Raw genomic sequence first — 288,358 nt, 5'->3', positions numbered from 1 at the left:
ATAAATATATAAATAAATATTATATAAATATATAATATAAAATATATAAATATATATAAATATATTTTGCATACATATACTATACATATATAGTATATATGTAACTATATACATACATATATATATATATATATATATATATATATATATACATACACACACACACAAACACACATATAGTTTTTGCAAAGAATACATGTATAATCTTCCCTGAAAATACCAATATAGGATCATAAAGGTATTTGGAAATAAACTGTCACTTCAAAAACACATCTTACAGAGAGCATTCATATGGTTTTTAAACAGAAATCTCTAAATATCCTATTCACAGTTTACAGTGGTGATATACCTTTTAAACAAATAAAGCTAAAATAAAGTACTCAGAAAATTAATGCTATTTAATATTCCCACTGCAGCAACGTAAACACTTCTCACACCACTTCTCTCTCAATGGCTAAATCACCAAATACAGAAGCCACCACAATGTCAGCATCACTGCCTCAGAGAAGCACATGGAGGGCCAAGGTCAGGTGTCAGGTCATCCCAGGCCACTCTTCCTGACACAGCTGTTTTGCCTTAACTCCAGTGGATGCATCTCACACTTCTAGACTCCAGGAAAAGAAATGAAAAGAAGAAACAGAGCAGGGCGCCTGGGTGGCTCAGTGGGTTAAGCCGCTGCCTTCGGCTCAGGTCATGATCTCAGGGTCCTGGGATCGAGTCCCGCATCGGGCTCTCTGCTCAGCAGGGAGCCTGCTTCCTTCTCTCTCTCTCTCTGCCTGCCTCTCAGTATACTTGTAATTTCTCTCTGTCAAATAAATAAATAAAATCTTTAAAAAAAAAAAAAAAAAAGATTTAAAAAAAAAAAAAAAAAAAAAAATAATAAACAGAGCATCTGACTCTTCCTACTTGGCTGCTGCCTAAGGTTCTTTTGGACTTCAGGACTAAGGCTGAGGTCTCTTTGAAGGAAGGATCCCCATGTCTCATTCACCTTTGTATCCAGTGACTAGCATTTTGGATGGTACACAACAAAATCTCTAGTATTACTTATTGACTGGTGAGTAATAGACATGGGCAAATGGTCAATTAGGAGTAGTTTCAATTTTAAGTAGCAGAAACACAAATGCAGATATAGACAGACAGATAGATCAATCGATCTATCTCAAGAAGTCCAGGACAAGATAGCTTGTTCAGTGGCTCAACAATGGCAGGATCGAGGTCTCTAAAATTCTCTCAGCCTTCTCTTTCTAGTCTCAAGGCAGCTGTATTTGCCCCAGTCTTGAATCCATGTTCAAGGCATGAATGGGCCTTGAAAAGGCGCTGGCTGGGGGTGCCTGGGTGGCTCAGTGGGTTAAAGCCTCTGCCTTCGGCTCAGGTCATAATCCCAGGGTCCTGGGATCAAGCCCTGCATCCGGCTCTCTGCTCAGAGGAGAGCCTGCTTCCCTCTCTCCCTCTGCCTGCCTCTCTGCCTACTTGTGATCTCTGTCTGTCAAAGAAAGAAAGGAAGAAAGAAAAGAAAAGGCCCTGGCTAATTTTCAGTTAAACGTCATTAGCAGTATCACCTGACCACCCCTACTTGCAAGGGAGCTTGGGAAAGTGATTCTCTTTCCTGGAGCTGGGCATACAATCTGGATTCTGAGAGCAAGGAAGTCGGGAGATATTAATAGACAGGTATCTAGCAGTGTCTGTCTCCACAAATACTAACCCAGACCTCAATCTTCTTAAAGTCTAAATGATAATAGAAGTATATGATGAAGACAGTGTAAGATACCCAAGAAAACATACTTTTCACTGCACAGTTATTTAGGTATGATCACTCACTGATGGGCACTTTTAAGGACTGTGATTTGGTGAATCAGAAGTAGTAGGTAGTTCAATGGAGAGGTCAATCAAGAAACCTAAGTATGCACATGTCTTGAGGGGTACACTCAACCCCATAACATTTCAGCATCTCCTCTCTTTGGAAGGGGACTTAAAACAGAATAAAAATGGGATTTGTCCAAGTTACCGGAATTATGGATATATTTGTTTGGTTTTGATATTTAAAAATAACGTAGAGGATTTACTGAGTGGGAATTGGAGGCGTATCTGTTTAAACCTCCTTTTCACTGTACTGTGCAGCCAGTGCCTGAAAGTTTTAGTAAGGAGGACTTTTCTATACTCTGTAAGGTGGCCTACTCAACTTTTTAATTCCTCTACTTATAAGCCCTTCCTAACTGGAACTCTATTTTACCTCTCAATATTATAAACACACTGGTTCTAATTCTATTTTCTAGGGTGACCAGAATTAGCTTGTCTCTCCTTGCACATGACAGAACTTCAAATAAATCAACAAAGTCACAACACCTGTTCTCTCAGTCAAATAGGACAGCCCCTGAAACTCCTCCTAACCTGGCCTAGCTTCCACATGCTTGCCCCTCCTCCACTTCTTCTCTGGTAGAGAATGGAGCTGCCCCATTCTGGGTAACCTGTCCTAGTGTACAGTCCTTGCAATGAGACAGTAGTAGGGATGGGCTCTGGTCATCCCGGAGTAGGAGTCTACAACCAACCGTGGTGTCAACACATGCATTAAAATTTCTGCTAGGAAAATTCACCTATTTGGTTCTTCTTTTTTTTTTTTTTTTTTTTAGGTTTTATTTATTTATTTGAGAGATCACAAGTAAGAGAGGCAGCAGAGAGAGAGGAGGAAGCAGGCTCCCCGCTGATCAGAGAGCTCGATGTGGGGCTTGATCCCAGGACCCTGGAATCATAACCTGAGCCGAAGGCAGAGGCTTAACTCACAGAGTCACCCAGGCACCGCCCCCCAACCTATTTGATTCTTATCCACAGCTCTAAGCCCCCAAAAAATTATTTGTAATCCTCACTGATCAAGCCACACAAGTTCTCTTTCTCAATATATTTGCCAGGCAAGCCCTCCACAATTTCATTCAAGTCATTAGAAAAAGGAAAACAAGGTTTAACAAGACTGGGATAATACTATGAGAGCTCTTCCTTCAGGTTATGAAGGTACTTAATATTTGGATGACTTTGTTACTAAACTATTAATATACTTCAAAAGATAACTCAACATTTTTCCATTTCATGCAGAGCTCCTGGTATTTGCCTTTCCATATCTTTACTGGGTAATTTAGAGGCATCTTTAGTTTACTTATTTGCCACATTCTTCATCCCATTCTAAACAGTACTGCACAGATGGCTGGCACACCTTTAAAAATTAAGTAGAAATATTAGGGAGGGGAATTAACCTATATGTCATTTAGATTTATCTCCTAATCACCCTTTGAGGTTTTATCCCTACCTCCATTTTTTAGACAGATTACAAAACAGTTCATTGTAAAGAAAACCTCCTTAAGACCCACGTTATTTTTTTTTTTCTTACCAAAGCCACGTGATTTTTTCCAGATCACTTCCCTAATTCTCCCACATCAGTTAGGTGTCCAACAATTAATTCAGTTCTGATGCAAACTACTCGAGGTTAGCACAGACCCCAGAGCTTAAGGGTTCAGTCCCACAAGACTGCCCCCACTTCAAAAGTAAGCAACAAATAGGGGATTCAGGCTACCCATATTTCTGCCAGGCCAACCGCAAATTCAAGAGTCCCCCTTACATATTCATTGAGTTTGATAATTCCCGAGCACAACTCCTAGAACTCAGCAAAACACTCTAGTTAAAGAATACCACTCAAGGGGCGCCTGGGTAGCTCAGTGGGTTAAGTGTCTGATCATTTGTCAGGTCACCATCCCAGGGTCTGAGATCAAGTCCCACAGTGGGCTCAGCAGGGAGTCTGCTTCTCCCTTGGCCTCCCACTCCCCTGGCTTATGCTTTCTCTCCAACAAAAAAGTAAATAAAATCATAAAAAAAAAAAAAAAAAAAAGATAGCACTCAAGGACAGCCCAGTGGACAAGTGGAAGGGATACCTGGGACACAGTGTGGGGAGCCAGGCAGGGTGGGCAGAGCTTCCATGCCTGCTCCAGGTGTGTGGTCTTTCCAGTTCATCAATGTGCTTTCCAACCCCGAAGCTCCCTGAACCCCATCATCCAGGGATTTTTATGGAGGTTTCATTGTGTGTGCACGGCTGATTATATCACCAGCCATTGATAAATGAACCCAACTTCTGGCCCCTGCCCCAACTCAGGAAGTCAAAGGTGTGGGTAAAAGTTTTAGCCCTCCAATCCTATAACTCCTTCCCCAGGAGTTACCTCATTAGCATACAAAAGACAGTAAATTCCAAAGGTTTTAGGAGCCTTGGGTTGGAAGAGATAGTGGACAAAACCCAAATACTTTTTTATTTATATCACAAAAATCCCACTGTCAGTTAACAGTGTAGCTACATTTCAAACTCAGGTCTGACTGTGGCTGAATTCCATGTCCTTCTCTTACAACAAACTTCATTCTGATGAATCAAATCTTTAAAAAATTGGAATGAAAGGCTATATTAGTGCAAGATATTTTAGGATGTGCACCAAGTAGAAATATCCTGTGTCAAAGTCACATCATCTGAAAAATGGTAATCAAGAAAATGAGGCTTGAGAAATTTGTTTTCCTTCTGAATAATCGAGCTCAGTGCTTTCATTGTCATATTTACCCTTCCTGGGCTAAAGCATGTCAAACAGGTAAGGCCTTTGTTCTCTATCAATTGTTGGTTTCTAACTGCAGGCTAAGGATCCAGTTGAAACTTCACAGTAACTTTCACATTTATCATTCACGCATAGATCGAACCACATATACTCAATATTGGGGGTTTAAATATTGTGCCTTGCAAACACTTATTTACAAAAAAGAAAAACGTTTATCAAACACACACACACACACACACACACACACACTTAAACACTTAATGAACAATGTTCATTGGATCGTTATAGACTGAGTTACTTGCATACCAAAAAATACAGAGTGCTCTGTGTGGGTCTGTCCCTGTTAGCTGTATAAGTGTATGAAAGATATTCTTGGGATGGGAACTAAAGCCTTTTTGTGGTACTCCATTTTCTAAGAGTTTTTGGTAGAATGACTAACATAGTATTCAATTTAGCAGCGAAAATGGGTTGTAAATTTCCATTCCAAGTTTTTCAGCAACAATGTAATTTATACCATTTGTTGAGTTCCTTTGATGCCAATTACTAATAACTTCCGGAACTTTCCAAATCTTTAATTCTTGCACCCAACTCAGAAAGAGAGATGTCATATCCACATTTTACAAATAACAAAACAGACTCAAAAGGTTGAGAGGCAAACCACGTGGTAGCCGCGTCTTTTTACTGCAGCTTGCTAATTCTACATCATCTCCTTAAGAAATCTTCCCCAATCAACTTAAATGTCTCTTCTGAAAAAGGAAAAGATAGAAAGAAGGGAAGGCAAGCAAAGACAAGGGAAAGGAAAGGGGAGGAAATGGGAGTGGAGGGAAGGGAAGTTTTAGGAAGAGAAGGGAATGAGGGCAGGACAGGGCAAAACAACTACTATAAATCAGAGCATTTGGAGAAATAGCTAAAATTTCTTGTCTGTTCCTCACTACAAAACAGAGGTCATATTGACATTGCACCTCTACTCATAACGTGCTTCTAAATATCTTGTTCATTTGGTCACCACATTTACTGAGCACCTCCCTATCTTCATGTATTATAAAAGGTAGGGAGAATATATTAGCAATCAAGGATGGGCTGTCACCCTTATGGAACTCACAATCTGACAGAGTCAAGAGTATAAACGCATGGAATAGTAGGAGACTTTCCCAAAAAGCCTTAAGGACAGATGTCTCTAGCTCCAGCTACGGAGCCAGAAGGTAAACATGTAAGGAGCTGGACACACCCATCCATAAGGCAGGGTCTTCCTCTCTAACCATACTACCTCTGTAAAGACAGCAGGAAAGGACAATGAACACTGAAGGTTCCTATTTTATATGGTGCTTGTCTACACATAGACTGTGGTAGATTCTACTTCGAGACCATTAAGAAAGTTGAGACGTTCTTCCTGTGGCCTCTTAGCAAGGTAGTTGATCTTGATCCTAAACATGTTGCCCTCAAGGATCCATACTTCAAACCCTGGATCCCTTGCTGACAATGAAACATCTTAAATCCAATCCTCTCCAGATAGATATACATCAAGAATGGATTAGTGTCTGTTTCTGTTCCCACAGCACAGTAGCAGGCACCTGGCAAAACGATATTGAGAATAAAAATCATACTTCATTTTCATAAATGATTTCTTGATATTCCATTTCATGAGGCCTCCATATCTACTTCTAAAACCAAGATGACAGACAGGATGCAGACACTGAAATGATAAACAGCTGAACTGAAACCTTCCCAAGGGTGTGGGGTAGAGTACCACAAAAAGGGTCCAGTTCCCACCCCAACAATGTCTTCCATACAGTTTTGCACCTGACAAGAATAGACCCACAGAGAGCTGAATCTGGCAAGGTTTATGTTGATATTTAATCCCCTAATTCCAAGAACAGTTGTGTAAACCCATAAAAAGACATTTTTGTCCCCTTCGGACAAACACGAGTGATTTTAGTCATTTTAGTGCTTTGAAAAATACTGCTACAGGGGCGCCTGGGTGGCTCAGTGGGTTAAGCCGCTGCCTTCGGCTCAGGTCATGATCTCAGGGTCCTGGAATCGAGTCCCACATCGGGCTCTCTGCTCAGCAGGGGGCCTGCTTCCCTTCCTCTCTCTCTGTGATCTCTTCCCTTCCTCTCTCCTACTGTGCTCTCTCTCTGTCAAATAAATAAATAAAATCTTTAAAAAAAAAAAAAAAAAGAAAAATACTGCTACAGTCTGAATGCTTGTGTCCCTCCAAACCTCATGTGTTGAAATCCTAACCCCCAAGGTGATGGTACTCTGGGAGATGATTAGGTCATAAGGGATAAAGCCTTCATGTAGGGCCCCTGTAAAGGAGGCCCAGATAACTCTCCTGCCTCCTGTGCCATGTGAGGATATATGAAAATGTTGGCAGCCTGCAACCCAGAAGTGGGCCCTCACTGGAAACCAACCACGCTGGCACCTTGATCTTAGACTTCCAGCCTCCAGAATTGTGAGCAATAACTTTCTGCTGTTTTTAAGCCATCTGGTCTATGGTCCTCTGTCAGTGCAGCCAGAACAGGCAAAGACAGCATCCTAGTACACGTCTTGAGAAGGACCAGTAATTTCCTATATGTCCTCGGGTCTCCTAGCATACAAAGAATGCTTCATGATTAGTGCTATAGAGCAACATTACCATAGAGAAGGTGTCAGTCAGATAAGGTATGACACATGTGAACTTCACATTCATATATTGCCATAAAAATCCATTGAAAAAAGAAAAATCAATAGGGGCACCTGGGTGGCTCAGTGGGTTAAGCGTCTGCCTTCAGCTCAGGTCATGATCCCAGGGTCCTGAGATGGAGCCGCACATCTACTTCCCTGCTCAGTGGGGAGTCTGCTTCTCCCTCTGTCACTCCCTCTGCTCGTGTTCTCTTTGTCGCAAATAAATAAATAATCTTAAAAACAAAACAAAACACCAAAAACTCAATGACATTTTCTGTTCTGTTTGGACATCTGTAGGGCCATATAATTACACAAAATTCAAGGAGAAATTTCTATCTCCTAATACTCTGCACTAAATTCCTATTGGTCTCCTCAGTACTTAAATAACCTGGAATTCATTCACCATAAGACTAAGCTGCTGGCTCTTTGTGTACTAAAACAAACATTTACTGGACAGCTATTATAACCTAGGCCTTGTGCCCAGTGTTAGGACAGAGAGATGAACAGGATACAGTTCCCACCCCACCTGTAGGTGGTCACGATCTAAAGCGGCTGTCACACACAGGCAATTTCAGCATGATGTGGGGCAGGCTCAAGTACAGGGGGGCGTGGTGTATATGGTGGAGGGGATATGCTGGCAGACCAGCCTTAAGGGTAAGAAAAGCCTTTCTGGAGATAAATCCAGTACTGAACCTGGTCAGGGACCAAGTGCTAAAATCAATGTGATTGACTAAGAAGTGGCAATTAAGTAAAATATACTCTTATATTTTTAACTAGTAAAATGACTTCCACAATAACTTCAATGGAACCTTGAATTTATGACCGTGGTCATAATAACCTTGGCCAAGTAACTTAGTTTAAACTTCAGTTTTCTCATCTGTGAAATAGGGTTTATGATGCCTACCTCACAGGGTTTTTTTGAGGGTCAAGAAGAATTACGTACACAAGTCATTTGGTACACAGTAAATGCTCATTAAATCGAAGTTCTTAATTATAATTAACATTTATGAAACCCTCTTCTTATCTTTGCTCCTGATACATGGAAGTTGCCTGTTCAACTAAAAGCTTGATTCCAAGCTATCTCGATCTCAGTGAAGTTCCATGTTCCTCAAGCTCACTTAAGAGGAACCAGCTAATATCTGGAACCAAACTCTCCTTAATGAAGAAAAGAACACTCCATCTTTTGTGTATGTGCTTCTGATGCATGCTTTTCCGTAAGATTCATGGAGATTTCTTTTTCCAAACACTGTGGCTCTATTCTTATTGGCCTCCAGAAAGCAAGTATTGTTTTGGGATGCACAGAATGGACAGGAATATAAAAAGCCAATGACCTATAACAACTGCCACTAGCCATCAGGGTAAGGGAAAAGATACCTTCCCTGTTCTGTAAAGTACAGACTAATGAATTAGCCTCTGAAACAGACCAAATGAAATCTGCTATCTTAGGTCTAAGCAATTAGCTATAATAAAGCTAAGTGGTCAGGGAAAACATGGCAAGGCAGTAATCATGCCTAAAAGTAACTAGAAGAAAAACTGAGGAAGAGTCTGCCAAATAGAGTCTGTGCTTTTTTCAAGAGGCCTAAGTCTCAGTTTGGTGGTGATTTATACAAAACCCATTCAAGTGGATACACAAGGTCAGCCTGGTAATCAACTTGAAAAGCCTGAAATCAATATTTGTAATTCAGGAATGGTAAACAAAGGTATGGTACACAAGATCAGTTAAACATGCCACTTTATTAAGTATAAGAAAATAATTTTTCTAGAAGCAACTGAAATTCAGCTCCTACTTAATAAAGGCCATGGCTGTGCAGCAGAAAGAAGGGAAGAGTTAATCCCTGATCGTGCCCACATGTGCAGTGGCAGCAGAAACTGGCAGAAAGAGCCCCAAACTAGCCTTGAGTACTATTCTTGTCTCCACGTTCTCTAACTGTGGGCTCCCTGCCAATAACTGCTTTTGTGAAGCCACTAGGAGCTGCTGACTGGTTGCATTTCCTTGTTCATCCACAAGCTCTATTTAGAGTGACAACCCCAGGAGGTTTGGGGGACCCAGAGATGGGTCAAGGGATACTGTCCCACTCAGATCAACAGTCACCTTATACGAAGCCTCTGCTGACCCAGACCAAGACAGTAAACTCAACGTTGGAGCACAGAGATGGGAAGATGGGAAGAAAGAAGGGAAAGAGGCACCTCATAGAGACTCAAAACTATGCCAGTACTAGCGCTAGGTGCTCCCACTTACATGACCTCATTTAATCTTAGCAATTATGCAAAGTAGATATTATCCATTTTTCATGTCCTGAAATCCTGGGTAGCTTGGCTAATGTATAAAATTAAGCAGTGATCGAAACCTAGGGGTCCAAAGTCTCTGCCATGTTTTGCCAAATCTATGGCTCACTGACACCGCATAGAGTGCCCTCTGGTGGTGGTGGGGGGGAGACTTCTGGAGGCCTTCTCTAGACCTTATCGCGTAGAGACTCTAAAAAGACGAGTCCCACCTTCCTGATTAAATAGGCCGGGAGACTGCTGGGTTTGAAAGAAACATTGAGGCAGCTGGGGATTTCTGGGCTTGCCTCAGTGGTTCTAAGTACTTTAGTGTGCTTGACAAATACTCCTATTCATTAGGAATAGGAATCCTTTCAGGAGGGTGTTTAGATAAATATAAATCATTCTTTCTTCATAATCTTTTGTCAAACAGAATTAGTGGGTCACATCCACCTAACAGTAATAAAACAGGCTGGTGGACAGTGTTTCAGGGAAAGAACTATAAACACTTTGAAAAGGAAAAGAAACATGGAACCCCTTGCAGTTTCCAAAGATATCAATCACAGAACACTAGTTCTCACAGAACTGGAGATACAAATTTATTCCCATTTTATTCCCATTTTACAGTAGCTGAAAAGATTCAGTGAATTGCTAAAGATAAAATGGTTAATAGGAATCATGCTTTGACTAGTTTTCTGACCTCAAAAGTCATGCCTTTCTCATTAAAATACCACTCTCTAATTATGTTAAATAAAAAACTACCACCTATAGAAGAAGGGGGTTGGTGATACAATTAAGCTACTATCTTACTCTAAGATTTTGGTCATATAAAGTAAAATGGAGGAAAAAGAAATCATTTTACCCCAATGGAAGGAAAGACAGAAAGGTAAGTGGTCATACACAGGAAAGGCTTTCTGTGACATAAGTAGCAACTGAAATGAGTTTTGTGTGAAAGACATCAAGAATTCAAATCAGAAATCAGGCAGAGGAGCAAAAAGGCAGGTTGGGGGAAATCAGAAATCTGCCTGCCTGCCTGCCTGACTCATTACAGACTGTAATGAGAAGAAATCATGGAAGTTAGTGCTAGAAAGCCTGACTGAATGAACTGGAATGACCAAGCCAGGTAAAAGCCCTTTATTCTACCAATGACGATTCTGAGCAAGGGATAAAATGATCCAACCTGTCCAAGTCTGGCATTATTAAGAAGGGCTGGTTGAAATGGGGAGACTTTACTAAATATTCAGGAAAACATTTACCTCAACACAGATAGGGCAAAAAGGGAGCTCTGGCAGGAGTGCAACACTGGGAATGTAAGGTAGGGAGAAATGACAAATGCAGAAAATCAACAGAACCCTGTGCCTGAGCCTTAAGGCTAGGTGGGGGGTTGAAATCAAGAGCTATCATAAGGTGTTGAAGGCAGCTGATACATGCATAGGCAAAACTACGGAGGAAAAAGACAACAGGAAGAAAAACTAGTGTGGAAGGAAACACGGTTAGTGTTGTACACGCCGAGTGTAAAAAGTTTTGATTGATTATTCAGACTAAGATGTGAGATAGATCTGGAACACAGGAAGAAAGTCAAAGCTGGAGACACAGGAGTCAAATCATGGGGTAGAAAGAAGTAGACAGAACAGCCACAGAGAGAAACAGACAAGAGTCAACAAACAAACCCTAGACAACAAACAAGACGACAAACCCTAAAGGAAACATGTTGAAAGAAGTAACGGAGTAACTGTCAGAGGAATGCAAGAATATGAAGAATTCAATGCCGCAGGATAAAGCGAAGAGGAAGTACCAAGAAGCAGCTGATGGCCAACTGTAACAGTTCCCACAGACATAAAGGAGGCTGTGGGTTCGGACTAAACTTATTAGATAAGTTTCTGGTGGTCTTTGAGAGCAATTTTAATAGAGCTGTGTGGGCTTACACCAGATTGAAAGAGGTTGCAGAGAGAGAGCGAGCAGGAAGTGGAGGCAGGGAAAGTGTAGGCTACAACTTTTGGGAAGCAGACAGCCTGAGGCTCATAGCCAACCATCTGGTTCAAAACTACCTTTCCAACTTTATCTACCATTTTGCTCCAAGAAATAATTTTCTCCATACAGCCTTGTCACTTGTCTATCACCTGACCACCCCAGACTCATTTTATACATCCTGCTTTTCTGCCCCTTCCACACCTCTGATCTCCCTGCCCATGTGAGTCTTTTGCATTTTCCCAGACTCATGCCTCATGCCTAATGCTTCCATGGATTGTCCTCCATCTATTCTACCTTTCCTGATTTCTCAGGTGTGAATACTACATTTCACTATAAAGAAGTTTATACTGCTATTTAAATAATTTGCAGATGAAGCAAGGGAAACTTAAATGTCCTCATGGAACAGAAAGTAAAATAACAGCCTTTCATTGTAAAATTTAGGCTCTGACAATGGAGTTGAGCAAGGGATGGAGGAGGCATGAAGGAGAGATGATGAAAGAAAGGGGATTCCATCAAAAGCTCATGGAATAGGAACAAAAAGTTGATGGGACAGAAAAATACAGATTTAATTAATTATATAAGTCATCAGTAAAAAAAATAAACACAACAGTACAATTATAAATTTAGATAGGAGGAAGTAGGGAGGTATGCTAAATCTTACTGCCATAAGGAGCAATAAATAATATATAATGTTTATTAATAAAGTAGTGAACACATTTTTTTTAGTGGTGAGATCATAATTATCAGAAGAACTAAAAATAAAAGTAGTTAAAAGAAGTTGGCTATGGGTAGTAATAAGACTGGAAGGAGGAGCCGGCAGGTCAGGGAACTCTGTTTTAAAATTGTAGTCTATTCTGTTGTTATCATGTTTGTCCTGCTTTATACCATGCACATGTAGTATTTTGATAATAAAATATAAATAATTTTGTGTATTTGTTATTTTCTAATGTGTCCTTCCTTCCCCCAGATTATAAACTCTTCCAAGGAAGAGATTCTGTCTTTCATATTCTTTAGAACGCTATTGTGACACATAGTATAGAAAACAGAAGTTCACTCTGAGGAGTCCCATGCCACAAACCTTTCCAAGTATCTGGTATTGCCTTCTATGAGCCCCTGACTGCCATGGTCAGGCAGAAAACCACCTGGTCCAAATGAGCATCTAGCCCAAAAGTCAGAGCAGTACTTCCACTTGAGGCTTTTATTTGCTGTTTATGGTAATTAGCTTATACACAGCTAATATACAGCAAAACTCAGTTTCCATGTAGTAAGATTTTGGTATCAACTTCCAACTCCTCCTTAGTAAAAGGAGGTTGAACCTTTAGGCCAATGTATCTAAAAATAGCATCTGCCTGGTCTAGTTCATATGGCTATCGTTTTTTTGCACTCCCAATCTGTTCTCATCCCACCACAGAGCCTACTAGGATGTTGTTTCTTTGTATCAGAGCTCAGATTGCTAACTGCAAAAATATTTCTCTGTCTCTGTTTGCAAGGAACAAAAGTTCCCATTTTAAATCAACAACACAAGTCATTTATATCACTAAGGAGACCTTGCTTTCCATCAAACCCATTTGAAAAATGCCATTCTGTCTCATCCCCCCCTCCCTGTCTAGGCATTCTATACTCAGCTACCCTGTGTTGTTTGTGCCACAGGGGTTGCTAGCAGGGAGAGCATCACTTGCTAGCTCTTTGGTGGGAACTAAAGCTTCCTGGTTGTATTAGAACTTGAAGCTGGCTTCCCATTGGGCTGAAGTGCACCATCCGTGTATTTTTCCTTTTTCACCCTCTAAACTCCACACCCACCTGTACTCCTGGACCTTTTCTGTTTGGCTAATTTGTGCCTGGTGCCATCTAAGTTTCATGCAGAGCAGACATTCGGATACGGGTTCCATGTATATTGACAGCAACAAAGATATAGGAAACGATCAGCCCACTCCCCCTACCCATATTAGTATTGGTAAATTGTTCTACACCAACTCAGATTCCGTTTCCTGGAAACAAGGCAGAATTTCCAACATTGAAAAGGATGTTTTAAAACAGAAAGAAATGCAACCCTATACTCGAGCAACAAAAAGAACTTTCAAGATACATTTAATTTAAAATAACATATATACCATTTGTTTTACAGTGCAAGGTCAATGGTTGCTTGTGTTGTTCATTATTATTTCTCTTTGTTCCATTTTGATAATCTGGGGGTCTGCACGTCAAGTTCTAAAAACTGTGGCAAAGACCAGTTAAGCACCCGGCCAAGGTAAGGCTTTAAAATCTGAGCGGCAGCAAGAGAGGCAGGAGGAAGATGGCAAAACAAAGCAATGGAGTGCTGTTATTTGCACAGGCAGCCGTGCAAGAGAGCAGGAGCTACAGATGTGGACGTCCGACCTTTCATTCAGAAAGAGTCTCACCAAGGATGGAAAATAGATCACTTCAGTCTAGCAGGATGGTTTCAGACAGGTGCGCTGATGGAAGAAGGTCTGGCATTCAATTGCATAGGTAGCTGCACACCAGAAAAACATAGCCTTTAAGAAAAGGGAGCAAAACAGTCCGGTCTACAAATAACTTTCTGGACCGCAGAATGGGATTGCAGACATCAGCAAAGGACGACACGTTAAGAGCTGGCTTCAGTCACTGGGCTCCTATGATGTGGTCAAGGGCACAGATCTAGTCACACATAATTCATAGGTCTCAACTTCACACGGTTTACTTTTCTGTCTCAAGGTGAATGATATCATCAATAAAAAATAATAGCTTTAATATAAAAAAAAATTGACACTCTACAATTACGGCACACCGGCTCGGTGCAAGGAACTTGCTTTCATTATCTCTCTGAATTCTCAGAGGAATACCGAAAATAAGTTCATCCCATTCCCATTTCACAGACAAAGAAACCAGGCTTTAAGTCACTTATGTAACTGTCCTGCATGTCCCCACTCCCCAAAAGAAAAACTCAAATCTTAATATTTCAGACTAAAAAGGCAATGCTCTCTTAATGAAAAGACAGACAGACAGTAGAGTAAAATAAATCTGAATTTGCCTCCTGACTCGACTGCTTACCAGCCATCTGATCTTGGGCAAATCCATTTCTGTAGTCACAACTACCGTATTCTGTAAAAGGGGACTATAAGCCTTGAGGAAGGGGTGGGTGGGGGGCATTCACGGAGATTAAACAAAGATCATTTATCTTAAAGAACAATTTGTAAATTAACTGGTTCACAGTACTCAATGAAAAAACAAACGAATGTTTTTTTCTTTCCTTTTCTTAAGCAATCACAAGAATCAAGAATTATATTTTAGCATTTTAGTATGATTTTTCAGTGGCTTCAGTGGTAATATTTCAGTGGAAATATACACTAGGTATATGAAACTAGGTGGCTAATATATCAAGACAGAAGGGAAGTGGATTGAAGAGAACTTAGCTACCAGTGAAATGCCTCAAACACAAAGAGACAAGACTAATCAGCGGGATGTCTTTAAAGAGGAAAAATGCAAAGCCACAAGGAATTGGTCAAGGGGAAAATAAGGAACAAAGGAACAAGTGCTTGGCACATTTTTTGAAGAAAATTAGGAATTCAAATCCATCTGCTCAATTTCCGACAAAGTTAAAAAAATTCAACAGAAGGCTAGGTCCGCTTTAATAGCTGGATAAGAATTAAATACAAACTGGAAATACCATTTGGCATCCTAATACAGGCTAGGGTGACACCAAGAGAGCCAGCGTGTGCCCAGAAATGAGGGTAACCTGAGACAAACCCCAGGGAAATGCTGGAGTAGGAGGTACAGTCAAAGTTATGAGGAAGGGATCCACCATTGCCTTCTGAATACTGGACCCTGCTTTTTGTAACATGTTGAATGAAGACTGGACTCAACCACATTCTGCCCTTTGATTTCCATATGCCTGCTCACATGTCTGCTGCTTTTAACTGCCAAGAACATAAGCCATCAATTGCCAGGGAGAAAAGTCAAAGAAGGATCTTTTTTTTTCTCCTGCATCTTTCAGTTTGGAGTATGCAGAAAGGAACTGATTGCTACAATTCACTTTTATTTTTGTCTGATAGAGAATAATGGTTCTTTGCCCAGTTCCTCCCAGTCCTTTCCAACCAGGAAAGAAAGAGAGGTATACCAGTTCTGACATTTTAGTAAAGTAAAAAATGCTCCCCCAAATTAAAAGAATCCTCATTTCTCTAGGTCTTGATGATGTACAGGGTTTTTTGTTTTTTTAAAAGATTATTTATTTATTTATTTATTTGACAGACAGAGATCACAAGTAGGCAGAGAGGCAGGCAGAGAGAGAGGAAGGGAAGCAGGCTCTCTGGTGAGCAGAGAGCCCGACATGGGGCTCGATCCCAGGACCCTGGGATCAGAACCTGAGCTGAAGGCAGAGGCTTTAACCTACTGAGCCACCCAGGTGCCCCAATGATGTACAGGGTTTTAAAAAACTACTAATTGACCATTTTTTTGAGCAGTCTTAGGTTTATGGAAAAATTGACCAGAAAGTACAGAGAATTCTCCTATACCTCCTCTGCTCCCTCCCAGCTTTCCCTATTATTAATATCTTGCATTAATGTAATACATTTGTTACAGCTGATGAGCCAATTGACATATTATTAAATGAAGTCTACGGCGTACATTGGAGTTCACTCTGTGCTGTACAGTTCTATGGGCTTTGACAAATAGGGATCATCACAGAGAACCATCGCGGTGTTATACAGATAATTTAGGCGCCCTCAAAATCCTGTGCCCCAAATATTTAACCCTCCTTCCTTCCCCCAAACCTTGATTTTCTTTTTTTTGGTTCCAGTCTTTATAGATGTGCCTTTTCCGTCATGTAGCTGGAATTACACAGCCGAAGTAGACTGGCTCTTTTCCCTTAGCAACTGGCATTCAGTTTCCTCCCTGCCTTTCCATGGCTAATGGTGGGTTTTTAGCACTCTTCACCTACACAGCAGAGCTAAGTCAGATACACGTAAGTGCTGAAAGGTGGGCAAAGTTAGCTCTGACACTGAGGCTAGAACAAGCCTAACCCACAGAGACCTCTCAAGAAGCTGCACATTGTCCTGCAGTTTCTATTTCAAGGGGTAATGATATCCCACCAAAAACGAAAAACCAAACACCTTCCTCATATCTACCCTAAACTGCCAGAATCCACTTGGATTTCCATTAGAAAAGAGAGCTATTCTCTTTTTCTCATCCAACAAACATTTATTGAGTACTGTTTCGTACTTTGTACCTGGGAAGCACTAGGAGTTCAGGTCGTGATCCCAGAGTCCTGGGATCAAGTCCCCTGAGTCAGGCTCCCTGCTCTGCAAAGGACCTGCTTCTCCCTCTCCCCCTGCCTGGCCCTCCCTCCCCTTGCTTGTGCTCTGATAAATGAATAAATAAAATCTTAAAAAAAAAAAAAAGAGAGTTAAGACCCAGACCTTACCCTTAAATATCTAAATGTCTTTGTTCCACCTCAGTTTTCTGCATTCTTCCAACATAGTGTTTTTACCTTGCCCATTCCCTTCCAGAAAAGCTTTAACATTCCTATTTGCTACATGTATCAAGTCAAAATCTCATGCTAAGCACTCAAGCTTCTACCATATTAACTTACCTAATCATCTTCCATTATTTCCGAAATAGTGTTACAATTCTCACACATTCATGTGATGAAGATCTTTTCAAATTTTTATTCTTTTTAATTATTTATTTTTTTAAAGATTTTATTTATTTATTTGACAGACAGAGATCACAAGTAGGCAGAGAGGCAGGCAGAGAGAGAGGAAGGGAAGCAGGCTCCCTGCTGAGCAGAGAGCCTGATGCGGGACTCGATTCCAGGACCCGGAGATCATGACCTGAGCCGAAGGCAGTGGCTTAACCCACTGAGCCACCCAGGCGCCCAATTAGTTTATTTTTTTAAGTAGGCTCCACAACCAGCATGGAGCCCAAAGCAGGGCTTGAATTCATGACATTGAGATCAAGACCTAAGCTGAAATCAAGAGCCAGATGCTTAACCAACTGAGACTCTCAGGTGCCCTGAGGGCATTTTTTTTTTTTTTAAAGGACATCTAAGTCCCAAGATCATGCCACAGCCATCCATCTGCTAAAATATGTATATTCCTACATGGTGTCTACCATCATCTTTCTTGTTCCAGCTGTGAAGCTTCTCCAGCTCAGCCCCTGCACCCACTGCAGGCCACTAAGGCAAACATTCTGCTGCCCTGTACTCCATCCACACCGTGATGGAAGGGGAACACTCTGAGCCCACCCAGATCCACCAAGGCACCTCCTACAGCTCTTTGTATCATCAAATATACAATTAGTATTCAAGTTTTCCAGATTGTTCCATAAATATATGTGTTTCTGAACCATTATTTGTTTAAACCAATATCTAAACAAGATGAATCAGGTGTATTTACTTCATGCTAGGGGTGGTAGCAGAGGTGTAGACATTCATGGCCAAGATCATCAGGAAGCGCTGCCTGGATTTGCCTCTGGTGGGGTTGGCAGCCCCAAACCATGCTGGCCCTGGCTTCTCTGTAAGATCTCCTACTTCCTGGGCTTGATTTCCTGGAAAGCAGGATACCCAAAATGCAAAGTCCCCAAGACTATTTGGTGGTATATCTGTGGCTCAAGATTGAAAATACAAATACGAAACCCCAAACTGGAACACTGCTATTCTATCATTCTGTATATTGCAGCAAACCAACCCTAATAAGATGGAACATAAGAACTTCACTACTGCTTGAGGGGCACCTGGGTGGCTCAGTGGGTTAAGCCTCTACCTTTGGCTCACGTCATGATCTCAGGGTCCTAGGATCGAGCCCTGCATCGGGCTCCTTGCTCCGTGGGGAGCCTGCTTCCCCCCCTCTCTCTGCCTGTCTCTTTGCCTATTTGTGACCTCTCTGTGTCAAATAAATATATAAAATCTTTAAAAACAAAAACAAAAAAACATCACTACAGCCTGAAAGGAAACAAGGCAAATTCAGCAAGAGTATGAAGCATAATTATTCCACTATACTTGATCTTGGCCAAAAGGCTGAGAAGTAATTTTAATTCCACTAAATAAGTAGAAAATTCTGTGCTTGTTTCTGCATTGGCAAATCAGGAAGAGGTTCTGCTGCATCGTGGTCAGTTTGGCTATCTCCAGTCACCCTTCAATGATACTATTTAGTTTCTCCTAGAACTACAGATGTGCATTACTTGGTTGGGACAGAGTAGGTGGATATATTTAGAAACATCGAATAATTAAAATCACTTTCTACTTACCTTTTGCAAACACATCTTAATGACAGAGTTCCCTTCAATTCCATTAAAGCACAGTTTTAATGAAATCTGTTATCTCAGCTTCTTTTAAGGAGATATGTTCCCAGTAATTCTATTTTAAGGAGGGCTATCTTTTCTTTCTAGTGCTACTGAGAACACACACACACACACACACACACACACACACAAAATTTGCCGTAATATCTCCAAAAAAAAATGAAGAAATAGTAAAAGAAAGGGAGTTGGGTAAGGAAGGACACCCAAGGGAAACCACTAGCTTTTTTCCAGTCCTTAGAAAAACACAGCATAAACACACCTTTCTTGCAGTATAATATTTAAATAACATTAAACACTCCCAATTCACCTTTAGGAGCAATTCCTTGGACTTGTGGCCAGGGTCCCAACATCTGATGGACTCCCCTGCCCAAGGAGCACTAAGGTCACACCTCTACAATACTCTTTCTTGCCATAGTCTCAGCTCAAGAGACTGAGACTGACTGATGTAAACTGTTGCTTACCTTCTGAGAAGCACACTGACAGGAAACCAAAATGGCTTATTATATCGTCTCCATTTCTTCATGTACAAGTTCTTGTTCGCTAAGGGACACTGTCCTAATGATTTGTCAGCATGTGGTGGAACCTCCTAGAGGTGGCAAGAGAAGTCCAAGGGGATGTGGAGATCAGTTACAGGACACAACAAACAGCTTACTGATGGTGATAGAAAATTCTGCGTTCTATCACTGCATATAATCATTTCATGCAATTTGTCCAGGTCCCCGATTCCCTTTGGACTTTGAAATCTGCTAAAAGTTTATGAGAAATAGATAGTGGTAGCCTTTTTTTCCTTACAGCTTGGCTTAGAAATTCCCAGGAGATGTCACTTGATATTAGTGGTGGTATTGGTAGCAACAATGGTGGTAGTAACAGCAGTAAAAAGAACACCTTTTACTATTTTATAAAATGAGCACAAGAGATTCTTTTATCATATCTGAGATACATCTACCTACAATAATCTTCTACAAAGAAGCAAAAGCTCAAAAAGAGGGTAAGTGACTTGTCTGAAATTACCCCCATCAGTAAAGGTCAGGGTCAGAATTCAAACCCAGTCACTGGGACTCTAATACCCTAGGTGTTCCCTTGAGTCTCCTATAATATGTAGAACCAGAATATTTAAAAAAAAAAAATTATCTCAGTCTCTGATTGAATATACAGTCTGTTAAAAAAAAAAAAAAAGTAGGGCTGTTGCTTCATTAATATTTTCCTGTGAAAGCACCACTCAATAAATGACCCCACACCATCTAGCATTCGATCCTTGGTATCAGAAAACTCTGGCATGGAAGTCAGCATTAGACCCAGAAAAACCCTCACATGAGTTACCATTTTTTCCATTCATATTCAGCAAGATTCAGATTTCTTTAACAAACATCTATGCAGCACCACCAATGAATAAAGCAGAGTATTAAGTGCCAACACATACACCTTCTTACTTAATCATATTGGTGGATATGGTATGCTGCATTTTTGCCATTTGCCCAAAGCAACAGCAAAGAAAAAATAATACATTTATTCATCAAATAATTTATTTATTCAGCCAATACTATGTACCTGGCACCATGCTAGGCCCTGGAAATTCAGCAATGAAACAAGGGACCATGACTCTGCTCAACCAAGGTGTCAGTCAAGAGAGATGCACAGTAAAGACGTCAGATCATGCTAAGTGCCAGGAAGCAAAATTACCCAACACAGGGATAAATACTGAGTGGTGATGGTAAGGGTGATGCCATTCTATAGGAAAAGGCTCCCTCTTTATGATATGTAAGCAGAAACATGAAGGGAGTAAAGAGGCGGATCTCTCGAGGAAGCACATTCCAGTCTGAGATGCATTTATTGGAAAGCACTAACTTTGTGCCAGTAGTGGGATGAGTACCACACACATAAGGATTACTGTGGAAGGTCCTGACCCACCAAGAGCTTTCAGTCTATTTGTGGAGACACATCAAGTACAGTATAGTATACATATTATTATTATATATAGTATGATAGACACACGGTCAGGGCATTATAAGCAGGGCCAAGAATAGTGTGAGACAAGTGAAGAACTTCATTTTAAATGAAGACAGGATAAATAATTGGTTTTTCCTGTTGCCTGGTTCCAGTCCTACTCTGCATGGCAGCAATTATGAGCATTTGTTTTTTACCCAGTTATCTGCTGGTCCTGGGATTGATAATATCTAAGTCTTAACGAATAGTGGGACATAGCCAAGTTCAGTGCTTTGCCAGAGGCATAGAGCCAGGAAGTGCAGAACAAGGATTTAAATACACATTTCGACATTCAAGACTATGGTTACCTATCTGATCAGAATCTCCTGAAAGGTGTTTGCAGAATAGTAAATCCACAGGATATTAATAGGTTTAACTGGAAAAAATGGATTTAGCAATCAAGTAAGTTTTGTGAACATTCAGCATATAAAATTTTTAATAGGTGTCTTTATTGCAGGACTTTTCAGAGCCTTCATGAATCTCCAAAAAAGAAATACAGTATACAGAGTTTCGGTGGGGGGGATTTAAACCAAAGATTTAGCCTTCTCCCTTAAGCCAATATAATTAAAGCAAACAGCAAGTAACACCAAGACTAGTATTTCTTCTTTCCCAAAGACAACAGAGGGGCAAGGTATGCAACTGAAGACCAATACAGATGTCACTTACTGTACATGTTCTATACACCAGCACTTTACACATACATACGTATAGTATATATTATGCAATATACATGCATAGGGGTGGGTATATATATGCGTATGTTAAGGATTTCAACTTCATAAGCACCCTGAAAAATAGTTGTTATTTCTCTTTTGCAGTAGAGGGGAACTGAAGGGCTTAAAGAATCTTAAACATTAGCCGAAATTCATGTGGCTTGTGAGTAGCAGACTCGGACTCCAGAGCCTGTGCTCCTGACCCCTCCACCACGCTGGCATGCTGAAGTCTCAGCAGAGTGCAAAGTTGCACCAAAGATGGCTCAGTGTACCTTTGGTGGACTTGGGGATTTGAATAATAAATCAGAACAGTATTAATTCCAAGTGATTTGGGAAATAAGCCCGTAGAACAAAATGAACTATGACTATGCTTAACTCAGGGTTTGGTTTGGTTGTTTGTTTTCTGAGTCTTGTGTGTATCCAACTATCTTGCAGATGTTTAGTAATTATAAAAAAATCTCTCATTTCCTAAGGTTTTTTCCATAGGCCATTCTAGCTTACCTTCCCCCCCTCCACCCCACTCAGTAGAGACTGAGTGCAAGAATCCTCTGTACTTTGAGTCCAAGAGGGTCAGAGTTCAGGGTGAGACCAGCCTCACCAAACAAACATGCAACCAGAGACCAGCACGGCAGCAGGGCTGGTGCCCAGCCACAAACACTTGACCCAGTCAAATTTCTTCCATGCTCACAGGGGCTGACCTATTCGTTTGAACTCTATGAGCAACATGCATAAAAATACAAGATGAATATGGAAGGGAGACCCAGGTGGCAGATTCCGTGTGTTATTTTTAGTCAGACCGCCAAAATCTCTTCACCCTCATAAATAGAACGTATCTGGACTCAGCCTTATTCCTTTGGAGAAGCTGATTAAATAAGAAAGGAGTTTTGCCACTAATAGGCAATGCCCAGCGAAAATGAGGCTCTTGTGGCTCATCTCAAAAGGAAAAGCTACAAGAAAGCACTGAATTTGCAAAGAACTGAACCTCATAAATTGTGCACAAAAAGGTTTTGAAGATTCAGATAAAAAGCTCAGTTGCAGCATGACCATCTGTTATTTCTCCCTAAAAGAAGATAGCTAGTAGTTTATAAAAGCAATAAAACAGTTCCAGAGCTCAAAGGCAATAGCAAGGACTTCCAGTTACAAACCAGGGAACACGGAGACTGATGTCCAGCTGAGTATGCTTCCCTTACCCCTCACCTCCTCTCCAGACAGAAACAAAGATTCTTCTAGTAACTGGTATCTGATCCACTCTTTTCTTCCTCCCTCAAAAAGATGATGATTGGACATCAAACCGGCCTTCCCTCTTTTCTTCTGTCAATGTTCACAGCTTAATTCTTTTTATCTGACAATCTTTTCCAAACACACTTATCATCTTTGACCTCTTCCTCATCACTGTGCCCCAGCCCCTTCCAATGCGTATCTAGTTTTCTTAGAAGATTCTCTCCTCTTCTGTTTCAGTGGTGAGCCAAGAGTGGAGCCAAACCCTGACTGGTCAGTAGGAAAAGGTTACGATATGCGTGGATCAAAAAGAAGCAAGTGGAACTGTGAACCAGAGGCGTGGACTCCTGAAGCTGAAACGCAGGTCCTCCTAGGCATCTCCCCTGAGCCTCTGCTCAGCTCCTTCACGTAGCATTATGGTTAAGAGTGTGGCCAAAGACTCGTACTGCTTGGACCACCATCCTGGCTCTAAGTTCACCGGATGGCTGGGCGAGGCATCTGACCTCCAGAGCCCTCAATTTCCTCAATGGTAAATTGTACATAATAATGTGCCTTCCTCACTCAGTTGCCGGGATTAAATGAAAGGATTCGTTTAAAGTGCATAATGCAATGCTTGATATATTTTTAAGTCCCAATTAATGTTATTTGTCATTATTAGCAGAAGCAGCACCTACATTTTTCTCTAATTAAACTGTTCTTATTTGACCTTACCATCCTGCGGTAGTAATTACTGAGATCACAACTTTATTTTTCCTATTGTATTATTAAAAATACACACTGGCATTGCTTGGCCAATGATCATGACAAAGGAGGTGAAGCGAGTAGGAGAGCCAGGCTCCCTGGTCCATCTCTGGTTCAGGAACTGACCATTAACTTCATGGGCTCTTTCAAAGATCTGACTGTTGTCAGCTTGCCCAGAATGGATCCATAGCTAAGGGGCATAACTGAATTAATCAAACAAACTCAGGAAACATTTCTAGAACTGCAACACCTACGTTTTTTAATTGACAAAGATAAATGGAATCGTGGCAGGGCGAGAACACTTGTGAGGCACGACCACAGAAGCCTCTACCTACAGGCAGACTTATATGAGAAGCCAAATTTTATAGCACTGGGTGTTATATGCAAACAATGAATCATGGAACACTACATCAAAAACTAATGAGGTACTGTATGGTGACTAACACAGTCAAAAAAAATTTTTCTTAATACACAAAAAGACCCCAAACCCCCTCCCAAGCGCCCACCCAAAACCCCCAAGAGACGTAGCTGATGTTAACTGGTTCATAGAAAGTAACCTGAAGCATCTCTCTTCCCAAGGGGGCAGCCTCTTCTGCGTTAATTAACCAAGCTCCCCCACCATGCACAGAACCACCTTGGACTCCGCCCAGTGGCTGCTAGAGGCACTCCTTAGTTCTTCCGGACTAAGACCCTTCCATCTTCTGTCTTTCTTTTTTAGTTAACATCTTATAGGCCTGGGCCCTATACGGCTTTTTAAAGCTAGCTTCGCGTATCTCTGCTCTGAACAATTTTATACTAACCTTGCAGTTGTACGCACTGAGGGACATTTTCTTTCTCTCATATACAAGCTTTCAGGATAAGCCTCAATGTACTGACAACATTCAGTCATTCCATTATATTACATGAAAAACAGGCATGTGGGAAGAGGGGAACTGCTGAAGATGCAATAATGTATCGCATTATTTTAAAAGAAAATTTAAATGTATCGCATTATTTTAAAGGAAAATCTCAGGTTCCAAGTAAATGTCTTCACAAATTTATCTGGCACTTGCCCTCACCTCTTGCCTCTGTTCATAATACAGCATCATGCTAATTTTACCCTCAAGGAAAAGCACTTCTATTCTAACACGCTTCTTTTTAATGATAAAGGAGCTCCTTACAACTGTTCTGGCATCAATGTGGTTCCAAAAGAGTGATACTTGTGTTCCCCACATTTGCACTGAGGAGTCATTAATAACAGGAGAAAATCTTTATTTTAAAGAGAAAAGTGAAAAAATTAAGCTTAAAAATAATACATTCAGAATGTAAGCAGTATAGCACAGGATTGAGCCGTGCTGAGAAACTTCATGCCTGAGACAGACAGACTCCTCTGCCATGTCCTAGAATAGATATACAAGAAATGTATCTTCTTTCCTCAGTTGCTTTATCTGTGCAATGGGAAGACTACTTATCTTACAGATTGTAATGAGGATTAAATGAGTTGGTATTAATAAAGCAGATAGTACAGGGCCTGGCACACACTAATCATTTAATAACTCTGAGCTTGTTATTATCTCCACCATTAAAATATGCCTGAAAAACCAGGAGGGAATATATCCAAATTGTGTTAGTATCTGCCGCTGGAAAGTGAGACATGGACACCTGCTTTCTTCCTTTTTATAATGTCCTGTGTTTTCTCCAAATTTTGTGTAATAACCATAGATAAGACAAGAATAAGCTTTCAAAATGAAAACAAATCAAAACAAGGAACATGACTTTAGGTGGTGACTCTTAGCCTTAAATAATGTTTGTTCAAAAATCCCTTTAATAATACCATTTGAACTCGCTGCCACGACAAACTGTCAAACACTCAGTGGCTTAAAATGCCATAAATTTGCTATCTTCTGGCTCCACAGGTCTGAAGTCTGACACAGATCTCACTGCACTAAATTCAAGGTGCGGACAGGGTCACATTCCTCTCAGGAGACTGGACAGCACTGATCTAGACTTAGTTGTCCAATGTGGTAGCCATTAGCCACATACAGCTATCTAAATTTAAATGACTCAAAATGGAATAAAAGGACAAATCCAATTCCTCCATCACCCTAGCCCCATTTCAAGTGTGCAACAGGCACGTGTGGCTACTGTCTTATCAGATGGCAACAACAGAAAACATTCCCATCGCCGCACAAAGCTCTACTGGACAGAACAGACCCAGCGGTGAGACTTGGCCCATCCTCCTGACTGGTAGTCCTCTGTGAGCCCTGATGGCCAGCACTGTCTTTCCAAACACAGACTGGCTCACATTCATTCCCTGCTTTAAAATATTTAAAATATTCTTTGGTCTTGGGGAACCTGGGTGGCTCAGTGGTTTAAAGCCTCTGCCTTCGGCTCAGGTCATGATCCCAGGTCCTGAGATCAAGCCCCGCATCGGGCTATCTGCTTAGCCCGAAGTCAGCTTCCTCCTCTCTTTCTGCCTGCCTCTCTGCCTACTTGTGATCTCTTTCCGTCAAATAAATAAATAAAATATTAAAAAAAAAAATTTTTTTTTCCTTTGGTCTCTATTGCCTGTAACAGATTTTTTCCCCAACATTTCAAGTTATAAAACCTTAATTCTAACCGTATCTTCTCTATAAATCAGAAAATGTAGCTGTCCCAGTTGAACATGGAGACCTCCAACCCCCACGCACCCCATCCCAGGCCTGGGATGTTCTGAGGAAGCCAAACAGGATAAAACAAAACACCTTAGCATGGTGTCAAAAAACCCTTCATCTAAATCCAGCCTGTCTGCTCCTCCCCAGAGGGCCTCCTGCAAGCTGCTCACTTTCACTCCTTTTTAAGTTCCTCCACGAATTCCTTTATAGTGGTGTCCTTTCCTCCGTTCTATCAGCAAGATTCCTCTTTAACCTTCATCCTTCAATTCTGTCATCATCACTGAAGAAAGCTCCTGTTGGAAAAGCATCATCAGGGTCCCCTAGGCCTTTTTAAGGTGCTCTTCATCTGACAGCAAACTCCCATTTTAGAGGATGTTTCTGTGAACCCCAAAACTATATGCATAATTCTGTGGGGGGGGGCATTTGGATGGCAGATGCTCCCTCAGTTTCCAACAATTATCAATTGGTCCATGACCCTAAAAGTTTAAGAACATTGCCAGAGAATATCAGGATTCAAACAGGACTCCTTTCAGCACTGTATGATACTTCTTCTAATCTTGGTTTCCAAATATACTGTATTTTTAATTTCCTTGCACCAATATATGACAATACAATAAATTCATCAGTTCTACAGTCTTCTCTACAGGTTAGAAGCGCCTGTCCACTTTGCTTCACTCCATCATCTAGAACGCCGGGTCCTCCTACACACACTCTCTGAAAGAAAAGGTGAGGCAGGGCACATCCTGGAGCTAGGAAAATGGCTCTACCATTATCAGTCCACACTGTGTACCTTCTGGAAGGAATTCTTACTAGCATCTACAGAGCTCCTACATGGACCAGGTGCAGTACTAAGTAGTTTACATACAGTACCCTAATGAAGACTCATACCCTTTGAGAAGCAAGTATGATCCCAATTTTTACAGGTGAGAAAACAGCTAATGAATGGTACAATGGGATCGAAGCCCAGGCCAGTGGATAAGGGGGTATTGAGATCACTGTGTTCTTGTAGTGTTCCTAGTTCTACCTGAATGATTCCTGCAAAGATCTCACCTAAAGTGTGGTTTGTGATTATCTAATCTGGAGGTCAGGCAGAAAACTGTGAAGACTTGAGCCTAAATATGAGAAGTGTTCCCTTTAAAAATGGAAGCCAAAGCCAATATTAGCTAATGACTATATTTTTTATCAAAATACATTAGGATTCCATAGATAAAGTTGTCACTCTCTAGCTATATAATGTTGGGGATGGTCCCTAAATTCTTTGGCCATAATGTCCTGATCTGTCAAATGGGGATTTGAGAAATACTTGGGTTCTTGGAGAAAAAGTTAAATAACATAGATAACATATTTAGTGTGGTTCTAAGCATTTAGTAATGATTAAATACATATTAGTAATGACGGTTACTATTGCTGCTGGAAAACAGGTGGGATTCAGTGTTCCGACTGATTAGTCTCCCTAAATGAGCCAAGAGAGCTGAGATGAAAGTAGTTAGACCATCTAACCCCTCTGCTTCTATACAAGAAGGAGATGAGTCAGAAGAGGAAGACTCTTGCTTTAGATATAAGAGTTTTATGGGAGAGTGACCAATGACGAGATTGTTTCTCTCTGACAACCAGGAGTTTGTGGGCAGGAGGCAGATGGGACCATAAAGCATGTGAGTCCCCAAACAGATTAGAGTTGCTACAGCTGGCTTTACACCCACTGGACTGGATCCCAGATCCAGCTCAGCTCGTCCAGCTCTCCCCAGCACTGGATACACACACTGGAACCCAACCAGCTAAACCTCTGGTCCACAAGGAAACACCAACACTGTGTCTGATGTCACCACATCCAACCAAGGAAACCATCCATCCTGGGGCTGGGAAAGGATAATGTCTGAGTGACAAACGAATGTCTACTCTTTCCCTTGGGAACATGAACCCCACAAATGGTCTCACTTTCTGGTTTTAGGTGTGTGGCATTAAAGAAAGTTTAATGCAGAAGCACTGCACAGGCTAAGAGGAACTAAAGCGTGTGGCTTTAACCTGTAAAACCAGTCCATAAAAGACATTTTACAACTTCTGAGTTATAACAAGGCTGTCCTGAAACTTCGAATAAAGACTTTTCTGTACTTACATTCATGCTTGGCGTTTGAAAGCAGTACTTAGTCATGAAACACACCTTCCATTTCACCACACTGTCTCCCCAGCTGACTACTCACTGTTCTAAAAACATACTGAACTCCTTCCTGACTCCTAGATTTAGCCCACGGTTGCTCCCTTCCCCACCTGGAATACTCTTCCTCCTTTTCACATATTTACAACTTCCCCAACCTTCACATTTTATCCCAATTCCCATCTTATGTTTAATGTTAAGACTTCCCCCATTCCTGTCATCTCCAGTCACCTTGCTCAGACTTGTATATATTCCACAAATACTAAATAGACTCTGTCTGCCAGGCAGGGTGTGATGCACTAGAGATACAAGAGTGAACAAAACAGACAAGTGGTAAAAGAAGACAGAGCAAAAAAGCCTAGAAAACTAAAAAGGAGATTTCCATAGCAAAAAGTAATATCGTAAGATTTCAATCTAGGAAGGAGTATCAGAATGAAAAATTATCTCACCAGGTTCCCTGGGAGCAGGGGTGATTCAGGATTGGGTCAGACTTCAGGGTAGAATGTTCTTGAAAAGAACCAAAGTTTGAGACTGTAGTTACTAATGCCCAGTGAAGGAAGGACAGAAATAAACCATGAGTTTTTATGAACACACACACTTCGCATGGGTAAGTCTGGAGCTCACGTAAAACCTTTCTTGTCCTCTTGAGACTTGGCACCATTAAAGATATACATGCCTAACCTTGCCTTCTTTATAAAATGGACAGGTGCTTTAGGGTTCTGGTAGCTACGGTTCTTTCAGTAAACCCTCTCAGTACTAACAATACTTTTTCTTCAAATAGCATGGAGTGAATTTTGAAGTGTTTTATTCTGATGATGTCCCTTCAAAGATATCCAGTTATTAAGTTTCTCTCAGGTCATTTTCAGACTCAAGTCCATCACCCGTAGACAGAAGTGAGGACAGCACAGTTGGAAAGAGGTCTAAAGCTGTTATTGTAGACAAACGGCTAGTTACAAGTGCCAGTAAGGGAGAGCTTTTCCATTCATCTTTCCCCACATACCCTGGTTTGTCACCACAGCACTCGTGTCCCTAATCTGATTAGCTAGAGGGGTGTCCAGAAATCCCTTAGCTACAATAGTCACTTGCAAAATCCAAATACTTCAAAACAATGATTAATAAAATATATCTATAAGCGTGTTTATAGTCACAGGGGGTTAAGAGGGAAATGAAACAGCAGCTATTGCAAGCTCCTTTCCCCCGGAATTCATAATTTATTTACCTTGTCTGTCCTGCTCCCGGTGTGGCTGCAATCAATTGCATTCAGTGTCAGCTCGTCGTACAACAGTCTACTATGCCTTCATTTCTAGCTCTACAAGCTAAAAGGTCTACAAATACTTTTTTTCTTAAATGTCACCATGTACATTTTAGTTATCCAGGTGAAATCTAATTGCTAGTAGAAAATGAACTGGGGGCCTAACCCCACCCTCCACTGAAAGTATATTTAAATAGAAGTGCATTAGTCAGGGTAGGCTAACTGGTGAGAGAACACCAAAACCTTAATGACTTCACATAATGAACATTTATTTCTCATTTATGCCAAGTCCAGTGGGGATACCCCGATCTGGCAACCCTCCTAGGTGGCACTCCTATAAGTTACAAACTCAAGGATTCAATTTCCTTCCAACTTCTGGTGCCTGCGTCTGCAACATGCAACATGGCCCACCAGAATTTCCAAGAACTAACAGGGAGAGAGTACTGGGCATGACCTATCAGACACTTATGAACTTCTGGGCATTATCGATCAGACACTTATAAACTTCTTCCAAAATTCCACAAATGATTTAGGCTCACATTCCATTAACCAGAAAGAGCCACATGATCTCAAGTTAGACACTAGAGCCTTGGGAAATAAATGTAAACCCCGGAGAATGGCACTTTCTAAGTCTACATCAGGGACGGAGAATACCAGGCTGGTGATCAGCTAGCTATCTCTGGCCTGTGGACCAAAGCAGACATATATAAAAAGTCCACATGATCTCCTACCAAATGTCAACTCCTACTGACACTAAAGCAGATATCGATGCACAGCTCCTAAGGGAGGGATCCCAGTGAGACGGCACAAGGTACAAGCTTCAACACAGGAGCTTGGGAAATAGACCTATATTCAAATCCCGGCCCATCACTTCACAGCGGTGTGACCTTGTGCAGATAACTTAACTCTGTCTGTGCCTCATCAGGACAATGGAGACAGCAGCAATATTTTATTTGTAGGGTTGTTGTGAGGACAATGAACATAAATACCAGGTGGAATAGAACAAAGAGAAGCTTACTATAGGAAGGAGTTCACAGACATCATCACTTACATTTAGCAGAGATGCAAAAATAGGCGGGGAGTGAGAGAGGTTTAGAAGGAGAAAAAGAGAAGGCTTCAGGTAGATTTGGCTGGAGGTCGTTGGCGTGGGGAGGCTGGAGGTGAACTAATCAGAAGAAGGTATTTACCGATCAATTTGTTTGAGAAGCACATTTGACTGTCTCTGGGCAATCTTGAATTGAAAGACTGAATTGAAAGATCTTGAATTGAAAGTGGGGGCAAGGGCGCCTGGGTGGCTCAGTGGGTTGAGCCGCTGCCTTCGGCTCGGGTCAGGATCTCAGGGTCCTGGGATCGAGTCCCGCGTCGGGCTCTCTGCTCTGCAGGGAGCCTGCTTCCCTCTCTCTCTCTGCCTGCCTCTCTGTCGACTTGTGATCTCTCTCTGTCAAATAAATAAATAAAATCTTAAAAAAAAAAAAGAAAGAAAGAAAGTGGGGGCAAAAACAAGGGATCTGGCAGTCACTGACCAAGTCCTGACTTTAGAGAGCCAACTGCCTGGGAGGCTATGGGTCACGATTCCATCGTTACATGTGGTCGGTCTGGCTACTGTCCCTTTGCATATTCAATCTCTCGACAGCTATTATTCTTCCAAAGCAGACAGGAGGCCTACTCTTCTTTCACACTAACAGAGATAATCTGCCCAGGTCTATACGCTTCGAGAAAAATCAGATTTTTGATGTGAGGACCCTGGGATAAAGGTGATGAGGGAGCAGGAGGCTGGCTGAGGACAAAGCAAAAGCTGGCACCATGCACCCCCTCTTCACCCTTTCCCCTCCATAAGTGTAGCATCCCTCAGGCAGCCCTGACTGCCATGAACAATAAGCAAATAGTTAACTTGCAGAGCTCACAATCCTGCTAGACAGGAGTCTCCCTTGGCTTACAAATGTCCTAAATCTCACTAACAAAGATGATTGATAGCAGGATTGATAGCAGGATTGTGACACCCCACCAAAAAGTCTCCCAACTATCTTAATGTTAATGGCTGGTCTAAAGACAACATTGATCCAGTAGCAAGGGCAAGGCCTCCGGCAGGCCTGGAACATCCTGGCACCTTGTAGGCCCTCTTTAGCATATGAAAACTCCACTGAAACCTCCCTTCCCCTCACCTTCCCCCAACAGTAGGGTATATAACATGCCTACCCTCACAACCCCGGGCAGCCGCATCTCTGCCTGCCCACGGGTCCTGTCCCCGTGCTCTAATAAACCACCTTTTTGCACCAGAGACATCTTAAGAATTCTTTCTTTAGCCGTCGGCTCCGAACCTCACCCCACCGAACCCCACCTAGGTTCAAGAACTTCATCAAAGGGATAAAGGAAAATATGGGAAAGAACTAAAAAAATATGGGATAAAGAACTAAGGTATAAAGGGTGAGGAAAATATGGGAAAACAGCTTTATGTTCTCCACTCTCTGGCAAAGCCAGGTCTATGGTTCCACTGCCCGTGCACAGCAAACCTCTCCCCAGCCAGGTGAAGCCATTATTACAGGGCGGTCATGTGCTCCACAGAGCCATGAATGGATGGGATTTCTGGGAGGCTGGAGAGCCAAGGGCAAGGGAAAACAGCTCAGAAAGGCCTTCACACTGACTGCCTTTCTCCCCCAGTGAGGATGGAACCCTCTGACAGGAACTTAAAATAACCAGCAGAGCCTAGAGTTTGCAGGTAACCCCCTAAAATAGTGGGGCAGGGAGATTTTATGGATGGTGTAAATTCTTTCTGAATGGAAAAGAAAGACATTATAGGAAGTAACTGACCCAGCACAAAATTAAGCTTCTTGGCTTCTGCAAGACCTTACCTAAAGTGGACAGTGTTACTAGATGCGGCTTAGCCCTCTCCGGAGGCCCAGGAGAGATTCCTGGGACACAGTGAAGCTGTTGGAAGATAGCCTGCAGCTACTCAGACTCTAGAAACTGGAAATTTTTTATCATTAATACAGAGACCTGCAACTATGCAAGTGCTCTGGTCTGACCACAGGTGGTGCCCAGGCTCAGTCACAAACCTTAAAAAGGGCATGAAGTGCATTTAAAGCAAGCCAGCAGGACATGAGGCAGATGCAAACGGATGTCTTAGAGGTATGAGGAGTTGAAAAATAAGTGAAGAAAGGAGCTGGAAAAGCCAACTTCCTGCTAATACCACCGTCCAAAAACTGAGTGGGTCTTCATGGAGAGGTCTTCATTGAGAGGAGGGAAGGGAGTTAGTTACTTTTCAGTCACTGGAAACACACCTAACAGATCCTATTTTTGAAATGTTAATTGACACCCTGCCCCAATCCCCAAGAGTTTCCTTTTCCCTTTTAACTCTTTCTTCTATGTTTCCTTCCTAGCCAAAATGCCTGTGCTCACTGCCTCAGGTCAGGGGAAGGGAGGAACACCGAGAAAAATGGGACCCTTTCTTACATTTGCATTCCAAAAGCCCAGAATCTTCAGGGGAAAAGAGGGGGTAAAAACAAACAAACAAATAATCACCCACCACACTAGACAACAAAGCCCTCTTCTGAGGCAAAAGCTCACAACAGACACAGACATCTGTGGACAGTTGTGCATCCCTTACCTGCAGGCAAGAACCAAGTCTGCCTTTGCAGATGGTCCCAGTTGCCCTGGAACAGCGTGAACACACTGGGTCTCAGGGTGCCATGTGCTGCCCGCTTCAGGAACCCCAACAGCACCACTCGCGGGCACAGTGCAGCCCAGTCAGAGAAGAGCTCGCTCAGACCCCACTTTGCTCAGCCCAAGAAAAAACTCTGTCCCACTACAAACTTATGAGGTCCTGGATGTTGTAAGCTCCGGGAATTAAAGGGTGGAGAGTGGAACCCTAAACACCCAACAAGACTGTTGGTGCTGAAAGGACAGGTTATACTTTGCCTCCCTCTGACCCAGGAGAATAGAAAACACTTGGTGATTACACACAGGCTTGAACAATCACTTGGCACAGAGGTATGCAGAAATCTCATTAGGGGTCTTTATCAGGGTTCTCTAGAGAAACAGAATCAGTACAGCATGAGAGACAGAGAACATGTATGTGTATGTGCATGTGTCTGTAATATAAGGATTTTTTTTTTTAGAATTTTATTTATTTATTTGACAGAGAGAGATCACAAGTAGGCAGAGAGGCAGGCAGAGAGAGAGAGAGAGGAGGAAGCAGGCTCCCTGCTGAGCAGAGAGCCTGATGGGGCTCGATCCCAGGACCCTGAGATCATGACCTAAGCTGAAGGCAGAGGCTTAACCCACTGAGCCACCCAGGTGCCCCTGTAATATAAGGATTTATTATAAAGAACTGGTTCACACTATTACAGACACTGACAAGTCCCCACATTTGCAGGGTTGGTATATAGTTCCTGCCCAAAGATTAGCAGTCTATCTTCTGAAACATTAATATCATTCAGAAATACCCTCACAGACCCACCCCGAGTAATGTCTGACAATTATCTTGGCACTCGCAGTCACCAAGTCAAGTTGACACATATCATCAACACAAGATCTCCATGACATTTAAGGCCATTTCTAAAACTTAGATCCTAGGGGTATTTCATCAAGGCATTGGGAGCTTAAGAGGAAAAGGCAGGGATGGGATGTGTTAAAGCTTATGCCCAATCTTTTTTTTTTAAGATTTTATTTATTTATTTGACAGACAGAGGATCTCACAAGAAGACAGAGAGTTGGGGGGTGGCAAGCAGGCTCCCCGCTGAGCAGGGAGACCAATGCAGGCCTCCATCCCAGGACGCTGAGATCATGACCTGAGCCAAAGGCAGAGGCCCAACCCACTGAGCCACCCAGGTGCCCCGGCTTAGGCCCAGTCTTGCTGGGGGTTGAAGTTTCTTGCAACGAATGTTTCAGTGTAGCCAGTCTGTGTCTGGGCCCAGTGTAGCACCCAGGCACGGCACAGTTTTATTGTTAAATTGTCATCCACCGTACAGCATAAAACAAGCTTTTTAGAGACAAGAACGGCAAGGCTATACAAATCGTGCTTCTTCCATATTTGCTGCTATGCCAATAAGGGTTTGGTCTTAGTTAAGTCAGTACATTGTAGTGATTAAAATGTGTTCCAGACACAAAGGCACAAAGGCCCAGGTTCAAACCCAGGCTCTGCTTAGACCTACACAATGACCTTTGGTAAATTATTTAATTCTTTGAACCTCCATTCTCACATCTGTAGATGTGGGGGTGACACGGCTTATCCTCATTAAATCATGGGATGTCAGTAAATGACTTAGCTCAAATACTTAATGTACATAGTAAGTGATTATTATAACTTAGAGTTCTTTGAAATGGGCTAGTATCACGCTGAAGTCTTTTGAAAAATACTTACTGGGACGCCTGGGTGGCTCAGTTGGTTAAGCGGCTGCCTTCGGCTCAGGTCATGATCCCAGCGTCCTGGGATTGAGTCCCATATCGGGCTCCTTGCTTGGCGGGGAGCCTGCTTCTCCCTCTGCCTCTGCCTGCCACTCTGTCTGCCTGTGCTTGCTCTCGCTTCTCTCTCTATGACAAAAAAAAAAAAAAAAAAACTTACTTCACTCCTCCTTTCTCTTTCTCTTCCACTCCACACCTTAGTCACAACAAAACTACCACTGATTTTTGAGGTTAATATAGAGACACTGCTGGTAGAATACTGAGTGATAATTTCCTCAGAAACCCAGGAACTCCATTCAAGGGCAGGCCTTTGACTTGAAGCCAGAAAGTTGGAAACCAGAAAACAAAGATAAATAATCCGATTTCCTCCTTCAAATTAAAGATTTGTGTGCAGGCATGTGCACCAGAAAATACTGACTTAATCAGAAGCATTCAATTAAGATTAGAAGAAGTAAAATACAGCATCAGAACTACGGGACACACAGTAATCAAGTAGTTATTTCCAAAAAACCCAACCTCATGACAATGCTCAATATTGCTGATGTGTGGATATAAGCAATTCCAGAAGGAAAGATAATTACACCATTTGACAGTAATGCAAATTTTCTCTCCCTATGTCACTTTATCTCCAGCTGTGAGGCCAGAATTTTCCAGAGAGAAGACACTCAGGAAGATTCTGCCTTGCCTACTTCTACACTTGATCTTAGTCAAAAGGTCAAAAAGAGATAACTATTTCTAAAGATAGACTTAATAAATTTTTATATGCAAATTTCGAGTTACATAAAGAAAGTAGGGTTAGCTACAGTTTGCTAAAATTACATTGTCTTAAACCTATACTGGCTTCAAGCAATGGCTTCAAGAGTCAAATAATTTTGAGAGGGTAAAATGCCAACTAGTTTCTTTAGAGAGAGTTTTGTGGATATAATAAATGGAGGAAGATGCTATTTGACTAAATATAATGACAGATTCCACATGCTGTGTCAACGTGGATTCCACAAAGAAATAACACCTTTTATGCACAAGGAGTTTAAAAGTTCAAAATACTGTGTGAAAGAAGTTACACAAAAAAGAGCATATACTATATGCTCCAATTTACACAAAATTCTAGAAAATGCAAATCAGTAATCTCTAATGACAAAATGCAAATCAGAGAAGTCTCCTGGCAAGGGAATAAAGGGCACCATCGGCACTAAGCACCATTACAAATGGGCACTAGAAAACTTCTGGAGGTGATGGAAATTTCGTTTTCTAGATGCGGTGATGGTTTCACAGGCATGTATGTTATGCCTAATCTAAATCCTACACTTCAAACATATGCAGGTTATTGTTCTCAGCTAAGCATAAAGACCAAAAAAACCCAGAGAATTATGATATGAGCAGTCACCGTAGCAAGTAGATGCTCCAAAAACGTTGAGTAAATAGGACTCTCCTGGGCAGAGTCTGCCTACTTCCACTGGTTCTGTGTTCTGTGAGTGTTGTATGTGTCCCATATACTGGTATATAAATGTGTATTCTCTGTATGTTGTAATTAAGGGATTTCAATGATCCATGTTCTTCATTAGTCTTTACCATACAGTTTCTGATTTCTATGTTTACTGTGTCATATTTTCCTCTATGACTGTTTCTTCCTCTGTCCCGTATTTCTTTCTCTTCTTCACAAAATGCATTAGAACTGTTGGTAACAGCATCTTCATCTCCCTCTAAGGAATGGCTAAAACTCTTCTTCAGCCTATGAATCAAGAGTTGCCTTTATATTTCTACCTGAGTGGTGAGAACGTAAGTACAAACCATGGACAGGCATCTGGCCCTGCTGAGGGGAGACCTACCTAAAAGCCAACACAGAGGAGAAATGGAATAAGGAACATGTGAATTCCCAAGTCCAAATGGGCCTGTGGTTAGGCCTGTCTCTGCACTTGCAGTTTTGTGACCAATTCCACTTTTCAGGAAGCCAATGTCACCTGGGTGTTCTGTCTTCCACCATGTGTCCCCTATGTCCCCCGCAAAAGACCAGTGCCATCTGTGGGAAAGCATCATTTGGTGGTCTGTCCATCAGGGAAAGATGCATGGGAAAGTTGAAGTGTAAAGAGAACCTGAAACCACTAAGTGGGTTTCCGTAACTATGAATGTTGGCGTCTCCAGACAAGTTGACAAGCCAGAGGACGCTCACAGGCATGGTCACCTCTACTAAACATGTCTGAAATCAATCTCAGGCAAGATGAGCACAGGAAGCAAAGTAAGTGCTACCAGCTGTATGACGTTAGCCATATTTCTGGAGCTAAGTCTCACTTCCCTCATCTTAAAAGGGGGCTACCGTACACTCTGCTTCTTGGTTTTCTAAAACAGTTACATTGAGCTATACACTTCAGTCCTTAGTTCAAGGCCTGGAACAGAGTAGGCCTCAAGAACTACTGTTTGTTATATTACTATCACTAAGATGTCATTAATATTCATCTACACCACAAAGCCATTATGGTTCTCTCCCTTCTCCTCCTTGACCCAAATCCTATGCCTTCTTCAAGCCCTACCTCCTCCTCCAGGAAAATCTTCCTGGATTACTTCAATATATAACGCACGGATTATTTTCTTATCTGAATTTCCAAACCATTTATTTTGCACATGTGTCTGATGGTGCACCATACTGTGTCATAAACAGAATTCCCAGTACTAGGCTAAAGCCAGTTCATTTCAGCTTGTGAGAACCAAGTGTTAAATTTTCAGGGATTCTGAGAGGGGGTTGTTAAACACAGCCATTTTAAAAATTCAATGTCATAAAAGTATAATTAAGTAAGTTGTATTAAAAACAAAGGTACTACACTCAAAGCACAACACTTCCCAACTGGTTATATCACATTTTACCATCATCTGTGTTCCTGAGGTTACTTAGGTCTGTGATGTATGTGGGGAGGAAGTACTATAAAACAGAGGATTACCACACATCTCCTTCCAACTTCACATGCAGTGACATCGTGTGGGTAGCAAGCAATCAGTCATGGTGGGAGAATTTACACCACAGGAATCAGCAAACACCAATCAGAGCTCTCTCTCCACTCCCAGCCCACTGACACAGCTGTTCAACATTTACTGGCATACCACTGGTTTCAACTTTCTCATATTTGTCAAGTGCTCTGAGTTCATTAGCTCTTTGACAACAGGAATGTTTCACAGTTCTCTTTGTTCTCTGTGTTGCTCAACATAGCATTCCAGACACAGTAGGCGTTAAACATTTTGCCACTTATTAGAAGCCTAGAAAGAGGCAATCATTGCACAAAGACTACTATGGCTACCTATGTGACCTAATGTGTTTAAAAATACACCCTACACAAAAACCTTGTAGTTCTACCACTGCTTGAGTTGTAAACAATGAGGAAAAGGCCAAACATGAAAGCAGAGTAAAAATATTATAATGGAACAAAGTAAATGTGCACTGACACACTCCTATCCCGTAACAAAGAATGAGATCGCTCAAACTCATGTCATAGGGAATGGTCAAAAAAAAAAAAAAAAAATCAGTAATGCTCCTCTTAGAGAGCGGAGAAATTGTAGGTGCACAGAAGGTAATAAAAATGTCTTCAAACAGCTGAAAGGCTCTCACAAAAGAAAAAGATTGGATATTCTCTGTATTGTACTAGACAATAATACCAGAATCAGTGTTTAGACGTTACAGAGGCACATTCTGATATGATGAGGAAGAACTGTCCTACAGAGACAACTCAAGACGGATGGAAGGAGAAGGGATGAATTCCCGCTCCAGGTTCACTTGAACACGTGGACTGATCACAGGGCTTGGCACATAGTATTAACTCACGAATGAATAAGGGGCCAGCAGTGGTTCTCAACTGGAGGCCACTACTCTTCCCTAGGGAGTGACTGGAAATTCACTGAGTCACTTAGTGAAGGGGCAGGGGAGCAAGGCAAGAGATGTCCCCACACAACAAAGAATTCTATTGCCCCAAATGAAAACTGTGCTCCCACTGAGACCTAGCGGCTTAGGCAATCCTGGAGGGGATGTTTTAAAGAATCATGCAGCAAGTGCTTATTGGGCAACTAAGTTTCAAGCACCCTGCTAATCTTTAGGCCTAGTTGCACAAACTGAAGCTGCTTCTTACAAGAGGCTCAAGACTACTAGAGGGGGATGAGGAAGTAAATGACCAGTTTCAAGAGTGATACATGGCTAATCTAAAAATGTGACTGGGGGGCGCCTGGGTGGCTCAGTGGGTTAAAGCCTCTGCCTTCGGCTCAGGTCATGATCCCAGGGTCCTGGGATCGAGTCCCGCATCGGGCTCTCTGCTCCGCAGGGAGCCTGCTTCCTCCCCTCTCTCTCTGCCTGCCTCTCTGCCTGCTTGTGATCTCTGTCTGTCAAATAAATAAATAAAATCTAAAAAAAATAAAAAATAAAAAAAATAAAAAATAAAAAAAATGTGACTGGGTACTGAAAGAGCAGAGGGTTCTTCTCACTCTCACAGGACAGGGTCATTTAAAGGGTGGGGAAGGCCTCTGAGAAGGACTGGTGCCTTCAAGTTGGGTTTTCTAGAATGCACACAGGAGCCCACAAGTTGGAAGAAGGAATTCCAGGTGGAGAAAATAGTATGTATATAGGAACAGCAATGTGAGAGAACAAGGCACTAGAAGTCTGGTGCCATTAAAAAGATTTTGTTTTTTGCAACAGTTACATTTGGGCACCTGCTATGTTTTTTAAACATTTCCCTCAGATGGCACTGCAAGAACCTAAGCATGGCTTGCGTGAAGGTTGAGTACTAGAACTGTTGAAAAAAAGACTGGGTGCTTTGGGAAATGTCCTTTCCAACCCTGAGGATCTTTGAAACTTTCCTGATGTAAGAGAGGAGAGCTATTATTACCAGGATACCCTCTGATGAGCAGAGCCCTAGACCCTCGTCTTACCGTACTCTCCTCCTTCCCCTCATTCCCTTGGCTCCAGCAACGTGGGCTTTCTGTCTGTTGCTTTATCACAGGGCTAAGCTGCTCCCCACCTCAGGATATTTGCACAGGCTCTTCCCTCTACTTGGCACACTCCTTCCCAGATACATAGTTGGTTCCCTCTCATCCTTGAGATCTCACCTCAACATCACCTCCTCAAAGAGGCTTTCCCCGTCCATCTCATCTAAAAGAGCCTTATCGGGAAAGGTCTCATTCCTTTAACTGACTATAGTCTGTCCCCACCACTAGAATTTCAGTTCGAGTGCAGTATCTCCTCTATCTCACTACCCATGCACTGCACTGCTGGCATCCAGCAGGCTATTTATGCACACCTGGGCTCCCACTGTCTCAGAGACAATATAACAGAGAAGAGAAGACAGAGGAGAGCACCTGGGATAGCTGCATTGCCAGAAAGACGGCTGGCAGGTGTACTTCCAGTACTCGGGGATAGGACTAGAACTAGGAAACCGTGTCTCTAGAGAGAAAATTATAGGACCTGAGATACTCAGCTTGGTGAAAAATCCTCTCAAAAGGTGCATACGCTTTTCAAATATCAGGAGAGCATCCTGTGGAAAGGGGACCAGAATAACTGAATCAGTGCCCATGGGGAAAGACTACGGGACAGAAACCACGTAAGAGAGACTCTGGCTTCACACAAAGGAGGGCAGTTAACAGGCAAAACAAAAGTCAATGTTCAAAAGGGCCCTCCGGAAGGTTCAGGGTTTCATCAGTGGAGTTAAGCAGAAACTGCCCAACCAACCCAACAGAGACAAAAAGTCCAAGCCTCGGGCGGGAAAGCAGACCAAACAACTAACATTTGTACATCACCTACTGCCAACCAGGCAAACTCTTCCAGGTACAGGACAAATATTAACTCATTTAATCCTTATGACAACCTCAGGAGGCAGGTGCTATTATCATCATTTTACAGAACAGACAGAGCTGCAGAAGCCAGCTCACTTGACCATGCTCACCTTGCCAATAAGTGGCAGAGCCAGCTTTTTTTTTCTTTAAATGACCTTTAATGCCTCTTCTAAATTTCACAGTAATTCCTTTTATGCCACAACTAGAAACGAGTTGACATCCTATTTTTATCGTCTCCAGGGAAAACCATTACAGAATGTCCAAGTGTGACCGCCTGACACCACAGAGGTTAAGACGGCAGGTGAACACAACACAGCCTGTGCTCAGAATGGACCTCGAGAAAGTCTGTGCTCGGTAAGGGCGGGGCTCAGCTCTGTCATAACCCCCATATTTCCTTTCACTGTCTATCTTCCCTTACCCTCCTGACCCATAAGGGAAGGGATTTTGTTTTGCTGAGTGCTGTATCCTCAGGTGTTAAATAAATACTTGTTGAAAACAGAAAGTAAAGCAAAGCAGGGAGGCAGGAAGAAAGTCCGCATCCTCATGGGTCCTCCACCCCGGGCTCTGCACATTTGGCTCTTTGTGGACCTGTTCATCTGAACCTACCAAGAGAAAAGAACCACCAGGAGCCCAGATCTCAGACAAACTAAACATGTAGCCCTTGTGTTTTCAAAAGAATCCCTCACAGTCTGGGTTCCACAGTTAAAAGAAAAAACAAAATCAAGCATCTTTCAAGCAAGGTAGCTGAAGCATGGATAAAACTTTAGAGTACATCTCTGGGTCGCTTTCAAAATCCCATTCTGATTAAATGTAATAAAACAGAGTCAATACTAAAATGTTAATAAAATGCTGCTTTTTTCCCTAGTCACTACCATCTAATAAAGGTGTTTTGATCCTATTTATGAAATAAATTATATTACTTAGTACCCACGGGAGCTATTTTGGCTGTGGGAGGTAATCATATTCTAATTTAATGACAGAGGGGAAAAAAATATGCATGACTAAAATAGCTATAACACAGGCTATCCAGCTTTAAGACGACTACATCTTGTAAGGGGCTACAGACATGCCAGTGCTTGTGAAAGTATTAAAATTAACATGTTTAAATTTTTTCATTTACTATATATTCAGTTTTGCCTTCTTCCAGATCCCATAAGCCCACACTATCTTTCTCATGAATATTTAATTTTTTTTTCCCTGGGAAGTCAACTCCGCAACCACCCCTCCAGAAAAAGAACTGTAAACAAGGCTGGAGGGAAAAGTGAGACAAGGGAGATGAGGCGAGAGCAAATGCAAAAGGACAGATGGCTAAGAAAAGCAGAGCGTCCCAGAGTCACCCTCCAAGGAAGAGAGAGACAATTAGAACCCAGAAGTGAGCAGATTCACTGTGGAGGCATTTAGCGCTCTAATACCTTATCCAAATGGAGAAGTGGGTTCTATTTTGAGGCAAAGGGGAGGCTTATGAATACTTTATAATGTTTGCATTAGACAGCCTATGTCAGCATGAATAGATTGCATCCTTTGGGTGAGTAAGCCACTCCCTGGTCAGTGGTTAAAAATTTTAAATGTCTTTCCTGAAGCAAACTTCCTGGGGGCAGTTGAGTCACCAGTAAGGGGATTTCAAGGCAGATAGAAAACCTTCTTTGGAGTAATAATGAACCACTTCGTAAACACCCATTAGGCCCAAGAGTCTACTGGGCCTCCGAACAGAAGTGAGCGGAACACCGCTAAGTGTAGCCACATTTGAAGCCGCGTGAAGACATCCGTGGAGGGGCCTACAGAGTGAACCTTCTCCTCGCCCACACCATCCGCATCTTCTACCTTAAGCTGGGATGGGGCTCCTAGGAATTGATTTGGTCAGAAAACAGATAGGGGTTGGCATGATTCATTAAAATTCAAACTGCTCAATCAAAATTTCCAGAGAGAAGAACATCCATTTCTAACACCCAGGTACCGTTAGTGAGGCCAGGCTAGTGCTGCCCGATTCCTGGATTCAGTGTGGAAAACGCGTGCTTTCCCTTCAGATTGCTAAGGGTAACTAAATTCCATGGTTTTGTTGGTTCTACTGGAATGGCATTTGGTCTGGGGATATTTTATAGTTTAAGGATGCCCCCCAGAAGTAGATGCAGAGGTGGCTATCGGCATGTAAGTGGGAGGCGATCCAGGGATATACCAGTAAAAATGCTGTCAGGGGGACGGGAGGAACAGCAAGAGAGGGGTCATTATCAACAGGTCACCAGGAGGGGCAAAGGAATGTAACCCCACGGAGGAATGTGGAAAGCTTCACACCCCACACTCCACAGGAAGGAGGAGCCTGTGTTTTCACACGCCGCTCCCATCACAGGCTGCTGCAAGAGGTGTGGGGTGAGGAGGAGAAAAGAAGAAAGGCCTCTGTTGCCCAACCTTCAGGGCCTGCTGTGTACGGCAGTGGGGCTTTGGAGCAGGCTCCAGCATCCAGAGGGGTGCCGAGGGGATGAGGAGCAGGTGATGACACTGGAAGTCAGGCCCAGGGTGCACCGATATGGCAAAGGGCTAGCGAAAGGGCAGCAGTAGCAGCTGCTGCAGCAGGGGGAAAAAAAATGTCAAAAAGGAGGTGAGCGCCAGCACCTTGAGGTGGACAACAGGGAACCAGGAAACATGGGCTATGAGCGTCTAATACGCAGACACTGGCTGGCCTGCGTTGCTGGTTCCAGCCACAACGTGAGAAAAGTGACTTCTCTCCATTTTTTAATGTGGGGGGAGTGGGTGTACAAACAATAAGCTTCTTCTCTCCCTGTTCTTCAAAATCTTCAGTAAAAACAACACTATTTACCAATGTTATGGTATGAGTTGACCCCAGGGACATTAGAATGCCACTGGTCTACATCTTTTCCAGGCAGAGACTGACAAAGGGAAAACTGAATCCAGACCATAACCCTGTTTCTAGCACGTTCTTAGAGATCAAAGTTCTAAACAAGTGACCTGCAGGCTAATTCAGTCTCAGATATAGATGTTGCCCCACTTCCCAAATTTTTTTTTAAAAACAGGTTGCCAATATTTTTTCATGTGACAGATTTCACGTTAAAATTCTGACCTCCTGCAAAAATATATCAGAAGTTATTATTCACAGGAACAGTCACCTAGCAACGAACAGCCACATAGTATGCATTTTTAGATTGCCACAATCCCCACCACTCTTTATTGTTCCCCAAATACCACACTGGTACTGATTTTTGCTAGCAAAAATCTATTAACCAAAAATGGAAAGAAGTCAAAAGATAAAAAGAAAACATCACAGGGCACCTGGGTGGCTGAGTCAGATAAGCAGCTGCCTTGGGCTCAGGTCATGATCTCAGGGACCTAGAATCAAGTCCTGCATCAGGTTTCCTGCTCTGTGAGGAGCCTAGCCTGCTCTGCCTCCCTCTCTCTCTCTGATGAATAAATAAAATCTTAAAAAAAAAAAAAAAAAAAAAATTCACAAGTACAATGCCTGATTGAGTAATACCAGAGAAGAGCTTATTATAGTCTAGTAATCTGTGACCATTTCCTGTATTAACAGGGAATTAAGTGACTTTCATAAATCTTCACGTAACTTCCTTAAAGGGGAGTAAAACTTCTAGAAAAAACCTGGAAGATAAAATTGCACTAGGAGGATCTGTTTCATAGCTGATTAAAATAGAGAATTATTTCTAAAAAAGAAAAAAGAGAAAGGAAAGCTATCTAGAGTGCAGCATGATTCTAGGGAAAAAAAAGGAATGCATACTACTCTGTGGAAGTGAAGAACAATCCTATGTTTAAAACAAGAAGTGTGCATTAAACATGAGGTTTCTAGAGTCCTTGAGGGTGACCTTTGTGCTCAGAAAAGATTAGTCTGACGGTACTTTGGTTTTAAACATAAATATTTGATTTACTCAAGTTACAAATTTAAAAGCCTAGTTTTTCCTTAAGCTTCTCATTTCAGCTTACAAATTTAATTCTATTTATAATCTAGTAAATTTTAGCAACTGCTTCTAAAGGGACTTAGAAGAATATTTAGCTCCATTTATAAACAGTTATTTGAAGCTCTTCAAACATTTTAAAATTCATTTATAAATTTAATATATTTGATTTCCTTTAAGTACTTCAATTGTCTGACTTAAAACCTTCCTGAGTAATTAAATAAATCTCTTAAATCAAATAAATTAAATTTATAAATATAGCAAATCAAGTTCTTTTAAATATTCCAACACTGTAGATCAATTTAGTAATATTTCAACCTAAAAGCACAAGTCTAAATCAATTACTCAATTATGCATTTTAAATTAGAATTGTAAGATTGATTTGTTACTCTACCATAGGAAATTTTCTTAACATATTACAAAAACTTTAAGTACCAAATAAACACAGGTTTCTTTTTAACAAGAGAACATGTTATGATTCTTTTAAATATTTTTCTTTTTCCAACAACAACAACAACAAAGGCTTATTTATTTGAGAGAGAGAGAGAGTGGGGCAGAGAGGGAAGTAAGCAGATTCCCCACTGACCAGGGAGCCAGTTGTAGTGCTCAAACTCAGGACCCAGAGATCAGGACTTGAGCCAAAGGCAAGAGTCAGATGCTCACGTGACTGAGCCACACAGGCCCCCCTTTTAAAAATATTTCTATATTTAAATTAAAACTGTGTCTGGTTAGAAGGGATGAATACTACTTTTCTAGTTTATAAACACTGCTATTGATCTCGACCAGTAGACTCTAGACTTAGGTTGGGAAAAGTGATGGGACATCCTGAGCCTTATTTATGAGGTTCTTCAAACCAAAGTCGGTGGTCACATACCAGGGTCCTAGGATTTTAGTCACATCATTACTAAATTTCAAACCAGATTAGAGTCTGTAACTGTCACTCAGGTGGTTATATACTTTGATTGGATTACATATTTCTTTGGCACTTAAGATAAACCTCTTCCCCTTTTAAATCTAAAGACCTGTATACTCATGGCAGAATACTCATCCTTTTCCTACACTTCCTATCTCTGTCCTGCCATTCTAATGGACTTTTTTTTTTTAAGATTTTATTTATTTATTTGACAGAGAGATCACAAGTAGGCAGAGGCAGGCAGAGAGAGAGAGAGGAGGAAGCAGGCTTCCCGCTGAGCAGAGAGCCTGACGCGGGGCTCGATCCCAGGACCCTGGGATCATGACCTGAGCCGAAGGCAAGGGCTTTAACCCACCGAGCCACCCAGTTGCCCCTCTAATGGACTTTAAAATGTATAAAATTTATTAAAATGGTATCCAAATGTATTCTGGACATTTCACATACGCTTCTGTGTATTTGCTCAAGATGTCCAAGGTAATTCTACCACAAGTGCCATGTGAAAGGACTATACCAGGCTCCCCTGCTCAGCTGTCACAGGTAGGAATTTGCTTTGGCCATGTGGTACACTGTGAGGTGTGCCACACTATGGGATTAAAACCCCAAGAGCTGTTAACAGGGATCCCAGGCAAGCTGTAAAATCCCTCAAGTTAAAATGGAGAACAAAGGGATATATTCTTTATTATTAACTTCTTAGGAGTCACCGAACTTTGAAAGAATCTGCTAAAAAAGTTACAGACCCTCTGCCAGACAGACACACAAACCCTTTAGCTCACAATTTCCAAGATTTCATGTTTCCTCTGATAGTCACCAATAGAAACCAGGTTAAAAAACAACAACCCTTAGACTAGATGGATCTTTAAAGTCGTTTCCCAACATGGTCTTGATAACGTATCTATCAAAGTGACATATCACAGAGGTGATTTCAGAAATTTAGCTCAGAGGATTGGTTTTCAAAATGAGTAATCTAGAGAGCTCGTCAGAGTGAAAGTAGAGTAGAGTTCAGTAGATATTGGCTAGGGTAATTTTCTTTCTTACAAAAAAAATTTTATAGTTTGCCCAAGTTTTCATTAAACATGTATGTCAGAGGTAGGGTGTAGTGAAAAAAAATGAATCTGTAAGGCTAAGAAAGATTTTTTTTTTTTTTTTTACTCTGCTTTCAGAAGTAAGGAAAGTGAGGAAGATTTCTATGATGGGTTTTCCAAATAAATAAAGGAGGGCTTTCAAACTAAAGAAGGTAATAAGCATTCACTCCATTTTTCTATAGTGTCAGGACATGGTACCACATGGTTTGTGAGGGTATTTTGGTTTTTGGTTTTTTGGATGAGTTATTGAAGACAAAATAGAAACAACTTCTCTGGAAGTCATAACCTTCAGCGTTCCTAATCTGGCTAGGATAATTAAGGATTACTGAATAGTAAGAGGAAGAATCACATGTTTTATGAGTAATAGATGAATGAATGAATGAAATCTTACTATTCCTTCCAAACCCATAATCTGACATATGTCATGGCAGATCACGGGGTTTTCCATGAGCTTTAGCGGTTGTTTCCTCCATATACACTATAACATATTGTTTATTAAACAGAAATAATTCTACCTCCTATTATAGTACGTTTAGAGTCCATATTTTATCTAGTAATGTCAGTCTAATTGAGTTAGAACTCCACACTGATAGCACAAGCTTAAAGGAAGATTTATACTACTGTACTCTCTTTGTGTCCTCTATGTGTTAAAAGCCAAGGCAAACTTCTAACATGGTTTTTTACCTTCTGGACTATTTTTAGAGGTACTGCCCCCAGAGCCAGGGCTCCTGCATTGAGCACATTCAAGGCTTACATTTAAGCTGCCTGGCTTTTAGAGTAACACAGAAAACAAAGCTCTGATGCATGAGGCTGACAACTACAGCAACATGCTTTCTGTAAAGTTTCAGTTCAAGAAATGTATGCCTTACAGAAAAGGTCTTTGATTTCAGAAGTTGTTGTTTTTTTTCCACTCAAATGCTCTCATTTTAAATTATGTTTTTAAAAATATATATTTATTGTTGTTTGGTAGAGATGGGAATCACCAAGGTGCCTACAGAATGATGGGATCATAGCGAAGGGAAAGGCAAGAGGCTTGAACTCTGCAACCCTGGGCAATCCTTAAACCTCCATGGCAGAGGTGGTGAGAATAAACCTAACACACAAAGAGTGAGGGGAAGGAGTGAGCATTGTCAGGATTTAGACAGCTACCACAAATGTCTGGTTCCCCAGGAGTCAGGCCTCCTGACTCAGATCTCAAATTTGAATTTTTAAAAAATGCAGTAGAAAAGCTGTCCATGAACTGGATGAAACCCAGGGATTCAAAGACGGAGTGAGGTGCCTTTGTTACTTCCTATGCAAACACTGCTGATCAGTGAAGAAGTTGGCAAATACGCATCTTTCTCCTTTCATGAGAAGTGGCCTAGAGGTAAAAACTTCTGCCAAGATTCCTCAATACTGTTGTAGCCAAAGTTGTCAATATTTTAGGAAATGTTTCCATTTTACCCTCACTTCCTTTAGGGCCAAATCCCTTCTTTCCACATTGCATATTTTTCTTTTTTTAGATTTTTAAAAAATTTATTGATTTGAAAGAAAGAGGAAGAGTACAAACAGGGAAAACAGCAGAGGGAGAGACACAAGCAGAGCAGGGAGCCGAATACAGGGTTCAATCCCAGGACCCTGGGATCACGACCTGAGCTGAAGGCAGACGTTTAACTGACTGAGCCTGCCAGGCACCCCACACATGGCCTATTTTTCACATACCCACCCCTTCAGTTAGCAATTTGAAACAAAATGGTTCATGTTTATGTTGACGTAAAACATACCATATATTAGAACCTAAAATCAGGATACGCAAATCCCTAAAATGACAGCAAAGTGACAAGCAAAGATACATTAGAAGATGTGTTTTAGTCCAATCATATATAAAATGCAGAAATGATACTAACTCAGCAATCATTAAAAAATGAATTTATTCCTCTATCCATTCATCCAATTATCCATTCACTCATTTATTCATTCATTACATACTGAGCCCCTGTTATGTGCCAAGACCTGAGGGCAATAAAGTGAACAAAACAGACACTCTTTCAAGAAGGCACTGCCTGAATAGTGTAGACATAGGGTTGACCATAAGATAATGCATTAGAGCATTACAGATGATGTTCTGAGAGGAAAGAGAAGGCACACTCAAGTTCAGATGAGGAAAGGGGCGGGAGCTCTAAAGACTTCTTGAATAAAGTCTTCAAGAATAAGCAGACATTAGCTGGGTAAAATGGAGATCAGCATTTTAAAGTTAATGGCTTTTTTCACACTTAACAACAAAATACATTTCCAGTACATGGAAGTTTTCCGAGGCTATTATACCCACATGAGGCTCAGATCAGGTCTAAACATAATCCACCAAATGATATCTCCTTGAAGCTCATGGGAAGTTGGTATGAGTCTTCCTAACACAGGTCCACGATTCCTCTAACAGTACAGTGGACCTAGAATGCAAAGTTGATGGCATCTCAAAGAAACACAGCTAGAAGACAGCAATTACAATCCAATCCTTCTTGCATGCTGAATGTGTGCACACACAGCCACACAAATATAAGAGCCTGAGAATCCAAAAGCTCCATTCTAGCAACAGAACGTTCACAGTCCATGTCAGCAGGTGAACTAAATCAAAAAAACAAAAAACAAACAAACAAAAAAACCCACAAACTCCGCCTCCACACACAAAACCCAAAAACCAGAAACAAAACAAAACAAAAAAACCAAAACAAAAAAAACCCAAACATTAAAAAAAAAGCAAGGGAAAGTATCTTACAGCAATAGTTGCAAATTAACAAAGGAGATGAATTCTTGGGCTCCCTTGCATTTTCCAAGAGAGCCGGAAGAGCTGTACTCCCTCTTTCCTACTTTGCTGAAGTCACTGTTGTTTTCAGCTCACTGTACTTTTATCAGTACTAATTGGAACATACTTCCTGCCAGGGTTTAGCATTTCCAGATTTTTTTTGTAGGCACTGATTTAATGGCACTGACATTAAGGTTTCTATCCACTGGGTCACATAAAAGCCAACTAAAATGGGCTGCAAAAGGAGAAGACTGTTGAAAATCAAAAGGAGTGGGAGGGCAGAAAGAGGACTGTCGATGTGCTTAGCCCGCCACAGAGACATGATAGCGGCTGCTGGCTCTAGTTATTAGCACAGCATGATGAAGGTCTACTGAGAGTTTCCACTGAGCCTCCTCCTGATGGGAAAAAGCTCAGAAAGGAGGAGAAGGCTACAATCTATCTTCTTTGATCTCACAGACAATGAACCAAATATTCCCATCTTAGTAGAAACAAATAAACCAGTCCCCAGATGAGCTCTTTGAGCCATTCCCAAGGGCTGTGGCCAGTTTGGTCACCCCAGTGAAACTCGGGGATTTGCACAGATTCACAGCTCTTTCAGGAAAGAGCAAAGGCACAAGGGAGCCACCAAAACTAGTTTTTCAAAGCCCATCTTGAATCGTTGCCTAAACCGTGTCAGAACCAGATACGCAATTGAGGGGAGGAAGCTCAAGTGTGGGCGGACCTAGAGGGTGGGCAGGATTGGGACAAACTGGGGAGTCCAGGCCCTATCAAAGGGGCACCCACTGTTCAACTTTAGCCCAATGTTCTGCCATAACAGCATGGAGTCTTCTGATATTTTAAGAGACGTGGAAATAGACATTTAATGGGAAATTCCCAATTTTGAAATGTTGGCAACAAATGTAAAACACATCCAGGTCAGACAAAATAGGCCTGGTGTCAGACACAGCAGACAGATCAATGGTTTGTAATGTCTGATCAAAGTTTTAAGGCAAGAGTTTGGAGATCATCTCAGCAGCAGAAAATAAGACAAAGCAGACACCTCGCTTGAGCTTGGGTCCCTGAAGTACACTACTCTAACCCAGAAGGGCCCCAAGAAGCATACCAGCTAGCCTTGGACACAAATGCCTTTTATGTTTTCTCTTCTTTTCTCAAAGCAAACTTACTATTAGGTTCAAGATTTCCTAGTAAGAGAAAGAAAGAGAGACCTGGTTTTGATGCTGTGGCATTCTTTTGAAGGTTTTATGTGGCACTATCGGATAGTTTGCATTGGATCTCTACATTCAGTCTTTATTGAAATAAATTTGCCAGTTTGGCTTTCTCTGATTCTCGAGATGACTGATTTTCACAGAGAGGAGAACTGAATAAATCTGAGTCTTCTGATTAGTTTTATAGACAAACTTAGGACTTTTCAACCTGGCTTTCCTCAGCATTTCAGGGACTGTAAGAACAGTCTTCAATACACAAGGGCATCCCAGCTGAATTTCGTGGTGGTCAAAACGAGTTCAGAGTTAAAAAATCATGTTGTAAACCTAATAAGGCTTCATAGCCACAGGTCTATTTCTGTGAAGTTGGTGGTCAATGGGCAACAAATCAAGCCCAGACAGGCAGGGGGTCAGCCTTTCATTCTTAAAATCGCCACCAACGCAGAGCACAGGCTTAAGCAGTATGAGATAGAAAGAGTCGAGACGATTCATAGGTCCATCGGGGAAATATTTATTTAATGCCTTCTATAGGCCAGGTATTGTTCTAGGGGCTGAAGATTAGCAGTAAATTAAACACATGTACAGCCACCATTAAAAAAGTTCTTCAACAAATAAATGTATATTGTACTATCAGAAAATGCCAAGTGCCACGTTGAGAGAAAGGAGAGAGTAAATGAGTCATGACAGGATAATAACAGCATGCTTTCTCTAAGTCACAGGGAGCATTTCCTGGACACAGGAAGGAGCAAGAAACATTTCCACACCTGCATTCACATCCATCTCCCTTCACCTTGCAGGGAGAAAGTGCAATTGGAAACCCAGCTAAACTAGTTAAAACTCCGCTCTCTGGGCAGACTTGGGCTCCCCATGCCTCTCTTTCCTCACCTGTAAGATGGGGATAATATCAGCCACCCACCTCAAAGGATTCAAAGTGGATTACACGTGGCCATGTCACAAGACGGTGTGCAAAGATCACTGTGTCACTGTGATCATTATCGTCACTGGGGTGAGCACAGCATCTGTGGACATCAGTTCCTTTTCCCTTTTCACACCCCTTAGAGCGGGGGTGCTGAGTGGGTGTGAACACACACGTGTATGTTCCAAATAGGACTTCTTATGTAGGAGTTTGTGGTAGATTGGATATGCTGGGGCTGAGGGCAGCTGGAGTTCTTTTTGGACTAAAGTTAAGGAGCAGAGTTCTGATTTCATTGCTCTCTTCTCTTCTTTCCACACAAATAGTCAAACTTTACACAATAATAAAGAACTAGAAAGCAAATTTCAAAGGCATTTCTGGACTCTCTTACAGAGTTTTTTGTGGTCAATACAAATACTTCCTATTTCCATTGGAAAAAAGAAAAGAAATTTAAAAAATTAACAGTTGTGTGAAACCAAATCCTTTAAAATGGTAGTGCTAGAATGGAACTTTAATTTGATTTGTATGGATTGAAGAGTGCCCAAAAAATGCATAAAATTTTCTAATGCAAAAATAAGGACTTTTGTGAAAAGGATGAAATGCTCCAAAAAATATATTTGATGAATCAATTCTAACACTAGTTGAATACTGACTGTGAGATTTTTCAAAGGTTGTTGAAAATGGGTCCCTTTTGGCAATGCAGGTGAGAGAAAAGTTGAGAAATTGAATTCAAATTAAATTTGCAAACTTAATCCCACAGCTGCTTACCTACATTTGCCCAGATATGAATTTAATAGATTTTTCCCACTCACCATTAAAAAGGAAGTATGTGTTAGTCTCTTGAAAAGCTGCCCCTAGGAAATCTAGTTGAGAAATAATAAAAATAAAGAAACAACCATTAATTTATGAAGAACAATTAATTTCTAGATGTGCTATGTACAGCATGACAGCCAGCATATTGGTTAATTTATTCCAAACTTTCACATTAATTAAATGTATTAAATCAGAAACTGCCTAAATCATAATATATTATAAAAACTAATGTTTATTTCTACATCTAATATATCTGTGGAGAAACCATGCCAGTTAATTTCCATGGATTGTCATGGAAGAAAAACAAGACTGGCATAGCTTTACTTGAAACAATGAATTTGCTTTGCCATCATCAGTTTTCACTGTATAGAAATTACAGGTCAAATAATTAGGCCTAGCATTAAACCTATCACACAAACTCTTCGTTGAATTGTATTCAAACTTTCAGCAATATCCATTATCCTAAGTTCAAGTAAATCTGATCCTTTTGACCACTATACATAATAACTCAATGTCCCTCCCCCTGACTTCCAATGTCCCTCATCAAACTCTCCTGCAAATTCTCCTTTATCCACAACACTTATCTTACTACTTCTTTGTGTGTGTGTGTGTGTGTGTGTGTGTGTGTGTGTGTGTGTGTGTATGCACACATTTTACATAATACCAATGGCCTAATTTCCCTCAGAACACTGTAACATCCCCAAGTGCAGGAATCTTAATTTGTCCCACAACAGGACGCAAGCACTTAGAACTGTGCCTGGCACATAGTAAGCTTTCAGTTAATATGTGTTGTATGGATAAATTTAAATGCTTTTAAGGAAGCTCATTATTTAAGACACACAATGGTGGAAATTTTTTTGTAAGATGAATTCTTCTTCCATTTAAAAATGTACATTCATTTCCCACTTATGAGCCCATGTTTCTCTCTGCCAGTTGCTCTAAAAAAATAAACTGCAGTTTGTGTACCAAGGGGAAAGACAGAAAAGGTCACTAAACCACAATGTGGTTACTTAGATCCTCATAACCAGTCATTCTCATATTTAACAGCTCCAGGCCAACAATGTACAAATGCCAACATACCAAAATGTAGCCATACAGACATGGTCTGGCCCAGAAATCAAAAGCATGCCATTGAGACATTAATGTTAAAAAAAGTATGCTTCCTGCAGGAGACCACCTTCATGTCAGGCTCATCATTCAGCTACAGTCACAAGCTCATCTATATTTACATGCACCTTATTTTACTCCTTAAGGGCAAAATGCAAAAACACTTAACATTAGCTGAGTACTCCAAAGTATCAATACAATTCCAATGCACACAGGTCTCCTTCAAATGGCTAGCCAAACACCTTTTCTCACTCATTCTGAGTCAATCATCAAATCATCTTTTTTTTTTCAGGTTTCCTGTAAAGAAATATGTACTAAAGTCTGAGATATTAAAAACAACCCTTTAATGTGATCTCTACATTCACCAGTGGGATGTTCTTGAGTATAACACTTACATTCTTGGAGTCTCAGTTTTATCGTTTTTTGAACAAGGTCAGTAGCAGGCAGAATTATCAAGGTTTAAAGGCAGTGAATGCAAAAGTCTTTTGAGCATGGTTTCTGGCATATAGTACTGTCGCACAATTTTTATTGAGTTAATAATCTGAATTCTATTCATAGCTGTAAGAAGCAAAATCATGAGCAGTTATTTTGTTCCATTATAAGAATATAGCTATGTCTCTGTGATCTGACTTCTAGGGTCTTACGTTGGGCTTGAAAGGGGCAGCAGGTGTCAAGGGAAGAGAGGAAGGTTAATCTTCCTTTTTTTTTTTTTAAAGATTTTTATTTATTTATTTGACAGACAGAGATCACAAGCAGGCAGACAGGCAAGCAGAGAGAGAGAGAGAGGAGGAAGCAGGCTCCCTGCCGAGCAGAGAGCCTGATGCGGGACTCGATCCCAGGACCCTGATACCACGACCTGAGCTGAAGGCAGAGGCTCAACCCACTGAGCCATCTTGGCACCCTGCTTAGTCTTCCTTTGAATGGGAAGGCAAACAGTATGCCCAAAGGCATCTTCCAAATGAGACTATGTGGTACCTAGAAAGGCTAACCAAATTGTTGCTCAGCACCTTGATGAATGACAGTTATGTCTAACTCACCTTAAATGAAACAAGATGGGATCAGGAGGGAGACAAACCATAAGAGACTCTTAATCTCACAAAACAAACAGGGTTGCCGGGAGGAAAGAAGAGAGAGTGGTTGGGTTATGGACACTGGGGAAAGTATGTGCTATGTTGAGTATTGTGAAGTGTAAACCTGGTGATTCACAGACCTGTACCCCTGGGGCTAATAATACATTATATGTTAATAAAAAAAATTTTTAATTAAAAATTAAAACTTAAAATGGGGGGCGCCTGGGTGGCTGAGTGGGTTAAGCCTCCTTTGGCTCAGGTCATGATATCAGGGTCCTGGGACCGAGCCCCGCATCAGGCGCTCTGCTCAGTGGGGAGCCTGCTTCCCTCTCTCTCTCTGCCTACCTCTCTGCCTACTTGTGATCCCTTTCTGTAAAAAAAACAAAAACAAAAACCTTAAAATGGATCGTGTTGTGGTGCCTGGGTGATCTGACTCTTGGTTTTGGCTCAGGTCATGATCTCAGGGTCATGGGATTGAACCCCAACTTGGGCTCCATGCTCATTGTAGAGTCTACTTGAGTTTCTGGCTCCCTCTGCCCCTCCCCCCATGCTCTCTAAAATAAATACATTATTTTTAAAAAATAAAATGGATCATTACTATAATGAGTCAGTGACAACCAATACAAATAAGAACAAGGACATTTTGGGGTGCCTGGGTGGCTCAGTGGGTTAAAGCCTCTCCCTTCGGCTCAGGTCATGATCCCAGAGTCCTGGGATTGAGCCCCGCATTGGGCTCTCTGCTCAGCAAGGAGCCTGCTTCCTCCTCTCTCTCTGTCTGCCTCTCTGTCTACTTGTGATCTCTGTCAAATAAATTAATAAAATCTTAAAAAAAAAAAAAAAAAGAACAAGGACATTTCCACAAAATGTCAGATTGTGTAAGGCATTCAGAACTCACGTAATACCTTAGGAAGATCTCCACTCCAATAAAATAATTGGTGTTGGACATCTATGCACTTTGGCAAGTAGAAGTTTAGATCAATTTGAGCTTTCAACAATGAGGAAATACAACATTTATGCATCCAAATGTTACAGAACAAATTCATACCCATCATTCAAATGGGATGTCCCACATTAACTCCATGGCGGAACTTTTCACTGAGTGAGGGGTTTGTGGAAGTTTTTTGTTTTGCTTAAGATTTTATTTATTTCTTTGAGAGAGAGAGAAGGCATGTGCAGGACGAGAGTCAGAGGCAGAAGGACAGACTTCCCACACTGAGCCAGGAGCCAGATGTGGGGGCTCGATCCCAGGACACTGAGATCATAACCTGAGCTAAAGGCAGACGCTTAACAGACTGAGCCACCCAAGCGCCTTGGAAGTATCCTCTTTTTATCAGAATGGTATCAGGACATCTTCAGCATTGCTGCATTATGTCTTTAAGGCCCTAGTACCTTCCAACACCTAATCTGTGGGATACAGCCCTGGGACACAGTCACTAGCTGCTTTTTTTACTAAGAGAGCTGCAACTCCCCTGCAAAGCAACTAACCATTCTAAACTCAAGCTATCAAAGGAAGCTTTCTCCTTAAAATGAACTTCAAAAAGGTGAGTCACTCTTTTTCATCGTAAGTTACCTGCAGGTAAAAGGACAAGGGATGGTCACTTATGCTTCAACATTGAAAATATGGGTTATGAAATGCTCCTCTGGATGCCTTTCAAAACAAAAGGACTTGAGTAACTGCAGTCACAGACGACGTCAGGAGGCACTCCCCAGGGTGACCACACAAGCAGTGGCAGCATCGAAATGGGAAGCCCTTAATTGAGAGTTTATTCACATGCCAGCCATGGCCCTAAGCACTTCCTAAGCATCTTCTCATTCTGTCCTGACCACAAGCCACTGATAGTATTATCCCATTGTTTATAGATGAAGAAATTCAGATTTAAAGGGATTAAATGAACTATTGAAGAAACAGCTAGTAAATGGCAGAGCAGAAGTTCCTGAGTCTGAGTTCTGATTCAGATCTCTGACACTAGTCAGGCACCTGAGTCAGAGGAGCACTGGACTGTGGCTTCTCCGTCAGGCCAATCAAATTCCAGTCGTCAGCCAGCTGTCCTATATTTTGTTCTTATACCCCTTCTCTTCCTAACACTGCAATCAGCAAATCTTTTATCCTGGATCAGCCAGGATCCTGGAGAGAAGAGCAAAACCAACACCAAATATCTTACTGGAGAGAATGTGATGTAAAGAATTAGTTAAACAGGCGCCGTGGAACTGAAAAGGTGAACAAGGAAAACCATGGTAACACAGAAATGAAAACCAAACAAAACTACCACCGCCCCTAGGGAAGAAAGGGAAGAGGTAATTTGGTTCTGGAAGCTTGGAGAAGGGACTCAGCAGAGCTGGGTGCAAGCTTCTGAGAAGTGGGTGCTAACCAGCTCATGACCAGCCGTGACAGAACCAACCAAAACAAGAGACTGAAACTAAGGGCCACTGCCAGGGTGCTGAACAGGAACAGTGAACACACAGGAAGGAGCAAAACCTTCTTTCACCTCAGGTCATGATCTCAGGGTACTGGGATGGAGGCCCACATCAGGCTCTTTGCTCAGCGGGGAGCCTGCTTCTCCCTCTCCCTTTGCCAGCTGCTCTGCCTACTTGTGATCTCTCTCTCTGTATGTGTCAAATAAATAAAATCTTAAAAAAAAAAAAACAACAGTGACAAAAACAAACAAACAAACAAACCTTAAGTATTAACTAGCACACACCCTACCAGGATGCACTGGTAGAAGGAATCAGCTCATCACTGACAATCCTGTCCCTCGGCTGATGATGAAATGTGACCCATAAGAATGCCAAGTGAAAACACTGTTCCCATCTGATCTGGCCTCCAATAAACAGCTTCATGAATGAGAGAAAATCAGTCTCTGGTTGTGCCCACAGTGTGTAAATATTGTACTGAGAATCTGATCACGTGCATCTTTACACTCAATGTTCACACAATAGTCAGTTCTGCTATAATTCAACACAGGCATTCGCCAAAATCAGCCTGCTATGCAAAGAAACACAATAAAAACCACAAGACTTGTGGGGCAAAGTCAGGATAGGGGTGCAACACTCACAAACTTGTCAGTGACATAGAGGAATCTAATAAAAATAGTACACAGTTTTATATGTATTGATTAAGAAATATGTTAGGTACTATAATAAATAGGTATGGAATTCTATGAAACTTGACCTTGAAAACACCTCAAGTTTGCTTGTGGAAATCATTATCAGACAAGCTGCAGGTGATGAGTTATTGAGATGTGGTAGAAGGAGGGTCACCTGAAATCGGAGGAATAGCTTTAACACCAGCTGTGGGGATGTGAATGGGTGTGGCTAATGGCCCAAAGAACTGAAGTAGATGGTGAATGTCTGAACTGTGAGTGTGACCTGCATATTCCTACACAGCCCAGTTCAGCTGGGTATTATTTTCTATATTTACCCAATGTTTCCTGCAGACATAACTCCATACAAAATCCATCTTGTGATGAAAATGTTCCCTAATATAACAATATTAGAACAAATTAATGGTTTCAAAATAATTATAAGCAGAACTGATTATATACTGTAGGCCAGGAAGTATTAACTCTAATATTACAGATGAGAAAACTGATTCAGGAAGATCAAACTTCTCAAAAACAAACAAAAAAAATGCTATCTTTCTTGGGGCAGCACTGTATTTTCTCATCTAAGATATATCACTTGACAGTATGAGGTCAAAGCAGTCGAACCTAAGGGCAGCTTTCAGCGCGTTTTGCTGGTGACCTTCTCCAGGTAGGTGTAAGGTCCCTGTGATGGAATAGCCAGTGATCTCAATCTTCTTTAAGTCAACGTTTAAAAGCAGAGGTGCTGAGCAAAGGAATTCATGTCTCTCCTTCACTATCTCATAAATGAACTTCTAGACCTCTGTCACAGTGCTACTCAAAAGATGTTTGACAATAGTTGAAACCCATGGAAATAAATATCCCAACGTCTAAGGTCCAGAAATAAAACATAACATGAATGTCTAAGTTTATTGTTCATACTCTGCCTAAGTATCTTTCTAAGATGCATAAGTCAATGTTATTCCCAAGGTGAATATTCTTTGATGGTTCCCTAATGCCTAAAACATAATGCCCCATGCTCTTCAGCATGGAGGGCTGGGTACACTTCTAGATATGGCACCTACTTACGTATCCAGCTTCATCTCCAACTAAGCACTCACCTAAAACCTGGGCTCCAATCAGCTGAAAGGTTTGTTTTTCCCACACACCCAGTTCATTTCGGAGCTATGTAAATCTGCCCACACTAATCCCTCAGTTAAATGCCTACATGCTCTATGCCCAACTTCTGAACACCAACCCACTTCTGCTTACAGCTACTTGGATGGGATCCCCTCTCCATATCATCAGGCAGAATTAACAACTTCTTTTGTTGGGGCCCTACTGTGTCCTACACTAACTCCTATCATAGTACTCTGCAAGGTGTATTTGTATGAAATTTGACTCCTTTCTTCTTTTTTTAAAATCACAGCCATCTATAGGTATTGGCCATGTCTGAAATATCTCCACATCCCTAGAACCTAGCTAATGCCTGGTAACTAAATGTACCATAAATGTTTAAGGACTGAATGACAAAAGGCTGTTATCGTTACAGAAAAGAGATAAAGTTATACTTTTTTCTTTCTTCACCTTAAATCTGGAAAGGACCCTCAGTCAGCTCCACTAAGTTCTGTGTAGGGTAAAACCTACTGATTTTTGGGAGGGGGTAGGAGAGGGGCAAAAAGAGAGAGAGAGAACATTAAGCACACCTAGTGCAGAGCTGTTATGGGGCTCAATCTCACAACCCTGAGATCATGACCTGAGCTGAAAAACAAGAGTCAGGCACTTAACCAACTGACCCACCCACACGCCCCTATAACCTATTAAATTGATAAAGGCAGATGTCATGGATTGAATGTGTGTGCGTGCTTAAAACTCATATATTGAAGCCCAATGCCCACTGTGATATCTGGAGATGGGGCATTCAGGGATAGGAGGGGGAAGGGGGCAGGTTTAGATGAGGTCATTAGGGTGGGGCCCTCCTGATGGGATTAGTGCCCTTACAAAAGGCAGACAAAGAAAGTTCTCTTTCTCCATGCACCTGCACCAAGGAAAGGCCAAGAGAGCCCATATCAAGAAGGTTACTGTCTATAAGCCAAGAAGCAGGTCCTCACTGGGAACCAAATCTCTGGACACCCTGATCTTAAGACTGTAAGATACTCCACAGCTGTGAGAAATTTGTATTGGTTAAGCCACCTAGCCTGTGATATTTTGTTATAGCAATCCAACCAAAGTAAGATGATATATGATAGTAGATACATCAAATGATTTTGCCAAAATGAAGATGGCCTGGGTCCACCATCTTATATAAAAGTGTAAAATTCTTGAGGACACAAAATGCACAGAGGCTTCACACAAAAGGCCTACTGAAAATACAGAGAGTATCAAGAAAGTAAAAATTAGACAGTGGGAAATGCTCACCTGGGTTGAGTTACTAAGCAAGGTACCTACCCAATAAAATGTGGAGGAAAAACATAATTTTGAGTGCTGCGGAAAATCAACACTTCACTATAGAACCTGAGGACTGTAAGAAAACTGTCCCCCATCCCACAGTGGGAGGCTGACAAACTCTCTGTTTAAGTACCAGAGGCCAGTCACCTGGTTCCACATTGAGGCCAACTTAAATCAAAGACCATAACAAGTTTGCAGACACCAGATCTAGGACACTGTAACAATACAGATTGTTCAGTGGCTTCCCTTGTTATTTTCTGGATCTGCATTCTTCAAGAAATCTCCTGTACTAACGGGTGGAAAGTGGAAATCTCCTGTACTGATGGGCAGCAGTGGAAAAAATAATAAATCACGTGCTAGTATATCCAGTCCCAAGGAATACTAGGTGTGATACCCTTGAAAATGCATATTCTAAAAAAAAAAAAAGTATCCTCAAAACATCTAGTTTTTTCCCTTCATTTGGGCCATGCATTTCTTATCATGAAGAAATGGTAAACCCTGAAAATCATATTCTTAAATGGATATCAGAAGATGAAAACAGGTATATTTAAAGGCAGGTATCATGGGTCCTCATTTAGGAAAGTTGGCCACACTGAGGTTCTAGGTCTGTTTTTCCAAACACCGAAGGAAGATTTCCACAGTTGCCTCAAATAATGCCTAAAGCATCCTTCTTTGGTCCCTTTCCCACAAACATGCTGACCTGCACCACAGCCCTGTTCCTCAAGTTGGATCATCAGCCCAGCTGGATTACCTAGTTCAAATCCTCAAACTGTCCTTCACTTCTCCTACTTGTCTCCTCTGTTAATACAATCTCATCACTTTCTCCTGAAAGTATTAAGGACAGGCAAAACACCCACTAAACCTTTTCCTGACCAGGCTTTGGAACCAAAACTTACATTCTGGGATTGGCTACAGTGCTGTTGGGAGGTAGCTGCCCAACCAGTGGGTCCACTGCTTAGCCCAAAAGTGTGACCAAAGGACTTGTTTCCAGACCAGGGAGCGTGAGCAATGACAGGCGCCACCTCCAGGCGAGACTCATAGAAAACCCCCTCATGGTGCTCCTTTATACCTGTCCCTTCTCTTCTGGCAGTAGTGAAACCTGAGGTCTTGAGAAATCGGGGAGCCACCGAATGGAATAAGCCTGCATTCTCTGTCACCATTTGAGAGAAAGTTGCCCTCTGTCCAACAACATCCCACTTACCGAATACATCAAGAAATAGGTTTTATTTTAAGCCACTGAAATACTGCAGTTTGCTATTTTACAGCACAAAGAATAAAAATTCTAGAACCATATAAGGTTAAAGCCATCTCTGTATATGTGATAATAAGGGTTATGGCACTGCCCTTGATTATAGGATTCTGACCTCTCCTTTTTCGGGTATACAACAAACATACTGATTCAATAATTCTATATATAACATTACTCAATGCTCACCACAATAAGTGTAGCCAAACACTTGATTCAAACCTTAGAGTGATTCAAACCTCTTAAAGTTTACTATTGCTTTGTGAAAAGAACTGTAATTGTACTATGTATCACATTAAAAGGAGTCACCATTTATTGACCTCTTTCTGCGTGAGAGGCAGGGATCATACTATGTGTTTTATGTATTTTAATCTTATGAACAGTCTACAAAGTAGATATTGCTAACTCTGTCACAATTCACAAATGAGAATTTAGGTCCAGGGAAAGTAGCAGGGACAAGCCTGGGTCACCGAGCTAGAGAGCAGAACTCAAGCCCTAAGCGGTCCTTCTCCAAGGCTCCTTGACAGCTAGCTATCCAGCCTTCTTTAAGATAAAACCAAAACAAAACAAGATAAGAATGTTAATGGCTTTCACTCCAGTTATCACATGAGACCCTGTATTTCACAATGTGCATGTGAATTTATTTTCTGCCACACAGAATAAACAATCTTGTATTTTAGTCCCTCAAGTCTTGCTCAGGGACCCCCAGCCTGATCTTGGCAGCCGCATAATGAAAGGATGGTTTTCTGCTGCTCATCTCCACTTGCCCTATACGCCACCAACAGCATTGCACAATTCACCCCGTGAGACCCTCACATACCTCATGTAGGTGCCTCTGAAGTTATGCTTGTATCATTTCTGACCATCTTTAAATTCAATCACCTGTCTGAGAATACAGATTTCAGGCCTGGTTTCCAAAACAGTAGATCCTCATTAGCAAGTGGGCTACATGCGTAAGTCAGTTTATCAGACTTTAACTTTCTTCCTCTAAGAAAATAAAGAGGACAGGTAGCTTGCATCATGCCTTTGAACAGTCTTGAGAACTGAATCAGATCCCTAAATGATCCACTACAATGAGTTGGATTTTTTAATTAATTAATGATCTTTCCATAAACTGTCTTGTTTATGACCGACTGCTTTCCAAATTATAAGCTCACAGGAGGGACACTTATCAGTCATGGAGCCTCCCTACACAGAGCAACTTACGTGACCAACTGTGACTGACAAAGCCTCTCCCAGCAGACAACAGGGAAGCCAATTTGTGAAACAGGATAACCAGGCATGGCTGAGGTCATCTCTCCAAGGGCACTGACCTCCTAACCCACAAAAGATTCTGGACAGGTATTTTATGCATCAACCTTGGCACAAAATGTAACTTTCTGAGTTAAAATGAAGACAAAGACAAATTAGGCACTTCCATGAGAGTACTGATTTTTTTTTCCTATTGCTATGGTAACACCACTCCATTTTAGGAGAGGGAAAAGGAAGAGTGGGCCTTAAAAACTGAGCTATACAATTTGTCAATGATATATCAAAAAGGACTAAAAAGATATTCCTTTTAGTTATTTCGCTGCTAGGAATTCATCCCAGAGAAACAGTCTGATAAATGTGTACGTTTAAGAGACTTAATGACAGCACTTTATTAAACAGTGACATTGGAAAAATCAAAAATGCCTTATAATTAAATAAATTATGGTATATTTGTACAGAGCAATACCAGCCATTATGAGTTAGGATGCAGATACACTTACTGACATGATGCATGTTCATTGTGCACCTTTAAGTCTGCACGTTAAGTCACAGGATAGCATACAGCATTTGACTCCATTATAAAAATTTCCCAGGGAAAAATATCTGAAGTTATTTATGTCAATACACTAACAGGAGCAGTTATGTCTAGTGAGAGAAATTTGGGATGATTGGAAAGGTCTGCTGTGTGCTTTTCAGCATTTTCTGGGATGATTTTTCATTATTTGTGTTATTAAAAATAGGGAAACATGTAACCATGGCTACATGTTATATTGTAATTATTTGTAACTGTATTATTTATTCCAAAATATTTGCTGCTCCTTCCTAGGGGCCCTGGCCTGCTATGTTCTTTCGTGAGAAGAACAGAATTCTCATACCCAAAGACATCAGGTTAACTATGCATTTTGCTTTCACTAATAAAAGATAAAACACGGAAGGCCATGTGTGACTCCAAGCAAAAACTTTAATAGCTATTATGTGTTTCCACCAATTTTTATTTTCCTTCTACCCTGAAAAAAGAATGTTCCAGATAGGTTGCTTCCTCTGCCTGATTCACCAAAGGAGAAGATGTAAAACAGATTTGACCAGACTTGCAACAGTCCTAGTATAAGTGAGAAATAAATCTTGGGTTGTCACAGCCACTGAGACTTTGGAGCTGTTTGTTAGCATAGCGTAATAAATTCTAAGCTGACTGATACATGAACTTTTTCTACCACCTTCCCAATAAGACCAAACTAAGATTTAAGTATAACAGCCCCTTGACTACCTATCTCTGATTAATTCTGGAGTTTTCATGTTTAATGTAAACCTCCCTGTTAATGGTATTTTTAAACTGTGATTGGCAGCAGAGTTTACTACACCCAGGCTTCCCTTTATCCTGTCTGCTTCTCCACAGCCTCTGTGCATCATAACGATTACCCCTCTGCCTTTCATGACCATTTCTTTTAGGTCTCACTATTCTCCCTATAGTGCAGGCCTTGCTCATTTCATATCTACATATGGTGGCCATCGACACTGACACTATCCTTCAATGTTCTTCATACAGATGTGTAAGATTTGCCTTCCTTCAACAATGCCTTGCAATTTACCACCACGGGCATAATGAACCTTTAGCCTGAATTCAGGCCACTTCACAATTCCTCAAACTCACTACCCTCCTAACACAAATCCTCAGCACTGGCCAAATAGCAATTTGTTTATTTTGTTTTAGCAAGAGAGAGCTCAAGTTGGGGGTGGGGCAAAGGGAGAGAGAAAATCTCAAGCAGGCTCTATGTCCAGCATGGAGCCCAACACAGGGCTCAGTTTCATAACCCTGAAATTGTGACCTGAGCTATAATCCAGAGTTAGACACTTAACCGACTGAGCTACCTAGGCACCCCATCAATTTTGTTATGTTTTGTGCACACCTAACATATTCCCAGAATCAGGGCTACCTGCCCAAGATTACAGTTATGATGTCAGCAACCTAAGCCCTGTGGAGAAAGGGTATACTGATAGCAGAATGAAGGAATAATTTCATGGGTGACTCTAATATATGTACAGGTAGTGTGCCCTTAAGGTACAGCTGACAGAGTGGGCAGAGTGAAAGGCATGGTGATAATCTTCAAATGTGGCCCCCAATGACTCCTCATACCCTGGAACACACATGACCTATTTCCTTTCTCTTAGAACTGGGCTGGCTTTGTGATGTTTCCACCAATAAAATGTAATACACATGATGTTCTGAGACCTCCCAGACCATAAAACATCTGAGGCTTCCCCCATCTCAGAGCCCGGGCAATAAGCTGTAAGGAAGTACAACACAGACTACAGAAGGATGCGAGTCATGTGGCCAGGGACCCGGAGAACTGATGGCCACCTCGGGTTTTCCAGCTCCTGCCAAGATCCTGGCCAAATGCAGTCATCTGAGTAGCCCCAGGCAAAAGTAACTACCTAACTGAGCCCAATCAACCTAAACACTCATGGGGACCAAAAAAAAAAAAAAAGATAGTTTTATGAAACTGTTTGTTTCACAGCAACACATAACTAAGACAACAGGCATTCTCCTTACTTCTGCCCTGAACAGAACACCGTTCCAGGTGTTCTTGGTGGATGGTGGTTTATGAAAGCAGTTTACACAGCAGCAAGAGGGTACCCTGAGGAGACTAACAGGAAGTGAATTTAAACAGTGGAATGAGGGCTGGGGGTGCAGATGAAATGGGAGAGGAAAAAGATGGCAGAGAGCACCAAAATCTTGGCTCACAGACTGACCTATAAGACGTGCTAGATGAAAACCCAGAGGTGGTGGAAAATCCCCACTGAAGCTGTGGCAGGAGCCAGGACAGTGTGTTATTCTTTCTGTGACTCTGTTTCCTCAGGCTAGTAAGGACTTGGAAAGAGTCAGGGGCATTAATAACAACTCAGTCTATACACAACCCTAACACCCACCATGCTCTGGTTATCAGCAGAGAACCTAAGTCCATCATGGGCAGAAGCACAAACCTGTCAACATCAGAGCATTCAAGTCCCAGGTGGCAGAGACAGCCAGCTGATCACCGAACTCATTTCCTCTGGTTCTGGGCAAACAGGCCACATTCTCCAGCCTCCCTTGCCTCTAACCGTGGCAGTATGACTGAGTTCCAGCCAAGAGAATGGAGACGGAAATGATGAAACTACTTCCCAGCCTGCCCTTCAGAAACCTCCATGTCTCCCCATTACTCTGCCACCATGAAAGACACACATCAACGTATAGCCCCAAGAGGGCAGACTCTGGGTCTATGATCTACTGCTTGGAGGAGAGTCATCACCCAAACCAACACACTGATTCTGGTGACAGAAAAGGTGTTATCTTTTATACCCTGCTAATACATCCTAGTTGCTGCATGGCAACATCATATGTGAAAATGTCCTTCAGTGCAAAGATATCCAAAACAAGAGGTTTCCAGATACTGTGAAAAACTGCAATATAGTAATAAAAATCTTAAGTCTAAAATCTAATCAGCATGGCAGCACAGGAGTCAACATGAAATCTTGATTCTAAAGGTGGTCTAGAACAGATCTCTTGGTAACCTTTATCTTTTATCTTAAGGCTTCAACTGATTGGATGAGGCATGGCCAGATTATGGAGGGTAATCTATTTTATTGAAAGTTTGTCATTTCAGTGTGAACCACATTAAAAACAAACAAACAAAAAACAAAAAACCCTCAAAGCAACATCTAGACTGGTGTTTGACCACATAACTGGCATTTGACTAACCCTAGCCAAGGCAACAGATAACATTAACCACCACACCAGAGAAGCTAAAGTCTTAGTGAGCCTCTAAGAGCCACTGCCCTATAGGACTGTGAAGCTACAAGCTAAGAGAAGTAACATCAGCTGACTGCAAAGAGTTTTCAATTACAATCTCTCTTTTTTCTTACAGACCTTTTTATTTTTAATCAACTAGGAAAATTAGGTTCTCAGACCTCCAATATTTGAAAGTTCTGTGGTTGCTTCCTAAATTCAAATAAACAATTTCTGGATTAGTCATTTTATGTGACCTGAGCCGCCTCTTGATCCTACAGGTATAAAACCCAACAGTATAGTTTTGATGGTGAGATCACCATTCTCAGTATACAGACATGGACACTAAAAGTTAGTGTGGTCTTCCATCCACCCCTAAGATTACTCAAATCTCCATGGGTCTGTTTAGAAATCTGAATTTTAAAATTAATGCTGGTAGGTATTCTGACCAGGTACTTAATAATTACATGTTACATAAACATGAATAATTTTGTATGTTGAAAAGTTGGAAAATGATGATATAAATGAAATGCTAATTATTCTTTTTAAGAGAGTTGTATCCTACTAGGATTAAATTCTGGCTTTTTTGACACATTTTTAAAATCTGCACTTCACAGCAGTTAGGAAATAGCAGAATTTGGTTCTGATTTAATCATATGAGAACTAATTCAGCTTCAGGCCAAAATGACACTTGGTGGGAGAGGTTGGGAAGCTTTCACACTACATTTTTTTAAAACACAAATTTCTTTCACTCTTTCCTTGAACTTTCACTCTACTTGATACTATTCCTAGATTTTAATTCCTAATTCCCCGAAGGGTAGAGAAAGCCATCTAATATATTATAATCTAAGACATCTTTAATTTAAATAGAAAGGTTTTAGAATATTAGAATCAAATAAGCCACTTTTTAAAAACTCTGATTTTGGCAAAGAGGACAATAATATTTATATACAGAAACACATATCATTTTGACCAAAGTCGTTTAACACCAAAAACATTTGAATATCCCTTAGCTACATTATTTCTGTGTTTCACAAACTATGCTCCACACAGATCTTTCTAATAGGCATTAGGAAAAAAAAATAAATCAATCAGCTGGAAGGAAACTCTAAGTTAAACAGGTTCCTTTATTCTAGAAAGTCTGTTTTTTTAAGATGTTAATATATGTGGTGCTTAAAATGCACACGTGTGCACACAGATGCACCAAATATGGGTGGTTTCCCAAACTTACTTGCTCATGGGCAACTTTTGTTCCTCGCTCAGAGCATCTCTCAGGATTTAGGTTCTACTAAAACATGCTAGAAAATGGCCTAAAGATGCATCCAGGAAGAACTGACACTAACAACTATAACCTTTCCTTTAACGACATGCTTATAAATTTTAGGCTCTCTATATCTGACTCAAATCCAGGGTCAGTAAGGCCTACTCATCAGCTGAAGGAAAATAACGCAGTCTAACCTGAACAGCAGCAATGCTTCCATTGTCCAGCATTCCAGAAAACTGATTTCCCTAAAAAATACTGACAGTCTTTCAAACCAGGGTGGATGAATGGTAGAACAACTGCTGGGACAGGCACTAATGCAATATGATAAAAGAAGTCGAAATTATCAGTATCCCTCATTTCTAGGTTGTTAAAGTTATGGGAGGTTTTTTCCTTTGTGCTGTTTTAAGTATTCTAAATTTCCTAAAATGAGCTATAACTTTTCTAATTAGAAAATAAATTTAGGGGCACCCAAGTGGCTCAGTTGGTTAGGCATCCAATTCTTGATTTCAGCTCAGGTCATGACCTCAGGGTCCTGAGACTGAGTCCTGTGTCAGGCTTTGCACTGGGGATGGAGCCTGCTTGAGGTTCTTTCTCTATCGCCCCTTCCGCCCCTCCCACCTCTAAAAACAAAAACAAAACCGGAAAAAAAAAGAAAATAAATTTAAATATCAGTTTTTAAATATCACTTTAAAAGGTAGTCAAATATATTGCTTCTCAGGGGATCTTTTTAACGTAAATATTTACAACGACAACATTTTCATCTTCATAACCATTAGACTACAGAAAACCTAGATCAAAAATTAAAACTAAAACATGAACAATGACCAAAAACTGCTACACCTGGCTTTGTTTTTTCTGTCAAGGTACCTGAGCTGCCCTTCAGCAAGAAAGGAGAACCTTCACTTTTGCATTAAAAGATGCAGAGCAGGGGCACCTGGGTGGCTCAGATGGTTAAGCATCTGCCTAGGCTCAGGTCACGATCTCTATCTAGGTCCTAGGATCGAGCACCACATCCAGCTCCATGCTCAGTGGGAAGTCTGCTTCTTCCTCCCACTCTGACACACCCCCTGCTTGTGTGCTCTCTCCCTCTCTCTCAAATAATCTTTAAAAAAAAGAGAGAGAGAGAAAAAAAGAGAGAGAGAGAGATGCAGAGTCAACCACTGGAAAGACAGATTTTGCCTAACTAGAACTCAGATTACAAAGAAAAATTCAGCACTACAGTCAGTAAATCACTTCCAGAAGAATCACTTTCAAAATAGCTCACATGCCGGTGGTAGGCTGAATAATGCACACCCACCCCTAGAAGGTACCCACACCTTCATCTCTGAAGCCGGATCAGGTTTCAGACTTTCAGCCTCCAGAGCTGTATGAGAATAAAGTTCAGTTTTCTAAGCCACCAAGTGGGAGGTAACTAGTTAACAGCAGTCGTAGGAAATAAATGCAATGCTCCAGTCTTAAGGAGGCAGAGTCCTGATGTATACCAGACTGCAGGAGACTCACCCGCTGGCTGACCAGTTCCTGAGGGCAATCCTCACCTTGGGTGGTTGTCCTTTAGTCCTAATTCAGGGATGATCAGGATACTTGTGTGCAAACTCTAGAAGCAGTGGCTTTGAGTCACACATTATTAAAGTGAGTTATCTCTAAGACACAGAGCCCAGTCATGTGATTACTACCTGGGATAATGTGGATTTAGTATTAAATACATCATTTCCTGAGATCTTTAGTGCGTGTTTAAAATCATCTCTCTGTCTAGGATATTATTAAAACATGCACCTGACACAATTATATACACACCTATAATTCTGATGTCCAACAAAAAGCCCCACAAATCTAGAAACCAGCAAATGTTTTAAATAGGAAGCAGGTGAGAAAGAGACATTTCACTTACCTTAGTTATTGATTAAACTTTGAAAGAATAAAACATATACTGAAGAAAGAATTGCTGTACTTGTAAATCAAATTCATTCCACTTAAGAGCTCCATTATCTCCTAGTAGTACCAAAATTGAAAAGAGGTTATTGCTTTTAAAGGTTTAATTTAAATTTGGGCCCTTCAACAGCAAGTTCAATGATTTATCACACTGATTGAATTCTAATTCTCTTACTATGTTGAATTCCAGAAAGCCATTTCCTTCAAACATTAGGACCACTGAGATACAAACCAGACTTACAGGGACTCCTTCACCCTACAAAAAATAATGTAATTCACACAACATTTAATTGAACAAGACAGTGTTACTGTCACACGTGATTAAAGTAGTGCTACAAGGAATATGAGGAGGCATGGCTCTTTTTTTCATGTGGCCTTCTAGAAAATCTGGTTTTGCGAAATGATAAAATATTGATAACTTAGTGTGTCCTGAATATGAAATGAATGATACACAACTACTAGAACACAGAGATAATAAGCTAAACAACCCACTTGTCTTCAGGAGGAACTTCATCCCCCTTCCCTCGACTCACTCCATACCATACTCCACATAAGCGGCAATCTCGGTGGAAAGCCTTGGGAATTCATAGCTGAACACAGATCAAGTCCAAATAAACGTCATGGTAGAGGCCTGTTAACTATTCAAACACCATTCCCATCTTTCTCCTGGAGGTCTAGATAAACAGATTTTCCAGCCACTCAGGCTATTATTACTGTTGAACACAGGACCGACATCTGGCCAAATACAGTGATGTGCATCACTTCCAGACGTGACCCCTGAAGCCCCAAAATGACCCACCACACTCCTTTCTGCACCAGCCTTTGGAGCTCTGTGTTAAAGAAGGCTAGGAGAGCCACAGAATGGAAGGAGCCTGAAGGAATAAACTATTGTCATTGATTTCTTGAAGCAGCTAGCATTAGCTTAACTATACTGTGGTTTTGCTTGATTTGTTAATTTATGTGTTGATTCAGTTGAAACAAGAATACACTGGCTGCTCCACACATGCCAGAAAATAAGGAAACAATGACTCAATCCAGAAAACTCCCCAGTCAAGGAAATAACACAAGTAGAAAAAATTCCAACGGTGCATGGTCCTAAATCCTATGAATGAAATACCCACGGGGATCTGAAAGTTTCTGTGGAAATTGGAGAGCGGCACTAGGGGAATATGGGCCAAGATTCCCAAGTTGATTCTTGAAACACAGACATGGCAGGTGCTTCTCCAATCACAGGGGGAAAAAAAAAAAAAAAAAAAAAAAAGTCAGAAACTATATGGGGACGGAGACTGCAGAGCCTGTGGAGAATGGAATGGGGAAAGAAGCGGGGAGTGATAACCATAGGCCTGGTACTCTCTGCAGCACCCTCCAAAGTTAATATCGAACAATGCTAGTAGATTCGCTAAGAAGAGTGTACTTTATCCTTGGACAACAGGAAGTCACTGGTAGTGTTTATGGTGAGCACAGGCAGACTTTAAACTCTAACCTGGGGGAAAACACCCACATATGAAGTAGAGGGTAGGGGTTTTGGGGGGTTTTTCCCCTTTAGGAGATGGTGTGATTAGGAAGGAAAGGAATCAGCAATAAAGGGATCAAGTTTACAAACTACTGGGAATTCTAACATTGAAAATCAAAGGTTCTGCATGTGCAGAGTTCCCATATGCCCTTTCTTTTTTTTTTTTTTTTTTTTCTGGTTAGAAATTCCTTTATTCTTACTTAATTTTTATTACGCACCAGCTTGATCTTGTTGTTAGAAATTCCATATGCCCTTTCTGCTGTATCCCACATACAGCCTCCCCTAAGGTTAACATCCTGCATTACTGTGGTACATCTGTTAAAACTGATAATCCACTATACACACACGATCTAAGGTCCATAGGTTGGTTACATCAGGGTTTGCTCATTGTATTATGCAGTTCTGATTCGACAAATGCACAAAAACGAATCCATCATTACAGTATCATAAAGTTCATGGCCTTAAAAATCCCCTGTGCCCTGCCAATTCATCCTCCCTTTCTTCTCTCCCCCTGAACCTCTGGCAACCACTCATCCTTTTCCTACCTGCCTTGTTTCACCTTTTCCAGAAGGTCATATACTCATAGAGTTGTTTAGCCTTTTCAGACTGACTTCGTTCAATTCTTAATATGCAAGGTTCTTCCAAGTCTTTTCATGCCTTGTTAACTCATTTATCCTTATTATTCGATAAAAAACTGCTATGGTCTGAACAGAGCAAGAGTTTATATTTTCATCTGGTAAAGGGCATCTTGGTGGCTTCCAAGTTTTGGCAACTATGAGTAAAGTGGCTACAAACATTCGCATGCGGGTTTTTTGTGTTTTTAGCTCATTCGGGTAAATAACTAGAAGTGAGACTGCTGAATTGTATAGTATGACTACATTAACTTTATAAAAAAAAGTGCAAAAATGTCTTCCAAAGTGGCCGGATAATTTTGCATTCCCAACAGCAGTAAATGAGTGTCTGTCACTCCACATTCTCACCAGCATGTGTGATCAATGTTTAGGATTTGTGCTGTCCTGATAAGTGTGTAGTGATATATCTTCTTGTTGCTTAAATTTGTAATTCACTAATGACACATAATGTGGAACATCTTTTCATATGCTTATTCTCCATCTGTAAATCTTCTTTGGTGTCTGTTCAGATCTCTTACCCATTTTTTAATTGAATTATTTCCTTTTGTTCAGTTTTAAGTTTGGGTTTTTGGTTTTGTTTTGTTTTTGGTATATTTTGGATATAAGTACTTTATCAGATGTCAGGTTTTTCCAAAGACTTTCCCCTAGTCTGTGGCTTGTCTTTTCATACTCTAACAGTGTCTTTTGCAGAGAAAAAGCTTTTAAATTTAATGGAGTCCAAATTTTCCAAATTTTCTTTTGTGATTCATGCATTTGGTACTGTATCCAAGAAGTCCTCACCAAACTCAAGGTCACTTAGATTTTCTTCTAGGTTATCTGAGAATTTTTTGAGTTTACATTTAGGTCTATGATCCATTTTGAGCTAATTTTTGTGAAAGGATCAAGGTCTGTGTCTAGATTCATTTTTTTGCATATTAATGTCCAGCTGTTCCAGCACCATGTGTTGAAAATACTATCCTTTCTCCACTGCCCTGACTTTGCTCAATTAAGTCAAAGATCACTTGACCATAATTGTTGTTGATCTACTTCAAGGCTTTCTACTCTGATCCACTGATCTATGTGTCCATTCTCTCACCAATACCACAGTGCCTCAATCATTGTAGCTTCACAGTAAGTCTTAAAGTCAAGTAGTGATTTTTTTCACTAACAAAGGAATTAAGACCTACCCTTGCAAAGTTCACAGGCGACTTGCTGCATATTTCTAACTCGGGAGAGAACAGAGCACCTGGGAGAGATCCAGACTATTCAGACAGCCTGGACCCCAGAGTGAGGACCACATGGGGCAGAGGCCTCAGCTAACCCATCATGAATCTTATGCATAAGTGGGAAGAAGTTTTTGCCAATTTTAAGCCAATGAAGGTTCTGGTTTTTTTTTTTTTTTTTAAGATTTTATTAATTATTTTTTGGAGACAGGGCAAGAGCGAGCACACATGTGCTTGAGAGAGGGGAGGGGCAGAGGGAGAGGGAGAAGCAGCCTCCCAGTAGAGCAGAAAGCCCAATGCAGTACTTGATCCCAGGACCTCAGGATCATGACTAGAGCTGAAGCAGATGCTTAACTGACTGAGTCACAAGGAGCCCCAAGTTCTGGTTATTCTTTTAATGCCACATATGTTAGCCTATTGCAGGCACCGAAATTTGGACTGGGAAGACAGTTTCACAACTTTAATGAAGAAAACCACTTTGATCTCTGAATCCTTCATCGCAAACAGAATCAGCACCAAAAATGCTCCTGTTAAGTGTAGTCACAAAACATTAGTTATGGCTCTCTTAAGAAGAAAGAAGTAAAACCCTCAGCTTTGGCAGATAAAGATAAGGCTCTTAATAGTAATAACTCAGACATGTCAGTGCATCTGTAGCCAGTGTGAGCCTCAGCTAGGCATGGAATCTTACCACCCAACAGAGTGCAATGTGCTTCAGCTCACCAGGGCAGAGAGGCTAAAAGCACGGGCAGGAAATCAGAGCAGAAAACAGGTAGAGCTGCCACACTACAGCATACAGACAGAGGTGCCTTGACAATCAGGGACTCACTGCATGTATTATGCAGAAGAGACTGGACTCAGTCCAACTGAAGAGATACTGTACCTGAAGGAAATTGTGATAAATGTCATTAGTGAAGACTGAGAAGCCCACGCAATGAAGGGCACCTGATTCCAGAACAGTCTTGAGGGGAAGAACAAGGACAGAGGAAGAAAATGAGCAAGACACAAAAGAGGTACCCAGACTGGGCCAAAAGGAGACTATTTTAAGCCACCAGAACCCTTTTAAGGAAGGGCCGTAAGTTCATATCACAGCCACTGAACTACCACTACCTAAAAATGGGATATATTCACATTTTAATATATATAGGACACATTTTAATAAATGAGAGTAGATGCTGGCAAACTATAGTGTGCAGTCCACATCCAGCTCTTATAGTAAATCGAGTTGTACTGGAACTCAGCAACACCCCTTTGTTTCTGTAGTGCCTCTGGCTGTTTGAGAACTACAGTTGCAAAGCCGAGCAGCTTTAACAGAGACCATACCAACTGTAAAGTCTGAAGTATTTGCTACCTAGCCCTTTACAAAAAGCTTGCTGATGCCTGATCTAGAGTATAGATTTAGTCATTCAGTAACTCTTTTTGTTGTCTTTGGGAAATTTCAAGTATTAGGGGCACCTGGGTGGCTCAGTGGGTTAAGCCTCTGCCTTTGGCTCAGGTCATGATCTCAAGGTCCTGGAATTGAGTCCCACATCGGGCTCTCTGCTCAGCAGGGAGCCTGCTTCCTCCTCTCTCTCTCTCTCTGCCTGCCTCTCTGCCTACTTGTGATCTCTCTCTGTCAAATAAGTAAATAAAATCTTTTGAAAAAAATTTCAAGTATTATAGAAAGGTTCTACTATAAAAGGTCTTTACTTTAAAAGGTCCTACTGGACCATGAATGTCAATATTTTCTTACCCCCAAGAAAATGATAATGGCACTTGCTTTAAGGAGATAACTGGGAGGGTACGGAAGAGAAACAGTTACTCTTCCCTGTGTTCTTTCTCTTCATTTAGACTATTTTAGCAAAAGCACATGTTAAATTCAATTTCTATGTATATCCATGCACACATTCTTTTTACTTAATTAAAAAATGTCTCTAGCAACTAAAGTTATATGGATTAAAGGTTTTATCAAGGTTCATTTTATTTAACTCTTCAACTGTAAAGGGGAAGAAATAACCTCAAGAAAAAAACTGAGCACTAAGAGAGTGTTTATAAGAGTAAAAAGGAAACCACTTAATTGTCCAATTTTCAAAGAAATTACCAAGGAAAGGGGATCTTATGTAAACTGTGGTATATCCATTCAATGGGACTCCACATTGCCATTACAATAGTGAATTACAAATGCATTTACTCACATGGAAATATGTTCACAATGTGGTACTGAGGAAAGCTAGGCAGAGCACAACATCAATCTCAAGATACACTTAACGTGCATATGTAAGCACTGAAAAAGATTGGAAGGATATACATCAAAGTTAAAAAATTATGTATTTAAAGAGAGTATGTTTTTCTTCTTTTGCTTTTCTGTACTCCTAAAATTTTCAACAGTGAACATGGATTCCTTTTCATTATTGAAAAGGAAGAAACTTTTAAAATATTACTGAGTATAGGGAGTATGAGGGGATGTTGGTCATGTTTGGCTCCTGACCTGGAGGCCTGTAACATCACATGAATGTTCAATATGTGAAAATTCATCAAGCTGTACACTTTAACTGCACTTTTTGGGTCAATGCATATATATGTACACACACGTAATATTACAGAGCCCAAAAGGGAGGGGAAAAAGCACTCATTCGCCATCCCTTACAGAATTTCATTCACTAATTTAGTACCTATCAATTATCTCCCACAGACTGGACTCCATGCAAAGTATTAAAGTATTAAAGACACAGAGAATATACATTTATAGAGCTGAGTGGAGTACACAGGCACACAAAAAGTCACACACTTACATGTATATAAGTTGTAGGATTCAATTACAGGTTCATAAATATTTAAATAAACTAGATTAAGCAAAAAGGAAAGTCACTAGCCCAAAGAATGTGAAGCAGCTTTGAAAAGGAAACTAAAGGCAGAGAAGCATCTAGGCAGGTGGTTTGCAGACATGATTTTGCCCCACCCCCACCCCCAGAACCTTTGGCAATGCATGAAGACATTTCTGGGCATCACGACTGAGAACACTAGTGGTATCTAGTGGGTAGAAGCCAGGGATGGTGTGAAACATCCTACCACACACAGTGGTAGGACAGTCCCTTGCAAAAAAGAATAATTTGGTCCCAAATGTCCAAGAGTGCCAAGGTACTCTGAGAAAACCTGAGGCCTTGTTACTATAGACATGGTCTACTGAGCAGCAGTTCTAACCAGCAGCTACGGAAGCAGGTCAGAAACTCAGAACGGGGGTCCCAGCCAGGATGATTTAAATCAGAACCTGTGCATGATCCCAGATGTCTCCTAAGCATCTCGGGATTTGAGAAGCACTACCTTCAACTCCTGCAAAGAGAGTTAGGAACTGACTTTGCCAGGCAAGTGGCTCCCTATGTGACTTCCCTTCTCTTACTGACAGTGAGATTCTGCCTCATGCTGAAATCCTGGCTGCTATGGATTCCCAAGGCACATGCCTCATAGTTCCTTCTATGAAAGAGGCACTCTGACTCTCTTCCTCAGGTGCTGGGCTTACCAAGTCATAGGTGGCTCTCCTAGCTACAGAGGAAAACAGAGTCTCATAAGAGAACTACCTGAACTTAAGATCAAGAAAACCCAAACTGAAAATTCAAATGCATTTCTGAAAAACAAGGACAGTTAGTAAAACCAGACATTTGTTACAGATTTGCTAAGCACCTATAATGTTTCAGACACTGTTCTGACTCTGGAACTAAAACAATGAAAATCACCATGTCCTGAGCCTATCTATCTCTGAGTTCGAGCTTACATTCTACTGCACAGAAGCGGACACACACAGGAACAGAGAAAATGCAATTACAGAATGCGAGGCACCCTAGGATGTGGAGGGAGGCAAAGGTTCTAAAAAGTAAGGGATGAAGTGACAGAATGCCTAGGGCACAAGGACAAGTATTTTAAGGATTCTCCAAATGAGGTAACATTTGAACTGATCTGAAGGATAATTAGCCAGAAGCAGCCAGGGGCAGGGCATTCCATAAGGAGAGCTTAGAGACAAAAAGGCCCTGAGGAGGAGCCTGGTGGGCTCACAGATGAGGGCAGGGTTGGTGGTGAGGAAAGCGGGCAGAGAAAGGAACTGGGGATCAGAGGAGGAGGACGGGGATAGGGCAGCAGAGAAAGGGACAAAACTGATGGTGCAGAAAGAGAGAAATATGGTACTGTTGTTTACATTAATTAAAATGACCCACCTTCTGAGGCAGGACAGGAGGTGGCACAAACTGACGAGGGCTCCAGGCTCTGGTAGCCTTGGTGGGAATCTGGCCTCCACCATTTATTAGAAGTGTGACTTCCTCACACACTTACGAATTAGTTCACATATTTCAAGTAGTATGTGAAGATGAATTGGAACAAGCCCATTGCCTGTTTTCATATGGCCTATTACATAAGAAAGTTTTCTTTTTACATCTTTAAATCTTTACATTAGAAATAGTAACATTAAGTACTTGCATTATATCCTGGATTTTGCCCTTGGTCCACAAAGCCTAAAATACTTAGCATGTGGCCCTTCACAATAGAAGTTTGCCACAGAACCAGGTGTGCGGGCAGCAGGTGCTCAGAGGTGAAAGAGATTACTGCCCTCTGTCATCTTGCCAGATTAGGTGGATCCCCAGCGGGCATGAGCGGAGACTTTTTTGTGCAATACCTCCTAAAACAACCATTTGCTTGATTTACAATTAAAACACAGTCAAGTAATTTTCCTAAAACACAAAACTTAACTCTAAGTCTTGAATTAAAATGTAGTTCTTCATGTTCTCAAACCCATGGTCTTTCAGTACTTTATTATGATTAAGGCTTTACTTTTTTTAATAAAGATTTATTTATTTGAGAGAACAAGAGAAAGCACAAGCAGGGGGAGTGGCAGAGAAAGAGAGAGAGGAAGAAGCAGGCTCTCCACTGAACAGGGAGCCCGAGAAGGGCTCGATCCCAGGACCAGGGGATCATGACCTTAGCCAAAGGCAGATGCTTAACCGACTGAGCCACCCAGGTACCCCCAATTAAACTTTTATTAATCTGTTTTCCAAGCCAGACATGTTTTTCCAAGCATGTCTGACACACAGACAGTTCAGATGGAACTGCACGTGAGTGCCTGGGTAGCTCGGTGGGTTAGACCGCTGCCTTCGGCTCAGGTCATGATCTCAGGGTCCTGGGATCGAGTCCTGCATCTGGCTCTCTGCTAGGCAGAGAGCCTGCTTCCCTCTCTCTCTCTGTCTCTGCCTGCCTCTCTGCCTACTTGCAGTCTCTGTCAAATAAATAAATAAAATCTTAAAAAAAAAAAAAAAATGAAACTGCATGAATTTTATCACTTTGCTTACTATATGACCAAAAAGAGGGCCAGGGAGGGGAGGAAATAATTGTTTTTGAGGGTAAGACTTAAATCAATTTATTATCCTTCCTTTTACTTTTCTCCTTATCCAATTTTCTGTAAGTGTGTTACTTTTGTAATAGGTAACTACATTTTTTTTAAAAAGAAAGAAAGCAGAAATAATCAGTCTTATGGGAAGTATTTATATTGTACTTTTTAAAGACAGCACTATTTTGACAGCCAAAAAAATACATTTAGGAATGCAGCATTACAAATTCAAGATCATGTCTTATGAACTTGGCTTAAAGAAAAGCCCTCTGAAAAAATACAACCTACCATCTGTACAGTGTATTAAAAAATGATTAGCATAGTATGAAAAAATAATGCTGGAATAGCAGAAATTTTTTCATATTTTAAGAATGCCCCTGGTTCAAGGTTCTTTTCAGATTTCTCCATGAGGTATAAGCAAAGGCAAAATGGAACTTCAAGTCGAAAACAGAGACACAGGAAGTAAACAAAGATGGACAAGGAACAGTAAATGCCCTTTACTGAAGACGTGGCCCTGCTCTAGAAATTGCACAAAGCCCAAGAGAGGAACCTTTGTCTGCATGCACCCATGTGGAGAGCTGTACGGGGAAGCCTCCCATCTCTGGCTTCAAATGTGAAGTCCGAGTCCTCCTTACACTATGTCAGCCATCAAAAGCGACACAGGCCTTTCTCTAACAGCAGGGCTCTCACTCTCATGTCCTCAAAGTGAATCAGCAGAGCTTGCAGATGCAGAGCTGGGAAAAGTCCCTCATAGCTGACCATGCAGAGGGAGCAAAGAGAAGCATGGAGCAGGCTTTCGGGCTGGGAGAGCGGCCCGTGGCCCCGTGCTCAGCTTCCCTGTTAATCAAGGAATAGCCTTGCACAATTCCCTCAACCTCCTTGAGCCTTAGCCACACACACACCAAATTTAAAAAAAAAAAAAAAAAAAAAGAAAAGAAAGAAAGAAAGGAAGGAGTTAGGCCAAGAACTTACAGCCAAAAAGCCATTCTATGCTTTTCTGATGTTAAAAAATGAGGTGCTGTTCACATTTATAGAAATAATACAGTATTATACAAATAATACAGGCTTAATCAGTGGCTTCCAAACATTGTCAGTTTTAGGAAACTGTGTCCCATAGATGTTCACATATTTTTCCCAAAATGAAAAAAAAAAAAAATTTAATGTTTGAATTTCATACCTATTATAGGGGGTATTTAACATTCAGGTGTAGTGCCCCAAAGGTCTCCGAAACACTAATGCCTGCATCTGAAAAAGCAGGTGGGGTGGGTTTTGCTCCTATCTTGCCAGTGGGCCCTGGAGGACCCCTACAGATGAGCTTGTTCATAGGAAAAGCCAACCACACCAAGAGTTTATCAAGAGAATGACCTCCAGCTCTCTGTGGCAGATGGGAGTTCGGTGCCTAACGGAACTTCACCTCTCAGGGGCCAGAAAAGCTCATTTAAGTCAGGAGGCAATCTCTCTGCTCATGATCTCCACAATCTCTTCAGTTTCATAAGTTGCCTTACTGGATGGTTGGAATGGTCAAGTCCTTAACACTGGCAAACAAAAATGCTCCTTTAATGCTGACTTTGTTTGGTCTACAGACAGAAAAGAGGGGCGGGGGGGGGGGGGGGGGGGAATCATACCTCTGACAATGCTCCTGCCGAGAAGGATCTAAGGGTTGGATTAGACAGACATACAAACATGTTTTCCCAGAGACTACCAAATAAACTAACAAAGAGGTCAGTAGTTGCTGTAAAAGCCCAGATAATAGGTTAGGTTTTTGTAGGCCACCGTTTCTGCTCCAACTACTCAACTCTGCTGTTTCAGTGCAAAAGCAGCGACAGACACCATGCAAACGTTCCCATAAAACTATTTATGAGCACTGAAATTTGAATTTCGTATGATTTTCATAGGTCACAAAATCTTTGATTTTTTTCCAACTACATAAAAACATAAAGACCATTCTTAACTTGCAGGCCATAAGAAATGGGTGGGCTGTGGCTTCCTGATACCTGGCCAAGAGAATGAGACTAGTGTCCTATTCAGCATCCCACCACAGAGGATGCAAAGTGCAGAACCTGGCTTCGTAGGCTTGGTCACAACTGATTTACCCCTTTCCTTCCCCAAACACAATCCTTCAAAATAGTCCACCCATGGATCTCTCTCCCTTCTTTGCTCCCACCATCCTGGCTCCTCCTGATTCTGCTCACATTACTCACACTACCAAAGCAGCCTCCAGCAGCACTGAAGGGGCAATGGGCTTTGAAAGGAGGTGGAGTCAAGTCACTCCTTGTGAAGCTCCCTCAGTAGCTTCCCAGTCCTTTCAGAATTAACTCCAAACTCCTCACTGGGACCTGTAAGGCCCTGCCTCCCTCTCCAACTTCATTTGTGCCCCTCTCTGTGACTTTGACTCCTATGTAATATGTCAACCTGACTGGGTCACACAGTTTCCAGACATTTGGACCAAACATTATTCTATATACATCTTGGATGAGATTATCACTGGAATCCGTAGAATGAGTAGAGCAAACTACCCTCTGTGTTAGTCAAGGTTCTCCAGGAAAGGGGCACCTGCATGGCTCAGTCAGTTAAGCATCTACTTTCTGCCCAGCTCATGATCTCTGGGTCCTGGGATCGAGCCCCACATCAAGCTCCCTGCTCAGTAAGGAGTCTACTTCTGTCCCTCTCTCTCTCAAATAAATAAAATCTTAAAAAAAAAAAAAAAAGGCTCTCCAGGGGAAAAGAGCCAACAGGAGATTGGCTAGTAAGATTATGAAGGCTGGGAAGTCCCAGGATCTAAGTCCCAGTTTAAAGACAGGGGAAGACTGATGACTCAGTTTAGTCGTTAGGTTGGGGGAGGGGGTGGGTGGAAGAGAGATAAAGAACTTAACCTTTATCTACCTTTTTGTTCCATTTGGGCCCTCAGAAGGTTGAATGATTCCAACCCACATTGTGGGGGCAATCAGCTTTACTCAGTGCACCAATCCATATCTCTTCTGGATAGGAACACCCTCACAGACACACCCAGAAATAATCTGCAAGACCCAGAGTAACAGTGGTAGATCAATGGCAGGGGAGGAAATTAATGGATACAAGAGTTAATAAGAGTCTTTGCTTAGAAAAGTAGAATTGGAGAGACCATCAGCTTAATGTCATACTATCCTAGTAAAGTATAAAAGCACAGTACTTTTTCAAAGAATATAGTACTTTTTTACTAGTAAAAAGTGCTTTCCTCCTCTTACTTATCACCACCTTTGGCAGGTTCCTCCCAGTGACTGCTTGCTTTCTATTCCTCACACTCATCCGTGAGAAGAGCTTATGCTTCCACACCGTGCAGAAAGCAAAGTGAAAGTCAGGCAATTATTCATGGATTTGTTTGTGGTTGGTCTGTGGTAAAGCTGATGAGCTTCTGTTCTGTCCTGCCTCAGCCTGCTTCCCAAACCGTAACAGAAAGAACATCTTTAATTTAGGTAAAACAATCTGATCTCAGGACATGCTACAACTTAATTGAAGATGAAATAATCTGTCAGCCCTGGTTACATGAGGCTGTCACCCCACACCTGAGAGCTCCCCAACAAGGCCAACCACGGTCATCTGAAACCTGCCAGCAAGTCTGGGAACCCAGCCCTTGGAAATCATCCTTTGCTAAAACTGCTCTATCACACGGAACATCAGACCCTGGAAGATCTTCAGGCCTGCATGTGCCTGGGATGGCACCCGGCTCACTTCGTTCTTTAATGCAGAACATTCACACTGGAGAGTGAAATGTGTTCATATCCTGTGAAGCCATTTTTTTCCAAGTAAGAAGACCCCTGTACCTGCTCTACTGAGAGGCTTAATCTTGTCACTTTTCCAGGGTGCATTTCCTGCTGCAAGGGGCTCAGTATGAGGAAAAACAAGGCAGCTATTTTTTTTTAATAGCTGCCCAACTTTCTGTGCATACAGCTAAATGGGCTTATCCACAGTGATGCCTCCACAAGCTCCCAAAAAAGATGCTCGACTTAACAGTGACTTACACCTGAGCACTTCCCCCTTTGAATTTAATTCTCTTTACAAGGCAGCACCTCGAGGTGCGAACTTCAAAAGAACAAGGGAGGGCAGCTGCAGGCATTACAGTTTCCTAGCTCTGGACCTCACTCTGCAGGCTGTTGACTCTGCAGCTCGGATCCAACGTGGGAGTGAGAGGTCTGGCATAAGACAATTTAAAAAAAAAAAAAAGCCAATTATGTGGGACATACCCCTAAGTGATTAACAGCTGGCCGGCAAAACCATAGCTGCTTTTGATTTACTAGAAACACATTTCCCAGTCCTGCATTCCGAAAAGGCAATGCAGCTCAGTTTATAGTGCAGGTCTTGTTACACAATACTTCTTTATTTGATTCCAAGTACGTATTCGTGAGATATTGCTAAGTCACAAAGGGAAAGAGGGCATTAATCGATCGTGCTGATTCTAAGCTTTACCTCCACAATATACAGGGAAGTGCTAGAGATGAAGGAATGTCTCAATTTGCCTGAAAACCTCCAACATGGCTTTCTAATAATAAGTACAACTACTGGGTAAAAGCATTTCTCAGTATCTGACTAGTGATGCCTCCCACACCTGGTAAGATTAGGTTTCCAGTAAAACTTGCCCCCTGGCCCTCCCCAGCGGCATGAGTGAGAAATACAATGGTCTCTGCTTGATTCCAACTATACTTTATTCCTCAACTCAGACTCTGGTTTTCTTTAGGAGAGCTGTTTAAAGCCAACTGCAACAGTAAAATGATTATAATAATCACGATGTCATGAACGTTCTTACTGGAGAGCTTCTGCACCCAGCATAGGCACCTGAACATACTAGCGGCCTAAGAATGCAGGGCCACAAAAGCTGACTAACAAGAAACGTCTATCCTAACAATCAGAACAAGTCGACATTTCCAAAAGTGTAATTCACTAAGTAGGGAACAAGAAGTTTTCTGAGAAAATTGCATATAGGAAGTAGGGTTAAATAAAAGTTAAATGGAATACTTTTTTGCGAAATTTCTCTGAGCCTTTAATATCCCAACATGTATGTTGAGTCTTGAACTTTCTACAACTGAATTCTTTTTCATAAACTGCAACATTTTGTAGGGCTAGCACTCTATGGGATAAATTTTTGGGATCTTTGAAATAGGCCAATTAAAAGTGTAGAAAGCATTTTACTACCTTTTCTGTCACACACATCCTCTTCACTATTTCCTATCACTCCATCACAGGGTGTTTTGCATAGGGCAGGGTAAAATACAGTATTGTACTAATAGAGAGGATACAGGGCAATGAAGAGGTTTCCAAATGCTTAATGGCATTATTCCTCCTATTTCCTACTTGGCTGGTATTTTGGGAAATTCTGGGATGGGTCTTTCCTCTGAAGCACATGGTGATCTGAAGAAAGCATGAATGAACAAAATGAGGGGCCGCATAGAATTGTGACTGCCACATCTGTTAGCAGTGCATTTGGTGAGCCTTCCCCTGTCACTATATATATTCAGAAATAATGACAAAGAAATGCAGTTCCTCCGGGCAAATGAAATGGAGGTGCAAATTAGAATCACACCTCCAGTCTCATTTTGGTATCACTTCTTGTCTGGATAAACAACACTTACTCTCACTTTCCTACTCATGGCAGGTAGCCACTGTTAACACTTGCATTAGGGATCAGTCACAACAAATTACAGTTAAGTTTCACACTGCACTGCAGGAGGCAGCGTGGGCCCCAGGGGAGCACCGAGCTAAACTAGGCCCGTTACCAATTTTGAGATAACTATCATCGGGGCTGAAAAGGCCCCTGTGCCTCAGCCACATGAAGTGGTTAAAATTCTAATAGTCTAAGTGGTATCTTAATATTACTGTGTATGGTCATTTATTATTCTCTGTGGAGAGCAGCAGTGGGTAGCTGCTTGCAAAAAGGGTGATTTTAATCACCAATCATTTTCAAGAACACAAGAGATCAGTAGTAGTACTCAACTGTGAAAGCCTTATAATGGGAAACTGCCGGTGTGGATTAAACACACAAACAGATTGCACTTCAACATAACTGTGTCAGATGCTAAACTTGTGGCATGCAGAGAGTAGCCACCTTGCATCATACAAAACTATCTGTGGGGAAGAAGAGGAAAATACACACTGTAGACTCACCACTTCCATGAATTTACCTTAACAGGTGGACATTAGAAAAGGGGATTCTGTAACCCTGATTCTACAATGGCTAGCTTATTAGATGTTCAAATAGGGCAAAGTAGTTCACCTTTTCTAGTGAAGCATACAGGTGAAATGGGGTGGGGGGGGTGGGAGATGCCTGTAGAATCCACAAAAATCAACCTCTTTTAAAGAAGCCAAAAATAAAGTAAATAGTATCTTAGGAAAACTTAAGAATCAGCATAGCTATGAATAAATAGGAGAAATAAGCAATGTTAAACATGTTTGAATGTAACAAATTCAGATGAACGCATTCTTCACCAGATTTGCTACATTTTTTGGCAGATTACTTATTTAGGGAATCTCTACCAAGTTCCTAAGTGATCCTGACATTTCAAAATGGGAGGGAAGAACTGAGGCCCTTTGTGATATGGGACCAGATGATTTTCCCAGATCTGGGAACAGGATTCATTTTATAATTTAGTATATTAAAAAGGTAGCAGAGATTTTTGACATGTTTTAATCCCAAGTAAAACATGGATGGGTTTAGGATGGCTGTAGATCTTTTCTCCACAAGGCTCCTTCCTATTGCTAAGTTTCAGGTATCTGCTAGCTCTTCTCTAAGTACAAGAAAATTATTCAACTCCGTCATATGTATGTCCCCTCATCCCTATTCCTTGGAACATCCGCTAAAGTGGCCTCTCTCTTATTTAGAAGAAATCATTATGTGAAAGGCCCCCTTATAGCCCAATGTTCACAATGTTATCAGCAGCAGCACTCCTTAAGGGCAGTGGTCACACACCAAACTCCACACTAAGTCCTGGGTATGCACGATCTACCTTATCCTTCACAACAAATCTGCAAGCAGGTTTTATTATGCTTATTTTACAAGTGAGGAAGTTGAAGCTCAAAGGGTTTTTGAAATCAACTGCTCCTGGTAACAGGGCCAGTAAGTGATACACTATAGGTTCAACCCCAGCCTGTCTGACTCCAGTCAGTAAGCATGTACACATCTTTATTGAGGAACCAGAAAGTACAATGTAAGGAAAACAGACATGTGCAAATCAAGATATGTTATTAATGAGCTTAAAGCTTAATGGAAACCACTGTGAGAACCAAAAACTGGGATAGGCTACAACAGATTTCAGGCCAAGAGAGGAGAATGCAAAAGGTGGCTTTTGAAGTATAAATTGAGAAGAGGAAAATGTTCCCTTTTCTTATTGAAATCCTGTTCTTCTTTCCAGGCTCAACAGGATTTGGTAAGCAGGACAAGGGCATTTCAGACGAAGAAATAACAATGTAAGCATAAAAAATAAAAAATGAAGCTCACATGTTCATAAAAATGCAAATTCTGCAGGTTAGCTGAGATGTAAGTACGAGGAAGGACATAGAGGTAAGACTGGAAAGAAAGGACTGGGCCAGGAATGCAAACAAAATATGCTTTGGAATGGTACTGAACTCTTCCAGATCACTGCCAAAATCCACCTACCCTTGCATTTCCTCCCAAGCCTCTTCCTTCCATTTCCACAAGCATTTCTTCCCTTTCCTTTCAGTAGGCCACTTAGTTTTCTACTCATTTTCCACCTTTCTTGAGCTCTCCTTCAAGTCCAGCTCAGGTTCTATCACTACTCCTCATCTGCAAACCTGGCCTCCTGTACAGCATCCGTGGTCCTCCCTGACTTGGTCCCATGCCTTGTCTCCTCCTCCATCTCTCAATGTACTTAACACTTGTTAGGTTCACTTTCGGGCTCTTCCCAAAAGAGCTCTAATGGCTTTGATAATATACCATTAACTCATCTCCTCCCCCAACTGTTTCACCCTCACTGTTCCCCATTTCAACAAATGAACAAGTGAAATTAGAAAGCACAACTAAGATAGAAATCTCATCATCAACCAAAACTCCTACCTTTCCTCTGCTCTGATTTTGAATGTAATTTTTTAAAAGATTCTGTAACCCATCTCCTTAATGTTAGACTTATCATCCTCCTCCCAAGTCCTCATCCATATTTTTCATAATAATGAAATTTAATCAAATCACTTCTCTGCTTAAGACTTTTTAAGGTATCTCACTGGCCCTAGGAAAAAAAGCCTAATCTTTTAAACATGGTATAGAAAACCTCTAAGAGGGGCACCTGGGTGGCTCAGTGGGTTAAAGCTTCTGCCTTTGACTCGGGTCATGATCTCAGGGTCCTAGGATCAAGCCCCAAATCAGGCTCTCTGCTCAGCAGGAAGCCTGCTTCCTCCTCTCTCTCTCTGCCTGCCTCTCTGCCTACATGTGATCTTTCTCTCTGTCAAATAAGTTTTAAAAAATCTTTAAAAAAAAAAAAAAAAAGAGAGAAAAAGAAAACCTATAAGAGATGGCCCCTGTTTGTATGTGTAAGCCTTGCCTCTCATTGCTCTCTCCCTTGTCCCTGTGCTCTCGTTCGCAGGAAGTACTGTAAAGTTCTTACACTCATATGCATTTTTTCCCCCTCATCTCTGGACAGGCCAGGCCTGGACATGGCCTGTCTCTCTGGGCTTTCTACATGGGCCTAGCTAACTAATACCCCCTACACCTTCCAGAGTCTCAGCTTATACATTCCTTCTTCCAGGCAGACAGATGTGTCTTTTCAAATCTAAGTTAGGAGTTTCTCTGCTGCTCCTCTACAGCACCCTGATAGACTTACCCTCTCCATTCTGTACTGCAATTGCCTTTTTTGTCTTTCTCACCCATTATCTCAGGAAGCTGTGCAAGATCTCCTAATTCCTGCAATCTCACACATGAGAAAATGAACTAATAAGTCAATACTACTGAATTCCCTCATATTCATATATTACTTAATCACGTTTCACATCTCTTCCTCCAAATCTGAAGAAAACAGTAAGGAAAAGAACCATATTCACATAATTTTCTCCACTCTCTTCTCTGCTTTTACACAGCAAACTTAGCTGATAACTTAACTGGTCCGTTTGAGAACACAACAAACACCTATCAGTAGGAAAATACAATAAAGGAGAGTCTTAATAAGTGATGACTCCATGTACCAGGGTTTTTTTATTTTTTTTTTTAAGATTTTATTTATTTATTTGACAGACAGAGATCACAAGTGGGCAGAGAGGCAGGCAGAGAGAGAGAGGAGGAAGAAGGCTCCCTGCTAAGCAGAGAGGCCGATGCGGGGCTTGATCCTAGGACCCTGGGATCATGACCTGAGCTGAAGGCAGAGGCTTAACCCACTGAGCCACCCAGGCACCTCCATGTACCAGTTTTTAAAGACTGTTTGTATAAACTCCATTCACATCAATTAATGGTACCTGGAATCTTAGACTAGAAATAAGAAAGATGGGGGGAAATATGCCAGTTTTCCCCTCTATCCTATATTTCCTTACTTTCTTCATTTCTCATTCATTCTTTTCTGTTAACAGTGAATTCTCCTAGTAAAAAAGGGATCTTGGCATGGGGTGGGGGGGTATACCAGGGCGGCTCAGTCAGTTGAGCGTCTGACTCTTGAGCTCAGCACAGGTCTCAATCTCAGAGTCATGAGTTTGAGCCTTGCACTGGGCTCCACCCTGGGCGTGGAGCCAAGGGGGGGCAAGGGGAGAAGAGAGAAAGAGCTGTTGGGTACAAAATGCACTTTGGGCACCTGAGGCCTCCATTTACCTCCAACAAGATGTTTAAATGGGACACAAGTAGTTGCCCAACTGTTTGACTCATCCAGAGAAAATTGTCTTAAAATCAATAAACACGTGAGTATGAATATTGCCTTTCAATAGCAAAAAGGTTAGTACCTGTCCCTTACTACACATTCTTGATGAAAAACAAAAAGGCAAATCTTTCTCTTTAAATTGGGTAGTAAAAGCAGAACTTTCAGATGGGCAAAATTACAATCCTTCCCCATGAAAACTGGAGAGACAGGAAATGATGCAAAAACAATGCAGAAATATTTGACTGGTATTCACATTCTAGCTTGTAAACAATTTCCAATTCACTTGCCTAGACAGTTAGCCATCAGTCTGGATGTAAAGAATTTAAGCCCAACCAAGAAACAGGAAGCATCAGTTCTGACACATGTGTGTTTATTTTGGTGGCTCACATCTGCAGATTTTCCCCCTCGATGTATCCTTTCAGAACTAAAATGAGGGAGGGAACAAAGTTATTGGGCCTATATCCATCACTGTGATTATGATAAACTGAACCACCCACTGCATCTTGAAAAGGAAGTTATTAGTTTTACAATGAAGAACTCCAACCCATATGGAGGCAAAGTCTAGAAGTAAAGGAAGTCTATTCAATATGATTGACTTTATTCAGTATACCCAATGGCATCCCAAAACTGAACTAGTCACATTCAGTTTAGAAAGAGTTTATCTAAATGGATGTGTTCAGACTGATTTTCAAAGGCATTTGGTATGCTTTTGGGAGTCAAACATCAGCAAAGGATCTTCCAGACTTTATCTTGTGCTGATGATGAAATTACTTCCAAATAATCAGAACCTTTGATAAACAGTGAATAACACAGCAGTAGAAGTCAAAAGTGCCATTACCAAATCTACACACCTAAGGGTATACATTAGGCTTGACAACTATACTGCATGAACCCAAAGCCTTTGAAAAATCTCCCACATACACTGAATTCTTGTGGTCTTGAACAGGAGTTGAAACCCTGGCCCACTGGTTAAATCTTACTGATCACCTCTTACTGTAAATAAAGTTTTATTGGGACAGAGCCACGACCACTCATTAATGTACTGTTTTGTACTGCAATAAAAGAGTTAAGTAGTTGTGGCAGAGATCACAAGGCCTACAAAGCCTAAAATATTATCTTGCTCTTTACATAAAAAGTTTCCAGATCCCTGGTATAGAATGGTGGTTTATTTGCCGATCCTTGCTCTACAAAACCAGCTTCTGAATCAAAATTATTTTGTCTTGATTCTATACTTCTTTACTTAAAAGACCCTAGCACTTAAGGCTTTGGGTTGGCCCAAAGACAACCCAACCCTCCACTTGGAAACACTATAGGAATGGGTCCAAATGGCAACCCTACAGATCTGAACAGATGCCTTTTTTTCTTCTGCCCATGAGACAGATGGTCCTCAGAGAGGGAAGAATAATTCGTCCATGAGAGAGAATTCTCTGTGCAGCACTAATTTTGGAAATTTATCCCTGATCCATCTGGCCAAAAAGGATTCCTTAGGAGTACCTTTGCTATTTGAATTTGCTTAACATTCAGGAGGGGAATCCTAAGTACCAAGGCTAGAATATCAGGTATTTTCTCTCTAAATGTCAGTAAAGCTTTCCAAGTCTGCCCTTGAGATAAGAAAATTCAAATACTTGTAAGAACAAAGGGTGATTATAAGGATGAAGAACAGCTTAACCACTCATTTAGGGGCCCCACTGCAAAGAATTCATTCACTTCTCTGACAGTAAGTAACCCTTCTGGGTAAGGAAAATAACAACCAGACATTTTTGCCAAGTGCAGAAAGTAGGAGGAGCAAAATTTACTCTCTGACCCTAAATGCAACCTTCACCTTCTCATTAAGCACTCTAACCTGTCTTTGATTTTCTGACTTTGTTGTACCAAGGAGCTTTTCTCCCTGGGTAAAACCCATACATTTTCAAAGTTCATTAACTCAGATATATTTTTTCCTCGCTTCATTCCTAACCCTGCTCCAGAGCTGAGTATTTGTTGGGTATGTTCCATCCAGAAATAAGGGAGAGACAAAATTTAGAAGTGACAAGGAAAAGTTAGGCAACTGGAAACAGGAGCCCCACTGAAAGTAATTGTGTAGGGAATCTTTCCTTTCAGTTTCAGTTGACAGGCTTCTGAAGTCTGATGGTCTTGAGTTCGAGTCCCATTTCTACCACTTACTATCAAGGTAATCATAAGGTCCTCAACTATTAACAAAATACCTACTTTCCTGTGCAGTTATCAAAACAACTGAATAAAAATGCATATAAATCATTTAACAGTACTTGGTTAGCAGTAAGTCCTTACTATGCTTTTAAGTCCTTAATATATACTTAACAATCTTTATGAAGCAAAGTTCCTGCTAAGAGCATAGCTGCTGTCAGAAACAGAAACAAAAGTAGACTAGGGAAAAGAATCACAAGGGAAAGCCATCTTTCTTGGCTTTCTTCTAAGTCACACATACTTGGAGACAAAGGAAAATTCTTAGTAGAAAAGAGGTCATTAAATTCAATATCCACTATTCCCATCATTAGGAACATTAGGAATATCATTAGGAACAATAACAACAACTTTTAGAGTGCTTTTGACCCCAAAACCATCTGTGGAGTTACTTGTGAGCCTGCTACGCCATCCAACATTGCCTTACTCAGTCACATCAAGGGACAGAAGATGCTGCCTCAAATAACTGGAGGTCTCTGTAGATAATGCTATGCCACATCAGTCAATCAAGAAATAGTTACATGCCCAGCATTATTTAGGCAGAGTAGATTATGGAAGAAAAGAGTTCGTTCTACAAAGAAAGTAGCTATAACATTAGGAAAGTAATATCACTGACCCTGGTGTGGTAAAAGCACTTAGCTTAAATTTAGTCTTATGGGATTTTCTTTAAGAAGCTACTATTTGTTTACAAAATCATAATATCTTCCATGGGAGATCCCTAAATTTGTGTACAAAACGTAGGAACAGAGACAATGAAATAATAATAAACCAAGGAGCAAGAGTAGATTTTCAAGAAAACCAGGCTGGAGACAAAAATGACAAAGGACTTTATAAATGAAAATCCATACCTGAATTGTATCTGGAAGCAAATGGGCAGCCAGGACAGACGAAAGAACACAGCTGCAGTGACTTCTAGCTGCTGTTAATCTTATAGAGCTCACCTCCGGGGCAACTCCCTGAAAGCAAAGCAACATTATCCAGTTCCTCTCGCCAGATGCTGCTCTTTCTCCAAGCTCCACGGGTTTAGGTTACATTTAAGCTCGCTTTCACCCATGTTGCGAGCTAATTACAAAGAAACCAGAAATGTGGCAATGAACTGGGAATACCGTAGGCTGCTGTAACAAACCTTAGCACCATCTGCTGAAATATTAAGATGCTTGTTTAAAAAGTTGGCTGCCAGAGAAGGGGGTCACAGCACCGGCAGTGGGGAAGTTCTCTTTAATAATTACTTTTTACTTCTCTTTCCAGCACATAAACAGTGGAGCACTGAGAACTAAACCAAAGGTGAACAGTCCAGAGATAAAAGACCACCTTTGCTTACCTTCTTCTCCTGCTCTAGGTGCCAGCAAGAAGAGAGCCTAGAGTGCCTTGGTCATCAAAGGACAAGAGAGATGGTCAAAAGATTGTGGCATGTTTGTGTGTTTCAGTGAACAACAAGTTATTTGGGAAAATACATAAGAATGTCATTAAAATTCCTTTCTTTTTTATAATGATTTGGCAGAGAAACAATCAAAGTATACATGTACTTATGGAAGACATCATGTAAATATGGTTTCATCCAGGTGTGATCATCCCTTGGATGCTCACAGGATTTAAGGTTCTCTTTGCATACTAGATGTTTCTCTCTCACAGGAACAGTCAAAAACAGCCTCAGGTTTGTGAACAAAGAGCAGGCTGACAGAGTTTCAAGGAGCTTAGGGAAGGGAAAGGAAAGTCTTATATGATTTAATGTCACTGTTCACACAATCATACACAATCATACCAGTGGACAAGAAGTAGACAACAATAGCTCTGGTCGTTCATACTCTCTCAGCGAAGGGAAGAACATCCATCAGTCTCCAGGTGATAAGGACAGCAACAACAATAAGTAACGGCAGCCAACATCTCTTGAGCACACACACCATGTATGAGGCATTATGCGATGGGCTCCACCTGCTACACATTAATCTTTCCAACACTCTGAGGCAGATACTCTTTTCTCATTTTATAGGGAAAGGAAACAGATGCTTACAGAGGGTAACAACCTTATGCAAGAGTTCATCAACCTGGAATGGGCAGAACTGGCACAGAAGCCAAGCAATCTGACTGCACACACAACCACTGTGCTCTAGCACCCACAGACATGGTGTCAGTAGGCCCGCTTACATAAGGGAGGGTCATCATAAGGTACACGCAGCAACGAGGAAGACAGACTCTATACGAGTTGAGCCACATGCTTCACAGAGACAAAAAATGGAGCCAAAGTGACTAGAGGGGCGCCAGGCCACCCATGTTCAAGACTCTTCATTCTTGTGACTACCAGCTACTCTGCCTGTCTGCTTCTCTACGCTCCACCAACTGGCTTCTACTCTGTAACTGCCCAAGTCACTCACTGGCTAAACTACACATAGGCCATTCTTGAGTCAAATACCAAGGGTCCACTTAACAGAGGTCAGGTACAAAAAGCCTGGGCCATGAGGGCTGCAACTTCACAGGAGTTACTGGAGAGGCAGACAAGCATGAAAGGAGCTAGGAGCACAGCAGGTCCCAGGCTGCTCACATAGTACCGAAAGCAACTCTCCAATCTTTCTTGGATCCTGATTCAACATTTTTGGCATTTACAGGGATTATTTATACCCAAAAAGGCACAGAGGATTATTTCCCAGTCTCAGTAGTTTCCGTGTAGTGAATATCTAGACGAAAAAATGGGTGTGTAAAGATCTCCTGCTACTAAATGTGAAGAGTACCAACAAAACAGACTAGTAGCCTGTGAAAGCTTTTCCTCTCCCTTCTTCACTTTGTGTTTCTTTCAATGTCCTATTTATCAGAATTAAAGGTGCACGGGTTCTGATTTCCACTTACCAGGAGGCTGGCCATTTTTCTTCATTATGTGGAGGGGTGGCTCTGAGTTTAGCTCAACCATCTGTCGTCCCTCACAAGCCTGAGGGAATCACAGCAGGACCAGGAGAGTTTGCCAACCCTCTCGAGCAGGCTCTCAGGGCAGGGTCATCAAGTCACTTCCCAAGCCTGTGTTGACCAGACAGGAAGAACACATGACTAGATATAAAGCCAGACATGTGGGCCTGATAGGTCATAAAAAAAGCGAAGTAACCCTGTGGGAGGAAAAAACCCAACCCCCCAACATTGACTGTTGAAGTCTCAAGTGCTCATGCAGGACACTACCTTCAACTCCAAATGTCTCTAAAGCCAAGAGGCCAAAAATGGTCTCAAGGTAAGTAAGACATTTTATGTAGACAAAAATTAATGAGGCAAACATTCAGCTGCAACATAAGCCAAAAGATGAACAAACCTCTACAATAAGTGTAAATAATCCACTGGGAAGAATACTTCACTTTTAAAGAGGCAGGGCATTTTAAAACGTTTTCCTAAGAAAACGAAGTTCTAAAGACACGGGTATTAAGTGTTAGTAGATTAGATCCCCAACTACTAATGCATTCCAATTTTACAAGCCTTTCCATGAGATGTTTAAAATTCTCAACCATTCTGCTAACAACTTTTCCAGCCTCTTTTAAATACACTTGTAACAAACCGTTAGACTAAGCATGGGAAACCTATCCAGGTTTGGAGTCAACGCTGAGTGTTTGCTCAGAGACTCTGCCATTTATCGACCTTGTTCAATTCAGCCAGTCCTTCCTCCACCTGGCTGAGTTTTAGACTGGTTTTGTTGGTGTTCTGTTTGTTTAAGATTTTATTTATTCATTTTGAGAGAGAATGCACACACACAGGGGGAGGAACAGGGGAGAGAGGGAGAGAGAGAATCTCAAGCAGACTCTGCACGGAGTGTGGAGCCCTAAGTGGGCTCTCATGACCCTGAGATATCAACCCAAGCCTGAAATCAAAAGTCAGACACTTAACCAACTGAGCCAGCCAGGCGCCCCCTGGTTGAGTTTTAGGTTCTTAACTATCCAGCCCAATCCCATCTGTAAAAGAGCACAGTAGCATCTACCCTATCTATTTCACAAGATTATGAATACTTTTAAAACTTCAGAACTTTGAGGTAGGCATGAGGCATTTTCATTTCTAATGGTTGCATGGGCTCATATCTATTTTACCTAGCTTTCCACAAAATATGGCACATGTTGAGAGTAGGTTCCAGACCCCATGTTCAAATCCAAATTTAAAATCTCAGCTCTGCCAATAAATCTTGGGGATTTATTTAAGGCCATGTTTCCTCAGCTGTTAAGAATGGAACGCACAAAAGTTAGTGTATGGAATTGTGCAGTACCTCACACAGCACTCAGCTAATGGGATACTCGATGAAGCACTGGTTTTCTTACTCTAGTCCCATGGTCCCTTCCACCTAAAACTTCCTGAGCTACCTGATAGTTCTGTGATACCACAATTTCTTGCAATATAGTAAGTGCATATATATATCTTGCCCAAAATGAACACTAAGCCTTCTTCCTAGGGCACATTCTCCAGAAAATAACCTTCCAACTTTCAGCTCTATTCCAAAAGCAGAAAAAGTCAAAACAAAAGAAAAGTGCCAGAGAGCATGAATTTTAAAATCCTGATAACTGGCACAGAAGAAACTTCTACTCTCAGCAGTCACTTTATCAACTGATGAATGAGTTGCCTTTTATTATTATAGGAGGATGTTGAAAATTAAGGGCAAGGAGAAAATCCCACATCCCCAAGCTTCACCACCAAATTTAAAAAGCAAAGTTTGCTGAGTTATCACACCCACAAGTAGCAAAGCAACTTTTTTCTTTTATTAGGACCTATCGAATACTTAAGGCCAACAAAAAAGATTAATAATGGTTTAAATATTGCAGGAAAAAAATGCTCTAGAAAAGTTTACTTGGAGGGGTTGGAGTGTGAATGTATCAGGCCCAATGTTTTTTAAAAATTTCATGATACAAACAAGAATATATTTAAACTCTAAGAGCTTTCATTTTGAGGTGAATATAAACATAGTTATGGAAAGGCATCCAACATCTACCTCCCTGCAAATGAAGCAGTCATACAAGGGTGGGGCTCCCTACTTCCTGACCACAGTGATCAACAGAATCATTTATATGCCTTAAAGGTACCTATGCTCTCAATGGATAAACACAGAAAAACACCTTGAGCCAAAGTAGTAAGCAGCCAACCCTCCATAAACAAAACTGCCTTAAATTGATTTAAAAAGGAAAGATTGGCTGGCCAAGTAGGCTGCTGAGTTCTGATCACTGTTTGTGGTACTTGGCAAGGGTAGCGATGAGAAATTATGAAGAGTTCTTAGAAGGAAGTGGAATCTTAGAAAAGCTGAGATACACAATTCTTCCTTTTTGAGAATAAAGAGGGCAATGCTTCCGGCCAACCCATTCAGAGGCTTCCTGGAAACTGTTCAATTATTATTTCCCTGTTCTATTTATCCTTACATATGTATTTATCTATATAAATGTATCTTCCCTTCTCATAGTAATGACAGAACACTTTCCCATCAACCTCAGTCCTTCTCAGGATAACTTTTCAGTAAGTAAGGATAAAACTGTTGTGAACTCCACCTTCAGCCCTTGGTAAAAAGTACCCAGAGAACTGGCTACACAGTTCTTAACTTCATGGAGTTCAGCCAACCAAATGATAGAGGGAATAACCCAACCACAGAGGCCATCCAACCACTGCTGCAAGGTATGCAGAGACAGGCCAACTTCCAATGCATGCATTCCTGACCTACTGAATCAATCTCTGAGCCCAGGATTCTGTTTTAAGAAGCTCTCTGGGTTCATCTTAAGCACATTCAAATTTGAGAAACACTGCCTGAGAGCAATGATTCTCAAATTTTAATGTGCATCTGCATCAACCTGGTAATTGCACAAAAATGCAGATCATGGTTCAGTAGGTTGGAGGACAGAGAACCAGTAAGTCTGCATTTCTAACAAGCTTCCAGGTGGTATCAGTGTTGCTGATCCACAGACAATATTTAGAATAGCAAGACCTTAGAGAACAGAGTCCAACAACACTCTTGTTCTATGTACTACAATAATTTATTAGCAATCTAATCTGGGAACCAAACAAAATTACGTGATGTTGAAGGTTGGAAGGGTGGTAATGATAAGTAATCAGACCCAGCCTAAGACACTGCGCAGTTTAGAAAAAAACCATACCTTCCATTTCTATGCACTTTAATTTAGATAGTGAGTGCTACTGCAAAATGTATTTCCAAGTATCATTTCACCTGATCCTGCTCAATTTCTAAATTACAGCCTGGTACTTGGAGGCCTGCAATTCTAATCACACAGCAAGTGCTCAACATTCGTCAAGCCAATCGCTTCTCTTCTACCCAAGTTCTTCACCAGCCAAATGAAGGCATTTAGTCCAATTAATCCACAGGCTTATGTACTCCTTACAGGTGCAAGAGTATGCGCGACCATCAAGAAACATTAAAAACAGAAACTGCCGAAACTTGTACCAACATAATTTTCTACACACAGAAAGCAGTAGGGTAACTGTCTATGTTACCACCTAAAGGACAAACGTTCTCTCATCTCTGAAGGCAGAAAAATAAAGACTTTAATCTGAACTAGGTTCCATTACAGCTTGCGAGCTTTCTGATTTCGTGGAGCTGCAGGTACCACAAGACACAAAAGAAATAATCTGAGTTCCAGTCCCCAAATGCATTCCCTGGGCATACTTTAGTTACCAAATACATAACTGACCATTGACCTACCTGGACATGGACAACTCTCTTTTCCATTTAATTTAGCAATGATAAAAGAAGCTAAAACATCACACCCCCCCAATCAGGGGTTCCTTTGTCTCTTCAACCCTTGGGTTTTCCTATCTATAAAAGAAGGATGATATGCTGCACCTTTCAGAATTATCATGAAAATTAGCAACAACTCATCTGAAATGCCCAGACTCCTGACTGGGTCATGGTTAACATTCAACAGAAGAAAGTCATTATGATAACACAATTTTAAACAATGACACTCTGATATGATTTGAAGAGATATTTGTTCAAATATATGCCAGAACTCCACACGGAATGTTATTGATGGGGTATTTGTACCTGCCATCCCCCCTGCCGCCCCATAATGCACATGTAGAAATGGAATCCCCGGTATGACGCATGTGGAGTGGAGCCTTCGGGAGGTGATGAGGTCAGGAGAGTAGACTCTCACGAAAGGGATTAGTGTCCTCCTGCAAAGAGGCCAGAGAACTGGGGTGCTCTCTTTTCACTGTGTGAGATCACAGCAAAAAGTTGGCAGTCTGCAACCTGAAGGAAGACCCTCACCAGAACCTGGGCAGGCAGGAACCCTGATCTCAAGATGTACAGCCACCACCACTGTGAGGAATATCCTCCTGTTGTTTAGGAACCTACCCGTCGCTAATGTTGTATTTTAGCAGCCTGAACTAAGATACTACACATAACATCCTGATATTCTGGCATGACTCTCTTATTAGGACTTGGATGTAGTCAAGAAATGACATTAGTCAAGCTGTAAACTCTAAGCAGGGAATATTCTACTACCTAGAGTAAATTCAAAGAAGCCATGTTACTCTTCTGACTATTAACACCATAATATTTCAATAAAAAAGGGAAGAGCTGTGATATCTCTTGTTTATAAATGTACATCAACACCAGGTCACCTGGTCAACTTCTCTTTACGTTTCTGTCTCATTCTCACTGATATACATGCTATACAGACATACAACCAGATTATACATTGTCCAAGAGAAAAGACATTAACTGTTCATATCCCTAACATTCACTTTTAGAAGACTTTTCTACTCAAGGAGAACAGAAACAGAATGCATATCAGAAGTCCCTGGGTGGGCAGACTTCTACTTCCTCTTGGAGCACCGTAATCCCTTTCTCATACTTTCCCTGGGGTCATCATTTTACAATTTAGTTATTATTTCTGACCCTGACTCGCCCTCAAAACAAGCAAGCAAACCTGAAATGTTTAAGAAACACAGATACTAGGGGCGCTGGGTGGCTCGGTGGGTTAAAGCCTCTGCCTTTGGCTCAGGTCATGATCCCAGGGTCCTGGGATCGAGCCCCACATGGGGGGGGGGGGTCTCTGCTCAGCGGGGAACCCACTTACCTCTCTCTCTGCCTGCCTCTATGCCTACTTGTGATCTCTCTCTGTCAAATAAATAAATAAAATCTTTAAAAAAGAAAGAAAGAAACAAACAAACAAACAGATACTACAAGCATTAATTTCCTGACAGAGAAAATACATTTAAGAATATACTGGGTCTAGGGACGCCTAGGTGGCTCAGTCGGTTAATCGTTGTCTGCCTTAGGCTCAGGTCATGATCTCCGGGTCCTGGGATTAAGCCCTGCATCAGGTTCTCTGCTCAGCAAAGAGTCTGCTTCTCCTTCTCACTCTCCATATGTGTGCATGCATGCGCTCTTTCTCTCAAATAAATTTTTTAAGAATCTTAAAAAAAAATAAAATAAAATAGGTCTAATGCCAACTCAAATTCGGAATAGACAGCAGCTCCTCAAACTTCATCCTTCCCTTTTATGTATTCTACAAGTATGCTGAATGCTCACAATGTGCAAGGTGCTATAGTGGACACAGAGGAAAAGGAACACCAAGCTGAATCACAGAAACATCCTACTCTAGGGAATTCCCCAGTCTAGAAAGTGAGCTAAAACATGAACAAACATAACTGTATTATGGACTTCGCAAACACACACACACTCCAAAACACCCCAGGAGGACTCTTTTCCAAGAGGAGATGTACTTGCAGCAGTAAACCCAAACTACCTCATTTTAGGGTAAAAACAAATACCTAACAACATGGCTGCCCACTATTAACCATGACAATATCAAGTGATGCTAAGACTGTCGCTCTGAAGTCAGATACGAAGCTGAAGCACTCGGGTGACTTACTAACTGTAGTCCTTAGACAAGTTTCTGTACTTCTTCAAATCACATTTTATTTCTCTGATAAATAGGGATTATTACAGTACCTCCTTGTGATTTTAAGATTGATACATATACTGTATATAAGGTGTTTAGCATGGTGCTTGACCCAAATACACAGTCAAATATAAGTTTTCTAGGTGAAAAATGAGGTTGGAACAGACAACCACAGGCTTCCTGGAACCTGAAAAGACTACAACAGAAAAGGAAGAAGAAAGACACAGAATAGGAACACCCTGTATTCCTATATCCTTTAAAGCCCATTAACCATTATACCAAGATGTCTCTACCTTGGCTGAAAAACCTCCCTGCACTAGGAAGCCCATCTAGAATTTATCATAGGGCCAGAGAACAAGAATCTGGGGGTGAGCCTCAATATTAATGCTCCTAAGTTTCAAAAACGAGTGTCAAGCTCAAAAGTGATCACGAGAACCATCGTGAAAGATAAAATATTTGAGAAGTGCTGTAATATTTGAGACATGTTTCAGCTAAGATCAGATGCTTTACTTTGAGGCTAATATAGCTCGCTGCCTACTCTTCAAAATCTCAGGATCTCTGTATTAAATTATCAAGGAGTCTTCCTAATGAGGTTTTCACTGATTCATCAGTACAACCTCACCTCCCCGGGGCATTCATTTCAACAAAAAGGACAGCAGCACACTGAGGTGCCTTCACTCCTCCATTCAGATGTTCTGGCCAAACCATCTAGCCACGTTTCCACATCCCTCTTATCGCACTTATCGGCATCTCTGTTGAGTCTTTCCTTTATCCAAGATAATGCTGCCACACTGCCTTCAAATGTATTCATAATCAAATCTGAGTATTAAAAAAAAAAACCTTGTCCAATAAACATACTTCAATCCTAGTAGTTATATTGCTCTTTTATATACTGGTTAGGTTTTCAAAAGGTTTAACACTATGAGAAATGGTCTCAAAAAGTTTGTAAAAACAAGAAAGCCATCCATACTTCATATTACAATTATTTACTGTTATTCAGAAAGGGAAAGGGGATAATATCTTGCATTTTGCTGAAATTTTTATGTTCAATTCAAATCATGATTCTTTGGGACTATAGCATTGTTGAAAAATAAAGTCACCCAAAGAGAGAAAAATTTTACAGGAAAATCTGTTAAAGTTACTAGGTTGGGGGTACCTGGCTGGCCTTGGTGGAGCATGCAACTTGATCTCACGGTTGGGAGTTCATGCCCCACAGAGGGCACACACCTTACTTTAAAACAAACAAACAAACAAAAAACAGGGGCACCTGGGCAGCTCTGTTGGTTAAGCATCTGCCTTTGACTCAGGTCATGATCCTGGGGTCCTGGGATTGAGCCCCTCATCAGGCTCCCTGCTCAGCAGAGAGTCTACTTCTCCCTCTGACCCTCCTCCTTCTGACCCTCCCCCCTTTCACACTACCTCTCTCTCTCTCTAATAAATAAATAAAATATTTAAAACAAAAACGAAAAACTAGATTTTTAGTTTACAGGTGTTCATACCTCTCCAACTATATGAAAAATTTTATTGGAGGGTGTGATTAAAGGAGAAATACTACATTTGACTTAGTAATAATAGATTAAACCTGGCTAATCAAACAGATTGCCATCTGGTCAATCAATTGTCATTTGAAAGGCTGCTCTAAAAATACCTTCATGTAAGTGTCTAAATCTTAACAAAATTTATTGACTCCTAATTAATTTGGGCTAGCTAGCAGGACACAAATTTTCACTGGACATTTTAGATTCCCACTTATAATACAATTACCAAAACCCTCCAATATTCCCAAAATATTTCCCCAAATAGAGATGAAAAAAACATATTCTAATTCTACTCTAAACTTTCCAAGAAGTCACTATATACTAGTCTTGGGCATTAAAGCAATCTCTAGCAGCCTTTAAAATAAATCAGAGTTCATCAACCTGCTTCAGCTTAGTACACTGGCAGTAAAACACACAAAATACATATTTTCTTTTTTGTACAAAAGCAAATAGCCACAGTACAGAACAGTTAAGCAGGTGGCTAGCTACCCACTAACTTTGAGGCTATCTACTCTTCCAAAAAATGGGGACAATCTAGAGTTCCCTGCCTCACAAGTTGCTGTGACATTCAAATGTAAAAATGTATATAAAAGTATATAATGAATCCTGAAGCAACAGGGCTATTAAATATGTACACACATATACCCTCTTCTATCAAAAGTATATTCAAAGGCAAAAGATGTGATAAAAACCATGAAACCCACAATCCCTTCATTTGAGCTGCTGTTTGGGGAAGTGCCAGGCATTAAATTGGAGCCAGGATTATCTAAGAAGTCACATTCTTCACTACAGATATAAATCTGAGGCACCAGACTGTTCTGTGAATCTCTTTCTCACACTTGCACATGTAGATTATCCCACAAAAGCCCCAACAAATCAAGAGCAACAAACAAGGAGTAAAAGCAAAGGGAAAGCTACTGAGAAAAAGTGCACGATGCTTTCGGATGAACCATGTTCAGGTCTGCACAGGGAAGACTCAGGAAGAATGGGAGAGGTTCATTCTGCAGCATCCCAGCTTTGTGAAGCCATCCTGGCTTCCACAGAGCAAGGTGTTTAAGTGACTCTGATCAGCACAGCATGCTGATGATCCCACTGTACATCTGATTTGGCTCAGGATCACCCAATCGAATTTGGTAACACAGTAGACTCCAGAAGAACCACCCGTTAAACACAATCCAAATACAGACTCTAAATGGGCATAAGGCCTTTTGTGATCTCCGCTGGAGCTTATAGTATCTAACAGCTGCAACTGTGACTGTTCTAGCTAATTGCTCTCAGCAACAAAAATAAACAATCGCTCCAGGAAGAAGACTGTACCCGCCAAATATTAATGAATTTTTTAACAGTCAGAAATCTCAAATCTTGATTTAAAAGCCCTGCTACAGGTTTAAAAAAAAAAAAAAAAAAAAAAAGTCTCTAAGAACAAACAGGGTTGACGTGGCCTAGACAGAAGTCCTTATTTTGTACTTAATCCTCCCCCGCACTTCTGCCCCCCCCCAAAAGAAAAGGAAAACTGCCTTGTGTCTGGAAGAATTTAAGCAATCTGAGATATTTTAACTCATGTATAACTTTTTAACATATGGGGGAAAAGAGTCGTACTGATTGGAGCTATTTTTAAAGTGCAGCTCTACCGTAAAAATAGACATTTACTCATAAGGATGCTTGAATAGAGAACAAGCCCAATCTACGTCTCATTGTTAAGAAAGGGGTGAAAAAAGGCTGCTGTGCTTTCTGGAGAGCCGTTTATGGTCCGCCTGTGATGTCATGGCAGGATCCAGGTGCACTCTAACAAGCGTCTTTCAGCCTCCTCAATTCTTTTAAAAGTGCTCTTCTACCATTAGCTACTTCTCTGAGCACAAGCAATAAGGAGCTAGTATTTACTCAGACCTTTGCAAGAGGGAAGATCACTGCAATCAGAGACACATGGAAGGAGAAAGAAAAATTACTCACCCACAATTAGGTGCCTCATCATCCTCTCCTCGTCCAGCATTTCCTTCTGCTAAGGAGAGAAAGGATAGAAGCAGTTGACTTATCAGTACATCTATATGTCTTCTGTGCATAAGAAGTAGTAACTTCATAGCTCTCTCCCCATTCAGTCCCCAGCTGCTTAGGTGACCCTCACAACCACATACCCGCCATAGATAATGGCAAGCAGGCATTTTAGGCATCTCCACAACATAACGCTTGGAGACATCAACCTGGTTTCTGGACCTCAACTGGTCTTTAGCCTGCAGCAATGGAGTCGTAATGGAAAACCATGTAGATACCCTGAATTTAAGCCCTCCATGAGAAAATGTCAGCAGCAATCTGATATACCATAAAAAACCAGCAACAGCTTTCACGTGCCAGATCTTAAACCCAAATCAGAATTCATTAGTTTATGTCTAAAACAACAAAACAAAACAAACAAACAAACAAAACAAAAACAAAAACAAAAAAACCTCTCCATACACACCTGGAACAAAACCAAAAAAGGGGGAAAGAAACCTTATCAAAAGAAAACCAAAAAGCAAATGTAAATGTTAAAAAAATTTTGCTTAAAAGACTAGATACAGGGGCGCCTGGGTGGCTCAATGAGTTAAGCTTCTACCTTCAGCTCAGGTCATGATCTCAGGGTCCTGGGATGGAGCCCCACATCGGGCTCTCTGCTCAGCAGGGAGCCCGCTTCCTCCTCTCTCTCTGCCTGCCTCTCTGCATATTTATGATCTCTGTCAAATAAATAAATAGATAAAATCTAAAAAAATAAAAGACTAGATACATAATCATGACTTTTAAAATGTCAGAGAAAAATAAATAAATATGCCAGAGAAAAAGAGGTGCTCAAGTATCTTTTTCACAAAAATGAGTTAATTCTGATTTGTGCTTTTTGTACTTTATATATTTTCCACAGGGACTGTATTATTATTGATTGAAATTATCCACAGGGATTAAAATAGCATCAAGTGCCTCATAATAAAATGTATGCATCTGCCTATGTTCAACTTCTAGATGCCATATATATCTGGCAGGATTTAAGAAATCTGATTCCACAAAAGAACACAGTTTATACAAGTTAATTTAGCACGTGTTTTAGTACTCAGTTATAGTGAAGGGCAAAGAGCCAGGAGTTAGGAAGGCTGGATTCAAGTGACAGGTCTCACATTAGCAAAAGAACCTTTGAGAACCTTACCATCTCTGGGACGGACTCACACATCTGCTGAACAAGACCCCCAAAGTGTCTTCCAGCTCAAAACCGTAGAAAAACTGGACATAAATTAAATGTTAAGCCCAGAAGCATGGCATAGCTACTGGTACAGAGCAGGTGCTCAATGTATATTTAATGAAAGAATTACCAAAAGAGAAGTTTTAAAAAATATTTAAAACAGAGCATCCCAACCTGTGTACCACCATGTCGAAAAAGGGCTAACAGGTGTGTCAAGCTACTGATCTCCTCAGGACTACAGCCAAAACCATTTGTGAAGCATACCTTTTTAAGTATACTATCATTACACACACAAAACCATCTTTATTTGGAGAAGTTCATGATCAACTTATAAAAGAGATCAACTTATAAAAAAACTTATAAAAACTGCCCTTCATTAAGATAGCATGTGGGTCTCTATCAACTGATACTCAAGCCATTTCATCTGAGAACAGAGAGCATGAGAAGCCCTTTGCTTAAGAAGCTTTGAAAGGAACTCTTCTCTCACAATTATGGGTGTGAACAGGTACTTCTCTTAAGAACAAAGTCTGAAAACCAAAATCCTCTCAACATGTACTTGGGTACATATGGAGAATACACAACAGCAACCATTCTCAAAAGATGAAGTTCTGCAAAAGAATATTTAAAAGTAATACAGTAGCAACTGCCATGTGTGGCTTGAACATTTATAGCAAAAGCTACTTATCCTTTTTGATAGTAACTCAGGAATTTTCCAGTGTAAAAACCTACAATATTTCTTGCAATTATTAAAACTCGTAACATCACAAAACCTATTTTTCTTTTGAGAAAGGAAAAGATCAGCAACATATGGAGGGGGTTACTTTCAACGTGGTGCTTAATTGTACTTCCCAAATGGCTGCTTTTCCATCCATATTCAACAAATAGAAGTTGTGCATCTTTTGGAAGCCCCATCACCTGTTTTTATGGGTCATACCTTTCCCTTCCTCCGTCTCACCACAGTCACTTCACCTCTGTCTCATTTGCAGTGCAATCCACAGAAAAAAGCTACCTTGCCAACTGTACTTCATTCCAAAGTGTGGGTCACTCAGAAGGGGGCTGCCAGTTTCTTCAGATCTGCAAGGAAGTCCATGGTGGGGCTGGTGGCTTCTGAAACTGTCCAGGGAGGATTCTCGGAAGGAGTGTACAATGAAAATCAGAGTTAGAGATGGCATGTGACTGACCACGATCTGTAGGTCCAAGGGGCCTGCAGAATAAACAAACAAGTCCTCCCTCCCTAAAGGGCCACTTCAATGGTCTGCCTTTCTTTCCTATAATTCTTCATGGAAAGGGAAGGTGTGGTTATAAACTGAGCTCCCAAAAAACCCCAGAAAGGTAAAAAGCTATCAAACTAAAACCTCATCTTAGAAATACCTGAGGAACATCTGAGACAATGTTCCCCTCATCTTACAGGAATGTGGCTCTTGAGCAATATGGATTAAGAATGAATATAAACTGCAGTCCAATATTAAGAGTCAAGTGGGTACCATGGCCCTAGAAATAGTATAAACACTATAGAAGATCACTTTACCATCTAAAATCACGGAGTTTGAAAGATATACACACTGACAAATAGATTGGTCTGTGTTCTGGGGAGATTACTGGAGAGATTTTGTAGGGGTTTTTGCTTTTGTTTTGCATATATTGAACAAATGCTCCAAATAAATGTCTACCTTAAAAGAAGGCACTGTCCTTCCTAGCAACTCCAAAAACCACATATTACCTTTTATAGCAAGTATTTCTAGTGCTGCAGTAGAAATATGGGCAAAGGAACAAAAGCAAAATTTTGAATGTTTAGATACTTTGTATTTCATTATGGACTCAAATTTCCGACTCACCTGAGATTTAACTAGTCATAGACATAAAAATGTTTAACAAAATCAGAGGTCTATATTGAATGACTGAATTACCCAGAAAATACTGTAAGTAGACAGAAGCTTACACCCACATGTCTTTGATCAGTGTTTTTTTTTTTTTTTTGACTTCCCACGTCCCATCCCAATCTCTTTCAAATCCCACTTAATGTCCCAGCTCAATTGCTACCCTGTGTGGCTTCCCATTTCCACCCAAATTACCCTTCCAACACACACACACACACACACCCCACTCCCTCCTTTTCTTTTTAATGTACTTTGTCCACAGCCCTCTTGATCTTCTTTCTACTGTATAGTTTCTTGCAGATGTGAACAAATCTTGAGCACAAGATCGACTGTGTGAGAACAGAGAAGCGTATGTCATGCAAACACTTATGTCTGCCCCTTCGAGGTTCGTGCTTGGTTGCTATAAGGTATTTGAAAATGTACATCCCTAAGTATTTCTGGGGGTTAGTATCAATTACTACATCTTAGTCTGCATCTTTAGTTAAATTAAAAGTAATGTTAATATTGAATTTGAGACCGTAAGATTGTGACATGTCTTAATTCAAAGAATAATGCCAGTTGGCATACTTTAATATTCAGGGTATTTTACCATATTAGTGCTCTGTAAATCATCACCCCTATGTTTTATGTTTACAGAAGGCAAGAACATCTGGCCAAATTCTTCCATCAACCCAACTATTCAGATAAACAGTGTCTTATTGTATATGATAACTTTCATTTTGTTTCAGAAAGGATATGGACAACTTAATGCATATGAGAGCACTTCAAGATTCACTAAATGACACTGATGTCAGAAAAAAAATACACAAATGAGCTAGTAATTAAATCCAAGAAAGGAAAAGCAGGATCCTTAAGAAGGGGAAAGCAGGTTCACCTTTGCAAGTTGTAACTGGGCTTATAATAACTAGAGGAAGTAAGCTTGAAACCTATTCTGGGCTCTCAGAGCACTTACGACATTGTGGTCCTGGCCCTGTGGCTTGTCTGTCCTCCAATCTGGGCGACAGTTTCCAAAAGGTAAGAGCCACACCTTGGTCATTTTTATAGACTGGGGGCACAACACACAGTACACAAATAACCAATAAGCCCATACTGGACAGCCAAAACAACTTCTGTTTATTTCTATAAACCAGAATTCTGGAGAGGTTAATTTCAGTAACCCCATTATCAACAGGGTGCCTGTATTAATGGTATAGATGTTTTAATTCTTTCAACTTAAAGGAAATTGAGCCCATTTCTGGAAATTTTCAGAAAGAATACTAAGAATAGTAGAGAAACACGAGCCATTCCCTGCGATAAATGAAGTTATAAATGTTCTTCAAACAATAATTGTTACGATTTGGGTAATACTTCTGTTTGAGGTTCTGATATGGTAAAAGATACAAAGGATCAAAACCAATGCCTCTTATATGTATCTTCTGATTAAAAAAAATATATATGCATACTCTTCCGGAAGTATATTAAAACTTCAACATAGTTACTGTTAAAATATATGCATTTCTTTATTTCTAGGTAACCCTCTGAAAAGAATGTTATAAGCTTTCACTACATTTTTGAACCTCTCATAAAGTAAGGGTAGGACTCTTAGTCTTTTTTTTCTTTAACAAAAAGGCTAAATTGCTAACACTTTTACTCAGACCAGATTTAAATAATGTAAAATGATATTAAGATTTAAAAATTTATGTTGGCAACCCTAACACAGAACTGCAATACTCTAGGATTATTTGCATTATTTGCATTATCTCTCCCTGAGGGGAGAAAGGATTCTAAGGGTGAAAAAAAGTCTCTGAAGTATACCAGTAGTCTCACCAACCTTCTTTCCTGAGAATTTCTCCACTATCTGCTCAAATATAAAAGAACTGCTGGCATGCAAACCAGTCAAAATACAGGCAAGCATGCAAGAATCAAGAGGTAAGAGGGGGGGAATGTTCTGATATCACAAAATCAGAGTATTAAATTCATATAATAAAGAAGCAGGTATGGAGATTTGAGATTAATTGCATGTTAGAAGAAAAGGAATTGTCTTGTCACTCAGCTATGCTCTTGACTACTAAGTTGTGAATTCAGGACAATTACTTTAGAATGGCTTTTTACAAAAAAAAAAAAAAAAACGAAACAACTTACAGATATGATCAAATTTTAAAAAGCCATTTAGCACACTTTATACGAAAAAAGAAGTACTTCATTAGTGTATCAAATTTTCTTAAGTTCTACAGAAGTAGAATCTTCCATAAAAGATCAGCAAGAAGTATTTTTCTTCCTCCACAGACCTAGTAAGGATGTGTAATGAGAACTGAACAGGTATACGCAACACAGATTTGGCCCAGTTCCTGACGTGGACCCGTGCTACCCACATCAGCGTTAACCGAATGAAAACGGGAGTTTCTGAATTCAGAGAAGAGTCGCTTCACAATCTGGCACTTGGGCAACAAAAATAAATCTCACACACCAGCAGTTAATCCCACGGGTGAATTAAACCTTGCTGGCAGAAGCAGAGTAAATTATCTTCCTTCTCTGGTTTTTCTTTAGCTCAAGTAAATGTGTGAGGACAATTCTCATTTGTTTAAAAAAAAAAAAAAAAGTTGGTGATTATTAAATCAGAGAAACAGAATGATGTCAGCATTCAATTACCCAAACTTTACAACTAGCAGATGAAAGCACGTATTCCTATAAAAATTACTCATTAAGTAATATTTGAAAGCTAACTATCAGAAATGTCATTCAAAAAAAATTTTTTTTGCACATCCTACTTCAATTAACATGCTTCTGGAATTCTTACTTTAGATAACACAGCGTTCAACTAAAGCTCTGAGAGAACCTCTTAACTCAAGAGGGTAAGTTTATAAGCCTGAGCACAGGAGCCCCCAAAATGCGTATAAAGACCTACTCACCACACTGTTCTTTCCCTTCAACTTTGTTTATTGATGTACTGAACATGAAAAAGTACAAAGAATCCAAACACAAAAGAAAACATGTACAGCCTCTTAAATACTCAACAGAATATATTTTCTATTCCAACAGATGTGAATTAAGTCATACTGTACAACTTCAAATAAATACCAGCCTTACATTTTATTAAGTGCTCTGATAAACACTGTAAAGTGAAGCACAATTTGCATGCCCTCTCATCAATGCCTTGGTTTGCTACAGTAGTATAGGAAAGAAGCATGTAGCTGCTGTTTTCCCAGGAGGGAAACCTTATTTTTTTTAAGTATATACATGTATTTTGTTTTTTAGTTTTTTTTTTTTTTAAACGCAGAAGGTTAACTCTGACAATCTAAATGCACCTAAGGATATGAGAAAGTGCTAAGCCAATTGATTTCTGAATAGCATTGAGTGGGTCAGCATGAAAACTCGCTTATTCACTTTAGCACGCGCCTCACAGTATATGTACTGTACTATACTGAAAAATTTTATAACTACAATTTTAAATAATAAAAAATAAAACTCAACGCAACCGCAAAGATAATGTACAACTATGTTATGCATAGCACATTGCCTGTTCTAAGGGGAAGCATGTGAGCATCTCAGTTTATACAAAAAGCAGGACGTAACTATATAGTTCTCAGTGCATCCTGATGAAGGCATTTTTGCCTTCAGCTTTTTTGAAAATTTATTATAAGCTAGATGCTAATCAGAAAATATTTTGTATTTTTTAAAATTTCTTTCATACATGGTAAAGACTTATTTTATTATTTCCCCAAATAGTGGTTTAAGCATCATACAAAGTTAAATTTCAGTAGCATACAGATATTTATGATTTTTGTATGAAAAATGTAAGGAAATTTGTTCAAAACCTATGGTTATACTCATTTTTTTTACCACAAACATATTTATAAACGAAAATGTAGCATCACCATAAACAGCTGAAGCTAGACTATCTACAGACAAAATTAGCAACAAATCTGATGCACTGTAAATTCAAGTCCTCAGGACAACAAAAGTGATTAAGCAAGACCTCAAGTAACAATGTTAATGCCATTTACAAAGGAAAAAACTGATACAAAAACATTCAAAACCTGAACATCACTTGGCATGTAAGGGAAAAAAAAAATCAAATTAGCTGAAAGGTTCATAAACACAAGGTCTTATTTACATTACACAAAGCTCAGGTGTTAGCCTTGAACGTAACTTTCAAAATACCTTCAAATATATCCAACTCAGATCACTTTTGCCGATTTGCTGCAGTACAAATCATGTGCAACATCTTTTTTCCTTAAGACAAAACAATTCTTCAAACAATACTGCAAGTACATCACTAAACACCATGAGCTCTATCTGAAGGGATTTCTTTAGGAAGAACAGATTTTTTTTTCCCCCATCTCTTGGTAATTTAAATTTCTTGCCTGCTCTTATATATTCTTTTGTAAATTTTTTTTTATTTGTTTCAAAATCACAAATCAATGTGAGCCATCTATCACATAATAACCAGGATGATCAGACGCTCCACTGGTGATTACAAAAACGAAACCAGCAGTGTTTCCCCCATTGATTCTACTCCTTTCATACAAAGATCTCAAAAGTAGTATTTTCTACATCATAAATCTTTCTAAATTTTCCAACCGCTGCAAATTTCCTGGTAAATTTTAAAAGCTCACTAGGTGTCATATGAAGAGATTTCTCAAAGTATTCAAGTCAAAATATTTGTTCCAGGACCAGTAAAAAGTTTCTCCAAATTTTCTTTTTTATAAAAATAGATGCTTTTTTTAAACCCACATCAAAGAGGCTCTTATCTCTTTGGCAAGGTACTGCTTTACGAAAAGTTCTCCAGTATTCTTACAATAAGCGTTTATAATGTAGCCCCCCCCTTCCCCAACCCAAATCATAATTACAAAATAAATACTGTTTTTAACTTCATAAATAAAAATGTAAACTTCAAAATACTTTTCTTAGACATAACAGCAATGCTTTAAATGTAAACCAAACACAAAGCTAATTGGAAAAAGAAAGAAAAGGGGGAAAAAAAGACACAACCAACTGAAGAATTACAACACAAAGCCTCAATATTTACTCACAGGTTCAAGGCAGTTATGTAAAAAGAAAAGAAATGTCTTCCCTTAGCTGAAACACTTTAAAAGGTCCACCTTCTTCAAAGAAGGCAATAGAATGCAATGTGACAGGTAAAAACCCTGTACCTCTTGTCCATATTCAAACATAAAAGATATTTAAGAAGTTTTAATTCAAATACTAGCAATAAAAAATCTCACATATTTCTTAGGATGCTAAGTAGTCATTTTATCCCCATCTCAACACTGACTTACAAAGACATTTACTAATGTATAAAGTTTCTCTTAACTTGCCTTTGTTGTATAGTTTTCATATATAAATGGACTGAGGACAAGAGCTCATTAGGCTTTGTGCGTTTTGTTTGTCTTAAAGGAGACCTGCAGTACTCTGTCTCCCAGACGGTATCCATTGAGGCTAGCTATCGCCATGGCAGCCTCATCATAGTTTGTCATAGTCACAAATCCAAAACCTTTGCATTTATTGGTGTTAAAGTCACGGATGACCTTCACGTTGGTGACAGCTCCAAAAGGCCCAAACATTTGCCACAGGATACTCTCATCTGCGTCAGGAGCCAGGTTGTACACAAAAATACACCACCCTGTTCCTGGGTGCCCAGGGATATTAATTCCAGCCAAACTGGTCATTCCATCAATGGTCATTGGAGAAAACCTACTAAACAAAATAGGAAACACACACACACGCACACACACACACACACATACACACCACACACCACACAACACACACACACACACAAATAGAAACAGAGGTTGGTTACAGCAATGGACGTATTTTTTTCCCCTCCCAGCCCAAGAGTTGCAGTAACCCCCTCCCCTCCAACAGATATATACAACTATCTGATGTTTCAACCAAGGTTTGTGTGTGTGGCTTGCGGTGACATGCTATATTGACAAGATATTAATAAATTATGAAATGGCCATTATATGCTGTACTGAACAATATGACCCACAAGAGCAAAGAAATATATTTAAAATATATTTAGAAGTGGCTTCATGAATTAAGCAGGATTGGAGGGAGGGGGTACCAACACATACACACACATGCTATAGCGTCGCAATGCAATATAAAACAAATAATGGGATTTTTAAAGACCAGGTGGCATCCAGTGGTATACAAATACTCAAATCAACCGTGCTTCAAAAAGCAACTTTTCATTAGGTTGTACATGCAAAAGAAAACTGAACACAAACTCATGAAGGGTGTCACTGCCAAAATCAAAGAAACTAATCAATTATGGGAAGGGATTATGAGTATCATGAACCTCTATCATTACCTCTTTACTCCATAAGCCATATTGAGCAGATTGTCCAACCTGCAAAACATACATTTAGCAAACTTCAGTTTTTAATTTTCCCCCTTGATGTTTTGAAAGCTGGATTTGTTACAGCCATCTTCCAAGGGGATATTTGTATGTTAATTCTATGTCAAGTCTCAAAACTTTACGTCTTTTCACATTCCTGGGACAGTGGGTACCCACTGCCCCAAGACACTAGCTCTTCCGATGGATGGTTTATCCCTACAGTGACCAGAGCCATGCAGGTGTAAGGTAGGTGGTCATTCAGAGAGGAAACATGGAGGCTCTGCAGCAGTTCGTCTTTGGGTTCTCACCTATTACCAGGTAAATTCTAAGTTCTCCATGTGCACTTATGGGTAATTTATACTACTGTTTAAAAAAAGAAGAAGAAGAAGAAAACAGGCCTCAAATGGAGTCACCTGTGCTGAGCCCCATGTCAGCAAACCAAGACTTAATATCTAATCTAATAGTAGGTTCAAGAACACAAACTTTAACCAGTCAAGCTGGAATTACCTGGTCAGCTCTAGTGATGTACTTTGCCTGAAACGACTCCCACCCTTCTCCCAAAGGAAGGTGACCTTGCCTGAAACAATCCACTCTTTGTTAGAAATGTCCCTTTTCCTGCTCCCTTCTGCCTATAAAAGCCTTCCATTTTGTACAGCTTCTTGGAGCTCCTTTCTATTTGCTAGCTAAAATGCTGCCTGATTCATGAATTGTAGAATAAACCAATTTGATGTTCAAATTTACTCAGCGGAATTCTGTTTTTTAACATTAAGTTTTATAACTCCATTGACTCCTGTGTATACCAGGCACACTGATTAAGTGACTTGCCAAAGACCAGAGGGCTAATAAATAGTGACACCAATATTCCATAAATTTCCCTTCAACCTCTCAACTCGGAAAGACTTTCATTTCTTACAAAATGGTGTGTTACACGTAGAAAAAACCTTACAGACTATCAGCTCAATCTGCCATTTCTCCTTGTGCTCAAATAAGGTGCAGAAAAAGACAACAGACTCATTGCTTCAGTGAGCAACAGGGCAGAGTTCAGATTCTGAGACTGATGCTTATTTTGACTACGCTACAGAAAATGTAGCTCTACGCAAAGTCTAAGTCAGGTAGAAACCAACCAACGACCCTGAACCTCCCTTAAAATTTTTAAAACAGAGTAGTTGGGGGTAGGTAGGTACTCTTTAAAACTCTTCATCCTTTCCCTATTTCAAAAATTAAGTTGATTTTATAATATTTGCTTCTTTTTGCTTAGAGACCATTGTGATGTCCCAAATTTCCATAATGTATACCAATTAATTACAAGTATTTAGAGGAGGTGGGTACAGCTTATGGTACACAGAACCACCTTCAACTGCCACGATGTTCAACACTCTCCAAGTGAGACCCTGAGGCAGAGGGAACAGTTTTGTTCTTTAACACCTATGAAAAGTTAAGTCTGAAAAATGCCTCAATGTTGTTGTCTAACCTGTGGCCTCAAATGAGACAAGGGAACATATAAGAAAGCAATTGCTTCTAGTTTTATAAAAGCCAAAAAACCATCTCTTTCTGGTGTTTTAGAATTGGAAAAGGAATCTTCACACATTCCTGTCCACAACCACCTCTAGGTATTTTGTGTGTTTTGTAAAAATGGAAAGAAATAACTGAGCTGATGCAATGCAAGGTGTAAGGAAACAGAACAAATCACAATGACAAAGGATCCTCATCTGTGTGTATGTCTGTTGTCTTGTCCCAACACCCTCTCAGAGCAGGGACATGTTCATTCCCCACTGTGCCACTAAGCATAAAGCATACACCTGGATCACTGCAGGTTTAAAATAACTATCTGCTGACAAATAAAGCAATAAGGTTAGAAATACTATCCTTAACTACTTAATCCAGAATGAAAAGTATCAGGAGGGCTGGCCTGCGGAGCCTGTTTGCACATGCAAGGAGAAAGCACGTGTGTGGAAAAAGTACACAGGTGGGAGGGCTTGGTTTTCTGCAGAGGCAGTAAGTCAAAGACATCAAGGCTTTATACACCAAAAGAAAGGCCACAAACACCAGAGTAAAGATGCATACAACTTAGTATCACCAACCATCAAGTAATGTCATACAGAAAATTTCATACAGTGACAGGAATGATAAAGAATGCATTTGGCATATGATACCTATAGAGCAGAATGGCAACTGAAGTCTCCTTTCAAAGTGTTGAAGAGCCCGGATGCAGAGACACCTTATTGATTCATTCAAAACAGAGTTACACCACCTCTGCCCAGGTTGGGAGTGTCACACTTTGCCACCAACAATCAGCTTACTATACCAACCGAAAGCCCGTGGATAGACTCTCCTAAGCAAGTATTAGACAGGCTGGAAACCAAAACTGCTCCAGAAGTGGATTACACATGTTAGGGAGAGACATCTCTTTCCCCATTCTCCATCCAAGGACCTTCCAGGCAGGAGGCCTTAGACTTCTACACTAGGATCTCTGAGGACCCTCTCAGTGAGCCTCCTAAGCAAAGGGTGCTCCACGTGGACACTATGCACCCTAAATCTTGTAGCAGCTGGAAAACCGTAAACTAAGCATCTTCTCTTTTAACTGCCTAGTTTACAGTTCGCTCAGACATAGGACCATTATTACTCTCCAGAACTATATATTGTTGTTGGGGGTGTCCAGAGCTCAAGGACAGCCATCTTTTATATGTGGTCATTTAAAAACAGAAGCCAATAGTTCATGGAGACTAAGTCAGTAGAGTCCAGAATGATCCAGGGGGGTGTGAATGATGACATACTACAGTGTGGAAGAAGAGAGCCCATTCAAAAGATACTTTCAACTTTAGAAGTATTCTTCATTCAAATTTAATGGCTGCACCGCAACCAGTACCCTCACTCAGCAACAAGTACCCTCAATCAGTTCCCAGGCATTGCTTCCTTTCCTGAGGGAAGACTGAGCAGTCCTCAAGGGAGGTGGCACTCTTCCCCTGTTCTGTAGCTTGGATATAATCCACTTTACAAATAGCACATTAAGTGGATCTGGAGGATTAGATAGGGAAGCCTAGCTTTAATTAAAAAATAAAACCTCCAAGAAGAGGTAGCTTCACAATGATTTCTACAGAAATCATCATCATCAGAGTCAGGATTATACCAGTAAAAGCAGTCCAAGTCAACAGAAACAAGGGAGAGTGACTATTTCTGATAATTTCTTCTCTTCCTAGTATAAAGGCTGTGATGAGGTCAGACACAAGATAACCCAACATGTAGTTCAAAATTACTAAGATACTTTCACAAATCTTGCCTTAAAGATATAGGATTTATTAAGATACTGGATAAATGAAGTCAGTCAGCATGATAATAAACAAGATATTTAAAATATTGTTTCTTTCATCTTTATATATATTTTCTATGTTTCATTAGGGTTTAAGAGTTCATGAATATAACAGCACAAAGCCCATGTTCATATAATTTATGAAAAAATGATATACTGGGGGGGGGGGTGGCACCTGGGTGGCTCAGTGGATTAAAGCCTCTGCCTTCGGCTCAGGTCACCATCTCAGGGTCTTGGGATCAAGGCCGGCATCGGGCTCCCTGCTCAGCAGGGAGCCTGCTTCCCCCTCTCTCTCTGCCTGCCTCTCTGCCTACTTGTGATCTGTCTGTCAAATAAATAAATAAAAATTTTTTTTTTAAATGATATACTGGGGATACAGGTATAAACATTTTCCTCTCAACAGGAATACAACTCAGATGGCACTATTTTGAATATTAGGTAGAGCATTCTCATTTCAAAGTTAGAAGTTACAAAAAGAAAACACCTACTTAATTTCTAAGAAATTTAGCCAACAGACTATGGGGAGACCCACATGCAAGTAGAAAGGGAAATGTGGGGTCAATTAAAGTCAGAAATAAAAATATAAAGAGAGATTACTAATGGGTAATAAAGTGCAACTCTGAACTCTACAAATAATGGTTCTCAAAACCTCTCCAAAGCACAGGCCAAGATATGCTCTGAAGTTAACCACAAGATCATCAACTTACCCCTTATCCTATTAGATGGTGTCATCTATCCTCTAAGAAAAAAAAATTACTCAGGAGGACTGATACCGGTTTCTTCCAAAAGGAAATTATAAGAGTAGCAACCAGCACATGCCTTCAATGCAACACAAGCATGGATTTAAAAGGCTGCTTTAAAAATGCATAAAGGCTTACAGAAGCAGGCACACAGGCCATTAGACTAGATCACGTTCAATAAAATCAAAGCTGCTCCACAAGAAGAGAGATGAAAAATTTGGCCAAAAGCTTAATTCTGACACCATGTCCTAAAACATATACTTAAGGGGCTTGAATTATACTATCCATCCCAATAAATAAAGATGGTTTTATTTTAAAAACTGTAGTCAATTAAATAAACATATTAGATCTGCAGTGCTCATGTTAAAATAATTCTCTATTCCTATGGGTTGACTGAGCCATAAACTTCAGAAGCCCACTTTTAAACTTAACCCTTATTGCATGGGTTTTACATTTTTCTGACTTCAAAAGATATGGTGCATTTCATGAGTATTAAAAATATCCTTGAGGGGGAAAAAAAAATATATCCTTGAGGGGCGCCTGGGTGGCTCAGTGGGTTAAAGCCTCTGCCTTCAACTCAGGTCATGATCCCAGGGTCTTGGGATTGAGCCCCACATCGGGTTCCCTGCTCAGCAGGGAGCCTGCTTCCCACCCCCTCTGTATCTGCTGCTCTGCCTACTTGTGATCTCTCTCTCTTAAATAAATAAATAAAATCAAAAAAAAAAAAAAAAAAGAAAGAAAAAGAAAGAAAGAAATCCTTGACTATTCTCATAATACTTAGAACTTGTATTCTCCAGTCTCCTTGAACTCCCAGGGTACTATGACGACATAAAAAATAGAGTGAGAAATGCACTGTCTACTGGAAAGTGCCAAAGTAAAGGCCTTAGGACACAGATGTCAGGGACAACATATTCCTGCAATGATCTAGATCTGAGTGAGAGAAGAGCAAAATACCAACATAAGAAGGAAGTCCTTTAATTCAATAGTCTTTGTGAAGAGAAAGTAGATTCAACCTTAATTCAACAGAAGAGGGACAAAGATATAGGTAATAACACCAAGTTTTTAAAGTATTAAAAGCAACCAAACATATACCAGGTTAACCTTAATTCTAGGAATAAAGGCTCCCAATTTCTTCCAACACTGCGTTTAGACCAAGCACCTTCACTTAGTTCAAAGACTAGTTCATTACTTATTATCCACACAGAGGTTTAAGGAAGGAACGGAGGGCAGTAGAGACGAAAGTCAGGAATCTGAAAGCAATCTTCTGTTTTCTGAAACTGAGTTTCCCTTACAACGGACAGTTCCCATTCCCATTTTCAGAATTTCTTTTTCTAGCAGTCAAGGAAGAATTTCAAGTTAATAACATATGGAACAAAAAGATAAAAGCAAAGGATGAGCAGAAAGATATTTAGAAAGATATTAAATGTGACCATGAGAACATCCTTGAAAGCTTTCCCAACCCACAAGTAAGAAGCACGGAGCATGCAGGAGTGGGCTGGGTGGGGCTGTGTGCAGACACAGCAGTGAGAAGCCTGGTCTGGGAGTCTCAGCAGGCCTCACCATTTCAATGATCAGGCATTCTCCTACAGATCCTGCCACCTCAAACCTCTCACCTGATCTTCCTCATCATTTAGTCTTGACCCTCAATACACAGTTTTACTTAATAACTACCATGAAATGAAATCAGAGCTTATAGTGGGGAACACCAGGAAAAAACTAACAATGTAAAACGAACACAGTTTTCCATTACCATCAAACATTTTATATTTTCACAGGGTTGAAATCAACCAATAAGTCTCAAAGAGCCTCCCTCTGTGTAAGCTCAAAACTCTTTTCTAGACCCCAAAGAGGTTACCTGGATAGGCTGTCCAGGAAACACCTCTAAAATTCCTTCAAGTTTGCTAAAAATTTGCAGGAAATATTATTTACTTTAAGATACCACACAGGAAACCTACAGGTGGAGCTTTTAAAACAAAACAAACAAACAAACAAAAAACTCCCCAAAAAATGGTTTTTGAGATTTTTCTCTACAAGGTCTAGTATCAAGCTGCTCCAATGCATCTTTTCCCCTGCAGCCATGGCCTGGAGTACCCACCACCGTCATAGGGAGCAGTGTTTCCTGACAATGTGTTGGTGTGGGGGGGGGTTGTTGTTGTTGCTGTTGTTTTTTTTAAACATCGCAAAGTTTAAAACAGAGAGTAAACACAGGCTCAATCAACTGGGTAACCCAGTCATCCAGTTTCAGATGGATCCTTTTGTCAATCCCACCTCTACTGCCAGGGCAAAAGCCAGCCTAAGTAGGAACTGAACACAGAGTTTATGGCGAATTTCTTTCTCCCACCTCAGGTGACACAACTGAGTACTTTTTTGAAAGCAGGTATTTCACCAATATCATCTCTATTCTTTGGCACTCCTAAATACCCCAAATGAAAAAATGCATATGATTTAAGCTCAAAAACATAACTCCTCAGGGTGCCTGGGAGGCTCAGTGGGTTAAGCCTTTGCCTTCAGCTCAGGTCATGATCTCAGGGTCCTGGGATCAAGCTCTGCATCAGGCTCTCTGCTCAGCAAGGAGCCTGCTTCCCCATCTCTCTCTGCCTACCTCTCTGCCTACTTGTGATCTCTCTCTCTCTCTGTGTCAAATAAATAAAATCGGGGGGGGGGGCTCCTCTTTAAGCTACATTTATGATCCTATTTTTGGTAAGTAACTATTCTGCCCCTGCAAGGAAAGAAAACTGATAATGCATTTGGGATTTAAAAAAAAAAAAAAATTAGCATGGGGTTAGATGAAATTACGGCTGCAGTACACCATATGGCCAAAAAGGATATTAAAAAATGTTCTAGAAAAAAAAAAAAAAACTGGGTGGCTTTGCTTATGAAACCATAAGTTCTTTGTGCTGTGCTTAATGTCTTAAAGTCACTGTTCTCACATGCAGATCGGAGATGTTTTTTATAATGACTCTTGATTTGACTGTTTAACCCAGGTTTAAATTAAAACTTGAAAAATTAAAATATTTATGCCTATCTACAAGATAGAATGTCTTCCTTGGGCTGAAGATGCATAGTCATTCTACGGACTATACAGGGGTCTGAAAACTACCACCCACAGGCCAAATCCACACTGCCATCTGCTTCTGTATTGCCCAGGAGTAAAGAATGGCTTTTACATTTTTAAAAAGCTGTTTAAAAAAATATCTATATGCTACAGAGACCATGACCCCCAAAGCCGAAAATATTTACTATCCAGCCCTTTACGAAGGTTTGCCAACCCCTAGAATACAAGAAATAAAAATTTTAAAAGGGGATAGGGATCCATTTGTAGAAACTTAGTGTTTTCACATAGGTTTTATCTCCTTAGTGGTGTACACATTATAAAACAAAGTAACTGAAAGGAGCTTGACCTAAAAGCTGAACTACAAGAATAAAATCTTACCAGGAAAAGAAAAGGGGGAAAAAAAAAAAAAAAACAACTAGAAAGGGGAAATCAAAAGCACTGGAAACACAAAGAACCCAGCATTCCATAGATCAGGGTTTCTCAACCTCATACGATTGATGCCTGGAGTTAGACCATTTGCTGCTGTTGGAGGTTATGCTGTACACTGCAGGACGTTCAGCTGCATCCCCGATCTCTACCCAGTAGATGCCAGGAGGAACTACACCCAAGTTATGCCCACACAATGTCTCTGGATGCTCCCAAATGTCCCAAGGGGCACAATTACTCCCAATTGAAAGTGACTGCTATAGCTTATTGTCCTTTTTTGTTACCACCTTCAGTATTAGCAAAAGACACTACACCCCAAATATGTTTTCTCTTATCCTCATAAGAAATAGAAAGAAAACACTGCCAGCAACAGTAAGAACAAGCCAGAATCCTGTCAACAGAAGTACTGCACAGTAACCTGAGAGTTCTGAGTGTAGTAGCTGGGCATAAGAACCAGACCAGACTTACCTAAAACGCTGTGCCTGCTGAGCTAGTGGTCCTGGATACCTTCTGTTTGGAGACTGGTACAGCTGGGAAAGGATGGCCTGATTGGTTTTTTGGCTTGGATTATTAGCAAACTTTACAGTGATTGGCTCTGTGGCACCAGGAGGTTTCTGGCCATTTAGGCCTTTGATAGCTTCTTCTGCCTCAATCCGCTTGTCAAATCGAATAAACCCTACACCCCTTGATATGCCTATTGGTAGATTTGGGTAAGGATTTGGGAAAAAGGGAGCGGAAGGAGAAGGGAGGGAGAGAAGAAAGGATAAATTAATTTTTCCTTCTCAAAAACATGTCTTCACCCACATAGAACATCTGCCACAAAACCACAGGAGGAGGAAAGTTTCACCTTACCTTAGTAGCAATTCAATCTAGAATCCCAATTTTGTATTTTTTAATGCATCTACACAATCTGAATACCCACCATTACCTGCCTACCAATAAGCCTAGACAAATAGAAAGCACGCAAATACATCCATGTTCTCCCTACCTGCTGCCTTCTCTCTCCCTCCATAGACTCCCTTGTCTTTAATAATGTCAACAATAGCATGCCTGATTTCTACTTCTCAAATTACGGTATCAGATAAGCAGCTCAGTAATGAAGGGCACAGTAGCTCCCTTTCTTTTAAGGGGCAGAATAGAACCAGGCATTTACTAAAAATTCTAAAAAGCTATGCTAAAAATACATCACAGTGGTTGTAAGATATTTCAGCTAAATTTTTAAATAATAAAATTCTACTTGGGGCACCTGGGTGGCTCAGTGGATTAGGCCTCTGTCTTCGGCTCGGGTCATGGTCCCAGGGTCCTGGGATCGAGCCCCACGTGGGGCTCTCGTGCTTCTCCCTCTCTCTCTGCCTGTCTCTCTGCCTACTTGTGATCTCTCTCTATGGCAAATAAATAAATAAATAATATAAAAAATAATAATAATAATAATAAAATTCTACTTAATAATATTACAAAGGATACTGGCCTGCTAAGAAAAATGTCTGTAGAGGCTTTTCTAGTTCCCTGAAACTCCCCCCACTGGTTTTAACTAGCTAAACTTTATGAGAGAAACAATATTATAAGGAGAAAAAGGGATAAAAGAAGACCTATATTTTTAAAATAAAGAAAATAGAAATAAAGCCTCAAAGCTTTCTGGCTCTAGCAGTATTACTTCTATGGAAATACCGTTCTCTATCTCATGCTCTCTCCTCAGTCTGAGAGACAAGAATAGGGAAGCAGGGGGATGGCCAAATACCCGTCCAGCTTTTGAAAAATGGCAGAGAAAAACCCAACGCATTCCATTTAATTAGTTTTAATGGGCTAGCTGAGGTAGCCATAACTGGCCATCCGGAGATAAACAGTTGTAGGGAAACACTTTCTTGGCAAGCAAATTGGTACTAGCTGTGCTAGCTTAGGACTAGTAGCTAGAAAAATCTAGATGATTCAGAGCATATAAATGAAGACTAGAACGAGAGGTTATTGAGAAAGATAGGCTGAGAAAATGTATTCGACCATCATGATTTATAGGAACTTTAAAAAAGAATGAAGTTCTACTTGCTTTGTAATCAACACTGTGTAAGTTCACTGGTGTAGAATTTTTTTCTAAGGTGGAGAGGCATTTCTTCCAGACACCTATCTCAGCCCATACCACTTTTACTTTCCTATTGAAGTTATATCAGTTGTACATTATTACTACCTGATGACTAACAAAATTGCAGGGTTTTCTTTTCCATTTCAGATAAACTGAATAATTTCGCCTTGAAAGTCTTAAGTAGAAAGATTAAAGATAAAATGGTGAAATGATAATAAATATATTCTTTTACTTATCCACTAGCACGAAGAATTAATAACCCCTAGAACTTAACTATTCCATGAGGAAAGCATTAGGTTAGCACTGCAATAGCCTCCACACAGGCTGAGTCACCCAAATCTGAGGTCCTCTAACTTGAGCATGCATCAGAAAAACCCAAAGAGGGGTGCCTGGGTGGCTCAGTGGATTAAAAGCCTCTGCCTTCAGCTCAGGTCATGATCTCAGGGTCCTGGGATCAAGCCCAACATTGGGCTCTCTACTCAGCGAGGAGCCTGTTTCTCTCTCTCTGCCTACTGGTGATCTCTCTGTCAAATAAATAAATAAAATCTTAAAGAAAGAAAGAAACAAACAAAGAAGATTAACCCAAAGAGGGTTGCCTGGCTGGCTCAGTCAATTAAGCATCTGACTCTTAGTTTTGGCTCAGGTCATGATCTCATGGGTCATGAGATGGAACCCAAAGTCTGGCTTGGTACTCAGTGGGGAGTCTGCTTGAGATTCTCTCCCTCTGCCCCTCTACCCACTTATGAGTACATGCTCTCACATGCTTGCTCTCTCTCTTATATAAATAAATCTTTTAAAAAAAAAAAAAGAGAGAGAGAGTGAGAAAATAACCGAAAGGCTTGGTATAACACCCACCTTAAAGAGATGGGACTTCTGTATCAGAAATGAAATCTAGGGGCGCCTGGGTGGCTCAGTGGGTTAAAGCCTCTGCCTTCGGCTCAGGTCATGATCCTGGGCTCCTGGGATCGAGTCCCGCATCGGGCTCTCTGCTTAGCGGGGAGCCTACTTCCTCTTCTTTCTCTCTCTCTGCCTGCCTCTCTACCTACTTGTGATTTATGTCTGTCAAATAAATAAATAAAATCTTAAAAAACAAAAAAAGTGAAATCTATTCTCCACTCATCAACTTCTCATTAAGAATGATGAATTAAAAAGCATGAATGTTATGAACCCCCCAAAAAAGGTATTTCTGTTGCTTTAAGCAAATTTATCTGGATTGCTAGATCTGGATTTCTTCTATTTAACCAACTAACAGTCTGTGTGATACAGCAAAGTGACAGAACATACACGGATGATTACAAAATGCAGCTATGATGAAAAGGCAGTTTTTTTTATATTTCTTCCCTAGACTAAATTTTCTTCATACAGCCAAACCTATAGGCCACTCTCCCAGGCATGTATATGAAGGTAGGTATCTTTCTACCCAAAACTCTTAAGGATGCTGCTTCTTATGTATGAGGCCCATTAATAGCACAGAGGAGCAGAACATGACTGCTTGTGTTCAAACTCAGATCTTCACTTTAAGAATTAAAAACTTGGCCTGGTTTTTATTCTGTAGTTAATCTACTGCCCCTGTTGGTTTTTTTTGTTTTGTTTCGTTTTGTTTTGCTTTATTTTTTAAGATTAGAGCAGAAATAAATGTTATATAGAAACTAAAAAGACAACAGAACAGATCAGGGAAACAAGGAGCCACTTCTTTGAAAAGATCAACAAACTGATAAACCTCTAGCCATATACATCAACACAAAAAAGAGAGAAGACTCAAAATCAGAAGTGGAAGAGGAGAAATAACAGACCCACAGAAATAAAGGATGATAAGAGATTATCCACTGCTTCCTTTAGAAAAAAACAGACATCGTAATACACGATGATACATCTCCTCTTATGGTAGTAGGAGAGAGAAAAAAAAGAGAAAGAAAACAGGGAAAGTGAGAGGAAAGAAAAGAAACACAAAGAAAATTAAAGAGGAAAATCTATCTATGTTTTCCCCCAAAATCTTCATGTGACCGCTTGAGTATATAGTAATACACAGGTAATTCCCCTCCTTACCATGTTTCTCTATTTCTGCTGTTTTTAAAAAGAATAAGCATTGCTTTTATAATAGAAAATTATAATTAATTCTTAAAATCCATGGTCAAACCTATATGGCTAGCTTTTCTTTAAAAGCTTTGGCAGAAGAGCACCCTTACAAAAGTTTTAATAAACTTATTAGTCTCCTCATTTCAGTTTGGTCAAAAGTTATACCAGGCATAAAATAAATTTTTAATATTCAAAATGTCAAACTCTTACACATGCCCGCGTAACACAGGATGGACCTAGAAACCAGCCTGAACAGCTAGTGTGGACACAGGGTCATGCTCCCTTAGAGAACAAGGTACATACTGCTGCATTAAACTATGCTTTTTACAAGAAAAAAGACTATTTATTAGAAGGAGTACTTTATGAGGAGGATAAGGGCTTTTTTCACACAGAAGCTTGGAAATGAGGATTATATCATCTACAAATTTATTACATGCCATAAAACAGAGTTCAAACATGCCCCTTCGGGGTACAAATGACGCAAGCTCACTCACCCCACTCCACAATCTATTTTTATCCATGCAGATTTATGAACAATTCCCACAGAAAATTGTGTTTTCTGGTTCACATATACCTTTGGTGTGTTCCAGAGGCAAGATCACTGTGCAGAAAGGCAGAGTATTTCACAGTCTGCCACTCAGAAAGTGTCAAAGGTTGTCTGGAGCAGCTGCCTACTTACCGGTGACCTGGTCAACAAGAATACGAGAAGTAATGATGCGTCCATATTGTGAAAAAAGCTGTTCCAACTCCTTCTGGGTCATTGTTTTCGGAAGTCCACTGACATACAAATTCGCATCTCTGATAGAAGCCGAACTTGGGCGAGCATAGGAAACCTAAGAAAGGAAATGGAATTAAGCATCTACACACACTCAGTTACCTCCCTTTAAAAATTCCAAGACTGTCTAAAGTTAGCAGCTTTTCCATACAGAGCACATAACAAACAATGAAGTTAAAGCAAGTCTGGAGTTAACAGTTTTACTCATTTCTGGAGAAATGCTCAACAAATGGGAAATGCCACTCCCCTGGGGAGAGATATAGAGTATTTATCCCTAGGTTTGCAAGTTTTCAAAACAAACCACACAGCACAGCAGTAGGTTGTCCTCAGTGGGGCCAAACCCCTAAACGAGGAATGTAGGCTCAATAATGAAGTTTAAGGACTCTAAATTCATCCAGCACATTTTGTGACCTGTTTTTGAGCCTCTTCCATCTCTACTGGTGGTGGTACAAAGTTTCTAATAAGTCACCCTATTATCAGTAAGTATGCCTTTTTGATTCATTAGCAAAATAACCTTCTATCATCCCTAAACCCCCACAAATTTAAGCACTTGAATGAGTTACAACCCTGGTCACTCTTTGCTTATTATTTTCTTGTCCTCAAGTCTCTGCAGTGTTGTTTTTCCAAAAGGTCTTACATCCCTTTATTGCCTCTACCTACCATCCTTTCAAAAAGCTTCCTCTCTTTAAGACAGTGTCCCAAATTCTAGAAGGATGGAAGATAAAATAAGATTGCCTGTATTTATTTGTAATTAACATTCTTCATGTAAGCTCTATGCCCTAAGGAACTACATCTCTTTTTCTTATAATGATCATCCTCAATATCTTAGCATGTGATAGATGCTGGAACATTTGCCGAGTAAAACCCATCTCATACCCCACTGATCCTGTGGGTTCACACCAGCTTGGTATACCACAGGATTTAAGGAACAGTTCAGGCAGTCATCAAGAGCTTGCCCAAATTATAATTGACAGCTCTTTGCTTAGAACTATCTCTGCCATTTTTCAGATAGCTTTAAGTCTCATGTGCTCTTCCTTACCACATTGCCTCTGGTTTATTTCTGAGCTTTCCTGGACTATCTAACTGCAAGAACTTCACAACATACCCCCCCCCCCGCCATTTTTCAGATCATTCATAAAAATGGCCAGTAGGTCTAATGCTGATTTGTTCAGGTACCATAACATGACAACTTCCGCTTACTTCTTTTATCTATTAGTATCCACCATAAATCTAGTCCATTGCTCATTACAAAAGCAACAGCAAAAATCATCTTTTCAATTTGAACAAGCTCTTTGGTATTTTCAAATATTTTCTCCATGGTTTAAATTATGTCCACAGTGTTATCAGCTTTTTATTTTTGGCTTTTCAGGCAGAGAAAAAAAAAAGCCAGGATCTATACTCCTTTATAACAGTCTTGCTATCTTTCATCTCTGCTCCACCAGTGTTAACATTTAATATTCTTATCCTTTATTCAACAAATTTGCTCATTAAAAAGTGAAAATACACCTATTGGTCCAAACATGCTATCTGAAGTCAAGTGAGCACTGTCCTGTCCTACACATACATGGAATGTGGAATAGTGGTAGAGAGCAGGTAGGTAACTCTTCACATGTGCTTTGTCTCTATGCTTAAACACCTAAACACTTAAGAAGAATGAAGACTGGGGAACTTAAATGTAAGTGGAAAGTAAGAAATGAAGGCAAATTCCAAATGATCACCAAAATAATTCAAGTGGAATCTAGTCTTGGGGCTGTTATAAACTGAAAAAACAAAGCAAATGAATTACACATGCACTCAGTGGTATGAAAAAATGAGTAACCAGTTTCTTTTCTAAAGCACAATTCTCAATTATCAGGCTAAGCTAAAAATCCCACCACTTAAACTTGCTTTCAGTGCAGGGAGCGCTCAGCAAGTCAGCTGTTCAGCTGCTCCGGGTCACGTGACTCAAGTGTTCCCTTTAGGAAGAGCCACTTCCCACGAGCACCAGAGTAAGCATCTGTACATTTTCCAAGTTGGGAGGCTCTGGGAGGCAGGCAGCCACTCCGTGAGCAAAAGCAAGGCGTGAGGTAATGTAGTTCTAGGTGACAGCTCTCTAACCAGTATGCCTGGGCTCAAAACCACATGCCATTCATTAAAGGTTCTGTGAACTTGCATAAATTATTTAAGTCTATTACCACATAACTGTACCTTCTCTGTACGGTTATTAGGAATAATTAACAAAATAATTTCTAATCTACATAAAATTCTTAACACAGAACCTGAAAACCTAGGTGACTATAAATATTATTTATCTCTACAAGCATCTGAGAATATAGGTAAAGACACAGACCATTAAAGTTGAAAGTAACCTGAATCCATTACTGTGTTCCAGAATAATTTACTCATGCAGTGACATTTACTGCTCTGTGCATTTCAGAGGTGTGTGGGTGGAGTGTTTTAAAAGTTATCCTAAAATATATTTAGGAAAACGGGTTTATATTTAGTGCTTATATAAAAGCTTTGAAAACATACTTGGGTCAGTTATGTTATCTGCTTTTTTTTTTTTTTTCTTGAATGTCTGGTCTTAAGTTTACATTGCTTCTTTAATTCTCAGCTTGTATTGACAATATTTTATTTTCTGTTGATGCTCTATCATCTGGGGCCTTGATCCTGGAGAGACTGCCCCTCCCAGGTATAGCTACTTCCTGGGAGAGAGTAAATGACCCCCAGGAGCATGCCTTTGATATATGAACAAACAACTCAGAGCCCACACCCATAACTCCTTTATCAAATTCTCACATACCACACCTATACCCGCCCCCCACCGACCTCACCCCAGGAGGCCAGATGCCTGACAACTACCCCCCACCAAGCTAGAGTCCTCCAAAATTATTCACACTAACTAGTGCTAAACTTATTCAGCACACCTACTCTGCTTCCCCCATTTCCTTTCCACAAGGAACTCTAGTAAAAGCTCTGGGCCATGCTCTGCACTCCTGACTGACCATCCCTGATGACTCCCCATGTGACCCTACATGTCATGCTGACATACCCTGTTTCTAAAGATCTGTAACTATAAACATCTTCCTTCATAACGATAACTTCCATGTCTGCATGTCCTAGCATACCTGATTAAAAGCAACCCTGGGTACATTTTTAGAACACAAGCACATTAGAAGGACTCCAAGAATCAATACTAAGCCTCTGCAAAAAGAGTATTTTTCAATAACTTTGTCAGAAACTGGTTCCCATCACCACAGTAGGACAGAGGTAACTACACTGCATATAAACTCACAGTAGTAACAAATAATATTTCCATTTAATTTACACATAGGGACTTACAAGACTTCACCATGTAAAAGCATTTTCAAATAGAGTGTTTTGTTTGTAGTAGGTAAAGCACACATTAGTATTCTATAGCTGGGCAAATAGGTAAATAACATGCCTAATGTTACATACCCCTGGATTCAAACTATGATCTTCTGACCCCATGTCCTTGCAGCCTTGTCCCGTTTTCTTTCTACAATTCACCACACTATAGTAACTTTTGTTCTGAAAGTTTGGAAAAATTAAATGAATCTTGGTTGTTTCTTTCACACACCACACACACAGTGAAATTGAGCTAAGACAGAAGAGGATGACACTAGAAATTATAGTTAAGTCAAAGTTATTTTATTTCATTTTCCATTAATATTTCTGAAAAGTAACTTCTCCCAAGAATGAGCGGTCATTAATTGAGATTCACTGCAGAAACTGCATGATAATTAGAATTTTTAAATTAGTTTTATTACTTTCTAATTCTTAGAATGAATTAAATGAGCAATAGATCTCCACCCTACCCCCTCATCCACTTCCAAGAAATAAAAGTGTAAAAAAGGGCAAATATCCCTCTCCCAGACCACGGGGCCAAGTCTCGCCCCTATACCTCTGTTTCTCAGGATTAACAGGCCCCTCCCGTGCTCTATCAAAGATGTCACTGTCAATATCATCCTTCTTTCTAAAACAATATTTCTTCTTCTTCCTCTTCTGCTGCTGCTGCTTCTTCTATCTCTAAAGATTATCAACAGAATATACTTAGATCCAAGTAGGAAAAAGACTCCCCCACTAGGATAAGGACTTGTATTTGGAGATTCAAATAGGCTTCCAGACAGAATTAATTTTTTAATAAACATACAATATATTTTTATCCCCAGGGGTACAGGTCTGTGAATCACCAGGTTTACACATTTCACAGCACTCATCATAGCACATTCCCTCCCCAATGTCCATATCCCCACCACCCTCTCCTGTCCCCCCTTCCCCCAGCAACCCTCAGTCTGTTTTTTGAGATTGAGTCTTTTATGATTTGTCTCCCTCCCAATCCCATCTTCTTTCATTTTTTCTTTTCCTACCGCCCAACCCACCCACATTGCATCTCCGCTTCCTCATATCAGGGAGATCATATGATAGTTGTCTTTCTCAGATTGACTTATTTCGCTAAGCATGATACCCTCTAGTTCCATCCATGTCCCAGACAGAATTTTTTATCTAGCAATTATCAGCAACCTTCTCCATTCTCATTTTTCTGTGGAGGTGAAGCTTATACTGCTGCCTTGAATCACTACAAGAACCACTCTTGAGCTATCTTAAACCTCAAAGTGTTTAATCTATTTTTATGTTCTTTAAAGTTAAAACATCTTGGAGAAGACCCAAGAGATGGTTTTGTTTTATGGCAAATTATGTATTAGAAATACTTCAATCCAATGAACATATATGTCCCAGTGGGGTCAAAATAGCTTTTTCCTTCACCAACAGCAAGCTGTTCTCCTAATCTACATTCACTGGATTAATAGAATGGGTTTGGATTTAAAATTTTCACTGCCATTTAAACAGGTGAATATTTAATGCCTGAGGAGCAAGGTTATGAAATGTCAAAACTACTAAGTGAAGGATCTAATTTAAGAGGCAGCCAGAGAGTCTGCAATTTAAATATTTAAAGATGATACAGGGAGTACAACACTGAACACCAATCTACTCCAAAGATAGCAATTTAAAATTCAGGTTTATTTTGGAATTTCTCACAACCCTACAAGTGATATAATAAACAAAGACAAGCAATACTGAGATTTCTTGAGGGGAAGGAAGGGAAGCAGTTAGGAGTACCAGGCAAATAAATGCTCTAGCCAACAATTTCTCAAATTGTTCTTCACAAATGAGATCACACTGGACAAAACAGAGATAAAAATAGATTTATCAAAGTAATTAGGTCTTGAAAATGGAATAGTTTGAAACAATATATTCCTTGTAATTAAAAACTCATTTCTTCATCAGCAACTAAAACTAATTATACATTAAACATTCAAGGACAAGTAACCTATATTAAGAATGGGCTATCAAAACACAAGTTAATCAAAATACATAGAGTTAAAAGAAATGAAAATATCTTATGGATTGAAAATATCTTATGGATAAGAATTAGTACTTTATTACATGTAAACAGTGAAGTTTAAAATCCCAGTACATTGCTTTTAATAGAAGTCCATTGCAATGCCTTTGTCCAAAAACACAACTGCTCTCATTTCTCTCTGATTCATCAAGGAAAGATCAGTGACAGTGGACATTAATACCAACAGATTAAAGAGATAAGGTCTATAAATGAACAAAGCAATTCCTTCTTTATTAAACTAAGGACATCTGAAAAATCTCCCACTGGCAAGATCACCATTGAACAACTTCTATCACTTGTCAATTACTGACCCAGGACTATAAACATTAAACCTGAAAATTAGACACTTGCCACTTCAGACTTTTTTGAAAAGCTCCATTCAATCTCTTCAGCTGAAAGGAGTGGACAAGGTCACGCTTGTGCCTATTTAAACTAAGAATTAATTGCTGTTCATATCAAAAAATGGAGTCTTGATGGGACTGTCTGAAAAATGACTATCTCACTAAGTGAAAGTTAGCTCTGGCTCTGGTAGAACGTAGCAAAGGTCTCATGGCAGCATTAAGCCTCTACTGAGGTGGCTACACTACACCCCTCCAAAGAGCTCAGAAGTTAAGAACATAGAAGGATGGGATCTACAATCACAATTCAGGCCACAGACCTCAAAATTCACCCAAAAGGAAGAATTGTACTTTTATCTGCTTCTAAACGCAAAATCCTGCCAGGAACAAGTCTCAAACACACATCAAGGCATATACATATCATAGTCTAAGATTAAGTTTTTTAAGGGTAGGCATGTTTCATAAAGGGTTGCAAATGAGTAACCCTGAGAGAACAAAGCATATGGAAATAAGTCCATAAGAAATCAAAGATTAGCTCTAGCAAAGGTGCTGGCGTTAAAAGCAATAATAATCACCCCTAACAGGAAAGCTTAAAAAGGGTATTATAGATTAGGGGAGTTACCTTTAATAGGTATTCCAAGATGTGGAATTCAGAAAACTACATCAGTGGAAAATGCACGTGAGACCTCAAATTTTACGGAGACTTGATTTGCTGAATGCTTTAAGTCTCATAAAGACTGTTTTAATTCAAGCAACCTCAGAAACACATCTGACTGTATTCTTCTCTGCTTCAAATCCCTCAGGGGCTCCCTAATGCTTTAGATTTAATTTCAAATTTCTTAGTTCTTTATGCTCAGGGCACTGACTTCCCTTTTCCTTATAAACAAACACAACCTTCAGTAGTTTTCCAAACTTTCCTCCCTTACCTCCCTGTGTTAATACAACCTGCTCCTCCCACTTATCTAAATGTTAGTCTCTTCGGACTCAACAAGGGCATCACTGAGCGCCTCACGTCCACTCTCACCTGCCTTCTTCAGTCGGAGTTGGTACCCTTGCCAGTAGCTACCCTGCATCACCCATATTCTCATCCACACTGAGCAAACCAAGATACACTTGTCTCTTATCACTGCCTTATGTCCTTGAAGTAATAAACCTTGTCTTTACCCTACTCTGTACACCCTGGTACCTGCTGCACATTTACTGTAATAAAGAGGATTTATAATCACACACAAAGTAGGGAAGCTTCATGTTTGAAATCTTGTCTAAAAGTTAAGAGGGGCCATAATCTGCTTTGTATATAGCAAATGCCATATGTGATGATACTCTGTGCACACTGTGCAGATGTCATTAAACATGTCAGAATGAAGTTTCATTTCACAAATTTGGGACTCAAATCCCCAGAGACAGTAAAATTTTTGATGGAATAATATGTTGCTGGGAGGAGAGAGGGTCTTAATTTTGGAGCAAAAAGAAAAGAGATCATTTAGCCCAATTCCTTGATTTTTAGGAAAGAGGGAGGCTGAGGCACACAAAGGTGATGTGACTTGTCCAAAGACGCAGAGCAAGGGATTTTGCACTACCGCACTGGGCTGCAACACAGTCTGAAATCATACAAGTTTGTAGAAAATGACAATTACTGGGAGGATGATCAGACATTTACAAGGAGATACCAGAAGAGATAAGTAAGAAGGTAAGAACTTTAGCTCTGCTGAAGTTTTTCTTCTACACACATAAGAAAATCTGAAATACATTAAAATGGGTCTTCCTTAGGCCAGTTCCTGTATTTCTTCTACTAGTATTGCCTGATAGCCATTTAGGAAATGTCTGAGGGACACCTGGGTGGCTCAGTGGGTTAAAGCGTCTGCCTTTGGCTCAGGTCAAGATCCCAGGGTCCTGGGATCGAGCCCCCATTGGGCTCTCTGCTCAGCAGGGAGCCTGCTTCCCTCCCCCCCGCCCCGCCTGCCTCTCTGCCTACTTGTGATCTCTGTCAAATAAATAAGTAAAATCTTAAAAAAAAGAAAAAGAAATGTCTGAAAAAGAGTTAAGAGAGATAAGGGTAGGGGAGGGCAGCTGAAGAGAGAAAAATCAAATCAGGAACCTGGAGACTATTGCTTTACATGAAGTAAATTAAAACATACCTCAAATAATCAGAATATTTTAGGTATCAAACATGCTTTTAAAAAAAAAATCTCCTATCACTTGACAGAAAGGGAAAATAGTAACTGGGTGTATTACACTAGCAAGACTACCCGGTTTTACATCATTTCCTTCAGCACAACAACATTAAATAAAATTCAAAGCAGGTGATTCTTATATCATAAAAATGAACAAAAGAGTAAATAATGTAAGAATAAAGTGATCATATATGACATTATTAAAAACAAAAGTGTGCTGGTTATAATACTTGTATTAAACAACTCATCATAAACTGGATACTTGACAACTGAGATTTCCTTTTTCACACATCTTAAATGGAGCCTCTGAGAAACTACACTGAGCTGAGTCTATTAAATGCTACCCAAATCAGGGGTACATGGGTAGTTCAGCAAGTTAAACGTCTGTCTTCAGCTCAGGTTATGACCCCAGGGACCTGTGATAGAGTCTGGTATTGAGCTCCCTGCTCAGCGAGGAGCCTGCTTCACCCCCTGCCTGCTCCTCCCACCCCAGCTTGGGCTCATTCTCTCATGCTAATAAATAAAATCTTTTTTAAAAAGTTAGCCAATTTGATTTCATGCATATGTATTAATTAAATGAGGGTCCAAACAGACTGTCCTGACAGATAGCTTTGTATCTTATTATAGTTTCATTAAAATTTTGTTAAAGTAGGGATGCGTGGGTGGCTCAGTTGGTTAATCGGCTGCCTTCGGCTCAGGTCATGATCGAGTCCCACATCGTCCTGGGATTCAGTCCCACATCAGGCTCCTTGCTCAGCAGGGAGCCTGCTTCTATCTCTGTCTCTGCCTGCCACTCTGTCTGCCTGTACTTGCGTGCGCGCTTTCTCTCTCTCCCTCTCTCTCTGACAAATAAATAAATAAAATCTTCTTTATCCCAGGATCGAGTCCTGCATTGGGCTGCCAGCTCCATGGGGAGTCTGCTTCTCCCTCTGACCTTCTCCTCGCTCATGCTCTCTCTCACTGTCTCTCTCTCTCAAATAAATAAATAAAATCTTTAAAAAAAAAAAAATTGTTTTTTGTTAAAGTATCTAGGTATTTACTACACTATCAAAGTTAGTAGAACACATCCGGCCTTCCATTGTTGCTTGTGCCTGGCTATTGTACACAGCTGGTTCAACAAGGACTCTAGTGCTGGTAAAGGCAAACAGTGAGCCTGTGGTAAAGCATTCTTGAAAACGCAATTTAGGCCAAAAACACCTTCCAAATTTCTAAAAATCTCCGCATCTAAAGAATTTAACAAACAAACAAACCAAAAAAACCCCAAATAGATCAGGTAGTGATCTGGCATCTGAAAGAGGGTGGAAAGATTAAATCAGATGGACAATTGCAGCAGCGGTGGATTAGTCATCTTAAAGTCTAAGCAGGAATCTATCAATGGAATGGATATTCCATATTGCATTTCCAACCCCTTACCTTCACTGAGCCCAGGAAAAATTTTCAAAAGTGATTACACTTAAGTGGTTTGGGAGGGGGGAAAAAATGGGGAGTTTCAGCTGTAACTACTAGAGTTCATTCCTATCCCCTCTGCATTAAGAAGTTTTCTGTACTGGTTACGAAAAGCAAACTTCCTTACTTTTAACATTAAAAATGAGAAAGAAGACTGCTATTTATTTGGCCACATATTTTTTTTTTTTAAGATTTTATTTATTTGACAGAAAGAGAGAAATCACAAGTAGGCAGAGAGGCAGGCAGAGAGAGAGGGGAGGAAGTAGGCTCCCCGTGGAGCAGAGAGCCTGACGCAGGGCTCGATCAAAGGACCATGACCCGAGGCTTTAACCCACTGAGCCACCCAGGCGCCCCTTAGCCACATATCTTTAGGCAAATTAAGTAAGGGATGCCTGGCTGGCTCAGTGGGTAGAACCTGGAACCCTTGATCTCATTAGGGTCATGAGTTCAGGTCCCACATCTGATGTGGAGCCTACTTTAAAAAAAAAAAAAAAAAGTATTAAGTAATATAAATAGGCTAGAATTGAGGCAAACATGAATTAGTTTAGTACTAGGTCAAAAAACTTACAGAGGCAAAAGAAAATGCATCATTACTGGTGAAGTTCTGGCTGCAACAGAGCATACTCTGAACTACTGGCCAGAAACTGATGCTTGTACCAGTACTCTCCAAAGTCATGAAGTACTACAAACACAGGGCATGGAATCACAGAATAAGTTCAGACCCTGCCTCTGTTACCTTATCAATTATATAACTGGGGAATGAATAATTTCCGTACGTTCTCTGAAGCCTCTATTTCTTCATTTGCAATCTGACATTAATGATAGTTCTTACCTCACAAAGATTAAATGGAAAAATAAAACTATTAACACAAAGCTGGAGAACCATAGTAATGTTTCATCATACCACAGAATTTCATGTATATAGAAAATCACAATAACATAGATCATGATAACCTCAAACATTTAATAAATGATTACCATGTGCCAGGCACTGTTCTTGGTATGTTATATATTTATAGAAGATTTGTGAGAGCGAGAGAGCATGTGCAAACACCTGTGGTGGAGGAAGGAGGGGAAGGTGTGGCAGAAGGAGAGAGGATCCCAAACCGACTCGCTGTTGGATGTGGAGTCCCCAACACAACAACCCTGAGATCATGACCTAAGCTGAAACTGAAATAAGATGCTTAACCAACACCCAGGCACCCCTCAGTATGTTACATGTATTAGCTGAATTGATCCGAATGGTAGGGTATAAATGGTAGGGTATAAACGGTAGGGTATAAATTATCATAAGTGTCCCTAATTTATGTTAAGAAGAAACTCAAAGGTGACTGTTATCTCTGAGAAGACACAGAGAGGGCCATTTGGCAAAAGATACATGCACTTTAAAAGGAAAACAGTTCAAAGGGGAAATAAGTAAGTCTCTCCCAAATCCATGGCAGTTAGTATAAAAATTAATCCTTACTAGTAATTACTTTATTACAATACAATATTCCCAGTATTTTGTAAGATAATGGCAGAGGAGCACGTTGGAAAGCCTGGCTGAAGCATGAGGAAAAGGGTGTCTTGCTGTCATATAGAGGGTCCATATAAGCATATTTAAATGGGCTGATAGAAAAGACCAACTTAATCTTATTTGTCTAATTAAATTTACACATATTAAATAATCCTCCCACCTCCTTATTCTTTCTCATAAAAGATCTGTTAGAGACTAAATTCGGATGCAAAATGAGACACAGGAGAAATCCATTTCAGGGAGACGGTAGAAATAGTAAGTGGACTTCGGGGAACAGGGCCTATTTTCTTAGGCCTGCAGGTATGCTTCTGAATGTGGGCTGCAGGTTATTTGTGGGATTCAACTGCAGGTTATTTGTCACTTTCATGTGTTCTTTTTTCTCTCTCAAACCCTAGATGGAGTATGTTCAAGCCCTAGGATACATGACCTACCAAAATTGGCTTGTCGAGAACCTTCTTTTTCCACACATTACCAACCAGTGTTGGTTGAATGCAGATTCAACCAGTGCCTAATGATTCAACGTGATTTCACAGTAGAAAAAAATGTTAAGGTGGCTATGCTAGCAGGGAGTACTGTGAATTTTTCATTTTGGACACTATCACTAAATATAGTGGGAGGACATTAGGGAGAAAGAGAAAGAAAAGAAAAAGAGAAATCTCAGTACTAGTGCTCAAAACTCAGCCGTGTCTCAGGCTTCCTCAACACTGCCAGCGCAGCAAACTCCTCGATGCCTCCTCCCAGGTAACAGGACTGCCATTCGCTTACAAAGCTTTTCTATTACTAGGCTATAAAGTCCTAGAGGGTTGAAACTAATTCTTGTACGGGCCCCTATCTTACAGCCCCACCCACCAAGGAGGCACTCCAATTCCTGCTGACCTGCATGGCCTCCTGCAGGGGCACTTTCTGAATGAAGTACCTCTTAGGCAAGGTGATTAGAAGGTGTGATGCTTGTCCAAACAATCTGGCTTTCTGTGCTTCACTGTATACAATACAAGTTAAACTGGCTTGCAGAAAAAGAGTGTACTCATTCAGTTCTCAGAAAACCATTCTCCAGGAGTTGCTTCTTAAGGGTTCTTCTTTCAAGATTCTGAAATTTGATCAGATGCAATCTCTAACAAAAGCCATACTATCAAAGTTATCAGTTACAATTTTACCTCCAAAAATAAAATATAATTTATATAGCACTGGACCATCCAGCAGATGTAAAGCACTGCCCACAGATTAAATTTTGAGTTAGAAAGTGAAACCTAAAGAAGGTCTCCACAGTACTGTAGAAGTAAACTGGAGAGGTTTAACGATAAAAGTCAACAAGCACTGGTTGGTAATGTGTAGAAAAAGAAAGTTCTCAACAAGCCAGTTTTGGTGGGTTACATATCCTAGGGCTTGAACATACTCCATCTAGGGTTTGAGAGAGAAAAAAGAACAGGTGAAAGTGACAAAGGACAAAAAGACACAGGCTGATGGACATTACGTGGAAAATCACTCATAAAAGGAAAACAATAGTTCGATCTTCATTAACTGTAGAAAAGAAAAGGCAGGTAAGCCCTTCATATATCCTTCATTTGGATGTGTCCTCAATAAACAGTAAGATCTCTCAGGAAGTGTCAGAGTTTCAATTTTGGTTTCACTTAAATTGTGAATTTTCCTATCTTTGAGCATATAGAGCACATCTCCACCATCCTTATAAACAATATACAGAAACTTCCTCCTTCAGAAATTTTAAGTAAAAGCTTAAGTATTTTGTGAATTGCTCTGAAGACAAATCTGACTGCTCCTCTGACAGTAGACCATCCAAGGGAAAAAAAGGTAACATACAGTAAAAAATAAAATAAAATAAACAAATGCTTTAATAGCAAAATAAAAAGTCAGTAAGTAATGACCTTGGTATAGGACAGTATAGGCAGAGAATGACCCAAGGCAGGAAATAGGACTTTGACTTGCTTCTTCAAGGATGAGGAGGCCAGGTGAGCAAGATTAAGGATCTCTGTAGAACAAAAACAACCCTGTAATACCAAGTTGGGGCAGATTCTGGAGCCCTTTTATGTCACAGAAAAGCATTCAATGAGCAGGGGAGTGATAGCCTACAGAATATATATACATATACATATACAATATGTGGATCAGACACATATACGATATAGAGGTAATTTTCCCCTGATAAGCTAGGTGAGAACAGTCAAAATCAGTGTTGCCATTTAAAAAGCTAACTTAAATACAATCTACAGAAGTTCGCTTTTGTTCTATAACTAGAAGAAAAACTGCTTCACCACAATGTTGGTTCAGATATCCAAGTCTTCTTTGACCTACTTATACATACAGTAATGAAAATATAATGATCCTATTTCTGTGTGTACACTAAATACTCCACAGAGAAATTTCATCTTGGCACCATTTTTAAATATCTTAAATGAATCTCACAGGTTACAGATTTATGGTATATATGAACAAATGAATTAATCTGCCCAAAATTCATCTCTATAGTTCCTTTCATGAATTAGGTCTTCACTGAAAAAGGATAAATGTAAACTATGGGGCTAGGTTTAACCAAATTTTCCTCCCAATCATTTTCATAGAAGGTTAATACTCAACAGACTGAGCACACTTTATAATTTCCAAATGTAAGTTTCTTCCAAAAAGTACATGTCACATAAAGGCCTCTATGCCTTTGGATGAGACATTCCTTCATGTCTAATACCTGTCTTCTTTCTTGGCGTGATAAACCCTATTTTGTAAAACCCTATCACCTCTGAAGCCATTGCAGAGGCCTCTCGACAGCCAGTGACCTATCCATTCCCACTGCACTCTGCATTCACTTATCATACATAATAATAAAAAAAAAAGGTCATATAAAGTAAATGCTATCTCTCCCTACTATACAATGACATCAAGAACAAGATGATATCTTGTCATATTTTAGCATGGCTCCAACATTTAGCAAAGCTGACTGGTACATACTAGACACTCAAAATGCTTGCAGAATTAAGTACTTCATTACTCACAGATGCTCCCTATCCAAGATTCCCCATCCAAGATTGTACAGTCTTTAAAAAAAAAAAATTTCTGATTCTTTTTTTAGTATTACTTTTTATATCTTTGCCCTTGGTGGGGGAGGAGAAGAAAAAAAAGCATATGTACAGTGGCCATTAATAATTTTTAAAAGCATATGCCCCTTCCATACAAACTTGGAAACAAACTGTTGAACTTGCTATGATGATTTCACATAATGTAAAAGCCCCTAATGGGATAAGGCTCTTAAAGATGAAATACTCGCTTTTACCAAACCTTTAACGTCCTTAAAAAATTATTTCTCAAACATCTAAAGGAAAATTTCTAACAATCTTCCTTCAAACACCTGTTGTAAATGTAAAAACAGTTTGCAACACATACCTATATTACAATTAAATCACAACAGCCAAGAATTATTTTCAGGCCTGTTTTAATCCAACTGTCAGGAATCTAGTGTGTGTATGCTTCAATGTACACACGCATATGTACAAAAAGTTAGGAAACTACCTCACTTTCTTTCAAGGTGAGCCTGTCTTTGGTAAACCTTAATGAGTACAAACGATACACCATTTGAGGGGGGTGGGGAGGAGTAACAAACATTTTGGATTGCACAAGGCATTTATCTCTCAAATAGACCTAGATGAAAATTTACATGTCAAACACATGTAATAACATTTGAGAAGAGGAAAAAAAGGATAGGAATGCTATTATAAATCCTCCCCAGAACCGAAGAAACTTTTACCAAATATATTTTGTGGACCTGACATTAAGTTATACAACTATGAAAAATTTATTCAATAGAGAGTTTAAAAGGAATAACCCCTGAAATACTACTGAATGTTTTATAACTTCAACCTATCAAGATATTTTTCTCTCAACATGATTAGACATTAGAGAATAATCACAGGGAAAGCTTTTTTAAATGAACTGATTTGCAGGACTAATAGTCTCATTCAAAGACAATCCCTCATTCTCCAAATATCTATTAGACACCTGAGCTATATATCCTCCCAAACAGTTTTAAGAAAAAGTAATTACTGTATTCCTAAAGCCTTTTGTATGCCAGTTGTGAAGATCTTACAAGAAAGAGGGTTGGGTTTTGTTTTGTTTTTAAGATTTTATTTGACAGAGAGATCACAAGCAGGCAGAGAGACAGACAGAGAAAGGGGAAAAGCAGGCTCCCCACTGAGCAGAGCGCCCAATGCAGAACTTGATTCCAGGACCCTAAGATCATGATCTGAGCCAAAGGTGGAGGCTTAACCCACTGAGCCACCCAGGTGCCCCAAGAAAGAGGGATTTTAAGGAAAACACCAACAACCTTAAATGTACACAAGAAACAGGCCATATCACTGCCATTTGTAGACACCTCCAAAAATTTAAAGAACAGCAGCAGGAGGGGATAACCACCTTTACCTGTGTTGCAAGACAAAGTGCTCTCTTGCTTCAGATGTGCGGAAGCACCTCTCACTTTACCTTGAGAATCCAGTCCTGAGGTATTTAATTACACTGTCGGGAGCAGCGAATGGTCTGGCACCGTGCCCTTTCCCTGGGTCTCGCTGATTGATAGCATCAATAACATTCACTGGCTGTAATTAAACCGCCAAATAGTACCCCATTTGCCACTTGGTAGATCAATGTTCTTTAATACTCAAAGGACAAAGTACAAAGGTGATAGGTGTTTTTAGCCCTCACCTTCATGGTTCATTTGACTTTGTACGCCAGAGCAATGTGCAGACAATGCATATTTCACAATTCCCCCAAGACACTGGTTAATGAAGAACACTATGGAAAATCCTGTAAGTTGGTGACAATTACTTATTAACCCATTTTTGCAAATCTGAGAACAGAGACATTTTAAGCCTTTTGGTGACAGTATGCACTGCTTTCACATAGCTTTGGGACAAAATTCAATTTATAGGTCAAAAGGTTTCTAAATTAAGGTGACATACAGTAAATAGGTTTTTCTTCCTTTCAGTATTTGTAACATGCGACGTGAGGGAGTATTTATGATAACAGAGCAAATTCCCATTTACTTAAACCATGACTAGAAAAGTTCAAACATCCAGATTCTAGGGAGGGGGAGAAGAGGGGCGTGATTGGGAGCCTATAAATAGGAAATTAATTTTTATTGCACTTTAAAAGCAACTTCCATATTCTAAGGATTCACAACCATCTTGAATCATATAATTCAACTCCCCAATCTCTATACTAACATGAAATATCCATTTTAAATGAATGGGCCCCAGAAGAACCATGCTGCAAATTCCCAACCCTCAGAATCAAATATTAAATGACGTTTATGTACTTGTAAAGCTAAAATTAATTAATGACACCGAAAAGCTCTGAAAATGAGTACTCTCTGTGTGTGTGTGTGTGTGTGTGAGAGAGAGAGAGAGTGTTTTACTTAAGTCCAGCATTATATTCATTAAAAGTACATCCGTTAACCACAAGTATTCCAGATAGTTTATGATAGAACCCACAAATGAAAATCTTATTTACATGTAGATTTATTTTGAAACAAGCACCACAGACCTATCCAAGTTCATATCATTAAGGTCCACCAAACAATGGTTCTCAGGTCAGACCACCACCTATTAACAATCACCTGTAGTGTTTGGTTAAATACAATCTTTGTTGTCAGTCAGTTTTACTGGAGTCCAGAAATATGCATTTTATCAACCGCACCACACCAGAAATTCTGATGAATGTTAATGTTTTGGCACTCCCTTACACAGGGAGACTTTAAACAGGTAATCCTCAAACTCTGGGGCCATACTCAGGGTTCCTAGAAACTAGTTTTCCTCCTTGTCACCAATCAATGTTGGTTTCCAAGGGAGTAAGAAATTCATAGGCAGCTTGAAAGGATATATGAATATGAATCACTGACAAATATAAACATGTAAAAGTAAAACAAAGCCCGTAAAACTCATCCCAAGGTATTTCCAAAAACAAGCTTGGCTGACTGGGGCTCAGCTGGATCAGGGAGCTCATCAGCTTGGCTGGTCTGTGCAAAAGGCTGCTGTGCTTAATTCTGTGAGGTGAGAGCCACTCTCAGTGACTCCAGAATCTTTCTAGGAATACCAACAGGGTCATTTGGGTGAAAACAAATAGGAATAGTCAAATTTCTAAACAGTCATTTAACAAAATTTGTGGAAATGAAAACATTTTCTGAATGACTAGTTTCCAGCACCACGCAGGTGCTTGCTGCTCACCTGAGGGTCAGGGAGGGTCACTTCAAGACTCATTAGCAAACCCAGAACCTATACAGGAAGGATTACACTTCTCTTTCCTATGGGAGGAGGTAACCTCATACTAATGACCAAAAAATGGAGCACATTAGCATGATTTATTGATTTTTTTTCACAACCCACTTCTCTATAGCACAAGGTAACTACAATAGCTTTTCAAATATCCAACAAAATTAAACGAACAAACTGAACAGGGTGACTATTTTCATCACAGAAAAAGTAGCTTTTCAATTTCCCCAATTAGATTTCTAAAATACTACTCTACTATAGAAAAGACTGAAAAACAGCTTAATATTCTTGATCTTCTCTTTCTAAAAGCCACGGGCCAACACAAGTACTTTCTACCTCTGGATGTTCAGTAACATGCTACACAATAATTGTGTCATCAGTACCACCCCCACCATTTTACAAATAAGAAAGCTAGACCAGGAGAGTGAGAGCAGGACAGAAAGCCAGGACTTACGGCTCGAGGTCTTAATGCCACATTCAAAGGAACACTACTCATTTGGGATGAGGGGCATACACGCAACAGACTACCTATACCGTTTTCAAAACACAGCCCTCCCTCTCTGCTTAACCATTAACAATAGGTCAAGAAACATCCAAAGTAAAATCCCACAAGCCAGATTAGTGCTTGTAGCTTAGAAGTGATGCTAAGGGCAATGACAGGAAAAATCTGGCAGATGTGGGAGATAAAGAAAATGGACCTCACGTGCTTTTGTAAAGAGTCTGCACACAAATGTGACAAATGCACTTTAACTTTTAAACTTGCATCTAAGACTAGCAAGAACCTACCAGAAAAACATTCTGAACAGGTCGTGTCCTACAGAACAGAGATCTGGACAGTTACTACAATAATTCTCTCCCATTACCATCAAAATACTTAAAATCTCTATGAACTTGCCCATCCACTAACCAGGACCTCCAGACACTGGTTTTCCTCTCAAGCTGGAGGTGTGGATGTCGACAGTACTCAGCCTAAAAGACAGCAGTTTTTCCACGACTAGGAAGAGCTCCGTTTTCTCACACCTAACAGAGATCGGATTCAGAAAGTCTCAAGACAATAAAACATCCCAATGAAGGTCCCCAAGAAAATATTCCATTTGTCTGTAGTGGTATCTATAACCCATTTCTAAGGAAAACACCTGAATATCAATAATACGAGATGGAAAGGAAACAATAAAAGCCACCAGTGTCAGCCAACGTGACCTTACATTCCTGTTCCTAGTGGTGTTATCAACTGCACTGGGCTTTGAACAAGTCCCTTAACCTGAGTTGCATTTCACTGGTCAAAGGGAGTATTTGCCTGGGGCATTGGGGGTGGCTCTGTTGGTTAAGCATCTGCCTTTGGCTCAAGTTATGATCTGGAGGTCCTGGGATTGAGCCCCATATCAGGCTCCTTGTGGGAAGTCTGCTTCTCCCACTGACTCTCCCCCTAATCCCACTGCTCTAAATACATAAATCCTTAAAAACGGGGGGGGGGGGGGGGGGGGTAGGACGAATGTGCCTACAAAAGACTATTGTTTTTGCATAAATCCAGACAAGTAGAAGGATAAAAGTCCTATGCAAAAAAGTCCTACTACAAAAAGTAGATAAAGCAAGAAATTAAGGAACCCTTCTTCAGAAGTTAGCACGCCCATCTTAACCTCTCAAGCTAACTTTACAGGACACACTGAAGCCACTCAACTACCTGGCAGTACTTCTTCCAAGTCATAAATAAAAGGCCACAAGCCCTACCCTACCCTTAAAGAGCAGTAGAAAAGATAAGCAGACAAGCGTTAACGGTGCCTAGCCAAAATGCTTTTGTTGATACACATCTATGAAATAGGCAGGAAAAGCAGAGGCTTGGAAAATAAAATGATCTATAAATTCCCTCCTAAGAAAGATGGGTTCAAACAAGTGCTGAGACTCTCCCACCATCCCCCATCCTGATTCACAAGCAGGGGTGGGCAGGAAGCAAGTGGAGACAATGCTAGAGGGAACCTTCCTCCTCACCTATCCCTCTGTGCAGGCTCACCTCTGCTCTACCAAACCAATCTACAGAAAAGCCATTCAGATAATGCCAAGTTACTGCCCTCTGGAAATTTTCAAATGTCTCCTTTCCACTATGAAGGGAGCTTGGAAGGAGCAGGAGTTAACACTAATAGGCTTGAGTTGGGATGATGAAGTTCTGGACTAGGCTAGTCCACCTGCCCACACTGTCCAGGTCATCCAAGGTGAGTAAGTAACAACCTATGGTGCTTTTTGTGGTTAAAAAAAAAAAAGAGAAAAAGGGGGTGCCTGGGTGGCTGAGTTGGTTGAACGACTGCCTTCACCTTGGGTCATGATCCTGGAGTTCCGGGATCAAGTCCCACATTGGGCTCTCTGCTCACTGGGGAGTCTATCTCTCCCGCTGACCTTTCTCTCCCATTCTCTCTCTCAAATAAATAAATAAAATCTTAAAAAAAAAAAAAAAAGAAACAAAGAAAGAAAAAAATCAAGCTCACAATGGAGTATTCTACAAACACATGACGAGCATTATAAAAATAATACTTTATTTTAAATATCTTATTCCTCATCTCCATTGAGGACAATGTTAACTAGTCTCGGTGTGCATATAAGAGTTTTATTTAAATGCACTGAAGGGGTCTGATAATCTGATGTAGCAATATATTGGTAACACTTGGCACACGGCTCTAGAAAGTTCCAGACCATGAGTTAAAAAGGAAGTTAAAATACATCCAGTCTTTATTTTTAAATAGGCAAAGAAATTATTCACTCAGCTTCCATCCTCACTTCCACTCCTGGTATGTACTTTTTCCACTTTTTTTATCCCTCCACAAACGAAAGTCTGACCAGCCAAACAGCAGTTTAGGTTAACATCTCAGAAGTTGTCAGTTAATTTGAGGCCTGTCCTTCAGACTATTACTTTCAAATTTCCAAATCTGGTCAAGGTAAAAGGTAAATGATGATCCAAATGCAGCAGTGCTGAAATATGGGGTACTTTATAGGAGATGCTTTGTTAGGTCTATTAAACTCACACTTCTACAAACATCTACACTTTGCACAGAAAACAAAATCAACTACATAAGCTAAAAGAACACTAGGGTAGCCTGAGATGCTCAGAGAGATGCAGGATTTCTACCAAATAAAACTTCCTTTCTTCACAAATACTTAAGTCCAATCCATCAGTGCCCTGCTCAAAACTCTTTCATCGTTCTCCCTCACCTACAATATAAAACCTTGGCATGGCACAGCTGTCTTTTATCATCCCCCAACACTCTCTGGCTCCTTTCTGCATTACTTCCCCTGCTTACTGCTCCAGCTAATTCTATGTGGTTCCCCTACCATCTGCTTTCAAACTTCCCTACAAAAGCATAAGCTCTCGGCAGCAGCGTTACTGCTATTATGAAACCCACTTGTCTCAAAACACCCCAAAATGGTGCTGCAGATATTCAAACATAGCACCCAGCAGGTGGCAAGCCTAACTTCACTCACATTTCCAACTTCCATGCCCGATCCTTCTCATCCCTAAAGAGTCAATGATTTATGCAGCATTTTCTAAAGGTCAGAATTAAATTTTATAAAAGAACGGTTTAAATGGTAAGTGAAAACCAATGCCCTCCCTAGTAATTCTGTACCAAAAACAGGGTGAAGCTAGGGAATGGTTTCCCAGCACAAATTTTACTGTGGCTGATAAACTTTCAACAATGGCAAAGAGAAACAGTTAAAACTGTTCTCTCTTCAGGACGGGGTGCTACACTTCACTACTAACTAAATCATTCCATGATAACCATGAGTTCATTAAATATTTATTAAATAGTTACACCCTTTACAATGCAATTTGGCAGAACATGGAAAGCTTAAAAAAAAAAAAAGTAATGAACATTCTCAGTGACAAATAAATTGACTATTTTTACAGATAAAATGGAAACTTAGACAATTAAAAGACTTGTCCAAGATCACAAAGTCAGTTAAAACACTTTATCAATGTCAGGGAGACTAAAATTTCAGAATGCAGTTCTGTATTCCTCCTATATTAAGGATATAGTTCCATAGGAAGAAATTTTTGTGACCCTGGGTTAGGTAAGGGTATCACGCATTCAATACCAAAAGCATTTTATTCATTAAAAGAACAAATTCATAAATTAGACCTTGTCGAAACTTAAAACTTTTGTTCTTTAAAAATCCCCATTAATAAAATGAAAAGACAAATAAAAGTAGTAACAATAAGGACATAGTTCATGCTAAACAAACACACAAAAGAAGTCTGTACATATGACAGTTACTGGAAAAAGGATAGTAGGCTAGTGAGAAAAAGATATAAATGTAAAAATAATTTAAATCAACACTATGGCTAAGAATAAAGGTCGATTGGCTTTACTTAATTGTTCTCTAACAAACTGAACACTTTAAGAAATAGACACTATATTTATTTCAATTTTTGTAAAGATTTATTTATTTGACAGAAAGCGAGATCACAAGTAGGCAGAGAGGCAGGCAGATGTAGGGGACAAACAGGCTCCCCACTGAACAGAGAGCCCTATACAGGGCTGGATCCCAGGACCCTAAGATCATAACCTGAGCTGAAGGCAGAAGCTTAACCCAATGAGTCACCCAGGCACCCCAGTATTTCAATTTCTATAACAGTTTTTCCATATGACTTTAAATGGTGGTTTGGTTATTTTAATATGAGAAATTTCCATTAATATATGTCAATTAATAACCTTTAAGCAAAGTTAAAATTTAGATTGATTTATGTCTGAAAGATTAAGAAAAAAAAATTTATCTAATCTAAACCAAATTTAGGCAGTTTTTCCATGCTGGTAGGATTTCCAAATAGGGATTTTGCTTTCCTTCAATGGGGCAGAGAAGCCATGATTTCTTCAGGGTACCTACCAGTAATAACAAAAAACTTCTATTCCTTGAGGTAATATCTCCTACTTCCAAGATAAAGCAAGCCCACTTTTGGGAATAACAAGTATTTCTACACCCCCGTAGGAGGGGGAGAAGTTGGGAGTGACGCTGGGAGGAAAGACTTCCATCACCTATTCATAGTACTTGATGGGGGGGATGGGGCAGGGGAAAGGAGCATAAAAGACTTTTTGGAAATCTTCAATATTTTACTCTATTAATTATGAATTTAAGTCTGGTACCATTAACCTAGGCAAAAAATGCATTTTCCCTTGGTGGGGGAAGGGTATTAGCTTGAAGCCATACATGTTTCATATACCAGTGTAGATTTTATCAGTACCTGAGACTCCTAAAAACAAAATAAGCAAAGAACATGAAGACTGAACACAGTAGTCACAACCACTGAGATCCCAAACAGTCCACAGAACAAAGGGCTCCCCTGGGGAACAGTGGGGTCTTGATGAGATTCCCACCCCTTTGCCCCAGTATACAATTTTTGACGCTGTCATGATAAGATTCCCATCCCCCCACACTTGAATTGTGTACATAATATACTACCTTTTCACTACACTCCCTAATATCAGAAGTTAAAAACATCTTGAATTCTTCACACCATATTTACCATCTCAGTGTCAGGGACAATGTGGGCAGGCTTTATCATGACTGCCTCCCACATAGCTCAGAGATGGTGTGACATCACCAGCAAGGTAAGCTGCCAAAACATAAACCTAATCAGGAAAAAAATGGGATCCTTAGGAGAAGACAATAAGCACTCTGAAACTTTAACCTATGAATGCTATTTATAATAAATATCTTTCTAACGTAAGGTGAACATACTAAGTTTTTCTCATTTCTAAAGTGAAGATGGTATGAACTTCTTTTTACTCTGAATGCTGAACTATCTATCATTCAGTATGCTAAGAATTATCCACGAGAAGATTATCAAGGTAAAAGATGAAAACAAACTGAACTTTGAATGCAAAAATACCAAATAGATAGAGAACCCACCTATTCAGAAAAGGTACATTTTGGTGGTTTCTACATGCTAGGCCTTACACTTGCTGTCATGAACTGGAAAGCTTATTAAAAAGCAGATTTCTCAGCGGCGCCTGGATGGCTCAGTGGGTTAAGCCTCTGCCTTTAGCTCAGGTCATGGTCTTGAGGTCCTGGGATTGAGCCCTGAGTCGGGCTCTCTGCTCAGCGGGGAGCCTGCTTCTCCCTCTCTCTCTGCCTACTTGTGATTTCTCTCTGTCAAATAAATAAATAAAATCTTTATTTAAAAAAAAAAAAAGATTTCTGCATCTCACCTCTGGACATTGATCCAGTAGCTCAGTAGTGGGCCCAGGAATCTGCATTTCTAATTCACTTCTCCTGGTGATTCTAATGCAACCAAGTTTAGGAATAATTTCTTTAGGATTTCACAGTGCCTGAGGGACTTTGTTTCACTCATGGCAGAAATACTGAATATTTGTCATTTATTCAACACACCATCCATCTATTGCAAAAAACCCTACTGGGCTAATGCTATTAGGAAGCCCCAGGAGAAACTGCTAAATAAACCACCTTTCACAGCACTTGATACACTGCTTCAATATTGCAATTACTAGGAATTCTACCAAATGCATACTAAATGCTAGGTGGCTTGGAAGATTTAACTTGAGGAGCACACAAACATTTGTATACTCATATATGATGTATGTATTAATTAGTCTACTGTAGCTTTCTAAAGGGAAAGAGTTTTGCCACATTAAATGTAAGAGTTTTGTCTTCAACGGCCTGGACTTAGCCAAGCTCTTTGAGCACTAAGGTCCCAACTCTTTTATTGAGGGCAATGGCTGAAGAAAGTACTTCAGATGGGCTCCCATAGATGGGGAGATTGCTATTCAACTAAAGCAGCATGAAAGGGTATGCCAGGAGTTGAGACTACAGGGGAATATGTGCAGAGCCTGAGAAGATCAGCTCACTAAGGAAGAGACAGGTTGACTACCCAGAAAGTAGTAATAACACTGGGTCAACTCCAAAGTTAACTCAAACGATAACGGTGAAAGAGCAGGGAAATACAAGAAAGGTCTGAGTGAGAAGTAACAGGAGGAGACTGGTATTTGTTTAAGTTTAGTCCTACAGTCACTGCCAGGATGGACTGCAAGAAGGATAAAAAGGCTAATTTATGGGGGCGCCTGGGTGGCTCAGTGGTTTGGGCTGCTGCCTTCAGCTCGGGTCATGATCTCAGGGTCCTGGGATCGAGCCCCGCATCGGGCTCCCTGCTCCGCAGGAAGCCTGCTTTTCTCTCTCTCTCTCTCTCTCTCTCTCTCTCTCTCTCTCTGCCTGCCTCTCTGCCTACTTGTGATCTCTGTCTGTCAAATAAATAAATAAAATCTTTAAAAAAAAAAAAAAGGCTAATTTATGGAATGGTATCCCAGAGAATGGAATGGTTTAAGTGGAGCTTCCAAAAGGTACTTGAAGCAGCAAACATGAGGAGAAAACTGGCTCAAGATGTTGCCTAAGAACACACAAAACATGTCTCACTGAAAATAAGAGGAAAAAACAAAATACAAAGAACAAACAGACAAAAATGGTGCTCTATAGTTTTGGAAAATGGTCTGCTTTGCCTCTCAGAGAAATCTGGGCCAAAATGAGGATACCAGCTGTTATCTGATATTTTTACAGGAACTGAATGGGGGCGGGGAAAGAAGTAGCCTGCTGCCTTCCCCACCACTCCCACCCCCCCATTTCAGAAAATCAGAAGTAGCAGATGTCACAGATTAAAAGCCACACGGCATTACTGTCCTTTCTTCCATGTATTCTGCCTGAGCAGCTGGGCCCTGAAGAGAAAGCCGGGCAATGGGCAGTGAGGAAGCAGCTGCCATCAATGGTTTCCTTGCAGGCCATGGAAATTTATTCTCTGGCGACCTGTTTCCCCCGCATTTCTGCCTTCTTATGGACATTACTGCAAAAGAACTTAAAGCAAAAAAACTGACTCACTAGAATGAAATAAGGGCGGCTATTTCTGGAGTGGAGAAAAGGGTATGTTCTGGTATGAGCCATCCCAACCATCTATTCCAATTTCTTCTTAACCACAACTCAGGATCTCAACACGAAGATAAATTAGCAGCAATTCTGGAAATCAATTTAACATGAGGAGCCCTGCAAACGTCCTCAGGAAGACAGAGGGCACACAAAACAATCTGAAGATAACTGGATATTAGAGGTCTTTTTTTTTTTTTTTACAGCATTTGTTATTATTTAATAGTAATAGTGCTTAATAGTACTAGTAAAAGGTTAACCTTTGTGACCTCCCCCTAAAAAAAAGTGTGCAGAAAAGTATGGAATTAAAATAAAGCAATCCAGATTTAAAAAAAAAAAAAAAAAAAGTCTGTGATTGTAGACTATATTAGAAATCTAATTTTTCCCCCTCAAATTTTGGTAGCATAATTACCAGGTCATTATCTGGCTAAAGTGAATATTTTCAGAGGCCATTTTCTTAATCAACAATTCTTGGACATCTTACCATCCAAATGTATTTGGGACCCCCCCCCCCATATAGTTCCTTTTAGATGAGACAGATCTGGGAGGCATTTTTCCTATGGGCCAACAAATATAAAGAATGAGATGTCAAAACTATCCAGAGCTAATGAATTACCTTAGCTGACAATTCTGAGAGAAGCAACTTTTAAACACAAAGATGACACTGCATTTCCAGATTTCTGAAAAAATGAGCAGAAATCTTCTAGACAAGTCTCTAAGCAAGATGGATGTCACAGTCAGCCTTGACTAACTTCCCCTCACCACTTCAGGCTATAGCCTGAGCTGACTTCTTAAATCAAGGGTGGAAAATAGGTTCCAACTTGAGTCAATTGATAGAGGTTGTCTGGAACATTATTTTGAAAAATATTTGGGAGCCACATATAGACTTAGTGAGACAGACTGCCATGATTGATTGGCAATGTCTGCACTGGGCAGGAGAGGCAAAATTGATGGCACGTGCACTAAGCATTTGCCAGAAGCAACATCTGTTTTATTTTCTAAAGGAAAAAATATCTATACTCCAAATTGTATTAACTTCTTATCCAGATACAATCTATGTCAGCATTTTGAAAATTCAAAAAAGCCGGAAAATATCCACAGATTACTGACCAATTGTCTTAAAAAACGTAACAGGAAAAACAACCTGTGTGGCATATAAGCAGTTCCCGTCAGTCTCCTTAAAGTCAGAGCAGAGTCAGAACAGAGCCAAAGGACCACATCCAGCCTACAAGCTGTTTTATATGATCCATGAGCTAAGAATGATTTTTACATTTTTAAATGACTGGGACAAAATAAAAAAAACTGTTTTGTGACACATAACAAGACATAAAATTCAAGTTTCAGCTTCCATAAATAAGGTTTTCTAAGATCACAGTCATATCCTTTCATTCACGCAGTTATTGGCTACAGTTGCTTCAAGGTACACGGGCAGAGCTGAGAAGTCATGACAGAGGCTGCACGAACCACAAAGCCTAACATATTTACTACCTGGCCCTTTATAGAACAAGTCTGTCAAGCCCTGGGCTCAAAGAACTGGTCAAAGGTTTCCTCCAGCTTTACAGAAAGTAAGTAACTCCAAAGGAAGGAGATTTAATTCAGCAGGCTTCACGGAGTACTTAGTGAAGAAAAGTTGCTGCTGCCCCCCACCTTGTTAATACAGGAGTGATTACATAAAGTACTCGTGAATAGTTTCCCCATCACGCAACAAGCAAAAAATTCTGATATGCCTCCTAGAGAAGTGTCTATGTGGGCATGAAACAAAGGAAAAGAAGTACAAGAAGACTTGAATTCTTTTTTAATCTCTGCTCTGCAAGTAGATATAAAAAAAATTTAAACATACTTTTATTGTTTTGGTTTGAAGTCTCAATCCATTCAGGGTGTTGATAGCTTTCTCTGCATCCTTAGGGTCAATGTAGTTCACAAAGCCATATCCCAAGCTCTGCCCTAATGAAAGGGAAGGAGAAAAAGGCGTATATTAGTTCTACACCACTGATGACAGAGATCCACTCTCATTCTGGCATATGGTCTTGTCATTAACACCAGCACGTTTTCTCAATAGTAAAAAGAAGTCTACATTAATTCTCCTAGAAATATACATGTGGTCTTTTTTTTCAGCTACTGTCTACTACATTTGCAAGTTTAAACATCAGTTAGAACTCAGCAAGCTGTGCATTTAAAAACAAAACAACAACAACAAAAAAACCCCACTCATCTCTAAAGAATTCCATCAGACATGCCCTGCCTGAGCCAGAGCACCCAGCAGCAAACGCAACGTTCAGCTTCAGAAACTGTGGGTGCAAGTCTCCGCCAAGCTGCTGAGTGGGCTTCACGGGCACGACTTTTTCAGTTTCATTTTCTTTACCCATAAAAGGGGAAGGCATCAAGCATCAACCAAGAATCTAGCAGCATTCTGTACACTGTACCCTGACTAATTTACAGCCTTTACCAAGTACAATTATTTCCACTTAAAAGGTGCAGAATTTTGTGTTCACATGTGCACATATATGTATACGTGCACATTTATTTCATAGAAGACCCTCTTCAAATAAATGGAGTATGATTTTCTAAAAGAGATTTGATGACCTATATAAGGATACAGGAAAATCTGAACACAAAGATTTATACTGAGAACATCTAAGCCAATGAGAACATGTAGGGAAGGAACAAAGAGTATAAACAAAAATAATAAAACACAATTTCTGAAGAGTTGCTTAACAAGGAGTATTGTGTTGTTTTTCCCTATCATCTGAGCTGTTTAACCCCTGATTCAATGCTGTCCCAACTCTCAAACAAAATGGAGGGTATTCAAGGGATTGAAATCAATGAAATGCACACATAAGTAAAGCCAATCCAAAAGGCCAATTTTTCAACCAAGAGGAAGTTTCTCAGTTTCAGAAGGTAAGAAACACTAAATAAAATAGGTTAACAAAAATCGATATAAGACCAGTTTAGTCTACTGAAAGTCAAACCAAACTAATTGAGGGTTTCCCAGAAGATGCTCAATAAAGGTCCAAATACATTTTATTAAATATATTTCTTTTCATCAATTTCATAGCAAACTGAGGGGTTTTTTTTTCCCCCTTGATGGGGCACTTTAGATGCATGTGGTTATGAATACAGATATTTAGGATGGCCACTCTGCTTACCCTAATGTGGTTTCCTATTAAGTACACAAAAAAAGAGAGAGACTAGAACACTAAAGACAGAACACTAAATATAGTACCAAATAGCCATGAAAACATGTGGTTGTATTTTGGGACCACTACCAGAATCTGGGTGTTGTCAACACCCAAAACTAATATGTTAATTTACCTCAATTAAAAGGGAAAAAAAAGAATTTGGATAATCATTGCTAACATATACCCTGTTATCAAATTGTATTTTTTTTTCTATTTTTAAAAAAAGAGGGTGACAGAAGAGCTAAAACTAATTCAGTTCATTATTTTTTTTCCTCACACTAATCAGAGATTTTGTTTTACTCACAGTTCTATTTTTAAGTTGTTCCACGGGAAGCCACTGTATTTTAAGCATTCAGCTTTTTACTAATTCAACATTTACCATGGGTCTATCGCATGCATAGTGCCCTCTTATGAAATGTGCTTCAGTTCTATTGTCGTTGAGCAGGATTCAAGTGGGCTAAACATAAAAGCTGCTCAAGCAAGCAGATTAAGACGGAAAGACAAGCTTTGGAGACAGACACACAGGAGTTCTAATCTTGCCTCTGCTGTTTATCAGCTCTCTGACTTTGAAGAAGCTGCTCAACTTCTATGATAGCCATATCTCCCTTATTTCTAAAATGAGGAGAGTAGGGGCGCCTGGGTGGCTCAGTGGTTTGGGCTGCTGCCTTCGGCTCGGGTCATGATCTCAGGGTCCTGGGATCGAGCCCCGCATCGGGCTCTCTGCTCCGCAGGAAGCCTGCTTCCCTCTTTCTCTCTCTCTCTCTCTGCCTGCCTCTCTGCCTACTTGTGATCTCTGTCTGTCAAATAAATAAATAAAATCTTTTAAAATAAAAAAAAAATAATAAATAAATAAAATAAAAAATAAAATAAAATGAGGAGAGTAATTTCTACCCAACAAGGTTGCAGAGGCCATGATGAGAGAATATTCACTACTGATGGAAGTAAATTATTTCAGTCAAAAGATAAAGTAAGAAAAGTAACATATATTTACTAGATTTCAATGAGGTTCCATGTATCTATTTAAAATTAAATCAGGAAGACCCCTGGGTGGCTCAACCCATTCATCAGCTAAGCATCCAACTCTTGATTTTGGCTGGGGTACTGAATTCAGGGTTGTGAAATCAAGTCCCTCGTTGGGCTCTGCTCCAGATTCTCCATCTCCCTCTGCCCTCTGTCCCAACCTAACACTTGCGCTAAATAAATAAAATCTCTTAATAAGTAAATAAATAAATCAGGAAAATGCTACAAATATAATGGAGAAAGGAAAGGCAAGCTGAACACTGTATAGTTTTATCACACTGCTATTCTATAATAAAATGTATCAAATCAATTACAACAGTATTAACAGTCTATTTCTCCTATCTATGGCACTATTCTCACACCTGCATTTTAGCAGCTTCTAATTAATCAAAGTGCTTTTTCAACCTTGGTCACACACTGGAATCATCTAGGCTTTTAAAAAAATATGAAACAACAACAAAAAAACTAATACCGGAGTCCTTTTCCCAAAGATTTTTAGTTTATTGATCTATTAGAAGCACTGGTACCAGGTGTTTGAAATCCTGGAGATTTTAACATGCAGCCAAGGTTGAGAATCAGTTTTAATGGCGAGAGAGAATCTGGGGCTGCAAATCTGGCATCTGGAACCCTTGAGAGGGGCCATGTACTAAGGGTCTGGGCATGTGAAAAAACCCTACAGAAAGACTGTCTTTCTTATAGATCCATTTTCAGACACAAGTGGATGTCTTCCCTCCAAAGCCTTCAAGTTCAGAGAAACTGTTTACTGGTCTGAGGAGGTCACTCTCAGGCATAGAAGTGCCTGCTGGAGTTGGGTCACCGGGTAAAGTAAAAAGCCTACTCTGTAAGCCCCCGCTTAGCCCTCCAACTGGCCTCTGAGCGCTTACTCCTAAGCATATGGTAGGCACTCAAATGCTTGCTAAATAAATGAATGAGAAACACAGCGGTGTTATGTATTTAACCAAAGGCATTACCATCAGCATCACATCAGATGATCCATCCACTAAACGGGTCTTTGACTTGACCCCCACCCCCCCACCCCAGCCATCATGGCTAGCTATAACAGTGAGTCAGCCATGTTTCTACTACCTGTAAGTCAACTACACTCAGACAACATTTTATTCCTAAATGACTTCTCCTCCACAAAGTTTCTAATTTGCTTATTGGCATTACTAGAAAGAAACCCAGCCATCAATCAAAATGTGCTGTGGTAAGCAAAATTTTATGATTAATCTAAGGAAGATCATACGAAAGGAGGTATATGCTGCAAAATCTACTATAGGAGATGAATTAGCATGTTGGCACTGAAAGTGCAAGGGAGTTAGGAGCTTGAGCGATTTTCATTTTAAGGTATTATTAAATGCTTACAATATAAGGCTTCACAGATGATACCAAGATAGGCAAGACCCCCCCATTCTCACCTTCCAGTTCTGTGGTATTTCGCTGTTTAGTTTTAGCCTCACACGTATCAGGTGATATACTGAGTTTCCTCTTCTGAAAGGGAGATAATGATTTTTGAAGCTGGACAAGGTCAATCAGCTCCCTCAAATCAAAAGAGCAGGTGGGAAGTAGTGGTCAGGATTTGAATCCAGAACTCTCAAATGCTAGGCTCTTCTGCACTCAAATCATAGCTAGTTAATACATGAATTCAGGGGCGCCTCGCTGGCTCAGTGGGTTGAGCCTCTGCCTTCAGCTGAGGTCAGGATCTCAGGGTCCTGGGATCGAGCCCCACATTGGGCTCTCTGCTTGGTGGGGAGCCTGCTTCTCCCTCTCTCTCTATGCCTGCCTCTCTGCCTACTTGTGATCTCTCTCTGTCAAATAAATAAATAAAATCTTTAAAAAAAAAAAAAAAGTACATGAATTCAGACCTCATCTTCAATGTGCTTGAAGTATAATGTAACTTGGCATTTTCAAAGAGGGTTCTACCACAAAAAGTTTTGTTTTTGTTTTTGTTTTTAAGATTTTTTATTTATTTATTTGACAGATAGAGATCACAATCAGGCAGAGAGGCAGGCAGAGAGAGAGAGGAAGGGAAGCAGGCTCCCCGCTGAGCAGAGAGCCCGACCCGGGGCTCGATCCCAGGACCCTGAGATCATGACCTGAGCCGAAGGCAGAGGCCCAACCCATTGAGCCACCCAGGCACCCCTCTATCACAAAATGTTTTAAGACTGTTGTTCACTATCTCAAATTCCTGTACTTCATGTGCAAATATCAGTTTCACTATGTATGAATTTCAATGTTATTATTCATTCCTATGACAAAGTAAAGTGCATCTTAGATAGTGACCACTTCACTTCAGGTTATCCTAAGTGAGTGCAGATTTTTAAAAACTAAAAGCAGAATTAAGTCAAAATCAAGAAAGATTACTTAGCCAGGATCCACACTCCTGAGTGTTTCACACTCTTGCATTCATCAGCCAGTAACCGTGATAAACCACCAGGGAAGGCTTGGAAACCAAGCATCATCTATCCATACCATCCAAATCTAGTTTTCAAATCATTCTGAATTTAGAACGTGCATATTGATAATCCCAAAACCAAGAATCGTTTCTTTTAAAAAAAAAATGTATAAAGCTCTACATTTAAATTCCAAGTATAAAGAAACCCAACGTGATTAAAAGAAAACTGAACAAAATGACAAAGCTAAGTCTCTTCCCAAAAAAGCCTTCAAGACAAAAAAAAAAAAGAAGAAAGAAAAAAGAAAAAAATTCTATCTTTAAAAAGCAAAAAATTCCTTCTGGTAACTGGACATCAAGAATAACGTCAACACCACTTGTCCCCAGCTATCCTCCTTACAAGCAACCTATGGTCTTAAGGCCCACAGGGATTTTTGGAACCATTAATCCAAGCCTTGGTCCGAATGGCCATAGCAAGGATTCTAGAATCCCACTACAGAGAAAACAACATGAACAATCATATGGCCCAAGACCTCCACACAGGCACTGAAGACTCCAGGTAAATACCACACTTCAGCACACGTGCTCTATACACTGCATGTGTGAATGCCTTTGTTTTGCATTGCCCTTTTTAATCTCGAATGTATGCTACAGAAGAAGTCTTCTTCACAAGAAGTAGAAAAATCACTTATAAACTGCTCCCAGCATGAGGAGAACAGCGAGAAGCAGGCTACTTAGAACCACAGTCAAGTGATCTAAGCACAGAGCTGAAGCACACCACAGGCCTCTGAATGGGACCGAGACCCATCAAGAGCCACACGGGGGTCAGGGCAGGAAGAGGAAAACAGGAAGAGTCCTTATAGTAACAGAGTGCTGGGGAGACACACAGTAAACTCCAATTTATCCCAAACTGTGCATAATTCAAAGCAGCAGCTACTCCCCTGCCACCTACATTGCTTTTAATAGCATACTTTAATTAAAAATTTAATTGCATATTTTAATTAAAAATACACAATCTTCTGGACCCATTTAATTCAAGGGTCACTTTATTTAGTCTTTTCTATTTCAGATTACTACCAACGTACAGAATATCAAATTACCTCCTCAGGTTTAAAGGTAAAGGTAATAGACCACCATAATTCTTGATCATAAACCTGGTACAACTAATATTAATTGAGACCCTTCTGAACAGGAACTGCGGACAGTAAAACTCTGTATTACAAAAAGCCATCCTATATATTCTCACCAACATTTAGCATTCATTTGTTCAACAATTATAGAAAGTCTACTTTCTGCTAGTCCAAAGACAAAAAGTTTCTCTTCATAAAACCCTAAATCCTGGGGTGCTGGGGTGGGTCAGTCAGTAAGCATCCAACTCATGGTTTTCATTCAGGTCATGATCTCAGGATGATCGCAGGATCCTGAGAGCATGCCTCTCAGCAGGCTCTGTGTTCAGGAAGGAGCCTTGTTTTAAGTTCTTCCTCGCTCTCCCTTTGCCCCTCGCCCCTCTCCCCACTTACTGGCATGCTCACTCGCTCTCTCTCTCTAAAATAAACAAATAAAATCTTTGTAAAAACAAAAACAAAAAACCCTACATACAGTTAGAAGGACACAAAACAACAAGCTCCACAGTGTATCAGAAGAAAGTAAAGGCTAAGGGGATAAGAGAAAAAGAGAGGAGAATGTGGGGGAGAGGGATCAGGACTCCAATTTAAATAGAGTGGGCCTCATCCAGAAGGTAACATCTGATCCAAGACTTAAAGGAGTAACTCACAGTCTAACAAGAAAGCTCTGTAAGACAGACTTCGACGCAAGGGGTATTTCATAAGGGTATCCCATCCTTCAGTTCTACCAGCTAAATCTGCCCTCCTCCCCACCCCCTCTGCATTAGCACGGGTCCTCATGTATTATTCTAACCTGGATTATTGCTACAATACCTTAAGCCATCATCCTTTCCCTAGACTCCTGTAACTCCTAAACCAGTTGTCCACCATGATGTTGCCCAGATGATCTTCCTAAAACATATATCCATTTCTTCTGTGGTTTCCAAGGTGGTCATCGGCTTCTTGCTTACTTCCACTACTCCTCCACACATACCCTAAAATGAACATTCAGTTCCCTGTGCCTGGATTACACATCTCCAACTCGCCAACTCCCACATATCCTTTGAGACTTTTTCTAAGACCCTTTCTTTACCTGACACAACTTGTCCCATTCCCAGTACACACTGTTCAATATGCCTCAGTCCTTCCACAGCCCATATATTATACACCTCTTTATCTTTGTACACGTGGGTAGTGAGTCCACTTGGATTGCAGTCTCCCCACCCTGCTTTAAACTACTGAGCAAAGGCAAGCTGAGCATAGTTCCTGACATAGAAAACCCTAGCACAGATTATTAACTACACGCTCACTGAATGAAAGAACAAATGAGCTAATGAACAAAGGAAGAGCCGTCTGCCTTTCAGAAAACTATGGTTTAGAGGAGAGATACCCTGCTCCCCATGTCCCTACATTGTTCCAGAAGAACAAATGTTACAGTGTACTGTCCTTCTAAGGGAGTGATGTGTGATGTATTTTTTTTAAATAGTTCATGTAAAATTTTTCATGAAAAATTTCTACAAATACCATTTAAATGAAATCTCAATTTTAAAAAATAATGTCACCTAGAGTAATTTGATAGATTTACATAAATCTGTTTCACAAATCTGTAAGTATGAATTATGGGATGTCAGCATATAATTTTGTTGAAAGTGCTTTTTCACTAATATAATTAAGTCTGCCGAGACTATTCATGTACAAGTCAAATAAAATGCAGAGTGAATTCTGTAAAAACCTGGTAGTTGAATCAACAATAAAAGGTGACTACGCTGATTGATGTGTATCTATTATTTCATTTAGAGCAGTAGCAATGTTTTATGAAATAAAAAAGGACAAAAGCAGCATAAATCTTTTCTAAATCCCACAGTTAGCAGAAACAGGTCACTATGGTCCTGTCTGACAAGCAAGACTATTTGCAATCCGAGGTCTAATAATGCAATACTTAAAAAAAAAAAAAAAAAGAAAGAAAGAAAGAAAGAAAAAGAAAAGATTCACTGTCTCCAAATAAGGCCCCAATATAAAACTTCATCCCCTAACCAAAAAAAGCAAATAATTTGAATCAAGAAAACAAGTTTACTCTGGGGGAGGGGGCAAAAGTGCAATTTTTGTTTTTAAAGACAGACCCACCCATTTCCATCATTGGAACACCCTTGTTTCCTCCTTCCCCCAACACACACTAAAGTTGCAAATGTGCTGTGCTTCTTCAGATGGACTTCTTGTTCTTGGGCATTGGTTATGTGTGTCTGTTCAGACAGGCTGTGTGCTGCAACTCTGGCACCAAAGCAAAGAGGACCAGACTTTACAAAGGAGCTCTCTTAATATATCAGATCTGATGTGTAACAAAACCATGTGGATACCACACATCAGGGGGAAGGTTTGAGAGAATAGTAGCAGAACAGAGGGATGCAATCCTCTCCAGTCACGTTTCCTCTCCAAATTTTAATTCCTGACTTAGCCTGAGTCTCCTCAGATGCAGCATGCCAGATGCAGCAAGACCTTTCACTTAAACACTCAACTAACTCTGGTCAAATTAAACAGGTCCTCCTAGCTGCCCTCTAATGAGGAAGATCAAATTGTGAGGCAGAGGACTAGTGAGATCCTATTACTACAAAACAAGCCAGCCTCCCTGAAAGCTCGGAGCATTTTTACCAGCTTCCCAAAGGACATTACCAGGGATTAGCACAAGAAAGAGAATTCAACCTAGAGGCTCACATAACACAGAAAACAGATGGCTCACTCGAAGACTTCTCTTCTACCCAAATGCTAATAAAGCTGGCCTAAGACTAAAATGCCCCAATATTTTAAAAAGGTTTTCAGGACTTCACAGATACATTGAGATAATAGTGAAGAGTTTAAATTGTAACTTTTCTGCTGAAATCAAAGTTGTAAATAGTGATCATTTGGTAAATATTACCTAAGCACCCTAATTCTTGAGGGAGCTCTTAACATCCTCAGCACCAAGGCATTATCCTTTCAAGTTAATTTTAATGGCCATATCTGTCCTCTGATTATGCAACTCTATTTTCCTATGGTTCCAATCCCAGTAATTATGAATCCGCTGGCAATGCAGCATGACCTTGCTTAAGTTGGTGAAACTGTGGATTCTTAATACATCACAATTTCAGACAACATTAAGAACTCCCACACAATCCAGGCTTAGGCTATTGAGAACAGCAACAGCATATTAAATTCTTCAGTACTGCACATGGGTACTAAGATGTCTTACATTTAAGACCAAAAAAATTGGGAAATATGATCTTTATCCAAAGTAAGGAAAATAAACCAACTGCTCAAGCACATAAACATCTTACAATAAGACTTCACCTTAGAGGTTCTCTAGCCAGAGACACGGTGAGCTACTGTAACATCTCAACACCACAGTTAAAACAAAAGCCAGCTCTCATTACTTACTAATTTAGGTAGTTGCCCTCAAAGAAAAATCAACAGTGTCACCTTAAATACTGCAACTGACCCCATAACAAGAACAAAGGCCAAAAAATGGCAGGTGGCCAGAAGGTCAGACACTGCAGTTCTAAAAACAAAACAAAACAAAACAAAAGCCCTAGCAACTTTTTTTGTTTTTTAAAAAAAAAAAAAAAAACCAGAAACATAAACAAAAACAAACCAACAATTCTGAGCTAAGGCAAAAACTTCTTTCAGGGGCCCCTGGGTGGCTCAGTCATTAAGTGTCTGCCTTCCGCTCAGGTCATGATCCAAAGGATCTCTGCTCAGCGGGAAGCCTAGTTCTCCCTCTTCCACCCCCCTAGTTGTGTTCCCTCTCTCACAGTGTCTCTGTCAAATAAATAAATAAAATCTTTAAAACAAACAAACAAACAAACAAACAACACCTACTTTCAGCAGATCTAGGTATCCTGCCATATTCTCATTTCTTTATTAATGAACTCTCTACAATTTTTTTTTTTTTTAAATAGGCCCCACATCCAGCATGGAGCCTAACACAGGACTTGAACTCATGACCCTGAGATCAAAAATCAGATGCTTAAGTGAATGAGTACCAGGGCACCTCTGCACAAATTTCTTTTAATTCTACACACACACACACAAAAGTGCGCGCACTTGAGTTATTTGTTTTATCTTGTGCTTTCCTAAAAGGCAATGGAGTTTTTCAAGTAAGTATCATTTGAGATGAGGGCAAAAGAACTGTGTACCTCAAAATATTGTTGTGGTAAAGAGAGAAACCAGTTAACAACTGTAGTAGTAAAAAGGGCATCTGCTGTTGCTTGTACCACCAGCTGGTGTCAATCTATGCATACACATACACAGACACTGGTGAGCAGTCCATCCAAAAGCAATACAACTTCTTGGGGCACCTGGTTGGCTCAGTGGGCTACCTCTGCCTTCAGCTCAGGTCATGATCCTGGAGTGTTGGGATCAAGTCCACATCGGGCTCTCTGCTTGGTAGGGAGCCTGCTTCCTCCTGTCTCTCTCTCTCTCTCTCTCTCTCTCTCTCTCTGCCTACTTGTGATCGCTGTCAAATAAATAAATAAAGTCTTAAAAAAAAAAAAAAAGAAAAGCAATACAGCTTCTTAATGTGTTTTTCTCACTTTGTAAGACATTATTTTTTTATTTAGATATTGTAAGAAAAAAAATTTAAACGTCCTAAAACACTAGAATTAGCTTGGTGCCCCTTGAAACTGTGTCAAAGAATCTCTGAAACTACTATGATGAGCTCCCTGCTTTGTCCAGAACAATGGAAAATATAAGTCTATAAATCCCACCACTTCTACCTGATTAAAAATCTTGTAAGAGTTAAATTTTCTTCTTGAATACATAATAGTTTGCATAAAACAAAAACAAAAAACACTCTCTCATCCAAAGGTAGAAGTTCACCAGGCAAAGCCTTCCAATACAAAAAGCTCAGTAAGTCTGCGGGAAAAGTCTGTTCCTACTGATCCATGAATGCTTTTTTTTGAAGCTCTCTAGAAACAAACGGTATCGCTGCCTAATTATAAACTGCCATCAAACAACTAATAAGTCTTACATTACACATACTCATATTTAATTCTCACAATAAAGGTCTGCGTAGATAAATCTGTACCAATTTTATAGTTATAAATTTGGAGGCCCAGAGATGCTAAGTAACTTGCCCAAAGGCATACAGTAAGCTGATTAATGGTAGTTAGGTTTCTTCAAAGTCAAGGTTGACCTTTCCAAACTTGATCTTCCCAGCATACACTTCACTGACTTTGGCCAAGTTCGGGAACTACACTGAAGTGGAATCCCATGCATCCAAAGGTCACATGTTTTCAACCAGGATATTCATAATCTTCAAATACACCTGCAATTTTTTTCTTGTTGTCATGTAATCGATTGACTGAAACCACCATTCTTTCCTAATCCATCAAGATGCTATGTACAAAAGAAAAAAAAAAAAAACCAACAACCTAGGGGGAGAGGAAAAAGGAATGGCATGCTGCAGGTGCACAAACCATTTAAATCCTCAAAACAAATCCATCATTACAAAACAGATTAGAGATATCCACATTATAAAAAGATTCATTTAAAACAGGACTTGATTTGCATACTCTTTTTCCAGAAACGCAGAAAGCAATTCTTATGGCTAAAGCCAAACATGTTTGCTACTGCCAAAATTGTCTCCCACACAAGACACTTCTCTCGTCAGCAGATTGCATTAAAAATGCTTTCATACGCACAGTGTGGTTTCCTAGCTGAAGAAAAGCAGGTGGGATCAATACCACATGCTCTCTGCCCTCTGAAGACCTTTGCTCAGAAATTTAAAGCATGACAGTAAACAAGAGAGAAGCAGTCTCCTAATGAACCCGGAACATCTACGGTTAATGACTGGCGTTTCATGCTCAACCAGCACAAACTTGCAAAAGATATATTTAGTTGGCTGAAATGCAGAAGAAACTTGGGAGTTTCCTGACAGAGAAATAAGGAAATAGGCATACGGAGGAGAGCTAATGTGTAGAGAAAGACAGAGGAGATGGTCCGACTAAAGGCACGCTGAATGAACAGCACGTGATCTTTACAGAAAGAAGCAGATCGTAAGAACAGGGTGCCCCACATGAAGGTCGGCAGTCATACTGCAGCAGACACCAAGCGGGGATGGACAACGAAGAAAGATGAGAGAGAAACCTAGAGAAATCAGGGAAGTAACTCTGGAAGCCTAGAACAATCAGGACATACAGATCTGGGATAAAGAAGACCATTGAGAAAGAAATACTGATAGGCCAGAAAGGGGATCAGAACCAAATGCCTTTCATTCAAGTCCCCAGAGATCTCTAAAAAAACAGAAACTGCAGGATAAAAACCCATGACCTCTTTCACAAAACCCTACAAACTACAATCTGAAATGGCTAATCTCCCATCTACTCCTTATTCTCCAATTCCACAAAACCTTTTGCTCATGCTACCCTTCTCTGAGCCACTACTCTGACCTTAGAATAAGCATGATTAGCTCCTTCTAATCCCTCTATACCCAAAACTGAAATTTCAGACCAACTACTTTTTTCCTTCAGTGGACCTTCCGTAAGGAATTCCTTCCATGAGGAAAGGAATCAAAGGCAAACCCTCCTTCCCCAAGTAGCTCTCTACTTCCAAGACATAACTTCTCACCTTCCTAAGAGTAACAAAAGACAAGGAACTTTCTGAACCTTAATACTTGGCAATTAACACAGAGCACCAACGCAAGAGCCTCTCAAATATTCATTCACTATGCAGCTAGCAGACATGGATAACCCCAGACATCAAACGGCAAAACCCAACCTGATTACCCAGGGAAGACACAATTTTCCAAGACCTCCTTTACAAAGGTATAAAAATATATATACCTGAATCCTGCCCCCCTAATCCCCACCCCCAGCTAAGTTGCTCTTATGAACAGAAATTGTTAATGTTAAGTACCATAAGACATTTTGTGCAACTAACACAAAGTTATACATGATTTCTGAATGCACGCACATACCTAAGACCCACATATACAAATGGTGATACCAAGTCAAAAAAGAACAACAGTGAGAAAGAGGGGAAGGCTGGGTCATTTAAGAAGGGGACCTAGGGGCATGTGGCTGCCTCAGTTGGTTAAGCCAGTTAAGCATGAGACTCTTGATTTCAGCTCAGGAATTGATCTCAGGGGTAATGAGTTCAAACCGCACGTTGGGCACCACACTGGGTGTGGGGCCTACTTAAAAAGGGGGGCAGGCTGGATAGCATCACATCATCATCTGGGGGAAAAAAGTTTCAAATAAAGTAAAAACATGTATCATTTCATCTTCTTATCCGTATCACTGATAAAGTATATTCAATATATGTAACAAGGTTTTCACTTGGGGCAACTCTCCACTTTAGTTCATTTTATTTATTTTTATTTTTTTTAAAGATTTTTATTTATTTGACAGACAGACCACAAGTAGGCAGAGAGGCAGGCAGAAAGAGAGAGGAGGAGGAGGCAGGCTCCCTGCTGAGCAGAGAGCCCGATGTGAGGCTCGATCCCAGGACCCTGGGATCATGACCTGAGCCAAAGGCAGAGGCCTTAACCACTGAGCCACCCAGGCGCCCCACTTTAGCTCATTTTATTTCAATAAAGAAAGATCATAATTAAATTAAGAGATATTTTTAGCAAAGACAAAGGAAGTAATTCCAAAGGACATCCACTGTCCCCGACTGACACAAAAATTTAGGTATAAATAACATGTGATTTTTCCTTCTCTTTTGTACAGCACATTTTGTTTAGTTTTATATTTAATTAAAAAAGGCAGTTACATTTTCAAGAGGATATGAGGAATATGGGGTTTTTTTTCCTCCCCCTCAACTTAAAATAGTCACATAAAAGCAATGATTTTTATACTTCGGAGAAATCCCCAAACAGACCAATTGTGTTTGGTCAGGTAGGGTAGAAATGCTGACTATAAAGGAAACTTATTTAAATAATGCAGACACAGCTTTAAGGACCTCAAGAAAGTCCTCTCTGAACTAGTAAAGAGAAAAACAATCTATAGAGAAAGGCAGGAGTACAAGGTGAAAGTTTAAAAAGCTGCAGGTCAGATGGGAACCATGGCTCCGAATTAAGTCAAAGAGGTACCAGGACAGAAATAAATATCTGTTTTGATTTGCTAAGGGACAGCTATGTTACAGCAAACCACTCTGAGACCACAGGGCAATTTGCCCACCAATTAACAGATGGCTGCTGCTGCTGCAGCTTCTTCTTTTTTTTTTTTAAAGATTTTATTTCTTTATCTGACAGAAAGAGACACAGCGAGATAGGGAACACAAGCAGGGGGGACTAGGAGAGGGAGAAGCAGGCTTCCCGCTGAGCAGGGAGCCTAAAGTGGGGCTCTCAATCCCAGGACACTGGGATCAAGACCTGAGCCAAAGGCAGAGGCTTAACAACTGAGCTACCCTGATGCCTTCTAAAAAGAAATACAAAATGCTCTGGTTCCCAAAATTCATATCATACATAAGCATCTCTGACAAAATAACCTAGTTTAAAAGTTGAAAGATTAACTATTGTGACCCTCCAAATTTAAAATTCACATAAACACTTTAATTAAGAAGCAAATGCTTAAAAGATTTTGCTCAGACAATGACTCATTAGCACACAAAAATGATGTGGCCCTGTCCTCATCAGCATCACAGTAAATGCGCCATCACACTGACCTGGAGAAGCACAGAGGCTGATCTCTTACCAGGTACTAAGAAGTACATTAAAAAGGAAATATGCAAATCATATACTCCACAACTTAGACTATCTGACCCCAATTTCCCCCCACGAAACAGGAAAAACCTAAACACAAAAATAATCTGTTCAGCGGTGCCTGGGTGGCTCAGCAGGTTAAAGCCTCTGCCTTTGGCTCGGGTCATGATCCCAGGGTCCTGGGATTGAGCCCCACATCGAGGGTCTCTGCTCAGCGGCGAACCCGCTTCCCTCTCTCTCTGCCTGCCTCTCTGCCTACTTGTGATCTCTGTCAAATAAATAAAATCTTTTAAAAAATAATAATAATAATCTGTTTAAATTACTACCATGTTATCATCTCAAGTCCCCATGAACCTAAAGCCGGATGTTGGGGAAAAGAATTTTATTTAACAAGTGCACCTAGGGTGCTTGGCTGGTTCAGTTGACAGAGCATGCAACTCAGTCTTGGAGTGAATTCGAGCCCCACACTGGGTACAGAGCTTGCTAAAAAAAATAATAATAATAAACAAACTTTAAAATAAATAAAAGAAGTATACCTAAACTTTTCATTTCTCTTAAGGACTTTTTTTTTTTATTTTAAAGTTTTTTTAAATTTCTTTGAGATAGAGTGAGAGCAAGTGAGCTCTATCTTTGAGATAGAGCGAGAGCAAGTGAGGGGCAGAGAGAGAAGAAGTAGCCTCCCCACTGAACAGGGAGCCCAGCTCCAGGTTCAGTTCCAGGACCTTAGGATCATGACCTGAGCTGAAGGCAGCCGATTAACCACGGAGCCACCCAGATGCCCCTTTCTTAAGGAGTTTAGAAATGATGCTTCCTTTCATGTGCTATTACTGAAGTGACCTGATTACATATCTGAGGCTCACTCTTGGGGAAAATGCTGTGTTTTTTATGCCACTGGATTAAATAATATTAAGGATGTCTGACGTGGGAAGCAACTTCTACAGACAAAGCTTCTAAGCCATTTGGGTCACATCACATGGCAACTCTGCGAACATATTTCAAGATTAGGGCAAAGACAGGTGGCATAAGGTATCTCATTCAGAGAAATCATCTTTTTGCCACAAAGTGTCCCCTAAAGAAAAGGGGCTGGGAGTGTAAGGTCTCCTGCTAACTCAGTCCTAAGATGCACATCTGTGAAAGGATTCCTCACCTGTGGAAATAAGCTGGGCTATATGTACTCTCTCATGTTCATCCCTGTAACTCCACCATCTACCTTGCCTTTGTTAAGTTACACAAAATCAATTCCTAACAGAACGTTGCCATCAGTCATATTAAAGAGCCTCTTAGGCCGTAGAATTCTATACAAAATGCTAGGTATTCAAATATACAAATGATGATTTCACTAAACCCTAGTCTTTCAGATCATATTAATATTGAATAATCCTTAGTGTCAAGGAGTTTTCTGTGTTGTTGTTGACAATTTCTTCCTTGCTATTTATAAAGAGGCAAAGGCCTAAACAGTTATGTATTACAAACTAATCTCCTTTATTTGGGGAAAACTTGAAATATCTTATGTATGTTGCCAGATCCGCTTACCAGTCAAGCCCTATCCCTGAACCTAATGCAATGTATAAAATAAGGGCTTATTCTAGCTGTCCTCATAAAACAACATTATTAAGGTAGTCCATTTACACCTACATGATCTCATTCTCCTCAAGCAAGATAATTTTTTTAGCAAGAAGACACATATAGCCACTGAAATACATTTTTTTTTAAAAGATTTTATTTATTTATTTGACAGAGAGAGAGATCACAAATAGGAAGAGAGGCAGGCAGGGAGGGGTGGGGAAGCAGGGAGCCCGATGCAGGGCTCGATCCCAGGACCTTGGAAGGCAGCTATGCTCACCACTATACCACCAACGCAATCCCAGGACCTTGGGATCATGACCTGAGCCAAAGGCAGAGGCTTAACCCACTGAGCCACCCAGGCGCCCCTGAAATACATCTCTTGAACTCAAAGCCTTCCATACTGTGCCTGGGTTCTTGATTTCCACTCCTCTCCCAAAAAATTGCATCTCAGACTACAGAAGTAGAACTTACACTGTGTTTCAAAAGTTTCATCTCCTACAGACAGTTGTAAATTGTAAAGGTGTAAAAACTTCAGATACCTCTAATATCAGTTGAGATTGAGATAAAAGATTGACCAGCTCTAAGTAGCATTCTTCTGAAGAAAGAGAGAGGGACAAATTATTTTCCTTAAGACTCCAGACTATGAAAGACTATACCAAACATCAATTACACAATTTAATTATGCTCTTCTGTGCTACTGGAACATCTTTTAGTCCTTGCACTCTTAAAAAAGATAGAAATTCACCCAGTATTTCTTCTTATTCCCAGCAATTCTCAAGACTCTTGATTGAATATCCAGAAACGAAAAAACTGAAGGTTAATCATTGTGATAACTGTATGAGGTATCATAACTTACTAAATGATAGTCCTCAGTCAAATTTAAAATCTTACCATCAGACGTAATGACTGCCCAATCTTGCCTGTCACGCCAAGACCCTGGATTCCATTACTGCTCACAGAGCTACCTTATCCCTTTACTTTCATTCTCTGTAATTCTCATCTAAGTTAAAAGGAGGGAAGGAAAATTTCTACAGAAACACAAAATGAGGGCACCTGGGTGGCTCAGTGGGTTAAGCCGCTGCCTTCGGCTCGGGTCGTGATCTTGGGGTCTTGGGATCAAGTCCTGTGTCGGGCTCTCTGCTCAGCAGAGAGCGTGCTTCCGCCTCTCTCTCTCTGCCTGCCTCTCTGCCTACTTATGATCTCTGTCTGTCAAATAAATAAATAAATAAAATCTTAAAAAAAGAAAAGAAAAGAAAAGAAAAGAAACACAAAATGCCCAGGAGCTATATTAGACTATTATAATCCTCAAAGGAATTTTGTTTTTTTCTGAATGCGGAATCTACAGGCTAATGAAGGTGTTATTCAAAAGCCTTCTGTATCATTTCCTAACACCTAGTGATAGCCTGGCCAGGCCATGCCCCTCCAGACCCTCATGCCATGTTTCCACTAAAAGCTCCTTGAACAGATATCCTATTCTAATCCTTTAAGCATACATAAATATCTTAACAGGTTGCAAGGTGAGAACATAAAACCAACTGGATAGTCTTTCAAACAATTGCAGTTACAATTCTGTATCAGGGACTAGTTAAAAATAAAAGTACTGCAGAAAAGAAAGCTAAAGCTAGAATTTGATTTAAAACAGACACATACACACAAAACTGACTACTGTCCAAAAATCACTGATACTGACAATGTAAACCACTGACTCAGTGGGACAACTGATCTGAGCCAGCATAACCAACCTGCTTAGATCCATTTTAAGGTGGACTAAGAGCAAACTATATAATTCATTTCAGCGGTATGAAAAAAACTCTCACAGACTAGTACCAGGGTTAAGAAAGAAGACTCAGAGAACAGTGCCTTGGAGGCCACTGTGTTATTGACCCAGTAGTACCTTAAGACTGGATTTAAAGCATCAAAATGTGAGGAAATAAAATTGTTCCCTCAGGCTCCAGTGACCTTGAACACAATGAAAGGACTCTGGTTTGCCTGTTTACAGCTGCTCTGCCTCCTTTAAACCTTACTCTAAAAGGAGAATTTGACTTTCTCAGGAACAAGCCAGAAGGTCAAATAGGTTGTGAGGAGTCAAGGACAAGACCACATCTACACTACTAAGTAAAAAAAATAAATAAATAAAAAATAAATTTAAAAAAAACCCAGATCTATCACCTCAAATGCAAAAATGCAAATTTCTATGGAGCTGGACAGGAGGTTGGGGGTGGATTACAGGACTTGTGAGCCATATACACTCCCCTTCAAAACCAAAGCATTATGTAGAAAACAGAGTTCCAACAAAAAGTACAATGATGAGAAAAGAACTCATTAAAAGCTAAAAATAAACTCTAATTCACAATATGCATACGGATTTAACAAAAAAAAAGAAAACAAGATGTAAAATTGCATCTGCTAAGTTAACCAGGCCCTAGTGGAAATCGCCACCCCCCTTTACACAAACTGAAATCTGTAAAGTCTGTGATGACTGAATAAAAGCAAGGCTTTAAATGTTTTCAATGAATATTCCAACTAAAGAAAACAAAGGGATAGCATTTTTTTTTAAGTCTTCTGATCTGCTAACACTACAGGAATACTGGGCTTTTTAATATCCAAGCACAGCGGTCTCTGTATTTCCCTACCTGAATGTCTTATTTTATGAAATCAGAATATTTGGTAATAGTATTTATAATTTATATAAAAAGGATACTAATTTTAAGGAAGAAGATGTCCATAAAAGTGAAAACAATCCTCAGTTTTTATCTAACCAATACCTCATGACTCAATTTAACAACTTGCTTATCTTCCAGGCCAGTAATAGTTCACTGGGGAAGCTCAGCAGAGAGTACCTTCATATTTTAAGTCAAGTTCATTCATTCTGAATAACATGCACACAATACCCCACACTTCAGCACTCTGATTCAGAGAGACTGGTATATCAGTAATAATCTTTCTAGGCTCCCAAGTCCTGCCTTGAACTTCCTATTCCCACCTTGTCCCACCACTAGAAAGTCAATTGTCTTGGTCAAATCACCTAGAAAGCAAAGAACAGAATATTAGCTTTGGGTTCTTCCCACATCATGCCTGAGAAATTATAAGAATTCTGAGGCAACAGATCTATTTGAAGATTTTTTTCAAAATTGGTTCACTTAAGGAAAAAAGTCTGCAACTGTCATAACTAAATGTATTTTAACTGGTAAGGAGGGATCTGGAGAGAGAGAGATGCCTGTGTGCTACCCACTTTATGAAAGAGACTCAACTTTGGAGTCACAGAGCTCGTATAAGGCTACATTACAAATAAGTGGCTAGACTGGGATATGAACCCAAGTGCTACATTCTTTCTAGGCTAACACCTCTAAAATTGCCTCATTAGGCCACCTCCCTAGCTGGGGAGTAGCAGGTAGCAGGCATTTTTTGCTTGGATGTTAATCCTGAGAACTTGATCAGCAAGCTAACCAAGTAACAACCCTGGAGTGATAGCGCTTTAGTAAATCCTATTACCACCTCATTCAAGTCCATTATCATATGGAAAGATACAAAGGAATGCTATGAACACAGTTTAAACTGAATACTTCCATCTTGCATTTATTTCCATGAAGGAGGCACACAGAGAGTAAGAATCTGTTCTTATTTAGAACAATGTAGAAGGAATGATCCTTCCCCAATTAGTTCAATATCATAGATGATGTAAGGTTGAATAGTTAGATCACAAAAAGACAGTAACTGAGGATCTGTTTCTTCACAATACTTGCAAGAGCGGTCAATGCTGCTTTATAGCTTTAAAGCTCCTCAGAATATAGCTGACAACAGTACCATCACCAATAAAAGGACACCCAATGAGGTCAAAATATTGACACTTTGAAACTTTAAAAAGTGAAACCACGTTTTAAGGAGTAAAACATGCTAACTAAAGCCAATGCACAGGCCTCACAAATCAAACAACACTGACAAGTAAAATGCCAGGAAATATCTTTAAAAGCTGACATTTTTAGTTGAAAAGGCAAGCTTCGAGGGTTTCCACAGCTTCAAAATTCGGTAGTAGCAATGCACTCCACTGAAAGTCAATTAACTTAGAACAAGCTCGGAAGAAGCTGGTGAATTGTGAAGCACGGTTTTAGCTTCAATGATCAACTATTCTGTTCAGGAAGTACTTAAAAGGAAATGTTCCAACAAGCGCAAAATCAAAATGCTTTGCTCTATTGATAATTTCGAAAGTTAAAAAACAAAGGCTGATGCTAAGGTAGCATAACAAATAAGACAGTGAAAAAAAACCATCAAAAGAGAAGCAGGTTGATTTTGTATTACATCATGAAAAAGGGAGGGGAGAAAGTCAATTTCATAGGTGATGAGAAAGAGGATTTTAACATTCTATAGATTTCAGAAAAAGAAATCGTACATCAGAATTTAATTGCTCTCTATCTTCTCCCATTTAGTTCACCATCTTCTCTCATGTACATTTTTCCATTATTACTAGGACAGCCACTAAATAAACTGAAGGCAGTTTCTACTCTTTGTTACCTATCTCCTAATGCAGAAGTAAACAAAACTAGAAAAAAACACTGTGAAAAGATCTGCAATAGCAAACAGCACACAGCCACTCACACTTGGCTAAATTTTAAGAGGAGGATTCCTTACAGAAGAACTTCAACTGTGTTTTCTATGAACTTGAACACATTAACAAAGTTAACGTTTTGTACCAAATTAATAAAGGAATCAAGTCAAAGGCACTCAATGAATTTTCTTAATCTGCTGACAAGACAACCATGATCATTCTAGAAGCCCTAGTGACAATATGGGTCAATAAACCACAGAATCAAAACTCATAAACCTCATTTATACAATACATCCAACCTTATTTCACCAGTAGATAGTCTTAAAAAGCGGCTAGAAAAATGTGTAACTAACTCTAGGGAGCTGCAATACTTTTCTTCATTAAGTAGCACAAGTATCAACATCAAGAAATCAGAAAAACTAAAATCCAGATAAATGACACATAATAAACAATGGTTTTGTTTCAAACTATCCTATAGCGTCACAATAGCTATCTTTTCTTCCCAGCAACTAACCATTTCAGGCTGCATTACCATTAAGATAGTCAAAGAAAAACCTTTTCTGTTCAGGTTTGCTAACTGAAAGTTAATTTATTTCATGCTAAAGGGGCCCTAAAGAAGGTATCACCGCAAATATGTCATTTTGGCTTAGGATAATTTTGAGCTGAAGGCAGTTAAGAATCAGCAGACACAGAGAGTTCTCTCCCCTATCCTTTTCTGCCTACCAAGAAGGTCACAAATTTCCCTTGGGGAGAGGTCCCCTGCCACTGTGCCAGAAAGAGGAAAGACACTTTCACCACCAGAAATGGAAAGCAGGCACCCAAATGTATAAACAAACCCTGCTAAAATAGCTCAATACCTTCCATTAGTTTCCCCCATGTAATTCCTGGTCACTTTCCCACAATTTACCAAGCCTCAAAACCCAACCCCCTTTCCTTTGGTAAAATGGTACAAGCCCCCCAAGTCTAACCACTTAACTTTTGAGTTTCAATTTTTTGTGTGTGAACTTCAGTGCACATGAGGCGCCTGGGGGTGCTCAGTGGGTTGAGCCTCTGATTTCGGCTCAGGTCATGATTTCAGGGTCCTGGGATCGGGGTCTTTGCTCGGTGGGTAGCCTGCTTCTGCCTCTCTCTTTGCCTGTCTCTCTGCCTACTTGTGATCTCTGTCAAATAAATAAATAAAATCTTTAAGGAAAAATAAAAACTGTCTAATTTATCTTGTTATGTTCAGGCCCTAGGGGGCCTATGAATTAAATTAAGAGAATTAAGGAAAAGATTTTCCTACATGATATTGATAAAGAACTGCACTTAGTTTCTCAAATTTGATAAATTTTATCATCCTTAAGTTTTCATCTAAATCATTCAATGAGGACATTGAAATTTATTCCATAAAACACCCCAAGTTCAAGGTTTAAGTGGAAGTGAACACAGAATTTTGAAGTTTTTCCCCAAAAACTTCATAAAAAGCTTCTACAATGGTAACAATTTTTTTAAATGACTGAGTAGTCATTTAAAATAGGTTTAAAAATCTTTGAAAACAGAAGAAGGGTCAATTAAAAGTTTGTTCAGGACCACCACAAAAAAAAAAATCATTTTATAAAAATAATACTTTATACAAATTTAGTCACTAAAATCTAAAAATTGCCATATTGAAATGTATTGTATTCCACAGTTGATACATTAGGGACCACCAAAGCATTTACTAGTAGAGCAAAGATGCCCTTGTTTTGTGAGGACCTAAGGACACACCAGTCTTTCCACTAAATCTCTAAATAAACAACTCCCAAAGTATGTAATGTGAGGTATTCATTAAACTACCAACAACCACCCACCCACCCTGCCCTCTTCAACTACTTGTCTGAAAGAATCAATTCTTAATCTCTTCATACTATGGACATCCAAAAGCTGACTTAAGGATTGCAACAGACACATACAACCACCTTTTCAAATTAATGTTCATCAAAACAGCCTGAGGCTCACTGTGATTGACTTTATCACAGTAAATAAATGTTATTAAATTTGAAGGTATGAATTAGAAAAATAAAATACCACTTACTACTTCAATCCTGAAAAGCAAAGATTATGTTTATTTTTAAAAGGAAGAGAAGAGGGGAGCGCCTGGGTGGCTCAGTCAGTTAAGTGTCTGCCTCAGCTCAGGTCATGATCTCAGGGTCCTGGAATCAAGTCCTACATCAGGGCTCCTTGGTCCCTCTCTCTCTGCCCCTCCCCTCTCTTGTGCCTTCTCTCTCTTTCAAATAAATAGTTAAAATCTTAAAGAGGAGGGGAGAATATTCTCAGGAAGCAAGAAAGCTATAATTTAAATCTAGCTTAAACCCTATTTAAAGAAGAAGAAAAAAAAAAAAAAAAAAAGAGGAGTGGCGGAACTGTGTTAGCATAGGTGGTGTTATCTGTTCAAAGGTAATCATCCAAGGATGGACACTGGCAAAGTCCCTCCTTGGGTCCCCTACAATTTGTATATGTTTGTTTGGGTGTTTGTTTTTCCTTTTTGTCTCAAAGATTCTTGTTGGCAGATGAGGTCAGCACAGGACCCACCTCTGACAAGTCCTGGAATAACAGTGCAGACATTACATCAAGATAAAAAGGAGCATCACTCATTACCTGAAGTCTTCACCTAACTTACTTCTCTGCTCTTCCATTAGAAGAAAGGAAAAGTAACAATGACAGAACAAGGTACGCTGGAGGTTTGAAAACCAATTATACATATGTACACACATACAAACCCTTTCAGGGACAGGTTAGATATTCAGTAAAGACATAGCTTAGTGACTTTTTTTTTTTTTTAAGATTTTGTTTATTTATTTGACAGATCACAAGCAGGCAGAGAGAGGAGGAAGCAGGCTCCCTTGCAGGATCCTGGGATCATGACCTGAGCCGAAGGCAGAGGCTTTAACCTACTGAGCCACCCAGGCACCCCTAGCCTAGTGACTTTTAAACTTGACACCTCTAGTCCTGCAACCCAGGAGGTATTCATCAGAAACCACCACTGGGGAAGGGACACCACCACAGCTGGCTGTAGATAAGGTACTGCAATCATTACAACTCTCCCACCCATCTCCAGCCAGAGTTCGGGTAAACCTGGAATATTCTGGTTCTACCTCCATGCAAAATATTCAGGAAAAGTAGTGGATAACTCTCAGGTAAATGGAACATTCTGGGCCCTACTTCAAAGATTCTGATTCAGTAGGTTTGGGCAGGGCCCAGGAAGCTGCATTTCTGGTGGTCATCCCAAGTGATTCCAAACCAGGTAACTCTACTGATTATACTTGAAAAGACTCATTCCCAAAACTGCTTTTTTGCCCATCAAAATCACTTGAGGAACTTTCTGACAACAGATTCCCAAAGCCTCCGGAATCTGTATTTTTTAAAACTCTCTCACATGAGGATGGGGAGCCAGATTTAGCAATCACTAAACTAAAATACCCAAATTCACAACTATAGAGTACAAGTTTTATAGAGCAACATGGATGTTCTCCTTCATTTTATGTATCCATCAGTCCTTGATTCTCAAAACTCTCTTATTTCCCCCTTCTAAAGAAGACACACCCACCAAAAGATGCCCCTCAGTGGATCTATACAAGTTGGGTGCCTCACTATAAATTCATCAGTTGGTCCTGTGGTTAATTTTTAAAGAGTTCTGGCCTCTAACAAGAAACAAGGAGGAAATATCCCAGGAAAGAAGCAGAAAACTGGAATTCTGGTCCTTGCTCTACCACTTATCAGCTATGAAGTCTTGGACTATTCAGTCATTTAAACAAACCTCGGCTTCCGATCACCTGTTAAGTGAAGGAGCTATCTAAGGTCATCTCAAGGACATTTCTGATTCTAACACTCTATTACTCACTCCTTGCCTCATAAAATCCAGTTCACTCCTCTAGAATGCAGCATCAGCAGGTGTCAAGGACTCTAAAGTACATAAACCCAAAGAGATGGACCGACATCAGCTAAACTGTATGAGCAGCAGTGGTTTCTCATGATGAATGTCTATAGACAGGAAATGGGATGAAGCATAAAGCTGGGCATGAGACCAAAGAAAGGACCTGAAAAACAACATAATAATAAATAGAATTTAGGCCAAAGAGAGTACTATATTTACTACTGAAAGGTGCCTTAATGTATTTCTCTAATCCTCATTCTATCAAAATAGTGACATTAATTTGCCAACAACACCACAATCTAAAATTATATACTCACTTTTAGGACTTAGGCAAGAGGCACATATTTTCCTAACTGGATTTTTTTTTTAAAAAAAACCTGAGATACAATTTCCTAATTCAGCATTATTTAGGCAGGCAAAGATTAAAGAAAAATGAAAAAGAGCAATTTAAATGTTCTTCCCAAAGAGTGACCTCAGTTTTCTTACAACCCAGACAATTAATGTTCACCTCCTACAAAATCAGAATACAAAGAGCTGGCCCAGGAGCTCCCCAGGAGGCAGGATAAGTTGGACAGATAGACCAAGGAACTCAGACTTGACCCTACAAATGCGTACTGAGAAACCGCATCAACCGGCTAATGCTAAATACACCAAAGGGCAGTGTCCACATCCTCACAAATTCTTCCAATCTTTCTAGGCACGTTAACAGCAGTTTCTTAGAAAGATATGCTCACTTGGCAAAGTACAACCATTCAAAATCCAGTTTTAAATCTACCATTTACTATACTATTTTGTTCAATACAAATATTAACGAAGAAACTCAGGATTTAAAAATATATATACACATTTAAATTTGGGCTTTGAGACTAAATGAGTCAGACCCTTCTGAACACCACTTTAACCCATACTAAGAATGAGATGTCACTGGACTAAGACAAAACAGGGTTACTAGAAGAGGTGCTCTGTATTCTTATTTACCTGCTCACCTTTTACAATACACAGTTCATTATCATGGATGTTCATTTATGAAACATGCTCATGAACTTTGATATGAACAGGTTACAGAAGAGTTTCAGAATGTATGATAATCTGTAAAATGATTTCAAAAGCTTTCATAGCAAAACCCTTTATATGCTCGATGGAAATCTAGTATTGGGGAGATATCCCCTAAAATGAGTTTTGTGGTCGAATAAGGCCAGAAAATGTATGGTTCTAATATGCTAATGATCTGCAATTTGGCTCTTACATAGAAAACTATGAAGGGCAGCATTTCTCAAATTTGTCTGTCAATGGAACATTTCCTCTGAAGAACAAGTATGATTGTGTCTCTTAAAATAAAGCTTAGAAAATGTGTTAGGACCCTCCTGCCCACTGTGGATGTTCTTGGGTACTCCATTCGCTTATTAATAAGTTTTAAACAGATATTTTACCATGGTGGGAAAATATGTTCATGGCTCCCTCTCACCGAACAGACAATGGGGTGTTGATGGGGGATAAAGGAACTGGGCAGGAAATATTAACGCACTTTGCCAGTATCCAACCATGTCCTTCATATTACCATGCACTGTGGCTCCATTACCATTGTTTATCACACTGAAGATAGGGAGGCAAAGGGTATGAAGACATACAATTCAAATTTGTTGCACCATAAAACAGCTCTAGTAAAAGACTTATGGAAGAGTAAGATAATTCAAGATCAACCAGAGATGAAAGATTAAAATCTTGGAAATGTTTTCTGCAGAAGGTGCCTAATAAAAAGGATATAAGATTTGTTCTGTATTTTTATCTACTCACAGTATCGTAACAAAAAATTCAACATTTATATACCTAGTTCAAGCATCTTTTTTTTTCATGGTAGGGACAGTTACTAAGCAATTAACCCAGAAATCACATCACTGATATCATGGCCTTTATACCATTTATCAGACAGTCATTTATGTAAAGGAGGTTGCAAAAGTCACATATGAAGAAGCTGTTTTGCTAAAAACAATAAAATTTAGTGTCAGGACACATGTATTAAGAACCATTTGTTCTTGGTACACCTGGTGGCTCAGTTGTTAAGCATCTGCCTCTGGCTCAGGTCATGATCCCAGAGTCCTGGGATTGAGCCCAGAGTCGGCTCCCCACTCAGCAGGAAGCCTGCTTCTCCCTCTCCCACTCCCCCTGCTTGTGTTCCCTCTCTCACTATCTCTCTGTCAAATAAATAAAATAAAACCATTTTTTTTTAAAGGAGCCATTTGTTTTCTAACTTTTTCAACTTTTCAAAAATGGTTTATAAACTTCACATATGCTAACACTGATTTTAGAAAAAGAAATGGAAAAATATTCTCCATTGGATTATCAGTATTCGCAAAAAAAAAAAGATAATAATTTCCCTGATGATACTGTGGTGAACATCTAAGTAACATAACTAGTTAAAGTGTAATTATTCAGTATGGACTGATGACAACCAGGTTTTACTTAGGTTTTTACTTGATTTAAGTATGTTCCCTCTGTGAGTTTCAATTTGTAGCTCCAGGAAATAGGATTGTGAGGCCAAGCTGAGGTGATTGCTCTAAGAACACATTCTCCCACCTTGGAGGCAGTAAGTCCTGCTGTCTTGATAAAAGAAAGGTACTATCTCAGACAAAGTAAAAATGACTGCAGAAATCACCTAGTGTGACCCCTTTCTTAAGCCTCTACCTCATTTACCTACGGAGACCTGAAGCCAAGAGTTGATTTGATTCTTGGTCAAACTCTTCTCACTGCCTTTAGGTATTCTCTGCCCATTTCAAATATTTAGTTTTTATAGTTTGAGTTATAAGCCATGTAAAGCAATTTAATATACATCACCCATCAAACTTAATAATGACATGAGAAAGTTAAGTCTTTCTACACTTAACTTTGTACATTTTCATTGTTTCAGAGCAACTCCTACAAGAAACATTATCCCAAGAACATGCTCAATTAGACTATGGCTTATTCTAAATATTTAGTTGAATCTTACAAAATACTAAGGTTATTCTCCACTACCCAAAACCCAAAATGCATCAAAGTTCAAATTACCCAGGCTTTCATTTTTTATCTTTACGATAAGAAGAACACTTAAAAAAAAAAAAAAAAAAAAAAAGAACACTCATACACCACTTTTTCCTTTCCTTGTCAAAGAACAGAACATAAGATCTTGCTACACTCAAATTATATCAGTGCAAGTATTTATACATTGACAATGTGAAAGCAGAACTATACAGACTTAAAGGAAAGGACATTTTAAGAAGTTTCTTCCTTCTCCCAAACAGAATAAACTTCCTATATCTCACTGTAAAAATGCTAAATCATATAAAATCTCAGGAAACTAAAAACTGAAGGTTAACATGATACTTTCTGTCTCAGACATACACACACTCCTGAAACATTTTTCAAAGATGTTATTGCACAGTATATGGTATATAAAAGTCTAGTTATAATACATACTGTCCATAAAAATATTTTATGCTTTAAAAGGAAAACAAAACTTTTAAAACTAAGTTTCATCCTGCTAATGTAGTCAGTAACAGAATACCTAAATGGGTAAAACTGCAGCACTGAATGATCTACGGGCAGTAAACTTATTATTTTCTCACACAAGAAACATAATCCTTTAAAGGTAAGTAACCCATATGAAACTGCATACCTGTTATTTTGTCTCTTACAAGCTTACAGGACTCTATCTCACCAATGCTCCCAAAAAGACTCTTTAGTTCCTCCTGGGTCATGTTCTGAGGAAGGTAGTTGACTATTAAGTTGGTCTTGCTGTCCTCTGTGTTCCCAGAGTCAACTGGTGACGAGCAGTTGTTGTTTATGGTGGTTGGACCATTGGCTGTGTTATTGCAAGTTGGCCCATTAGACAGTTGTGTTTCCATGGCAGCAATTACCTGCTAAAAACAGAGAAAACAAGAAATGTCAGAATTCATATTTCACAAACTATTAGAGATTCCAACCAAGAATGTAAATACTTGTCACTAAATACAAGTCATTCTGCTGAAAATTACAATAAAGCTTCAACAAAAAGTACAACACCTACGCTAATTCATACTTTATATTAAGCTAGTCAAGTTAAGTTCACAATTATACTTTCACATACATATTCCATACATGCACATAAAAAAGCACACTCTAAATGTTAAACATTCTCTAGAACCGCATTTTGGGTCTAGTCACATACCCTTACTCACCTGCAGTATCCAAACACTCAAGGAAATTTAGTACCAAAGGGCATGGAATTAAACCCTGACTAAAATCATTCTACGAAACAGAAGTGCTTAACATGCTACCAAAAGACAAATCAAAAACTGGTCTTCCAAACTCTGAAGAGATTTTCAGTTAGCCTAAGAGTTTCAATATTCTAAAACTGACATACATCCATTAACTTAAAATCAAGGAGGCAAGAGTACTTTAAAAATATAAATTTGTCAACATGTACTGTTTTGGTTACATATTGAAAATGTTTTTGATTGACAGTATCTTATACCTCTTCTGTTGGTAAGAAATAAGAAAAAATATTAGATTTCAAATGTTAGGGCATGAAAAGGATTTGTAGGATAACTTGGAAAAGAAGCTATGAGTACTTAGCGTACCTTGTAGAATCTAACAAGCTATTCTTGTCAACCTTGCCAGCTAAAGATCACCAACAAGGCAACTGATCTACATCATCAAAACAGAATCCCCAAACAATTCAATATGGCATTTCGCCTTGACTAACTTTAAATGGGAAAAAAATAAAAAATTAAAAAATAAAAAATAAAAAAATAAAAAATAAATAAAAACCTATCCAGGTCACCAAAACAATAACATAAATATTTCAACTTTTGCAAACAGACCAGCCCAAGGAATTTTCATTTGAGCACATAAGCCTGTTGAAATGCAAGTAATAAGGTACCTATAAACTCCAAATACAGGATAAGTAGCAGATTTGGGGAAAATGGCCTCAAACTGTTCAGGCTATTCTAAAAATCTACTCATTAAGCAAATTTGGATCTAGTTTCTACAAATCAGTGCTACGACCTTTGAGCAAAAGAGTTACAAACCACAGCCCCAAATTTTCTAGAACCATCTTCCAAAAGGTATCTACTTTGGTCAGCCAAGATTGCGGGGGAATCCAAAAATCAAAGCATCAGTGAAAGAATTATCCTTCCTATTTCATTCAATACAGCTCTCATCTCCACAAAGAACTAATTCTCAAAACTGACAATTCTGAATTGATGGAATGCTAGTTTTGGGGGAAGTTCTCTAACATATAAAAGGCAAAGAATTTGAGGCAAATTTTTTAAAAAGCAAAGTAGAGGAAAAGAGTGTTACAAGAGGAAAAAAAAGTCTTTTAAAAAGCATATTACCTAAGAAAAATAAAAGGGCACAACAGTGGATAAGCCTACATACAGGAAGAAATCTCGACTGCCGAGAGATGTTTATAAAAGAAGGCAGCATAGGATAGATTGAGACTGGTCAACTCACCAGATTAAGACTGGTCAGACTGGCAAGACTCCATGCTATCATGATAAAAAAAAAAAAAAAAATAGACAAAATCCAGACTACCTATCAAATATCAAACAACCTAAACCCTCCATGACTGCCTTTCCTTTTCAAAGAAATACGTATTTCTTTGACACAAGCTGCAAGCTACCTCTCTTGGTTAAGTGTTCTTCTTACAGTACTTAAAGGAGCAAGGGAAAATAAAGAAAACTTTAGAAATCTGCAAGAAAAAAAAAGTGAAACAATTCAAGACATGCATTTTATTGTAATTAACAACTTTATCTGAAACTGAGAAAGGAGTTTTCAAATTTCCTAATAAAGCATAACTTCCATTCTGTAGAATATTAGCTATGGGTCACTTTCCACAGCAAAACTCTTATGGGATTAACCTTTGCCCAGCATTTATGAAAACAATGAGTTGCGAGAGTGGCCAAGGCCAATTAAAACAAATGGCTGTTCAAAAATTAGGGTATGTGTAGAAACTATATGAACCCCAAATATGAGATCTGGATTTAACTCACTGGGATGGCATGCGAAATATAAACTGTTCATTGACTGAAATTAGCAGGATTTAGCAAGGACAACAAACACTCCTCACTTAATTGCACATTTATTTCCATGTTCAGGTGGCAAGAATGAGCTCCTAAGCCAACATTCAAGTGAACAGCTGCAGTAGGCTGTGTGCGCTGAAAATTACAGCATCTCTCAGCTATAGGACCATCTGCTCAGAATAAAATGATACTAATGTGCTATATTTTACAAATAATGCATATTCCATTGATAGGCTCAACACAACTGTTCACAGAATGCAAACTCTTTCAACAGTTACTGGGCAAATAATTTTCAGCCAGATTTACAATTTCAACAATTTTTTTTTTTTTTTGGAGCATCAGGAATTGTAAATAACTTCAAAATTTAGTAACCAAAAAAATACATAGTAAACAGAATGTAAAGAATTACGGTAACTTAGTATTCAGACCATACCAAAACTTTTTTGTTTCTTTAAAAAAAAGCTTGTCACTCTTTTCTTTGAGTCTGCACTAAATCCTAATTTAGATTATAAAAAGTTACATAGAAAAGCATGGTTCTGATGCTACATATACCACTATGGTTAAAATTGCAATGTGCTTTAAGTCCTAATGATGGCCATACCGCAATAGGTTAAATGTAAGAATAATTAGTATGCCAAATGAAAAGTTCAAGTGTTTGGTATGGCCTCAGCACTCCTGCAACATGCTAAAAAAAAGTAGCCTACAGAATTTAAGAAAAATCCCACAGACCCCAGTCCAAGGCTCTGCTGCCCACGAACCACTTCTAAGCAGAGAAGCCACATCACACAGTCTGACTGCCATGTTAGTTTGGAGTTGCCGTCTGCAATATGGACACAAAAAGTACCGTATGTTAGATGAGCAAGATAATGCAACAAATCAGTTTGTACAAAATTTACAGTGATTGTATTGATATTCCCAGCACGTCCATGCAGTGTGGCTTAATTGAATTTGAGGCAATTCCAATCTAATCTTTCCAAATTCATTTTAACATGTAGTTTTCTTGCACAAATTAAGCATTTTTAATTAAGAGCCTGATTTTCAAACAGTATTAACTAGTTACCTTGACATCTATCCTGAAGAACTACCTTAAACCACATCTCAAAAAAATTTTTAAATAATAAAATGAACCAAAAACACTGCATGCTGTCCTGCCTCTTAAGGATGTGGGAGAAGGAAGGAAATGTGAATGAAATTTATAGGGAGAAAAGGCACTCATGCAATTCATAAGTGAATGCTTTGCATAAAAGCATCCTTTCCCCAAAATATCAGAAAGGCATTAAAGGGAAACTATATTTGCCCACACTGTTACATTATAGTATAAATGATCCTTAATCCTGGGACTTAAAATTAAAAGTGAATCGAAACCCTGTGAGGTTATTTTGCCACCACCGTCCAACTGATCTCTAACAGTTTCACTGAGAATTGTTCACATATACTAAGAGGCAGTAAACCAGCATCTTTCAATTGAAATAATTGGACCAATAAATAGGACTGTTTGGAGTAATGTTTATATAGGATGTCAGCTTTGTCCCTGAACGAAATCAAGTGAATGTTTTTTAATATGTAAATTGTAAACGCAGCACGATTTGAAATTAGTGCTGCTATGAGGCTTCCAATATAGTTAATGAGCCATTTACCACTTATTACAACTTGCCCAAATACTAAACAGAGCCACAATATTGGCACAAAAGCCAAAGTTTACATTTTAGCCATATATGCAGATCCTTTAAATTGTCAACAGAATATTCAGAAAAACTCAGTCTCTGAAAATAGACAATGAGTAACAAAGGAGAGCCAAAAACATATTTTACTTGGGTACTTAGGATTATAAAAATTTCATCCTTGGAGTTAAAACCTGGCTGATAAGTGAAATACTCTTGTTGCAAGTGATGACATTAACAAACAATGGATTCCATTTTCTGGCATCTACCAAAAGGGTTTAACATACTCTTTACAGGATGCCATGAAAATATTTTACACCTCCTCCCTTCTCCCACTGTTATCAGATAATTCAGTCTGATTCCATGTTTTTTATTTAAAAAGCAAAAAACCTACTTATAGTTGAACTAAACCTGTGAAGAAATAAAGTGTTTTTTATATCCATGAAATATTTTGACAAGAACCTAATTGTGGTTAGACCACATGTGTAGAATAGGTAGGACCCCACCCAAGAGTTTAAACCAAGCTTAAATGTATGTCCTGAATACCCTTGGGAATTGGTATCTAACATTTTTCACTACATAAAACCATAGATTCACATTTAATGGCCTTGGTCCCGTCTATTCCACAGGAGGCGACACTAATAAGCTAATCTACTGACACCCATCCTTCTGACAGCCCCAGGGATGTGAACAATCACTTTACTGCACCAACTAGCCAGGAAGGCTGTGTATGGAAAATGATTCTACTGCACTTTTACATTTCAAGCACCCCCAGACAGTTTCTCTGCTTGAGGGCAGACACATACCTTTATGGAAAGTTATAAATAAGTTGCTCACATGGCCCTTACCTTTATGCTGGCCAACAATTCAGTTACTAAAAATGTAAAGCTACTTCCCCTTCACTTAAGGACAGGCTCTACTCAATCTACCACAGACAACACGGCCTGCACTATTTATAGATTCTATCGACTCTGAAACTCGGGGGGGGGGGGGGGCATTCCAGCAACACAGAACCATTCATTTTAAAGCTGAAAAAAATAATATTTCAATATATGTTCACATCTTAATTTAAACATCAATTATGCCAATTAAGACACCTTTTTCTCCTGTTACTCTCCACATAGTAATTTATGAAAGGCAATTCGGCATAGTTCAATCTAAAATATTCTAAACTTTCCCTGGGCTCCAAGAGATAATGATGAGGTGTTTGGTGGAATCATGATTTCCCGGGGGGTTGGAGGGGAGGCCTGGCAAGCCTCAATGTCTTCACATCCACATAGTTTACTTCCAAAACTCCATAAAAACTTTTTAAGTTCATTGTTTTCCTTTTTTATTTAAATGGCCTTCTGTGTACTATAACTTCTAAATTTTCTTATAGCAGTGGATTTTAGGTAACCAATGTTATTGCTTGATTTCATCTACCTGGTACCAAAAATTTTCACATGAGAGAAAACAAAAGTCCCTATTTTCCAAACCACCTAATACAGAGTTCTGAAACCTAAGGTTCATCAGTCTCCTTCCTAGTTCAACCTCTTACAGACAACCACCAAATAAGACAGATTGCTAATCAAAAACATCCTAAATATATTCTGAGAATTCTCATTAAGTACAATGTCTGCAAAGGAAAAAAAACGTTTTCTAAGACCTAGATCCCACCTGATTTGGGGAACAGGCCTTTGCAGTTTAAAGTCATAGTAGGACCACTGAGAGACCACTGCACATCCCCTGGTGAGGCCTGTCCATCTTCTTGGATTTTTCCACTGTCACAGTTATAAACCCAATTTGGGGCCTCATGTTTCAACATCTGAACCACTGAACTATAGTTTTCCCAAAGGCTCTTCATCATCTTAATCCACACTAACACTACTACTCCCTAATAGATTTTCTTAAACCTGCGATAGTTCCCTGTTGTCTATCAAATTAAGTTCAAACTACTTGGTATAAACAGTATAAACATCTGAGACCCTCTAGAACTTCTTTTATCAGCCCACATATTCAAGCAACTAAAAATCTGAACCATTCCTTGTCCCTCAAACAGTTGCAATAAATGCAAAGCTATACATTCTCTGGCTTTGCTCATGCAATTCCATCTGCCTGGAAGGCCCCCAGCCATACCCATCACATATCTATATCCCTGGTTGTATAGACTAAGCATGTGAAAACATACCTAAGGACAAGAACAGTTATTCTTTTTTAAAAAGCTGAGCATGAAAGGGCAGTGACCTCCCTAAACACATGCAAACTTAGTAGCTTTCTTCTATTCCACTTCAAGTATTTCAAACCAGAGATAATTATGAAAGCATATTTTCAATTTCTGGCATGCTCCATAAGCCACGCTTATCCACTAAAATCCAAATTCTTGTTAAACAGCATAACAAAGAGAAACTACCTTAAGTGATCACTTGTGTACTTTCAAGTATTTCAAGAGTCTATCATGTCAAATTGCCAACTACATAAAAGCTGGATGCCAAGACAAAAACATAGTATAAATGTACTCCAACCTCTGGCCAGCAAGGTTACAGAGATGTCACATCTGGAATCTGGGTCTAACTTGAGGAAAATGGCAGAAGTAGAGGTAGATGGAAGAAAAGGGGGGGGGGAAAAAAGGTCTTTATAACAAAGGTGTTTAAAAATGCATCATAACTAAGTTATGGATCTCAAATAGTTTTAATTTGATGCAGACTAGAATGTTTAAGCAAATATAAAAGGCATTATCTCTAAAAAGAACTTTGGCCAGGGTTAAAAGCTAGCATTTCTCTCTCATTTTGAAAGGTCCAGCTTGGATAAAGTGACTTTGGTCTGGACACTTCCTTCCAAGCTAACAGATTCTCAATACCATGAGTAGCAGGAACACGAGGACAGAAATCAGGGAAGTGCAAAGTCTTCCCTTTGACTACAAACCTCTCTAAAAGCCAAGTTAACAAGGTAAACAGAAGGCATTTGTCTCTAAAGTTTAAGAAGAGAAACTACCAAAATAAAGCCAGAAACTTTGGCCCAAAAGCATTTTCCTTTGGGGAATACAAGGCAGGGATCTAAAGCACTGGAAATAATCAGCAGAGTAATGAGAACTTACAGATGAGAGCTGGGTAAGCAGCTGATGGGGCTATCCACCTAGCAAACACACCATTCCCACATCATAATTTTTAATCTTTCCCACTAAAATGGCATTTTCAGGATATATTTCAGCTCTACTGAATTAAGCAACAGAAGAACTTAATCAAACACTAAAATTACGGGGCTGATGTGTCAACTACAGGAATGAGCCATCAGTTTGTTTTCTTTAAACCTCTTCACTTTCCTTTGTCCTTCCTAAAATAATAAAGGTTTGTGGCTTTAAACTTCATGTGATTTCCTCAATCCTAGAGTCCCTGTCAATTCTTCACCCTACCTCCATAACCATTTTAGCTGCCTGACAGCTCTATAGATTCCTCAGCCTTGTCAAGCTCAGATTTTTGGCCTTGGGGTTAACAAGGGTCCAAGAGCTGCCAGAGACAATACAACGAACAGCTATAGGAGTCACAGGGAGAATGTTCTTTGGCAGTGAACACCAACATTTCTCTGTCCCTAGGCCCTTTATGGCTCCTACAGACAAACTAGAGTCTTTCCTGTAGTTGTAAGAGCTGGCAGGATGAAAACCTTTGAGGTTGGAGAGTAAAGCAAATGAATTTAGGAGTCCCAAGTCCTCCCCTTCATTTTATGTCCACTTCAGGCATCCATGCTGGGCAAGAGAAAAGCAAAGCTCCGATGAGAAATATTTGCTTAAGCTTCACACATTGTTCATTCATTCACTCCATCATCATCCATCCAACACACTTGTAATCAACTCCAAAGAGCTAAGGACTGTCCCAGGTACTTGAGATACAGTAATGAAGATGAATCCTGGAGTGTACATATGCAACAGGAGGTGTATACAGAAGGCCACTAATGAACACATATAAGAAAATAGTCTAACAGTATTGAGAAGTGAATTTTGGAATAAAAGAAAATGTGGAGCTGAGCAGGAGTTGAGAATGCAGAGAAGGCAGTTTTCAATATTAAACAGCAGACATCCTTAAGAAGGTGAACTCTGAGCAGGGTTTGGAGGAGATATAAACTAGCCACTGTGGGGGGCAAGAGCTCACCTGGATGTCCACATCCTAATCTCTGAAATCTATGAATATGTTGTTATATAACAAGATGGATTTAAACTGTAGAGTATTAAGGCTGCTAATCAAATGACTCCAAGATAAGGAGATTATTCAGTATTACCCACGTAGGGCTGGTGTAAGCAGAAGAGTTGTTTTAATTGAAGGCTAAAGAGTCAGTGTCAGACTAACACAGCATGAGAAAAAGACTAAACTGCCTTTGAAGATAGGGGACCGCCACCAACCAAAGAGTATGTGCAGCCTCAAAAAAGATGGAAAAGAAAACAGATTCTCCCCTACAGACTCTAAAAGGAATGCAGTCCTGCCAACAGCTTGATCAAAGTCCAGACAGACCCACTTCAGGGGGCTGACCTTCAAAACTGAAAGACATAAATTCACAATGTTTTAAGCACCAAGATTATGGTTACTTGTTAGAAATGTAATAGTAAACAAATACCTCCCCATGGGGATATCCAGAAGAGGCACATTCCAGGCAAAGACCATCTAGTGTGAAGCTAGAAGTAAGAGTGAGAGGAGTCAAAGAGGTAATAAGACCAGACCTTATAGGGCCTTGGAGGTGTAGGGGAAAAGAAAAGTTTCTTGGACCCTCCTAGGGTCCCTGGCTGGGTCTGAAAATAAAACTAGCAAAGAGAGATTAACAGGAGAAAAACATAAATTTTATAAAACTTTTATATGTACATGGGAGCCTTCACAAGAAAATGAAGACCAGAAGTAGTGACCAGAGCAGGAAACTTTTACAACTTTTAGGTAAAGAATAAATTTGTGAAGAACTGACAAAACAAAGGGGTTGAGGCTAGAGGTATTAGTTGATGAAAAAGTGACTGGACAGAGAAGGGTTGGTTTAACAAGGTTTGTCTGTACTAATTTCTAAGCCCAAAATTCTCTGTCTCTGGTGGTAAGAATGTCTTCCTTCCTCCCAATACCAGGTGTGTACACTTCACATATAGAGTTTTAGAACCTGTTTCAGGGGAAAGGGGGGTGGTGGGCAGGGTGACCTTTCTCCTTCTGTTTTCTCAAACTCCTTCAACTTAAGATACTCAATATGCCACGGTGCCATATTTTGAGCCTCATCAGAGGCTACCATAAGATATTCAGCAAAAAAACAGTATGTGGCAGTTGTAAAAATAAAGCATATATGATTGTATGGGAGAAATCCACAACTTTGGCAACAGGAAGACCTATCCAGAAACAACTACAGTAACCCTGATACAGAAAGACAGGGACTCTAACCTTGTGTAGATAAAGGCTATTGTTACTGGGAATCCCAAAAGGTAAAGGCCACAAAAATTGGTGGGTACAGGTAAAGCACTTAAAAGCAGTCAGAGTCAAAGCAGCACTCTTCTCTGGTGACACCAGAGAAGACGATATACCCAGGAGAAAACAGTTATTAATGTGCTACTTTAATTATGTCAGTTAACTGTTTAAATCCATGATCAAGAAATCAGTTTTGATTCTAACTGTTCATAGGCTCAACAACTACCAGTGCCATTTATTAAGACCTGGGCACTAAGAATACAAGATGATTAAGCAAAGGAATGGCTTTCTATAGTAAGCTGTCTTAAGGGGGTTTGGGGGGGGGGGGTTCTCCACAAGGAAATCCAACACATGAAAACTGAGTTTATGAATATTAAATCGAGTTATTCATTTTATATATGGATTAATTATAGAATGATTTTTTGATTCATTTAATACGTTAAAAGAAAGTTAAAAAATGGGAGACACTTGTGCTATTATGTCCCACAGCAGCAAACTAAGACTTAATTCCTAACTTAAAGGTAGTGTCAACCTATCCCAGGAATAAAACCTTAAAACTAGTAAATGTGGAATTGTCCAGTGAGTACTATGGAGGTAATTCACCTAACAGACCCCTTCTGTCCCTCCAAAGAAAGATGAGGTAATCCACATATTTTCTTTCCACTTATAAAAGACTCCCACTTTGTTCACTCTTTGGAGCTCCTTTCTGTTTGCTAGAGAGGATGCTGCCCCATTCTGGAGTTGCTGAATAAAGTCAGTGAGATCTCTGAAGTTTATTCAGTTGAACTTTGTTTTTGTTTTGATTTGGTGGCAGTGACAAGATCCAAAGTGAACTTGCTGATGACATCCAGGGCAACAAAAACATAAGAGTAGTATTTGCAGAACCCTTAAGTTCTAGGTCTTTCTCACCAGTCCCAACAGCCATGGTTAAGTTCTTTTACTTTGAACACCACACCCTGCCTCCATCAGGCTCCCAATCTAATAGGGCTTCTAGCTGAGGGCAGGTCAGCTGGTGCTAGCAGATGGTTCCACCAGGAACCCAAGCCCCTTGCCCTTGAGTCAGTCCACAATTTCCCTTTTTGGAAACCCAGTCCAGTACACACTCCTCATTCTTAACATCTGCTCGTTCAGTCCTTTCCCAGTGCCAGGTTGGGAAGTGCTGGTGGTGTACACAGGGCCTTCTCTTGGCCGGTATGCTGTAAAACCTCTTAGTTACTGCCACTGTGTTAAGGTGTATATTTATTTTGTTCGCGTAGAAAAGGCTATTGTTAATGGGAATCTTGGGAGGAAAAGGCACAAAAATTGGTGGGTATAGGTAAAGCACTTAAAAGCAGTCAGAGCACTCCCACCTAAATCAAAGACTCCAATGTTAGGATAAGGTAACAGGTTCAGTAACACGTTGGATTAATACTGGAGTCACCAGCCCACCATAAGAAACTTTCTATGCAATGAAGTATACTGTAAAACATCACAAAATTCCCAACCCAGATGCACATCTACCTTCCAGCCATCCATCTGGCTCCCAGGGATCCAAAGGCTTACCTAAAAAAAAATCTTTTTTCATAAAATAAAATAAAAAATTAAATTAAAAAAATTAAAAACTAAATAATAAAGAAGATCTTTAAATTCTAAAAAACTAAGCAAACCACAATCCAGGACACTTGCTTATTTTAAAGTCTATGATCCCAGAAGCTGTAAATATCTACATAAATAACAAAATCTTACTAAAAATAACCTAGAATTAGAGAAGCTCACAGTGTTATGTCCTGAGAGCTCAGCTTGGTAACCAACCTGGTTGGAGGTTGGGTCAGGGGCCCCAAAATACCACAGAGCAGAAATATGGGTTGAACCCCATTTGAGGCAGATATGCTGGACAGAAATGTGAGTTGCTCTCCACTTGTAGTTAAGAGTCCTACCAAACCACTGCCAATTCCATCAGGGGAATTACAGTGGCCATTATGAGAAATGTTCCAGTAAGTAAGATCATTTAAGAGGCGCACAAAAAAAACTAAGGGCTCCCAGATTAAGCAAAAAGAATGGGATACCTATTTTAACTGATATGCAGAAGGCTACAAAAGGTTTCAAGATTCTGGGCACCTGGGTGGCTCAGTCATTAAGCATCTGCCTTCAGCTCAGGTCCCAAGGTCCTCGGATGGAGCCCTGCATTGGGCTCCCTGCTCAGCAGGAAGCCTACTTCTCCCTCTCCCACTCCCCCTGCTTGTGTTCCCTCTCTCGCTGTGTCTCTGTCAAATAAATAAATACAATCTTAAAAAAAAAAAAAGTTTCAAGATTCCAAAATAGCTTCATTGAAAGATTCACTGTAAAAGGCTAACGACAAATTAAAGATATCAGAGAGGCCTGAAACAAAAGACTGTAAGATGAATGCCAACTCCTACTGCTCTCCTCCATCCTTCTTTATTCAAGTACTCATTCTAGTAATCCTGTCTAAATCGTCTTTCTACTCTAAAAAGTTTACAAGACCATAAAAAAAAAAAAAAGAAAAGAAAAAAATTCTGCCAAGTTAACAGACCAACTTCAGGAAGATTATTCTTATCAAACAACAACAACAGAAGTGAAAAAGTCAATTAAAACTTAAGACAAAATGAAAATTTCTTTTAAATGTCTTCTCCACACTTATTAGTAAAAAGCTTTCACCATGTGAGCAAGTAACCTCAATTTATCTCACTTACCAGAAAAACAACTTAGATCCAACTTCTTCCATAACTAGTGAGTTTCGTTTCTTATTATTATATCTGACTGACAGCAGTAATTTTAAAATAGAAGCTACATGATCTCTGCATCTACGTATTTGGATGTCTACATGTTCATATGTACCTACACATATGTTATACATGTGTATTTTCTACCTCCAGATGGTATTGCCAAACATCAATTTGTAAAAGAACTCTATCTAACTGACATTAAGAAAACAAAGTGCTGATACAAATTCAAGTGTCCCTAGAATTCTCAGAAAAGTAACAGAAACTAACCCAAGTATTCTTCCAGTTCAGGTGGAGCTGGGAAAATATTCAGTATTAAAGTCTACTTAAATTTGTAGGTTTAGTTAAAATAAATGTATCTTTAGAGTTATCGACACTGAATATAATGCATACAACTTTTATTCTACCTGGATTAGTCAAATAAGTTCATGTTTTCTGTTATAAAAGTTGTCAGCAAGAAAAATAACTTGGTATGATGAAATTTCTTAAAAGTAATCGAAACATGATTACTGAGAATAAGTAAATTAAATAGATGTAAGCAAGATAAAAGTTTTTAGGTAAATTTTTTTTTAATAGTCTCCCCAGACCTTCTTGGTAACCTGAAATCTTACAGTTCTGCTAAGTTAAATGAAAGGATGAATAATCATTAAATATCAAAATCATTTCCAAATATGATAAAACACAAGAATGCTAATTACTAAAAATAGGCTTATCCACTTTTGGCTTCCTTTACAGAGGAACTAGAGATAGATATTTTGGGTCTATTAGTAAACATGTTCTGTGCCATGCTGAGAAATTTACTATGAGAAACATATGTTTCTAGAAATTATTTATAAATTTGCCAAGCCACAGAATGCTAATTCTAAAAGACAATTTACAGTTGTATACTTCTTTACTAGAAATTAAGATTTTTAAGCATTAAGAATTCTAATGTATCTAATTAAAATGACTAGAACTACGTATTCAAGGAAAGTAGAATATGGGTTGTTTGTTCTGGCTAGAAAAGACATGAGGTTTGAAGATGGATTTCTATTAAGGGTAAATGAAATATATTTCCCAAAGTAAAAGTGGGTTATTTCATAATGGAAAAGGGGAAAATAAAGGACATATTAAATAGAAAGTTGGGAAGAGAGAAAGAGAATCTTACCTTGTTTGGATCAGTTGGTTAAAAGTAAATGAATTTATTGTAAGGGTTATAAAAGCAAGCTTTAAAGTCAGTAGTGCGAAAATTAGCACTCAATTTTCCTTCATCTGCTAAAAAGACAGTTTTTTGGAGGACTACTTGTCTGCTCCTGGTAAAAATATTTTAATGGGTTTTTCTTTACCTTTTAAGCATTCTTCCTGGAAAACACAGATTTTGCGTCTTGTCAAAATAATTTCCTGTGTTTCATGTCATTTTTTTTTTCAGGTCTTTGATTATTTTTGAAATCTCAGTCTTCCACATTAAAAGAGGTTTTAAAAGAGTTTTGTTGGGTTTTTTTGTTTGTTTGTTTTTACAACTATTGAACTTTCTGTGTTTGCATTCAAAATGTTTAATTGTCACTATGGTTAAATGGATAAATAAGTATCATTTCAAAGTGACCTACGATCCTACTTGACCAAGTGTTTCAAAACCTTTTTGATAGTTTTAATAAACTTTACAGAATCGAATTCTAAATGATGTCTTTTTGACCTCAAACTAACTTGAGATTTTTCAGATGGTCCCTGGAACATCTCAAAAGTTATGGCTTCTCTCCTTATCAAAAGGGAGATGTTAAATTAGACTTATATGATAAAAATTACATGAGAAGCACTGTCAAGAATACTAAGCTTTTTTATGCTTTATTTGTATAAACATATGTTAGAAGGACTCCAGAAATTGTATCTAACGACAAGAAATCTGATATATTCTGGTATAATGTTATCAGTCATAACTGCAGTTATCTTAAGATGTTGTATATTACAAAAATAACCAAATTTCCTTGTCAATTCCATTATGATGAACACTCATCAGATCTTTTAAACATGAAATCATTTTTAAGCCTTTTGTCTTTTGCAGAGTTACTGTTTTATTCTGACGGTTTTGCAAAAGGGTTCCTGTAAAAGTGTTTCATCTTTAAGGAGATTCACGGAAAGCACTTTGACAACTCCAAGTTTTTGTTAAGATTAAGTTCATAAGGGGCGCCTGGGTGGCTCAGTGGTTAAGCCGCTGCCTTCGGCTCAGGTCATGATCTCAGGGTCCTGGGATCGAGCCCCGCATCAGGCTCTCTGCTCAGCAGGGAGCCTGCTTCCTCCTCTCTCTCTGCCTGCCTCTCTGCCTACTTGTGATCTTTGTCTGTCAAATAAATAAATAAAATCTTTAAAAAAAAAAAGATTAAGTTCATAAAACTGCACTGTGTAAAAAAAAAAAAAAAAAAAATCACCAGAACTAATAAGGAAACTGGATTAAAGCGAACAAGTATTAATGGAGAAGAACTATAACCTTTAGGACTTTTTGGTTGAAAACATTGCTGGTTCCTTAGTATTTTGAGTTTGTAGACTTATGGAAATCTTTTTTCTTAAACTGTCTATAACTTATAGCAATTTGGTAAAGTATATACCTTTGTAAACAAGGAGGAAACATTTTTCCCCCTACCAAATCCCTCCAAAATTCAAAAACTTTTGAATAGTCTTTACATGGCAATATAGAGATTTACATAAATTCAGTAATAATCTATTCTCCTTTACCAGGACACAAAAGGATATACTAACCAAATTATCAAACCTTTGAATGGAATGGTTATACAACAGATGTCATGTGATGATGAGTCCTTAGCTTGGCTTCCTGGTCTCCAGGTTTTTCAGAGTTCAATATAAGATTCCTTATGAAAAGTTCCAGCAAAGGCATCTTAAAAAAAACCTTACATGGTCAACAACTATTTTGGTGCACTTATGTTAAGCCGAGTTTAACACAAACAAATGCATTTTAATGTGATTACCTTTGGGGAATGAAATGAGGGTAACTACAGAGAAAATTTGTTTATGCCTTTGTTGATATTAAATTTTAATCTCATTGTCTTTGAGGCTATAAACCTGTAGAACCAACTGGGTCCTAAATTATTCTAGTTTCCCAAATTATTTGGCTATGACTTTCCAAACCAGTGTTTCAAATTATCTCCCTCCTTTTTGATTTGGAACCACTAAGAACAAAGACTGCCCCTAAAATCTCCTTGAAAGAACTACACCAGGTCTTCCTCATACCCAGACAGCAGCCAAACTTCAGGAACTAAAACATCAGGCACACCTTTCACAGGTAAAAAGGCTTCACCTGACATCTGTGGTCCTGTACAAACACTGGAGACCTTCAAGTCAAATTGCTGAGGAAGAAAAGTAGTTGACATGGATGCAGACTGCTTCCTCCCAAGACACCAAATCAAGACTTCTCACCTTAACTAAACATGAAACCCTTTTGTCTTCTTTCTTTGCTTCACCATAGCATTGGGCTAGAAAGATAACACCATCATCTTTATCTCCCAGGCCACTATTAAGAGGGGTAACCTCTCAGACTGCTGAATTTATCATCAAAAACGTCAATCTGCCATGGTTCTGGAGACCCCCTTGGTCCATTTCCTAGCCTCTTTTAATAAGCCCAAACACAAAGAAACTTGGGACCAGGCCCTGTATGAAGAAAGGGACATAAGGCAAGGCTAATCAGAATAAAACCACCTATCCAGTCTGCAGACTCTAAAAATTTATAGGCCTCCATGACTGTCATTTTTCCTATCCAAGGCCACAGACTCTAAGGGACCTTATCAGGAGGCATTTATGATTCAAAATTAGCTTCCATTAGCAGATCAGTGCTCTCTTGGCTACAAATAAAAGGAAAATGAGGATATGGTCAGGGCCCTTTCCTTAACTCTTCAAGAAGTACTCCTGAATCTGCTGCTAAAACTCTAAGTACCCAAGAACTAGACTCTTTGGCAAAAGATGTTCTTGGTACTGAGACTGCCTTTAACTATCTTAGTTCAGCAAGGAGAGGTCTGTGCTGTTGCCAAAACCACCTACTAACCTTGGATTAACACCTCTTGGGAAGCTGAAACTCAGTGACATAAGATCTTATGAATCTTTGACTTAGAATGGTGAATCTTTCCATCGGGTCTCTTCCTTTGACTTACTTGAGTTTGATTGCTTTGGGTCTTGGAGACCATGGCTCCAAAGCACACTCCAAACATGGGAATTATCCTGCTTATAATAATCATAGTAGTCTCCCTAGCATGCTATATTCTCTGAAAAGCTACAAATGCATGTCTACAGCTGCTAAGCATCAAGCAAATAATCTCCCTAAGCCTGGACTGTCAAAAAAGTAACCAAGAGAATGACCAGGTTAAAAATTGTGAACCTGAGGGGGCACCTGGGTAGCTCAGTGGGTTAAAGCCTCTGCCTTCAGCTCAGGTCATGATCACAGGGTCCTGAGATCGAGCCCCACATCGGGCTCTCTGCTCCTCAGCGGGGAGCCTGCTTCCCCCTTTCTCTCTGCCTGCCTCTCTGCCTACTTGTAATCTCTGTCTGTCAAATAAATAAATAAAATCTTAAAAAAAAAAAAAAAGAATTTGTGAACCTGAATTAATGATATGTAATATCACAGAGATTAAGAAAAGATCATCACGGCCTATGAATATCACACAGAGGATCAACAAAGACTTAAGAAAACTTCAGACCAGTAGCTGGGAGTGGTGATAACACCTTGAACTTTTATCACATCTTTCAGTTAAAGTCTGATCAAAAGGGGGGCATTGTTAAAAGACAAAAAATGGGTCCAGAGTGGAGTTACTTGTGCTAAGCTCTATATCAGCAAACCAAGACTTAATATCTAACCTAGTAACAGTTTCAATCCCTCCCAGGAATGTAACCTCCAACTAGTAAATCTGGAATTTCCTGGTCAGCATTTAGGAGGAAATCTGCCTCATGAGTCCACACTGTCCCCCCCAAAGAAAGATGGCGTAAATCCACCCTCTCCTTATCCCTGTCGCTTCTGCCTATAAAACTCCCCCATTGTGTTCAGTTCTTTGGAGCTCCTTTCTATATGCTAAACAAGATGCTTCACAATTCATAAACCAGTAAATAGGGGCACCTGGGTGCCCCAGTTGTTAAGCCTCTCTCTTTGGCTCAGCTCATGATCCCAGAGTCCTGGGATGAGCTCTGCATGGGAGCTCCCTGCTCCGCAGGAAGCCTGCTTCTCCATCCACTCCCCGTTTGTGTTCCCTCTCGCTGTGTCAAATAAAGAAATAAAATCTTAAATAAATTAATTAAATAACTGAATAAAGCCAAGGTCTTTACAGTTTACTTGGTTGATTTTTCTTTGCAAATAGTAAATAAAATTTTAAAAATCAGAGTAACTTAAAAGATGCAATTACTAAACAGTCAGTAGGTTAGAAATTGTTCATAACCTTAGAGAACCTACTTAAAGCTGTCAGAATTCAAAATAAGAAAATGTCTCAATGTTCCTCCCAAAAGTTAAAAAAAAAAATTACATGAAGATAATGAGAATAAATTACATCTTGTGCAATGGAAGTAAGTTTTTCAATCTATATTCTTCAGAAGAGCCATTTATATGCTTCGAAAACAGTGAAAGTTAAGCCAGGGGTTAACTCAATCCTGGTTATAGGCTGGAATATGCTACCTTCTAGAGATGAATCATTCCAACCTCATTCTTTCATTCTAACCTCAGTGGGCCTAATTAATTTCCATGCCATTATTTGGCTATAGAACCTAAAAAGAGATATGAGCATAATAAGAATAAAATCACCTACTCCCACAGTTTGTAGCAGAGTTCTTGTTTAGTATAGGCAGATAAATTTGAATTGCTAAATTAAGACAGTTAACATAGTAATCAACATAGAAATTGGATTAACTTCACATTCTTCCACTAAAGTCACAGCTAAAGGGAACCCCCTCAGGATAGTAACAAATTGTGAAAAGCTGATTGGAAATCCTCAAATTAATCCCAGTAGTTGAAGGTTTTCATTAGGTAGGTTAAAAACATAGCTCCACAGTAGGATACAGACATTAAAATACAGTTATATTCAGGCTCCAAAAGACAAACTATGCCTAATCTTAAAGGGACTATAAGACAAGGAAGGTTTATGGTCACAAACATTTTTATCTCATAAGTGTTATAAAGGGCCACAAAACCCCATCTGGCCACTAAGGTTAGCATTTTACTCCTCACTGTCATTTAGCAAGCTTTAGGACAGAAAGCCAAAAACCATAGTGTTTAATCCCCACTGGCTAATACCAAAATGTCAATTAAACAAGGTATATTTCCTTAATAATCTTGGGAGGCTACAAATATTTCTTTCAAACTTCAGAGAAACTGAAAACAAAGAGCAAGCAAGAGTGGCTACCTTCAGACACAGAAAATCTTATAATTTGTTACTGTGCGGTAAAGACTAGAACAATGGGCCCTCACCCTGCCCACCACAGCACAGCATTGTAGGAATATAAACCCTGATCAATACACTCAGCCAAGCTTCCTTCCTCTCTGAAATGTAGATCATCTCACTGGTGTTCGCTTATGAAATGTATTTTTCTTTTCAGCTGATGTTTAAAGTAACTGACATTCCCAAGAGATGTATACTTTTGATTTAGAAACATGACTATGAATTATTTAGTATGGAAAGTTGGAGCATCTTAAAAAACAAGACTCACACTAAGAAAGATACTTTATTTCCTTTGGCCTACCTCTTCCCCTTCCTCCCTAAAAGACAGCTTTCTTAAAAAGCTACATCCCAGCTAGAAAAAAAACAAAAACAAAACAAAACAAAACCAAAAAACACAAAAAACCAAGGTAGGTACATCTGTGGCTTCTTATGATAATTAAATTCCTAGTTGTTGGCAACATTTCAGGAGGGGGAGAGAGGGCAAGAATTGACACTCAGTTAATCGCCAAGGAAATTTCTAGTTAATTTCCTGCCTAAGATAGTGTTAAGAGCTAAAGCTTTAAAGAACAAAGAAAAAAAAGAAAGAAAGAAAAGTAAAGTAAAGTAAGACTATACATTACAGATCAGGTAAGGCCTCCTTCTTAACCTCAGATCTTGTCTGCTTAATATACATAGCGGGCACATACACCCAATCCCAGATCTCAGATATCTAAGAAGGCGTCCAAGTGTTTAAGTTCTCTGCTAGTGACTGTCACTTCAACTTTAGTTACATTTCCCTTTTGCAATTTATCTTAACTATCACCAAAATGAAGCACATTTTAATTAAATGCTTAAGGATTTCTTCTAGAAGTACACTGGGCCAAGTCCTCCCGCTGCAAAAACAAACAATGAGGTAGGTGTGTGGGTATACACGTGCATACAGAACCTATTTATGTCTGTACATATACATTTCCAAGAGTTAACGAAAAGCAATATTGATCTCCTATAGGCTGAAATGTTGAAAGGGGGTGCATGATACCACAGGCTACACTTTAACATAACATTCTGAAGACTCAAACCACAAAGACAGCTAGCCTTTAAATTATTCTCACTCTAGTAAGGGTGGGGGGGGAGGGGTATAAGGGTCTGTTTCCTTTTTTAATTATATACGTATTATTTAGTCACAGAGTATGGCAAAGCACTTTACAAATTCTGAGGTGCCAAGGGAATACTAAGGGTTAGCATTATTGTTAGTTAGACAAAGGAAGATGCCTCTTTTAAAATGTTACCATAGAGAAGGTGCCAATCTGTCTTTTAGGTTAAGGTTTAGGCTCCCCTCCCCCCATGTCTATGGCCAACATGTGTAGACAGTTTTGCTGGGAGTTTCTTAACATGAAAAGAGAACACTGTGGACACAAAGTGTAAAATGCAGACTTTGCCCAACCGTGACTGTCAGCTCCGGTGCAGGGCCTCTGAAGCAGATGCTGTGTTAAACTACATTTAGCACACAGCTACAAATGGTGACTAAGGAGGATAAGAATTTTTACTTGACTTGCTGCAATTTTTAACCCCAGACCTCTAAAGACTACATTTAAATATACAGAGAGCCAAGAGCCTAAATGTTTCACAGAGTTACAGCCTTGTCTATTTTAATTTACCTTACTTTTAAAAAATGTACACACACACACACACACACACACACACACACACGAGTGCACATGCCTTCCATCCTCCTCAACTCCATCCTCTCATGATCAGCTGCTCAGCCTCTTGGAATTTTAATATTTAAAATTAGAAACTGCTACCTCACTGTTCCTTTGGCTAAGAACTCTGAGGATAACACAAGCATCTTCCACTTCATCACAAGGAAGAATGGGCATGCAGAAGTCTCAGCCACCAGTGTACTCTGGAATCCAGACTGAATATGTGCACAATGGGATGGGTCACATGGTACCACAGTCTCACACATCCACACACAACTATACTGTCCCCCTCCATCTTCCTCCTATCATGATTTTCAAAATGACCTGAATTTTAATATTATTTTTCTAGGCCAGCCCTAACTTCGATTTTAAGACAATGTTTAATTTTAAAAATAATAATAAAATTAACTAAGGCATCTTCCTAAACCCTCCACAGGATTTGGGTATCTTACTACAGAAAAGAAGTTCAGAATATCTGAGTGCCTCCTCTAGCAGAATAAATCCTACTACCAACAGAAGGTAGTAAAAAGTAGAAAAGGAAAAGAAAGTAGCCATTTATGGACTCCTTATTCCAGGCCAGGCCTCAAACTAGATATTTTACGAACAAAATCCCACTTAATCCTCTTGTACACTATGAGCTATATACATCACCTTTTAGTTACAAATGAAGATGCCAAAATTTCAGGAGTCCATACAGCTATTAAGTAGAGAAACTGGAATTTGAAAGCAGTGCTGAGACTCCATCTGAAGACTCCTAACAGAGGTCTTCTGCTTTCAGGCTTACCCTTTCTTCAATCCATTCTCCATTCCACAGCTATACTTATCTACATAAAGGGGTCAACATCCCATAACCATTTCCCTTTTCCAGGTCTTCAGTGGCTCTCCACTGCCTACAAAGCAACATCTCAGCTCAGCGATGAGACACTCGACCTGGTTCCCAGTTAGCTCTCCATGGCACACCTACCACTCCACTTCACACCACAGTAGGCTCCAGCAAACCCCGCAGTCACTCCCTTGCCTAGGCTGCTTCCTACAGCCTCATTACCTTTCTTCTGGTAATGGAAACATCCTCACACACAAAAAGGAGACACAAGGTCTCAAGGAAGCCTTCTGTAAACCACTGAGTTGGGCCAGATACTCCTTTGTGCTTCTATTAGCCCATATACTCACCTTTACCTCCTCAGCAATAAATGTGAACAGAGATCCATAAAGAGACACCAATGTCATCAAGTGCAATTCAAGATGGTGAGAAAAAAAAAATTCCCACGAATTTATGGGACTTTTCAGGTGGTTTTACATTCTCTGCCAAGCAGAAACTTTCCAGTGCAAATCTGTATACCTGAAGGAGCCAGTCAAGGTCACCAAAGACTAGAGGATGGTAGACTTCGAGCAGGCTGTCATAGCCCACCATCAACACACACATACATACCCCTTTCCAGTTACACCTGCTAGCTATTATAAGCTAAAGCTTCATGTTGAATCTGATTTTTTTTTTCTTTTAATTCAAAGTATAAGCCTTTGTTAGAACAACCTAAGCCTCAGGGAGTAAGCGAGAAGGGGAAAGACAGGGACTGTCACATCACAGTTTAAAATAAGCAAACCTTACCACTATTGTGAAAAACCAAGAGCATACCACAAGATAATAACTCTCCCTCAGCCTAGCCAAGGTCTGGTATATAGAATACTATCAGGGGAGAGAAGTAGAGAAGAAGACACCAAGAAGAAAAGCAACATCCCTGATATACAGGGCATGACAGGCACACTGTGCTAGACACTGGAAAAACAAGGTGCACAAAACCTATTCATATCCCACCCCTCATGGAGCTTCTCTAAAGCATACCTGCATCCAGAGGAGTCAAAGGCTTGCAAAGCAGTCTTTAAGAATCCACAGTCAGAAATAATAGTCTCTCTGAATGACCTGAATGACCTATGCTAAATACTGTGCTATCCAAGGAAAAGATACCAGGGCAAAGTCATTGCCATGGAAACTACCACCTCTAACTTAAACATCTGAACTTAGACACATATTTGAGCAAAAAAGAAGCATCTTTTCTACTAATGTTTAAAATGCTAGAGACTAATAGGAGATTTTGTAGTTATCTCATTTAAACAGTAAACTGGATTTCTGACTCATTACAAAAATTTGAAACTATGAAGAAACAAAAGCTAAAGTTTTTCTGCTTTAGGATTGCTAAGAGCTTCTTCCTACCCATTTCCTGCTATAATGTTTTCCCATATAGAGAGCGAGTTTCTTTAAGAGAACTTGATCAGCACAGACTTTTACATGTAAATTACTGTTAACAAGACTTTCAGAAAGTACTATGTAACAGGAAATATGCTAGTCCAGAGCAGTGTAGACTACAACCTGTTTTCAGATCAGCCTACAAGGAAAAAACCTTTTACCATCATTTACTACTTTAATCTCAGATGAACTTGAAAAAAAAAAGGGTGAAGTGAATCCTCAAGCCATTCTTGAGGCCATGACCCCAAATTTTTTACTCTTTCTCTAGAAGGGGGGTAAAAAAAAGGCAGAGATCGACACAAGTACAGTCTTTCTTAGACGTATTTTAGAGTTCTTTCACTTGATTTTGATTGCCAATTTCTGGCTGAGACTCATCACTATACAGGAAATAGAATGGCTTAGAAATTGGATTTTACTATACCCTTAAGCCCCACCCAAGCATGCTTTTTAAAACCATCTTATGCTGGGCTAAAGCCCAGGATTCACAACAAACGCTTGGGGACTGCTGTCCTTGGAACTGAGCTGAGGAATCAGGATACTATTTTTCATTTTCTATTTCAAGAACACGGAAAGCAAGAAGCGGGAAGGGAATCATCGAGGTAGAAGCAGAAGTAGTAAATTAAGACTGGAGAAAACTTACATCGCATTAGAACACTCATTAGAACAATTTCACTGCCATCAGGTTAAGAAAGAACAATTATTATGCATCACTGGCCAACACACTGTGGTATCTGGCTAAAGTAACTACTTGTCCTAAACTGGAAAAAAAAAAAAAAGAAAAAGTTATCTTGACTTGCTGAAGTCTTGACTAAAGACAGTTGGCTTCCTATATTATGAACTGACCAGGGGCGCCTGGGTGGCTCAATTGGTTAAGCTTCTGCCTTCGGCTTAGGTCATGATCCCAGGGTCCAGGGATAAGTCCTACATCAGGCTCCCTGCTCAATGGGGAGTCTGCTTCTCCCTCTCCCTCTGCTGCTTCTGTCAAATAAATAAATTAAAAAAAAAAAAAAAACTGACCAAAATGCACACAAATAAATCCTCTTATTTGCCCATCAAGATAGCCTGCACATTAATCAAGACCTATTCAACATGGCTAACAGAAACAGCAGCAGCCAGGTGACCACTTGACATCTTTTGTGGTATAATGCTCATCATATACCTAATGGCATGGTGAACAAGACCCAAAAGTGCCTCTTATGAGAAGGAAGAACAGCTGGACCGAAAAGGAGCCACACAGTGTAAGGATAGAAGGAGTCAAAGTCCTCCTGATTCAAGTATTATGCACTCGAATACATGCACACGTTTAATAAAACCAAAAATAAAGCTCAATGACAATGGACTTTGGTTAAATAATCCATGAACAAAGTGGGAAAGGGGTTACAGGATCACACCTGAAAGGAAGAATAAGAAGTGCCAAAAAATAGTCCTGAGTAACCACATATGATCATGCACATGCCTCTTGGAGGAAAACCACAAGATCGAGGGGAAAAGCTCTTAGGCAATGATGTTCCTTAAAACCTCCAGCCCAGAGTCACAACTGGAAACCAAAGGGCAGATTTAGTCTGCAAACATGTGCTATCTGGTGTATCTACTGTGTTTTTCTTTTTAATTAGTAATGTCTAATACTTAAAACTTTACCAATTTAGCTATTCCAGTTTTTTGTTTTGTTTTGTTTTTTAATTCCTAGCTTCTCTTAAAAAGAGAGACAACAGAGGCCACACCTTCCCACAGCGCTATTAGCCAACAGGCTGCCCTTTTAAAGGAGCATGTTCTCTGCAGCTCTCCCAACACCAGCTTTCCTCCTTTGCCTGGTTTCTGCTAAGGCTGGACCTCAAGTAAAACAACATCACAGCCTAAAGGTCAAACGTGCTGAAGAGTGCACAGCTTTTCTCCAGAGGTAGTCGAGAGGTTCAGGAAGACTGGGGTATTGGCATATGGATGGAGCAACAGAAACGACGAGATCCCTAGTGCAAGACACTTGCCAACTTCATTGTAGATAGAGCACAGAAGTACAGGATTGGGTGAATTAATATTAACTGCTTTTGGCATGACATGCTTATCTAAATTCAAGATCTTCCACTTCAAACCTAATTGTCTATGAAATAAGCATAACATAGAATGAAACATAGCAAAGGAATAAGCATAACAAAGAATGAGGCAAAAAAACACATCAAGACTGTTACTATACAACCACATGTCCACCATGTACATACAAGACCCTCTAAAATGAGATCCATTTTGGCATGTTACACTACTCTACATTGGGACTAACTAGAAAGCTATCTTGTCCATAAAAAAATAAATAAAAACAACAGTAATAATAATATCTTATCCTTTCCAGAAACTGAGAAGAAATTTAATTCAGACCTAAATAAATACTTTAATACCAAAAAGAAGGAAAGAGGGGCACAGTGAGTGCTTCATATTAGGAGTAGGAGGGGGCAAACACACAAAAATATAAAAATCACCTTCATTATACCAGAAGCCCTTGAATTAATATAAACAAATGTGAAGGTCGAATTCTCTAAAAACTATCAATGACATACCACAAATTACTTTTTCGAGGTACAACAGAGGGTAAGTAGGAACAGAAGAAAAAAGAAAGAAAAGGTTTTCCTTGAAACTTATCCTGCTGCCTTCAGCTTACCCAAATAACACTGCTGCAAAAACCTGCTTCAAACCAGGACAACTGTCAGGCCAAGGGACAGAGAAGACCCCTGAGCCTGCAGCAGTCTTTTGAGAGCAAGGAGAGTAGAAAGCCTGAAGGCTGGCCACTTTACTGCAGATGAACATGCAAATCTGGAGGTGGTTAATGGAATGAACCACTAGAGGGTGGGCTGAATGCACTCTTCCAGGCCCCCAAAGCAGCTATTTTGTATCTGGTACAAGTTTTCAAAGCACTGCAAAACTGTCCAGAGGTCCATTTGGCAATATCAGAGCCATTACCACTTGGTTAAAATGCTGAGGTAATTAACTCACCATTCTTTCCAATTCTCTAACAATACAGGTCTAAACAAAGAGCAAGGGACACTACCACCCAATGACAGAATAATGGTCTCCCAAGAATCTCCTGAACTGAGAAATATTTGAGCATTGCAGTTTCGGTAATTTCAGGCAAAGACCAGGAGAAACTATACTTTTCATCTCTTCTTATAAGCTAAAAGCCACAGCTAAAAATAAAAAGCTAGAGGAACTCCAAAATTGAGGGTTTTATAGGACACATTAAATTATTCTCTATCAACTGCAAATCTTTAAGGTTGCAGAATACAACCTTAATGCTATTGATTTTTTTTAACCCCAGAATCCATGGCAATTTTCCCTTTAAAAAAAAGGAGGGGGGAGTCCTCATGAACTTCCATTCTAAACTCTATTGTGAGGGAAGGAACTCTGAGTCCCTAAATGTGCAGAGTATACTGCCTATTTTACAGATGGAATTAAGGTAGATTTTCTTCTTCCAGGGCTGTATTACCAAACATCAAATGCGAACAGACCAATATTTAGCATTAAATAGCAGCGGTGCATTAAATTAATTATTTTATGTTTGTTTACTTATCTACTTTATGTTTCCAAAACAAAGTAGTCCAAAAACAGAGACCTTACTAAACATGGAATCTGAAATCTCATTTAAGTAAAAACATTGACAAGCATTTAGTTCTCCCCTTGACACCCAATTGTTATTAACCCTCATGATAGGTTTTTCAGCCTAATAAACTTGGGAAATTGGCTTTCCACCTACCAAATTCCTCCATTTTACAACAGTTTATAGGTATTGAGTATTATAGTTCTCTGTATAATCACTATCTCCTGGTATTTTTGGTCAATTTACTATGACCTTGTAAGAGTTACCCTCTAGAATATATGAGTATCTGATAAGAGGTATGGTATATACCTCTTAGCTGATATCCCCTAATTATGTTGGCCCACACCAAGATTCTTTTTTTTTTTTTTTTTAAGATTCATGTAATTATTTAGGAGGGGGTGGGGAAGGGGCAGAGGAAGAGAATATCCAAGCAGACTGCCTGACGTGGACCCCGGAGATCAGGATCTGACTCGGAAACCAAGACTCAAAACACTCAACCACTGAGCCACCCAGGTGCCCCTTATTATATTCTTAATTAAGAACCAAGGTTACAGAAATAAATGCATTGGATCAGTCTAAATTCAAATCAAAATTATCACATACAATATATAGCAGTTTCCAAGTCTAGCTACAATTTCCCATATCCAAAATATCAGAATGAAATGTATCTATCTGTATTAAAATGAAGGCTTCAGGAGCGCCTGGGTGGCTCAGTGGTTTGGGCTGCTGCCTTCGGCTCGGGTCATGATCTCAGGGTCCTGGGATCGAGCCCCGCATCGGGCTCCCTGCTCCGCAGGAAGCCTGCTTCTCTCTCTCTCTCTCTCTCTCTCTCTCTGCCTGCCTCTCTGCCTACTTGTGATCTCTGTCTGTCAAATAAATAAATAAAATCTTTAAAAAAAAAAAAAATGAAGGCTTCAGTTCAATTCTTTAGAAGAGTTAAGAGATGGCCAAATAAAAATCAAAGTCAAGAAAAGACAAGTCTCAATACTACATCACATGTTGGGGAGATGTGGAGTTTAGACTTTCACATTAACCAAAGTGAGGGCCGGAAGTGACCTCGGGGACAACTATGTCCTTCACCAGTGCTCATCTTCTAGACAGAATAGGAGGATATGGAAACAGGAGAGTAAAAGTTAAAGCCTACATGAAGCAAGGAAGTTGGCTGCCAGTCCTAATTGCTTTTTTCTTAGTAGTTTTGCTGCTCTTTGACACATTTTAACCTCAGTAACTTCCCTTATCTAGGAAGTATAGATTTTTCCTATTCTGTCTATTGAACAAGGCTTTTCTAAGAAATAAGTTAAATAATAGGTAAAAGAATGGCTTATGAAAATACTAATACACTAACCTTCTTGAGAACAGTCTTCTGTTCCCACTTTCTTCTACCAGCACATTTCTAATTTACACTAAGGTCAAGATGTCACAATCACGGTAACCCGGAACACTCAAATTAACAAAGATAAATATACACTACTCCTGCATATAGATCATGGTTGGCTGTGCCTTCTCACTCACTCGGAAAAAAAAGGTTATTTTCTGTCTTAAACTTACCTGTAACCAGACCAAGAACTCTCACATACCACATTTCAAGTACAAAATACTTAAACCACCACAGCAAACAGAATAGACTATTTGAGTAGTTTGTATAACATCAAGTTTACACAGATACTGATTCAGGTGCCAATTTAAAAACCACACACTGTAGATACCCCACGATAATTCATAATTAAAGTACACAGTAGGCATGTGCTTGCAGCCTAGCATAGGGTTTAAAATGATCAACAAACTGACAGTAGACTAAAATTAATATTAAATGCTGAGCATTCTTGAAAACATAAAAGAGATTAGGCCAATTTCAAGAGCTAGATGTGTGAACTAAAATTAAGCCTGATGATGATTAGTATGTAGCACACCATACCAAGAAAACTACTTTATACAGCCTGTACTTCCTGGTACAGTCTGCTGATGAAGCAATCCTACATGAATTTACTGATAAACCACTTACAATCCTACCAAACAGCTTGGACACAAGGCAAAAGCATAACTGAAGATGGAAACCCAAAACTCCAAAAGGTGCAGGGGCGAGGGTGGGGGACTAGGAGAAAGAGCAGGAAGGAGGTGAAATTTTCTTGATAGTCTTGTAACATACCTTATCCACCCTTTACTTCCCTCAGTTTTTTGTTTTGTTTTTAAGATTTTATTTATTTGAAGAAGACAGAGTGAAGGAGAGAAAGCACATGAATAGCGGGGAAAGGGAGAAACAGACTCCTCTGATGAGCAGGACACCTGATGCTGCGTGGATCCCAGGGCTCTGGGTTCCAGACCTGAGCTGAAGGCAGTCACCTAACTGACTGAGCCACCCAGGTGCCCCTTCCCTCCTAGCTTCTCATCAGGCCCTCATGTCCTCTCCCAATTTGAGATCTCAGCTGGGTCCTCAAAGATCCTAAGATAGGGGCGCCTGGGTGGCTCAGTGGGTTAAGGCCTCTGCCTTCGGCTCAAGTCATGATCCCAGGGTCCGGGATCGAGCCCCGCATCGGGCTCTCTGCTCAGCAGGGAGCCTGCTTCCCCTTCTCTCTCTGCCTGCCTCTGGCTACTTGTGACCTCTATCTGTCAAATAAATAAACAAATCTTTAAAAAAAAAAAAAAAAAGAATTTTCAAAAAAAAAAAAAGATCCTAAGATACTAAACATTTGCCTAGTGAGAGAGTGAAAGAGAGAGAGAGAGCGCCCATCACATTTTCTATCACATCCAACAAACTTATACCTCAAAAGGGCAGGAAATATCTGGAATTTTGTTCCACTACTTTTGAAAGGTATTCTCTGGGGCATGGAATCATCCTCCTAGATGATCCATTTGGGCAGAAGTATCCTTACCTTAACTGTTAACCTCTACTGCTCAAATAAAAAGAGCCAAAGTGAACATAAATGCTCAAAACACCAAGGAAGGAAGACAGATCTCAGTTTACAATCCAGAGGTACTTCCACGGAGTGATGCAAGCAAAACTAAGTAAGATACACAGAAGAAACACACATAACTTCGACAGTGTGACAACCTGTACAACTAAGACAACTACAAAGGGGCCATGTGCCAACCTGCAAACAAGGAGATTACTGGGGGAGGAGGCATCAGAGATCCTTTGAGATGGAGCTTCCCAAAAAGGCTTAAATCACAACTAAAAGGACACAGAAAAAAATAGATGTGTCTCCAACATCAACACATTTGAAGGACAAAGACATTCACATTCATTCTAATATGCAAATCCTGTAACATTCAGGGCACTGTGATGGGTACTCAAGATGACTCAGATAAGGAGTTCCCATTTAGTGCCTACCAAAGAACAGAACGCATGCAGAACCACAGCACAGGACACAATCTGGTAAGTGTGAGAAGCAGGGATTATATCTGGATGACCATGAAAAAAATCAGAAAGGTTCAAATAACAGAGAAAGGACATATGCACCAGACACTATCCATTGTCATATGTTCAAATACGGGATAAGACACATGCATTCAACCACTTAATAAACACTTGCATCATCATAGCCAAACTACGGGAAGAGCATAGATGGCCATCGACTGATGAACGGATAAAGATGTGGTACGTACATACGTACACACACACATACACACACACACATACACACATATTATGCCAGCCAACAAAGAACGAAATCTTGCCATTTGCAACGATGTGATGTGGTACATACATACGTGTACACACACACACACACACACACACACACACACACATATTATGCCAGCCAACAAAAAACGAAATCTTGCCATTTGCAACGATGTGGATGGCAGTAGAGGGTATTATGCTAAGCAAAATAAGTCAGAGAAAGACAATTATCATGTGATCTCACTGATAAGTAGAATTTGAGAAAGAAGGAAGATCATAGGGGAAGAGAGGAAAAAATGAAACAAGATGAAACCAGAGAGGGAGACAAACCATAAATGACTCTTAAATCTTTGGAAACAAACGGATGGGTTGCTGGAGGTGAGGGAGGGTGGGAGAGATGCGGTTGCTAGGGGATTGACTTTGGGGAGGGTATGTGCTATGGTGAGTGCTGTGAACTGTTTAAGACTAATCAATCACACACACCTGTACCCCTGAAACAAATAATACAGTACATGTTAATGAAAAAAAGAAAAACAAAAAACAAAAAACCGGGCATCTGGGTGGCTCAGTCAGTTAAGCGTCTGCCTTCAATTCAGGTCATGATCACAAGGTCCTGGGTTTGAGCCCCATATCAGGGTCCCTGCTCAGCGGGAAGTCTGCTTCTCCCTCTCCCACTCCCCCTGCTTGTGTCCCCTCTCTCGCTATGTCTCTGTCAAATAAATAAAATCTTTAAAAAAAAAAAAAATGCCTGCACGAGTCCACAAAACAGGCACTCAAAGAAGGCAAGTTAGTAGGAGAGGTAAAGATATTAAAGAATCAGAAGGACAAAACTAGGGACGCCTGGGTGGCTCAATTGGTTGAGCAGCTGCCTTCAGCTCAGGTCATGATCCCAGCGTCCTGGGATCGAGTCCCACATCGGGCTCCTTGCTCGGCGGGGAGCCTGCTTCTCCCTCTGCCCCTGCCTGCCATTCTGTCTGCCTGTGCTCACTCTCTCCCCTCTCTCTCTGACAAATAAATAAAATCTTTAAAAAAAAAAAAAAAAAAAAAAAAAAGGACAAAACTAGGGGCACCTGGGTGGCTCAGTGGGTTGGTCCTCTGCCTTTGGCTCTGGTCATGATCCCAGGGTTCTGGGATCGAGCCCCACATCGGGCTCTCTGCTCGGCAGGGAGCCTGCTTCCCCTCTCTCTCTCTGCCTGCCTCTCTGCCTACCTGTGGTCTCTGTCTGTCTCTTGTCTATAAATAAATAAAATCTTAAAAAAAAAAAAAAAGGACAAAACTATTATTGAAAACAGCAATGCATGCCATGAAAAGAAAGTAAGAATCTATGGGAGTAAAATAATAGGAAAGGTGACCAGAAAAGTCCTCTTTAGAGAAGTGACATTTAAACTGAGATAACACCTAGAAGGTAAGGAACCCATTAGATCTATGCCAACACTTGGTCTTTCAAAGGGGAGGGCAGTGCCATGCAACATGCAAGGTACTCAGGGGTGAGGGAGCTGGGATGGTGAGTAAGACATAATCTGTGCCTTGAGGAATCTCATCCTAGCGTAGCAGTCTCATGCAGAATGTGGAAGCCCCGTCAGCAGAACTGTACCATTATGGAGCCTTAAGAACCTGGAGAGATCCTGAAACCCATCCGGCTCAACCATTCCTTTTTTCAAATGAGGGATATAAAGGCCACATATTGGCTCAGGGTCACTGAACTAAGGAGATGCAGTGGGGCACCAGCCTATCACTTCTCATTATTCCACACTGCCTATTAGCTTTTTAATCAGAAAATTCATTTGGGAAACCACAGCTCAGTAGTTGGAAAGGTATAAGGAACACTTACCATCTGTAAGTAAAATAAGCAGACTCAGACTTAAGTGTCAAGCACTTCACCAGACATTACAGAATGATCTTCCCTGGTTCCGGACAAAATAAAAAATGTAGAGAGTTTTTTCATAAAGTGAAATATATTCAATTTCTCTTCTGAAATTACATGCATCCAACTTTTGCCTAAGCATCCAGAAAATTATTTTTGATAATGGAGATTCTTCAGATTTTCTTAAATGACTTCCTCTGGCAAAAAGAGTTGGCAAACCGATCAAGCCCCCTCCCCCACATACACTTTTATGTTTTACTATACTTGCCTGAGAAATACAAACATTAAGGAACAACTGTTAGAGAGGGTAACGGGGAATGTGGGGAACTACTTAAGGAGTTCACAGCAGTAAGGTTCATCAAAGCAAAAAAATTAAAACTCCAGTGCTTATCAAAAAAGATAAACAAGTTGAAGACATGAAGATAAGTAACTGGTCATATACTCACATACTGACTATAATTCAACAGCAAAATAGGACCCATGCTTAGACCAATGAAGATTATAAACTGAGAAATTTGATGAATTTAATTCTGTGTCCTGCTGGACAAAAAAGGGATTCTCAATCTTCCAAGTTATTACAGCTGTCCTAAAATGTCAAATGTAGTCAAAAAGGAAACATTAATTTTTAATCACATATTTTCCAAATCACACATGATCATTTTTTAAGGACAGTGTGGAAAGAAATATAATGGGAAAATGCCCTTTAATTGGAGCCACTGTAACTCAACCCTCACGGCCTTACACCTGGTTAACCCAAAACTCCCACTACAATCACTATAATCATTTTATAGCACAGAAACCCAAACCTACTCTGCCAATTAGCAGCTGCTCAAGGTCGACCTGTTAAGAGCTATTTCTAAAGCCTATGACCAGGTTTACCTGAGGCAGAATAATAGGTTAAACCTGGAAAGGACACACAGTGGGAAAAACAGTGAATCAGCTTATGAAACTCTGCGGAGTTGATGAGACAGTGGGTCTGACTTGAAGAAGACTTATTTCAACCTCTCACTTAATTCATAGTCTCGAAGAAGAAATAATGACCTAAAAATTCTAGACCTTGTGTTTTGAAGGTCACCAGATGAAATCACTGGGAAGAGGAACTCTCCCAGAATGCTGATTGATCTACTGGAAAAAGCAGCCTGGCTGGTCTTCACTGATGCTACGCTCTGTTTTGGACACTAACTGTCTCAAGCTAGCTGAAGTTGGGAGATTTTTAAGTCTTTCCAAGGACATCAGAAACATTTGTGTCTGTACCAGAGCATTTATCTCTGTTACTAAAGGAAAGTCACCTTCCAGAAGAATTGCCGTAAAAGCCCATATCATGTGCACTAATATAAAAAGTAACATAGAAAAGGAAAAGTAGTTTAAAAACACAATTCTATTATATACCAAGAAAGTCAAGGTGAACTTTAAGAAAATTAAAACCCTGATACCTAATTTTACCAAAATGATGTAAGCAATAAAGATCTAATTTATACTGAGACACACTATATAGTTCAGACTATTCCAGACAAGGTATTCAGAAGAATGCTTGTTTCATACCAAGATTTATAAGACATGAATGATTTACAAATGTACATGGACCTGAGCTATTAAAATGATGAAAAACCCAAGGTGATTACTGACATATCAGAACAATAACAGGAGTTTTGAGGTCTCTTTTATTCTCCAAAAAAAAGGAAAAAAAGGTTCAATAAAAACTTGTCTTTTAAAAATAGAAAGACAGTTATCCCTTTCAACTGATGTGATCTGCCCTTTATCACTGGAGATAGAATATTTCACTCAAAAAGTCACCTTGAAGCTATAAAGATACTTAGGGGGAAAACTAAACTTCAGGTAAGGATAGGGCTAGCAACCTGTTAAGACAAAAAACTAAGACATATGTATTCAAGAACAAATAGCAGGAAACTTACAGTGACTTCAATAACAAAGTCTTTAGTGGTAAGAGAAAAACAAAAGAAAGCCTTTAAAAAACACTAAGCCATTGAAATTTTAGAACACCCACAAGTCCCACTTCACTTTACTTTGAAAAAAAAAACTTTTGAATCAGTATGTTGTACACCTGAAACTAATATAACACTGTACGTCAACTATACTTCAATATTAAATTTTGTTTTAAAGTATAGGAAATTAGGGATAGGAGGAAATAGAAATGAACAAATTTCATATTTTCTCAGTTGGGACTCGAGATTTGCTCCAAAGTTTCAAGGAATAAATACATTACAAAAGGTTATAGTCATCTTAATCATAATAGGAATATAAGCTTTTCATAGTAAAGAAACACAAAAGCACATCCTATCTCACGTGCATGCGCGCGCGCACACACACATAGGAAATACCAAATAATAAAATGTTTTAAAGTAGCAACCAAAAAAATAAAATATAGGACAAAACTAAAACTAAAATATGTTATGTAAAGAACTCAAAATGGATTAAACTCATCTATAAGAAGAAAGAAATCTGCTTAACTCACAAATAAAACCCAGCAATATGGGGGCACCTGGGTGGCTCAGTCTGTTAAGCACCAGACTCTTGATTTTGGCTCAAGTCATGATCTCAGGGTCCAGAGATTGAGCCCCACACTGGGCTCCATGCTGGACATGGAGCCTGCTTAAGATTCTCTTTCTCTCCCTCTGCCCTCCCACACCACACCCTCCAAAAAACGAGAACTGAGCAATAAGCTACAAATTAGAGACATATATAAATATGTCAAATTTATGAAAATGTTGAACTTAAAAAATCTTTATAAAAATATTTTATAAAACATTTCTCAAAATGTCTTGAAAAGGTTGTAATTTTTTTTTTTTTAATGGGGGGAAAAGTCTATCGGGAAAAAGTAAACAACAACAGTAACAAATTAGAAGCTGGTATCCTAATTTCAGACAATCTTGAATTTCAGTCTTTGAAACAAGCATTAAATGTGATTTTTTAAAACACCACAAACTGAGGAAGTTTACAATCTATAATAAAAATAATATAAAATGTGTGTGGTCAGAAGAATTTTAAAATGTCCCCTAGTGTTCCTGTCTCTTAGTATCCATCCATGTCTTGCATAAATCTCTCCCCCTGAAGTTGGAAAAAGACAAAATTGATGCCACGTTATCTTTTTTTCTTTGAAGTTTTTCAGTTCTAATAAAGATACAAATAAAATAGAATCATCATTGACCTGCAAACAAATTTTAAAGGTAAAGAAAAATTCAAACACACAGGAAAGGCAATAAATAAGAGAAAGAACATGGGCATTTGGAAATGAGGGGGAAAAAAAGAAAAAAACACTGTTGGATGGGGTGAAAAAGACAATAGTTATTATTAGTTTAACTGACGGTGTGCCAAGCAGTGTGCTAAAACCCTTTAAGGGGCAGTATCCCCATGTGATCCTACCAACAAGGAAAATGGGTCATTTTAGCCCTATTTTGCAGATGAAGAAATGAGCTTTAAAAAGATTAACTTCCCCAGAACTACAAAACTTGCAAATCCAGGTCTATCAGACTGTAAAGCACATGCTCTTTGCACCACATCAGTAAAGCAGTTAAAATAACCAATGTCTGGCTTCACCCCAGACCAATTAAATAAGAATCTCTTGTAAAGGCCCAGACACTGGTATTTTTTAAAGCACCCATTTGATGCTAATGTGCAGCCAAGGTTGAGAGCCGTTGCAAACACCTTCATAAAACAAGTGGAGGATCAGCTAGGTCATGCAGACCAAGTAGGAGTCAAATCATCAGAGATGGAGGAAGGCATCCAGCTTTTAGGGGGAACTGACTGTGGGCATCAGTGAAGTTGAAGAGGCAGAGCCAGGCAAGAACATGCCCAGAGAAAAGTCTCACCAGAGCAGGGACTAAAAAGGCAAAGAAAGTCAACTGGAATCTTTCTGCTGAGCACAAAGTACAGGCCAGGAGATTTGTACCATAAAGACTGTACGTAAAAAGGAGGCACAAAGTAATTTTGTAACCTATGTAACAAAAGGAATAGGAATTTTAGGAAGCCAAGAAAGAAAGAACAGTTGACTAATCTAAAAAGTCAACAGGCAGGAAAAGGAAAGCTGGGTGGCTCAGTCGGTGAAACATCTGCCTTCGGCTCAAGTCATGATCCTGGGAGTCCTGGGAGTCCTACATCAGGCTCCCTGCTCCATGAGGAGTCTGCCTGTCCTTCTTCCTTCTGTCCCTTTCCCCCACTTGTGTCTGCTCTCTCTCAAATGAATAAAATCTTTAAAAAATAAAATAATAAAGTCAACGGGCAGAGATATGAAATAAAGGAAATGACAGATAAAAAGCAGGGCTTGGTGAGCCACAGATTAGTGTAGTGGTTATAATCACGAGCTCTGTGGTAACCCTTTCCAGCATCCCCCATTCTACACCTTGATATTCCTTATTTAGAGAAAGGAGAAAATATCACATCATCTTGCTCACTTACTGGAAGGAATAAATGAAAATAGAAATAAAATAAAATAAGTCTCTATTTTAATAGAATGCAATATAATAAAATCAGTACCCCAATTTTTCCCTTATTACCACTACAGCTACAGATGGCCTTGATAGTTTTAAAGATTCAGTAAATGTAGACTAGAACCTTGACCTGCCTATTCAGTTTCTATTTTCAATTACTCTCCAAATCTGTCCAGTCCAGTATCCAGAGGTAGGTGCAGCCATGAAAAAAATTGGAAATTCTTCCTAAATGATAAGATGGAATATATCCTGCCATCCCAGAAGAGATTTTCATTTCACAAATAGTCAGTATAAATTTATATATTAAGTCATATATTCATGTAATTTACATATAACTTATATACAAAATATTAAATAATAATACTCTGTCCTCAAATGAATTTTGGGGGCCAAGTAGTATGTATGAAATAAATTTACTAAGAGGACTGGTTAAACATTCAGTTACTAGTCAAAATAACCACCCAACTTAAAATGTGAAGTCTGTGAAATGATAAAACTTTGACAGTCTGTAAGATTTCCTATTTAACTGTCATTTTCCCTTACCTTACTTTGCCTTAAGATGATTTCACACACGTAAGTAGGTGATCCTTTAGCTAAGTAATCTTTAAACTCACACTCTGAATGGTAAGAAATTGCTTTCTGAATAATTTATTATTATACAAGCTATCCCGTCCAGTCATTATGATGGAGACCTGAGTTGATGGTTAGGGTCTCTCTCCTTCTCCAAGAAAATAAACATTCTTAGAAAGAAGGGGATGGAGGTCAACATAGGAAAAAAGCAGAGTACAGTTGTAAAAAGAGTCAACTTCTATCTTTCAAGTTTTTATTAAGTATACCTTACAAATGACAAAAAGATATTTGAAGTGTTTTTTTGTTTTTTTTTTTTTAAGATTATTTATTTGAAAGAGACAAAGAGAGCAGTAAGAAGGGGCAGAAGTGGGGTGGGGGGAAGGGAGAAAATCTCAGGCCAGCTCCCCGCTGAGCACAAAATCCTAAACTCTCAGCTCTAAACTCGGAGCTCAATCCCTCAGCTCTAAACTGGGAGCTCAGTCCCACGACCTTGAGAGCATAACCTGAGCAGAAATCAAGAGTTGGATGCCCAACCCACTGAGTCACCCAGGCGCCCCTGAAGTTGTTTTTAAAGAGCTCTGTGTCCTTTTAACCCTCTCTTGACTATCAGAGCTAGGAAGGGGAGGGGGGAAGAGGAGAATGTACCTAGAATGAGTAATCAATTCCTCAATTTTTAGATTCTAAAACCACTTTTCAAAGGGAAACAACTATAATGCTTAGACAGCCTATTAAGACACACATAAAATGGCAGCTGCTGTTGGGAGAGGGGAGCCTTTCAGCAAATGAGAAATTTTCTCCTAAACCATTCTTTGGCTAGAGAATCACTCTAAAAGAAGTGAAGGGTCCTACAGCGGTTCTCTTGCTTTGTACAAGAAACAAAACAGATCCAACTATTGGAATGAATCTCAGGGAAAGATCAGAGAGGGATGCCGGAAATTGACAAACTTTTGTGGCAAAAAGGACAGAAGGCACAAAATCCACTGAAATACCCTTGCTTGGATGGAAGAACAGTGGGTATTTTCACCAAACCACTGGAATCCACATTCTCAGAGACCCACATCTCCCCTTTCCCATTCTGTACCTGCATAGGTAAAGCAAAAACATACTTTGGCTTTGGAATGGCCAATCTATTTAGGATAAAGTATCAGCTGTTCTGGGAGTTCACTTTCAAACAAAACAAGGCTAACACTGAAAAACCTGACTGAAGGAAATAGGGTAATACCCATTTCTGGCTCCATCCCATTCTCACAACTCCACTGCAAATACCTCTAAACCTCTGCCTAAAGAAAGTTAAAATTCTTGGGACGCCTGGGTGGCTCAGTTGGTTGGACGACTGCCTTTGGCTCAGGTCGTGATCCCGGAGTCCCGGGATCGAGTCCCGCATCGAGCTCCCAGCTCCATGGGGAGTCTGCTTCTCCCTCTGACCTTCTCCTCGCTCATGCTCTCTCTCACTGTCTCTCTCTCTCAAATAAATAAATAAAATCTTTAAAAAAAAAAAAAAAAAAAGAAAGTTAAAATTCTCAACTGTGTTCCCCCAAAGAGTAAAGTCAAAAGGTCTGAATCTCTGACAACTACCCTGATGAGATAGGAAAGCAAGAGTTTAGTTGGGGCCAAGAACTAAACTGACTAGCTAATGCAGCTAGGTGCTAGCCGTTTATCCCAAGCTCTGACTTTTCTTTATTAGGGTTTTTTTCTTTATTAGGGTTATTTTCTTTATTAGGGTTTCACTTTGAATTTGAAAACGAGAGCCTCCTTAAGAAGTTGTGACCGGGGGTGCCTGGGTGGCTCAGTGGGTTGGGCCGCTGCCTTCGGCTCGGGTCATGATCTCAGGGTCCTGGGATCGAGCCCCGCGTCGGGCTCTCTGCTCGGCGGGGAGCCTGCTTCCTTCTCTCTCTCTCTCTCTGCCTGCCTCTCAGTGTACTTGTGATTTCTCTCTGTCAAATAAATAAATAAATAAATCTAAAAAAAAAAAAAAAAAAAAGTTGTGACCGGCAGACATGTACTATGGGTAAGCACACAAAGCAAAAGCAATAAAAATACCACAAGGCTTACATCTCTTAGCATTTCCAACACAACACAGGTTGCATGAGGAACACTTGACTTTCTGATGTTCTTGAAGTAAAGGGGGCCCACAGGGTCTCACAGCTGCACAGACACTTCAGCAGACGTTCAGGGAAAACACTGCCAAGACCCTCTCGAAACCCATGGCAAAGAGCATCATGTCTTTTAAATATATGTTCTGTTTAAGTGGCTTTTAAGGCATAAGCGCAGTGCCTTTAAAAGCAGTTTGTAACAAAAGGTCAGACTATAAAATTGAGGAGATGAGAGAAGAAATCAATTGTATGTCAATTGTCAAAACCCAACTTGCAAAGGCAGAGTTGGTCAGAAGCTGTTTTATGAGGTAAAAAAGAGAAGAAAAAAAAAAATCATCACATTGGAAATGCCTAATCCCTGGGGTAGGAAAAAGGAGCCTTTGACCAGTTGTAAAAATCAGACACCATTTCTCTTCTGCACTGAAAAAAGAAAAACTATACATCAGAAATGCAGGGAAAAGATGAATTTCTCTTCATCGCTGAAGGAATTCAATTCCTTTACCCCTGTTGTGGGCTGGATGTTTCCCAAAATCCATAGTTACATTGAAATCCTGACGCCCAGTGTGACTGTGTTTGGGGACAGAGCCTTTAAGGAGGTGATTTCATTTAACAAGGTCATAAGGGTAGGTCGCTAACTGAATAGGGCTGGTACCCAAATATAAGGAGGAAGGTTCACAGGAGCATGCATACATAAAGGCCAACTGAGAACATGGTTAAGAACATAGCTACAAGGGCGCCTGGGTGGCTCAGTGGGTTAAGCCGCTGCCTTCGGCTCAGGTCATGATCTCAGGGTCCTGGGATCGAGTCCCGCATCAGGCTCTCTGCTCAGCAGGGAGCCTGCTTCCTCCTCTCTCTGCCTGCCTCTCTGCCTACTTGTGATCTCTCTCTGTCAAATAAATAAATAAAATCTTAAAAAAAAAAAAAAAAAGAACATAGCTACAAGCTAGGGAGAGAGGCCTTACCAGAAACCAACCTTGCCAGCACCTTGACTCTGGACTTCCAGCCCCCACAACTGTGAGAAAACGCATTTTTTTAGTTTAAGCAACCCAGTCTGCAGTACTGCAGGAGACTGATACAGCCCCCAAACTAATTCTCGCTCAGTTACTATTTCCTTCCCGATGCTGCCATCCACCCTTCAGAGATTTCTGTGATCAAAACCCTGGGTAGAGATCCACTGAACCATACATCCTTAGTTTTGAATCCACAACCATTAATTTTTCCTTAACTACCATCAACATCCACCCTTCTATCTTCAATTCCCTTGACACCAGGGCGAGCCTTTAGCGCCATATGTGTTGCTTCCTGCCTCCTTCCAATCACAATCACTTATGCTTCATTCCAATCTGGCTAGCTTCAACTTCCCAAGAGGATCTCACTGTGTCACCTGCTCAAATACCACAAATCACATTCATAAACACCTATATTGAAGGGTGTTTTCCATTTTTTAACCACTTAACCATAATGTGCCCTCCTCGCTTCTCAGGCTAAATCCTGTACAAGACCAAGATGACCCATAGCCATCCTGTGAATCTCTCCTGCATTTTCCCCATTTCCATCTTTTTATTGTCCCTGTTGCAACAACTTAGAATGTCCGCTCTGCTCTATTTCCTCTTTCTAAATGATGGCTGGAAGACAGGAGTTACTAAAACACACTGTACAATCACGAGAAGCCACGGCAAAACCTCATACCTCCAAATGCTGCTCTGCTGTACATTTTATTCAAATAAGCTTTTAGCCCACCAAGGCATCATGCCAAGTTCTTATGTGAGAGCTGCAAGATGGTACCGTTTACCAGAAGAGAAATAGGAAACAAAGAGTCACAAATTCCATAACATGTCCAGACTATTTCTGGCTTGGAAAGAAAGGAGGAGAAAATCCACAAGGGCTTCAAATGACCCAGAAACAGGTACATAGAAACAGACTATATGCTCTACCTAAAGTCAATGATGTTTAACTTACACAGCCACAGGAAAATTTCAGCTCCACACAAATAGGAAATGGAGGAGATCATACATACACAAAATTCAGACAATTTTCAGACTCTCACCTTCCCCTAAACCTTATTCTAAGGACTGCATAAGGTCTAGAAGGACCATATGACACCAAAAGACCTGTTCTCAGAGTTCAACCAGTTCTCTCCTAAAACCCACTTTATTTCTAAACCCACCCCTACAACCCAACAACAAAACTTGTAACTAAAGGAGACTTTCAGATTTTCCAAATTCTCAGGGATCTTCTCCCCTAGCTATCCCAAGAATTTCACAAGCCTTTTCAACCCTCTTTTTTTGAGGACATGACTGACTACATTAGATACTTACTGATTTTCATCATGTGGGTGACAAAAAAAATTAGTAATACACAAAGGTTTCCACAAATTGAATGCCTGGCTCTTACTATGTATGTCCCCAAAACAGCCTCTGCCCCACTCACTGGACTTTCACTCCATAGTTTCATATCTGCTATTTTCTCCACTTGACATCCTCTCTCCCCTAGTTCCAATTCACACACTCACTCATCACCGATAAAAACTTCACTCACCTTCAAAGCCCTCTTTTCCTTTAAAAACAGTACTTCAAGAGCTCTTTCCCGGCAAGTTAGCATGCCCTACATCATACAGACACCTTTAAGACCCGGTTAGTAAGGACTTCACCTGCATGTGGTCATTTTTATGTGAAGACCTAACCCAAGTAGAGACTTAAATACACCCTTACCACTATTGCTCCAACCTAAATCAAAATGAACTGTAGTCAGCTAGCTCTTCACAATACTCTAGAATCACTGGCTAGCACACCAAGAGCATACAGACAGCCTGATGAGCTTATCTTTCCCATTCTAACATAAGGGTGAAAAGACAAGGAAATACGAAGCAGATCTACAGTCAGGTTCAGGAATCCGAAGGAAATGGATAGTACGACATTCAAGGACTTCAGTGACTGTTTTCACGTTTTCTTGTTTCTTGGAACACCAAGTGCCCAAGAGGGCTGGGCCATCAGCTTCACATCAAAAGGGGAAAAGAACCACCCACTTACTAAAACAGATTGACTGTTAAACATGTACAGCAGGCCCCTTGCTGGAGAAAAGGCAAGCTGTCCTGCCAGAGTTCTTAAAAGCTTCTGAAGACAATTTTTTTTTAACAGATGAAAAGATATATTCTAACCCATACTGGATAGATAGACCCCTTTCTCGAATTCGTTTAATGAGAAACTTTTTCAGTTTTAAAAATTCCTATAATTTGATATTTCCCAAAATACCAACTCTTTTTAGATCATATAGTCAAACCAGACTAATTGTTGAAATTACACTAGGTTTGTACAATCAATCCCCAGCGTTTAGAAAAATCTTTCTAAAATTCATGTGGTTAAAAATGCAAACTATCTTTTCAGTCAATACACCAACCACTTGACACAGTTCTCTTTGTCAAAATTTCCTGACCAATTCAATAAAAATAAAATAGGGCAAAGTAAGCATTAATGTTTCCACCCTCTACATTACAAATAAGCAGAGAGCCAGGGCTATATAGGATAGGTATACGTAGCTTCTGTAAAACTAAAACTGAAAAGATTAATGCTTCTCTTTAACCAAAATTTCTCTCTTCTCTTACACACACACAAAACCACCTACATACACAGCCTGCAAATGAATAACTATCAAAATAAACCACAGGAGTAAATGGCATTATTTCTTTTTTATATTTTTATACCAATAACTATGTAAGACACGGAGAAGACCAAATTTTAAGTATTGGACAGTACGTCTGTAGTCATTAACAGACTACAAAATGATCCCAAAAAGAATGGGACACTTAATAAAATACAGAACATTTCACACGGAAATTATAAATTGCCTATATTAAAATAGACTCTAAAATCTCAAAGTCGTATATTACACAGCCATTTTTTAAAAAAGATCTTGCCATATGTAAAAACATGGATGGACTCAGTATTTATGCTAAGTGAAATAAATCAGATTGAGAAAGACAAGTGTCATATAATTTCACTCATACTGGAATCTAAAAAACAAAATAAATGAATAAACAAAAAGCATAATCAGAGAACAAAATGATGGCTGCCAGGAGAAGAGGCGGATGGGCAAAATGGGTGAAAGGGAGTGGGAGATACAGGCTTCCAGTTGTGGAGTAAATAAGTCATGGGAATAAAAGCACAGCAAAGAAATATAGTCAATGATATCATAACAGCATTGTATGGTGGCAGATGGCTGCTACACTTGTGGTGAGCACAGCGTTAAGGGACAGGGATGTGGAATCACTATGCTGTACACCTATAACTAATGTAACATTGTGTGTCAACTATACTCAAAAAATTTTAAATCTCTGACACAAAAAGCTGACACAAAAGTAAGACCTATTTAATGGCAATGTGTCTCCTCCCTGAAAGCTGATTTATTGTTATTTAGCATTTCCAGGAAAGTATTTCCAGGAGCCAAACAATAGTTTTTAATACTGACTACTCTTCACAACCTGCTCTGTAGCACTACCACCTCTTTAAAGACTGAGGAAAAGGCTTACATGGATGCTTAAATGACTTATTTCATCTAGATATTTTTTCCCACTAGATTGTGGAATAGCGTACAAAGGAAGTATACTCATTTTGGTCCTTGGATTTCTACTGCGTCTTAATTTTACAACTATGAAGAGTAACATACTTCAGCAACCTAAGGAAGAAAGAGGAGCTTTTTAGGTCCCACCACGGAAGGAGTACCCAAAACAAGACTATGATGTTAGAAGGGTGATAAAAGTGAAAGCCTAACTCTGGTTCCAGCCTTCATCTCAGGATTTCACCTGGTTATCACCTGGTTCCAGTGATTTACAAATGTGGAAGCTTATTACATATAAAGCTCTTAGTTCCAATAAGCTCTGGGTAACTTGCTATCTCCATTTTAAAAACCTCTTCCTCACAATTACCATCCATTTGAAGAGTGATGTGACCCAGACTCTGTCCTCTGAGACATGACATGAAAGGACTCTCACCTACTCAAAAATCAATCTTTTCAATTAGATGAAAACCTAATGAAAACTGGGATCATCTTGATGAAAGCAAAATACTGCCAAAAGGCAAAAACAGTTTCACACTTTAACAGTAAACCCACAAAGCTGCCAGATTATAATTCTACTATATAGTTATTATGGTCCAAAGATCTGTAATTTACCTCAGTAAGGCAATGGTTTTTCTATAAGTTAGAGTTTACCATCTTTATAGGGAGCCATGACACTATCATTGTCAAATCTATGTACAGAGTTGGTTCTCTGAGCAAGAAGGTATTTAATCAAAGTTCTATAATTCAGTCTCTTTAAAACAATATCCCAAATATTAGAAAGGTATTATGAGAATTATGCAACCCTATGTCCTTGGTATAGGTTGCCCTACTGATTCAATATCATTATGGAATACAACAGAAGGGATGAATTTAGGTTTGCTTATCCACTAAACCCCATTCTCCTTACAGCCAATCATAAGGTTGCATTCAATAGAGAACAAACCACTAAAGATGAGAAATGGGATGATGGAAAACAAAGCTGGTTGACATGGAGTCCAACTCACAAAGAGGACATGGCAGCCAGTTCAGCTAAGTGGACAAAGGTTGAATTAACCTAACCTTTATGCTTCAATGTCCTGATTTGTACAGTAAATATTATCTGCCCAGCTGAGGTCTGAGCTGCTAACAATAGGACTTGAACAGTTTAAGATGTGAGAAAAAAAAAATGAAGCAAAATTCAGAATGAATCCTGTTTTTATTTAAACCCAACAGTGAACCTTCATTCTGTTGGCGGGGGGGGGGGGGGGCGCAACTATTTTCCAAAAATATACCCAACAAAAGCACTGCAAAAGAGATTTTCTAAAATCATTAAACTCAATCTTAAATCATTTTCTAAAAATCATTAAATTTAACCTTAAAACATAAGCAGCCCAGAGGCGCCTTGGTGGCTCAGTGGGTTGAGCCTCTGCCTTTGGCTCAGGTCATGATCTCAGAGTCCTGAGATCAAGCCCCACATCAGGCTCTCTTCTCAGCGGGGAGCATGCTTCCTACGCCACCCCCCCCCCGCCCCCACCTGCCTCTCTGCCTACTTATGATCTCTGTCAAATAAATAAATAAAATCTCTAAAAAAAGGGCAGCCCAAAGTAAGCACATGATCCCTGAGTAAGTCCCTAATTCACTGCAGGAGGAGAATAAATAGAACAAAAACTAAGAAATGTGTACGTCATCCTCATGTTATAAGGTAAATCTCATGTAATACACACTTAAATGAGCCCTGAATGCCAGACATTGTGAATTGAAAACTGAAAAATCAAGGTGCTGCAGAGGCGAGGGGATAATGACAGAACTAACCAAAGATAAGATGAGAGGAAATGGAAAAGGACATCATCATGTGTAAGATTCAAGGTTGCCATGATATGTGTGAATGAACAAAAAGTACAGGCTAAGAATTCACTGACCACGTTCAAAAGGGCGGGGGGGGATCTCAGACTAGTTCATAAAGTGGACATTACATTTGGGAAAGAATGGAGAACTCTGAGTACCCAAAAGTGCTTGAAATCTATTCTGTAGGCCATAGGGAGATGCAGAAGGTTTCAGGCAGGACTGGCAGAGCCAAAGCTGTCCTTAACCTACTCCCTCTTCTGTACAGGTTCTAACTCAAATGTATCTAAATTTCTTACAGGTCTACTTTTATCAATGGAGATCTTTCATAAAAATCAATGCTAAAAAGGCTACAAAAGCAAAGCAGTACTCCAACTGATCCACAATTGAGGTCTAATACCTGAGCACAGAGAACGCTAGTACATTTAATATCGTGCACTCTCAAACCAAACTGCATGCCTTCTAATTCTAGCTCTGCCATTTACTGCATCTTTGTGCCAATAACTTACACCGCTCTGTGCTGCAGTTTGTCTGTAAAATGGGAGAAATTTGACTTACAACCTGAATTCTGAGAACTTGAGAGAAAGAAGGCAGATTGCTTAAAACAGTGCTCAGAACAAAAAAGCTTCCAGGTGAAGCTGATACAACCACTTCTACTGTACCATATTCTTTTGACACCCGATTAATGTTACTGTAACATTTCATATAAAAGGAAGAATTTTGATTCAGGAGCCTTTGTAGGGCTCTATGTGTGGAGGGGGAGGGAGATAAGAGAGGGGAGTCTGATTTTTTTTCTGTTCTGATACTTCCATAACACAAGCTAAAAGCTACAAACCTGGGTGAACACTTCTTTTTCAAGATGTCTTGTCCATTTTTCCCCTCGCAATGGCTTAAAATGGTTCCCAGGCACATGTATGTAATTAAAATTCATTATCTTAAAAGACTGCTTTAGGAAACCCTGTAATGAAATCTGCTATCATTCCTTTTTTATGGATAGATATAATTACAACCTAATAGGCATCATTTAATCAAGACTTAACAATTAGGTTCTTAAATCCAAAACTTGATTATTTTCTTCCTTGACACAAAATTTTCTCCCAGGTGGTGGTCATGTAAAGGAAAAACAGAACTATTAAACCTTTACCATAATGGACTTCTGAAGTGCTAATTATTATCCAATTATAACAGGCATAATCTGAAAGCAGAGACCCTAATACAACCTTACACAATCTCATCACATTTTTATTTAAATTTGTTCACCTCCATCTCCAAACAACTGCCCACAAAAAGCCCGAAATATAAGTTGTACTTAACTCTAACCTACTGCTTCTAGACAAGAAAGCAAAGTCATCAGTGACAGCATCCAGCCGTTTCCCTGATTCTAACACTAGCAAATCAGATTGCTAAAGGAGCAAAGCCACCCTGCGCCTGTGTCCCATCCCACATTTTGGATATAAAAAACCACTGGCTCTGAGAAGTGACAAGCTTTCCTAAAACACTCAGGGTCAAACTGGCACTAGGACCCAAGTCTTTCCCAGTACAAAACAAGATTTTGTACTCTACCTTCACCCCACAATGTGAGGGTGGGGAAAATAAATAATTTTTTTTGAGGGCCTACATTTTCAAGTCTGATCCCTGTGCCTGCACACCTAATTACAGTATCTATCCCTATTTCAAGCTAAATAAAATTAATTCTTAGTGACTGATGCTTACTTAATAGTAACCCCTGCTACTCCCAGAAGCCAACACCCTAGTCTGAAAGGGATGTAGATCACTAATTAATGCATCATCTACAGAGGGCCTGTAATTGCCTTACCACACCCAAGTCCCTTCTGGCTAGACTAAGCTTCTTTACAGACCTAATACACCGAACAGGAGACACACAATTGGGCAAGAAATCTATTAAAGAATTAGAAAATCCTGAAACGGCTCTATTTATCACTGAAAAGAGAAATCTAAGCTCTTCACGGTTGCATTCTCTTCCCTTTCCCAAAAACTGTGAGACACCTCCCCACAAATCTAACCCAAACCCTTGCCTTTAACTTACTTGTCCAATGGCTCTATGGTTCAGAGGACAGATGTGATCTTTATGCAAGAGTCAAAGAATTCTAAATATAGTAGAAACAGAGACTTAAAGTCAAATAATTTCTCCCAAAATAATCTCATTAACATGAGGGAGTATTTTCAGTCTTCTAAAAAACTCCAATTCAGGACAGAGATAAGAAAATAGCTACTGTTTCTGAGAGTTTACTACAGTACTCCCATCAACCTTTTGTCATGGGTGTCACTCTCATTCTGTAGATCAGAAACTGGAAGGCTTAGAGAGGCAGAGGGACTTGAATAAGAACCCTGAATTCCTCATCTCCTGTGTAACAGCCACGTTCTCAACCAGAACAGAGATCCTGTTTCTGCTCTCAACTTAACACTGGCAGATGTCACCAGGTTGTCAGCTCCCTAGGGGCCACTTCACAACTGACGGTGGAGCCAGAGAGCAGCTCGGCTGAACTAGAAAGAACAAAGGGCCGCCTGCTTCAGCAACACAGGTCAACCTCTAGCACAACCTCTAGTACAAGCTCTCCCCTGCCTCTCCTCTCATCCAAAGAAAAGTGAAGAGGACCGCAACCCCACGTGCTTTCTTAAAAAACTAAAATGAAATTTTAAGAGTCGTTCAAAGGATGTAATCTTTACTAATGTTAACTGGTAGTCTGCATAGTTTGACAATGGAAAGCCACTTGAGATTCTGTACCGCTTTCTCTGCCTGCAGAAATCAGCACGGAATCCCTCCCAGCAAATGAACTTACAAAATTAGAAAATCTCAACTTATTTAAAATAAGTTACTGTAAAAGTTTAAAACTAAATTTTAAAATTTAGTTTGCGGAAGCATATGATGTTTGACATTCTTATTCAAATACTAATTTAGATCTATCTTCTCTCAATATGGGTGCCTTTAAGGACAATGAATATGCTTTTTAAATCTCCTCAGAAGATCTCATCCTCATTTATTAAATACAAGCCACACGAAAACTGGCATTAACATCCTCTTCTTCCTAATCTTCCAAAACAAGAGCACCTCATTTGGGCTTTTCAGATCAAAACCATATTACATACTAACAAACCTTACAGCTGGACCCAGTTCCAAGCCTAAATAGTGTGAACTGTATAGCAACCTTTCCATCTTTCCATTTTTACTTTCCATTTCAATCTGGAGCTGTATAACACAGATGCAGTTGCCCTGCAAACTTTGTATCTCAAAATAGCCCTTTGCCTTTAGAGATACCCTTACCCAGAGAGAGACACCTCAAAGTATAAAATATAAAAGCCCGAAAGAAATATAAAAGCAGCATTAGTGGAAAGAGGCTCAAATTTTATTTGTTTATTTATGTGTTTGCTTATTTATTTTTAACTGACTGCTGCCTTATTTCTTTTAAACTAGGCAGAAATTTTCCCAGATCGAACATTTCATTTTTTACAGCCACAAGTGATTTCCAAAATAAAAAAGTGATTAGTGTTCTTAATCTTGAATTTTGTATTCAAAGGAAATAAAAGTTTTACTATCATTCAATATTAAATTCTGTGTACAAGGAACTATCAGAATATAAAAGTGTCATCTTTGTCATCAAGGACATTAGAGTTTCCAGAGATGTAAATTTCTTACAACTTGAAACTCTAAAATACCAGGATTCTAACCACCACCCAGCAGAGATATCTTAATGAAGAACATTTGTTTTAAATAGAAATCAATATCCTTAAGAATGCTAAATGCCGGGGCGCCTGGGTGGCTCAGTGGGTTAAGCCGCTGCCTTCGGCTCAGGTCATGATCTCAGGGTCCTGGGATCGAGTCCCGCATCGGGCTCCCTGCTCAGCAGAGAGCCTGCTTCCCTCTCTCTCTCTCTGCCTGCCTCTCTGCCTACTTGTGATCTCTCTCTGTCAAATAAATAAATAAAATCTTTAAAAAAAAAAAAAAAAAAGAATGCTAAATGCCACTGGTATGGATATTTTTTGATCATATATGGCGTATGAAGTTCTCAGTAGCTGACAACATAATGTTCAGGAATTTGCTATCCAAATAAAAATGCAGAAAAGGACTAAACAAGCAAATCTGAAACTTAAAAGAAGTTAGTGCTATCAGAATATTAAACAAATGTAGAATCACTACACAGAAAAATGAATGGAAACCTCCTCATCACCAACAACCCCATGTTATAATTTAAGAGGGAAAGTATTCTTGGGGCATTTTCTTCTCCCAACAGACAGAGCAACCTGGATCAATGGACAAGGAGAGCCCTGACTGGCTGTGGTAGTATGGATGACATCTTCCAATCCTCCTCCTCACCCATCTAATCCTATGACTACTTGGGGGCGGGGGGGTGGGGGGCGCTGGGGAGAGTGAAATAAATGCAGTGGAAAGTTTATAAAATATAGTGCAGGTGTGTTCAACAGCTGACAAAAGAGGCTAAGATTCTATATACATCCACAGTACCATTTAGTCAATTTCTATTTAGGAAACAAACTGGGACAATGATTCCAATGTACGGAATGTACACTAGGTGAACTACACCAAGGTGCATTTTTAGCTCATGTGACCTTCCAAAGTGCTCCAAACTGTGAGTTATGTAGATGTGTGGGCATGTGCATATTTATAGAAGTGTTGAGAACACTATAAAAACAACAATAAAAACAACACATGACTAAATCATAAAATGGTAGCACTGCAAAGGACTTCTGACAACTAGTCCATGGCCTCAATTTTTAGATAAGTAAAATAAGAACTAAGACTTGGACCAAGTTTTTAAAACTTCACAACACCGAGGTCTTCGATCCAAGCAAAATCTCAAATTATTCTCAGATTCCACGCCTTTATTCTTAAATTTACACTTCCCCTGGAAAGATGACTGTCTACTTCCTCCCTATAATACAGATTCTAAATTGTCTTTTAGGGCTCAAATGAGCCTTTGCCCTATTTCTTCCAGGCAGGTCATTAATACAACCCAGTGGTTCTCAAATTGTGGTCTGGGAACCCTAAGGGGCCCTAAGACCTTTTCATAAATCCAGGAGGAAAAAAACAGTACCTTTTTCTTTTTTTTTTCTTTTTTTAAGATTTTTATTTATTTATTTGATAGAGAAATCACAAGTAGGCAGAGAAGCAGGCGGCGGGGGGGGCAGGCTCCCCGCTGAGCAAAGAGCCCGATGTGGGGCTCCATCCCAGGACCCTGAAATCATGACCTGAGCCAAAGGCAGAGGCTCAACCCACTGAGACCCTCAGGCACCCCAACAGTACCTTTTTCTTATTCATTCTCTCATAAATGTACAATAGAGCTTTCCAAATGTTATATGATGTATGGCATCTGCTCCTTATTCAGTCTGGTACAATATGACAATACAGCTCACCTCTATTAAGCCACGCATTAAAGAGGCCAAAGAATGTAAAACCACGCTACTCATCACTATTTTTCTTTTAGAAAAAAAAATATATATATATATGTGTGTGTGTACATATATATATACACATATATTATGTGTATATACACATATTATAATATATATGTATAAATATATATAAATATAAGACATATATATATATTCCACTTTTAAAACATTATTTGAAGATTTATTTGAGAGAGAGAGAATGAGTGCGGAAGAAGAGGGAGAGAGAGTATCACAAGCAGACTCCGGGTGAAGCATGCAGCCCAGTACAGGGCTTGATCCCACAATAGAGATCAGATCCAAGCCAAAACCAAGAGTCGGATTGTTCAAGTGAGTACACCATCCCTTCAAAAGGTTATTTCTGTTAATATGTGGCAGGTTTATAACTAAAAGATAGTTTTAAAACTTCTCAACTTAATTTCTAACAAATATTGACAGATACAACCTAAACAAACAAAAGGTCTTTTGAGTTCCCATAATTTAGTCTGTAAAAGGAGTAATAAGACCAGAAACTCTGAGAAACACTGGTCTAACTTACTGCTAAGTAAGCTTTCTTTTTTTTTTTTTTTTTTTAAAGGAATTTATAGTGAATTCCTTTAGTACATAGGCATGAACTCCAGAAAAGCTTCCTATTCCTCTTCCCACCTTCAAAGGGATGTTCCTCTGGCCCCAGGATGAGATAAACTACTTCTTGGGCCCCATACTTTTTAATCACGTCAACTGCATTTGATAGGAAATTTTTATAAACCCACAATATGAGGGGCACCTGGGTGGCTCAGTGGGTTAAGCCTCTGCCTTCAGCTCAAGTCATGATCTCAGGGTCCTGGGATCAAGCCCCACATCAGGCTCTCTGCTCAAGGGAGCCTGCTTCTTCCTCTCTCTCTCTGCCTGCCTCTCTGCCTACCTGTGATATCTCTCTCTGTCAAATAAATAAAAAACAAATCAAAAAAACCCACAATATGAAAGCCTTGAATTTACCTTTCTATTTCAGTTCTCAGGAAAGACACTTTATAAAGCAGCATAAATGATGTTAAGCGTTGCCTACTTAGACTGGTTTAGAAAGTGCTTCTGAATGCTACAAAGATCTCCTAAAAAAAGTACCCAGGATGCCAAGAAGTGGTTTTTCATTTGGTCAATTCCATAATAGGCAGAAAACCACCTTCTGTTTTCCTCCTGCTTCTGCCCTGTTGGCCCTGTCCTTTACTTCAGCTTTCCTCACACCAAGTCAATCCTACAAAATTGTCCCCAGTCTGATTTCTCTCAAGGCTTCTCTCTACCACCCCTTACTAGGAAAGTCTCATAATGCCCTTCACCATACAATGGAAACATTTTGGCCTGCGTTTCGGGACCCTCTAGAAAACCCAACCATCCTCCAACAGTCAAAAAATGATTTTCTCAATATGCTAGGAGTACATCATACATAATCTCCCCCTTCTTCACCTAGGAAAAAAGTCTCCCTGTCCTATATAATATCTCCCTTCAAGTGCCACTCACATTTATCTACCTTCCCAACTATGGCAGCAGCGCGCACGAAACCCAAACTCCCATATTCAGCACGTCACATGTCCTGCCTGTGGGCTGTCAGCCAGACTTAAACAACTGGAGGACAGCATCCATATCCTCCTATTTCTGAACTCCCAGAGTCCTGGCACAATCTAAGCACCAAACACTACTGAACAGTTTAGAAGCAGATGTTAAAATTTTATTAAAATGCTCTGAAAAATACAAAGGGGGCTATCTCTTGAATTAGTAATTATGTGTCAATATTTTTTCCAAATTAAAAAATATATGGCTGATGCAAAAAGATCATAACTGCTAAACCATATAAAATGAAAGATAGAAGTCTTGATAATTCTTCCAACCCACACCCCAGAGATTAAGAGTTTCATTAGCACTCTGAACACTGTCAAAATGAAGACAAATGTATACCAATACAGATGAGGAAAGCAAATACCCTAAAACATACACAGAGATAGAACTTTCTTTGCACCTTACTTGTTATACTTAAATATCAGCACACAGAGAACTCTTTCTTTATAGATGACTGTAACAGAGACCTGTTATTTAATTAACCAATTGTTTTAATTTAACCAATTCCCAACTGATAAACATTCCAGGGTTTTGTGATTTCAAACAATGCTTGCAACAAATAACTTATACAAGAGGGCAAAAATATAAATTTAAAGATAGCAATTGCTGGTTCACAGTCTATTTGCATTGTTAATTATACTAATTGCTGCCAAAAAGCCCTCTAAAAACTTATCAATTTGTAATCCCTCTAAGGCATCGCCTGCATTTTAAAAATGAAACCGAAAAAATGCAGCAGTGTAGAGGAAAAAGGATTGGGAGAAGGAAAGAAAAGCCAAGAATCAGCCATGGGTCCAGAGCCTCCAACCACTGTCACTATTCCTAAGATATTAAGCAACACACCTTAAGCATTAGCCCCACCTTTACAAAATCAGGGTATGGGTTGGTATTGTGCATAAGGGCCCCTCCAGCTCTAACATTCTCTGGCACTCTTGAATTTGCTATATATAAGAAACACACATTAAATACCAAGACAAAATCCTTCTTCTCTTGTGCTGCCCAGAACTAAACAAACAAGTGCTGGGAAGTCTAACTGCCGCGCACTAGGAAAGCTCTGATGAAACCCCTGCTAGGAATTTAAAAATGGAACTGAAATGGAAACTGGAGGAAATGGCTATCTGAGAGGAAAGATAAAAAACCATTCCAAAAACAACTAACAAACAAACAAAGGGTTACTCTAATCATTTGAGGGTTTTCCTAGTTTAGGGCAAGCTGCGTCTCAATAGAAGAAACAGAGCGAAATGGCTATCACAAGCAAGGACCAAAGCAACCTGATGGCTACTAATTAATAAAAAAGCCACAAACATCCCTTTCAAGTTTACCATCTGAAAAAAAATGGATGATAACAGAAGATAGGATTTGCTAAGCTAAATAAAAGCCTTCATTAGCAAGAAGTGACAGGTTCACAACCCTGCTGCTGATAAACTGCCAACACACCAAGGCCTTCAACCAAGGGCGGCCCATTTAACATATTGCAGCTTTAAAATGAGTTGCTTTAGAACAAACGGTTCTATGTCAAAGCATACCAGATGGAGCTGCTGCAGAACCCTGGGGTTGGTGTGCATGTGAGTGGGGGCCAGGGTGTACCACAGGAGTATCCAGGGCAATAACCCTTCCTGTGTGGTTAGCCTTCCACCGTGAGAGCATCCACCTTACACTCCACTTCTACATCTGCTTCCAGAAAGACTCAGTGTTGAGCAGAAAGCAGCCATTCTTCCAAGAGCCAGAGGAGGTTTCACACTATTAAATGATTGGCCCAGTGGTCATCCCTAGGGCCTGCTCTCCTTAATCCTGGCAAACACAGCCTCTCAGTCCAGTCCTGAAGCAGTGGTAGCTTTTCAATATAGCATGCTTTGAAGCTGTATAAAACAGGTCATAAATACATGTGGAAGGCACAATCTCCACCTAGCCAGAGTGGTTAAAGAAGCATCACCCCAGACCTTTCCTTGTGTGGTCCAAGGAAATTGTTAAAGTCACCAGCTAGGAGACTGAAAATAGATACAGCGAAATCTTAATTAATCCTGGGGATGGATGAAGAGGAACAGCACTGTTTATACAGAAGTCACCTTAAAATAATAATTATCTATTATCTAGCACTTAATTGCTATTATATAGCAATATATAATATCCACTTAAAAACATCAAAACACTCAGTTTAAAACATTAAAAATTTTTATTAATTCCAGGTGGTAAAGTATGTATATTATACATGGCACCTTCACAGAAGTCAGGGTACCTAGGCAGAGTATACCATTAAAACACACACACACACGGCACCTGGGTGGCTCAGTCATTAAGCATCTGCCTTCAGCTCAGGTCATGATCCCAGGATCCTGCAATTGAGCCCCAGCATTGGGCACCCTGATCAGTGGGAAGCCTGCTTTTGTTCCTTCTCTTGCTGTATCTCTCTCGCTCTCTGTCAAATAAAATCTTTAAAACACACACACACACACACACACACACACAATCTCATATACAGTGTTTACCTTGAGCATGTATAATTCCATAATTTTAATTTTGATATTAATAAAATAGGACCTATTACAGCCAAGGAATACAGCTGCAAGACAGGATCACGGACATCAAGGAACTGCCAATGTACTTGAAAACATTTAAGAAGTATCCCAAAAGTACAAACTTGGGGTGTGTGTGTAAACTAATTGAAGGAACCATTAAGAACAGACCAGGCAGTGGGGGAGTTCTCACCCCAAACCCCTTCCCTTAACTCTCTCGGAATAATGCCAGAAAAAGCATTCGAATTCTCCTCTCCCAAACTAAAACTAGTTTTACTTCTCTCCCAAGTTCCCTCAGTCAAGAATGGAGGCTACTGTGTATTTTCAATGGCTTCGTTCTACAGAGGAAGGGACTAAAATCTAAAAGCTTTGATAAAATAAGATTCAACAAGAAAAAAAGTTGTAGGAGCCAAATCACTGAATTCTGTAAGATATCAACTATCAGGGATTCAAAGTTTCAATTGCCTTCCAAAAAACCACATAATAGTAAAGCAGAAAGAGTTGTTTTAGCCATCAGAGTTCACCTCTGAGGACTAAGGAGTTAAAAATATATAAGGTTAATAAGCATGTAAGATATTATTTTATAATACCATGTATTTTACATGTACGTGTTCTGTACTGTTCTGTTCTGATCATCTGTGTGTGGATGGGGAAACTAAGACACATGGATAATCTACTTCCTCTTCATTTTCTCTTTTCCTTCCTTGTCTTTTTGTGAGGATTTAGAGAAATCTCCCAGACTTGACTAATCTCTTACAAATATACAGAGCCCTTTAGGATTAAGGGATTGCCCAAAAGCCACTCGGGTCATTTCCAAAAGTGTTTTTCAATAAATTTCTTTGTAAAAACCTTAAAGACAACTGCCTAAGCCTCTGTCACCCCAACAAATGTTTTAAAGACAATTCCAAATTATTATGGTATTTGTTTCTCATTTAAATATAAATGAATACAAGGAGGAACATAGTATTATGAAGAATTGGGGAGAGGTTCAAGATCTGGCAGAGAAGGATTCTATAAAAGTTTATTCATAAACTAACTGAACAAATCAATGACAAGCTAGAATTTTTAATTGGTATAGTACTTTAAGGCAAGCAAAAAGCTTAAGAGACATTCTTCTCTAGTTTTTACCACCTCGATCAATATACTGGAAACACACTACAAAAAAAAAGCTGATAAATTATACTTCAAAAATCAGAGAATTTTTTTCAAAGTCATGAGTGAGGAGAATAAAGGATGGAGACAATGCAGACCTCACTGCTGGAGCTGGCATTCCTGGTATATTTTTGGTGTGAAAGCTGCCTAATTATTATTGTTCTAAAAAGAACATTATAAATTGTTTCTCAGCTGTTAAAAAGAAAAAAAAATGCCAGATCTATAGTGGAATACTAGTGAGGCAGAAGGGTTCAGATTCAGGATCCAAAGTTCACCATGAATTTATCAGGGGAAAGAGGATTCAACTTTAAAAACCTTATCTAATACACTTATCTAATGTTTATAAAATTAAAAACTAAAAACCCTACCTTTGTGTAACACAAGGAGAGGGTAGACAGGAGGAAAGATAAAAATGAAAAATGAATTTCCCTGACTGCTTCGCACTAAGTTAGGAGCCCCAGAGACTTTTCCTTCATAGAACAAATCAGAGTTACAACAATAACTTCTAGAACTTTAACATGTGTCCCCTTGAACAAACACTAAGTTTCATGTCAGCAAGGACTATATCATCTTCACCACCATACCTCAATATGTAAGAGTGGGTGATGAATAGTATGTATACAAACACTTACTAAATAAATGAACTTTTCCATAGAAACCAATAAATGTTCATATATGGAGGCTGGAAAAATAATTGTTTTTAAACTACTGCAGGGTAGAAGAGTAAAATACACACAGGGAATAAGACACCGAAAAACATGTTCACGTGGAGCTTCTCAATTCTAAGACATTGTAGAAAGATGTACCACTAACCTCACAGCTTTGAGAGAAATAATCACTTCATTAAGCAGACATATTTATGAGACTCAAAAACAACGTAAAAAATTTTACACCTAAGACTTGAAGAAATATGGCTTTTGTTAAAGCAAGTTTTTACTAGTATTTTCCTGTATTAATTAAAATTTTAATAAGAGGGGCGCCTGGGTGGCTCAGTCTGGTTAAGCCGCTGCCTTCGGCTCAGGTCATGATCTCAGAGTCGTGGGATCGAGCCCCGCGTCGGGCTCTCTGCTCAGCAGGGAGCCTGCTTCCTCCTCTCTCTCTGCCTGCCTCTCTGCCTGCTTGTGATCTCTGTCTGTCAAATAAATAAATAAAATCTTTAAAAAAAAAAAAAAATTTAATAAGATCACCTATTATTATTTGTGGCTTACCTAGAGATTCAAATATAATTTTCTCAAATGACAGTAAGTTACTTATATTGTAAATTATCTTCTCTATTCCAAACTCTGAATTCAAGTGAATTAAACAAATTCTTCCTAAGTTCCTACTACAAACAAGTAACACACATAATGAAAGAGATGAAGTAAAACAAACAAACAAAAAATCCCTTTTTCTGACAGTTAAGTTGGAGAAACAAGGAGGATCAAGAACAATCTTTACTGGGTGGATATTTTCTTGTGTTAGGTTTGGACATCATACATCCTATTGAACACCTGACCTGCAACTGTTCTTCTGAGAACAAAAATAGTGGTGCTTGGAAAAGCCCACCAGATTTGGAAAATACTAGTTTCAGAAACTTAACAAGTTTAAGGAACAGCCCCTATAGATTCTCTACTACAGTGAGCCGGGGTTAAATGAATGTCACTTTCACTGGGAATAGAACATACAGTATTTCAATCTTTTTTCCTGAATTTAGCAAAATCCAAAAATAAGCTGGAGACAGTGTCTTCATTCCCTTGCTTATAGAAAATAACCAATCCATACTTCATATGCCTCCAAAAAGTAATCCTCCAAGTCAAGACTGCCAGCTGGCATCAGGAAGACAGCAGCCTGTGATGGAATCCTTCCAACAGTCACCTAGCCATGGACCTGAAATAATGCAAGGTCAGAATCCTAGCTCTGAGGAAACAAGTAGTAGGCATTTTACTGCAAGTGCTACAGGGACCAGAATGAAGCTTTTAAAACAAAAAACAGTAGTAACAGCTCCACCACTGAGGAACTGAACACAAAAGAGCCTAGAGATGAGAAACAGTCGCTGAGCTGCCTCTTGGATCTGACTCTCTGGCCACGGGCATCTTAAACTACAACCAGCAGAACTCTAAAAGGTAGAAAAAAAACATTTTGGGAGTTCATGGAAAAGGTACTGAACTAAGAGTCACAGACCTAGGTTCCACTTCCCCACTGGGGAGGTGGAATCCTTAGGCAAACCACCTAACCTCTGAGCCTCATTTTCCTCATCTATAAACTGAGTATCTGGGGCGCCTGGGTGGCTGAGTGGGTTAAAGCCTCTGCTTTCAGCTCAGGTCATGATCCCAGGGTTCTGGGATCAAGCCCTGCAGCAGGCTCTCTGCTCAGCAGGAAGGCTGCTTCCTCCTCTCTCTCTGCCTATCTCTCTGTCTACTTGTGATCTCTGTCAAATAAATAAATAAATAATCTTTTAAAAAATTTTTAAAAATAAAAAATAAACTGAATATCCCCAGGGAGCTGTGCTAAGGTTCTGGAAGAACAGATATGTTCGACACCATCACTGTTACTGGAGTAATACTCTCATCTCCTGGTTCCATCATTTTGGGTGGTGCACCACCTTCCATTACTGTTTTTCTGTCCTAATAGGTCTGTCAGCAACTAAATGCAGGCAGCTCTTTGGTGCCCCCACCCAATACACTGCCAAATTGTCTGGGATTGTTCCTCTGGGACAACAGCGGAATTAAGACAGTCACAGCAGCATCTCTGTCCAGTCACAACTTAAAACTTGGCAGGTTCTGCCGTGCATAAATATTCTTCACCAGTGACTGGGCTCCTGGCAAACCAGGAAATAGTCATTACCACAAAAGAGAATCAAAAGAAACAAAACTGACATGGGAAGAAGTGCAAAGAGGGAGACCCCAAAACTAAGTAAATAAATATACAAACAGAACAGACCAAGAAAAGCTACACACTTCCTATCCCCAAAGCAATAAGCAGCAACCTGGCCATATCCCTAAAGCACAGACTACAGAGATGGGTCCCTTTTCTCAGTCCCTCAAACACTTTTAAACTGCAGGGTGGGGGAGGGGAGGCAATCTTTTAAAATTGTTTTCTATCTCATCTCCTTAAGCAAACAGACCAAATAGGAGAACAAGGATGCTTTATAAACCTTCGCTAGAGCTCTCTCAGTATCCAGCACTTAGTAATAATGTGTGACAAAATAATAAACACTATACAATCTTCCTGGCTTCTGAGCACAGTCCCAATACCAAAAACGTGAAAACTTTTTAAAATCCTTTAACTAAAAAAAAAAAAAAAAAAAAGACAACTTTAAATGAATTTGGATAAGATCTATATACCAAGTTAATCACAGCCACCTATAACAAAGCCTTTCTTAAGGTACAGATGTAGCTCCATCACAATGATTTTGAACCTTTAGGGAGATAAAACTCTTTTATCAATTCTCAATTCCTCAACCAAACCAACAATGAAGACACCCTAGAAGCCCATCAACCAGATGACCCAGGGTATATTAAAATAAGTAACATATTCATCTAAAAGAATCATATAATCAAGGAAGAGGACTGGTAGCCTTGGTATACCAAGATTCTTTTTTGGGGTTGTTTTTTTTTAAAATTTTATTTATTTATTCGACAGAGAGAGATCACAAATAGGCAGAGAGTCAGGCAGAGAGAGAAGGGGAAGCAGGCTTCCTGCAGAGCACAGAGCCTGATGTGGGGCTGGATCCCAGGACCCTGAGATCATGACCTGAGCTGAAGGCAGAGGCTTAACCCACTGAGCCACCCAGGTACCCCCCAAGAGTTCTTTTTAAGTGCCTCTCAGAAACAAGTTCAGAGGGTTGCCTGGTGGCTCAGTCAATTAAGCATCTGCCTTCAGCTCAGGTCATGATCCCAGGTTCCTGGGATTGAGCCCCAGTTGTGCTCAGTGCTCAAGGGGGAATCTGCTCCTCCATCTTCATTTGCCCCTCTCCCAGCCCCTGCTCACTCACTTGCTGGTGTGCATGCACATCTCCCCCCTCTCCCACCAAACATTTAAAAAAAAAAAAAAAAGGACATGTTTTTAAAAATTTCAGAATATACCTATAATTTTTTCAGAACTATATACATAGTTAATCCAAAATCAGGTTTTTAAAATTAGCATATACTTTTACTCACATCCCAAGTATAGGGGGAAAAAAGCGGATGGGCTGGAGACTGCACCAACTTTTAAACTGCCAGCATTACGCTCCTATTACTATTCAGAAAGGTTTTGCTAAGATGTTCAATAGAGGGCCATATTCTAATTCCTCATTATGACTGGTCTACCTCAAGTGGCTACCAGGAGAACAGGGCTTTACAGGCATTGTTCCATCCTCACACACTACATCAGTGCCAGGTTGATCAAACAGATCTTCTTATCTGTTTGCCAGTCTGAACAAAAAGTTAAACTAGAGGGGCACCTGGGTGGCTCAGTCGTTAAACATCTGCCTTCAGCTCAGGTTATGATCCCATCCTGGGATCGAGTCCTGCATTGGGCTCTCTGCTAGGCAAAGAGCATCCTTCTCTGTCTCCCACTCCCCCTGCTTGTGTTCCCTCTCTCACTGTGTCTCTCTCTGTCAAATAAATAAATAAAATCTTTAAAAAAAAAAAAAAGTTAATTAGAAATATAAGTGTGTCAAGTCACCAAAAGGAAGGCCCTACACTGACATTTTCTACCTACTTACCATTCATCTGCATTCATCTCACTAGACATTAACACACACCAAAGTTGCTCTCTGCTATTCAAATTGTGCTATTATGCTCAGGAGCAGATTAAGAATATCCAACTTCCTTATTGTTAAAAAAAAAATTAGGGGCTCCTGGGTGGCTCAGATGGTTGGGCATCTGCATTCAACTCAAGTCATGATTCCATGGTCCTGGGATGGAGTTCCACACCAGGCTCCCTACTCAGCAGGGAGTCTGCTCCCTCTCTTTCCTCACTGCCCTGGCCTTATGCTCTCTCTCACTCTCTCTGTCAAATGAAGAAATAAAAGCTTAAAAAAAAAAGTTAAAAAAAATTAAATTACAGCACTGGTCCAAACATGATTATGTGGAACCTCTTTCTACTTCTGCTGGTGCGTCAGCTTGCTCTACTGCACACATGGGAGAAACCTTTGCTGAAGCTGACCTGCTCTTCCTAGAGAAGTGCAGAAAAGGCTGAAGGCTGAAAAAAAAAAAAAAATAACAGGAGGAAGAGGAGAGACAAACAACATACATAAACCTCACACCTGGTAACCTCTCATATCAGCTCTTTTTTTTTTTTACAGCAATCTAAAGGGAAAATGTCTCTTCTAAGCTGACATCATCAGCAATGCAGTTAGCAGGTGGGCCCCAGGCCTCTTTTAAACAGCTCATAACATCCTATTAGTTTTCACAGCACCCAAGCAACTTCTGCTGACCACAAAGCATGTGAACGAATACAAGCAGATGACCAGCAGGAAGAAATTGCCATTCCCAGTAGGGGCACGTCTAAAATCCTGGGAAGAGGGGGGGAAGGGTAAGATAAACCACTATATCTTCTAAAAGAAGGAGAAAATCTCTTTAGATCAGAGATTAAGGAGACTTCTCCAAATGAGGTAAAGGAGTCCACAAAATCTAAATTTACACACAGTGGTCTAACATAATTCAAATATTTACAAGCACAATCAAAATGAAATCTTAAGCACTCCTGCCTTTGTCTTTATATCTAAGGAAATTTTTAATTTCCATAGCCTTAGGAACTGTCACAAAGTCATAGCTCAAATACCCAAAAAAGCCAGGCAGGAATTTAATCTGACGTGAAATAAATCATAGTCCATATAAAGGATGCAGTTGACAAATATTGGCCTTGTGTTACTCCACCCTACCAACTTTTCAAGAGACATTAAATATAGTTCTAGATCTTTAAATGATACTTCCCAGCACCTAAATCAACACTTAACTCCTTTTTTTTAATTTTTATTTATTTTTTATTTCTTTTCAGTGTCTCAGAATTCATTGTTTATGCACCACACCCAGTGCTCCATGCAATATGTGCCCTCCATAATACCCACCACCAGGCTCACCCAACCCCCACCCCACCCCCCTCCAAAACCCTCAGTTTGTTTCTTAGAGTCGAAGTCTCTCACGGTTCGTCTCCCCCTCCAATTTCCCCCAACTCACTTCTTCCTCTCCATCTCCCCGTGTCCTCCATGTTATTTCTTATGCCCCACAAATAAGTGAAACCCTATGATAACTGACTCCCTCTGCCTGACTTATTTTACTCAGCATAATCTCTTCCAGTCCCATCCATGCTGATACAAAAGTTGGGTATTCGTCCTTTATGATGAAGGCATAATACTCCATAGCATATATGGACCATATCTTCTTTATCCATTCATCCGTTGAAGGGCATCTGGGTTCTTTCCACAGTTTGGTGACTGTGGCCATTGCTGCTATGAACACTGGGGTACAGATGGCCCTTCTTTTCACTACATCTGATCTTTGGGGTAAATACCCAGTAGTGCAATTGCAGGATCATAGGGTAGCTCTATATTTAATTTCTTAAGGAATCTCCACACTGTTTTCCAAAGTGGCTGCACCAACTTGCATTCCCACCAACAGTGTAAGAGGAATCTCCCTTCTCCATATCCTTTCCAACACATGTTGTTTACTACTTTTAAAAAAAAAAAAAAAAAAAGTGAGCCTGGGTGGCTCAGTCATTTGGTCATCTGACTTGGTTTCAGCAGGGGTCATGATCTCAGGGTTGTGGGATCAGACCCATGTCAGGCTCTATGCTCAGCACAGAGTCAGCTGGAGATTCTCTCCTATCCCTCTGCCCCTACCATACACACAGGCTTGCTTGCTTTCAAAGAAATTATTTGGGGCGGGGTGGGTGGGAGGTTAAACCAAAATGAAACAAATACATACCATAGGTAACCTCCGGCCATCATTTGGGACAGATGAAGAAACTCTGTCCATGGATACCCATTTCTCCTTTTTGTCCTCTAATAGCATCAATTCACTTGGTCACAGAAGATATTCTTCAATGAGTAAACTGTAATAAAATGCTTAAGAGCCAATGGAAAGGTACAAGCCAAATGAAAAAAATAAAGAGACAAGTGACTAGGCTGCTCCTGACCCAGAATGGCCAGGCTAGAGTTAGAACTACCACAGGGCTCAGAAGCATAGACAGGTGACTAGGGGACAGAGGGCTAGCACAGACATGTCAAAGAGAAGAGAGGAAGGCTTTGGGTAGATCAGGTTCCTTGCAGAAACAATGGTGGGGAATGATGAAAGTCAAAAGCACTGATGACCTAGTATTTGGGAAAAGTCCATGAGTCATTCACAGCCATGGGCCACAAAGGGCCCCAGGGGTTTTAAACAAAATAAGCCAGCAACCAGTAAGTAGCACCTCAGGGAAAGAAAGCAGTGTTGAGTAAACCCACTGGGAAACAGACCTTACCTGTGAATAGGTTATAAAAACTTGCTCACTCTATAATAAACTCTGCATACGTAGTACAGCCCAGCTAGCTCTGCAGTAATGGTGGGGGATCCTCACATCACCAGAGGGGCCTCCAGCAGAGAAGCGGAATCAGGGAGATTTTTAAAAACGGACTTTCAAAAGTAGCTCAGAGTAAACTCAAGATCAAGCACAGTCAGTTCACGAAATATTTTCCTAACCTTACCCAATTCGCTGAATTTATTTTCAAATACGCAGTGATTTATTTGCTTTGAGAAATACCTCATGTGCTTCTGATACACACACAATGCCCAAAGAATAAAAAAGTGTTAAACATCCTATAAAAACTGAACAAGTGAACAATTTCCAATAACTTACTTGACAGGGCATCCATCAATGACTTTTCACTTAGGCTGGTAAGAGGGTATTGAAACAAGCAGGGAAAAAAATGTGTCTCTATGTAAACTCCATTTTGTGATGTAGAGGAATAGATCCCTTGATAAGAGATTAAACAAAATTCAAATCAGAAAAATACAGACTGATTATTTTAATTTAAATGCTTAAATTTAAAAATCTGATTTCTCATTGAAAAAAAGATGGAATATTTAAATTGAGACATTTATATTCCTGGAATGTTAGCTGGCTAAATTCTCATAATTTCACATGTAATTTTTTAACATTATTTATATTTTCCAGAAAAAAAAAATGCATTTTAAACTTCCCTTCCAAATCCCATCATCATAGATATATTTATACCTATTTCCATACCGAAATGCTCAAAGACACAATTCTCTCAAAAATTCCCGGCAGTATGGGGATCTTCTTTCTCCATGGCAGAAATACGCATTATATCATGATACATTATAAAGAATCACTTAAAATTGTGGTTAATAATAACGCACTGAAGGCCAAATATATAAAACTAATCAGTGGGAACCACTTATTACCACCTTTCCAATTCAGTAAACGTTGTCAATCTACTGCCAAAAAAATCTCATATTTCCGTATGCTCATCATCACCTCGTCCTTGAGATGTGGAGGGTAAGCTTTTATACTCAAAAAGGTTAAGAAACCAAGGACATAAGTAATGGAGCCCTAGACCAGACAACGGAAACTTCACGCTTCCAGCCCATAGTATATTCCACCTGGCTCTGCTAAATTAAGAATTTCAACTTAAGTGACAAAACCTACTGAGGCAAGACAACTCAGTAGCTAAACTGGCAGCACTGTGCTCACCACAAGACCTTACATGTGTAATATATGTTTACAAAATCAGAATGGATTTTAAAACAAACTATGCGGAGACAAGGAAGCTTAGAATTTGCCTTCAATGAAGAGCCCACATTGCTAAGGCCATAGCTGACGGGCACTGAATCGAAGAGCTTCCCCCCCCAACCAGAATAGAGGACAACTCTAATACTCGAGGTCCTATTTCCCAAATGGAAACCTTATTTTAAGCCTCTTGAATCCTGAGGGCTAGACGGTAAAAACTGTATGGCAATTTCGGTGTATGTACATTTCTCTAGGTAGAAAGGGCTCACAGCTTTCTTCAGAACTCAATACGAACAAGAAATGTCAATTTTACAGGAATTCCGTAACAAAGATACAGGAAAGTTAAGCATCCCTATTCTGTCGAAGAAATAAAACTAGTCAAGAAAATGTCTAATAAAGCTTGAAGTGAGTTTGACCACTGCTAACTAAAAGCAAAATGAAGTAAAATAAAAAACCTGTCCTAAAAAGGTAATCTGCTTGATATTTATGAAAATATGGATTTTGATGACATTCTGTTAATACAGCCTCTAAAATTGCTAAAATCATCTCCAGTAATGAACACCCTACAACAACAAAAATTCTGTAGGAAAAGAAAAGCTAGTCATGTAGAATGTAAATTTCTTTTTTATGAGACTGACTCCTTTTAAAGCAAGGGAAAAGGCTGGTATGAGTCTATTACCATTAGATTAGACTAGGAAAAAATATACAGATACTCAACTCAGGAGTTCAAAACTTATCTAAAGCAAAACCTTCAACATGTTAAAACAAAACAAAAACTATCATTTTACTGTCTCATAATAAATAAGCTTAATAAAGAAAAGCTCTCATTTTCCAAATAAATAAATCAGTCAAACCAAGAGAGTGGAAATCAGATATGGAAATAACACATAAGAACTACAAACGTGCAAGTTTAAAAAAAGAAAAAAAGTTACTTGCAATTTTTAAGGCAACCTCCAAATTGGTTTAGTTTCAATCTCCTGCCACATATTCCTAGGACCTTAGTTATTTTACCTATCCCACTCCTTCCCAAAGCAATCATCCTTCTCTGTATGAAGATTTATTAAAAGGAAAACCTGTATGTCATCACTCAAAACTATTCAGCAACTCTCAAAAGGGAAATATACACTTAAGAGTATCAGTGAAATTGATGCCTTCAAAACCTAACCCATAACTCCGAGAAAACCATACCTTTACCAGAAGTAGATTTTTTTTTTTAAGATTTTATTTATTTATTTGACACAGAGAGAGTGAGAGAGCAAAGAGAGGGAGAAGCAGGCTCCCTGCTGAGCAAGGAGCCCAACTCTGGGCTCGATCCCAGGACCCTGGGATCACGACCTAAGCCAAAGGCAGCTGCTTAACAACTGAGCCCTACCCAGCCACCCCTACAAGTAAACATTTTAATGTAGCCCAACCTCTGGATAGGTAGGGGAAGGGGAAGATGTATATAGGAATGCACCTTCTGCATGTTACAAAAGAGTCACCTTCTGCTTTATACAAAATACAAGGATAAAGACATATCAAGCCATATTCTCTTAAAAAATATTCTCCTGTGATCTTACTAAAATTAAAATTATGATAGGCTCATGCATGCTGAAAGCCAAATCTGTTTATTTCTGGTTAGTGAAAAATTTCTTACATATTCCGTAAAACCACCGCAGGATTTTACTATACTAATTCCTATTTTTAGTTCAGATTCCAAAAGTTACCAATGCTAGTTAAACCATAATAAAATGTATATTTTTTAATACACAAAGCCTTAAAACAATTTACTGCCTTCTAAGCATAAGCACCTTTTATTTCTGCTTAGCAGATTTATATTACTTAAAATCAAGAAGAAAAATCAACTAAGATTGCAAACCAATTAGTCTCTAAAATCAAACAGAACTTAAATGTTCTTCCCAAATTAGAAACAGAAAAAACAATGAGTTTTGCATTGAAGTACACAACATGTGTGTTCTGTGAGTAACCAGAACCAGTGAAGACTTCCACGGATCTATAAAATGAAACTGGCCAAACCAAGTGAACATTCTGTATGATGTCCACTATAGAGTTAATTCAAGAGTTGGGTGTGGCATCACCAGTGCATAAGGCCTTCAAACAGTTCTTTAATATATTAGCATTAAGAAGCATTATTGGCAGCTAAAAACATTATCAGACGATTAAGACTCTAACCAGGATAAGCTATGTAATCTGTGGATCCCAGTGTAAAAGGAAAGAAGAGGGTCCCCTTGTTCAAAAATTTAAGAATTTCAAGGGGGCGCAGTTAAGACAGCAGAGGTTACAAGCCCATAAAGCAGTTCTGCTTCCAACCAAGTACTCACGCTTAAAAACAAAACCGAACGTCAAATGTGGCAGCTTACTGTGAAGACTGGCCTGTCCAGCTGAATATCCAAGAATAAGAAAGAACTGGATTAGCCGGCTACAGGTTGGTTTTCCACAGGGTGACATACGACCCAGCCCCATACCACCTCACCTATACAGCCTCCTGAAATGCCATGAAAAAATTAATAAATAAATAACCTGACCAAGCTAAGTACCACGGACCTCTAGCCTCCTTATTTCCAAATAAACAGTATTGGTCACAAAGGTAGTAAAATAACATGTTATGGTACCTTTAGTAATACTTTGAATGAGAGCAAAAGAAGTGACCCTACTATGCGGACCAATCTAGCAAAAAGGTAAACAGTAAAGTCAGTCTTGATAAGATGCTATTTTGGAATATCCAGTCCTTTGGGAAAAAAAGAACATGAAGAATAACGTGCCACTGTGTTCTTGTGCCGTGCTAAGGTCTGAAAAGTATACCAGGTTTAAAAAAAAAAAAAAAAATTCCCATCAAAGAAAGGTTGATCCCAGTTTAGAAGTCAGGGTATTCAGGATGGCTCTGCTGTATCCTTAAAGAAAACTTGTGACTTGCTTTTAGAATAAAAGAGAGGTGGGGGAAGAAGGGATGGAAAGCAGTATTTTTTAAAAATTATAATGCCAACCAGAAAAGCATATAGAAAGCTGGAATGGCCGAAAGTGGTAACAAGGATTCAACCAGAAACATCTGTCTGTATATAAAGGTCCAAAAGGGTAGATTAAGGAAGGGGATAGTAGAAATGTCACTTAGAGCACTGCTGTTCCATGTCACACCAGGAGAGAGGTCATAACTAAAAGTGTAAAACCCAGGCAGAGAAGGACTTTACTTCTCCTACGCAGAAGCATTAACCAGAACCAAGCAACCCTGTTCAACCCCCAAGAAACAAACGAAGACCATAAAAGGAACTCATCCATTCTTAGCCTAGAAAATAAGGTTCAGTAGTAAATAACAGGCCTGGCCACACTTAACAGTTTGTGAGTACCTATGCTATTACAGGAGCATACCCTAAAACAAAAATTCTCTTCATCCACAGTAATAGTGTGTGTGTACATTTTAAAAGAGCTGACCTGATTCCTAAGAGCAAACACTATACAGTGAAGGAAACACCTACAGACCGATAAAATGGGGGGCCTTAAATGACAGCCTCAGGCTGTCTTTGAAGGGTAAAAAAAAAACTTCATTCCCCAAAAGGTGGCAGCACCAAGTTACCCAAATGGGCAATAAGGGCCCAGTTTGATCACACAAATTCATTCTCTCAAGAAGGAAAAAGAAAGGAAAAAAAAAAAAAAGGCAGAGGAATCGTATCAAATTGCATGTAATGTTTCTTCATAATTTAATTTTTCCTACCCCACCCCAACCATTACTTTCCAGACACATTTTCTTCTTGCCCTGTTTTCCCTTTCCTTCCCCATTTCCAAAGGAACTTTCTCTAAGTATGCACACACACTTCACCTGAGCAGTATTAAAATCACCACTCCTACAGATCTCTCAGAAGGAATAACCCAAAAACAAATGCAGTAATGTTCCAGTCCATCCAAGGAAAACACTCACCATTTCTAGACCCAAAGATCTAGATGAGAAAAAATAGATCCAGGAAAGCTTTCCTGCCTGCTCACCAAAATGGAGACTCCAGGTCAGCTTCCCCAAGAAAGAGCGTGCTTAGCACAAATGAAAAATTCAAAGGACTCTGGGGAAACGGTTCTTGAGAAGATTCTCTTCAAGAGCAACTAGCCAGTAATTCAAACTGATTTTTTAAAGAGATGGGGAAACTACACCCCAACTGGTATTCGAGTGGTTTACAATGGACTTATTTGTCATAAGTTTGGGACTGAGATATATTTTAATTAAGACAGAATTATGGGTAGGTCCACCAAAAAATTAAGTTTCAAAAAAGTCTTTGTCCTTGACGGCAAATATATTCACGTAGCATTGCTAAGCACCATTCTTTGGGGAGGGAATGAAAGAGAATAGATATTCGGGAACAAGTCCTCCTTTCTCACATTCTCAGAAAATGTAGAGAGAAGACAGATGAAATTTTTATCATAAAGATGATCTTTTTAAATACACACTATTTTAAATGGCCATCTGGACAGCTACAACTCCGTGCTCATAGCTCACATCTAGAGACAAGGTTTTGCGCCCCGGTCCTCCAGGATAACAAGTAGGCTTTTAAGGCAACGCTGTGGAAAGACTGCCTGCTGGTCATTGTCAAGACCACTGGAGGAGCATCTGCTGGTGAACCGATGCTGGTCCCCGCGAGACCACCAGTCGCACCAGTGCACGCACACTCGTCCGTGCACGGGGGCCGCAAGTGGCCAGCCCTCCCCGCCGAGCTGGAGGCGCAGCTGCCGCAACCTACGAGCGAGGGAGCCAAAGCCCCGAGTCCACCTCGCCCGGCGGCCCGGCCCGCCTGGCGATTCCCGCCCAGCGCACTGCCCGCGCTCAAACCCAGGATGCCACCGTGAGCGGCGACCTCGCGCGGCTGCGCCCGGCCTCACCTAATACCGCGCAAGGGAGCGAGCGGCCCGGGGGAATCCTCTTTGCTCTGCCCTGGCCCCCTCCAGTCCCATGCCACCTCCGCACACTGCGTGGCCGCTCCAAGTCTCCAGACGCCCCAGGAGCTCCAAGGACCACGCGCGAGGAAGCGCCGTACCAAGTGGGCACGCCACCAGACACCATCCGACTGGAGAACCCAGTGCACACAGCCTCCCACAGGCGGGGTTGCCAGTCCGCCACAGGAATCCTGCCCTTTTTCTAGAAAAGCCCCCTTCCCCCACTTTCCCTCCAAAGCACTCACCTGCGTCTCGGCGCAGCTCTCCCGGCGCTACACGCGGCCGTACCGGGGCACGTCCAGGCCTGAGCACGCTGCCTGGTGCGACTGGCCCCGCTCGGCTCCCGCCGCCCCCAACCAGCTTGTGCCCACAGGAGGGGCGGTGCCACCTCCCGAGAAGCCCAATTCCCTCTACTCCCGCCGCAAGGGGCCGAGCTCTAGGAACTTCGCGTGCACAACCTCCGCCACCCCCACCGGCGTTCCCGCCCGAGGCCGGTCTAGGGCTCCCACCTAGCGGAGGCCGGACGCCGCTCGGCGCCGCGGCGCCGCGCACAGCCCTTAGCTTCGGCGTCCAAAACAGACCCGAGGCCAGGTGCCGCGTGCCCGCCTTCCCCGCCCCCACTCCCACACCCCCCGCACTTGCCTGCTACGACTCGGAGCTGCAGCTACTACGGCTCGCGCCGCCAGCCGTCAGCACAGCCGCGGAGGAGTCGCTCCGGGCGGGCTCCGCGGAGAGGCGGTGGCGGCGGCGTCCCCAGTCCTGGCGGAGGCGGGAAGGCGGACTGGAACCCGGTGAAACCCCCGCCCTACCCGCGTCGCGCCGGCGACCGGCCTCCTCACCCGGCCGGCAGCTGCCTCAGTGACGCCCAGGCGCCGCGGTCCCGCCGTTTGTAGCGGGGCGGGGAGGAGGGGCTTGCTTGGAAGAGCGCCAGGAGGCGGGGCCGGCGGCGAGTTAGCGGCGCCGCGACTGCCGCCGCCGGCGCGTGCCCTGCCCGGCCGCCCGCGGGTCGGTGCCTGCGAGAAGACGCCCGGCTGCGGCCGCTCCGCTCGTCCCTCCCGTGTTCCGATTCCGAACAAGCTCTGGGACCAGGTTCCCTGGCAGCGCGGAGAGCGTCGCGCGCCCAGTAGCGGTAGATGCCAGATGCAAGTTTGCAAACCCCGAGGTTTCAGGCGCTAACTGGGAGCCAGAGCGCGGGGGTTACTTTGAGGTATATGTGCATCAAGTGTACACACAGACATACATACGCATATATTGCAAGCGGAGTCAAAAGGTTCTTTTTTCCCCTACTTCACAGCCCAAGGGTCCTGTCCCTTGGCGGAAAACTAAAGGCTTAGCCCCGGCTACCCCACTCTGCCTCTCTAGATGGAATCTGACGTTCAAATAAGCCCAAGTACCTGTGCGGGGTGCTATACTCTGCTTCAAACGCAAAGTAGGAAATCCTGCACTCGACTATACAAGAGCCTGCCGCTCTCTGCATCCTTCCAACGCCCCCCACGTTAGCCCCGAAACGGCCAACTCTTCACGGAGGGGGCGTCACATCGCTGCTTAGCCTTGGTCCGCCCCCACGCCCAGCTCAATCGCCTCTCTCCTAGAAAAACCTGTGCCTGTCCTCAGACTCAGCCCCGCGACTGGGAGTCAAAACCGACCCCGAGCCACGCGGTGGTAACACGTTTTTACACCTGCTCAGCCGCTTAATTATGAGAGCACCTGTCGTGTTGTTGTGGTTTTCATTGCGAAGGCTTCTGTTTTAACCCTTCCCCCTTAAAAACTGCACTTAAAATATCACCTGTCATACCTACCTGAAATCTCAGGAGTTAAGAGAAAGGAACTGAGCAGTGGGCGACTGAGTCGCCGCAAGAACGTGACCGAGGTTACAGCTTCAAGGGCATGATGCGGGTTTGATGCAGCAAGGTCCGCTAAGGGCGCCCAGCGCTCCCCGCCCCCACGCGACGGGCGGGGCGGGGAGGTGGGGGAGAGAATGGAAGACGGACTCCTTTAGCCCGGGGCGGGGGTGGAGGGGACAAAATTGCCCTCTTGGACGAATTCAAATCAGGCGTAGTAAGGTAAGGCGTTTAACCATAATCGAAATGGAGACAATCTACCCCTTAATTTGAGGGACCCTGACTGGGGACACCAGAAATAGCTAATTGATTCTATATCAGCATTTCTGTTGTCACCCCAAATCCGATTAGCAATTAAATGACCTTAATTGACTTTGCACGGGGTTACTGGGAAAACAGCTCAAAGCGCCTGCGCCTCTTTGACCTCCCTCTAAACAGTTAATTATAATATTCCTATCCCAAGCTGGCGGGTTGCTAAAAAATGCCTGGTTCCAAACGTTAGGCAAAAATGGGCCTACCACATTTGCCAGTCTAAGCCTAAAACTCTTAGAATGCCCTACGCCCTACTCCCTGAAGCTGACTTTTTGAAGTTATGGGAGACCTCTCTACAGAGTTCCCTAAGTCTTCCAATCCACTTCGACCTGCAAACGTTGCGTTTTTCATGGAGAACTCCAGAACAAGTTAAAATGAGGTGCCTAAGCACTTGGTTAAAAAAGAGAAGAACCCAGGAGAGATTGGTGTAAGACAGACAGACTTAGGGAATGGCAATAAAAATTGAGAAACAGTTACTTTTTTAAATCCTCCAAAAAGCGACTTTTAAAAATCAAAATTTTCTGGTTTTGTACACTTAATTTGTCCAGATTCTGACAAACCTTTCAGATGTCCCATTTAAGAAGCCATTTTACGAAGGAAGTCTTACAGGCCCAAACAGCTTTTCTACTCTATCACCCCTAAAACATGCACACTTTTTCCCTGACCTTTAAGAACTTATTTTTATTTTTTTTAATTAGGAAAATAATTTGTTCAGTTACTATTGTCTACTCTGTACTCTTCCCCCACCCCTCCACTTTAAGCTTGCATTTTATAAGTTGCAGTATAGGCCTAAGAAATAACCCATCTCCATCTCTCTATTCCCTACATCCAGAAGATGGAGAGGGGGCGGGGGTGTGGGGATGGGCTAAAGGTGTAGAATCTTAACCAACATGAGTGTTTGTAGTGAGTGGGGGCGGGGAAAGAACCCGTGCATTTCGGGGAGAAAGTAAGAGACATTCATCCCATCCCAGCAGTGTTAAGAGTAAATACTAAACGGTTGACTGTTTCTCTCACTCAGGCCACAATAAAGCCAGATCTGCAGCTGGCAATTACAAGAGAAAATACCCAGTCTCGACATCAGTTTCGCTAACCGGTACTTGAAAATGGCAAACGGGGAGTGTATCCAACCTCCAATTTGCCACAGTTGTATAGCTCTCATATTAATTCTTTACAGACGTGAAATAGGTGGGTACGTAGCAACGTGCTGGGCATAAATTAAGCAACAATGGCCACGCGACGTCCTATTCGCCGCGGAGCTTCGGTACAGGGCACTGCCACCTTGCTATCCCCAGACCCCACCGCCCCGGAGATGGCAGAGTCGAATCTGGAGGCTGGCCGCAAGTTGGCTTTTAGACCCGGGAGGATGGGTAGGGTGGACAGCGGGGAGAAATTAATAACCCCGGCGGGTTTTATACCTTTTCCCCATTCTCTCCATCGCAAGCACCACACCGGCGCTCTCACGCACACTCACCCACATCCCCTCGTGCCAATAATTTAAACTTCTCTTAGGCAAAGGCAGCACCTCCTTCACCGCCACCATCACCCTCTCGGTCCTCTCCGCCCAATGAACATTCTCCCCCCTTTCCCACATCTACCCTAATTTCTCTTTTTCCGCAGTAGAAAGCCTGCTGGTTTCTCCCAAACCCTGAGAAATCACAAAAGTTAAAACGAAGCATGGGTCTGCCCAGCGTCTCATCCCCAACCATCTTTCTCCTAGCGTCAGTTTAACAATAGCTATTGTGGGGGGGCGGTAAGAAAGGGGGTGAGGGCAACGTAGCGGAGTTGGCTCCTGGGGTGACTGTGAATCTTCGCGACTGCGAAGGGGTTTCCCCTCGCGCCGAAGGCAAAGTCAGCAGCGTAGGACCAAGGACAGGGCTTGGAATCCACTTCCCAGCGCCCAGCGCCGCAAGGCTCCCAGGCAGCCGCCACTCCACAGACACAGCTCCAAGGATCTTATTTACGCTTTTCTGAACAAAGGGAATCTCATATCCGGTACAGACTTAAGAATTCAGCCCTAAATTGGCTACCTTCTTTTAAAAAAGAATCACGGTAATTGGCGCCCATGGTTTAGAGCCCGCACACCTAGCAATGATGAGTTTTTGACAGCTTCTACCCACCCTAACCCCAGCCCTAGCCCTAGCCCTCAGGCGGCATGTACTTTTTCAGTCAACTACAACTAGCAGCCTGGTGTAGCATCTAAATTCCATCTGGCAATCCCATCTCCCCAGCACATGTTATCTGGTTAATGCAATTAAGTGTGGGGTTTTCGCTGGTCTAATCTGCAAGTCCAGGCTTCTGATTTCCCTCAAAGGTATTAAAGCCTCTCCAGTCCCTTAGCTGCTGTGCGAAAGTAGAGGCATGCATCCCCCAAAGCCCAACTTATCTCTCTTCCCACGAAATGAACTTCCAACCTCAATCCCGTAGCTCACTCAACACCTAGACTCCCATTGTACCCCTGCTCTACTCTAGTCACATTTACCACTTAAGTTTCTGCCATTGACATTTGCGAAAATTCAGTACGTCAAGCATGCGTCCTCTTAGTCTAGCTCTCTAGAATTAAAAAGCAGAGCAGTAGCTTTGAAATGAGACAAACATGTGCAATTAACTTCATATTCTGTATTCCGCTCACTTACAGGTTTTCTGGGTTTGCCAGCGCATCGCTGCAACTAATGATTAAAGAAACCAAACCGAAACTTACCTTTCTCCCTTAAGGTTTTTGTGTATGTGTGTTTTTAAAGTAACGGTGCAGTTCTCCCAATAAGGATGAGCAAGAAGCTGCTGGATAGTTCTCTTAAGACAGCACGAAACCTAAACTGTGCTCGGCTTAAAAGAAGCAAATAAAAAGAAATGCTTTCGACCCCAAAGTCCAACGCTAAAAGAAATGGCGAAAAAAAAAATATGAAAGGGGAGGGGAAACTTAAAAAAAGAGAGTTTAAAAAGACGAAGAGACTATCCTCCTATTGCTGTTCAACTAAACAAAAAGAGGCAAGAAAAACAAACGAAGGAACAAAGAAAAGAGACGAAAGAACGTTTTTTCAAAAAGACGATGTCTTTCTCCTTGTTGCTTTTTAGTAGGTCGCTACAGGAGTAAGCTGCTGCATCTCTAACTGAGAACAGAAATAGGGGGGGAGGACGTCTTAAAAGGGAGGTGGACTGGACCACAGATTTATAGCACCGTATCACCAACCCCTTCTCTGCCTCCGCACTGCCGTGTGTGCAGCTGCTCTGCCAGGCTCCTATCCCGGGCAGCACGCGCGGAAGTATACGCCGAGTGGCGCCACAACGTAACTTGCTCATCTCCCCAGGACCCTGATTGGTCTGGATGCTTCCATTGAGGCCGCCCGGGCGATCATGCTTGATACGATTGGCTAGAAGCTTGTGTCACTCTCAAGAGCTCAATGGAGTCCCGTTTCAAGGTAAGTTGTGCGGGGAGGTACACACTTAACACAGGCGGCGAAGGGAAATGCAAGAAGCAAAAAGAGATGGAAAGAGCAACGTGGGAGGGTTGGAACTGTAGTATCAGAGTTTGCGATATGGCATGATCTTCTTTTCTCTTAAATCTTTCTGCTTCCGAAAGACTCATTTTCCTTGCCATCACTGCCGCATCTATGGCACGTTTCTTTATAACATTAAACTCTGTCCGGTATGTATGAGTCATTGAGAGCTCCCTCTCTTTGATCTGAGTGAAAGGGATGAATGTACATCCATTACTTGCCCGCATGCCTTTTTCGATTTATGTTCCACTATTCTGTATTAGATATTAAGCAATTTTATGTCTTTCTCTCTTTTAATATATGCATATTGCAGCTCTCTTACTTATTTTTAGGGCAAGAATGAATTCAGAAATGCTTTCAAATAAAGCTGCACGGTTTGAATTAGCTTTCATTTCATGTTAAAAAAGTATAGGAGAAGCATCCTGACAGGAAAAAAGGTACTGAACAGAGCTAAGGTCCTTTACTTTGAGGTATATGGTGACTCAAAAAGAGCATCTGTATATAAAATTAGAACAAACCACTCCTCTGTATTTGCTGGCGGTCCAGTGCTTGGACCACATACGTACTGCTGATAGTAAATTAGTCGAACCTTTATCTGGGTTCTTTCTCTGAGGATTTAGAAAGTTTACCCAGAAGGCCAAATGCTGCCAATGCTTCCGTTTTATAGCTGAAGACTACTTTATTAAATACCATATTTTGATAGCATTCAAGAGACTGAAGTATAGTTTTGTGCATGATATTTATTTCTTCCTCCAAGTGAAAACGTAGTCCTCAGGATCGACTTGATGTATAAATAGAGACAACATTAACTTGAGGTAGGTTGTTTTTCAGCCTGAATTTCTTCTTTTAATCTTGACAGTGCCAACTTCCTAGATAGTAGGTATGTTTCTTATACAATGTAACATATCTTCTCTAGATGCTCATGCCTTTCTAAAAGGAATTCCTTTACCTGTTTACTACTAGTGGCTATCTTTGAAAATTCAGAAAAAGGAGACACAGGTAAGAGTTAGAGATTGGAGGAGGGCGGATTGGGATGGTGGGAAAGGGACAGATAGTCACAAAGCAAAATAACTACAAAGTGAAGGGTGAAGTAATTCAGAGTTCCTTGAGAATGTCCTTGAGTGTAGATAAATGATTAATGGCGAAGAACACAGACTTGTTTATCTCCCCGTATAGCCAGTGTAATATGTTCAAGTTCTATTACTTTGCATGACAATAACACGGGGTTGGAAAAGGAGGCCTGAATCTATATGTTATATTATAATTAACATTGTTATTTTATAATTTATAATTACCATGTCCTAATCCCCAGTCCCACTTTTTATATAACAACAAGACTGGGGTCCTAATTTCAAGTTAAAGCTATTTTCTAGACCTGGGTGGAACTCCTAGGAAGTAGAAAGAAAAACAGTTTGTGGAAATGGAATAAAGGGGCGGAGGGAGGGACAAGTCGAGGGAAAAGACAGAAAGACTCCATTTTACCTAAAGTAGATTAATCACTGTATGAATAAATAGTTGGAAGATTGTGTTTGTTACCATCTTCTTCAACCCCTCCCTTCAGCCCCAGGGCAGTACAGAGAAATAAATCTTAAAGTAACAAATACAATTTATATAAAAATGTAATACTGTTTATGCAGACTTATTTATGAGGTGAAATGCCTTTTCCCCTTGTTAACATGCTCTTAATATTGAATTAGTTGCATATATTCATATAATATTATCAGCACTCTGTAGGAAATCTTTACCATTAACTTAAAACTACCTAAGTATCTTCTAACTGGGTGGAAACTAATACCTTGTTTTATTTTTTGATGTGTGTTTGTTTCTACAAGAAGTTGCAGATTACAGTGGTATATTTTCCAAAAGGGGGAGGGTGGATAAGGACAGCTGGGTGTGGTGTGGAGTGGTGAAAATCTAGCTTGTGTGTTAGGTAGTTAAAGAAATTACTTGAAAAATAGTAAATTTGTCCATTCGAATGCAAAACACTGAATTCTGTGGATTGGGTATATATGCTTTCTTTACTTTAGGCAGAGGAACAATTGTTTTTGAAAATGTTGTCATCTTCAACATGTTGTTTTTTCTACATAGGTAAAATGAAGTTAAATTATTTAAAATATTGAAAATATCTTACAATACTAGTTTACTTCCTCAATAAAACAGATGTTTCTAAATTTAAAAACATTTGAATGGATACATATACCTTAAGTAATGTGTATTTTTCCAACTTTTAAAAATAAAAACTGAATACATCCTATTTAAAATAAATGATATCTGGATGTATATGTCACTTTGAAATTCATGTTATCATAGCTTGGAATACTAACATAATCTATCTTGTAATTAATAAGGACTATGTGTAAACATCACACTCCACATTAAGGAACTGTAATCAACCCCTCTTCATTCATAGTTAGGTAAAGGATTATCCACAGCATCTGAACTTGCATTAGAAAAGCATTTAAAAGACATCTGAGTTTTGACTGTTATTTTAGCTGACATATTTTTAAAGTCCTTAGTACTATTTTAAATTGCAGCAGAAAATGGATAGAGTTGAGGGGTCACTCACTGAAAGTTTGGAGAAAAAGTTTGTTGTGAAGAAAGTTGCAAAAAAAAAAAAGCTGAAAAATAATGAATTCAATGGATTATTTTGCTAAAGTTTATAAAGGAACACTCATTCACAGGAATACTCATAAGCTATTGTGGGCAATATCTTTTAGGATAAATAACTCCCTTACACTAGTTGAGGGGGGGTGTGATTTTAGCATTTTATGATAAAGGATGCTTCAACTACTACTGTGACATTTTTTTAAAAAGTAAATAAAGCAGTTAAGCTACTTAGGTGAGTTTACAATGTGTGGCTTAGGGCAATAGTTCCAAATATTATACCCTCTCAGAAGAATAAAAATATTCTGTGTTAGTTTATTGGGCAATTTGGGGTGGGGGTGGGGTCTGCAGTTCAAAATGTTAGAAATATGTCATTTTAATGCCTGTGTGAGAAATATAGATATTATATAGCGTGGTGATTACTCTTTTATTTGTTCTACCTAAAGGAGCATGTCAGCTTTCCTTCTACAGTTTAGAAAACAGGAAAAAAGTTGTGGAGAAAATTGACACCAACGTTGAGTTTAGAGCGTGGCAACTGGGCAAGGGAATGAGACAGGAATTAGCACCATGGACAGAGGCGAGCCGATCCAAAATAAAGGTTTGCAAAGCCTAACGGATAGTGTTTTCTGTCCCTCCCAAGTAAGATACGGAAACGGCAATTCTTGGGAATGTTTCATTGCACAGACTTTAAGGAAGAGGCTGTCCTACTTCACAGAAACACGTTTATTTCAAATTAGGCGGCTTTTGCTAGAACTCGGCCTTAGTGACAAATCGTCAGGATAGTTAAGAGTTCTGAACTCTGGGCACACCATCCACTAAACTTCTCTTTTCACATGCTCCCTTGCCCAGATGAGCCTGTCTTTCATCAAAGTATTCATGCAAAATAAATGCAAATCCAGGTAGTCATCGGAAAGTCTGCTAAACCTACTCCAGAGTTCTTAATCCTCAAAATTCCCAGCGGGAATCGCAACAACAACAAAAAAAAACCCATACCCCTTCCCCTTCGCTACCCCCACCCTCAATTCCTCCTCGCTCCATCCACTTACTGGCAATAGGGCAAAGTCTTTTATCTGAAGATAAGTGACCTCCTAGACTCTTTTGCAAAGGACTCTTTATATTGCAAACACTTTCCATCAGGGACAGTGCCAGAACCGGCAGTGAGCAGGATCACAAACATCCTTCACTTTCTCTTTACATTTTGTCTTTAAACTCCTGTCCGAGAGAAAAAACTGTAAAGACAGTAGACTCAGGGAGAATTCCCCTAAAACCTTAGGATACTGCTCACACATAAAGACATGTAAATTGTTTATTTAAGTGTTTAAATTTTTTTAAATGTTATCTAGTGTCACAGTAAATCTTTTGAGACCAACTTAGAGTGCTCTCTCCCCAGTCCCACCTTTTTTCCCCCCTGGGTAAAATTTGTACAAAGTTCATTCTCCTTTAAGTGATTTGACTGCAAATATTCAGATTCGACTACGATCTGTTGCACGTGCCCCAGAGTGTCTCGGAAAATATATTTGCAGCTTCGGATCGACGATCATTTATGTAAAGCTTCCCACAAAATGTCCTCAGATTTTTTTTCCTCCTCTCTATTACACAGTAGCAACTTTAAGTAGAATAAACTCACATCTTTGCTGAGCATGCAAAGAGAGGTCTAGCAGACCAGTGAAGGGTGAGGTAGGAAAAACTGGAGGTGAGAAAAGGCAAATCAGAGCTTTGTGTCCGTTTCTTTCAGGGATGCTAACAGTTTTCTCTAAGCTTCCTCCTGGAGCCGATACATCTCATGCAAAATTAATACAAGTAATTAAAAATAGCAGTTTCCAAAGTTAAAGGAAACCATCTGTCTCAGCTGGTGGCAATCAGTCTTTTGGCCGGCCCCTTTACCAGGACCTGGGAAGAAACGGTTTTTCTACTTCCGATGCTCCGAGGCTCTTTCTCATATTGAAGATTTATGTTTCCACTTGTGTGTGATGCACGTCTAATTTGAAATAATAAAGCCGGCCTGAGCGACCAGTCAATCAGGGCTATCAACTGCGCCCGGTATGCAGCCCTGCCCCCACCTCCCACTGGTCTCTAACCCTCCTTCCCTCCCCTACTTCCTCCCCCCATACTACACCATCCCCCTCCTCTCTCCTCTCTCCTCTGCTCTCTCACACATTTGCACTTTCCCCCCATGTGTGTTCAGATCAAACCCTTGCCCCATAGAGCAAGTGACCGCACCGGGGCACAATGACAAAGGCAGAGTTTGTATCAGAAGAAGACTGAGGCCCGGGGAGACAGGGCGGCTAGAGAAACAGCTGTCTTATCAGCCCGGTGCAGAGATGGAGATGGCTCGAGAGGTCCTCAACAGATAATCACTTGAATAGGTTTGCAATGCGCCAAACTTCACGCTTGATAAGGCTAACCCAATGTAGAGAGCAGCCCAGATCCTGCTCCATTCTGTTTTATCTGAGCTGTAAATTAAGAAATTGAAATTCAGGTGGCAGAGGCAGCAGTCGGCTGATAGACCGCTAAAGTAAACTGTCATTAAAATGCTTGCGGCAGGCAGAGAGGGGGCGCCTGGAATGGGATATTGTTTTATTTTTTTTAATGGAGGGAGGGGAGCCGTGTGAGAAAAAGCCCACCGGTTTTAAAAATTATCTGGGGAGCATAAACTGAGGAGGACTACCAAAGGGGCACAGCATTTTGATCATAATTCTTAGTCATAGCTACTCTGCATAAACAATCTGAAAAGTATAAAGTTGTGGGAAGTTTGGTGAAATAAGAGTTAGGAACAATTTAAAGAATCTGAGAGAGAACAGAATTCTGTCTTTATCAGAGCACGGGGCAAAGGAAGCTCCCTGGCTGCAGTATTAGAAACTGATTCTAAATGCAATCTAAAGTATTCCTTCTATTGTGAGAAAAGCAGATCAACTGGATACAGAGGAGTTACCATAAAGTGAGGTTAACTTGACCTTTTTGTTGATGTGATAGAGCCACCAGAGATTCCAGGGTAATTTTTAGAAAAGCCTAAGAAATTATCTACCACAGAAGAGAATCAGCTTACCTGCTTACAGGAATAAGAGTTCTATTTCACCCCCTTCCCCTTTACCCAGATAATTACTAAGGGGTAATTCAGGGAACTCAAAAAATTCCATGTGTGTATTTGACATCACATGGTTCTTAGAGCACACTTTATACCTACAGTCTGCTTTTATACTTTATACCTTATGTCTGCTTTTATGGATAGGAGGTGTGAAATTCTATGCATTATTTGACTAAATGTTTCACAGAAGTTTAAAATGTATGATGATCAGAATATAACCAGTGACCTTGGTGCCTGATTCACTTATGACTTTGCACCGTATCTTGTTCCTTTTGTCATTGAGTGGATTGCAATTTCACTGGTGTACATTTATGAGAGTGCATGACAGGATGCATTTCATTTTCCACAACAGCATTTATAACTTAAGTTTTAGCAATATTTCTACAAAGATACCTTCTGGTGATAACACATAGTTAATGCAGCTTTAGGAAATCAATCCGTTTTTACTTTAACCCCAAAACTTTGATCAATGCCAGGGTACACTTAATTGATACTATTAAGGCTGCTTAAATCACAGTGGGAACTGGAAGAATTAAAAATGAATTTGTCAGGAAAAGTAGTGAAAAAAAAATTAAGGTGCAGATATATACTTCAGTACTTAATTAACTATTTAGATACATTAAAAACTATTATTTTAAACTATGCACTTAATCTGATTACTCATAGGAAGATGAGCAAATATATACAAGTCAATGAATCTCGAACATATTTCTTTTCAATTCTTTATGCAAAATTCCTTCCTATCACCTAACCCAAAGATCAGTTTTTTTGTTGTTTTTATTCAAGTGTATGGATAAATGAGTGCAGTATATATTCTTTAATGAGAGAAAAATTTATGTTTATACAAGCTAACTTTTCCCTTCCATATCACCATTTTCCATAATGTTATATTGGTTTAAATAATGGCTGCTATATAAGCATTTTAAGAAATAGTCTTTCAAATTCTAGCCTTTCAGGCACTATTATCTTCAAATAATCAGACAATAAGATATTTTTCTGCTAGTTACAAATACTCTTAAGTCTGAACTGCCAGCTTTAATGAGGCTCTTAAGCTATATTTATTTTTGTTTTTCTTAATTAAATTGAAAATATGCATACAATAGACAGCTTAAACTATTCTTTGCCAAGACATGTAGGACTTTTTAAAGATGAGAATTTACAAAAAGTTTAAAAGATGTACTCTCACCAAGTCTGAAATGAGAGAAAAAGATATTGTATAAATGTACATTATAATGTTTCAAAAGATAATTCAGAAGATAATTTTAAAAAGGAAAAATCACACTATTGAAGAGGAAAATGTTTTAGCATTAATTATAAAAACCACTTCTAATTTTTGTCACAAATAAATAATATGTATGGCATTATGAATGATGAAAAATAATTTAAAGATCCCAAAATGCCAATTTAATTTTGGGGGGATTCCCCATTATTAACTCCCTCTAAGGGAAATGGGATAATAGATTTTTAATGAAAACATTCTCTCTATGATATATAAAGGCATTATTTTCAAGAGCTTTAGAAATACCTAATTTTGTAGTATTTTTGTTTAAAACTGATTATAAATCTATTACCAAAGAAAAAAATCAGACAACTGATATTGTCCTTATAATATTTATCTTTAGGTGAAGATCAAATGATCAATACATAATCAGTTCCTGTTTCTATTTATTCCTGATCTTTGACAAAAGACCCATTTCAGTTTGCTTCAAGCATCTTTTGAGTGCCAGTATTTGTACAATATCTCCTCCTAAGTTTTTAATAGTATAGCTTGCCAAAAATTAGTCCTTTAAATAGATATTTCAATGTTATTCTACCACGAACTACAATTTTGAAAACTGTTTAGAGTTTGGGTTTGTACATAGGCACATCCTGATCTGAACATGACTTCATCATTGTGGGGCCTTGGACAAGTTACTTAATTTCTTCTAAGCCTTGATTTCCTGATCTATATAATGGTGATAATAATGCTTAATGTAGGATTACTGTGAGGTTAAATGTAACCATGAGTGTAAAATATTCAAACTTCCTGGAACAGAGGAAACAGCTGATATGCAGTAACTACGATGATGGAAACAAAAATGGTGACTTAGCACATTTATTTGACGAAGGAAGAATTAGAGTTCCTGCTTTTACATGGCATCTCTTAAATATAGTCATTTGCTCTCATTAATATCCCAACTGATATATCCTATGATAAATATCTTCTCCCATTTCTAATTGTAACCAAGTATAAAAGGCCTCAAAAGGCATAAAATCTTCTGTCTACCTTCTTATGTGGCTTCAATATATTTCCCAATACAATTTCATGATTTGCCCATAAAAAGTTGTGGGTCTTCAGAAAGGAACTTAGTCTGAGGTTCCATTTGATTGATATAATAATAAAAACACCTTAGATTTTTATAGTACCTTATATCACAAAAAGCTCGATGCACTTTTACATATTTATCATTGTAACCCAGAAGATAGGGAAGGACATAAATTATTTCTCATTTTCAGGAGGGTAACAGAGGAATTAGGAATATGGGTTACATTTTAAGATTAATAGGAATACAGAGCAGCTTTCCTGAATGTCTTCTTGGTACAGTGTGTTACTCTCTTTAGCATTAACTATGACCATTGTTACTTTAGTTAACCTCAAAATATTGCTGTTAGGCATTAAGTGTAAGTTATAATTCAGTTATTTACTCACTGAAACCAAGTTGAATGAAATAAATACCATCACAGTCTAATCAAATTAAAGCATTTTGATTTTATGCCAAGAGATACTTTCATTATTCAATTATATATATATGCATGTATTATCCATAATTATTTACCATTCTGTGTTAACTCTAAGGCAAGAATTTAAAAGTCTTTAGTTGTTTATGACCTTGGAAGAAATCGGTTTCAATCTCCTCATCACTGGCCTTTCCCTAGGCTGATTCCCTCTCTCCACATTTTTATAGGCTATTACACTTATTCCATTTACATAAGCTAACAGTACTTTCTGCTCTAGTTTTCTATTTCTTAGATTGTCTGTGTTTGATAAATCTATCAGTATAAATATCCAAACAAATATGGAGGTAAAGTATATAAAGGACACAAGAGAATATGCTTTTTATAATAGTTTTTGTTTTGAATGAAACAATGGCCACTTGACATTGGAAAACATATCATATCAAAAGAATACTAAAATTTGCTTATGGTTTATACTTTCACAGTTCCCTCCTGGGCTAGCAGTGCCATGGATTAACAGAGATGCAGCTATAGATGTGGACTTTCAGTGGATAAGTAGAATGGAAGGAAACAAAACTTTGCAGCCTGATCAAAGAATGAATCTTAAACTTTTTGAGGTCTAAGTTCATATATAGATTACAATTTTAAAAAAAAAAACAGTATTTTCATTTTAAATTTAAGTTTCATTTAAAACTTCCATGAGCATCTCTCTGTGTCCTAAATGCACCTTAAATTTTGATAAGACTGAATCACACAAAGTTTAGTCCAGTCATGTGACTGCCAGGCTTCTATGAGGAAGTATAATTAGCACCGAGAAGAAACACACATGCTTACACACAGCCAGAGCTGCTCTCTGCTGCCATCACTCCAACCCCTTATGATCCTTCATGTTGATGTGGCTAAATGGGAAATCTATTTCTCTGACTGAGCATGTATGTGCATTTTAAGGGAATACTGAGAATACTATTGTAATAAAAATGATGCTCTCTTCCTTTGGTCACTGTCATTCTGGTATAAGAAATTAGAGAATATGTTTGTTTGAAACGTCAGTTTTTGTAAACACGAGTTAGAAGATGTAATGTAGATGAATGGTGTTACAGACTATTTAAACTGTTTGAGTAACAAATAGACATTTCCTTGAATTATTTTGACACAATTTACTGTGAAATTTCTTTTTTTCTTTTGCTGATATTTCTAGATTCCTTGTGCAGACAATAAAAAAAAAAAAGGCCTTTCTTTTTTGTCAGGGCTCATTATTTAACTCATACAACACTGATGTTTTCTAGAATACTAATATTTCCGAGATATGAAATGAATGCTAAACGAAAGGTATGTTTCCATCTTAACCACATCAGAAGGAGACATGAAGATCTGAGCCTCTTTACACAGTGTAAGAAAAGAGGAAAATATAAATATATATTACGGTGTTTTAGTCCTTAGTTTTAAAAGATCTTTATATAAATCTACTTTACTGGGTGTATGTGCATGTCCGTGTGTGTGTGTGTGTGTGTGTGTGTGTGTGTGTGTGTGTTTGAAGCAAATGACATGAGGTACAGAGGAAAAAAATTGCAAGACTTGGGAAGAGGAGACCAGGCTGACTGTAGAGGAGGAAGTGGGCTTGAGAGCAAAGACACCAGGTTGGTTAGGTCCTCCAGGGTCACATCATGGAAAGGCTTTGAAAGGCAGCAGAGGAAAATACTGATATAAAACTACTACACTTGATCTTAGCCAAAAGGGCGAGAAGTGAAACAGACATAAAACTACTGGATACAGGATATATCTATTGATAAGTGTAAATTTTGGACTCACCAAGTGCAAAGAGACTCAAAGTTACAGGAATCAGAATCAAGACATAGGGTTAAGAAGCTAAAAAGTTAAAAACAAACAAAATAAACATAAAACCCGTTGGAATGAGGTAGCAAGGTCGGAGGATAAATAGAGATGGGGGAAGACTGATAGGTATAGAAGAGGAGTTCACTGATAATAATGAAAATGTTTTGATGGCCAAAATATTGATAGAAGGCCCTGGGAAAATGATAGGGTTCTGATCAAATAGTACTTTTGAGCCAAAAAGCCCAAGATAGCTATGAGGGTGAGAAACCAGGCACCAGAGCCTGCACTCTGATTAGCTATAGATGCCTCTAAAAACACTGCTAGGAAGGGAACATTGAGCTCAGATTCCTAGGCTTGGAGAAAAGAGACATGAGTCTGAGTATTATTTCACCTACTGTCTAGCTGATTCCCTATCAGCAATTCAGTCAGCATTCTGACTGAATGTCGTGATTCCCCAAAGATTGGATTAGTGAAAATAATGATCATGGGTAACAAGTATCGAGTATGTACTACATGCCAGACAGCATTCTAATGTTCTACACGCATTAAATCATTTAATCCTCACAATCATCCCATCACTTTAAAGATGAGGAGACTGAAGAAGTTGAGTAATTTGCCCAAGATCACACAATGAGAAACTAACAGAGATGTGCTTTGACCCCAAGCACTTCTTTTGTATTGCCTAAGTCCTTAACAACCACTTATCAGATGACCTCTGCCGTACTTTCCAGGGGTAAAATCCAGTAATTCTAAAGAAATAGAACAGAAATTTAAAAATATATATATGTGTGTATATATACATGTATATATACACATATATACATATATATAAAATATACATATATAGCATAAATTAAAGATGACATAACATTTGCAAAAGAACAACAGTACAAAGATTACAATTAACATGAATAGATAAAACTCTTTTTAAAATTGGAAACAATCATACTCAAGTCTTGACATTCTGTCTATTGCTGACGAATGGAAGTGAGATAAAAGATACTTAGGATGATTTACTCTTTTAAAATGATTCAGGTCAGATCAATAGGATTTTGAGAAACAGAATGTATGATGTCCTAGGAGGTCCAAGCCACCAGTCATATTAGGTTTTGAGGACATTTTCATTATTTAATTTTTGTAGATTTTAATTTTGAGAAGTGTACTCTATAAACATAGTAAACAGTTATAAGCCATTGAAAAGGAGAGTATATGTTTGTAATTTAGTGATATATAAAGATTTCCATGAAATATTGTTGAGAGTATTCAACATCTCATAAAGAATAGTCATCAGAACATTAAACAGTGGCTATTTTGAGGTAATAGGAATTGGACCTTTAGGTCCTTTTTTCTTTATGTTTTCTGCATTATTGGGTTTGTAAAAATTCAGAGCATCTATTCTTTTTATAAATCTGAAAGACAGGGAGTTTTATGTTTGGGGTCAAAAAAACACACCAAAACTATGCTGAAGAGCTCAAGCTTCAGCCCTGTAATCAGCAGGTGGAAGCTGGTGGTAGATACTGAATGGAGAGGAACTGCCTAAAAGACAACTTAGATTCATAGAGAGGACAAATGAACAGCCTGGAGTTTATAAACAAGATAGTGTTCACTTGCAAAAACAAATCTTGAGATTTAATACATATGAAAAATACATATATAATACAGCAAATTGGGGCGCCTGGGTATCTCAGTGGGTTAAGCGGCTGCCTTTGGCTCAGGTCATGATCCCAGGATCCTGGGACTGAGTTCCACATCTGGTTCCCTGCTGAGAAGAAAGACTGCTTCTCCCTCTCCCTCTGCCTGCCCCTCTGCCTACTTGTTCTCTCTCTCTGTCAAATACAAATAAAATCTTTGAAAAAAAAAATACAGCAAATTGACAAAAATTTCAGAAATTGCTCCACCAGTTTCTTAGAAGAATACAATATAAGATAATAACTAATCTGCCCATTTAGAATTGCCTAATATTCACTATACTCAATAATATCAAATATTTCCTTCACTTAATGCCTATCTATATTATGACCAAGGGATGTTCTTTTCATTTAATTAATCATTTCTTTTTCCTTATTATACCCTTTCCTGCAGTTGCTAGAGAATCTCATAAATGCACCTTTATTCCCAACTAGCAAAACCCTTAAAGTGATTTGCGTATATTTCTATGGGATATAAATAAATGAAAGCCATAACACAGTAAATAATTATAATGAGATTGAACAAAAACTGGCTTCCTGACAGGTACCATTTAGTGAATTGCTATTTCAATGCCCTAAACAGTCACCTGAGTTAATTCAATTTTCATATTGTTTAATATTTGTCTTTAAAATCACTCTGCAGGGAATGGGGAACTGGCTCCCGGTCTCAACTCCACAGGATGGTATAGTCTGAACATTCTCATTTATTTAATTTTGCTATTTAAAAATATTCTACTATTATGACCAAGAATCTATTAAGAACTACATGCAGAATTATTTAATTTTAAAGGCATATAATGACCAAACCTGTAGTCTTGGGAGAACTGAAAAATATTAGAAAGAAATATTAAGAAAGAATCTGAAAATAAGAGAAATTTCTTTTTTAACATGGCTCTGCTACTGTCTTTTAAGCTTTATAAGTCGTGAACATATATTAACTTTTAGGTATGAATTATGACTGTTTTGAAAAAACATTATTTGTCATAAACAGAGGACATAAAGCACTGCTGCCCTCGATCACGCACTCATTTGACTCATGGCGCAGTCTTGAATAATTTTAAACCAAACATGACTGCGGCAATCAATTTTCGTCCAATTTATTGGGCATGAGTTAAAGCCAATTAAAAAACCATTTTTGGTGCAATTCAAGGGGAAAATGTATAAACCCATGAAAAACAGATTTCAGTCCTAGACATGAGTCATCACTATTCTAAAAAGTGGTGTCAGTCCCAAATCAGAAAGAACAAATCCTAAAATTGCATATTCCACACTGGAAACTGCATTTCTCAGCAATGATTTTATATAATTTTTAGTATTTTTTGATAAGAAATTAACCTGGAAGAAAAAAGTAGGCTCTTCTAACATTGTGTCACTTTTGAATATTTTTTAGCCATGAAATTAGAAGGTAGTTTACTACCTTGAGTTTCTGAATTAAGACCTAAAGTAGAAAGCCGTCTATGACTTTTATACAAAGAAAGCAAAACAGTTGACCTATAATTTTAAAGAATCCTTTACCTATTAGACCATATCTCCTTTCACATGAAATATAGCAGCTCTCTTTTAGGGCCATGAAATGAAACAATCCCTGTACACTCTGGATAATCTTAGGATAATCAAACAACAAAATGGGAGCTTCTAGGTTAGAAATTATAGCTGTAAAATACAGCCATGCATTTTCAATCTGTGTATTTAAAAGGCCTTCTCAGGCTTGTAGTGGTTCATAGTATTCAAGCAGACGTGGATTCTGGTTCTGCCTCTCCCATATCCGCAGTATATGATTTTAGTCACATTCCCCGACCTCTCCAAGCCTCAAATTTTTCACCGGTAAAATGAGTACTATACAAATAAAAGCCACCTTTTAGGGTTATTGTAAGCACTACGTGGAAAAGTATTTGTCAAGGGCTTAGGAGAATGCCTGGCACAGAGAGACTCTTCAGTGATGGTTAGAACTGGTGAGAGGAAAGCCTGGAGGTTCTCACTCATAGCTGCGGATCGAAGCCTCAATCTACCAGGGAGGCTCTTTTCTTTTAAAGTACAGAGACCTGGTCTGTATCCCAGGATGTCTGCTTAGTAATTCTGAGGTGAGGTCTAAGCTTACATATTTATGAAAACCCCCACAGATGATTCTGATGAACCAGTGATTTAAAACAAAACTAAACAAAACAGTACAAATTTTCAGTTGCTCAGTTAACTTGCAGTTAAAGTGTGGATTGTGGGGCCCCTGGGTGGCTCAGTGAGTTAAAGCCTCTGCCTTCAGCTCAGGTCATGTTCCCGGGGTCCTGGGATGGAGCCCCACATCGGGCTCTCTGCTCAGCAGGAAGCCTCCTTCCCTTCCTCTCTCTCTGCCTGCCTCTCTGCCTAATTGTGATTTCTCTCTGTCAAATAAATAAATAAAATTTTTAAAAAATTAAAAAATATAAAATAAAGTGTGGCTTGTGTGGCTCCCTGTTGAGCAGATTAATTGGAATAATTATCAAATCTCTACTTTGTATTATTCTGGAAGACACTTAACAGGGAGACTTTTAAAAGATTTGATTTACATTCATATGTCTGTGAGGTCACAGAGTAAACCTGATTTTCCACCATTTCCTGTCATATGGAAGAAAAGATGTGTAAGATGGCCCTGGGAAATTTCAGTCATTCCATTGGCATGGGTACGTTTTAGTGTTTACTATAGCTTGTAGCTTTTACTTCTATTTAATAAACATAGAGAGATAAGGCAGGATTTTTTTTTTCAGTTATATTTTTCTGTTGAGTGAGTTCATTTCTAACTGTCCTATTTCAAGATAAGTAAGCAGTATCCACAGTGATAGAGATCAAGGAGTGCCACATGGTTAAGAAAAGCAGCTATCAGAAAAATATTCATATTGGCCTGACATGACCACCCTACAAGTTATTCACCATGATTGTTTAACAAAAGTGAGGACATTTTCCCTGTAAGTCACTTCTAAATATCAACTGGGGGGGGGTATAAAAAAAAAAGGACTTTCCTTCATATCTTCCCATTAGTGGAGAATAATTTATTAGATTAACAACCTGTCACCATAGAAAGGAAAGAGATATTGTCCTAGGAGACTCTGGGTTTGAACAATAAAAGTAAAGGGACAGCACAACCCTAAGGAAACAAAGGATGGCCAGGTCCCAGAGGTATCAGGAGAAGGTGATGGAATGGTGAAAAACCAATCACAGAGTTTTCACTATTTTTGCCTAGAACAGCTCTAGGTATAGTTGGTATATTCTCAGACTTATGGCTTTTATAGGCCTTGTTAGTAAGAAATCAACGTTATGTAAGCCCTGGCATATTTCTGCACAGGAATCCAAAAAAATTCTAATACTGTCCCACCACCAGATAGAGTTTTTAATTCAGAGAGTTTTCAGAGAGCATGCCATTGATACACACCCTTTCCCTGGATCTAAGAAAGCAAAATTGCATAGGTGACCTAAGATTGAGAAAATATTCATTCTCTGGGAACATTTTTAGCCTGACCCTGGGGTTTAGAAAGGATTCTTAGAGTCTAGCTCTAATTCCAACATCATGCATTGGCAAGCTATTGGTAAATCCAGGTGTTAAAATTCTGATGAAGGAGTTGGTATCCCCAGATTCCAGGTTTGTTTTGTTTTGTTTTTTTAAGATTTTATTTATTTGACAGAAAGAGAGCAAGCAAACATAAGCAAGGGGAGCTGTAGGCAGAGGAAGAGGGAGAAGCAGGACCCTTGTTGAGCAGGAAGCCTGATATGGGGCCGGATCCCAGGATCCTGGGATCATGACCTGAGCTGAAGGCAGCTGCTTAACCAACTGAGCCACCCAGGCACCCCAACCCAAATTCCAGTTTTAAAATTGTGAACTCTGTTTCTATATATAAAATAAGATGATATTATTTATTTTTCTTCCTTTATGAGGTTATTGTGAAGTCAAAATAAAATTACATGTATGAAAACAGGAATTTTTTTTTATTGTTATGGCATAAGAATTGAGAGGAAAATAACTTTGTTAATGTATAGAACTTTCTGGCAAATTATCCAAAAGGCTTTCAGGAACATATTTCCTTTTTCTTATTAAGTAAACTTTTTTCCCTTTTTCAATATGATTTCACAGAAGTTTCAAAATTAGGTTGTAAAATAACAACTCTGTGTTAAAACTTCAAAAGCTGAAATTGCCTGAAACTTGCAGAACTATAATGGAACATAAAAATGAAAATCTGTAAAAAATAAAAATAAAATCTTCCATTTTCTTTGTTTATGAAAATTATGTTTTATCTGAGTCTACCCTTAGACAATTGGTTTCTAAAACATGCTCTTTGAAATTTTGGAAGAGATAGCTCTTTCAGAATTTTTCATTGAACCACCAGAGAACTGCTTTCTCACAGCTGGAAACTTAGATAGCAGATGAATCTGGATACTTTTCTATTCCCCTGGGTAAGAGTTCAACGACCCTCACTGCGCCATCAGGACAGCCAGCAATATATGTGGTCAGGAACATGTTCCAATACAAGCCAATTCCAAAACCACCCCTCCACACAGCCTCTAGGACCAGGGAACAGATAACTCAGAGCCCCATGTCACCTGAATGGGAAGATGCTCTATCTGTTGAGGAAAATCAACCTTCATAAGAATCTGCTTTCTGACCCAAGATCAGAACATAAGGCTTATATGACCATAAGGATTCTTTGAAGGACTTCTGTTGTTGGCCTCAGGATTTGGTATCTGAAACTTATCAATATCGCCCCCAGCCTCAATTTTTTACATTATATAGGAAATTACTCTTTCACTTCAGATGCATTTCTGAGTCTCTCTTAGTAGAAAGCTACATAACTTTCATTTTTAATTTACAGAAAGAACAAGCAAAAAGAATATTTCAGCATAGCTGTCACTGCAGTACTATTTACTGTATCCACTAGAGGACTCCTCTCAGAATGGCTCAAAATATCTCCCCTCTCATTCCCTGTGGCCTCTGGCATTTGATGCTCAACTAACTCTTGAGTTGGGCCACTGGCTACACATCAGTGTTAGAATGAAAACATTCCCCCTACTTTACACCTCCTGCTAGTTCAATAAAGTAATGTTTAAATAACTGAACTGGCTTCAATGAACTGTACTTGCCATTTTTTCCTCCTTCTTAGCTAGATAAAATGGAGATAATTATGAAGTGGATGAGCAGGTTTAATGAAAGCCAGTTTCTTTTGGTATACTCCTGAAGCAGCAATCATCATCTGTTTGGCTTTTGAAGAGCAACAATTATAATCACTTAAACCCCCAAGGGGAACAAAAATAGAATTTACATTAGCATATAAAATATACAGCTGGATTGGGCAAGCCTATAAAATTCTGGGGAAATCATTCTAATCTGAATGCTATTCAAACTCACAAGTAAAATGAGTTCAAGAGTATTTTACATGCTTCCTTCCTATAAAATAATACATATAACAATGTTGAGAGGATTTTCCTAAAAATGAACAGAAAGAAATAAAAAATTGTTTCCAGGAGAGAATCCCAGCAAGAATGCATTGTCAAGATATCAGAAAGCAAAATGCATAATGACATTCACATGAAGTACTAATCACTCTTAAGTGAAGATTTTTCAGGCAATTGGGAGTTTAAGAAAGAAAAATAGGGTGGTTTCAGTCGGATCAATGATGAAACTTAATCCTAAGTAAAGAAAATTTCAGATTAATAGTACTTCCCTTCTCCAATGTAAATGTGAAAGCAACACAAAGGAAAGTGAAATCACTTAGGTTGATGCCCTATTGTTATAAAGCAGAACTCTTTTTTCTATTTTAAAACATTTTCATATCATTTCCTCTCAACCGCTTTCTTACACCTCCTCTTCTAATTCTAGCCCAGATCACAGGCAATCTCCCTCACCATTTATGTTATTTAATTACTTTTGCTTTTGTGTGCCTTTCACAGTTTGCAATATACTTCTTTCTCAACTCCCTCCCCCCCCCCCTCCTCGGCCTTTGGTAGAGCATAGAAGAATAAAAATGGAGCCTGTGCTTTATCCATTATGCTACCAGCAACAAAACACTAACATAATCAATATATTAAAGGCTTGCCTGGCTGTGCACATTTGTCAAAGGCAGTGTATCTGAGAAATTACACTAATGTATCTTAAAAAATTCAGCATCCTACCTAGAAAACTTGCTCTCCCTCATCTTAAGCACATATCAAATATCAAAATGTAAAAGCTAGAAAAATATAGACCGTCTTTTTTTTCTTTCTTTCTTTTTTATTCTTAGACTGTATCTTTCTTTATATCATTTGGAGGTCCAGTATTACATTTTTTTTTAAAGATTTTGTTTATTTATTTGACAGACAGAGATCACAAGTAGGCAGAGAGGCAGGCAGAGAGAGAAGGGGAAGCAGACTCCCTGCTGAGCAGAGAGCCCGATGTGGGGCACGATCCCAAGACTCTGAGATCATGACCTGAGCTGAAGGCAGAGGCTTTAACCCACTGAGCCACTCAGGCGCCCCCAGTATTACACTTTTTTAATGAAAAAAAAAAAAAAAAAAGTCAGTGTGCAAAACTTCACCTCCACTGAGACGCACTTCCTGAATACCCCAGCTCAAGCAAACTGCCAGCAAATTGGTGCTAGTTTCCTCTGCGCTCTGAAAAGCACTTTGTACATAGCTCGGATAGCAATGATCTCACTCCATTATAACCATTTGTTGACATGTCTGTCTCCTACACTGACTGCATTGCTTGATAGCAAAGCCATCTCTCCCAGCGGGGTATTCCCGGCTCTAGCACTGAGCCTAATACCTAGTAAGCATGCTATGATGTTTGTTGAGTAATATATACCATTAATTTATATTCCAGGATACACCAAAATGTTATGTTGTCTAGGATAAGAACTAAACATATTAAATACCATCTCTGGGGGTGCCTGAGTAGCTTAGTGGGTTAAGCCTCTGCCTTCTGCTCAGGTCATGATCTCAGGGCTCTGGGATCAAGACCTGAATTGGGATCTCTGTTCAGCAGGGAGCCTGCTTCTCCCACTTCTCTCTCTGCCTGCTGTTCTGCGTACTTGTGATCTCTCTCTCTCTTTGTCAAAATAAATAAAATCTTTAAATAAACAAATAAATAAATACCATCTCTGCCATAACACCAAATTTAATGGTGATAAATTAAGCACTGAGAAATTAGAAATTCAGAAGTGTAGATTTCTAAAGCAATCTTTACTCTCATTATCCTTAACAAAGGAGAGTGGTGATTTTTTTACATTTTATTAAATATTTATGTGTCCCGTGGTTCATTATTTTTATTGGAAACACTCAAAAAGCTGAGTTCTCGGTTCTTAGTGGTAATGACCTCAGATTTCATTAACTGTATATTTCTATTTAAAAAATCCATTAAAACACTGTCTTCTCAACCTCTGTCAATGTCTGTCAGGTGTGGTGGTATCTAGCTTGTATTATTTTGCTCTTTCCTGTAAACAATTCATGCTCTGAGAAGCTTTGAAAATCCATAACATACAACTTTGCTTTGAACACAAAATGTAATAATTTCATGTTTAAAAGAATTTAAAAGGATTATTGAGGTGCAAAGCTTGAAGGCTTCCAGAACTTATAAAATAATTATCTTAAGGTCCTGTCATTCTTTTCCTACTTTAAACATAGTCCACACCTCCTAATTTTTCAAGTGAAATTAACATTTTGTATGAAGTTAAGGGAAAGCAATAGTGATGATATAGAAGAGAATAGACTCAACAGGCTTATCGTAAAATATTCAAGATTTTTAGTTAATAATAAATATAGTTAAGGTACTTTTCATTAGGTAAAATTCAGTTTTACGGTATTATTCCATAATTTAAAACTGAAAAGCTGCTTTAATAAGTTTTCTCTTTTGCTTCATACTAATGAAACCCTCACTTTTAATATATGTATATTTACTTTATATATATATATATATATATATATATATATATATATACTTGTGTACTTTGATGAGTTTGAAGGGTAAGAAAATTGTCTTAATACAGTTCTGTGATTTTAATACATAGTAATATAATGTAAATTTTCAAATCAAGAATAAAACAAAGTTATACAAATACTGTATTAACTATGATAAAAAACTGAGATTGAATTTTATTTAAAGTGAGGTAAGTAACTAGAATTAATTTTCAGAGGGTGATAATCCAAGAATCTGTCAAGGCATGGTCTCCAAGGTCAAAGGGAAATCCAGCTGAGTTATATGTGACCAACAGCTAGAATATTGCCAGGTTGAAACACTCAAGCCCCACAGTTCTCTGATTGTTAACATGGTTCTTAAAAATCAAAAGTTATCAGACTTTTTAAAAAAAGCTACTGGAACTCTTATAATAATTGGGGCTTAAACATGATAGATTTATGGGGTGCCTGGCTAGCTCAGTCAGTAGGGTGTGTTACTCTTGATCTTGGACTTGTGAGTTTGAGTCCCATGTTGGGTGCAGAGATTACTTAAAAATAAAATCTTTGAAGAAAATAAAAGTAAATATGATAGATCTGGAAGATTTCACTTTATAAAAGGATGACACAAATCAGACCAATTACTTTCTAAAAAGTTCTTCCCTTGACAAGAACATAAATTCAAATGCTCTTTTAACATGTGAGCTCTGTGCATTTTAAAAAAGTAACCCAATTTAAAAAAATGTTTACACTAAACAACTCAGGAGACCATTTATTGCATAACATGCAGACAGAGTTATTCTGAGTACTTTCATTTCTTCTCAGGTGAAAGTGAAAAATCGAGGAGTTTTCTGTTCAATGGAAATGATGTCCTTAAATATTTTTTCATGGGTACTTAAGGGAACTTGAATGGGTTCTCATCTCCATTTTTGCAGATTCAAGTTAATAAATAAGCAAACCAGAGCAGATGCAATATCTGTGTCCCAATCTCTTAGGTTCAAGGATTTCATAAATAAAAAAAGAGTACAATTAGAGCTTTTTAAAGGGATTCTTTTTCTAATATTTGAAAGTCTATCATCTTGCATGTTTAAAAAGGAATCAAATAATGGGATCTCATTTGAAAATTCTATTTTCTTTTTTTAAATTTAGTTTTATTTTTTCAGTGTTCCAAGATTCATTGTTTATGCACCGTACCCAGTGATCCATGCTATACGTGCCCTCCTTAGTACCTACCATTCTACATCACTTTTTTTTTTCTACATCACTTTCTATATGTCTCTTTAGTTAACTAAATCAGAGCAGTTTAAAAGTTCACAAGATAGTTACAGCAGAAGTTAATTGATTATAGGTATTATCAAGGCAAACTTACTTAAAAAATACCTAAGTATGGCAAAAGATAATTAAATGATTTGCCACTTATCGAATCATGTAACATTTCATTACTTAGACAAATATTATTATATTCAAAGTTTCAAAGTCTTTAAAATGAAAAATTAAAGAGCATTTTAAGTTGGTAAAATTTTTAAAAAATCACTCTACTTATTTGATTGTAAGTCCTCTTTTAGGGAAAACTAATTTTGCAGTTAGGTTTTCCTTTTAGTAAGTAGGCATTGTTGGTACTTATTTGAAAATACTTTTGTCATTATAATTGATTTAATCTTACTTTCCTTTTGCTTGTTTTTGGGGTGGGATGGAGAATGCAATAAGTTCTCCATAATTATTGTCCCAAGAGAGAAACAACCAACAAATTAGCCCAATGTACTTTCACCCAATTTGGGAGTTATGATTAGGAATATTTCACTAAGCTTTATTTCTTCAAAATGTTTTATCAAAGAAAGTGCCAAGATTAAGGGTAATCATTCCTACCTTGGGAATTTGTGGAGATCATGTGGGTTTTACGTGGAGGGTCTCTTTAAATTCAGAAAATTTTCTCATATTTTCTATTATTTGATTTTCATTTTGTTTGATTTTAGACCAAGTTTCAATAGATCTGATTCAAATGCTCATTAAGCTGACTGGCCTTACTCTACTTAGTTGCTAGGCATAATAAAACCTACCTCCTAGTGTGTTTTGAAGATTAACTAAGATAATACATATAAAGCACTCACATATGAGTGGATTCACGCCTGGATCATGGCAGGTAGACAACAAATGTTAACTATTAAAGTTAACTTCTTAGCTGCTTTAGATTGTCTACTTATAAAAGGTATACCTTCAGTTTAATACTAATTAGAAGTAAGAAATGAAGGTTATTTTTGAATTGTTAAAATCATAATACCATTTCAGCAATTCCTTTTTTGCTTGTTTGATTGCAAGCACATTTCATGTCCTAGATAGTTACAAGAGATAAAATGTTCAATGTAATATTAGATGACCCTAGCTGAAACTGACCTGCACTCCCTACATCTATCCCATCTATTTTGCTCCTTTACATATGATTCCTATTTACATAAAGTGAGTCGATGTTATGGGAAGCAATGACAATTTCTATGAGAATATTGCTTAGTTGAAAACACTTAGAATTTTGTTATTATGAATATTATAAGTTTTCTGCTTTCATAAAATTTATGGAAAATATCAGAACATGGCCGCTGTATTTCTAATGAGCTAATGACATCTAATTAGAACATGGAGGAAAGAAATGATTATAGTATTACATTCTGATATAAAGAAATTTCCTATTGAGAAAATTTAGTAAATCTAAAATTGCCAAAGAACTGTGGTATTAGGGAGGGAAAGTGCCAGGAATGTATGGCAGTAAATAATCTATGTTTATAAGCTATTAAACCATATGCACCATTATTAATTACCACTTAGACAACTTTAAATTACCCAAGTTATTTTAAATAATAAGTTTTATGAATGTCTTCAAGTAAAACAGTATTTTCAATGTGTAGATGAAAAGTTATAGTAAAGTTGAGGGCTTAGTTGAGATTATGAGTATTATCAAATAGTTCAGATTAAAGTTGTTTTCCCCCAAGTATCCAAGTGATCTAACTTTGCATCTATCTAGGCCATAAATTTACTTGCAAATATCTGTACAGCAGTAGTAGTGAATTCTTACTTTGTTTATATTCCTTATAGAAATACAGTTTAAGATGTTCATTAAAAAAAAAAAAAAAAAGCCAAAAACCCAGGCAGTACCAATATAGATTAAGATTAATCGCAAAAGAGAATAGGTATGACAGTTGAGTATAATGGTCCAAAATAAATTACAGAGTTAAAAATATTGTTAGTTGACTACAGTCCAAGAATATCAATACAAAAAAAAGCAAAATTCCCAATTGAAACTCTTGCTACTACAAATATATAAAATACTATATTCTAATGTAGCCCCTTCTAGAAAAATATTTTTTCAAAGTTCCACTGACTTGACTCTGCTTGTACCAACAGATGAGTAGTTTAGTTAGCCATTGGGTTTTTAAAGTCCCAAACAGAAAACTTTTTAAAGAAGGTGATCGCAAATGGCAAGACTAACAGCAACAGTGGTGATTTCACTTTCCTTTGATAGTTACTGGTAAATTCCAACAACTTCATGAAGAAGAGACCAAAAATAAATCAGTTGTTAAATTAAGTTATTAAATGATAATGCCCAACAAAATTCTTGAACTCTGTTGCAATGTAATCAGCTTAAAAAGTTATTTTCTGTGTTTTTTTGTGATCAGAGGAAGTTTGTAATGACTTATAGGTTTAGATTAGAAAAATGCAAGCATATGCAATTATACTGCATACATAATTATAAAAAATAATGATAATTAAGAATGGTTTCAACAAAACATGAATACCATTCCTCTCAGGGGGCATTTTTGTTTCCATTCCGTCCTTCAAATGAGAAAACTCAGATGGCCTTGCCTCACCAGAGAACCTGCAGGTCCAAACAGCCCTTGACAAATTAAAAGGTAACCAGATTCACAAACAGAAAAAGTTAAGAGTACTGAGCACTGCTAATGGTTTTTTTTTTTTTTTATTTGTTTAAGTCAGAGCTGGCCAATTTAGAGTTTTCCAGAGGAAAGGTTGACCCTTTTACCAAACTTGAAATGGTTAAGCATACTACAAATACTAAGTTGCATAGCTATTCTCAGAAAGTGAATGAGATAAAGGGACAAAACTCAGAAATCCTTCTCTGGAACACACCTCCCATTTTTAAACAGTAAAAAGGGATTAGGAGAGGAGGTTGGGGCAGGACCCTTAAATAAATCTGTACTCTTTAGTTTAAAAGGAGAGAGGACAAGGAGAAGAGAAGGTAGAAGTGGGAAGTGGGATGGTAAGCAATTCTTTTCTCCAGCCTCAAACCTCTTTTTAGGATTACAGCTTTCCAAATGTATTATTTTGCCATCCCTAAGTGTTTAGAATTTGCCTAAGAATGATGGCTTCTAATGTTGCTACCTGAGAAGTGTGAAGATGGTAGGAGGTCTACCAGGACAGGTAAGGGCACAGAGATAGTTGTAGTGATGGAGGATGACCCCATTGTTCTTTTTCTCCTTAAGGATTTAGATCAGGAAGACCCGGCTACTGTGCTGAGTTCAGGAAGTCAGAGCTGCATGCTCTTTTAGAAACCAGACAATACCCTTGTTCCCTTCACCTCCCTCCCCTGCCCCTCGACCCTGCAGACTGCCAACTCTCACCCACTTTAAACGCATCAAGCCCATCACCATCCCAAGAGAAGCAACTGGATAAATGCAGAACATCTCTACTGACCACAGTTAAAGGAAAAACAAAATTAGAACTACTGTTTTTTGTTTGTTTCGCCACCCCCTCTTCCCAGCCCCGAGCCCTTTGTGTGTGATGATTCCCCTTCAAACCACCCACAGACCAAATATACGAGAAGAAATGGTAATTTTTGGTTTAAAAGTTCACTTACCACAGCAACCTCATATTGCTTTGTCATGCTTTTTGCACTTAATTTTTCAAAACTGCTTGTGCAGGGCGCAGAACTGGGAAGGCAGGACTAAAGTATCTCTAGTAATCACAACAAAAAGGAGAGAACATTCACCAATCAGAATTACATTTAAACGCACAAACCTCAGAGCAAGACGCAGGGTTCACACCACAGGAGGGACAGGGTGGAGGTGGAAAAAGCCAAGCTTACAAAACAAAAGGTAAAGGGGAGAGTTGAGTGGTTGGAGGGCAAATTGATCTAAGCCATCTTTGGACTGAGGACTGCCTTAAAACCACCACCACCATCACCCACCCGCCCGCCGCGCTCCCAGCGCCCCAGCGATTACCCGAGTGACTGCACTTGCCTCCAGCCAGCACAACTGCAGGACAGGAATGCCCCGTCTAAGTTCACTAGCCCTGTCACAGTCTTCCACTGCCTGATGGGTTCGTTCAGGAAAACACTTCCAGAGGCATCCATCCACTTGAGGTCTGGGTTTGGCTGCTGCTGCCGGGCTGCTGCGAGCAGCTGCTAGGATCGTTGCCGTAGCGTTCCTGCCTCATTCGCGCTGCACAATAGTCCCGGCTGGGTGCACCTCATTAAGCCAGCCTGAGAGCCCCAGGAGCAGGGCAAGCCGTGTGACAGCGCAGCCCCTTTGTAATGACTGTGTGATGGATGCAACCGGAGGGTGGGGTCTGGGTGGGTCAAAACTGTTAATGACAGTATGTATCATTCTGTCTGTCCTCCAGGAGAGGGAAGCCCCCTGCCCTCCCCCTAGAGAGGAACCGAGAGGTTCCCCTCTCTCTCTCTCTCTCTCTCTCTCACACACACACACACACACACACTCCTTCCAAACCCCCCCGCCCCGCCATGGCATTTTCTGCAGTCAGCGTTCAAAAAAAACTATGAAAACCATCGAGTCATTTCTAGCTCAGTAGATCATGGACAGCGATTTTATCCAAACACTTCAGGAAACAGAAGATCCTAAAATCGAAAATAGGGGCGCAGGAAGGGCAAGAAGAGCTGGCGGGGTGGGTGCGGGATCGAGCGGGATATTAACTGGCGGATAGTTTGCAACTGTGAGTCAACTCGCACCACCAGCTCCACCCGGCTCCGGGAGGCGCGGGAGAGCGCTTCCGCGCACACCGCGTTGCTCTCGAGCCCAGGGACTGTCAAGGGGGAGGGCGGCGGGGCGAGGAGGGAAAGAAAAGCAACCCGATAGGCACCCAGGCTGGGGAGGACACTGCAGGAGGGGGTCTTGTACTCTGACCGCGCGCAGCCTGTGGGGGAGGAATCTGGCACCCAGACCCACAGCCCACCTGGCCAGGGAGGGGCTGCCAGGGTGCTGGAATGAATTCCGGGGTCCGATACGCCGGGTCGGGTGAAGGGTTGGGTCCCGGGCTGGTGGGTATCCCTAGGGCCAACGCCCCCCTTCGGGTTCACTGTTCCAGGTGCTCCTGTGCGGGGGAGCACCGCCCCTGCAGGTGCGCAGCGAAGTCACCAACTCCCGGACTCGACCCCCGACCTCTTCCCTCTCGCCCACCTACAGACCTGACACCTCTTCCTGCCTCACTCGGTTCTCGGCCTCGCCCCCGCTGCCCCCGGCAGGCGGAAAGCACTAAAAATGCCTCTCCTTTTGCACACTTTGTGGAGTCTTGGATCTTTGCTTCCCTGACTTCCTTTAGTCCTGTTGAAAACGTCCACGGATACACTTTTATTCCTCTTTCAATTTTGTTAATGGTCAGAAGAATCCAATTCACAAACACTGATTTTTTTTTTTTTTTCAAGTACAGTGAAGTCTCACAGGGCTTTAATTTCCCTATGTGGACAAATAGACCATTATTTTACAGGTCAGCGTTCTATTTCCAACTTACTGCGATGCTGTGTACTCTTGATGTGGCTACAAAGCACCTGTTCCAAACTACCTGAGCGATTCCTCCAAAACCGCGTGGGTATTTACTTACGTTGATTAGAGTTTATGGAGCGTCACGTCTCTGACACTACGTAATCAACTCCTCTCTTTTCATCATTGATGCCTTATAGCAGCTAGAAGAAAGCAATAAGCAGAGAGAAAACAGGACATTTATGTCTAATGAAACATCTCTACCTTTTTATGTCAACTATTTATTAATCACTTAAAATTTGTGTATATAGGTTATGCAGCCTGTTCTAGGCTATGGGAATTCCCTAAGAAAAATCTTTATGACCTTCCTCAAAAGGCTTCTGATATCTGGGGAAGGTAAAAGAAGGGGAGGCTCTTAATTGCTTCTAATAAGAAACCACTTTTTGTAGATGGGAAAGGAAAGATCTTGTCACAAGACTTTTAGCATAGGAAAAGAAGGGTGTGGTATTGATTTTGTGGGGTTCCCTCAGGTCTTATAAATCTATAATGTCACAGAAAACTTTCTCTTTTTTTAACCAGTTACTTTTTACAACTTTTAACAATTCTATGATTTGAAGGTAGTACCAGACTTATGTTCACATATTTTCTATAACTAAGTAAAGGGGGGATGATTGGGGAGGAATGAAGACCAGTTAGAATTAGTGAAAAATCTAAATAAATTGACTTATTAAATAATATATTGACTGACAGCAATACTGATTTAATAAGGCATACTTAAAAGAAATCCCTAGAGATATACCTTAATGAGGAAGAATAAGAATTACATATAAATAAAACAAAATAATTGTTTCTACATAAATACCTCCTATGAGCATGAAAACTTAAAAAAAAAACAGTTGCATTTACATAATCTTGCTAATACTTTGCATAACGTGATTAGCTAAAAATAGTGAGTGGAGATAGCAAATGGTTTTTGTACTAAGTCATCAATTTGTAAGTATGATAATAAACAATAAAAGTTTATGTTGTTATTAAGCTCTCCAGTTCTCAAGACCTAGATGGGCAAGATACTAAATACTTTCCTCTGAACATATTATCCTGGTTGAAAACTATGACCTTTTTTTAAAGAATAGCTCATTAGCTAGCCGGGTAAGTTCCCACTCTACCTTCATGAACTTTTCAACAGTTTTGAAGGCATTCTGGAAATATACATCATACTAAATTCATTTTTCTCTGATCTCCCTTTCTGTTCCTCCAACCTAGAACGACATCATGAGGAGCGAAGTAAGGGAAGGGATGGGAATGCTAACGAATGGAATAAAGGTGTTTTCCTTGACACTTTGAAAAGTGGACAAAAGAAATGAACGATAAATTTGGAAACTGGGTCTTTTACTAAATGAAACTTTTAAGATGGGATAAAAACAGCTCCAGTAAGTGTATACATTAAACGTATTAACCCTGTGAAACGTAAGATTGCACCTGGGAGAAGTTAGCACAGTTGGAGATTATTAAGACACATCAATGCACTCAGCATTAATGAAAACTTGAGCCTCGTGTGGAACACAGTTGTAGCAAATTGGCCAGAGTCATATACCTAAATGTAAACTGAAAGTTTTCTAGGAGGGAAGGATATAACAAATCCAAAGAAAAACTGTAGATATATTTTTTAATCTACCATCCTACAAGATGTTTATTCTACCTAAATTTCCTAGCACATTCCACAATAACCTATTATATAGTACATTCTGAAAAGAGAGTGTTTAATACCTGACAAAGGTAATATGTTCTATTTTCTATGTTCTATTTTCTATTTTTATTAATACTATTATAGGCTTCATTTATTTCAGGGCCAGCTCTATGTAGCAGGAGAAAATAGAGGACAAAACAGTTTCTTTGGCATACATCAAGGAATACATTATAATCAATAAAAGCAAACCAAGTCTAGAAAATATATAAGCCAGGTATTAAATAAGCAATTCACCATCTGTAAATCTCCCACCAGTGGGTGAATTTTGAGAGTCATGCTAAAGGCTTCAGTGACTAATGGGATACAGTGCTTAATCCTAAACGACCTTGACTTCCTCCTTTTAGGAACTTCTCAACAAGCTTTCTGACAGGTAAAAACAAGATCACTGTGTAAGAATCCAGTAATGGATTCTGAAGAGTCTCCTTCATGCTACCTTTTAAGAGGAGGTTCAGTCTTTGGGAAAGCATTGTTGTTGTGCTCTTATGATGTCTTTGCCCATGTTGGAAAGCAGGATTTCTGGAGTCATATCGAAATTGGCTCCAATGCTTATAAGCTAGGTAAACTGGGCATTCTCTTAACCACACTAGACCACACTTCCTTCTTTAAAAAAATTAAAAGAACAAGGACCAACTTCTACTATTGTGATGATTTAATGATACAAAGTGTGAAAACACACTTCGTAGTAAAATGTAAGCCTTATTGAAACAGATAATGCAGGGTGCCTGGGTGGCTCAGTGGGTTAAAGGCTCTGTCTTCGGCTCAGGTCATGATCCCAGGGTCCTGGGATCGAGCCCCGCATCGGGCTCTCTGCTCCTTGGAGAGCCTGCTTCCTCCTGTCTCTCTGCCTGCCTCTCTGCCTACTTGTCATCTCTATCAAATAAATAAAATCTTAAAAAAAAAAAAAGAAACAGATAATGTAACTGGGCTCACTCAATACAAATTCTCAACCTCCTCCCTCCTTGTCTTCAATTTAGAGCCTGGAAATTTGAATATCTGATTTCCCAATTTTCCTTGCAACTATTACTGGCTGTTTAAAACAGTTCTGGAAAATTTGATGTAATTATATATTTGCTTAAGGGTTGCCTGGAAAAACTTTTGCTTTCTTGATGACAGAAGAATAGACACAGCTGCCACCACCTTTTGCTTATTTGCCCTACTGCTTTCATCTACCTGGATATTGTGTGTTGTCTGGAGGCGAAGCAACCATCTTGAAATTATGAAGCAGAAAGTTGAAGGCCAGTCCCTGAAACATGGTGAAGAAAGATTAGGAAAACCCGGGTTCCTGAAGATGTGTTTGAGTTGTTCAATTAGTCCTGGACTAGCTACTTTTGGACTCTCGTTTTATATGGAAAAAAGCCCTATTTAAGCTGTATGTCACTGAATATTCTATATCTTGAAGCTTCCCCAGCTGATATATCGGCTACTGTTGTGGTTTCCTGCTTATAAATGCACTCTGCCTTGATTATTATGACCCTGCATGACAGTCATTCTGAATTCCAGGTAAAAGATTTCTGAGACTCCACCTGTAACCAGGTCACTGGTACTGGATGGGATAATCTCCTCAAATTATTGAACAAGCAGTGGGTTCATGAAAATAATTTACTTGAGGAAGTCCCACAGTAATAGTTCTTTTTGAAGAAGTTGCATAATTGTGCTCTAATAGGTTGAACTTTAAGTTGATCTGGTCCAAACATCTTTCCTTTTTTATGATTTTTTTTTTTTTTTGCTATTGTTTTCAAACAATCATACGGGTGTACTCACCTTGGAATGTATCAATATTGAAACATTTAGAATACTCACCTGGGAATACAATAAACTCTTATTTGTAATTGATGATCCCAATTTGCTGCTATAGCTAAAAAAATTGAAAAGCCTTTTTTTTAGGAATTATGTTCACAATCTGAATCATAGTTTTAGGGAATTCCTGCAAAGTCAACAATTTTTTTCTCTAAAGATTGGATTTGACTTTGGAAAATATCCAAAAAGTTGTTCAAAATCAAATCTGGTAAATTAAGTATGCAATCACTTACAAACTAAATAATACATATGTTTGTCATTGCTGTTTAAAAAGTTAGATGTGGGTGCCTGGGTGGCTCAGTGGGTTAAGCCGCTGCCTTCGGCTCAGGTCATGATCTCAGGGTCCTGGGATCGGGTCCCGCATCGGGCTCTCTGCTCAGCGGGGAGCCTGCTTCCTCCTCCCTCTCTCTTTCTGCCTGCCTCTCCATCTACTTGTGATTTCTCTCTGTCAAATAAATAAATTAAAAAAAAAAATCTTAAAAAAAAAAATAAAAAAAATAAAAAGTTAGATGTATACACAAAATAAGCAGACCTAAAACAGGCCTAAAAGTGGGTTGTAGCAATGATGATACTGCTTAATTAAACATTTGTCTTCCCAAGGTGACTGCTTTGGAGATCCACACACTTGGTCGCATGTGTTAGCTAAACTTGTCAATCTCATAGCTATATTCAGTTGCAATTTCTTTGAATAAACCAGATGTTTCCCTTTCACCTTTCCCCTTCCAGTCTGTCATAAATTTCTTATTCTGAAACAGGCTCATTGTTCAATTGATTCAAAGCATTTTTTGTAGTACCATTACTTTACTATAGTTGATTTTTTTTTTTTAAGTACAAGTTGCAAGACAAAATATTGCCACCAATAAGGAGTTAGACTACAAATCCAATAGACTTTCATTTGAGCTCTAACTTTATTATTACTAGTTGTGTGATTTGAATGATTTTATCACTTAGGCCTATTTTTATCACTTAGGCCTATTTTTTATTCTGTAAAATGAAGATAAAAATAGTACCTTCCTTAGGTCTTGTGAGGATTAAATAGGATAATAAATATGGGTTTTGCATGTAATGTTTGCCATATAGAGAGTGAATAACAAGCATCACTTAGGATAATACCATGTTAGACAGATAGTAAAGTCTTTGAAATACTTAAAATGGAAAAAAAAATACTTAAAATGTAAAGAATATCAGGCTGTTTGTGGGAGTTGCTATGAAGAACCACAACTCTACTTTTCAACAGTTTTGAAGAAATTCTGGAAAATATACATTTTACTAAGTTCACTTTCCTCTGATCTCCCTTTCTCCTCCCCCAACCTAGGACTACATCTATTAGGAGAGGAAAAATGTAAGGAATGGGAATGCCAGTTAATGGAATAAAGGTGTTTTCCATGACACTTTGAAAAACAAAAGGAATTAACAATGAATTTATTTTGAGTGAATTATGAGTTAATCACAGATAGTTAACATGGAATAATCTGGATACTTATTGTTTGATGCAGTGGAAAGACATTTGATGTAGTAGAAACAAACCTGTCTTAGCTCTCATCTATGATTCTACATAAAGGTCTTAACCTACCTAAGTCTCATTTTTCTCAATGTAATATAGTTAACTCCTGTCTTTCCAGGGAAATATTCTCAAAAATTGGTAAGAATCTAGTAATTACTTTTCCCCCGCTGCACTTTTTTTTTTTAAATATTTTATTTATTTATTTGACAGAGAGAGAGAGATCACAAGTAGGCAGAGAGTCAGGCAGAGAGAGAAGGGGTAGCAGGCTCCCTGCTGAGCAGAGAGTCCGATGCGGGGCCCGATCCCAGGACACTGAGATCATAACCTGAGCCGAAGGCAGCGGCTCAATCCACTGAGCCACCCAAGCGCCCCAACCGCCACTACATTTTTTTTTTTTTTTAAAGATTTTATTTATTTATTTGACAGAGAGAGAAATCACAAGTAGGCGGAGAGTCAGGCAGAGAGAGAGAGAGAAGCAGGCTCCCGCTGAGCAAAGAGCCCGATGCGGGGCTCGATCCCAGGACACTGAGATCATGACCTGAGCCGAAGGCAGTGGCTTAATCCACTGAGCCACCCAGGTGCCCCCGCCACTGCACTTTTTAAAAAAGATTTTATTTATTCTTCCTAGGAACATCGCCAAAGGCAAGGGAAGCAAGGGCAAAAATGAACTATTGGGATTTCATAAAGATCAAAAGCATTTGCACAGCAAAGGAAACAGTTAACAAAACCAAAAGACAACTGAGAATGGGAGAAGATATTTGCAAATGACATATCAGATAAAGGGCTAGTGTCCAAAATCTATAAAGAACTTAGCAAACTCAACACCCAAAGAACAAATAATCCAATCAAGAAATGGGCAGAAGACATGAACAGACATTTCTGCAAAGAAGACATCCTGATGGCCAACAGACACATGAAAAAGTGCTCCATATCAGTCGGCATCAGGGAAATACAAATCAAAACCACAATGAGATATCACCTCACACCAGTCAGAATGGCTAAAATTAACAAGTCAGGAAATGACAGATGCTGACAAGGATGCAGAGAAAGGGGAACCCTCCTACACTGTTGGTGGGAATGCAAGCTGGTGCAACCTCTCTGGAAAACAGCATGGAGGTTCCTCAAAATGTTGAAAATAGAACTACCCTATGACCCAGCAATAGCACTACTGGGTATTTACCCTAAAGATACAAACGTAGTGATCCGAAGGGGCACGTGCACCCGAATGTTTATAGCAACAATGTCCACAATAGCCAAACTATGGAAAGAAGCTAGATGTCCAGCAGCAGATGAATGGATCAAGAAGATGTGGTATATATACACAATGGAATACTATGCAGCCATCAAAAGAAATGAAATCTTGCCATTTGCGACGACGTGGATGGAATTAGAGGGTATCATGCTTAGCGAAATAAGTCAAGCGGAGAAAGACAACTGTCATATGATCTCCCTGATATGAGGAAGTGGAGATGCAACATGGGGGGTTAAGGGGGTAGGAGAAGAATAAATGAAACAAGATGGGATTGGGAGGGAGACAAACCATAAGTGACTCTTAATCTCACAAAACAAACTGAGGGTTGCTGGGGGGAGGGGGGTGGGGAGAAGGGGGTGGGGTTATGGACATTGGGGAGGGTATGTTTTATGAAGTGTGTAAACCTGGCGATTCACAGACCTGTATCCCTGGGGATAAAAATATATGTTTATTAAAAAAAATGAATAAATAAAAAAGATTTTATTTATTTATTTGACAGAGAGAGAGAGAGAGATCACAAGTAGGCAGAGAGGCAGGCAGAGAGAGAGGGGGGAAGCAGGCTCCCTGCTGAGCAGAGAGCCCAATGCAGGGTTCCATCCCAGGACCATGAGATCACCACTTGAGCTGCAGGCAGAGTTTTAACCCATTGAAGCACCCAGGTGCCCCACTTCTTTACCCCTTGTTAATAAAGAACAGAAAACCAGATGCATTTTCTAGGAAGGATGCATTTCTAGGAAGGCATAATTAAAGTGGAGTTGACAAGATCTCCAGAGGTATTTCATTACTCAGAGAAATAAGATGACAGTAGAAGGTAGATGACTATTTAGATCATGTATGTTTATGACATATCAAGCCAGGTGATAAAACAAAAAATGGTGTCTGGGTGCAAGTTAGTCAACTCCTCTGTGTCTGTCCTTCAACTACTAAATGAGAAAGTGGAATATGAGTGTACTTTTCAGTCATCAATTATTTGCTTATAGTTAATTTTAATAAAATATAATTCTCTTGGGCACCTGGGTGGCTCAGTGGGTTAAAGCCTCTGCCTTCGGCTCAGGTCCTGATCTCAGGGTCCTGGAATGGAGCCCCACATCCGGCTCTCTGCTCAGCAGGGAGCCTGCTTCCT

General features: G+C 39.7%; 1 protein-coding gene across 15 annotated transcripts; it reads right to left on the bottom strand.

Annotated features, from left to right (window-relative positions):
• Positions 1 to 108,813: 108,813 nt before the first annotated feature.
• ELAVL2 (ELAV like RNA binding protein 2) lies at positions 108,814 to 279,722 on the bottom strand. 15 transcript variants are annotated; one of them, XM_032308355.1, is made up of 8 exons: positions 279,460 to 279,722; positions 279,078 to 279,175; positions 179,446 to 179,689; positions 151,265 to 151,368; positions 124,280 to 124,433; positions 119,919 to 120,144; positions 111,896 to 111,934; positions 108,814 to 111,273 (listed from the first exon to the last, which is right to left on the bottom strand). In XM_032308355.1, the coding sequence occupies exons 2-8, from the start codon at positions 279,102 to 279,104 to the stop codon at positions 110,943 to 110,945; spliced, it is 1,125 nt and encodes a 374-aa protein (XP_032164246.1). In that variant the 5' UTR covers positions 279,105 to 279,175; positions 279,460 to 279,722; the 3' UTR covers positions 108,814 to 110,942. The 15 variants fall into 15 exon arrangements, with proteins under 15 accessions (XP_032164246.1, XP_032164242.1, XP_032164240.1 ...); XM_032308351.1 differs by lacking the exon at positions 279,460 to 279,722 and adding an exon at positions 182,561 to 182,651 and having other exon boundaries at positions 279,078 to 279,177; XM_032308349.1 differs by lacking the exons at positions 279,078 to 279,175; positions 279,460 to 279,722 and adding exons at positions 182,561 to 182,651; positions 253,612 to 254,164.
• Positions 279,723 to 288,358: the final 8,636 nt, after the last annotated feature.

This window comes from Mustela erminea, chromosome 12 (assembly GCF_009829155.1).
Source record: "Mustela erminea isolate mMusErm1 chromosome 12, mMusErm1.Pri, whole genome shotgun sequence".
NCBI lineage: Eukaryota > Metazoa > Chordata > Mammalia > Carnivora > Mustelidae > Mustela > Mustela erminea.
This window is presented reverse-complemented; position numbering and strand designations above follow the sequence as displayed.

What these genes read in the sequence shown, in the direction of transcription:
- ELAVL2 (XM_032308345.1), bottom strand. An exon ending in TCTTGTTGACCAGGTCACCG is followed by an intron (nt 120,145 to 124,279) that starts GTAAGTAGGCAG and finishes ATCTACCAATAG; the next exon opens with GCATATCAAGGGGTGTAGGG. An exon ending in ATGGCTTATGGAGTAAAGAG is followed by an intron (nt 111,274 to 111,895) that starts GTAATGATAGAG and finishes TATTTTGTTTAG; the next exon opens with TAGGTTTTCTCCAATGACCA.